The sequence below is a fragment of the Falco rusticolus genome, chromosome 3 (genome assembly GCF_015220075.1).
Source record: "Falco rusticolus isolate bFalRus1 chromosome 3, bFalRus1.pri, whole genome shotgun sequence".
Lineage (NCBI taxonomy): Eukaryota > Metazoa > Chordata > Aves > Falconiformes > Falconidae > Falco > Falco rusticolus.
The window spans coordinates 56,390,656-56,679,013 of record NC_051189.1 but is presented as its reverse complement, the minus strand read 5'-3'; the positions used below and the strand labels follow the sequence as shown (position 1 = coordinate 56,679,013).

General features: G+C 40.6%; 4 protein-coding genes and 2 long non-coding RNA genes across 13 annotated transcripts; 4 read left to right on the top strand and 2 right to left on the bottom strand.

Moving 5' to 3' along the window:
- Nucleotides 1-22,203: 22,203 nt before the first annotated feature.
- Nucleotides 22,204-124,235, top strand: COLEC12 (collectin subfamily member 12). Its single transcript, XM_037380557.1, has 10 exons — nt 22,204-22,413; nt 34,348-34,398; nt 103,226-103,348; nt 110,182-110,280; nt 113,070-114,116; nt 115,684-116,172; nt 116,607-116,743; nt 117,504-117,613; nt 119,327-119,472; nt 120,649-124,235. The coding sequence occupies exons 1-10, from the start codon at nt 22,407-22,409 to the stop codon at nt 120,666-120,668; spliced, it is 2,229 nt and encodes a 742-aa protein (XP_037236454.1). The 5' UTR covers nt 22,204-22,406; the 3' UTR covers nt 120,669-124,235.
- LOC119144783 lies at nt 22,822-27,829 on the top strand. Its single transcript, XR_005103211.1, has 2 exons — nt 22,822-23,337; nt 24,368-27,829. It is a non-coding gene; the product is annotated as an uncharacterized LOC119144783 (long non-coding RNA).
- Nucleotides 124,236-143,810: 19,575 nt separating the features above from the next.
- THOC1 (THO complex 1) lies at nt 143,811-165,979 on the top strand. 4 transcript variants are annotated; one of them, XM_037381970.1, is made up of 22 exons: nt 143,812-143,963; nt 144,889-144,962; nt 145,067-145,127; nt 146,566-146,632; nt 147,703-147,821; nt 149,136-149,184; nt 149,692-149,787; nt 150,075-150,157; nt 150,695-150,768; nt 151,348-151,456; nt 152,589-152,720; nt 154,713-154,813; nt 154,983-155,049; nt 155,207-155,257; nt 155,880-155,950; nt 156,808-156,831; nt 157,263-157,358; nt 158,271-158,336; nt 161,576-161,659; nt 161,887-162,034; nt 163,520-163,598; nt 165,503-165,979. In XM_037381970.1, exons 1-22 carry the CDS (start codon nt 143,871-143,873, stop codon nt 165,796-165,798), a joined length of 2,040 nt encoding a protein of 679 aa, XP_037237867.1. In that variant the 5' UTR covers nt 143,812-143,870; the 3' UTR covers nt 165,799-165,979. The 4 variants fall into 4 exon arrangements, with proteins under 4 accessions (XP_037237869.1, XP_037237867.1, XP_037237868.1 ...); XM_037381972.1 differs by lacking the exon at nt 165,503-165,979 and having other exon boundaries at nt 143,811-143,963; nt 162,920-163,598; XM_037381971.1 differs by lacking the exon at nt 156,808-156,831.
- Nucleotides 165,980-168,506: 2,527 nt separating this feature from the next.
- USP14 (ubiquitin specific peptidase 14) lies at nt 168,507-188,946 on the bottom strand. Of its 2 annotated transcripts, XM_037381974.1 has the most exons (16): nt 188,712-188,945; nt 186,095-186,240; nt 185,423-185,455; nt 183,415-183,519; nt 181,655-181,758; nt 179,494-179,552; nt 177,503-177,633; nt 177,125-177,205; nt 176,309-176,388; nt 174,676-174,790; nt 173,285-173,350; nt 172,875-172,967; nt 171,791-171,919; nt 170,683-170,743; nt 169,446-169,553; nt 168,507-169,318 (listed from the first exon to the last, which is right to left on the bottom strand). In XM_037381974.1, exons 1-16 carry the CDS (start codon nt 188,725-188,727, stop codon nt 169,167-169,169), a joined length of 1,479 nt encoding a protein of 492 aa, XP_037237871.1. In that variant the 5' UTR covers nt 188,728-188,945; the 3' UTR covers nt 168,507-169,166. The 2 variants fall into 2 exon arrangements, 1 of the variants encoding a protein (XP_037237871.1); XR_005103419.1 differs by lacking the exon at nt 170,683-170,743 and having other exon boundaries at nt 169,201-169,318; nt 188,712-188,946.
- Nucleotides 188,947-189,000: 54 nt separating this feature from the next.
- LOC119143966 lies at nt 189,001-197,667 on the top strand. 4 transcript variants are annotated; one of them, XR_005102904.1, is made up of 5 exons: nt 189,001-190,583; nt 191,324-191,359; nt 191,616-191,953; nt 193,419-193,598; nt 196,822-197,667. It is a non-coding gene; the product is annotated as an uncharacterized LOC119143966 (long non-coding RNA). The 4 variants fall into 4 exon arrangements; XR_005102906.1 differs by lacking the exon at nt 191,324-191,359 and having other exon boundaries at nt 189,002-190,583; XR_005102905.1 differs by lacking the exon at nt 193,419-193,598 and having other exon boundaries at nt 189,002-190,583.
- ROCK1 (Rho associated coiled-coil containing protein kinase 1) lies at nt 194,422-286,301 on the bottom strand. Its single transcript, XM_037378639.1, has 33 exons — nt 286,209-286,301; nt 254,954-255,035; nt 251,125-251,225; nt 250,175-250,312; nt 248,795-248,970; nt 245,953-246,037; nt 243,943-244,087; nt 243,523-243,661; nt 242,163-242,254; nt 241,820-241,979; nt 239,086-239,152; nt 235,444-235,532; nt 233,818-233,866; nt 233,108-233,243; nt 232,641-232,732; nt 232,267-232,513; nt 229,721-229,827; nt 228,437-228,587; nt 227,371-227,531; nt 226,319-226,503; nt 225,564-225,633; nt 224,060-224,154; nt 222,022-222,187; nt 220,305-220,398; nt 217,412-217,500; nt 216,901-217,089; nt 216,226-216,391; nt 209,266-209,336; nt 204,559-204,647; nt 203,085-203,163; nt 202,703-202,964; nt 201,686-201,893; nt 194,422-195,957 (listed from the first exon to the last, which is right to left on the bottom strand). The coding sequence occupies exons 1-33, from the start codon at nt 286,299-286,301 to the stop codon at nt 195,954-195,956; spliced, it is 4,077 nt and encodes a 1,358-aa protein (XP_037234536.1). The 3' UTR covers nt 194,422-195,953.
- Between the last annotated feature and the right edge of the window lie 2,057 nt (nt 286,302-288,358).

The window sequence follows — 288,358 nt, the reverse complement described above, 5'->3', positions numbered from 1 at the left end:
GCAATAAGGTTAAAAATCGAACAGCCTGGTGGAGAATGACATCAGGGAAGCTGGATTTGGCTTCCTGATTCTGAGACACAGCCTGTGCATTGCCATAAATAATGTTGCTGACAGGCAGTTTTAAATTGCACAACAAATGGACCAGGGCAGGGCTACTCGATGGAGCAGAGCAAAACACATCCCCTGTTCTTCCCTGCTTTCCTGCTCCTCGCTGCCAGATAGTGCCTCCTTCCCCTTCCCTTACACAACCAAGTGCAAAGAAGAGTATCTGCACTAGCAGGCTTCTACTGTCCTGAAGGGAAAATAACTCTTGATGGTTATTTTGCCCCCAGGTCTCCTCATGCAAAATATAGCTGAAAATATAGTACGAGGATATCTCAGGCAAGTTCCAGCTCATCCCCCCCTCACCTACAGCCAGCTCTGGTGCTGGTCTGGGTCTGGTTCTTGCGGGTGGTTCGGTTCTGCTGCACCTAAAACTTCATGTGAAGGAGGGAGCATGGTTGTGAAGCAAGGTTCATAGTGTATGAGCTTTTTGCAACAAGTTTAGCAGAAAGTACCAGAAATTTTCTGAGGTATTTGTTGTATTTCATCTTGCTGGCATCTCCTGCATGATGTGAAGTGGAGCTGTTTTGGCACTGAAATTTTGTCACTCTTCAGATATTCTAATTATCTGTCCTAACAGGAGCCTGGTTTCCTAGTTCACTGTTTCTTTTTCCTCCCTCGAGACTATTTCTGGCATCTGTTTCCACATCATTATGTGAACACTTGAGTGCAAAAATGTCTTTAATGTTTTAGCAGGACTCTACCTAGCTTATCAAGTAAATACAAATCTGTAAATCAGTAAGAAAATCTAGTGTCCTTTTTAGTGACCCTTTTTCCTGTTAGGATGAACTTGAAAAACACCTTCTAACATGTATGAAAACTTCTGATTTCCTTTCCTTTTTTTACCTCCTTAACTGACACACCTAATGTGAAGCATTGCTGGCTGATACTTCATTTATCTGCTGTCATCCATTTGGAGCCCAGCCCTTGCTGATGGTGATGGGTGTAGGAAGGGAGGGAATGTGACACCTCACAGAACTAATCTCTAAGAGGTAAACCAGAAACACTGAGGAGATCTGAAAGTTAGATTTTAAGTCTCAGACAAATTTTGAAAAGACCAGGTTAAACTTAATGGGATATTGTAAACAGTCTTAAGGGATTTCAAGGACTATTTTTAATTACGCTGAAAAATGGAACCATAGAATCATTTAGGTTGGAAAAAACTTTATGATCAAGTCCACCTGTTAACCCAACACCACCAAGTCCCCCACTAAACCATGTCCCTAAGTGCCACATCTACATATCTTCTCAATACCTCCAGGGATGGTGACTCAACCACTTCCCTGGGCAGCCTGTTCCAATGTTTGACCACCCTTTTGGTGAAGACTCCCAGAATATTGATTATATTTGGAGCCTCTCATACAATGGATACAGACTCCTTATTCTGCAGAGAAAGTTAAAGAATGGGTAGATACACAGCATACTAGTTAAGTCATTTAAAACATTTTCTTTGATGACCTTTCCCTTCAAGCTTTGCATCCCTGTAAGATTACATACATCCCACAAAGACCCGTGGAGCCCCACCTTGCTCATACAGACATTTCTTACCCACACGTTTAGCTGTTTCATGCAAATATACCATGCCAAGCAGAGGCACAAAGGGCTTTGCAAGGCTGCCACAAAAAAAGAGGCCAGTCTGCTGCCTTGGAGGCTGTACCAGAAGCAGCAGTGAGTCTGTTCGTCCTGAGCTGTGGCCCAGGTGAGGGAGGCACCCAGGTCACTGCCATTTTGCCATGCAGATGCTCTGCCCCAGCAGCTGTTCACTTCGCTGCCTGCTGCATTCCGTGGCACAGGCAAAGAGCTGTTCCGTGTCTCTGCACTTGGTCTGTCAGGTTGCACTAAACCAAAAGCCAGCCCCTGAATGTGTGCATAAAAGATGTCCTAACACCCATTTTTGAACTCCCAAGTGGGGTTTGTAGCTTCTCTGCTGTCCCTGCCCTGCTTTAAAAGTATGTGCTGAACTACACTGTGTCCACAAAGAGAAACATGCCAATTTAGTAAAGAAGTTAATTAAGATTTTATTGAAAACATATACCAGGAAGAATGTCTACTTAAAAACTGCCTCCCCGCATGTTGTACAGGCTCTACCTTTTGCTTTCAGCTCAGGAACAAGCGAACCATGCAGCAAGGATTTACAAGGAATGCTTATTACAGCAGTTTCAAAGAAGAGTCCGAACTGCAGCATGCAGAAATACTAATGGTGTCATGAAGCAGATTCGAGCTGCAAACAGACAACTGCTTTTTTGTGTTTGGAAATTTCACTCCTGGCAGATGCTACATTCTGCCCTGCCCAAGAGGTGTGTTTGTGTATATGTACACATATGTCAAAGGGAAAAAAAAGAATGGAGAATATTTTGTTCTTAATGGGAAAGTGTCTACCTCACAAGGTTTAAAACAGAGACATCACTACTTGCTTTTTCCTCACAAAACAGAAACTCTCTAAAATGTAGGTACATGTAACACAGGCCCCCCAGAATACTTTACAGAACAAATTAGCTGGTTCTGTGGCATCTCACCAGGCTGCGGAATTTATGAAAACTACATTCCTTGGATTCTAAAACACTGGCCATCCCGCTGCTCTTTCAAATAATGTTGATTTTGCTGACTAGTCTCTCTGAGAGCCAGCACAGTTGTCTAATTGTAAGTAAATAATCTCGGAACAAATCCATGTTTGACATACTGTCATACTAACATTTACTGTTTTGCAAAAGGGATTTACTTCAAGGATATTGAAAAATTCCATTGGTGTTTAAGAGGAGTAGCAACTGTGACCCTCTATAAATTAAAATGCTTGACCCTGCTATATGATATTGATGATCTGAAGTACTTCACATGTTCAGATCAGTAAAGGCAGAAAAGAAACCCTCCTTATGAAGGTGCAGTATTATGTTCACACAAACATCCTCAAGGGATATGGAGGTTTACAAGGGTTAGCTATTTAAAGCTGAGACTCTTCAGCTTGCGTGTAGCCCCAATAGCTTCTTTAGGAATGTCTAAGATTGATTATAAAGGTCTACCCTTGCAGATCATATTGCTAGAAAAGGACATGTGGGCCACATTCAGAGCTGCTATTGTGGCGCTTAAGAAGGACACCGGTGCCACGGTGATGTCAAAGTTCAAGAGCTTCATGAGCCCTTTGGACCACCTACAACCTGAGGCTGCTGAATCCTAGCATCCTGTATATTCGAGGGAAGAAGGAGCCAAAGCTAAAAGCCTGGGGTGGACAGTCTGAACGTGGCCCACCACGGCTCTTCTGAGACCCTTGCAGGGCAGACTGGGATCACACAGGGACTCAAGGCCCACTGCTCTTGAATGTAAAGCCATAGTAGTGTAGCATCTAAGACGAGTGCCTGTAGCAAAGGGTTTGCTTGGCTGAGATGTCCCAGCTCTCACTCTGTCAATATAAAACAGGACCCAGCAATGTGGCATACCAGCAAGCTCTGAAGAGCTTGCTGTGCTCTGGAATGAGGATACCATGGTAGCGACACAGGCACAGCCATATGCGTGGCCCATGTTGCCTGGGAGCCCTAACCTTGCAAACCTCTGAGCCTTGCAGAGGACCTACTAACATCCAGGGCAAGGCAGATGATGTGGTATAACTGAAGTGCAGGCTTCCGTCCAGGAATTACAAATCCATACACATCTATTGAATACCATGGCCAGTAACAGGAAGGGTGCTGGACTGGGGAATAGTGTACCTGAATTCCAACCTTTCTTTGAATGAATGGAAGAAGCTACTTTGGGTTTTGGTGGGGGTTTTTTCCACTGTTTTTTTCCATCACCGGCATGAAGATACAGATCAATAATTCCCTTTGTGAAACTCTTTTAAGAGCTGACATTTATGATGTCATCATCATAGCTGCTGTTTTAATTTACATTTTAATTTTAATTGCCATTAGCATCTCTTACCGTAGCTCTTGTTTAACATAGCCATGGAAAGAATACATCCAGCACAGCCACTATAACATCACAGTCACTGTACAACCTGCTTGAAAAGGCGTGCAGAGCTCATACAAGTTCCAGTGATGCAAAATGCAAACCTGTGAGCAGATCTGCCCCAGCAAGATGCGCCATTAAACCAGGTCACCTTATTCAAGCAGAGACCCAATTCTGAGTGTGATGCAGAATTCCCAAAGTTGTGTGCTTTGGCAGGTTAGATGTAGGTTAATGTTTGGGGTTTTATAAGAAGAAAGCTTGTCGGGTTCTCTCAGGCTTAGCCGCAGTGCTGAGTCCAATGTGCTTCGTACCATTAAGTGTAAGAAGGCAAAAAGGTGACAGAAATTCGCTACTGACTTCAGACCAAGAATGGTTTAGGATATAAGTTTTCATATCATATTTTTATGTGGCTGAATACTTTTTTTCTTTTTACTGTGTGTTTATTGTATGCAGAGAGGAGAGTTTCTGCCTGTGACATATTTTAGTTCTAACCCCTTTAATACTCCTATTATAAAGAAGTGGCAAAAATGTCTTATTGTGAACAAATTTAATAGAAATGTTCATAAAAAACAACAAAAATGTTCTGTGACTAATGAAAGCATTTAAATTAGCTATCCAGATGTCTAATACGTTCTGCTAATAACAAGTTTGCATTTGTCTGAAAACTCAAACGATTGAAGTACAGTCAGTGTGATGCAGGTGTACGAAGTTTTGGTTAAATTCTTGGCTCCTACAGGAAAAAACTGTCTCTTTGGATTTGCGTACATCTGTTTCTATCTGAAACTAAAATCCAAAGAAACAGGAGCTGGAACGGTTTTTGGTATGGGTTCAAGTGGTGCATGAAAAATCAGGTCAGTTCTCACTGGATCAGCACCAACTTCACTATTTCCAGTCAAAAACGTTATGATGCTTATTATTAAAATGTTCTTGAATGGAACTGTGTAAAAACCTCCAGTGTGTCAAGCCAGTTCTTTTGGACTTGTGTGCTACCCATGGAGAGATCACTCATAAATGCTGCTAACAAATTTGGCCTTTGCGACCTCATGCTGTGAAGTTACCACAATAATTAAAAGAGTTCCTATATCAAATAACAAAGCCCTTTTTTGACAGTGGAATATGTAATGTTTGTAGATTTTCCTCTCCAGTAAGCTGTCAACATTTTCAAAGGAAAACAGGAAGACACCTAGTGAGGAGATCACAAGGTAGGGAGTCAGGAGGTGTAGGTTATTCCTGGCCCTGTCACTGTCACACTCAGCGATGCACGGCCATCCTCTGCTTCATTTTCATTGTCTGTCACCCAAAGTGCCGCTCCTTACAGACTTTGTCTGGGCTGTGCTCTGGGTGCTGTGGGCCATTGGGAAAGTGCCAGCAGCAGAAGATATCTGCAGTCATCCAGAGCTCCTGGGCACCTCCAGCAGTGTGAATTTTCAGAAAACATTGACGGCCTCTGAAAAAAACTATACCGCTTTTTGCCTTTCTGAAAAGTTCAGCTGCTTTGCAGGGGATATTAACCACTTTCCCATGAATGCATGTACTGGCCACGAAGGTGCCATTATAATAGCTGTCATTTAATCCAATGTTTGTCTTAAGCAATAAATTTTCAGCAACAATCCAATAATATTTCCATGGTATCCCAAATGGCTTCTTTTCCTTTTTTTTTCTTTTCTTTTTTGAGGCTGAATTAACAGTTACGTAATATAAGGAGACTTTTTTATTTTGCTTCATAAATGATTTTTTGTTAGGCACAGTGGAAAAAGAACACCATATAACAATTCAAAATGAAGCCATCTGGCTTTGTGTCCATCTAACAACGTTAGCAAATATCCCACATCTAAAAGAAATACAAAGCACTGTTTCTGTGGTGTGTTCATTTACTTTACTTTGAAGGAGCATAGCACATACATACATATTTTAAATGAAGCGCATATTTCTTTGTTTTATTCCATGGCATTTCATTGCTTCTTCGCCTGTGTTTCAGTGAACTTGCCCTCCACTGCAGTGAGCCTCAAAAAATCAGAAACAAACGCTCACATCCATGACCTTCCTGTGCAGTACCTCTGTGTGGGCTCCTACCTTGCAGCCAGCAGAAGGCAGGTTACCCAGTTGTGACTGCAGGTAAGCTACTTCATGTGAAGGAAAATGGAAGGGAACTGCAGCTATCACCAGGATGCAGCTATGCTGTAATTTCATGCCCTTAATTTACTTCAAAGCAACTTGTTGGCATGTCCAGTACCCTGACGGGTTTATGTTTCCAGCATGTGAGCACATTGGGTGATGCAAGATAAATATGCTCCCGTATGCAAGATGTGTCTCTGTCTGTTGGCATTTTGATATTGCTTGTGGGAAGAAAAAGAAAAAAGCAGAAGGGAATTCAAGCTTAAATTCATGGTACTAGGAAAGTCTTACAATTAGTCTACACCCAGTGTTCCTTAATGTGTGGTCTCCAAGACATCAGAAGGGAGACTCTGAAACAATTGCAAAAAAATTTTACAAACACATGCACGCACACATATTTCCACAGATGCAAACAAGCAAGCAGGCAAAAGGGGAGAAAATAAAACTGATCAATGTGTTTTTGAAGCCTAACCTTAGTATTTGGTTGTAGTGAAAACTATCTTAGCAACATTGTGCAAGGTGATCCTTGGACTTCTTTTTTTCTCCCCTAACCCTTTAGGTGGTACTTCAGTAAGGAGGACTGATAAACACTGGCAAACACTTTTACTGAAGACACAACTCTCACCAATAAATGGAGTTTTGTGGTCACACAGTAAAAGGACTTCACAAAACAACATTGCAAATACACATGGATTTTGTGGTGATAAATCCGTCAGTTCGGAAGTGCTTATTTTTATGCTCCTTTCTGAGAACACATGGGCCAACAGAACTTCACAGAATGACTCTGGCCTTCCACCAGGAGAAGGTAGACCACCTTTGGCTAGGAAGTGAAGATGGGCATCTCTGTAGCTGCAACTGTATTTTGGTTTAGGGGGGAAAATTACATCATTCTTGGATTCTTTTCCAGGAGTTAGTACCTGCCTGGTATATTATGCAGTGAAATGCCCCTTGTGTGAGCACAGAAGAGATGGGCAATGTCCAAGGACTCGTGCTGCTGTAGCTCCCTCCATCCTTCTCCCACCTCTGAAAGAAACTGCATGTGCTGGATAGCAGGAAATTCAAAAGAGCTTCTGCAGAGCAGCTGTCTCGCTTTCAGCACCTCTTCAGGCCCAGGACAGACACAGCTGAGCAAGCAGAAGTCTATAGGACAGCCAAGCTTTAAGGCAAAGAAATAAATTAATTAATGAAATGTTTATATATCCAACTTCTAATTTATACATAGCACCCACTTACAGCAACACTTTTGAAAATTATCATTTGAGCTACTTAAGGATGAGAACGGTTTGGCATATACATTAGCAATCGCAATTAGTTGTCCCTGTTCATAAAAAAAGAAGAAAGAGTCCAAGGAGCCTCTTGCCTTCAAAGGTGGGGCCCAGGAGCAGCCACCAGTAGCGGTGTGACTCCAGCAGATGTCAACGGGCTCTGTACTAGGCTACAGGCTCTGGATCTGGGGATCCTGATGTGTACATGCACACGCACACGTGCTTAGCTGATGCAACTCTGCTGTTACTATCCACAGCTTTGCTTCTTCTTTTTCATGACCATCTGCAATTTTGACTCATTTATTCCAGAACTTCACAGCTAACACTGCCCAGCTATCTAAAATTAAAGATCTTAGCTGATCTTAGCTGGCTTTTCCTTTTTTTTTTTTTTCTTTTTTTTTTTTTTCTCCTTACTGTGGTTTTATTAAATTCTGTCCTCCTTTCTGCCCTTGCGACTGAAAGGAGCTCATAGAGTGTCCTAAGACAGGCAAGAAGAGCCCAGAAACCCTGCATGGTGTCATCTCCATGTAGGCTAACATGGTTGACAGAGCATTGAAATCTTCTGTGTCTCTGCCTGAGACTTTCTTTTTTCCTCGACTGTGGTGACACGAGTGTTTTCTTTGCCATTATCTCACCATGTGGGAATCAGTGGCTTAACATGCATAACAGTGCAGCAAAAGTTTAAAGTATGCCACAAAGCTTAATGACAAAAATATGTGTAGAATCAAATAAATCAAAATCTTACTTTTGGACTGTTTTTTTGTGGGTGAAAGGTTGTTGTTGCATTTCATCTTAAAGCCTTCATTCATTCCTGCAATAGAAAGCTATCTGTTTTGTTTCTAATTTGGTCAGCTTCACACAGTTCTTCACATGCAACAGTCTATAAAAGGCAAAAACTACATTAACCATTAGACAACAGATTTAAGGTACATCTTTACTATCTTGTTCCTTTATCTGAGATCTTTTTCAAACGTATGTGATGTTTATGGTTTAAAAGAAAGTAATGTCTTTTACTTATCTTAGACGGCTTAGCACAAGGGGGCCCCATCAAATGGGCGTCTTTTAATTACAGTCGGGCAGTTAAACTGAAAAAGTTGATTCTTTTTAACATAACCTCACAAAAATATGTCTTGTTGAGGTCTCCCAATATGACGTAATACAAAAAATATATATAAACATAGGAATTATTCAGTGAAGTTTTGCAGTCTTCACAAACTATCCATTATAAGCTGGATCTTTTTCCTGAGTGGGAAAATTAATCTTAGGATCAGAACAGAGTCACTTTCGAAGTAAAATAAGTGAAAAGGGGGCTGTATTTTTTCACAAGTAGCTCAGCTTTGCATAGACCCTGAAAAAGTTGCAAACAAAGAAAGTCTGTTGAGTTTTGCATCGACATGTACAGAACTGCAGTAGGAATATTAGGACTGGTACGAATGGAGCAGGGGTGGGAAGGTTGGGGTGGGCAACCAGGTGAAGAAGCAACAGTGGAAGGTTTATGAGGACAACAGCTGCTGACAGCACCTGGATTAGCAGCCCATGAAGACCCCAACTGATCTGTGTGTGGCTTCCCAGGACACCCGGACTGGGAGACACAGAGGTGGGCCAGGCTGGAGTAACTAATGACTCTCAACTTCTAGATGGTACAAAAGAGGCACATACAAAACCAGGTCATTGTCACCAACCTAAGAAGAAACCAGGAGCTGTGAGGAGGACTTCATAGGTGGCACCCCTTGTCCTGCCTACCAAGGGTTCCCAACCAGACCACTGGATACTCCCATCTGGATGCCCAAATGCAGTGATTTGGGTATATACCCCTCCTGGCACCTGTCAGCATCGGTGTATGGGCACGAGAGCGTAAGTATTGAGTGAAATTTGTTCCATTTTCCAAATAAAACCACCTTCTTCTCTATATAGCTTTGCCTCGGTCTTTGCTAGATCTTTGCTAGTGTTGCGACATTATTTCCTACCGATAGATATATGGGAAATTCTGGCTTTCAAACAATTTATGTGTTATGAATCAGTGATAACTGCCACCTGCTTGCAATGAGCATGGGCAAGTTCCAGCGCAATTTGCCTTTAATATGCATACAAAGAGGAGTTACACATCCAAACATATCATATATTTGTTTAACTGTATTGGATTTGCACTGCTTTCCTTTCTGCCAATAAAATACAAAAAAAAGGTAATCCTCTCAATATGCAATGAAATCCCGGCTCCACTGAAACCAGTGGCAGATATTCCATTGACTTCAGAAGGGCCAAGATTTCAGTGACAGCTTCTGGTCTTGCAAGCTGTTGAATATGAAAGTTTAAAGCAAAGGATTTCTGTAAAGATGCTGCCTTACCAGGCTCTCTACAGCTAGCACCGTCAGAAAGAGCAAATGTAGTAAAACTGCTCTAAAAAGAGCATCTTCAAAGAGCAGATGAAGTTTAAGCAGATATTTAATAGCTTTTAAAGAACTAAACAATACCCACCCCTACAAGAGATGAAAAGTAAATAGGATCTTTTCCATTGACTAATGGCAACTCATTCAGCCTCTCAGGAAACAAGCAGCAGTATCTACATCCACGTCTGGGTATTTTCTTGGAATGTGTTCATTTCCTTCATACACAGGTTTTAGTAAACTGCCATCCTGGTACCTAAAATACTGGATGACTTTTCCATCAAAATATTTTCCAACGCAATAGTGCTCTTTTCATCAAAATCGAAACATTTTAGAATATGTTGATACAAGTGAACTCCACCCCCAAAGGCTTTCAGCACAAACTTCAACTGTTGAAAATAAAATTCGTCATACATTATGTAAATTTATTTTGGCATTTTGAAATTATTTTCCTATTTTCTTGTATTCATTTTAAAATAATTTCTATAACTTATGGCAAGTTATACACTACTGCAGTTGGCATATGACAACATAGCATAATGTAATACAAACTAACATCGTAGCTGAAATATTTTATTCATTTACTGGTTGGTACTATCTTTTGAAATCATTACTGTGTGCTGGTTTCTATCACTGAATGAAACCTCTTTCCTTGATCCCAGTGTCTCCTGGTTTTTGCAAAGAACTGGTATGTCACTCCTGTCCAAGTATTTCCTGTTTGTATTGGAACTGAACAGCCTGATAAATTGTTTCAGCCCAACAGAAACAGGGGACAGTTACATAGAGAAGATAAAATGCTTTAATGAGTAGTAAACAGAAGCCAAACTTAACATTTTTTTAAAATAATAGAATAAAATATAGCCCCACTGACATCATAAACTGATTTCAAAAAATTAAAGTCTGCATAAAGTAATATCAATTTAAACATGTAAAAACATAAACTAAGAAATATGGCAAACGTTTAAAAATTGTAAACCAAAATTTCAAACTCCAAACCAAAATTTACAGTTTTCTAAATAGTCTTTTTGAATTTCTGTACCGTGGGCTGTAGGGGAAATAGGTTCAAATGTCATTTCTCTTTTGATTGAGAAGAAAATCAAATTTTCAATGGCAAAATTTTCTTAACACATAAATTCCGTGTTTTGATCAGGACTGGTATTTACACAGATAAGTTAGAAGAAAATCCCTCTTTCCAAAGAGCGCCACATGGCTATAAAACAGCATGAGTCTTAGCAAGCATTTAATCAAAACTGTTTAAATTCAGAATGGTATTAATAAACCATGAAGGAATTCAGTCATTGTTCCAATATCAATTCATATATCATCACCATGTACAGTGTAAGATTATATATAGATTTCTTAAGAGTCAAAAATGCTGTCCATCAGCATAATCGGGAAGCACAAGTCAAAGTAAAGCCGTGTAATTATATACAAACCATTTCAGTTCACTCTTGCCAAGAAAAACATGAACGAAAGTATTGGCTGCATGACCAATTAATTCCTGCAGAAAGCTCAGCACATCAGACCATGAATGAGGCTCCTCACCTGCAATCCCCGAACTCCCCAGCTCTGCACTGGCTGCACGTCTGTCCGGGCTCGGGCGTAAATGAGATCAGACACCAGTTGCTGACAGTTTATAGGACATTTAAAGATGTTCAGTTACTAGAAAACCCACGATCACAGACCATCAGCAACAGCAGGAGGAGAGAGTAGCTCTGAAGTCATTCAGCTGATTCGGTAACACCAGGTTATACAACCAAGTGAATACACCTGAATATATCAGTCGTAAAGGTGTCTTGCATGACCAACATAAAGTTGCCATAAAACTAGCAAGAACAGAGGAGTTTAATGTACAATTTAAAATGTCAAAAAAAAAAAATCCATTCAATAGGGTTCACCTGGACACATATAGGTCATGGACTTTCAGCTTTCACATTCTTTCTTTGCAGTTACTAGCTGCAGTCTTGTTGTCAGAAGACCCTTCAGATTCAGAGTCACCTTTTGGTAAGATCAACCCATTACAAGAACTACCACCCCTGAAAAAAGCTTCCAGTGGTATAAAATGCTGGAGCCTACTTGGTTAGCAGAGAAGATCGTATCCCAATGCTGCATTCTTCATATTTCAACCCCACCATATAAGAAATCCGCTTCAAGATTTCTTGTCTGGTGATCAGATGCCCACATAGCTATAGCAGTGGATGAATTCACCTCCTGCACTATCATGTCCTACAGCAGTTGTGTTTCTGGGGCAACTACCAAAGTCAGCAAAGCAGCTCCAACACTCAGAAAATGGAGGGCTCACAGGAGCAGTCTGCTTCTAGCTGGATGAAGGAAGTTTGATAGTGGCCATGCCACCTAACAGAGGACTATGTATTTACCTGTGTATCAGTGCAGAAAGGATTTTCATATTTCATGGATTTAAAGTTGCATCGGGACTGGAATCCATTCTGAGAGACATAAACAGGGTTACAGACTCCATATTTTTCCAAATAACGTGTGAAAGCTCATGTTTGTGATTTAGTTTAGCTCCGATGGTGCCTCACAGGCACCTGGTATGCATAGCAAGTGCGTTGCAATCAGTGGAAACTGGGCTGTTGCTGACTTCAGTAGGACCAAGATTATATTATTGCTCTGCCATGTTTCTCAATGCATAACTCTCCTCACCCAAATTAATACCTCAAACACTATATCAAGATAATTTATTTTGAATAAACAGAAAAATGGGGCTTTATGGTAATTATTTCCTTTTTTTTTAGATGTTAAGGAAGCGGGTACATGGGCAAACCCAGATGAGCACCCATGATGAGCAGGTAAAAAGACTGGCATTAGGGTCCCACTGTTACTTGGGACATTTATCAAGACAGGTAAGTACTGCTCTCCAAATGCATGTACATGTTTAGAGCTTGGCCACCCATCAATTCATCACAGTTGTCACTTCTTCTGGGAGACATCGAACACTTTTTCCGAAATTGGAGGTTGCGTTTCCATGTCCCTTTCCTTCACTCCAAGGCTGTGAAAAGGTTCAAGGCATCACAAAGAGTTACCAGAAAACATCGTTAGTCAGAAGGAGCTCAGTGCCTGCATGAGGGGGAAATGAGGGGTGGCTGCAGCTACGGCCAAGGCTCTGCTAGCTGACTCTGCTGGCAGCAGCTCCGTTCCTCTCAGGCAAGGTAATGTTTGTTCCTGTAGCCAGCAAATGCAGCCAGTTCTCACCCTCATCCCAGGAGGCACTGAGCTGCTGCTGAATCAGGGTTACACAAAGAAGAATGAGCCCAACGGGAAGGGGCAGGGAAACGGAGACAGCTCACACTCATAAAATGAGAAACGCAGAGTTAGAAGAATTACAGAAACGATAAAATCCATCTGCACTTTGGAAGGTCCTTCTATCAGCAGGGCCTGGGAAGTCCTTTCCCCCCAGTAATTCCTCTTCTATATCATCCAAACCTCAAATTCTCTGGAATCGAATGTGGATGGGGCTATATTTCCCTGTGGTTATTGCTAAATGACTCAAAACTTTTCCCTCCCTTTTCCTGTGAGACCAAGGGGCTACATCAACCTCCAGCAAAATTTTGCATTTGTGTTTCAGTTCTGTGGAAGAAGTAGCATCTGGGCCAACAGGACATGAAAATGGCTCACAGGTTTCACCTTTCTGTAACTGCAAACGCAAATTCCGCCAATATGTAAAAATAAAATACAATGACATAAAGTTAAGCTCTTTGGCTGGGTTGAGGGATGTTTGCAGGGGTAAACAGAAAGTGTACAGCTCCTTACCAGATTTACTCACACGTCCTGCCTTTACTACAACATATATTATTGCTTCTATGAGCTGGGCCAAGACAAACTGCCTCAAAGCATCCGTGATGTATTGCCACAAACATCTAACACCTAATGCACACTAACCTGGGCATATCTCCAGCAGGTTCTCCTTAGGACTTGTCTGGTAAGGTCAAGGGAGACAAAACCAGTCAGGAGCACCTCGTAATCTCCAAGCTGGACCCACTGCTGAATGTAGCTAATGACTCTACAAATTTCACTATCCAAGTGATTTTTGCTCTCTGAGACTTCTGCATGCATTTGGATACCTGTTTCTTAGCAAGTACTTTGACAACGTCCATGTAATAAATAGAAAAGTGGATCTTTATTACACAGTCAAGTATCTGAAGGGGGAAAAAAGAACATTACAAGCAGACCAGCTGCCTGTTACCAATTTTAAAGTATACTTTCTAAAGTCTAATGCAATGCAAAACTAGTAACACTCCTAAACTCAGAAAATTAAATGGCAACAGAAGAAACAAACCTTTCCATACTTAAATCTATAAGCAGCCCCCAGAAACAGTAGTCAGGTGGTGCCTCTGGTGCCTTGTCTTATTTTCCTTCCCCTGGGGAATGGTTCTTGCTTGCGTTGCATATAGCACATGGGCTGAACCTGGTGTCTGCTGCTGCTCTGTGCTTCACACTCCACCCTACTCTTGCAGTTCTCCATTGCCCAAGAAACCCCAGAGATCTCCAGATCATAAGGGAAAAGTTTGAATGAACAGGTGTTCATATACTTGTTCTGCTAATTTTGACAGGTTTTGACCAAAAAATTGTTCTGTCAACAAGCATACCTGGTGTCTTTCTATGAAGAAAACAATATTATAAATGACAGCATGAAAACTCTGCACTTCAAAGTGTTGTTTTATACCTGTGTAGCTGAATTCTTCCCTCTCCATCCCAATTGTCCCTGCAGTAACAACAGAGCCAGTGAGTAATGCAGCACTTTGCTCTTGGTCTCTGCTTTTGCCTCTCTGGGAGGCACAGAGCTGGCGGCCTCTCTGGGCTCTGTTAGCAGCAGCAGATGTGTTGTTGCCAGAGCATGAGGGATTTTTTTTTAAATCCAAACAGTCCACTGTAGCACCTGCATTGAAATGGGCTAGGAACAGTGCTTGTTTGCTGAACTTTATACTGAAATGCCTGGAATACTCCTTACACAAGACTCTGCAAGCCAGCTGCATGCTGAGCAGTCATTTTCCAAGCAGAGGAAAGGGTGGTCTATATTCTGCCTGGGGAGGTCTGAATGGCTGGAGCCACCAGCTGAAGGCTGTAACTCATTGCTCAGGTAGGCTTGTAAGTAATTTTACATGAACCTCAGGAAGATGCAGGTGCACGTATCTCATTTGTCATAAATTTCTCAAATAGAGAAAACTGACTTTCCTACTCATGGAGAAAGCTTTGTAGGGATCTTAGAAGACCTGACATCCTGGAGTAACAAAAGAAAGGTCAAAATCAACTTGTTCCCTTGTGTCCTCTCCATAGATATCTCTAGACACATTTTGGGTTGTATCTTCTCTTTACAGGGTTGCATGATAGATGGAAGATTAAAATCACTGGTCACCATGGTCATTCTTTCTTCATTCCTCAACTGGTTTTGGCCTTTTGCTAAAGTTACCCAATATTTTCCATTATAAGGACCTTTTAGCTTTGCCAAAGTTCAGTCATCCTAGCTGTAATTTCTTCTGCTGGCTGAATGCCTCTGGCTGATTTTGTTTGGACTTCTTTTGATAATTTTTTTGGAAATTTTTCCAAGAAAGAACCTAGGGGAAAATGTATATATTGTTGTCTATGTCAAAAACTTGCAGGCTTTTCCTTTTAAAATCTCTCATTTCCCAGGCTTTGGAGCACAGTCCTGAAATGTGATGGGTAGATTTGCACCTGGAATGGCCTTTTCCCTTTCCCAGTGGAAATCTGCAGAGCGCAGAAGCAAGATGTCAACCACAGATTTGTATAGTGAAGAAAACCTTAAGTCTTTTAAGAGTTCTGCCTCGCTTGTCATAAAGGTCAGAGAAGAGGCAGGGGAGAAAAAGAAATTCTTGTTTTCAAAGCTGGCGGTTTCAGTGCTAGAGAAGGCTCTGACTCTGCCAGGCAGTGCCTATGCAATGTGAGCGACCGCACTGGCTCTGGCCGGGGTGGAGATCATCTGCTTCACAGCTGCCTATGCAAGGCTGTAGTTTAGATTTGTGACCAAAACAGTGTTGGTAACACATCAACATTTTTGCTGTTGCTGAGCAGAGCTTGCACATCATCAAGGCATTCTCTGTTTCTAACTCTGGTGCCCCAGTGAGTAGGCTGGGAATGGGCAAGAGACTGAGAGGGGGCAGCTGACCCAAACTGACCAGAGATATTCTACACCATATACATCATGCTCAGCAAAAACAGGAACGTGTTTTTTTTTTCCAAAGTAGCTGCTGCTCAGAGACTGGCTGGGCATCAGTCTGCTGGTGGGAGGTGATGAATGATCGCCTTTGCATCACTTGGGTTTTTATTTTTCTTCCACACCCCCCGCCCCCCATTCGCTTATTAAACTGCCTTCATCTGGAGCCATGAGTTTTTCTCACTTTTGCCCTCCCAGTTCTCTCCCCCATCCATCTAGGGGAAAGTCAGTGAGCAAGCGGGTGGGGGCTGAGCTGCCACTGGCTAACTTAACCCACCCCAAAACTCGCCAACATCCAGCTCATCCTAGCTTATCTCTACCCATGTTTTTCTCAACAGTCCTGACAGGAACCCTACAGTATCATTTGCAAAAGGGCTGAGTACTCACCCCTGCCATGGAAGTCAATGGGATCTAGACTTCAAAGCCTTCAAGTGTTTAAAATACTGTGCATCATTGTAGCTGTATTGCTGGGTTTATGCTATCAGCAGCACACCTGATGTCCTGCTATCTCAATCATCCACATGCGGGATTTGGCTCAGAGTATGCCAGCATTGCTCCTTGCAGGCTTCATACGCATGGAAAGCAGGGAGAGGAAGGGCAGAGGCAGCATCGTGTGTAGCCGAGTCTTGTGTGGCTGTGACTAGGACTTTTAGCCAGGCTTGCAAAGTGGGAAGTGGAAGGTGTCGTTGGGTGTACAGTGTAAACATTGACTGCAATGCTGGGTACCCTCAGAAATCATAGCACTTCAAGTGATCCGCTTCTCATGAGAGGATAACTTTTAATTACTGTGGCTCCAGCCTATAAAATGGAGGTAATAATACTCCTTATTGCTTGCAAAGGTTAATTAACATTTGTGAAATATATAAATGTTACCCTGACAACAGACATAGAAGAAATCAATAATTTTATCTTCAGAGCAGAGCATGCATGTTGCAGTGAATGGGACCTAGAGGAACAAAGAAGAGAAGATAAAATATTGAATGGGTGCTCACTAAATGAGTTCAGTCCCTTCTCTGTACCGAATACTGGAGAAAAATTGATACACTGCTATAAACTAACATCCATATCAATACTTTTTATCAGTAGGAATGAATATGTCTTGTCAGTAATTCCAAACATGCTCAGGTCAGTTAAGGACCCATGGGAAATCGTTCTCCTGGCATTTCCTAGCTTGTGAGCGCTTGATTTCACAACCTCAGTAATGTTCTTTGACAACAATTATTTGTATGTGGTATTTATGAAGTCTGACAAAATGAAAAAGACGTGGGATCTCTCCAAAGCTTTCATTAATATTTTCAGTGAATATCTGATGCCCTGTAATCCACCTGAAAGAAGACAGAAATACTGCATCAAAACCAACTGTTGACAATGTGATCTCACAAGCAGTATAGAAGGGACTATTTATCACTACCTATTTTTTGGTTCATTTGTTCCTTTTGAGGTCCATTTACTCTAAAAAGCAAGACCAATATAAACCTGGTACATACAACTCAAAATATTTATTAGAGTGACTATCTTTTATTGCCATTGTGCCCAAACAAGCAAAACTTCAAATGTTCAACTTTCTCCATAAACAGTAATTTACATAAATTACAGATTTGTTATATATAGTGAGCAAAATACTTTACAATTGCAATCATGATGTTCCCTCATTTACAAAGGTTTTTTTCTGTACTTTTTGAGCCAAATACAGAGTTGAAGAGTTGTAATTTAATATTCCCCCAGACCTACTTACACCCACTTGTTGAAGCATCAGGGAGTCCTGGTGGGTGTAACTCACAAGCTGAAGAGCCAAAATATATTGCAATAATGTTAACTTAATGTAGGGAGAAATCACCGTCTTTTTTATTTGCTTTTCTTGCTGTGCTCCTCTCCTGTGGCCAAGCACTATACAAGCCATATTCACTTCTCCTCTGTTTGACTCTGAGGTGTGCACTGCAAGGCAAGAGGTCAGGAAGACCAAATATGATGCATTTGGACTTGCCGTGTGGACCTATATTGACACAAATGGCAAATGTGGGGAGGGGATGCAGCTGAACCAAGCTGTGTCGGTGCCTGTAAGTATATTACACCAGCTTCCACTCCCTCTAGTGCCAGATGGCCTTAGAGAGATACCTTTCTGCATCTCCTTACCTCTGTGAGAAGTTACACAGCTGAAGAGCAGCAGAACACATCCAGCCATCCCTGAACCCCAGCTGAAAAGTGTGACATGCAACAACAGCAGAAGGCTGCTCCTCCGGGCTGAAAGAGCCCAATTCTGGGTTCGTGCCTGTTGGCTCCCACTGAAGATAACTCAAAGCTGCATGTCATTGGCATTTGGACAGTCTCAAAACATGGCAAGATCTTTACCTCCTTCCACCAACATAAACCAAACCCTGTGGCCACTATTGTTTTGACATACTCCAGCCGAAGACCTGGTCTGGTTAGACCTCAGGCAATAAGAAACTACTTCTGAGGAAATCAGAATTATTTCACTCTGTGTGTTGAAAGAAACACACTATGAACAAACAAAATGTTATTACTAATGTATAATAATCTACTTCTGCAAACATCCTAATAAAATCTGGCACTAATTATTTGGTCTTGGTTTTGCTGTCTTCAACATTTAAGCACTCTAACAGTGACGGAATTACTTTGCATTATGTGAAATTTTGGAGCACAAAAGTAAAATATTTAATCAATTTACATACTCAGTTGACACAACAGCTACAATTGTTTTAGGCAATTTTGACAAAATACTGTGCAATGAAATTGGTCTATAAATAAAATTTCTCAAACTTTCTGAACCAGAAATAATCTTAATTCAAATTATGAATAAAACCCATAATGATGTGTTTCATCAAATATAAAAAACATGAAACAGTGGTCCCTAAATATAATCTGTAGATAATCATAATAGCTGTACTTTTAACTGCATTTCACCATTTTGCTTCTCTTTAAGTTTAGGACAATGTGACTGTCCAGCCTATTCTAGAGTCATCTTGTGTCTTCCTTCCAAGAAATGAAGTTTCTAAAAGAAAAGGTCACAGCAATTGAAAGACAAGAGAGCTTGTGCATGGGCCTTTGCATGATCAACACTCAAAACATACTTAGAACAAGCCTGTATCTCTGAGTAATTCTGGCATACTGAAAAGATAGCCAGGTGTTTTGCTGCTTTCAGAATCTCTTCAGTTTCCCAGTTAATCAAAAAATAGGAAAGAAAAAAAATCACCCAACCTCACTTGTCAGAGAGAAGTCTAGATAACTAAATACTTTCAAATTACGATGCTAGTTACCCAGCTTAAGAAAAGGCTCATCTGCAGATTTAACAAAATTATTAGTAAATAACTTCACCATTTGTTCAGGATCATTTACAAACTCATTACCCAGATCCAAGGATAATGTCTTCACTCTGGGCACAGGTCCAAAATGGTCATTAACAATAGTATGAAACTGTTGTGGAGAAAAAGATTTATCATTAAAATATGTTATAATACTCAGCTCTTACTTTTCAAATGCACATTTTGTATTGAACCCAAATGGTACTTACTTCAGACAAATGATCTTCCACATATGGTTCCCGAGTCACATGCAGTTTTCCTCAATGATGCATGCAATTATTTTTCAGATATTTTATTTAATTATTTCCCTTTGTATTGCATGTGGGCTTGGACAATGAGAAGGCTTCCAATCAAAAAAGAATGCCATACGCACCTCCACGTGTATGGACCAAGGCTTCCAGCATCTCCAAGACTTGCCAAACAGGCAGTTTGTGGTTGGAGAAGAGAGGAGCAATGCTGAAAAAAATTTGTAGGTCAGGCTGTGGGAAAGAGCCAGGGGTGTGTAACAGTCTGTTGTGAAGTTGAATCAAAGTGAACAGGAACTGAGCACATTACCTCTGGTTTTAGATCACTTCAGCAACACAGCTCGCAGCGTGAAAGTGAGTGTGAATGGTTATAAATGAGCTTCCTTGATACACAAGTGAAGACTGAAGCAAGGAAAAAACGAACAATACACACATGGTTAGGAAGTGCTTAAAGTCACACTGTGCCACAGCAACTGCAAAGCACTCACTTGGGTACCTTATTTCAGCATTTGATGAAATAATTGTAATAGTTCTATATAAACAAGCCGTATTAAGCCTATACGTAAACACTTCTAAACAAGGATGATTTGTTTACATCCCCTAGCCCTTCTCCGAGTTTGGATCTGGCTGCAACGTGGGATCTCTGTGACAGGCAGTCCATTGTGGTAGTAAACTGTTGTTATGTTATTGTTATTATTGGAAGAAAAAACAGGCCTCGTAAATTACGTGCTGAACTAGAGTAACCAAAAAGTCCCTAAAATGAAGTATTTTTGTGAAATTGGATTTCCCTAGAACACAGTCTAAAGTTTCCTGAAAATAAAAGAATATGAAAATATGCTTGAAACTTTTTTCTGAAATCAGTGGTTTTAACCAGAGAGACGGTGTAATTATGTTTGGCAAATTTCACTGTAGCTTTAAAAGAAACTTGAAAAGTATTAAACGGTGTATAAAAAGTTCAGGCTTGTGAAGGCTCAGGACTGGGCAATGCTAGTTACATACTGTACCCTGTACTGTGTACTGTGTTGCACTCCAAGCATGTACCTATTCAGTGGTTTATCTAGCTAGGAGGACTAAGATTAGGATTAAGATTTCTTCTTAGAAACATGCTCATGGGCTTTGGATCAGTCTAGATAGTTTTTAGTTTGATTCTTCAAAACAAAAATTGTAAGTTAATTTAGGATCCAAAATCAATCACACAACTGAGCAAGCATTAATCGGTGATACAAACACCGCAAGAACTGTTGTCCTAATCCAACACAACGCTAAGGACATCCATAATTTTCTGATGACTGTATTCAGATTTAAATGTTTTACTCGCCACTTGTACCAAAAATAGATATTCCAGACAACTACCAGAGCACAAACTAAAAGCTGAGTCAAGTCTCTTTGATATCTGAGCCCTGCTTTAAAGCAGCAAATGGCTACTGCAGCTGGTATTCAAGTACCTTCGACAACCCCAAGCTGAAGGTACTGCCTCCAAGTCAGCAAAACACGCTCAAGTAAGTGTCAACTCAAGTCATCAGACCCACTGAAGGAATTCAGATTTCTAAATCTGTTATTTAATTTTTGCTCTACAATGGTTACTTTTCGTGGACTTAATCCTCCATTCCCTGCTCGGGCAAGATCGTACCTGAGGTTTCCAGTGCTTTTTGACCTGGTGTTAAACTAATGCTGCTGTGATACTGTGCCGTGACCTTTCCGGTATGCTCCAGTCCTTCTTGGAGCCATAGGCCTCCTGAAAAGACCATGTAGTATAATCACTTCTTGGGGCGTCCCCACACTCAACACACCACGATACCCCTAAATGCCAAGGCAAAAACCGTGTGCATCCCCCCTCTGCAATGGGCAAGGCTCGCTGGTGCCTCTGTTACTTTGTTCCGCCCCAGACGAAGCGGCGTACATCGCACTGGCTCTGCTGCCTCAGCACCAGTGGTCACAGCCGAAGCTGGATCATAAATGCTCGTCACCGTCTTCCCGTTGCTAAAAACGGGCAGGTCTGCAGAAAATCAAACGGTGCCGCTCATGAAAACGGGAGCCTGGAGACGATCCATTATTCCTGGCAACATCCAGAACTAGAGAAGTAGAAGAGGCCTGGCCTGTATATCCCCAAACCCACAAATATTTACACGCATTCTTCAGCGCGTGCACCGCGCGCGACCCCAGGGCGCCCACCCGTCCCGCTGGCGGCGCCTCGCCCAGCGCCAGGGCCAACCCCGCGGGTCCCGCAGCCGCTCCCCGCCGGGGACACGCACCCGCCGCGCCGGGAGCCCTCGGGGGGCGCGGTGGGGGGCACACCGGCCTGCCACCCGCCTGGGGAGGGCAGGGACCGGCCGTTCTCCCGCCTGGCAACGCCGCATCCCACGCAAGCCCCCCGGTCACCGGTGGGTGCCCTGCGGGTCCTGTCCCCGGGCCGCTCCCCACGGGCAGACCCCGCTGCCTGCGGCCCCGCACCCCGGGAGCCCCGCGGGACGCGGCGGGGCGGGGTGCGACGCCCCCGGGCCCAGCCGCCGGCGGGGCCCGGAGCCCGCCCCCGCCGCCCGGCCCCGGCCGCGGCCCCTTCCCCGGGGCGGAGGGAGGGAGGCGGGGCCGGGCCGCGGCTCCGCGGGGCCGGGCCGCGCCGCGCGGGGCTGGCGGCGAGAGCGCGGTGCCGCCGGCGGCCGAGGAGCGACGGCGAGCGGCGGCAGCGGCAGCGGCAGGGGCTGCGCACCAGGGCCCGCGGCGGGGGCGCGCCCGGCCCCCGGCATGGCCCGGTAGTAGGCAGGGAGCGCCGCCCGCCCGCCCGCCCGCCGCGCCCGGCGGCAGCCCCCGCCGCGCCCCGTCCGTCCTATGTGACCCGCCCAGGCGCCAAGATGAAAGGTAGGGACGGGAGCGGGGCGCCCGCTCAGCCGCCCGCACACGTGCACCGCGCACCGGGCACCGCGCACCGCGCACCGGGCACCGCGCAGCGGCAGGGCAGGGTGCTGGCGGGGCGTGAGCGGGCAGGTTGCGGGAGGAGCGTGCAGGCAGGGAGCAGACGGCGGGCAGGGTGCAGGCAGGAGCTGTAGGATGCGGGCAGGGCAGGGTGCGGGCAGGATGCAGGCAGGGCACCCTGTGGCCGGGCTGCGGCAAGGGCAGCGCTCGGGCAGGGCGCAGGCAGGGCGGTATGCGGGCAGGGCCGGCGGGGCAGGACGCGGGTCGCGGTGCGGGCAGGGCCGGCGGGTGCGGGCAGGGCCGGCGGGTGCGGGCAGGGCCGGCGGGGCAGGGCGCGGGTCTCGGCGCGGCCGCGGTGCGGGCGGGGGCAGCCCCGGCCCCGCGCGGGGCGCTGGGCTCGCGGCTGGCGCTGGTCAGCCCCGGCCCGGGAGCGGGCGGCCGTGGGTCCCCCCGGCGTGTGCGCTCTCGTCGCAGCGTCTTGTCCCGGCACCCAACTTTTAATCTTTTATCTCCCCCTTCCCCGGCGGCCCGAGGAGAAGACTTTTAGGTCTCCCTAATTTCTGTGTTTATTTTTTGCCAGCGTTTTGCGATGTTCTTGGTGTTGGATCTAAACATCTGGCAGTGATTAGGTGCCAGTAGAGGCTTAACCGGCTTGTGAAATGTATTTGGCATATTTCTCTTCAACATCCACCGACTGGAAAATATTTGGTCTTTGCTTTGCATCTGTTAAAACTGAAACTTTGTTTCTTTTCCTTTTTCTCTCCACCCCCCGCACCCCCCCCTACCCCCCACCTTTTTTTTTTTTTTTTAAATGGGTGAAACATGCCACTTCTGCCGGTGGATTCCGTCCTACGAAGTTGTGACTGAGAGGTATTAAATAATACACTTTTAAAATCAAGTACAGAAGCAGATTGCCAAAGTGCTACACTCTAACCTAGTAAAGATGTATTGGGGGTGTGTGCAAGAAAGCCTTCTGTTTATGAAAATTGATAGCCTTACAGAAAAAGGCAGAGACTTTACACACTGGGGAATACTTACAATGAAAACATCAAAGGACGTTATGGAAAGTTTAGGAAGTAGTTGAAAGCTTGTGAGAGCTGAATCTAGTTTTTCTTCAGAGGCGAAAATAAACTTGAAGTGTGGAAGGAAAAAACCGTACGGATAAGAAAATTGCTTTTGGGCACCAGTGTTGTGCCTGTGCATGGATTGCAGAGTTTGATTCCAGATGCCAGGAGGCCAGTAAACATCATGATAGTTACACTTAGTTTCCAGAGTCTGGGACACCAAATGATGTGATTATTTATTCACTTGCCAGGGTAGCTGCCTGAAGGGAGGAGAAGCATTTTGGGGGGGGTTATTTTTGCAAGCCCACACACGCTATGTTAAGTTACTTCTGGCACTGTGACATGGTGTTTCTACAGGTCCATGCAACGTATTAAAAATAATCTATTTACAATGTTCTTTATTTATAGGGTACTTGTGCCAAAAGTTTTGTCATCAGCTTGTCATTATCAGCATAGAAGTAATGGCAGGAGCAAACCGAAACAACGGGGATCCAATAATATAAAGCCATGTCTGTTATCACTGAAAGCCTTATGCTCTTTTTTGTTGGGGTTGAGGCTGCCTCAGTTTGGGGGGTGGGGGGGGAAGACTGGATGCAGAGGACTGAGGACAGCAATACTGTATACTGTGACTTGCATCTCCTTCTTCTATTCTGCTTCCGTCACTCTTCTTTGCAAAGCGCAGAAGTGGCATTTGGAGGGAAGATGTTACTCCTGCTGGGAGCACATGTTGGTGCCCCACACTCCAGCGAGAGGGAGATGCTTTACCCTGGCTGCTAGTCCTTACCATTCAGTTTCCTTAAGAGTGATCACAGCAATCTTATTTCTTTCCCCCACAGAGTTACAGAAATCAGTAATAAAGCATGCGAAGAAGAACACTTAAATGACTGTACTGGTGGAAAGAGAAAAGAGAAACTTCAAACAAATCATCACATCACGTGCCATTGCCAGTGTTATGGAAGTCAGAGAGCCAAACCAAATTTTGACTCTGTGATTTCCTTTTCTGGATACAGACATGGTTTTTCATATTTTCTCTTTAAACTTGATGGTAATGATAATTATAGGACTGTAGAACTTGGTGTAGTTACACATTTTTCTCAATAACAACAAAATGATCTGTTGATTGCAGCTGTCTCTATATCTACCCTCTCTGGAGAACGGAGGAATATCTAAATAATTACATCACTAAATATCTGTAAGGAACAAATTATATTTTCCATTGCTGGTATTCATAGTGTGTTATGTTTTAAATCAGTAAAACAAATTGAAGTTTATGTTTAATATGCTGGCAGTTTTATTTCCAGCAAACTACACTGAGCTCACAAACTTTGTGATCCGTTTTAGTAATAATTCATGTGATTTATAAGGGGACTTGACTGCTTTAGGGTCAGATGTATCTTCATCAAATGATACTTCTAAGTTGTAGTTAGTTATTGGGATACGAAGGAGTACTTGTTGCCTGGGAAACAAATGGAAACAGCTTCCTCATAGTCAAACACCACATGTTCAAAAGCCTTGGCCCTAATTTAAGACAGGGACAAGAGCTGTTAAAACTGAGAACTTCTTCCTATATATCTGTGATATATTTTGTAATTATTACTTTAAAGTGTATCTGTAACCACTGCTATTATCATGGCAGTGTTGATGATAAGTATTTGTGTGTGAAATGTGGGTCTTGTTTGGATAACAACTTGATAATGCTAATACTCAAAATTGGGCAATGAAAATGCCAAGGTGGTCATTTTGGAACTGTTGCTCCAGGATGACAGAGAAGATCTTAATTGCGATACCCACGGTAGCTCAGCTGCTTCTTTCCCCTCCTCTTCCTTTCTGCCGTCACAGGCACCTTGCTATGTACTGCTTGTGTAGCGATTGTGCTGGAGGACGAAACATCTGGTGTCTTCTTGTGCTTGAGGACTGGAATGTGACTGAATACCCCTGTGCAGTTCCTCTCATGTAATAGAAAAGATGCACAGAGTGAAACGGTGGGACAGGTTGTGCTGTGTTCCACCGAAACCAGTGAAGCCAGCGCTGCCTCAGGAATGCTCTGGTCAAACACCCAGCTTTCTTAGCATCAATCAGTTTGCCTCAAAGAAAGCTCTATGTGCTTTGTGCAGTTTTCAGTATGTACAGTACGTGGAGTTTTTATGGGATATACCAGTTTAGTTTGCCTTACACAGTGCACACTTAAACAGATCTTTAATGACGTGTCAGCCAGTGTTGCTAAAATCATCCCTTCTGGGTTTGAACTTGGAGCCTTTGATGTAATCTGCAGGTAAAGCCTCCATTTGCAAAAGCTGAGTGTGCATGCAAATTCAGTTGTTCCTGCTTGGCTTCTTTGAAAGGTCTTAAAATAAATAATCTATTTAGATGATATTTACCTTCTTGACAGGTTTTGTCTTTCCCTCTAACTGTTTTGATGCCACTACTATCTTTAAAGAATAAAGGAATAAATGTGCCAATTTTCTAATACTGAAGAAAAGTGTATATCTCTCTCTCTAATCTTTGTGTGCACAAAATCAAATGGACACTCATCTGTAAATAGGTCTTTTCTGGACAGAAGCTTCAAACTGCAGATTTCAAAAAAATCCAGTCCAGAGCACTTTGCAGAGGCCAGAAAGCATCTGAAAACTGAGGATTAGAAGTGGAGTGGTCCAGTAACCTTTACTTAGTCCAGTTATGACAGAGCTTATATGAATATAGTGACATAAACATGAAACATATGCAGGAGCTCTGAGTGGTGTGTGTTGGACATGTCACAGGACCCTACCGCAGAAGTTCAAAGGCATGAGCAGTTATAATAAATTCGTGATACAACGCAGAACAAATCCTGAGCGTGCTACTATACAGTCAGTACGTATCCTGAATTGTTTGGTAGCACAGAGGATTTTAAACATATGGATGAGAAAGATGATCATGCGAGCGTGTGTCAAAGGATATTCTTACTAACAGTATAGAGGAAAGCAGAGTGTTAGAAGCTGTGAAAATACAAGAGAAATCAGTTATTGCACAGGTGGAAATATTACTGTACAACTGCAGTGGATATTGAGCAGAATTAGCATATAAGCTATTTAAGCCAGAGGTATTTTTAGTAACAAGTTGTAATTGTTCATCTTCGCTTTCAATATTCTACTTTTCTCAGCCACGCTGGACTAAGAATAGCACCAGAGAACCTGTCCCTGTGAAGAATGCAGTTGTTTAAAATCTCCTGTAGCTCTTTCTCCTGCTACTTTGGATTACATGAATTTATTCTAGACTGATTTCGTGACAGCTGAGAGCAGAACAGAGCTCTTTTTTGTCACAACTGCTGAACGGTTTGCTTAGATCTGCACTCAAAGACCATTGTGCCCAGAGGTTCAAACACCTTTGCCCGCTAGCATAAGGAGGGAGGGCTAATCTTACAGAGAGAGCGAGCCGATCAGGCCTTGCAGAGGAAAACCAGAGTAAAATAAAGAAAGAGAGCTGGAAGAAATGTCAAGAATGAAAGCAGTTCAGTGCTGCGAAGGATGCGTGCCCAGTTATCTTCAGCTTCACAAAACATTCCTTATTCTGAGGTTCTGTGTGTCAGAACAGTGATTCTCTCCTTCCAGCCCTCCCTCTGGGAAAGCAAAATAAAGACACTTTTTACCAAGCACTGAAAGTGAACCTGATCCTCCTCATAATGTGAGTGTGGTCTGTATGACTGGGGGAGCAACCCAAGATGAATTGGCTTCAGAGTTTGACTGCTTCCACCTAAAACCACAGTCCCTTTCGGTGCATAAATTTGAGGTGAAGACTGGGACGTCGCTGGGGAACAAAGTGAATGAGTTATGGGATGTAATAAGAGACGTGTATTGTTAGGAATGTGTATGCCATTTTAATGCTGCTGTTAATTGCCTCCTCTGACATACAGACAGGGAGGCACAATTTTTCAGTGCACTAATGAGAACAGATCTGTTTGCTCTTAAATCATTACAACTGAAATATGTTTGCTCTTAAATCATTACAACTGAAATACGATATGATTTAAACTTTTAACTTCTGAGGTCAACCCTCTGCACCATGCAGCTGATCCTGACCCTAGTACCGTAGCAATGCTCTGTGGCACTTACTGGCTAACAAGTTTTGTTCAGGAAACACCTCTATTTGCTGTCTTCATTTCGTGCCTAAAAAGCAAAGCTAGATCATTGCTCTTACGCTGCTGGATTTCTTTATCTTCTTTCTGTTTTTCACATTCTTAATGTGAGCTCTCACATTTTTCGGGCATAGCAGTGGGGGAGTAGATTGAGACCAGAATATTAAAATGCACCCATTTGTCATGATTCTTGGTTTTGTTTGTCTTATGCATGTGTTAGGTGATGAGAGTCTTCAGTTATGTGTCAAGAGAGAATCTCTGGTCTGGAACCTTGCCTCTTGCTTTCTTGAGATACTGAAAGCAGATAAATTCCCAGACCAGCAGCCTGAAGGACAGAGGTGGGGAAAAGCTTCAGTCTCATTGCCATAATCCAGGCTCAAACGACATCCCAAAGGATGCTTTGGGATGTGGGCAGGTGGGCTGTCTTCTAGGACTGCCTCAGCTGAACCTCTGCCATGGCTCCCCTAAAGACCAGGTACTCTACAAATGCAGAATTCGTGTAACCCCTGTCCGAAGGAGATTACTTCATGACAAGTCAGACAAAGGACCGGGTGGAAAACATGGGCACAACACACACAGCCAGCAACAGTGACATTGTGAGTGTGACATGTCAGCTTGGGACCTCCTCAAAAGAGAAGAGTTTTATATGAGGGAGGCCTTATCAAAACAGAAGCAGAGAGAAAGACTTGAATATGAAAAGGGGCTATAAGGAAAAAGTAGTGGAGAAAGGCAGAAGAGGAAGATGGGTGAAATGAGGTATTTTTGACGAGAGAGGGGAAGGAGAGCCCATTAGCACAAGCAGGAGACTCTCCAGAATAAAAGCTGTGGAAACCAATTAGAATGATGAAGTCATCAACATCTGATGTCCGCAGCTGCTTGCTGTGCTTCTGCTGGCTCGGTTTCACCTCTAGGTCAGCAATTTGAATGTAGACCATTAACAGTGACCAGAAATGCATGTAAATCTGGTGGCTGCTCAAAAAGCTTTTGAAATGTGATATGAGAAAGATACTGGTGTTCACTGTTCTCATCTGTCTGAACAGTCGTTAATATTACAGAAACCTCACAAGTGGACAAGTTTTGCCTTTCTCTGAGAGGGCTGAGGGAGAGAGTGGGCAGAAGTAGCTTTTTGATGCTGCAAGCAGTCCCTCATGAAGGAGGTGTGCCTGCTACATGGTTCTGAGTGGAGTTCTGCATCCATGCAGGTTATGGGTTAAAGAGAGGAATATCATAATTTTTCAACTAATGGCCACAGCTTTTATCCAAATGGTACAAGTAAAAATTTGTCCTTGATAATATTAAAATGAATTTTACAGAGTTGCACTGGGATATAAATATGTAGTTCCCATTCAGTCAGTGGGAAAGGCAGGGCCCTAACTGTTAATGCTTTTTGAGAGAGTGATTTGTTTTAAAGGAAACTCTTACACTGTATGTCATTGTTACTACAAATTAATCTTAACAGTTCTGAGTTCCCAGTGTGGTACTTAGGGGTAAGTTCTAATGTACTGTAAATTGAGTTTTCAGGAGGATTATAGAGGAACTTCTAAAATCTGAGCTGAAACTCAGCATGACAATTTTCAGCCCGGATGCCTCATTCTCTCCTGAAATAGATTTCCCCAGATTTTGAAATGCAGTGTAGAATATTGGTGTCTTTTCTTAATTCGAGACTTCAAACAAAGTCTTTAAACAAGGACTTTAAACCCATGTTTACTGCACACAAAAGTTCTAGAAATGATTGGATACCACGTGCTTGCAGCCACCGTATGACCCGGCATCTCTAATGATGCTGAGTTCTAGTTTGCTTCATTAGTTAATTATGTTTGAACGGCTGAGCGGGGTGTACTGTTAAAAGGTGACAGCTGGACATGTACATTAGGAGCTTTCTGTAACACCTTCCGTATGCCAACAATGACACCCACAAAAGGAAGGGGATAAAATGGAAACAATTTCCCTAAAATCACCAGGCACTGAAGGCTCCTCAAAGCTGGTGCTGTTCCAGAGAAGGTACCGAGTGGTGCAGTGGTTGTAGGCCCTGTGTAGCCCTGGGGCAGATTTGGCATCTCTTTTGGCTCCAGGCCAGCTCTTTCTTGCTTGACCTCAGAGTGACTCATAAGTGGTCCATGATTAATTTATTTAAGATTTAAGAACAAGAACTAGAAATTACACAGTTCTACTCCACAGATTTTTGCTTTGCCTCTAGCAAATTAATCAAATGAGAGTCTAATTTGTTTTAGATTAAATGAATTCCCTCTGTTCACTGTGTTAATACCCAGCTGAACTGCCTTTTTATAATTTCCAATCCCTTGAAGCATTGTACTGTAACTTATTTAACTCTACAACTGTATTTATTAGAGGTGTTGCAGTAATAATTTATAACTGGAGGGCAGGCAGAATTTGGCATTGCTTCTTGGTGAGGTGTGGATATTGCCAAAATATCTCAAAGCTTTGTTTTTGGACTAGAGCTCTGCTTTGTACTGACTCCCTAAAATATTTGATGTATTGCTGCTTTGCTACAGCGAGCCACTAATTTTTAGCGTTTTGCTGCAAGCTCCACGTGACAATCTGCTGTAGCCTCCAAGGAGACTCTTGTAAACCTGATGAAACAGTTGATCTCTGGTGGTCCTTCCCCTGCACGGTTAAATACAATTTGTTGCTCACATGTGTTTCTGTTCTGCCCAAAGTTCACCTTTTTTATGGTCCTGCCTTCTGCCAGAGCTCAATAGAAGTCAGTGGAATAAGAAATCACATTTTAACCAGCTCTTCGTGTTTCTTCATCTTTCTTATTCTGGATTCCTTATCTTTTGGCTCACAGCTGAGAGCTCGGTAGAACAGTTTGCAAACAGATTATGGCTGGGTTTTCCAGCGCTAAAGAGTTAATTCATCCGTCTGGCACATAACAACAGATTCTGCTTTATTGTCTGCTTCAAGGAGTCTGCCCCTTGTAATTTTTGCCCAGGAAAGTAAGCCTTGCCTATATAATCATGTATGTATGTAACGGAAATATTGCATTCATTCCAGTCCTCTTTGTAAGTGAGGAAGCCTGGATTTAAACTAAATAAAAATATTTCCAACGTATGGCTTTCACAATGTCAACAAAACCTTCTTACACCAGTTGCAGCCCCATTCAAGTGTATGGTCACTGCTGACGTAAAAATGAAAAATTTCCTTTTGTAATATCAGCCACCAGTGCTCAAAACTCATTAATGTCTTCCACTCTGATTTCTGGTAGATACTGCCTGTAAAAGCATAAGGCATAAAAACATGCTGGAGATTTTCTTACTATTTGCTTTCCTACTTGGTGTGTATTTTCTTAACCTCTGTAATTCATCACAAATCACAATTTAATAGTTTTCTCTAGAAAAGCTGTTCCCTTTTCAATGAAAAATCGCATTCTCTTGTATTTTCCTGATTCAAAGATACCATGAAGCTTTGAGATTTTTGTAAAACTTGTGACAAAATGTCAATATTTTCAGCACTGGAACAAGGAGCTGAGGGCCAAGTTTCTGCCACCTTCGGTGAGCGCAATACTGCCTGAAAGAGCAGGCTGGGGCACATCACCTTACCTTGGGACTTAAGTTTATAGGCTTGTTTGTCAACTTCATTTTTAATATTTCAAACACAGATTCCTTTTGCAGTAGGTCTTTCAACCCATCCTAATCTTTTTTTTCCCAAGGACCCAGTGCTATTCACTTCTGAACATTTAGCTTAATCTTGTTTTATTCATTTCTTCCTTCCATATTTATTTTCCTTAAGCATTAAGGATAACTTAATGCTTAAGCATTAAGCATAACTTACATTACAGTTAATATTGTAAAATATTATATTTAGACATGATTTGAGCAAATTTCCTGGTGACAGTTGTAACCAAAAGACTGCTAAGGTTAGTCTGTTAAATAATTTTAATAGACTTCCCCTAAAATATGTTGCTGCTTGTTGCTAGATCAACTCACAGGGATTAAATAAAGTTTTAGCTGATGTTTTAGATTTTAGTGAGCAGGTGAGCCAGGTCACCAGTTGACAAAACTGTCCTTGCCCATCTCCACTTGTTTGTTTCAAACGCCATAAGTATTCTTCAAAATGAGGAGATTAATGAATAATTCTAAAGTATTCAAAGCTTTTTTTTAAAAAAATCATCCCTAGCAAGCACATCGTGCAGTGTTGCAAATATTAAAAGGTATATATATAAAGTATGTAAGTGTGGATATAAATATATATTATGTATAATATATGTATATAAAGCCTATATCTATATATATACACACACTGCAAATATAGAAAAGTCCAAAGAAACAAAAATATGATTATAAATGTGTGGCCAGAGGGCCATGTCATTGGGTTAAGCATGGAAAAACAACCAACTAGGGAAGAGGCCGGCAGCCCAGGAAGAAGATCTTGAAGATGTGGTGCAGGGTGAAGGCACAGGATTTAGACGCGGCCTGGCTGCATATGCCAGATAGGGATTGCCTAAGTCAGGTTACGCTCCTGAGAAACAAAGAGGCAATTGTATTACAGCCCTGATAGCTGCGGAGGGCAGGAAGCTAAGGGCTCTGGAGCTGATACCTTTCTTTTGTGCAGCGTTTTATCTTTTGTGCAAAAGGGGAAGATTTTTCCTGAATAGTTCACTGCTGGGATAAGAAGCTTGGTTGTTGACTGTTCATGGTTTATTAGTATTTATCATGTTTTGTTGGGTGCCCTTGTCTTCAGATAACATTTGGCACAATTGTGAGGGTTTGTTGGGTTTGGGTTTTTTAGAGATTTCTTTCTGCCTTCAAAACAGGGATGTGTTTGTTTTGCCTAAGGAGTGCCTACTGGTTCTTCCATTTCTTAAATGCACATCTGAGTAGGAGATCTAGCTTAAGGTATGGACAGAAGCACCACTGGCAGTGAGCATAATGTGTTACCTGGTGAAGAATAAGAGTTTTGAGCTGTTCTATCAAAAGTGCTGTCAAAGGGTGACGTTCTGCAAAATGATGTGTTTAGTGTATTCCTTTGCTGCTTCAGGCAATGACTCCCTCAGACTTCTGTGCATGGCACATTGTAGGTCAGAAGAGGTGTAGGTCAGATTTCTTGCTGGACATACACTCAAATGATTTAGGCTTTGTTGAGTCTGGATGCAGACTGTATCTTTCTTTCACCTTTGAATTCATTCTCCTAAGGCTCTGTTGTGGCCCAAGTTAGCTGCAGCACCAGTTAGCAGAGCAGCCTGTTCCTGTGCAGTAAGTCTGCGGACAACAAGGGTCTAACCAAGCACAGACCTCTCACTCCATCACATCTTTTTATCTGCTTTGAGCTTGCTTTTCCACCACCGCTCATTAAATGCTCCCTTCTGGTGAATCCCTTGACTGGCCTTTAAACTTCTGTTTCCTTCTCCCCTCCTGTCAGGGAAAGGTCTGGGTGGAGAGGTTGCAAGTGAGTCAGCTTCCTCAGTATCCCGTGCAGGAAGGGTGGCATGAGGTGGCAAGCAGCTGCTGAAGCTCCCTGGGGTGCCAAGCCTGCCGCCCCACCACTGCGATGCAAACCAACGCCCAGGAGTACTTGGGTTCTGGAGAGCAGGGGTTGCCGTCAGTCCTCACAGCGGTTTTCGCAGCGTGGAGCCAGGCTTGCCTGTGCGCCTCTGCTCGGGGGCGCAGCAAAGGCGATGTGGTTCCCCAGCGCAGCGGTGGGCTGCGAACCACTGGTCACCGCTTGGGAAGCTGTGTCCTAGATCCTGCTTAAAGAGAGCCCTGTGGAGGCTTCCCCCAACATGAAGTCGTGCTTGTGGGAGGGGGAATGGTCTGCTTTGCTGCCCTGGGAAATAGGGAAGTGGGAGATGGGCAGCCTGGGCTGTGCTGCCCTCCTGGGCAGTCAGTCGCCTGGTGCAAAGGTGCTTAGGCAAGGCTCTTGCCTTCCTGACTCAGCAGAAAGAAGCTGAACACGCAAACACAAACATATAATTTTTTTTTAAAGAAGCCGTGGGTGTATTTCTTCTGCTGATGCCAGCCTTTTCCTTTGCTGCTGGAAGGAAGTGGACAGAAATTAAGCTTCTGACAAAATAAAATTGTGGTTATTAGCATTTTACTACTTGCTAGCTGGTGAAGATGAGAACAAAAGGCCTTAAATGTTTTTTGTTTTTCTCATCGGTTTATCAGGTCTGTTTCCTATTTTTTATTGGATCGTGCTTCTCCAGGCCAAGCTAGGGCCCATGGGAGGTGCTGGATGGACAGCCAGCTGTCCCCTGTGACCCCTCTCTCATTACTCGGCATAGCTCTGTGTAGCACTTTTGTGCAAGTGGCCCAGCTGGTGCATGTATAACCTGAGCCCGACTGCCTGGATGGCGCCAGCCAGTGGGCTGGAGCGAGTACCGTGAGCTGGGCAAGCCTGCCTCGGTGGCACACCGGTGACAATTGTAGTTGTCATCATGATGAGGGAACATGTCTGCTCTTGTATGTGCTTAGGTGGCCAAGTAGACCTCAGGATAGCTGCCAGGTGATAAAGCACTTCTAGTCTGGATTTCTGCTGGGGATACTGGTTGGAGGAAGGGCTCTGAACTGACATTTCTTCTCAGGGACAGAAGTGGGATATGGAGGGGAAGGTCAGTAACATGCCTTACAAATCGATTAAACATTCAAGTCCATTAATTTATGATCATGCTTCTGTAAAAACTTCTTCCCATCTTTTTCCAGTGGTAGTAGTAATAATCTGTTGCTGTGTCTTTCTTTCTTTCTCCAGACGATTTTGCAGAGGAGGAAGAGGTGCAGTCCTTTGGCTACAAGAGGTTTGGTAAGTGGTAGCAGGTCTTTTAGCTCACTCTTGCATAGTACGTAGGGTAAGTCAAATACTTGCCATGAAAACCTTGCTTGCGAACAGCATCAAACATCCAGGTACAGTCCTGTTATCCACTTCAGTGGATATCTGCCCAGAGGAAGGTGTGATTTTTAGACTTGGTTGATTTTCTTGGCAAACATAATGCTTCAGAAATAGCCCTGATGAGAAGCAACAGGTGGTTGGTTTCATTATTTGATCATTAGCATTACGAAAACAAAGCCCACACCTGAACAGAAATGCATGTGCTGGCTGTAAAAAAGGTCCGTGCCTCTTACGTGTCCTCTGCCCAGTTGGGCTTTCCTTCAGCCCACAGACTGATGTGCAGCAGGGTTTGTAGGTGTTCTCAAGAGTGGTGGTATGGGTCCTCCTGCAGGCTTGCAGAAGTTGTACTGCCAGCTGAGCCAGGACATATGCTGTGCTGCTCATGAAAAAAAAGAAGTAAAAGTATACAGTATGAATTCATTCTGATGTCCAAAATTATTAAAATGAGGGCAGTTGCTTTCTTTTCTTTTTCCACTTTCTTTCCTTTTATTTTGATGTTTGTTCACTGCTAATGGCCTTGTGGGAATAAGGCAGTACCATGCATCTCTGCACAGGGGTCGGCAGCCTTCGAGGCTCCTCTTTTCAAGGCTCTTGTGCTCTCTTTCCCTGAGGGAGATGTTTCAGTCTCTGCAGCCGACAGCTTTGCTTAGGCCAGGCTGACTCCTGTCCCTGCAGCCACAGGGAGGTGATGCAGTGGCCTCTGAGCTCCCACAGCACCAACTCTGTCTTGGAGCAGCCGAAGTGGCTCATCATCCAAGCTGCTAGCTGCCTTTTCAACTGTAAGCCATCAGGATGAAAGTTCACCTTATTTTTTCTCTCCTGGGAAAGTGGCTGCAACAGGAGTGACTTTCAACAATCCCACTTGGCAAGTGGATAGGAAAGACAGGCTGAAAATTAAAAATAAAAAATAAGTCAACAATTCCATCCGTCCCAAAAGGAGCAGGGGGAGGCAGCATAAGGAGAAACAGCGTTCGGGAGGTGGGGATCACATTCGCATGACCTCTGCTACCCCCTGAACTACTCCACCGCTCCCTGCTGTTGAGTTTTATTTTGGATAGGTCAGCCAACCACAGAGGCAGCATCTGTGGCTTGGAAAGTCCTGCCATAAGGCTGCACGCAGGGTTTTTTCCGACCTTTTTTTTCTTTGTTCTGGATTACACCCTGGAATAGCAAAAAAGGAAAAAAATCTAGAGAAATGGGAATAAATGTTAACTGTTCATTTCTGTCAACTCCAGCTGAGTAAAAAGTATTGCGATTCATTAACACATATAAAAATAACGTCCCTCTGTGTTGCCTATTACCTAGCTGTCCCTAGTCAGCATGCTCTTGCAGTGAACTGCAAAAGGTTTTAGCGAGCAGCAGGCACCCCACTATCCTTATTATCCCAATAGTAAGTGCATTGTTGTGACATAATGGGAATTTTGCGTCTTAACTTGCTTTCATTTCTTTCTTTCTCCTGAGTAATCTGGTGCTGCCAATGTGAGTTATTTCTCCCCTTAGAAATGCAAGGTTTATCTGAGCATTTCCAGAAATGCTTGTGCTGTTGCACTTGATGGGGCAGCAGAGAGGGAGGGAGAGAGGGTCAGCGGTCTGCCAGTGGCAGGAGGAGAAGGTTTCGCCACAAAAGGAGGAGACAGGGCAGTTCCACCCTTGGGAAACAACCATAAGTCCCTTCTCTTTCATGAAAACAACATTGCTGTGGTCAGGGAGGTGTCCCAGATGTCTGCATTTCAGAAGAAGAGCTGAACTAAAGGGGGAATGGGATCGTGAAGCCATAGTATTGGCACTGGTGAGAGCTGTATAATTCAGTAGTGTCCTGATCCAAGAAGACTTCTTTGTCCATACTATTTTTAAGCCCAAACTTCCTCCCATACCCTCTTCCTCATCTTTCCCAGCAACTAGGCTGACCTGGTTTCCATACGTCCCTGCATCAGCATGCACACTCTTTGCCTGCAAGTGCTCATGCTTTTGTGGCCCCTAAAAGGGGTTATTTCCCCTTTGTCAGAAAACCTGACTTGGTGCCTTCCCATTTCTAGTCCCTGCTGCATTTCCAGGCAGCCTCTGAGCAACCTCTGGAGGGAGCGGGAAGGTGGCATGCACATCTTTTAAAACTCCAAATTCACTGGCCACTGTGTCAGCATTTTCAGTGAAGTGCCAGAGGTTGCTCTTGAGGCTGAAACGCAGCTGAGTAGCTCAAGCTCCTGCCTGACCAGTAGGAAATGTTATGCCTGCTCTCCCAGCTGGTGTTCCCTCTTGACCCTGCATCCTCTTTTGTAGCAGCAGGCGCTATGGGGGAAGCCCAAGGCAAGAATCAAGTTTTGTATCCAAACCCTTGGTAACAGGTCATTTTGAAAGGAGTCCTGTCCTGTCAGCTGGCTGGCGCTGTAGAAATCCCAGCACTGTTTGTGTACAGCCTGCAGGAATGGGCAGCGACAAAAGCAGCAGTGGGGTTTTTGTTTCAGGAGCCATGGTGTAAGAGCAGTTGTGTTAATATATTGTGTCTGGAGTAGTCCCTGTATGCCCCATGGGCATGAGACATAGTAAGGGGACTATTCCTCAACTGCCTTTGACTCCATCGTTTTGAAGTGTGAGGACTTGTTTGGAGCAAAACGTGCTCTGTGGCAGTGATGGCTAAAGCACGACTGGTTTGTAAAAAACATGGCTTGTGGTGAGTCAGTGCTGGCAGCTGGGAACATGTGTTGGTCAGCACTTGGCACGCAAAGCCTTGACCAAACTGCTTTCCTAGAGTTCAGCTGAAGAGTTTATTATTAGCTTCCTTGTTGCTGGAGCCTGTAGTTCGGTTCAAGGAAGGAAGAGATCTTCGGAGGGAGGGAGAGAGGCATTCTCCAACAATTCTCGTTTTGGGGAAGAAGCTTTTGAAAAGAGGACTGAATACGTGCTGTCCTGCACTGCTTCCCCTTTTTCTGAATCCTTCTGTCCCTCCTCCTCAGATAAGCTAATTTCAGAGAATTTATCATGCTACTTTATTTTTTAGCCAGGAGAACAGTAACTGCTCATATTAAGTATAACACACTAACATATTAAATAATAATAGATACAGTTGCAGACAACTCCAAAATACTAGGAAAATACATACTGGCATTTTTTCTCTTTTGAGCTTGGGACAAATTTGCTGCAGGGGGTCAGGGAGGTTGAGGGAAGTGCTTTTTCCAGCTGAATGATGCTGTTTACTTCTTCTCAATGGATGCTACAGATGTGCAGCGTTGCTGCTAGAAGTGTGATGCTCAGCTGCAACGCCTCCAGATCGCTTCAGTGAAAAGGCAATGTGAGGAAGCATGTTTCTTATTACTGTTACTTCATCATCGGTCACTGCTCAGTCTGCTTTGAAGTTATCTGCTCCAGATAACAAGCTATGCCTCTCCACTGGGTTTCCTCTACCAGATTGCCGCTGATGTTAACTCTTTCGTCAGCCATTGTCATTGGTTTGCAGCACCACACACAAACACCACTTTGGGAAAGAATGAATGAGGAAAGGCAAAACTTGCTTTTCAATGTTGCACACTTTTGGGATGCTCAATCTCAGGCTTGAGAGCTCAGACTCGTTTCTAAGTGGTTGATAGCAGGATGAGATCTCTTTGTGGCAGGGTTTTGACTCTTTTCTCTGAGATTCCAGCTCCAGGCATAGCAACAGGCAAGGGAATTGAAGGGAACTAATGGACTCTGAGGTGGCAGATCTGATCTTCCTAACTTGTGGCATTCCCAAGTATTAGATACAGAGATCATTGTGAATTCCTGTCTTTATGTTAACATTCTAGAACTTAAAACCTGCACTTTACTGAATACAGTATTTAATGTAGAAATTTCAATGTGAAATTATCCATTGCACAGTTTGAAGTTACAGTACAATATGGAACAGCTGAAAGCAAAGGAGATGGTCTTTGAAATGTTGTGAAGCACATTTGTAATTTTTTGAAAACAGGCTTTGAAGAAATGAGCTGAAAGCCCTGCTGATGAAGATAAGCCTCCCAAGGAATGAAAAGATAGGGCCAGTACACTATAGATAAGTAGAAGACTAAACAGCTTGTGTAAGATAATCAAGTACCCTTTGCCCTTGGCAAACACAGCCAGAATTGGAGGCTGTAAGCCTGTCCTCCACAGTAGGACCCATCTTGGTCACCCCCATGCTCTAGGTTGTGAGTCAGGATCCTCCTCACCTTCACCTTCCCTTTTCCCTGCCATGGGGCTGCGCTATCGGTAGGGGACAGTCCCTCATGTCCCTGTGTATCTTCAGTGTGCACGGAGGCACTGGTCCTCTGATTTTCCCCACTCCCTGTAGGTCAACAGCTGACAGCAAAGGAGGGATAAAAAGTACTTAGGGGCCTGCTCAAGTAAGATAGGTACTTTTTGAGGTATCTTCCATAGGGTACGCAAGTGATGACTGGGTCAGGATGTCCCTTCTATGTGGTTATGACAATCTAGCTCCTGAGCATCATTCCAGGTGTAAGAATTAAATCGAGGAATTTCTGGACCACAAATGGATGCATCGTCCTGCCACGCAGTAGTGAAATCTACTATACTAAAAAGAGGTGAGAGGAAAAAAAGCCCTGGTTTAAAAACATTTGAAAAATATGATATTTTTTTCACCCTGATGAGTGGCTTGGGAGCAGCTGAACTAGATCTATTTAATAGCTGTTTTCTCACTATATATTTTTGTTTGTTTCTCACTATATATTTTGTTTGTAGTATTTTATACAGTGAGAATCTATATATTATTTTTCCACCATTGATAGGATACAACCGGGCAGTTTTAGGAGTGTAACAATTGATAAAAATCTTATGGATGGTTTACAGTGAAAAATGAAAACTTTGAGATAGAAAACTTTTTCAGAAAAGGATTTAAATTTTTTTTTTTTTCTGTCTATAAAAAACAGTTCAAACATGATCATGGTAAGCATAACTTATGGCTTGGAATTTTGTGATAGTTCAGTAACAGCATTTGTTCATTAACGCTGCACAGACAGAATAATTTTAGTCCTTATCTCAGGATAAATCCAGGCCATTGTTCATATCTATAATAACATGCGCACAAAAAATGTCTGGCATCAGTCTGATGGTGTGCTATACCCACACAAACCTTAAGCCTCTAACAAAAAACAAAAAAATTCTAAGCTTTAGGAATTTGTCAGCTTTTCTTTATGGTTTGTAAATGACCAGTGAGGGAATTCAGGTGCCACAAGCCACATCCCTCCCTGGGCATTATATCACATGTATGCCTGCAGCGTGTAATCATATGGCTTAATAAAAAGTCATGGGGTCGCCGGTACTCACAAAGCCAGAGGAAAGTCAGGCGCATTGCTTCCAGTTCACTGATCTGGCCATATTTATCTGCTGAGGATTTTGCCTGCGTGCGTCCTGGGGTAATTAAATCCCCACTGAATGATGATGCCTGTACAGCTGTTCATTTTAGGCTGGGAAATTTCATTTAGAGTGATCCTTTTAATTGCCATGGCCAGTAAGGTGGGAGGAGGCCGAGCTTGCCCTCTCCTGGGGTGATCCCTGAGCAGCAGAGAGCCCAGTGCCCCCTGGGGGGGCTGAGTTTGTGTTGGGACTTCAGTCTGGTGCCTCAGGGACTGCGTGCAGGGGACGATGACGACCACCTGTGTAAGGGTTTCTTTGTCTTTCTTTTCTTTTCTTTTCCAGTATGTACGCAGAGTACTGGGGCATTGGTAGGGAATTGAAGTCTCAATAAATAAATAAAGGCTGATGTGTGTGCAGTATTGCCATTGTAGAGGAATGTCAAGGTGTTCGTGAACTGTTAAGGTGGCTGCGTGCCACCAGCATGTCCCTCCTCAGCCAGCAGTTTCTGTTTCTTGCAACGTAAAAGGCATGGGGGATTAATGGATTATTGCTGATATATCCAAACCACAAATTGAAAACAACCAGTCTTCCTAAAGATGGATAATAGTTGGTGCATTCTGATAAATCCATCGGTGTCAGGCAGTAATAGTGAGATCCAAAAAGTTACCAAATCTGCATGTCCTGTGCTAACATATACAGGAGCTGTAAGAGCCATTCAGGTCTACAGGTTTGGAGCTGCCCCTCTCCAACTCATCCTGCTGTGCTTGGTTAAAGGCGCTTCTCCTTCTAATCCAGACCCATAAAGAGGCCTCTTAGCAGTGACATGGGGGCAAAGTAATTCCTGTGTGCTCTTAAGTAGGCAATCTATTTTCTCTTAGTTACGGGTTTCTTCTATCTAGTACAATTAAAATTCTTGACATGCTTCTTCATGTATTGCATTTGCATGCTTGGAGCAATACCTGTTTGATCAATCTGTCTTTTACAGAGGTGCATTGAAAGGCAGCATGGTTACCATTATGTGTGGATTTTGCTCTCTATTTTTCATTAGAACTATAAAGTAGATGTGTGGCCTGAAGAGCAGGTTGTATTTATGAATGGAATGAAAAACATTGGCTACACTGTAAGCAACACCTGGGGATTTTGTATTTATTTCCCTGTAAACTAGCTGGACAAGTAATGATGTTTGGCAACATCAGCTTGCTGCCAAAACACCTAGGCTCATTATGGGCTGTTCAACTTCATAACAAAATTACCTGTGAAATTAGTGTTTTGGAAAGAAACTAAGCGTTATATTTTCAGTTCTTGGTACCGTTATGTTTCCATGCAACAGAGTAACACAGGAAAACTGTGAGAGAAATGAAAATTTCAGATAAGAAGCCAGCACAAGAAGGAATTAAAAATAGTTGGAAATAGCTGTTAGTGGACTCTCCCAGTGTTGCTGTGGGATTGTAGCACACACCAGCATTACTCCTGAGCTCCTCTTAAGTTTTTTTCAAAATACAAGTTTGCACATGTAGCCAGCTGCTACTATACTCTGTTCTTTACTGAGTGCCATTAACTATAAGGTTGCTAGTGCTCAGGTGTGTTTAATTCATCTGTGGCTTTTCCATATCTACTTCAGAGTCATTCCCCATCAGAAAGCTGCTGTGCTTACTGCCAGCGACACAGACACACTGGTGTCTCGTGAGAAAAGCTGTCATCCCTGGAGGATGTGTTGTTAGATATTGCTTACACACACAAATAAAACACATACCTATTGGTTGCTGCTTACATCAGTATCCTAGATTCCTTTTATTCCTTGGAAGCTTCTTCAAAATGTCATGGAGCTCTTAACACCCATGTTAAGTGACATGGCAGAGTTGACATACCTGCACCTGATTCTGCAGGGCACTGAGCCCTTTGCAAAGACTTCTCAGCATCCCATTGAGTCAGGCCTGGGGACGTGCAGTCTGCATGAAGCAGTGCTGCTGCCATTACTTTGCCAGCACTTTATGAACAAGTATGCTAACAGTGAAGAGCTGTGTGTTTTAATTAGCGGCTACCAGCAAAAATAGTTGGTACAAGTTATCTTGACAGACTGTTGATAGGCACATGCACTACCTCATACATACAATAACTCCTTAGCTGTCAGACCAGGAAGCCTCTCATGCCTTTGGCTGCCTTGCTGAAAAGCTCTTGTAGTCATTCCTGCTTGCTGTATTTAAAGGAGCAGTTGTGTCTCCTGCTGTCCACTTCATCAGCATCCCACGGAAGGGGAAAGATCAAGTTAAATTCTTAGTATAGCATTTTGTCTCCTGAACTCTCAGAACCATCAGTTCAAAAGTGCCGTCATGTTTTGACATAAGATGTCATTTAATATTACATCAAGCTTCCCTGCCTCTGCGTGGCTGGTGCCTGGTTTCCCATGCTCCCAGGGGAGCTGCTGCAAGGAAGGTGTGAAACCTCACCAGCTTGGCCCAGACATGAACCCAGACCTGGACCTAGACATGGACCCAGACCCAGTGGTCTCTGCTGTCCCCCACCATCACACTCAGCAGCCCAGAGCCGGGCCAGTGTCCTGGGACAGGTGACACCACGAATGCAGTACATCATGTTGTTGTACTTGGCAAATTTATGCATGATTTTCAGGGAGAAAATGTTACATCTGAAGATTCACTTCCATGTGAAATCTGAATACAGGGCTTAGCATGGGAGTCATTTCACCTATTTTTAGTGACCCTAGACATCTACCTCTTTAAAGACACCCATCCTTAAAATGGCAGTAGCCAGGAGAGGCTAATGCTGTTTGAAGGGACTTCCATACTGAGAAAGAGCGTTACGCTTCTGGTCATTTTGAGTTACTACATAGAGATCTTCAACTCCAGATCTCTTTATTACGTCCTATATAAATGCTGAGGAAAGCATATAAATGCCTAAAGAAGCCTGTGAGAGAGAACACTGACAGGGACAGTGCAGATAAAGAATCTGTAAGTATTTTAGGCTGGTTTTGCCTGTTGCAGACTCTTAACAAGGAACACTAAGTTGCTTTGCTAAATCACAACCAATTCAAACTGCACTGTGTGGTAGTACAACAGAACAGCCAAAGGAAAGCAGGAATAAAATATTATCCAGTCTCTATTAACCTTCTGCAGATGGGTAAATCTAAGTGAAGCAGCCAAGAGCCAAGACATTTCCATTTGTCCTGATTCAGCCTGGGTTAAGTGAGTGGGCTGAGATTCTGGAAGGCGAAGAGGGGTTGGGAGGGATATGTGAGCGGGAAGGAGTCTTGCTCTGTGCCCAGAGCCGGCACGGACAAGTGTTGCGCAATGGGTGCATGAAGAGGTTTGTTTGCAGCTACTCTTCTGCTCAGTCAGGAATGCATCTGGAAAATCCGCCCAGCCAGAGAGAGAGATACTGATGCCTTAAATAAATAAAACATGAATATGTATTTTTGTGGTTCAGCTTGTGACTCTTGATGGAGGTGTCTGAAAGTTTTGTAGGAGTTGGAGTGCAAGACACAGGGATCCATTTCTCTTGAGCCCAGGTAAGGCTCGTAAGGAAATTAAGTGTTAAAAGTATTGTGCAGACATTTAGGTCTACCATAGCATGACTTCATAGCATCTTTTCCGACAGACATTTTGTAATGCTACAGAAGATGCAGGGCAGATCTGTTTTCTTTTAAGGATATCTGGGCACTAGGGTCTGCTTAACAGGGTTTTGCTGCATATCTTTCAAAACCTTAAATTTAAATAAAAAGTTTGGGAAATGCTTATTGATTTGCTGTATGTTACATGTATCTGTGTGCTTGTTACCGAGGTCTTGGCCAGGAACATGGAAAATTCTACCAAGTTTTCTATTTTTAATTAGCCCAGGAATGGGCACGGATGCTTATACCTGCCAGGCTTGTGGAGGTCAATATACCCTACATTCGGTAGTGCTCAATGGCAGCAAAAATGCTTGCCTTTTATCTTTTGCTAATAGGTTAAGGTATGATTTCAGACCATCTGTGTGTGTAGTGACAACTGGTAACTGAAAGATTCCTTACATACATTTCTGCTTTACCATATAATGGAGGACAATCTGGTTACAAAAAATAATAATACATAGAGCCAAGGGATATTTTAGTTCCTTCCTCCCTTCTCCCTTGAAGTTAATTGCTTCAGGTGGAAATACAACATACAATGGCCCATGTAACTGGTGATTTCACTTTAAATCTGACCTGTAAGACTTGAGTTTGGAGTGGGAGAGCTATTGTCCTTAATTAACATTTGGAACAGTCTGGAGCCAGAATAATCCGAACACCCGCTGTCAAGTTTCAACATAGCATCTGTGCACAGCTAAAATCACTTGTCCCCAGAAGTTATTGCATGTCACTGCTTGTGTGTGCAGATGTTTATATTTAAACCTATGTGCTCCATTTCATATGGATACATCCAAGCTGGATTTAGGTCAGTGTGCTGGACTACCTAACAGCACGACTTCAAGTGTACAAAAACCAGACCCATAGACTATATTGCATGTAGGTTCCATCTGGAAATTTGCGCTCCAAATGCATTCCTGGGCGTATTGTTCCCAGGTCTGGAAAGCCAAAAATCTGAGAGGTGGTTCTTGTCCTCACTCTGTTCCAAGTCCCCAGTCACAAGTCCTCTTGCTACCTCAAACATGCCAGCTGATCATTACTCCATAACTTACTTGACTCCTTAGGAAAACAGGTTTCTGCTTGATCAATGATACTACATGTTTAACCTCTTTTACAAATTTATTAAAGTAACCACATGCATATTTCAGCATCATGTAAAATTTCTTTAAGTGCCTTGCAGAAAGCAGCAGATATGAGGACTGGAGAATGTGCCTCATGGCTCAGTTTTAAGGGGAAGCAAACAAACCAGCATCTGGTTCTTCTGCTCATTGCAGAGGAGCTGGAAAAGCTTTCCAAAATGTTGAAAACTTTAAAACTGGTGCTTTTTAAAATAGTTTGTCAAGGTTAACTAAAATTAGGAGAAAAATTTGGGGTGTCGAAGTAATGAGTTTGGTGTGTGTGAGAGTCTGGATCAGCTGAAATACTACAGGAGGAAGAGGAGGAGTAGATATGTCTTCATTGCCTCTCTCTTGGGTCATCAAATAGAACGAAAGTAAAGATCATTTTTCAGAGAGCTGTAATTCAACCTTTTTTTGCTTCATCCCTGCTGGTCCTGGATGGATCAAGACACAACCTTTCTGCAAGGTCCAAAACAGCACATGAAGCCAGATCTGTGGAATAACCCTCTGCTTTGTGTGGTACTCATAGTTCATGTTTTAGTTCACAGAGGTGCAGAAAACAGCATGCTTCGTGGAGATGCTGGTCTGAGGTACTCTAAGGGAACCCCATGTTCTGCTTTTTCTTTTCAAGAGGTAATGGAAGCAAAGCAAAGGTGGCTCCTATCCTTTTGCTGTTTTGCTGGCAGTCTGTCCCTTATTCCCCCATTCCCTCTGCCCATATGGGTTAGGTCTGGATTAGTCCAGTACAAGGTGAAAAGCACGTCTCAGCCTCAGCCTCAGTACTGAGCCCACCAAGAGGACGTGGCAGGGAAATTTAGTAGCTGCAGGAAATGCTTGCCATTGTCAGAGGGCAGTCTGCACCCTGTAAACCTCATAAACTTCATAGCTCACCTCCTGCTTCAGCAAACCTTGACTCTGGGCCAGGAACACATGAAGAGACAGCATGAGTTTTAACCCCTTTGCCCAGCGTGTTACCACCATACTTGCTGACGCGCGGGATGGGAGGGTGTTAGCTGGGGGCCACCTTTGCAGGAATAGCCACATCTGCTCCTCTGCTGCAGCTTTGCATCCCAGCTCCTGAGAAACTCATATTCTTGGCAAGCTACTTTCTGAAATACAGCGTGGCGGGGCTGTTTTTATTCTCAGTCATCTATGCAAAAGGTTACTGTGAGTAGTTCTGTGCTTTAATAAAAAGAAATGGAGCTGTGTTCTCCACAACAAGCCCTTTTCATTACACTTGGTTTGAATAGCAATTGGTCTCTAACTGTGCCTCCAATGGAGAGAAGAGCCCTTGTGAAACCCTTTCATTTACTGCAGAGAATGAATTTTCACAGGCATGAAACCAGAATACCAAAACCAGTCTGCAAAATAACTGAAAGAGCTACCGAGAATATGTATATGTCCAGTGGGTGTTCAAGGTGGCCTAGAAAAGATTTCAGTGGAAGTGTCTTTGTAAAAGGAAGCAGAAGAGCTGACTGTGAAATTAAAAAGCGTCTTACGTCAAAGGAATATTTACATCACTGTAGTCCTCTTCATTTTGAGCTTGCTGATTGTGCTGATGTGGCACTATAATAATTTTATTTTACTTTTCTCCCTTCTGGGAGGTTTCTAAAACAGTATTTTAGAAAGAAAAATAAATAATGTCTACTGTCTTTTCAGTTGTTCTGGGAAGACTTGTGGTAAGTTAGAAGAAAATACTCAGTGAAGCTGTGAATGGTAGACATTTCCAGGGTGGATGTGTTTTGAGGTTTTTGGGGTTTTTTATGATACTCTACTCCTATGTATTTTCTTTCTTTTTTTTTTTTTAATAGTTTTCATGTGCTTTTAATACAGTGGAAACTGAATTAAGAAATTCTTCCTTACTCCACCAGTTACAGGAGCTTTGCAGGGTGATGTGTTACAGGACTATCACCACCTTTGCAGATGTGCCTTTCGGACAGCTCTGCTGGAAGAAAGCTGTGATCCCGCTCTAGTGCTGCAGCCTGCACTCAGGCAGATTCCCAGCAAGCATTTTTTGGCAGACTCTTGTTTCTCCTTTTGCTGTCGGATTTGTATATGAAATGGATTTGTAACCTCTAAGTGACTGTGTTTCACCTTTTGAGATTGTTTTTTCCAGAACATCAGAGTTCCCAGCAGGGACCAAGGATAGTGCTGTGCTCATTACAGTCTCATGAGGAATGTCCTCTTTTCCCCAGACACCTTCAGTTTGGAGGTCATGTAGTTGTCTCCCCTTCTCCCCCACGCTGAGCAACACTTCACGTCACAGGTAGGACTTGTTACTAAAGCATTCTGGCACTAAGTGAGAAATGTTGAAGCAAAAGAAAAAAAAAAAGTGCTTGGGGGAACTGGCGATGTGTTCACACAACTTCCTTTGAGCTATTTTAAACAAAATACAGTCCTGCAGAGCTGATGTGTTTTATGAAAGATGTTCCCTCTCCAATGGATACATTGCATTAACTCAGCCACCAAATCTAAGCAGTCGAGGGCATGGCTGGTTTTTTTGGCACTGGAGTTAATAAAGCTGCATGAAGTCAGCCAGGGTTTTCCTCCTGCCCCGTGCTGGAAGTACAGTGCTAAGAGCAGCAAAAAATGGAGAGCCAGGCTGCAGGGTGATGGAGATACTCTGCAGCTGCAGGGAGGCTCAGGCCCTGCTGAAGCATGGCAAAACCAGGGAGAGGTCTGTCCCAAAGCTCAGCCGAGGGACTGTTGTGACAGTTTGGTTACTGTTACTTGGACACTGTTCAGCAGGATTCGTATTTCTGAGCCCATTCATAGGAAGCGATGTAAAACCCTTCGGACTGCTCCAACTGGCACCTGTTGGGGCTATTCCTGCACTGCCTTGACCTGCTTTTATTTTATAGAATCATAGAATCATTTGGGTTGGAAAAGACCTTTAAGACAAGTCCAACCGTTAACCCAGGACTGCCAAGTTCACCACTAAACCATGTCCCTAAGCACCGCATCTACGTATCCTCCAGGGATGGTGATTCCACCACCTCCCTGGGCAGCCTGTTCCAATGCTTGGCCATCCTTTCAGTGAGGAATTTTTTCCTTATATCCAGCCTAAACCTGCCCTGGCACAGCTTGAGGCTTTTTCCTCTTGTTCTGTCGCTTGCTGCCTGGGGGAAGAGACTGACCCGCACCTGCCCACAGCCTCCTGTCAGGGAGTTGTAGAGAGCGGTAAGGTCCCCCCTGAGGGGGCTCCGCTTCTGCAGAGCAGAGCATGTCACACGGGCCTGTTTCAGGACAGGGTTAAAACCATCAGCAGTGTGGAAATTGGCAGGGTCCCCAGGGAGGGTGTTAAACCCAGGCAGTGCTGACCTGTTTCCTGCCTTTGTTATGATTTCTGCCCTGCAACCCCATCTTGCCCGAGAACCAGCCCGCGCCCGGCCCAGCTGTGTCAGCAGGGCATGGCCGCCGCCGCACGCCTCGCCAAGGTGGGGGGCTCATGGGCGCCGGGCCTGCCCAGGAATCAGCGGGATCCTGCTGCCTTCACCACCTGCCCAGGGGAGCAGGGTGGGGAGGAGGAGAGTGGGTGGTGAAGGGGGCGCAGTTGTGTGCCTCTCCAGAAGGGATATACAGGGCTACAAACTTAACTCATCGCTTTTTATATGGGTCCCAACACGGCCCTTTAGGAAAATCCCAAAGAAAATGAGTGTGGGATGTAAGACTCTGGGTGGGGACTCTTCTTCTGTGTTGATCTCCAAAGTGTTTAAAAAGGCCTCATGTTCTTAAAAAAGAGCATTCCCCTCACGCTTTTGCACTTTTTTAGCACAGCAAATGCCAATCAGTGAGATGGCCGGTGCTGCAGGGAGGCAGAGCCGTGCCATGGCTGGCCACGGCTCGCAGTGGTCACGGACCCACGGTGTCTCACCAGCCATCCTTGGAGACAGCTGAGCCCCACGTGTGCTTCGGTCACCCGCCTGTGGGAAGGGCTGCTGGCACCCTGAACCCTATTGCTGTTCGACAGTCAAAGCAGCGCCCAGGCTTGTTTCCCCTCCGCAGGAGTGGCAGCCCAGTGAGGAGGAGCACTGGGGGGAAAAGCCTGGCTGCTGCCAGAATAGACACTGGTGCATTGTTGTGGGGAGAGGGACGGGGCAGCGGTGGTCGGCAAGGTCGCCCTCGCTGTGCGGGTCTGGGCCCCGTGGCAGAGATGCTGCGTGGTGCTGCCCGGGAGCCCTCACATGCAAGTGGTTAGTGTGGGGTGCTGCACAGGCAAGAAAAACTCATATTCTTATTTTGTTCATTTTCTCCTCTTTCTTGTGAGACTGGTGGGAGCTGGCCCTGCTGTCTGGTCCGCTTTTGATCTTTTTCTATCATGGCCTGTGTGTTTTTTAAAGCATTTTGCTGCCAGAGCTGACCACTACTAAGAGAGAGAAAAAGCACTCAGCAAACTTCCCCATTTAAAAATGCGCTAGTTTAAAGCTTTGCAGCTTACACTGCTTGTTTTTCAACCAACACATAAGGATGTTGCCAGCAGATTTCCAGTAAACTAGACATTTAAGTCAAAAAGTGGCTTTTTTTGAAATATTTGAGCAGTGTGGGGAAAGTTTTGGTGAATAACAGAGGTGGGAGGAGGACAATCTGTAATTTATCTGCAGCTTTGCCTGGTGTGGATGAGATACCCACAGCTGACCATCGTGCTCTTCAGTTATGAGGATTTGGCATTTTCCATGCTGATTTCCCAGACCTTAAAATACTGATTACTCATTTCAGCTGTAGTACAGTAAGAAAAAAAAAGTTTTTTTTCTGGGATTTCTTGCCTCATGCTCTCTTTGAAATTCATGTGAGCTGTCTGTAAAATAATTTCCTCATAATAATATTAAATGGCTTTTAGAAAGCTAAGGAGAGGTGAGTTTTCTCTCTCTAATGAATTACATTCTTAGATCACTGACAATTCTGTTGTAAATAGGTACAGTTCCACTGATTAAAGCAGCACTGTCCCTGTCCATGTTGAAGTGTGAAATTATTTGGCTAGATTTGTGTCATCCCACTAATGGAAGGCAGGGAGTTAAACAATACTTGTGCAGCCAGCTGAAAGGCCTAAATAAGTGCATTGCTTTAAATCACAGCAAGACCCATCATTTATTTTCATTTAGTGAATTAGAGCCAGGCTCTCAGTGAGCAGGACTAGTTTCCTCTGTAATTGCACACACTGTGCAGTCTGTTAACACCTGACAGAGGAGCTTGGGGTGCGTCCTGCAGAAACTGAGGCATCGAAGTATGTTTTAAGAACCTAAGTACCTTTGTGTACCTGGGCATTTTAATTTTGCACCCTTATGTTTTGTTCTACATATTGTAAAAATGAGGATAGTTTACATTATTATGATATTTTATCTAGTGTATCTAGCTCCTCTCTCACCCCTCCCTAGTTCAGGAACATATTACAAATACATAAGCCAGATTTTGCTAAGACCTGCGTAGCATCAAAATATTATTGCAACTCACTGTGAATGCTTTGCAATGGTAAAGTTAATCCTGTCATGTAGTTTTGCATCAGGTCAGTATAGGATTTATAAAAATAAATAATGTTTTGTTCAGTACTGGATCTTCTCAGTGATCAATAGTATTGAGAAGAGTCAGTTTCCTTTTACTTACCTAGTAAGTTGGCTTTTAATGCAAGCTGATTTGAGATTGACATTCCTGGATTCTCATTGTTGTATTATTAATTTTTAATGAATAAGAGATGTTGAATGCGGTCCTAGATGACTAGATGATAAAAGGGCTAACAGCTAAACTTGGTTTTATGATATTTTTTGTTTCAAAGCAATATCCATCTGCATGTATATTTGATAATATATATTATCCTACTCTGTGTATTTCTGATATTTTCTTAGCTTTTATTGGGGAAAAGTTTGTAAGAAACCAGATGGATAACTCAGAGTTTGCCACCTTGAAACTCTGTTCTCCCAACTATCTTGCAGCATTTATTTCTTGCTGTATGTCGAGGAACCATGTTAGTGACTTCTTGTTTACCCTCAACTGACTTGTGAATATATACCAAAGGAGAAATAGCAAGGACCAGCCTTATCTTACTTCCTCTGTTTTGCAAAAATGCATCAATATTCACTCAGCTCCCTTGAGGCAGTCCTTTGTCTTCATCTTGATTTAAAAAAATGGTTGTTGCTGCTTTTATGTAACCTGTCTGCCAGGCTATGTGCACATCCCTGCTCAGTAGATGAGCTGCTGCAGCCATGTTCGTGCTCCCGTCTGAGCGGTAGTGCCCCTCTCTACTCTGCAAGGGTGGGTTGCGAGCAATGCATGGCAGAGGTGGGGTTTTTTGTTTCTAAGCTTACTTGGAGCGCAGACCAAAATACATATGCGAAAGAATGGATAGTTGAGCAAAACAGGAAGGCCAGGCCTTGCTTTTAACATGAAATGTGGTCATGAGTATCACCAGCCTCTGTGAATCATGAGCTTATACCCATTCCCTCAATGACATTTCCATTGCAAGCAGAGGGAGTGCACCGTGAAGAGACAGAGCACCTGCTTTGTCCCCTGTACTGCTTGTTGCGGGATCACCGTGCTCTAGGCTAATCAGAACTGACAGCAATTAAGAGTAATTGAGGTGGTCTTTCTAGCTCAGTGATTCCCCTGTAGCTTTTAATAGGGAGAAACCAGAAGGAAAACCAAATGCTGTTGTTCACTAAGCTCTCGCGAGCTGTTTCTGATTGTCTTGAGATTCAACAACTCATTAGATGAAGAATTGGCAGTGCTGGGTTTGAGTAACACCAGTTTTCTGCATGTTTGTGTGATGACATTTTTGTTTACATTCTTTAAACATGTGGAATGTTAATTTTTCAGTATTTTTTTGGTCTTGGTATGGGGTTCTTGGATTATTTTGAGCCTGAGCTTGTTTTTCTCTATTATGTAAGAAGTCAAGATAATAGGAAGTGTGATGTACTTTCCTCTCATGATACAGCAATTAAAGGAACTGTGGAGGCACGACTGGCCAAACAGGATCCTTGTCACAGACTTCTGGCCACAATAAATCACTGGCTTTGGAAAACATATTAATAATATGATTTTGTTAATATTGTCTGTGTCTAGCATGATGAGGACAAATAAGTACCAAAGAGATTGCAAAGGTGAAATATGTTTGTGGTGGTGGTGACAGCCCTGGCTGAGCAGCTGCCTCACCTGCAGCCTGTGCGCTGGGAGGTCTCCGAAGGGACCATGTCTGACATACCAAACCTATGAGCAGTGTCTGGTGGCTGCCAATGAAAAGAAAAAATATCTAAAGATATTTTTCACTCTTATCCCCCTTTTCCGAAATGTGGACATATTTTTTTCTCCCCATTTGTTTTGGCCTAAAGTCAGGACCGCAGAGCAAGAATTGCAAATCGTTGGTGAGAGAAGACAAAGAAGAATCCATGCCAGCTGCTCCTCCTGCTGCCTATATAGCAGAAGGCTCCTCATGCCCCCTTGCCACACCATACCTGTGGGGAGATCTTCATGCATATTGGGGTCCACAGTAGCCTCTATTCATAAAGCACAACTAAAATGCTGAATCCTCTACTGAGTTCTCCTCTTAAACACCAAACATTTTTTACAGTCAAGCCATTCGAGCATAACTTCGGGTCAGTGATGAACTGTGGTAGGGGGTACTGTAACAAAGGGGAAAATTGTTGGGAAAATTGTACTAGTAAATGCTTAAGCTTTTCAGGCACAAGAAGGAGGCACCTGCTGATAAATTCTTCTAGTTTAGCACAGTTTCTCCTAGAAGATTGGCATTTTTCACTTCCTGGACATCAGAGCTTGACAAATAAAGGCTTATAGGCTGGTGTCTTCATCAGATACCAATCAGGCATCTCAGGTATTGTTCTGGTGGGTCCATATACTCTTGGTCTGTCTATAAACAGAATACATATGTATATATCACATTTCCTAGAGAAAGCAGATAGAATCAAAGATCTTCACCTCTGATTAGCTACTACTTTGAAAATACTTTCTCAAAATGCAGTTTTCACGTTTAAATAATAAACTGTCATGTTTTTCCTTCTTATGCACCACCTGCCTCACCCAGATGTTGATGTGCGTTATTCCTGTCACCTGCACAGTAATGCATATCTTTGTGTACACATTCATTACATGCTCTGAGTTTGATTTTCCAAAGCCTGATTGAACCAGCCCTGTGGCTCCCTGTAAAACTGGAAAAATCAGTGATTCTCCTTGGTTGACATATCCAATACATGAGGAAGGCTTTAACTGGACAGTAATTGATGGTTTAAAGCAAGTCTGTGCCCAAAAACTAAACCTGTAGCTGTGATGGCACAGAACATCCAAGTAGTGGGAATCCCATGGGATCCCTACTCTCTGAGTGCTTGGGTACCTTTCTGGGTATCTAGAGTCGTAGAAACACAGAATCACAGAATGGCTTCGTTTGGAAGGGACCTATAAAGGTCTCCTAGCCCAACACCTCTGCCACAGGTAGGGACATCTTTCACTAGATCAGGTTGCTCAAAGCCCCATCCAACCTGACTTCAAACACTTATAATGAGAAATCCACAACTTCTTTGGGCAACCTGTCCCAGTGCCTCACCACACTCATCATAAAAAATGGCTTCCTTATGTCCCATCTAAATCTACCCTCTTTCAGTTTAAAACCATTGCCCCTTGTCCTGTCACTACAGGCCCTGGTAAAAAGTCTGTCCTTATCTTTCTTATTAGCCCGCTTCAAGTGTTGAAAGGCCACAATAAGATCTTCCCAGAGCCTTCTCTTCTCCAGGCTGAACAACCCCAATTCTCTCAGTCTTTCTTCATAGGAGAGGTGTTCCAGCCCTCTGACCGTTTTTGTGGCCCTCCTCTGGACCTGCTCCAACAGGTCCATATCTTTTTTGTACTGCGGACACTGGATGAACATCCAGAACTGGAGGAGATGGGGTTTCACAAGAGCACAGTACGCGGGGAGAATCACCTCCCTTGACCTGCTGGCCGTGCTTCTTTTGATGCAGCCCAGGATACGGTTGTCTTTCTGGGCTGCAAGCGTACATTGCCAACTCATGTCCAGTTTTACATCTGCCGGTATCCCCAGGTCCTTATCTGCAGGGCTACTCTCAATGCCTTCATCCCCCAGCCTGTATTGGTACTGGGGATTGCCACAACCCAGGTACAGGACCTTGCACTTGGCCTTGCTGAACTTTGTGATGTTCACCTGGGCCCACTCCTTAAGCCTGTCGAGGTCCCTCTGGATGGCATCCCTTCCCTTAAGCATATCAACTGCACCACTCAGCTTGGTGTCCTCAATCCCACTGTGTCATTGATGAAGATATTAAATAGTATTGGTCCCAGTACAGACCCCTGAGGGACACCACTCGTTGTTGGTTTCCATTTGAACACTGAGCAGCTGACTGTAATTCTTTGAACATGACTTTTCAATTCCTTATCTGTCTAACAGTTCATCCGTGAAACCTGTATCTCTCCAATTTAGCGGCAAGAATGTTGAGGGGGACTGTATCAAAGGCCTCACAGAAGTCCAGGTAGATGACATCTTTAGCTCTTCCCTTGTCCACTGTTGCAGTGACTCCATTGTAGAAGGCCACTAGATTAGTCAGGCATGACCTGCCCTTGGTGAAGACATGTTGGCTGTCTCTATTCACCTCCCTGTCTTCCATATGTTTCAACTTAACTTCCGGGATGGTCTGTTCCATGGTCTTCCCAGGCATGGAGGTGAGGCTGACTGGTCAGTAGTTCCCAGGGTCTTCCTTTCCACCCTTTTTAAAAAGGTGTGCAATATTCCCTTTTTCCACTCACTGAGGACTTTTGAATATGATGGAGAATGGCTTAGCGACTAAATCAGACAATTCCCTCAGGACCCTGGGATGCATCTCACCAGTCCCATGGACTTATATACGTTCAGGTCCTCAGGTGGTCTCAAACCTGATCTTGTTTTATGATGGGACAGGCTTCATTCCCCCAGTCCCTGTCTTGAGGTTCGGGGACTTGAGAGATGTGGGAAGAGTAGTTACCATTGAAAACTGAGGCAACGTAATTGTTGAGTACCTTATCCTTCTCCATGTCTGTTGTCACTAGTTCTCCTGTTTTATTTACCTGGGCTGGATACATTTTCTTGTACAGTTCTTCCATGTCAACACACAAAGTGCTGACGTGGGCTTCACTCTTGTGTGTGCCGCTGCCCTTGTTCAGCACAGTGCAAGCGTTACTGGAGCAGACCAAAGCCTCTCCATCTAGGGCAGCATCCTTTCGCTGAGTGTTGCTGTCACCAAGTGACCAAATGTGATAAAGTATAAGATACTTTGCATCAGTGAAACATGAAATAACTTGCCCCTTCTTAGCACTGCTGTGACGTAGCTATTGGCCTCGATGCAAAAGGATGAAGATCCGCAGTTTCACACGGGTTGGTACAAGTAGGTGCTTCACCTGTAGACTTTTTTTTTTGAGTACGTTATTACTTTTAGCAATGAATTCAGGAACTTAGTGAAAGACTGGGTGGAAAAGGTATTTTTTCAGTCTGTTTTCACCGTGATTGATGGCCCATGTATTTGTGGTATGGAAGTTCCCAAGCACCAGATACTTCTATCATTTAGATATCAGTTGGAGGATTACATACTGCAAATATGACTGCATTGCACAGGGCTGAATTTCATCTTAAATTCCAAGTATAATCGTTTGCTTTTATATGGAAATACCTCTGTTGAAATAGAATGCAATGCTAATGTATCGCTCTAATTTTAGAGCTTGTCAAAAACTTCTGACTGTTTTGTCCCAGAGAAAACTCTGGTATTTTAACCTTTTGTTTTGTTGCTCTGAATAAGGGCAACATATGATTTCCCCCTTGTTTCCCTCACTAGCAAGGGGCAGTTGTAGAAAGATCATCCTGGAAAAGCCTAGGCTGCTTTATTTTGAGGTCTTCAGTTGAAATGCAGTTTCAGAATTCCTGAATGACTTGAGTATTCCACTTTATTGTGGTTTGATTTTAAAATTTTGTTTCTTTGCTTCATGGTAAAAACAGATTAGATAAATTATGTCTAAGTTTTCACCAGGAGCCTGGGCTCCCTAGCCAGAGATGCATTGGGTATCAGAGTGATTTATTTAGAAATACTGCCCAGTTGTTTCCTCTTTTTGTTACCTCAAAATAAACACGTCAATGAGTAATGCAATTTTTCGGTTTTACAGAATGTTTTGATGCTTGTTCATTACAATTTGTCCAGAATCTAAACATTATCCACAGCTTATTTTAACTTTCCTTAAAGAAGAATCTGAAAATGTTTGTAAAATTAACTAATGCAAAAGGAACTGCCTTATTCCGTAGACACAGTACTCTGGTGAAAACTTCCACTGGGTTTAATTTCCAAAAAAAGTGTCACATTCTTTACTATAGTTTAATCAGCTGCACCCTGTGCTAAAAAATATTACAGACTGCCCCTCCATTGATAGAAACTATGTGTTTCATATGTGCAGGAAATCTGAGAATTGGTGAAAATGTTTCACGGTTGCAGTGAAGAACTGTTCCCTTTCCAGTGCCTAAATGATGGGCTGTTGCCATTACTCATGGTACTTATTTGAGTAGCATCTGCTGCTAACCAGAATTCACGCTAAGAACTGTACAGGTTCCAGGGAGCTTGTGGTCTCAGCAGTTGAGATAAGCAAAGAGTGGGTAATAACCTGCAGCTAAGGGAAGGATGTGACAGCAGTAATTAGCATGTCTGCTCTGTTGGCTTCTAGGCTTGATATCTAAACAGAATAGAAATAAAAGACAGTAGAGTTCAGTGAAAGTTGCGGTAGCATTTTAGGAGCATCTGTGTTTCCAGGAGAGCCTCCCCACTGAATGACTGAGTCCTCAAGTCTTTATGAGCTATAAATCAGTTAGTTCTTCTGTTGGCTGTCATACAAAAACTTATTTTCATCTATATTGCTTTCCACAAAAATTATTGTGAACAGGCAATTGCTTCTAGGCCTGTTTGTAAACAGCTAGTTAAACAGGAGGTTGAAGTATTATCCAAGGAAATTCATAAACATCTTTTTTACTTGAAATGTTTCATCTAACACATCTGTGTTGGTACAGGCCAAGGAGGGTCTTTATGTGTTGATCATCTTAATCTCATATAAACCTCATAATCTGGAACCAACACAGGGACATTTTACGGGGAGGTTTCCAGTTAGTTGTTTGGGGTGGGGTTTTTTTCAGTTTGAATATCAGAATACAATGTGAGTTCATCATGTGTAGTCAAAAAAGAGAATGTGTACTGGAGCTCAAAGTATGGTTTCTAGGTGCATCCAGAATGCGCCTTGGAGAATAAAAACCTCTCTAAATCTTGAAGTACAGTGATGGGGAGGGATGTAGCATTGCTATTTCTTCTGATCAGTTCACCAAAGGTTTAGCACCAAGTTATGTGTTTGTGGCTGCAAAACTGTTCAGCTTCCCACACAGATTAGGGCTGTATTTTCCCGGCACGTTGTATGCTGCAAAGGAACTTGTTGACAGACCCCTTGCTTCAGCAGCATGACGGAAGGTATTACAGCTAATTCAGCATGTCTCTGGCAGGGGTTAGGCAAGTTTGAGGCTTCTGTGGTATCACTGTGCTTCCACATCAGTGTTTGTGAGAGCTAACTCGGCTCTTTATAAGCAAATATAAACAAACCAGGTTATACAAATTCCAGGGGTGGAACCAGCGCTCACAGCTGTGGCAGAGCAGGGGTGGGACCTGTCCAGAACAGAGGGATAGTGTTTTTCCTGCAAGGCTCTAAAGGCAGAGAAGATGGAACCTGCTGAAACCACATTTTTGCTCTGATGTAAAAACAACTGTGAAGTTACCATGTTTTCTGATATTTAACTTAATCTGTTCATCATCTGAAATGATGGCATGGGCCACTTTCTATTAGTGTAGTATGTCTTTACATCAAAGAACCAAGTTTCATGTGGTTAGAGTGTTTTCAGCAGAAATAAACAAACATAAATTTATTACGAATGAAGAGAGCAGCAAGTGAGATCTGACCCTCCTGCCATTCTTCCTGACAGAAATCCATGATATTCAATTATATCTTTGTTCTGTGACTGCGGAGCTAGGCAAGGTGCCCACTGAACTTGATGAAAGTCTTCCCTTGGAATATTCAGGTAGCTGAGTCCATCAGCTCTGCCTGTTTTTTTTGTCTGAATTAGGTCGAATGTGACATAGCCAGGTGTGCTAGCTGGACAGATCATGCATCTGCATGATGCATAATTTATTATAGCAACATTCAGCAGTATTTTGGAGACTTGCAGCCCATCCTGCTGGGTGTTTGTAGGTGGATGCTGACTGCATTTGCTTTGTCAGAGAGGCTGCTGTGGGAGCTTCAGCTCCACGGTGGGATATCAGCATTGAGGGCTCACGTGGCACATTACAGACCGGTCCAGGAATCATCTGCAAATCATTGGTGAGCTGCAGTGTTACAGCTGAGGTGTTGTGTGCTCAAGCTCCCAAAATATGTAGTGTGGACAGCGTAAGTGTTTTGCTTTTTCTGGTGAAGTCTGGCTGACCTGTAGTGATCCTCTCATAAAGCTTTTGGATAACTTAAAGGAGCTAGGGAATTGCCAGGGGGGTCAGGGATTAAACTGTGAGGAAGGTTTTGAGAGTCAGTTTAGGGTGTCCTCACTGCTGAGGGCTAATGAAGTGTAGCTGTTCTTGGCTATGCATGTGGTAACGAAGGAGGTGGTTCACCCTGAGATAACTTGAGGGGATGGAGCTCTTCGGGGAAGAGCTACCTTGGGGTGACAGTGCTGCTCAAGCCTTTATGCCCTGGTTTCTGCCAGCAAATGTGCTGTGGGCTTGTGAGTAAGCGATCTCCCTACCCAGTGTGAGCGCTCGCAGCTTGCTCTGCACTCCAGGCTTGTTCCTCTCATTCTCTTCCGTCTCCTCCCCAAGCCACAACAGGCTTTTTCATGGAAACTCAGTTTCTGGCTCTTGTGGCTGGCAGAGTGCCCCTCAGGCGACCCTGTGCCTGTGATGGCTCCCTCTTTTGTTGGAGGGGTGATACCAAATTATTTAGCCCGTGGGCCAATTCTATGTAAATTAAACTCTTGCCTCCCCATGGGATCAGTGTGTGTGTTGGCATCCACCATTTCCTTTTCTATTCAGAGTGCTTTTGGGGTGGTCAGGGCACTTCTGACACTTGCACAGTGTATACCCCAGGCAGCGTTCAATGTGTGGGCCTCTCCTTAGGTCCCCTGTCTCCAGCTCCAGACAACATGCTGGCAGAGTGGGTGGCAGATCGACTGCCTCCAGCTCAACCCCACACCTGCAGTCGGTGGCAGGGGTCTTGGAGTCATGCTTCTGGATCTGCTCCCACATTTGACCCCTAACCCTGTCAGACTGGGGAATTTTCATTTGATCCATCTGACCAATCTAACTTCTCCAGCATCAGGCTCTTATGCCTATTGATGACTTTTGTCACAGCTAACTGGACTAAGGAGGTATTAATGAGGGACAATTTTGTGTCCTGGGTCCTCCATTGACTATTAAGTAATAAGGCTCACTGTGAGCTGCAGACTTTTTTCCGCTTTTCCCTAGTTTTCACAAGATGAGATTAAATAACCTTCCTTGGGATACAGGAAATGGAGCGAAGGAGACAGTAATTTGGAAGAAGGATAAAGCAGCCTGGAAAGATAAGTTAACTTGGGCACTGGAAGAAACTCTGGATTCTTGAAAATATTTCACAGGGGCTATCCCAAAGCCCATGTAGCTTCAGTAATCCATGACCTCTTTCAGCTGTTAGCATGAGCGCCATGTCATAATAATCACCTGTGTGCATTACTCATTCTCCATTTTATGGAATCTCTCTCTACGCATTAGATCATTGACAAAGGGAACAAGCCATTCGTTGAAGGAGACCTGAATGTAGTTATGCATAGTTCAACTGGATCCTCTTAGTGTTAAACAACAAAAGATGTTAAACGTAATCCAAGTTAGTAAGATACGTAGAGGAGTACAGCAGAGTCGGGAAGACAAAGACTGATGCTCAGCAGAGACTACTGCGTGCAGAGATGCAGTCCTGATGGCATATTAGCCATGATGCATGTTAACCATGGGTCATGAATTTTGGGTGAATGTTCTGAGTATGAGAGAGAAACACTGAGATTACACAGGAGCCAACTAGAGATGAATAAAAGTTGGCCTGGCACAGGAGGATAGAAGATTATTGTAGTCTATAGTGACCACATGCCCAAAATAAGAGAAGTCAGAAAATATTTCAGGTTGTTGCCTCTGCTTTGTCACAGGAATGGGTGTGAAGGTCCTGGGTAATCCTCTGGCCCTACGTAATAAAACAGTAGGAGTCAGCCAGACCACTATCAGCAGATCCCGACAGGAACTCCTCATCATGCACTCACAAGTCTGCTTGTGAAACTGTCCTGCAATGCAGGGATGTACAAACACGTGTTGATTAGTATCAACAGCATCCAAGGTAGTGCTGTTCAGTTTCTGGAGTAGTGTCTGAGGCAGGCTGGTTAATCCCCAACCCTATCAAGCACCAAGCTCATTTTCTGACTGACTTGCATCCTTTGCACCCAGGCTCAGATTGCTACTAAATTCAGTCCGCTGAGGTGCTTTTATAAGGGATCAGTTTTAGGCTCTGGCTAGATGCAAGTCTTGCCAGTGTAGCTGTGCTCAGGTACTTAATTTTGCACTGATTTCCTCTTAGCGCTTGGAGAACTATAAATACACAAATTGAAAAGAAATGGGAGAAAATCCCTCAAAAGTGAAGCACTTGATTTGCCACTTAATGTTCTCGCTATCAGTGAAATACCATGAGCCACCCGTAGTAGTTTTATTCCACTGTAAAAATGATAAAAAGAATACAATTTTCAGTCAACAGTGCAAGCTTTCCTTGTTGATATGGCTGTTAAAAGAAGCTTCCTGATCTTTTAATGAGCAAGAAACAAAACACCTGTGGAGTTTAGTTTATACCTGACATGTTCCAACATAGTGAAATAATGTAGGAGTTAAGGCAAACAGGCACAAGTATTGAATGCAATGATGATGAAAACAATACTAGTAGAATTAGGGAAATATTCTGATTATTATTATTTTTGTTATTATTGTTTCATCAGAGGCCATTATGCTACAATTTTTCTTTTAGAACCAGATTTCAAAATTGATTAAGGGATTTTCTTTACCCAGCCATATTTCAGAAAATAGCATTCTCACAGCATATGCTTCCAGAGGAAGATGCTCAGTTACATCTTGCACATCCATTCAACTTACTAAAGACATCTGAAGCCAAAGAAAAATTTTGCCAGCCAGTGTTTTATTAGAAAAAGAGAAATCACTCTGTCTTCAGCATAAATCTTTAGGTTTCTCACATCATGTCATTGATAAATTGCATATGCATCAACACGGTAAGGCGAGATTGAGTTTTTATGAAAATATTTTCCTCAACAACAGCAGGAATTCAGTGGTTGTCTCACAGTGATCATTGATCTTTTCAACATCCTTTTGGTACAGGAGAGGAGACTGAAACTGAGGCAAGGAATTTGCTTGTAGTCATGGTAGGTCAGTGTTCCTGAGGAACCTGTGAAGCAATTACCAGTTAATCTGAGCTCTGATACAGGGTGTGAGGGGAGTCAGGACATCCTGATGGTCTTCTAGCTCTAGTGGGAATGCCTGTGTTGTGTTGGGAAATTCACTTACTCTCCATCTGAACAGGTAAGAAGGAGAAAATACTTTACAACATTTATGTGGTTCTTCACCTCTGAGAACAGCATACCACAGAGCTCAGGAGAAAGTGAGGGAGCTGGAGACATAGCAAAACTGGTGGAGAGCATTTAATTAACTTTACCCAAATGTATCTCGGCTCCATGATCCCAGCATGGTAATACAACATAAAACACATTGAACAAGTAATTTGTAACCCAAGAGATAAGTGCCAAAAGTTTTGGGACACTTACTGAAAGTTTAGGGATGATGTGAGAGGTTCTTAAATTGCAGCAATGGTGGGGAATGGCACTGTTAGAGCAATGTATAGATATTTCTAAAGCTTGTAAAATCCTTGGATGAAAAGTATTATAGCAGTGCAAATTATCTTTCATGTACATTATCTTTCAAAATATAGTTACAAGAAGTAAGAAAAGTAATTTTGCGGCCAGCTTGTGCTGTGGCTAAGAAAGTTTACAGGACTAAGCATATCATACAGGTCCTCCCAGCGTATGATCCTTAGTAAGACTGCCCAAAGGGTCCTAGGCTCCAGAGCAGAGTTTCTTAGTTGTACTTTATACTGCAGAACAATGTAATTAAATATATAACAGCTTATTTGGAATACATCCTTTAGGAATTCTTCCCTCTTCACCATGTTGTATTTAATCCCTAAATCCAGTCCCAGTGTGTTTCAGGAAGTAAAGATCAGAGCTCAATTTTAGATCAAATTTGACTGTGATCTTTGTTCTCAAGTGGTTTCATATCTGGTAGAAATCTATAGTTTGCAAAATGCTAAAACCTTTAAAATTATAATTGTTCTAGAGGGGTTTCTGCCATTCAAAATAAGTGATAATATTTTGTTGCATCCAAGTAAAAGCCTAGTTATTTGTCAATGTACTGACTTCTCCCATCACCTGTGGTAGCTGTGTCTATCTGAAGTGAAGGGAGTTTTCGACTGCAGGAAGTAAATGTAGCCCAGGTATTTTGTTTTTGTTTGTGTTTTTTTTAAATGAAACTGCAGAAAAACTACACACTCTGTACCAACTAAAACAGTCTGTCAAGAAATCACATGAGAGGGGGTTGCTGTTATTTTCAGAAAATCCGTAATGCTCTTTTCAGATAAGCAGGTGGATTGTATGGAATAAACATAAACCTCCCAAGCCTTGTTTGAAAGATACCGTACAGATTGTAGGCCAGTCTGTTAGAAGACAATTTGGTCTGCCATGTAGACCCCAGACTTCGTGGTGTACCTGTGAGTTATTTCACATGTGGGTTGAGATAACTGGTGGTTCACAAACGGCTCCTGTTTTGTTTCCAAGCCACACTGTAGCAGGCCTGTAAGTGTTTGTGCAGACTGAGTTAGGAGCAGCTTTCAGCTGGTATTAGTACTGCTGGCAGGCAAAAAATTACATTTCCAAATGTTTTATCAGCATTATTTTACACAGAACTTTCTGTAATGATAACAGTATTGCATCTTCTTGTTTACTGCAGTACTGAGTTTTTGATACATCACTCTCTCTCCTAACCATCACATGATGCAGGAATTTGGAAAGGCTGATGAGTTCACCTGGGTCAGGAAGGCTGTTTTGAACCGTACGCTTACTGTAGCTATTGGTGAGGCAGAAATAATGTCTGGTAACCCACCTCCCGTATTGCTAGTTTGGGCTGTTCCTGAGACCCTTCCTGGGATCGCTGGAGCTGCCTTATCCACAAGATGGGAGTAGTCTAATGCATGGTCCTCAGATCAGTGGGAAACCTCCCTGACCAGGTATATACAAGACCTAGGACAGAAAAGCCATTGCCTGAAGCAGCAAGGAAAGTGCAACTCTTCTGCCGCTGGTTGCTGAGAGAATAAAGAGTAAAATCTGTCTTTAGACTGGCAAGGATGAGATCCAAGCTCTTTGGCTCCTCTTTGACAAGGGTAGTCCCCCTGTTTGTTAGTGTTCACAGCTCTCCTTAACTTTGGAGGGGTGAAGACGACTTTAGAGGAGTGTTTCAGCTGATGAAATGCTTGCTGAGCTGGCTGACCAATATTTCTTGCTTGTTGAACTCAAGATGTATCTTAGCACTTCATGAACTGTTGAAAAAAATCCCTTACTGACACTCAGCCAAGGTGGCCATAGAAAAGCAGCATGGCTTGAAGGGCTGTTGTAATTCCTAAAATCATTTTAAACACCCTGTGCTACTGTGGGAGAAGTAAGTCTTGAAACAGTATGGGTCCTTCATGGTCGTGTAACCTGGGGAGTCTGTGCTGCAAGATGCTTTGAGGGTGGCACTTCAGCTGGAGAGGGCCCTACGGTCTGCCAAGGCTTGGCAAGGCCATTAGCTAAACAGGGCTGTCACTGCCTGTGATGCCAACAAGGAGCCAAAGGGCTCTGTTTTCCTCTTTGAACTGAGGACCCCAGAACAGAGTTTCTTGGTTACACAATAAAATAATAAAAATGCTAGTTTAAATTTTTAATTAGTAAAGGACTATTTTTGGCTTTCTCAGAGACAGCATCTGTAAATAATCAGGCAGAAGCTTTTCCATAAAACAACACAGAAAAACCTCAAAGAGCATTTAGATTCTGCAACATTTAAACAAGATTTTTAACTCATGGGGAAGCCAACATCAACACAATGCTTCCTGCACATAAAAGCATGGAATTTCTTAGCAGTGTGGGGGCAATAAATGACTATCACATTTCCCTTCTTTCTAAAAACTAAATATTTTTCAATGGAAATAGTAATATTGATGGAAAAAGAAAAGAGGACCATGAGTTATGTAAGAATTGATTTAAGCTCTGAACCCCCATACACTGCAGACTGGAGACTAATTAAAGAAAAACTTAAGCTGTTCAGTTTTGCTCTAATTGTCCTCCAAGCTCAAGAGATCAAATATGCTAGCTGAGATCCTTCTTGTAATCATCCACATTCATGACCCAGGTTTAGAGTTCATTCCTGCTGCTCTCAGCCAGGTCCATCAGTAATGCAAACAAAAGAGGTGAATGATATACTCTTAATTATGTCCTCTACAAAGATAGAAGAACATGATGACTAACAGCTATACACATATATGCTATTAGCAACCTCTGACCACAGTGTTTGCCCACAGTGTGTGTGAAATCAGAAATTCATCCATAACCAAGTACATATGGATGGTTAGTCACTAAGGAAAAATGTGAACATTGTCCAGTGTAAAAAAATTACTTTTTTCAAGATGGTCTTACGTTGGTTTCTTGGTTGGTGCAGGAGGAGTGCTGTTGCCTTAAGGAGCTGCCAAATCAGGCTTTTGTGCATTTGGGTGGAAAATTGTTTATGAACAACTGACTACATTTCTGGTCATTAGGTTGACCTGACTGAAACCTATAGACCTCCAAGCTGTGGATGAATGAATCAGTAAATACCAGATCTGAGAGGGGATGATCAGTGCAAACAGAACTGAGAAATGTTATGATTTAGTATGGCTCCATGAGCAAGCTGTGTGGTTTCATGAACCACCCCTGGTTTGTGAACTGCTGCTAGAGAAGGGCTGAATTAAGCGTTTGTGTCATCTGTGTGAAACTCTGGGTAAAGAAGCAAGAATCACAGTCTTGCAATTCCTGTTTACCAGTCTGGTTAGTTTTTAGCTGTAGTTCATAAGTGGTTATTTAGAGTGACTAATTATCTAGCTTCCCACAAACAACGGATTTGTGTCATTTCTCAGATAAGGCACAGTTATGAAAAGTTATATAGTAAAGGAGTCAAGATAATGGCATGCCAAATTGTGCCTAAATCTGTTTTTATCTGCTAAATGATTTACTCATTTTGATGTTCTGAGAAATGCCAAAGCAATTTTCCGAAAGCCTGGTGTTTGCTTCATCAGCAGCTTTCAGAGAAAACAAAATGCCACTGTTCAGACATAGGAAAAGATTGTCACAGAGATACTGGGCTTACCGAAGTGCATCCATTGTAATGAATTCCTAGAACCCTCAGTAATGGGCTAGTCAGTGTTGGTGGGATCTGGGAGCCTGGCACAGCTGTAGGTTTTGCCTGAACCGTGTTTCCTGGACACCTCCTGCTTTCTGGCTGCCCCAGGCAGGTAGTGCTGGTGTGCAGGCGCATAGAGCTCTGCCCCTTCCCAGACCGTGCATGGTCTCTCTGGAGCTCAGCATTGACATTTCCAAAGGACAAAGGACATCTAAGCTGGTTTGCACCTTTGAAACTCCTGGTTGGGTCTATCATGACACAAAAAGGCTCTGATGAAAGTAAAACATGAATGAAGAGAAACTCTGTCTACTGGGGCTGGAAAGGTTTTATTCTGTCCCACAGTAAGAATTTCTGGTCTTTTTTTAACTCCGTCAACTCTGTCAGGCTTGGGAGCACCACAGGTTGGCACACTTTTATCATGGCACCATGTGGAAACCAAAAGTTTATGCTGTAATTACGTTCTCAGCATATTTTGCTTTTCAAATCAATCTAAGCTGCCATCAGAAGAACAAAAAGCAAGCGTGGAGTTTGTTATCACGAGACTGACAGACCTGCAGTGATGAAAATGTGCGTCATCCCCTATGTGTTGTCCACACATCAGTTTATTTGTTGCTGTGACTTATAGCTTTTAACATTTTTTTTAATGATTTTAAAAAGATATACCGGGAAATTTTCTTAAGAAAGATACCCTTAAGAAAGATTGCCCTGTAAGCAGGAGTGATGCTGAGCAGAGGAACTCACACAGGAGAAAACTGTCAAAGTAAGGTAATACTGCAACTCTTCAGAGTAGAGTAAGAAGGTGTCACTTAGCTGCAATGCGATTGACAGGTTTATTAATTTGGTTAGCGCATGTATCTTCAATATACAAATTCTCAGGTAGTGTAAGCCGGTGACAATACATATTTAGTACTTACATTGAAAATGTAAAGACCAGGCATATTTCCTCTAGTTGCTTGACTGTATGTGTCTTACGCTGCTGCACTTTCATACAGATACTCGAACTTTCACATTGAACACAGTGCCCATGCAAGGCACAACTTCTTACGGTCCTTCTCCTGAGTACAGAAAGGCAAGGTAGGAACAGGTTTGATGTAGTCTCGTAGATTAAAAAAAAAAATAATAAAAAAATTAACAAGATCGTGCTGTTCAAGTATTACAAAACGTTTTCCATCATCTTATTTCAATAGGTAATGAGTGCAGCATGATCAACACAGAAGTAATAGTATACAATATGGTTTTGCATTTTTTGTTCATATCTTACCCATTCACTCTCTTCATACCATGTGGGTAGCAAACAGATGTATTGCATTATACTACATTAAATCCTGTGGAGGCAATAGTCTTAAGTGCTGCATCAAATATTTATAATGTGGAATTATTTTAGGACAGGAGCCAAGTGCAATATGGCATCCTTCATAATGTCTCTCTTGTTTTTGTAAGAAGCGGAAGCTCAGCTACTGCCTTACAATTATGCTTCTTCTCTAACCTTCAACATCCCTTTTCATTTGTCACCATCTGAATATGTTTTAATTATTATAATTTATTAAAGACTCTGTTGCTTTCTTTATTAACTTTCTTATTTAAACTGAGAAGGACCAAGTTTTCAAGAGCCCCTTTCTAGCCCTACCGCTCCTCTAGGTGGGCAAGACCCCATTTTCTGGTGCCTGTGAGGCGCAGCATGTGTGCAGGGAGCATACGCACAACCCTGTGCCCTCCAGCATGCCCACGGCTATGAACCAGGAGCTGGTAGTGTTCAGCCTGTAAATCATCAGTGCAGGCTGGGTGCAACATGATGCTATAGTTCTGGCCATGATGGGGATCCCAGGACTCGGCTTAATGCTGCTTCTGGCCCATGGGTGAGGGTGTGGGGTGGGGAGTCCAGGGGAGACAGGTCAGGGCAAATAAGCCTGGAACATCCTGCCAGCTGTTTTACACTTTGTGCATTGCAGGGAGGTTATGCTTTTCGAGACTGTATTCTCTGTGGTGCACAAGACATAATTTCAGTAGCAAGAACTTCCACTTTTAATTCTGCTTTATCTGCATAATGTTGTGTTTCTAGACAATGTCTTGCTTTTCTTTTACTTTTCAAAAATAAAGACCCTAACCATAGCAGGCTGTTCTGAAAACATCCAAGGTATCTGCAGCTATTTTCAGAAAATCACCACGTTAAAGGAATTTGTTGTTCATCTATGGCCACGTGTCTTCTATTTATGAGTCTGTTTAAATACCAAACTTCTGCATGCTTCTTTTGCTTCCTTTGACTTCCAAGCTTATCCAAGTCACTAAGTGACTTTTTTTTAATGGAATTAATTTACAGGTCAAGTTAGTAATTAAAAATCCTTCACTCAGAAATATTGGCAATATTTTTACTCTTAATTCACAAATATTTAACTCTGAACGCGTTCATTACTCAACCAGCTGTATGACTAAATTCATAATTGTTCAGTTCATTTTAATAATTTACCCACACAGGCAGAGTCCCAACTTCACCATTCAGTGTTCAACAGTAGAACACCCTTTTGCTTGTAGACGATTTTCTGAAGATTTAGACTATCATCTTTTTCATGTAGATGAAAGTTTTGGAGCATCATCTTTGCCTACAGTAATTCATAGGGTTTGAGTTTGATTGAGGCCAGAGTCCATTGCAGCATCTCAGTTTGTGGAGCCAACTAGATGCTGACTAACACACTTTTCACGTAGAGCCTACAAGCAACCCACAGACTGCCCATGTGGGCGCAAGTTCAGCCTGCCTTATTCTCACCCATTTTTCTTTGCTGTAAAGATGCAGCCTTGAATAACCTAGGTGTGGTTTGTCTTCCTCTTACCTCCCTATTGTAGTTTGTGGTTTGTCTTCCTCTTACCTCCCTATTGTAGTTATGCATTTCAATATTTAACATGTTGGCAGATGCGTGGAAGCTCGTGGGTCCCAGCTTCCAGAGTGAGACCACCATTGTTCATAGCGTGCTGCCCTGAGCCTGATGGAGAGATTGATCCTTCCCAGTGTGCATGGCTAATGTAGCATGGAGGATGCCCAGACATTTCCCCAGGGTTGTAGTGAACCACCTCAGTCTCAGGTGGGGACGCATAAACGGGATGGTTGGCTATCACTGTTGCTTGAAGTAAAACTTTACACTGATAAGCATTGGTATGGCTGTAGCTGAAATAGAAGGGAAGATGAGATGAGATGAGATGAGATGAGATGAGATGAGATTGAGATGAGATGGAGAGAGTGCAGAGCTGGGTGATGAGATATGGCTTTATTTTGTACAACAAATGTGTGACCTCTGCCAGCCGTTTTCTGAGTGATGCCAGTCCTTACTGGCAGAGGGCAGGCATTCATTGCAGTGCTGTCACTTCATTAGAAATTTATCTCCACATTTAGGAATTTGGATAATATATTAAACTACATCTTGGTATTTTATGGATATTTGCTTGGCTCAGAGCTGATTTCCAAATGAAAATCAACAGCTTATTGAAGTATGAAGGGAGGCAATTTTGAGCAGTGTGTAGCAGGGAAAATGAGGACAGGTCTCCAAGTTTCTTTGTAAGGGCGCTCTTTCAATACTTCCAATACTGAATCCTAATGTGAAAGTACCATAATTCCTCTCATTCCAAATGAGGACAGCCTCCAAGTTTCTCTGTAAAGGTACTCTTTCAATACTTCCAGTCCAAATCCTAGTGTGAAAGTACCATAATTCCTATCATAGTAGCTTGACAACCTTAATTCTCCCTGCAGGCACAGGCTGTAACTCACTCTTCAGACCCTTTCTCCTGTTTGAAAATGGCTTCAAGGAAAATGGAAACTACTATCTGCTGTTACTTTAAAAAGGCAATTGAAACATAAATATCTTGGCACAGAAGCCCAAGTCAATCTATTTTTTATTTTCTCAAATTCAGTGCAGCGTTTTCTCATTCTGTAGCAAAGGAACACTGTCTGTGGTTTCCAGCTTCTCTGGGTGGGCTCATGAGGCAGTGGAATGGAGGGGTAGTTTCTACCAAACTTGGCTTGGGTCTTGTGTAGCAGCTCATAAAAGCTGTGATTTGCATAACCTCTTCAGCATCTGAGGGAAGGAGACTGTCAGTCAACACTTCTGACATGTCAGGGTTGTTCATAACGCATTCAATCTAAAAGGGCACCACTAGGGTGAACTTAGTCTCCTTCCACTGGTATGACCCACATACCATCCAAGAAAAGGAATGATGTTTTCGGTCAAGGCAAAATGAAGATGACTACAAGTTGAGACCATTCAGTCTCTGAGAGTTTTATCAGTCTAACTTCATATGTGATATTCTTGAAACTACCTAAATTTGCAGGTCTCATTGAGACATAAAATACCCTGACTGTCAGTCTGGTTTTCATTTTCACTCATTCTAGCTCTGCTGTAATTGAGAGCAGGCCTCATACAGTCTATCTATAGCTTCCATACACCCCTTTTAGGCCTGTGTGCTTCTTGGTTTCACACAGGGTACATTAGAACAGCAATGAGAAACAACTCCAGGGAAAAAATAGAAACTCTGCAGAAAATATATTGCTTTGACAGACTGTTTGACTAGATGATCCTGAAGAAATTTTGCATTTTTAATTCATGCTTGCTGTCAATGTCGCCAGGTGATGTTTTTTGCTTGTCTTTTGATGCTTCTTTGATTTCTGCAGCATTTAGTCATTAAGGCACTTTTTAAAGTCACAGAAGGTTTGCATCTGCATCTTTAGATGATATAGTACTTCTAAGAGGCTTTATAACTTGCTCTGAGCCCCAGTAGAAGCCGATGGAAGGACATTGTCCATTGTAAGCCAACATCCTGGCTCTTTGTAGCAAGGAAAGTGTGTAAGGTACAAGAGAGTAATGGGGAAATTTAAATTAAACTATTAAAAAAACCTTAATGAGGCAAATAACTTTGTGAAAATTGTCACATCTGGGTCTGAATCCTTCCTTAAGCCACCTGGCATTTCTTAGGGCAATTGAGAGTCATTGCAGTCCCTAACTAACTGGAAGTCCTGCTTTCGTGCTGAGCATGTTGTTAAGTGCTATCCTTCTCCTCCTCACAGCAGGCTTAAAGAAGGGAATTCTTACAGTAAGGCCTTCTGAGCATTTATTCACTGCCCTATTCAATGCCTGTTATGGCAAACAAATCAGCTTCATTCTTTAAATATTTCCTCACTGTTTGCCTGTCATTGTCCATTAGAGTGTTTTTCTAGTTCGCTCTAGACATAACGAGTTGTTGGATGCTCTGATGCAACTTGGTATATGTTATCCCTGAGGTCCATTTAATGCCTAGTATTTTTCCAAACTGTTTATTTTCAAAAGCATTCAGACTCTTGCCAATGTTTTTGATAGATTTCCATTGTTCACATCCACATATGATGACAAAAGTAATAACTGAGTTGGAGATTTGTACTTCAGTCTTTTAGCAATAGATGTTTGCTGACCCTATATTATTCAAGGTGGTAAATGCAGCTGTTGTCCTGCAAATATGTGGCCTCATGTCCTTTTCTCCATCTCCAGGGGGACAATATGTTGTTTCCAAGGTATGGAAATTATTCAGTTTCTGGTATTCATTCATATTTCCAAGTAATGTTTGTACTAAGACATCACCAAGGTTCTTATTAGTTTTTTTTATAACAAACTATTAACTCTTTGTTTTTGTGATGCTGAATGCTACTTAGATATTTGTGTGTTGGCGGGGATGTCACTTAGAAGAGCAGGACTATCAGCAAAACCAAGCTTACTGTTGATGAACATTGTGATAACTGCATTATATGGCAATAACTGCATATGTAATGACCACACTTCTATTTTTCCACAAGTGAAATGCAAGCAAAATAATGGAGTTGGATATGGGGGTATTGCTGGGGAAAGGCCCACAGTGGTGGGCATGGGAAGGCTGGGGAGGGTGTGGACCTTCAGGGGAGTGCCCCATGCTCCTGCACAAGTTTGTATTGGCTTTACTGGGGAAACAGTGTTACCCCAAAACATTTAGTATGATTAATAACAAACGTAGTATCGGATGCAAGGAGAAGAATGTGCTTGTAAAATGAAAGCCAGATCCAACTTTGGTTGGATATGGTCTATGATAATGCCTGCCTTTTGCAGACCTGATTGTATTAATCAATTTAAAAGAGACCGAAAAGCCATGATGATGAATATCATTTGAAGAGAAACAGTTAAAGGAGAAGGGAGTTCAAATGCACAACCTTCCTATTCGTCGTTTTAAAGAACTTATTTTGAATAAGGTCCAAATTACAAAATCAGATTAATTTTCTCGTGCTTTTTGTCAATTGATTTTACCTCTTTTTGACAGCTGCATCCCTGTGCAAACGTAAAATCTGAGCTCCCCACTGAGCCCTGAATTTGGAATAATTCAAACCTCATCTGAAACTCTTTTTCCAAGCTTCAGTACTGCCATTCTTTGTATATATATGTATGAAGTGCAAGCCTTTTTGTTACATGAAAATGATTGAAAGAAAATTTTTCTTAACTAAGACTGGTTGAGTAGTGTTTAATGTATTTAATTCCAAACAATCAGTTCCATGTGTGATTATAAAATGCTTTGCTTTGCAAAAAAGTTGGTATCTCTTTATTACAATTTTATAATGCAAATACACCTTTCTCTCTCCTAAGTCTTGAAGACTATACGCAGTTAGTAAGAGTACTAAAAAAGGTCCATTTATACATGTGTGTGTGCGTGTTTTTTGTATACATACACATAAAAAATAAATGAGTGTTACATATATCTATGTGAAGTAGTATCCTGTAGAGTTCTAGGTACGTTTGCCACAATTACATTGTTCAAGATGATGGTTCGTTTCCAATCATATTCTTCATATGTCACACTGAGAAACGATGAGAGCTTTCCAAAATACTTTAGATTCTGTATAATTATTTTAGCAGCTGTGGTTTCAGTTACCTTTAATTAGCTCCCCCTGCATCTCCACATAAAGAGAGGCTTCTGTTAAATGCAGTTATTTTCTTCTGCAGATGGTGTGGTAAAGTGCAGCTTCTCATAAAGGGAGGCTACTGCATGGCAAACTTGGGGCTCTAAAGAAATGTGATTATTAATTAAGGACAGTTTCTCCATGGATTGTTCATGATTTCCAGCCATGATGGGTTTATATCAGAATAGTCAGCCCTAAATTTTTTGCCAGCTGACATTGCTAAAGCATTTGGCTGATGTGCTTGAGAGCTGGTAAGATAACCCTCCACCATGAAAGCAAATGGTGTTTTGACGTCGCCCTATATTGTCCCTAAATCATTTACTTGGTTCAGTGACCCCAGCACTCCTAGTGTGGCTCGATGTCTATGAACACGTGTCAAGCAGACGAAAAAGTCTTCTAAAGAGTATTTCTTTCTCTTATATGTAGGTCAATTTCTCAGATGCCATTAGGGCAAATACAGTTTTAAAACATTTCAGATGGAAACTGTGGGACCCTGTTCTGTTTCCATGGGATTCAGTGGTATGTGCCTACTGCCATCCATAGGAGCAAACATAGGCATTACTTCATTCCAATAGAGATTTCATGTCATCATTTCTTCCAGAATCCTTCAGATATTTCAAGTCTATCAACTTTGTGACTTTTCAGTCATATAAACAAAAGCCATGTATGTGAAGCTAAGGGTTCACAACAAAACAACTTGAGTTTTAAGGATTAATTTTTTAAACTTATTTTTAAAGGTAAAAATAAATACACATAAATAAATATGTCTGACTTGCATTGCTACTGACTGACAAGGAGGGATGATGGTATCCGAGTCATGACTTTACCCACTGAGAGTGAGCTTCCACCTGGAAGGTGCTGTAAGATGCAGCATAGCAGGTCTCAGCAGAAGAGCTCTTCTGGCTTCATTCTGCAACTTCTGGATCATTTAATTAATTAAAGAATTGTTTCTGTTGCAACCACAAATGTGCCAATCTGCAGTTACCCAAGGTCAGAGCTTGCCTGACCTCCCTGGCAGAGGACGAGTAAGGAAATTGGAGGAAAAAAAAAAAAAAAAAAAAAGAGTAAGCAAATCACTTCAAGGAAGCCTTGTTTCCTTTACCCCCAAACCCAGCAGAGCAAAAAGGCTGAATTGAAAGGGAAAAGGGCTAAGACTGAGATTGATTAAGAGAGGTCTGGCCTGAAGAACAGGCAAAGAATGAAACAAGTAAGACAGAGAAAAATAAACTACATTAAGAGTGAGCTTGGATGAGAGAGTCGGCTGCTGGCCAGGAAGGAGCAGCTGCGGCAGGAAGGCCCGGATCCCACTGAAACAGAAAAGGGGCCATCTCTCTGCTGGAATGAAAGGGAAACAAAAAAATAATTCACCTTTAAAGGCACAGAAGTGGGATTCGAGGCTAGGGGAAAGGCAGAGAGGAATAAGAATTTGTGAATGAGAAGAGTTATTTTTCTCTGAGAGCAAGGCAATGGCTGTTGATACCCTCCCAGAGAGCTGTGTGATAAATTAGGCTGGCCAGAGTGGGTAAGCTGTTCTGAGCAGCTTCGTGTTCCATTAGGACTTGAATGAATGCTGAGCATCGAGCAAATTTCCTCATTTTTACCAGGGGAGATGAGGCAGATGTCATACCATGCTGATGACATCATGCCTTGCTCCAGATGTGAAGAAAGAGGAAGGAAAGTGTAAGATGGATGTTTCACCATGAGCCAGAATAATCCTGAATACTGAGGGGGAACATGAGGTTGCAAATCTCAACACACTGAGGTTCAACAAAATAAAGGACAAAAGGAAGCAAAGCGAAACCCTGGCCAATTCTGAGCAAAATTTTCAGTTTCAGGCAACAGAGAATGGACATCTTAATTAAATACTCATGCCTTCTAGAAAATTCACCATGCACAGTACGTGAACATCATCAGGTGTCACAACAAAAAGTTGTACCGCACTGTGTAAATCTGGTAATTTAAGCATAGGCTGGAGGAGAAGCAAAGGGTATGGAGAGAGCGTTTCACCTGAAGCTGTCCACAAGGAGGTTGGTTAGGAAGCTCCTGTGGGTTTGGATACATAAAAGCACTTAACTGCTGTTAAAAGAAAGAAGGCTCTTGATGTCTCACTTTAAGAAGTTTGAGTCTCATGGTACCAGAACTACAGGTTTTAGGGCGCTGCATGGGAAGGCAAGGAAAATTTTCAAATTACGTATCTAATGAATGTAGTAGAAGCAAAATATCCTCTTTAAAAGTCTGCTGGACTGCAGCTCCTAACTATCATAGAGCTCTTCAAACTTCCCTGAACTGTCCCATTGACTCTTGCTGAATAAGATGCCAGACCTTTGCTTCTTCAGGTGAACTCCAACCAGACTCTGGGAAGATTAAGACTCTAGCTTTATCAGTAGAGATCGACAAATCCTGGGAAAAGGGACGATTTTGGAATATATATACTAAAGTTTGGGAAATTCAGCATACAAAGTCAGCTCAGGACATCTTCAGAAAGCCCTTTTGAGTCTGGGGGAAAAAAGAAAATTAAGTTATTCTGCTGTAAATCCTTCAGTGATGCAAATACTATATGGGAATGTAACAGGAGGGTGGAGCCACCTTTCTTTTTCTCGATCTCAGAACTTCTTACACATTTTTTTCATGATGGTAGAAGTTAATAACAAACTTGTTTGAATCTCTTGGTAGTGTTTCCATCATCTTTGGATAGGTGATCTATCTTGTGTGCATGATACTCCAAGAGCTTACAACTGTACCAGAAATAGCCGTTTCTCAGCACTGCATAAATTGTCCCCAGTTTTATACTGATTAGCTATGCAAAGACGTCCTGGAGTTTTGCAATATTGTAATATATGTTAAAGCCCTCCTATAAACTATAAACATTAGGTTAAAGAGTGACCGCTATTTTTGCTATTTGAATCTTTTGCAACATTTTCCCAGACTCCCGAGTACTGTTGTAAACAAACAAACAAAGCCACAGGAATGACTACAATTAGGCAGTATAAACAGGCTGCCTACAGATCAAAACAAGGGCTAGCTAAATTCAAACAGTTATGTTTGCAAAACCATATCTTATGCAAAAGAGGTTGATTTGTAGTCTCAAAGATCCTATCCCTGCTTAGTTATGCCAGGTTTTCCATTATGGTGTTTACCGTCAGGAGCTGCAGTTAGGTGGAGGTTAGAGTACAGCCCTGGGAAGCTGTGCCTCAGCTTTGGCTGTCCAGGGTCCAGCACATCTCCCAGATAAGCACCACCTCGTACAGACCTCCCACCTTTTAAGGTGGTAATAATGCAATCACACCTGCATCCCTGCTCAGCCTGATACCTGCTCTGAGTCGTATCATGATTTCCCAAAGTGAGCAACATACAGACATCCTGCATTGCAGATCACCAGCTCCTGCTCAGTCCAACGAGACCCAACACGGAGCAGAGTGCAGCACAGGGGCGTTAGCTTGCATTTCATCCTCATGTAGCAGGGGCCCAGCAGGGAGAGACAGCAGGAAGGCAGGGGCACACCGGAGGAGCCTGCCAATGAGGTCCGTGCAGAAGGCGGCACCAGGTTGATCCTGGAGTAGAGAAGCAGCAAAGGAGAGAGCAGAAGCAGGGAGGTCCAGCTCTAAAAGCTTGGGAATACACTGTACCCAAAAGTGAGATGCTGCCTGAGCTTTGTGTGGCTGAAGCCCTTGGTTTTCTAACCTCAGCAAGTGAGCACGAAGGTGCCGGCATCCCTGCCTCTTGGCTAGTCTAGATGAATGCAACTTGAAGCATGAGAGATGCAAATCTGTACAGTGTGTTGAAAGAGTTGTTGTGACATGTCGCCTGTGGTGAGCAATTCCTCGCAAGTGGGAAGCCACAGTGTGTGGCAGCTGTTGCCTCAGAGTGATCTTCATGGGTAGCTCCAAGCTTGAGTGCATTGCAGTAATTATATTTTGAAGGAAAATTAAACAGGAGTGGACAGCTTTTGTGAACTATGGCAGGACCTGGGCCTGACGAAAAGGTTGTAAAGCCTTCAGTGAAGCAAATATTATGTGAGGACCTAACCAGGAGGCTGGTGTCACTTCAAAATCATGAGCTCTTCGTGTGAGAGGAGAATGACAGTCTCCAACAGCAGCAGAAACAAGCCCTTCCAGTGCATCACTGTCTTTCCCTCCTGTATGCCAGTGATGTACACCTCTGGAGTTTCATCCCAGGTCAAGCCAAGCTTCCGCAAAAAGAATCAGTCCAGTCCAAGTCCCTGTGTGAGCCAAAACTGGAGAAGAAAACTGTACTGCACTGCTTTAAGGAAGGCAGACTTGAAAGATGTTTCACCTCTGAGTAATGTAGCAGCTCCCTAGCGCTCACTGAACTGCGCCAGTGACACTAGGATGTGCAAAATAAATTGCATACACATTTTTCATTTCTAATCTGATTTCTTCAAAATCTATTCTGTCAAACCACTGCGGAATGTTAACTAAACTTCTAATATCTATTTACTTGGCAGAACAGATAGACTTTTTTTCCAGCGTTACACTGCAATGCAGTTGAAGCATTCTTTTAATCCAACCCCAAGCTTCCATGGTTTTCTCAAGATAAAACCAGAAATGTTAACTGTAGTCAAATTTTCTACTGGCTTAGTAATAGGAACATGAGAATTGAGGCATAGTTTAGTTACTTAGCTTTGGTTTTGACCTGTCTGTACCCAAGTGCTTTCACTTTAAGCTTTTCCAGTTCTCTGTATTATGTTATTAAAGAACGTAATGCGTGTGAATGGATATATAAACATCCCCCCCCCCCCGCAGTGTGAAACAAGGAAGCATGCAGAACGTGTGGTTGAAGTTGTCAGCTACAGAGACTTCTCCACATAAAGAAATTGAAAACCAAATGACATTCAGCTGTTTTCAGTCTGCTGAAGTATTTTGGTTTGGGTTTTGTTTTTTTTTAATTCTTTTTGGTCTTTAATTAAGAAGATGACAGACACCTTATAACTTCTCTATAGAATATAGAATTTATAGTAGATGGCTGTGTCTGTAATTGGTACATCACACAGCTTCAAATGAATTGCCACATGCGTACTATAAGACTTGGAGTCTGGCATTGTGGGTCCCTTGTCTATATGTCCCCTCACAGAGACATTCTCTGAAGGCAGTGAAAACTGCAACACCCCTGTCTGATGCTGTTACCTTTTCAAAATATTCTTTAGCAAAATGAGATGATGAGGCAGTCTTGGAATTCTCACTGTTTCTTGAAGTCTCACTAAGACTTTAGAAAAACTCTCACTTGTTGAAACATTTCCAGGTTAAAAAAAAACAAACAAAACAAACTAGAGATGGGTCATTGCTGCAACTATTCATTGGAAAGAAAAAAACAAAGGGCTCTGTTTTGACTCAAAATCATGAAAAATTAAATATGAGTCTAACCCTGCAGTGATTTTCAAGAGGGTTAAGAAGAATAATATGAAGACATTCCCACTCTTGTGCAAGGAGAAACCAATATCCTTAGCCTTTTGCTCCAGAATGGCAAAAGTCTGGATTTGATACTGGGAATTTTGTCTATGGTATAGTCAGGAGCAGTTGCAAGCTGGATACTGGCTGTAAAATCAGACCTTTAAATGGTTTTCACAAATACTGAAAACACTGAGCAAAGCTGCTGACTCTGTACAGTCAGTGGAAGCGTAGTCGTGCATCAAACTTCATGTCCCACAAAAAGCAGGCTTATTTTGAGCATCTTGTAGTGATGCAGTTGTTTATCCTTGTGCTAAGAGGAATATAAGACTTTTCTGGCCATCTAGGCTTGGAGGAGTTTGTGTGCACAGTGTTTTGTGAGGAGCAGACTTTGGTCTCAGAAGGACTTATCATCCTTCCACATTAGTAACCAATCAGTATTTTGCATTTTTGGATGTGAATGCATTTGCCCAAGACCATTGGCATCTCTTTCTGGCCCCTCATTGCTTTTCAGTACACATTACAATCGTAAAATGGTGCAGCTTTAAAGTTGTCTACACAGGAAAGTGAAAGCCTTTTTATTCTCCTGAATAAGAGTAACCACATGAGGACTTAACTTGCTTTAAGTCACATGCAACGTGCTTCATATGTCTAATTGATTTATCTTAGCTTTCCCACATGTCCTCACACAGGCATGCCTCAATGCAGCTTGAAAGGAGGGAGTGCAGCCGTATGGCTGAGAAGCTGATGGTAAGTAATTAAACCTAGCAGCAGTAAGAACCCCTGAGACAAAATCTTTGGCAGTTTTCTACACCGTGTAGTGAGCTTGGGTCACCAAGGGCCTGTAAATAGCATCATAATGACTGGATCCTCAGCAGGGATAAACATGTGCTTTGAGTTTTCTAAATGATTCAGAGGCATGCTGTGAGATAACTACTGATAACAAGCAGATGTGAAGTTTGCTTTTCAAGACAGGGAGGCTGAGGGGGAAAGTCAAGTAGATTTTGGCTTATGGTCCTCTCAGAAAGGCTGATACTTGAAGATCATTAAAGCTTTTTAATTATTTTTTTTTGCAGGGGAGGAACTCAGTTGTATCTGATGAAGGTAATGCTGTTTTAAACCAGTTCTTGTGAGGGCTAGTGAGATACTGTAGATGAAGTTTTCTGTGAGTTTGAACCTGAAGACAAAAACAGGACTTTGCAAGATTAGGAATGTTGTATGATTTCAAGATCCATTTTACATTATGCTAGTGTCTTTCCAAAAGCTTTCTTAAAACTTGCATATGTGTAAGTCCTTTTGTTATTTAAATGGTGCCTAAGTGTTGAAGGATGTTTGATCATACCAGGCAGCAGGACACAAACCAAAGGTGCTGAGCTAATGTGCCCATACTGTTGCAGCAGTGCTGCTCAGCGGTATAGGAGCAGTAGTGCTGTGGTGCTCCTGAGTCCAGGGACACGGCCAGCATTAACTTGGGGCTCTCAGCACTGTGTTTTGCATTAGCAGGATAGATATGCAAGCAGTCTTGTAGGGTGGTGTGTCTGTGAGGTCTCAAAGAAAATCTGTTAGTCTCCCAAGTCAAAGGCTCCTACCAAGAGGTCACTTGTTCTTCATCAGGGAGGTTTGGAGTTTTGCTATACTGCACAAGTGAAGTAAAATAAAGAAATGTCATCTTTTGGTATTATTTAAAAACCCAAAGAGCATGTCAATATTTTTCTCAATTACAAGAGTTCTCAGCAAACTGAAAGGTGAGGTGAAAGCTGTTTTGATGTTCAAGGAGAAAGTGAACTATTTTATTAAGAGAAGTGACTGCAGACATCACTTATCCCCAGTGACTGGCCGAAAGACTCTGGAATAGTTGTGGGGATGGATTTTTTTATTTTAAGCAATTTTTCTGTATGTTTTTTAGGAGTTCCCTTTTAAATGGCTTACCCTGATGCCTCACAATATTTTAAAAGATCTTTTTCCTAAAACAGCAGAGGAAAAGTTTCTCCCTGCCCTTTTTTGAGGGGCTGGAGGGGAAGAGAAGTGAAAAGACATCACCAAACCATACTGGGGCTCATCAGTTGCCATATGTGTCTGGTGCCTTTTCAGTTTCTGCCTTTTCCTACATTTCCCAACAAAAAAGCACTGACTTCTGAGCAATGCCTGCCAGTCTGTACTGTGACATTAGCTCTGTATTTGAAGGCTGAAACCCACCACGACAGCACCATGGTGATATACACCTGCCTGCATGGGAGCTCACCCCTGGTTTGAGGGTGGAAGGAGCCAGCTAGGTCTTCAGGCTGGGAGACTCCAGCACAATGGGGCTCTGGCAACTCTTGAGTCCTGTGTGCCCAGCCAATCTGAATGTGACCAGCCTGACCCACCTGGCTTTGCAAACACAACTCAAGCATGGCTATTAGATGCAAGAGGTAGCCAGGGTGACTACTGGTGCAACAGGAAAGCTGACTTCAGGTAAAAATCTCTTCAAATGCAAAGGGAACAAGCACGGTATATTATTAATGTTTTCCTTTCTGATCTTCTACCCAAAGAAGAGCCCAGCATAGCTCAGGCAGCCTCTGTGTCCTCAGGGAGTCTTTTGCACAGACATCCACGTGGTATCTCTGTGTTCACTTTTTGCAGTTTGAGTCCGTTCCTATAAGCATAGCAGCTGGTTACAAGCTGTTGTGAGATACCCTCTTCAGCCTGTCTATCTAGGCAGTGACTCATTTTTATAATCATATATTTTGGTGCAATTAACTGTTTTCAAGAGCTTAGAATGCTTTACAAATGCAAGGCTCATAACTTTAAGATGAGAGGGGACCATTATGATCGTGCAATCTGACCTTTTGCATAATACAAGACAGAGTAAATGCTGAATGATGCCCATAAATTCTTTTCTGGAGCTAAGTAATATCTTTTAAAAAGACATCCAGTCTTAATTTTAAAAATTCATGTGACAGAAAATCCATTAAATGTCTTTTCCACTGTTTCTTGTTGTTAACCACCTTCTCTGATAAAAATCATCAGCTTGTGTCTACTCGGAGTATGTTTAACTTCACTATCCGCTACATCGGCTCTTATCATGACTTTGTTTACTAGAAAGCCCTGTATTATCAGAAAGGGTTTCATATACGAACAAAACATGAGTAAGTCAGCTTAACCTCATCTTCGATAAACTCAGTAAAATGATAGCCCCTCATTTTAAGGCAGATTTTTATCATCTTTTCATCTGCACTGTCCGAACCATTGCTGAATTTCAGTTTTTCAATGAGTAAATTGAAAAATGGCATACACCATTCCAGTAGCTTCCCCAGACAAGTTATACCACATCTCTAATCTTGCTCATACACCCAGCCATTGCATTTACTCTCTCTTCAGTTACAGGGTTTCCTACTTGTCAGACTGGTGGTTACCCACACTACCTTCACCGATTCATCAAACACAGTCACCTATCCCTTGTATGTGACTGGGGTCTTGCATTTTATATTTACTTGGCAATATTTAAAAAACAAGACAATATTGGCTGAGTGAAGTCAAGTGTCTCACAATTAAGCTGCTTTGTAGACCTGACTCATCTGTATTTTCCAAAGTTTGTGTCCTCTGGTGGGATTTTCAACCATGACCCACAGACTGTGGTGAACCCTGCTACGTACCCACCACAGCTGCCAGATAGTTTATGCTGTACAGACATATTCTCCATATCCTCATGCATCTTGCTGGAGATTATATTGCCGTTTGAAAGGATGTGGTTCTGAAAACAGGTTTCACATCAGGCTGTTTCTGGCTTGGCAGCTCTTTGATATGTCTTCTTTCAACAGCCAGGTGGGCTTGAGGTCTGTACAAAAGCCCTTCTGACAACTGCAGCCTTCAGATAACAAGTTTATCAGCACAGTGGTAACTGTCTTTTGATATACAGTCAACATCTGTTTCTGTCGCGGCCTCCTTACATGGCATGCTGTGATTTGGGGAAAGCAGATATTCCTCTGAGCCTTTGTTGAAGTGGTATTGCCATGGAAACAGGTGGAATACTGTGTCTCCTGCTCTTTCAGGGACTGGGAGGGATGTTAGAGAGGCTTTTCTTAACAGATTTTGTTCTGTACTGTTTCAAAAGCCCCCACTGTCAGACTCCAGGTGGAGCAGCTATAATACTATATTCCCTAAGAACAGGGACATACGTGACATGAGCAAACCCAGAAGGTGACCAGGTGGCAGATGCATGTGCAATGCAGACTCTGAATCTTGAGGGCACCAGGGATTTCTGCAGAAGAGTAGGAGGGAGGAGAATAATGTGGTAGAGCAGGACTGGAGCTCTGTGCACAAGGGCTGGGTGCTGCTCAGCCCATAGGAGATGGAGAGCAGACCCAACTTCCCTTGTGTGTCAGAAGTTATACGAGTGGAAGGAGAGGGGGAAAGTACGGGGTGTGAGAAGAGAGACACTAGGAGTGTGAGGATGGCTCCAAAAGACCTCTGGAGTGACCAGCAGTCCCCTGTGTGTGTTGCAGGGGTGGGGAAGGGGGATGTAGCGGAGAGATGCACGAAATACAATGGAGTTGAATTGGAGGAAGGGAGGTAGCAGCTGCCTTGGAGCTCTCCTGGAGGAGGTAAGGAATCTAGTGGCATTGAGTCGAGGGGTGGCCAACCTAGGGTCCAAAATTTTAGCAGAAAAAACTCTGAGAAAGCTTGCTGTAGAAACTTTCACAGAAAGAACCTGTGTGACTTAATGACAGCTTCAGCCTCAGTTAAAAAACCTGAGGTTTATTCATAAAATAGCAAGGAATGAACTGTTGATATGCAGCCCTTTGAAACAACATGGAAAATTAACACATTGTTGTAAATACCTATAGGGAGGCTTTCTGGCAGTTTTAATCCCACGTTGCACAAGGCTTTAGCTATCACTGGGAGAGCTGGAATTGCTTAGCAGGTGAGAAACATCCTGCACAGGCAGGCCAGATACCAACAGAAGTGGTGTGCAATATCTAGCTGTATTTATGTTCATACAAGTGAGGTTAGCTGTGCGATAGGACTGCTCTGATACAAGTGAGGTTAGCTGTGTGATAGGACGTGCAGATACCTCTGCAGAAAAGGGTCAGAGACCTGCAAAGCTCTCAGGGTGCTTATGAGGGGGGAGATAGGGACATGTGAAGAAGACTGATACTAATTGAATAGCGAGTTATTGCACCACATGTGAGTCACTCAATTTTTACTTCATCTAGCTAAAATTCAAAGTGTGGTTTCAGAGAGCTAATTTATCCCAGACTGGTTCCTATGTCTCTGGTATCTACCAAACTGACTAGCTAAATTGGAAGAGAGGCTTGGGACTGGAGTAGCAGGGAAGCCAGGTCAGGATGGAAGCATGTGAACCGGGATCACATTATTCTTCAGCTTCACACTTTGATAACTACTCACTTGGCTAAATGGTGGGGTGTTAATTACAAGGCAGATCACTTGCTAAAACTGTTAAGTGAGCCTTTAGATTTTTCTCATGTTCCGTCGAATAAAGGAGGAGAATAATTTAGGTACATGAGACATTACAATCATCCATAGTGATCTTGCAGAGAGACTCTACTTTGCATTAATTTCTCCTAATGATATTATTCCCTACATCCCAGACTTCATATTGCATGTTTTCAGAGTCTCTGAGGGTGTTCCTGGAAGTACTGCTTTGACAGGGAACAAGGAAGGGCTACAGAAAGATTAGGTTCTGGGAAGATGTAAGCTGATTTTGAACATAGTTTTCCTTCTGAATTGATGACCCCTCTTTTGAAGTCCTTTTGGATATCCCACAAAATATCTTAAAAAAAACCAACACCAAAGCCAGAGCTTTTAGACATGCCTTCTACAGTTTATTACAAGTTTTATTTTAAATGCTTCAGGTGCTGTTCTGTTTTCAGTTGTACCAATTTAGATCTAGAGTTTTACTACATTGGATTTGCATTGATATAAGAGTTGAGGATTTGGTTCAGAACAAAAAATTTGCTCAAGAAGGCAGCAAATTCCATGGAAAACCTGCAATTATGACTTTGCTCAGTATATCTCAGCAGTAGAGGGACCAGATATTTCAAACTACTACCTGCTAGGAGTCAAATTTTGTTCCTGTGCTATTTAAGGTGGACAGCATGACTGGCAGTCTGTATTTAAAGGACAAAGGTGTAAACAGAGAAAAGCATAGTCAAAATTTCTCCAGCAAACCTAACAGAATACTGTAGAACTAGTGAATATGGCATATTTTAGGGTTGAAAATTGGGTTACACTAAAAATCTACATTTGAGACAAAATTTTTATGAATAAAGAATTTTCTGTTGGAAGAATGTCAAAAGTATTGAAAAAATAGTTTCTTCTGTTTTCTCTTCTGTGGTTGCTGAATCATAGATTTTTATCACAATAATTCCGTGTTTGTCCCAAACATGTAGGTTTCTTTTTCTAGAGCTTTTCTTTCACTCTGTCTGCTCAGCCAAAATCAGGAACTCTGGTCATTTTTTGATTGACAAAAATAAGTAAGGAAGTGGGATTAGTCCAGAGTCTTCAAAACAGGGACCTTGGCTATGGAAACACTTGCTAAATAGTAATAATAGACCAAATTTCAAAAGAGCTGAACCACGAGCAACTTCAGTTAACCTCCTACTCATGTATTTAATGTTAAACTATTTCTTTGATGAATGGTCCCAATTTCAATAGGAGTTGCCAGGTAATTTTGAAATGTAGGCTGTTTATTTAGTAACTACCCCGAACCTGGAAGTGCTTTACATTCTTGTGGCATGAAAGCATCTCTTTTTCATATCCCGCATAGAGCTGAATGGCGTATCAATACTGAAGGAATGCTTGCTCTGCTGACCAGCATGTCAGAGGCAGAGGAAGATAGATTTGAAAAACTGGAGTGAGGGCAGAACTAGAAAAAACCACTAATTTCCACTTTCTCTTCATTTTTACCAGCAGTGTTCTGTGCTAGATATCCTGAAACTCTGTATTATAAAGCATCTTCATATGATCCATTCACTTGAAAGTCATAATACATTAAGTATGTCATCAAACAATTACAGACATTGTCATCAAACAATTACAGACATAGGGACAAATTCTGCTGGTTTCTGAGTACCTACAGCTGCCAGTGACTTGCACATCTGCACAGCCATATGAATACCAGATTTGATTTATTAGGTGAATTTACACTACAGAAAATTATCTTAATTCATTTAGAGCTGAGTTTCAGTCTGTAATAGCTGCTAAGCAAATTCAGCCTGTGTAAATAAAAGTACATTCACCAGAGAGTCTTGATCATGTAAAGTAAAAATAGAAGTTTTAGAAGTGGTGCCTTGGGTAGACAACTGAAGTATAATGTGTCTTCTTTTTGAAAAATAGAAGCTGAAAAGCAAGGAATGGGCAGCATTCAGCACACAAAATTATGGTATGAGTTTTATCTGTGTGATGACATTAATTCTGTGAGGCTCCACTGGAGCAGGTACAAAGATAATTTGGCCTCTCTACTGTAAGAAAGTAAATCTGCAACTTATCTTGAAGACAGAGCGAGCCAATGGGAACTGGCACTGAATCCAAACACTGAGCCTTAATGAAAATTCAAGGCAATGTTTTTCACTTCGTAAGATTGCCCAGTACTATTCAGATGAGTTGGGGAGACACAGGCCTTCGGTCTTTCTTTTTGCAACACATTAAACATCTTTGTTGAAACGCAACACTGTTAATTTAAGAAGCACCCTCAGTACTACAGTGGCATTTTATCTGTTAAGAGGTGTCAGACTGGATAATACAGTATGTCTGGGCGCTCAGCCTTCCACATTTTTTGCTGCTTACTAGATGCAAAATGTGAAAAAACAGTAATAGACCTACAGGTTGCACAAAACCTCAGCATGAATGTGAACATCCTTCAGGCGTGTCACCCTGAAGTGGAGGTGGCCACACGCTCTCTGCAGTGAGTGTCCCCCATGGATAATGGAGTCATTGATTCTGCAGATTCCCAAAAGTGCCCTTACCCTTTCTCCTGGTGTCATGGCTGGAAGCAAAGCACAGCCACCCCCAGCTGTGACAAACATGGTGAATGATTCAGGTTACAGCTCACAGGGAGGCAGGTTTCTTGGCTGTAAAAGACTGATGCGTTAATTACCCATTATGCCATGAAAAACTGACAAAACCCATTTCTGTCTCTGTTGTCTTGCAAGTTGCGGGAACCTTCCCAACAGATGCGGATAAAGGAGAGTTTGCAAGAAAACAGGTTTTAATGCTTAAGCCTTCATGCATCATTGTCCAGTACTTCTAGCAATCTTCCAGTATTTGATTTATTATATCATCCGTTATACTTTCTTGGTCGTAACCAAATTGTCCTGAAATGCAGCATTTAATTTTATTGCCGTAAGTAAGGGGTGCAAATACAACAGAAAGTATGCTCTGAAAAGTGACTGCAGGGACTAGTTGGATCTCAGAAGTTTTCTGTGAATGTCAAGTAAGCACCATCTTAAATCGTACTTAAGTAAACAGCTTCTACAAGCCTGTCAAAGTTATCCCTTTACAGTTTTCTAGAGGATGATCCTGTTTCACATCCTGGTCCTAAATCCTTACTTTCCATACTGTGCCTTTTAGTAGTCACCAGCATTATCAGCAAATTTTTATTAATTTGTGTAGTCATGATAGATGTGGTTTAGTGCTATTACCGTTTTCAAATCTGAAACGTTGTTCTTTCCTCATAATTTTACATACGCTTTGCGTACTCTTCAAGGAAAAAGTTGCTCTTTGGCAAAAAGAGTTCCCCTCCAGAATTTGGTGGGCAGCTCTGAAGAAGGTCCTGCAGGCTGGAAGAGCTGGCTTTAGGACTTTGATTCAGTATGTTCGTTTAAAGAAAAAAAAAGGACCAAAATGAGAAACGTGCCCTTTCACCCCTAGGTAAACGGCATGTATTTGCCTTGGTTCTTGTCTTTCTAGGTGGATACTCAAACACTAGAGATGGTACCCACTCTCAGGGAAAGCAACAGAGTGATTTCTCAGCCATCACATTTAGCAAACAGGACCAAAGATAACTGATCAAAGCTGTTTGCATTTTCTGGCAGTATTACAGGGCCATGATTCAACATAATGGACTGTCTCTGAGCAGTTTCTCCCTTTATATTAATAGAAATAGGCTTTTAATTAGCCTCCGTCCTTTATTCCTTTAATTCACTCTGTTTTGTTTCTTGAACAAACATGCTTTACAAGAAAAAAACCCACCCTCTTGTGTTCCAGCATCCAGAGCTACACTGACCCTTATCATCTGCTGTCTCCATCCAGTGCCATAAAACATCTGGGAGGGTTATCTGCTCACTCCCTCTTTTAATTCTGAGCTCAGCTGGATCCAAAAGGCACGCCCCCCTCGGGGCAGTGAGACACCTTGTCATCACTGTTAATTTCCCCTAAAGACATATATTTTCTGTGCAACAGGCCAGAGCAGAGACACACGTATTTCCATTTGTAGGGATTAGAGCCAAAGTGCTTAACTACTCTGACCTCTTGTGTATGATAGGCCATACAATTACATCCAGTTACTTCTGTACAAAGTCCAATGACTTTGTTTTTGGCTAAAGCATATCTTTTAAATGAGGAGTCAGGCTTGATCTAAAGACTTTAAAATACAGGGAATCCCCTGTGATGGTAATTTGTTCCAGTTGTAATCGCTTGTACTGCTTGAATTTTTGCTTCTTTTCCAAGAGGCATCTTTCTACCTCCAACTCGCAGCCAGGGGTGTATGCTACTCCTTTTGCCTCTTGATAAAAGTGCCCTTTAGTGCCAGTGCTCCATTAAAGCACCCAGGGTCTGCAGCCAAGTCTTTTGTTTTGTTGTTGTTTTGGGTGTTTTTTTAATGTTTTCTTTCAAGCAAGAAAAGCATTTAGTTCAATTGAAGCCTCCCACTGTAAACCCCAGTCCCCTGGTAAGACTCGTAGCCGGGGAAATGCCTGGTAAGACTTGCAGTCTTCCCACTATGGACATGAGGATCATTAGCTCATAGCAGCTCCCTTCTGTATGTGCTACCTCAGAGTCAGTGGCCCTCAAGGCTCCTGACCCCACCAGGAGCTGCCCTTGGTCACCAGCCCCAGGAGACCTTTTCTCTTGGTCTTTGCATGACTGGCCTGGCCCTGAGCTGCTGAGCTTGTCCAAGGTTATCCAGGCTCCAGGTACTGTCTCCAGCATGAGAAGGCTAGAGAGCCACAGCAGTGGGTTGGGCTTTTGGGGTCCCTGTGTTGTGCCAAGTGCTCTCAATGCCTCAGTGCCCAGCACCTGTCCAACTGCCAGCTCTTTGCAGCAAGCCAAGAAGCTGGATCTGCCCTTTTGGCCCTAACGTCATGGTGGGAACTCTTTGGTAGCCTTAGTCATCTCAACCCTGTTATCCATTTTGGAGCCACCGGTCTCCAAGCACAGCACACAGGGTTTGTGCTTCTTGTTCCCACCGTACTCTTAGCTACACTTACGTTCATTTTCTATACATGGTCCCAGCTTACCCTGTGATTCAGCTTACTTGAATGGCTGCCCTGTACTTATGATTAGTTATGCGTTAAGTTTTGTGTTCCTTTGGAAACCTTATAAGGTTTGTGGCCATGGCTGAGAGAAGCCAAAGAAGGATCTCCCACAAAGCTGGATGCCATTTTCAGACAATCCAAAATATTATGAAGCAGCTAAGCAGTTTAGTAACTAATGAAATAATGATTAAACATGAAGTGCTCTTCTGTTCTCTGGCTTCTTTCCATGTACAGCAAAATTTTGTCCTGAGTTTGCTCATGCACCTTGGCAGAACACTTAGAGGAAATTTCTGTAAGTGCCTTTAACTTTTCTTTAACAAAGCTCTTGGCAAAACAAGGAGTGGAAGAGAGAAGAACCTGCACAGCGAATTATACTACTCTTACAATTTCTACAGGAGTGTTGGATTTCTACATTTTGCTGGGCATATCCTCTCTCGTCTTTTGACGCAAGAGCTACCAGGACATTTATCAAGCAATTTAATCTATTTTAGGCTCATGTGTACAACAGCGCAACACGGTTCATCTTCTAAAATTGTACAGACATTGGTCTCACCACTAAAAAGTTGTATTTGTATGAGAACAGTAGGAAGAGCTCTGCTGAAGGAGCTGAATCCATTAATTCACCTTAAAAATACTTCTGCAAGTTTTTGCTTTCGCAGTATTAAAGTATGTCTTATCTAAGCTGTATTTAAATAGAGTAGTGCATTGTCCAGATGAGCAAACAGGACACCATCTTTTCTTGTAGATCAGGCAAGAACTGCAGAATAGGAGGAGCATGGAAAGTAGTGAAAACCATTAGTCTTTTATGTGAAAACGCTACAATTTACATGTCCAAACATTTCTTCCTTGTGGAGGCTTGAGTGAGATTCAGTCAGAGTACAAGGAGGTGATGTATGAAGTATGCTTAACAAACAAAATACATCTTTCATTAAAAAAGATGATTCTGCTCACGCTGAAAGCTCTGCTTTTCATGGTCTTGTTTCTGATGTGTACCTTTAGCTGTAGTTTATGGTTTTCAACATTTGTAGCTCTGCTTTTCAGGATTATATAGTTCAGCCATGGAAAAATTCATACTGGGCTGAAATTTGGCCTACAAGGAACCAGCCAAGAAATAAATGCTCTAAGTCAAATAAAACTGCTGAGAAAAAGACATTTTTAGAAAATATTTTTACTCTTAATACATGAAAATTATTTTTCAGCCTATTATTTATAAATCTTAGAGCAGTACAGGGACTCAGTGCCTGTGGAGTCTGAAGACACAAATCATTATTATTTTGAAGTTCACTGGATTTTCCTTAAACAGGTTATAGTGTTATGTGTTAATTTTTTTAGTCCAAAGTTTCCACTGAGCTGCCAGTTTGGCTTCTTCACCTGCTCTTCTATGCTTGTAGCTTGACATGGAATAAAAGACATTTTCCAGCTCCCTGGATGAGTGATACACCTGCACTGATATAAATTGCATGTAACTCTGTGGAAGCCAGAGAGGTTACACTTGTGTAACTGAAATTGTGATAAGGAACAACAGTGTTTAGTGCACTATAGTGCTAAAAACATTTGACACTCGCATTGAGCAAATAAATTATGTCTCCACATTTAGATTGAAAGACTGTGGGTCAAGGGTGTGATATATTTCTCTGCTGGAGTTCAAAAGAGCAGCTGCAGATTATGGCATAAATAACAGCAGATATTGACTTCATTGGGAGTGAAAACACAAGATGTATTGACCCTGAAGTTAAATATTGACCCCAGATTTGTTTCAATCATTTTTATTTTTTTTTGCTTCAAGGACCAATAAATCTTGGTATTTGACAAAAAATAAGAGTTGAAAAGCAAATTCAGGCTAGGCACAAATATGTGCAATTCTGTTAACTTTCTAAGTGCTTGCCACCTTTTGCAATAAGTACAGAAAGGGACCATTTTCCTTGTATTTTCAGTGGTATATCATACCAAAATAGGTAAACCCAATTATTACAGCCATTAATTGAGGACTTCAGCATTCTTCAAAAAGTTAAAGTTATGATAAATTTCCAAGTCTGGAAGGACATTGGAAACCAATGAAAAAGTTGTAAGGTAGATACTTAGGTTTGTAGTCCGAAAGTCTTTGGCATTACCTTCAGGAAGAATAATTTTTCCAAATAAAAAAATGTACACCTCTTGATTCACTGTGTTCACTCAACTCCCTTCTTTCTTTCCTGAACTGTTGCCCTCCAATTAAGTAAACATTATTTTCAGTTACCTTGGGATTGCTTTCACTGAAACACAAGCTAAGATTTTGAGGGGTTTTTATTACATAAGATTGTACCTTTCTCAAGAAATTTTAGTAATATATTTATGTATCGACTAGAGAAGAAGCCCACGGGTCTCCCTTACAAATTCTTGTCTAAATTGAAATGTGAAAATTCCCACTTGTAGCTACAGATTTATATTATGCCTTCTGCCTCTTAATTAATATGTTCTTTAGTACCTGGGATTTTATTTCCATTAAAGCACATAAATTTTATACTGACGATTTCTAATTTTTTGTTATTTAGTCTTCTGGATAAGAAAATCATTTGGTTCAATTTAAGCCTCTCACTGTCAAACTCAATCCCCTAATAAGACTTGTAGCAATGAGCCTGAAACACCTGGCAAGACTTGAGTCCTCTGCAGATGTAGAATCACAGGAGCCCCGTACCCATGACAGCTCCCTCCCCTTTGTGCTGCTTTGGAGCCGGACACCCCAGAACTCCCTGGCTCCATTAAAAAAATATTTTGCAAGTATTTGGTTTGCCATCAGTTTGTAAGCTATCAAGAAAAAGCTTATAGCAAGGAGTATATGTTTCAGGAAGATTATTACTGTTGCAGGTATTTTTACTATTATTACCATAACTGTAGCAACATGTTTAGTACTTTGTTAGGGGGTGGTCTCATAAATTTCTCAAGATATAAAAAGATGTCAGGTTGTTACAAGGCATACGCACCCCCTAAGATTTAGTAAATTAATGCTTTTAATGGATTTATCGACTCCTGTATTTCCATGATTGCATTAGAGTTTTCACCTGCTTGACATGGTGATTGTGTTGACATGAGGAAGGCAGTGGGTAGGTGCTATGCAGGTAGGTAGTATGTTTGTTGTACTGCCAGCTAGTGGCTTATCTTGTCTGTGACTGCAGTGCTCTGGATGCCCCTTGCATAGCTTTTCCTCACTTGTAACAAGTAGATTTTATTAATCACTTTCTAGTGTTTGTCAAGAGAGTGTAATTTTGCTTATTGCTTTATTAGGAGGGAAAACGTGAATTGCTTTCATCAACCACACTTCCACCTCTGTACAGGAAACTTCTTGTAGTCATTTATGGAATTAAAATTTCCTCTTTAGGCACAGGTGATATTAAGCAGGAAAAACTTACAGAAATTGTGATGGTATTAGGTGGAAAAAGTCCATTTATCAGGGCTGCTTGCTTCTTCCATTGTTACAGCCATTGCACATTGGCTTAGCTGTGTGAAAAATGTTCTGATTGCCTAAGGAATTAATTCTGTTTTTTATCCAGGAAATTGGGTGCTAGTGAGGTATGGGGAGAGCTCAGGAGTCAGAGATACTGCAGGACACAGAGAAGACAGGAGAGAGGGAGAAAAAGAGAACAGAACGAGCAAACTGAAAGGTGGTAGCCGTGTTGGGTCACAGTCTTTTCACTTAGCCTGGAGATCCAGCTTCACAGAGGAGGACATCCATTTTGAAAAGACAAGATTCAGGAAAAGGAGGCAGAGGCTGAGGTGGGTTGGGGGGGGCTGGTTAGGGTGAAGGATGGAAACAGGATTTATTGTCTCTGCCATCAAGCCTGCAATATTTCTGAGGAAAAAGCCCTACCTTTAGAAAATGGTTTTAGAAGGATAGCGAGGTGAAAAATAAATCCTAGCCCTGCCAGCCCCTCTCCTTTGGAGGTGATTTAATGCTGTGTCTCAGGTTGGCCAAGGGGAGTAGTAAGGCAGCACACTTCCAGAGGAGCAGTGTTTATGCCCTGACGTAATTTCTCTCCTGCAGTTGAACATGTAGCCTCAGGAGATTAGGAATGCATTTACAACTGGTGGATTTGTGGCCATGAGCTACATTCGATGCAGTGCCTGTGGGCATCCTTTCTTCTCTGTTCAGTGTTGGTATCTCAGCCAGGCAGTATTGATATCATCTTGGAACAGGCTAGTCACAAGTGTCAGCTTGCACCAGCAGCCATAATTAAATGAGTAGAGCAGATTTTCGTATACGTACTGTGTTTTCTGCACTCACTCCTGTGAGGTCCTACTGCGTTCTTCCTCATGGCCCTCTCCGGTTTTTGGGTCACATTCCAAGTAAGGAGCCTACGTAACTTCTAAGTATCCAGCACAAATAGAAACACCTTCACCTCTAATTATACATGTGCATAAGTCTTTTAAAGACCAAATAATGACCTCAGATAGACTTTTCAGTTGGAAAAGAGGCAATTTTTGTATTAGAATGCTTCTTAGTAAAGGCAACAAAAGCTTTGCCATAAATCCAGTGAAGTGTGGATAAAGGTCTTTATATTCATTTGAGTCATCACATGCTGGTTAACTTTTTTCAGTTCTGTTAATACCAGCATTTCATTGCAACATTCCATCTGGAACATGTGACAAAACTTGTAGATACAGATATATCTGCATTTTAATGCTAACAAATCACAGCCTTTATAACTTTCTCAAAGTTTTTCTTTTCCGCATGAAGTTGGGCATACTTGTTCATAGCCTGCAGGCAATCATTTTTGCCTGCTGAAAGCTTCATCAAAAGTAGCTCTGTATTTTTTCCTAATGCAAAAAGGCAAATATGATTGAAACTTTATTTTGTTTCACTCCACTAGGTGGTGAAGGAGAGAAAAAACCCTGATTAATGAGAAGGTCATGCAGCATGCTTCAGACTACCTAGTGAAAATTATTTTATATTCGTATGAGTTACAAGAGTTTAAAAGCACACTTTGAAGAGACACATGGGGTTTTGTAATGCGCTTAAACGAATGACCTGCCTTGACCATGTTAGGGGTACATCTGTGCACGTATGTACCCCCACAGAAACTTATATGAAACAGATGGTTGCCGAGCATTCCCATTTAACTTGTGCAGGCACATTAAAAAAAAATATCTGTAGATAGCTAGAATAGCATTTGTGGTAGCATCAGTGGATACAGAAACGTTGCCTTGTTGTGCGTGGCTAGAGTCTTCATAGAGCAAAGATGAACTTTTCTTGTTCTGTAAAACAGTGATCCAATGTTTTTAGCACTGTCCTTAATATAATGTTAAAAGTTGCAGAAGAAGTTAGTAAAACAAAGGGTGAAAGCATCCTGCAAAGAGAATGGGTTTTCCACCTGTGTTCCAGATGACTTCACCGTATCCCGGTCAGTTGCTCGCAAGCAGTTTCGGCACCTACCACAGTCACAGTCCCAGAAAAGATCATGCTCCTCTGTTAAAGAAATGTATCTCAAAAGCTACAAAGCACAGAATTGCTATGTTTTCTACCTACCAGTTAACGTAACACCCTTAGTAGGGCCACTAATATCTAAATACTGTGTTACAAAAATAGAGAATGTTAGGGGAAATACACACTTTGAATGTGTTACCTTTTTTCCTCCTTTCAGTCAAATGTAGCTTGAATTAAGGCCAAAAAGTATGTACATTATTAATGAAATTATACCATCTTAATTAGGAGCTATGTTTCATTAGGAAGCTTGTTTATTTCAGAATGGAGGGCCTGGACAGAAATGGCATTACTTTGCCATGTGGCATAACTCTGAAGGACACATCCCTTCTGTGACTTTGCTAATGCTTTGTTCTCTCTAGTTTTAATTAACTCATTGGATGGAATATCCTCAGGTTGTCATAGGAGGCAGTTGCACAAACCAAAGATCTGGCTTTGATCTCCCTATAGATCTGTCTATGTATCATCTTGTGAGTCAGTCTAGATTCTTCTCTATTGGGATACAGTTTGAGAGAGGATCTTTGCTATGATGTATTGTGGCTATCTTGCCTGTCATTGAACAGGTCTTTAATTCATACATAGTTTTTATCTTCCTTGAACTGTTCTAGTTTTTCTCTTATGTTCTGAACAGCCTGATTAGATTTTTGCATTTAGTTCCAGAGATGTGCACTGAGTGATCCTGTGCTTGATTTTCAGTAACTGAGGACAGGCACATCTCACTTGTCCCAGGCAGTTATTTAAAAGCACCAACACTACTGGTTTATGTTCTGGTTTGAGTTAAGCTCTAGACACGTCTTTAATATTCTATGGGATGTCGGACCCTCTGGTGGGTGTGATATTCTTACCACATTGCTATGGCTGGACATAAAAGTGTTGGACATCCATGATTTTTCTTAAGATTTATTGCACTGGTCTTCAGTTCTGTTCATATTTGCCTAACATACAGTTCAGATACTCAGCAGTCTTTGCTTAGCCTATGTTGTGGTTGGGCTTTTTGTATCCTTTCAATTAAGGTATTTAGTGTTTAATCACAGTAGGACATTGTTTGGTAATACTATGTAATTAAATGGTCATGGTTATTGAAGTATATAATTAGGATTTCTGACAATTCATTGTGAATCTCAGGTCTACTGTGAAGAAGAACAAAACCAGAGAGAAAATGCTGTCTGGGTTATATAAATAAGTGAGAGATGATGGTCAGGATGAAAATGAGGGTTCTCCTCTCCTTTAATGAAAGGGTTTGTGTACATTACATAGAATAAAGTATTTCTTAGACTGAAAGCTTTCCAGAGATAATAGTGCTGGCCCTCTGAGGCTCTTTATTATGTCAGATGTGGGGTTTGGATTTACGGGAAGCAGCCACTGCCTCCAACAGACTCAGTCTTGTGGAGGAGAATTTGCCTGGCCTCCCCTGCATGGAGTTTCAAGCTGCAACCTGCACATCATCAAGGGTGGGGTTTTTCCAAGGTGCCCCAGGGAAGGAAACCCTCCATTTCCACTGAAATAGCCTGGATTCTTGGCACGAAGTGCCCCCCTCCAGCTTCAGGGGATGAGGGACATGGTGACTCCTGCCCTGCCAGCCCAAGCCCCAGCTTTGCCCCCTCAGTGGTGAGAGTGGCTCTGTAGGCGCAGGATTATGAAAAATACTGTGAGTGGTGGATTATGCTATTGTCTTAAGCCTTTAGGAACAGCTCCTCCCCACTTTTCTTTTTTTAACAGTCTGGGAATATGCTGTTTGCCTAAAATGCAAGCTGAAAGTCCCATGTAATTATAGAGCTGCAAGAATCATAGAATCAGAGCAGTTCGGTTGGAGGGCATCTTCAAAGATCATCTAGTCCAACCCCCCTGCAATGAGCAGGGACATCTTCAACTCCATCAGGTTGCTCAGAGCCCCGTCCAGCCTGACCCTGAATGCTTCCAGGGATGGGGCACCACCCTCTGGGAAACCTCTTCCAGTGTTCCACCACCAGCATTTTAAAAAATTCTTACTTTTATTGTCTGAATCTACCCTGTTTTAGTTTAAAACCATAATCCCTTGTGCTAGCGCAACAGGCCCTACTGAAGAGCCTGTCCCCATCTCCCTTACAAGCCCCCTTTAGGCACTGGAAGGCCACAATAAGGTCTCCCCGGAGCCTTCCCTTCTCCAGGCTGAGCAGCCTCAGCTGTCCCAGCTTTCCCTCACAGGAGAGGTGTTCCAGCCCTCTGACCATGTTTGTGTCCCTCCTCCGGACCTGCCCCAGCAGGTCCCTGTCCCTTCCAGTGCCGAGGCCCCAGAGCTGGAACAGCGCTGCGGTGGGGTCTCACCAGAGCGGGGCAGAGGGGCCGAACCGCCTCCCTCGACCCGCTGGCCACGCTTCTTCTGGTGCAGCCCAGGGTACGTTTGGCTGTCTGGGCTGCCAGCGCACGCCGCCGGCTCATGTCCAGCCTTTCATCCACCAGTGCTCCCATGTCCATCTCCACAGGGCTGCCCTCAATCCCTTCATCCCCCAGCCTGTGTTGATACTGGGGGTTGCCCCAAGCCATGTACAGGATCTTGCACTTGGAAAGAAAGGGGCACCAGCTTGAAAATCCCACAGTGTAAAGGTCAGGATAAAATCACAGGAGCTGGCACCACTGGCACCTGCAGGAGTTGCGCAGCTCTTTTAAGACACAAATTCTCAGAACGGGCTTTTGAGGTGTGTCTTTTCCTCTCCAGAGGGTATTTGTGCAGGCCACCAGCTATGTAACAGGACAGTCAGGTTATGGAGGACACTGTAGAAACCTGTGGTGTTGGAGTGGTTTGGAGTCGGTCCATTTATTTATTAATTTATGAATAAAGAAGCTCTGTGTCTTGCCGTATTTACTTGAAATATCGCGTGGCTGTTTTGGCATCTGTCTTGATGCCATGTTTCATGATTTTCCACCTGGCATAGGAAACCTGGCACAAGTTAGGTGAGTACATATCCACCACTTAGATTCCAAGTTTCACTGCTTTAATTGCTTCCTAGTAAATAACCAGAAACCTTTTCAAAACAAGCATAGCTTGCATTTGTTTCTATTTGATTAGAAAACCAGAAGCAAAACTAGCAAATCCTGGAACAAATGACAGCGTTTTGTGCTAAATAATTTTTTCCAGTGGCATTGTAAAAATCTGACAATGAAGTTAGGCAGGCTGTTGCAGTCTGCCTACCTACAAGCCAGCACTGCACCACTGGGGCAAGCAGGATCGTGGCCGTTGTGGAGACAGGGCTTGCGGAGGGAGACACTGCATGTGGGAGGAAGGCTGGCACTCACACTCCCCCTAGACCCAAGTGGAAATGAACTTGTGGCAAGAGACTAAGCAAGAAGGTAGAGGGGCGGGCAGCAGACACAATTTGACGGTATCACCCCTGTTTTACAATATATAGTAAATGTCCTTGGTTTGCCTCGTCAAGAGCTCTTCCCCACAAAGCCTTGGGGGTGGATACGCACACATGAGGGAGCTGTGGCATGAGGAACAGCTCAGTTTGAATGAAGGCAGCAGCATGGCTCTCCCAAACCAGGCACTTCCCAACTGCAACCTAAGGGTTTGGTGCTCCCCTGCAGACCAGTCATGCAATAACCATGAAGTTTGCTCTTTTAGCCACACTTACCCCCCAGAGGTATTTAGGTCACATTTAGGTCCAGCAGCATTTAGGTCACAGAGCCAGAGAGGGGCTGGGGCACCATGCAGTGGCTGAAGCGGCATCTGCTCAGAGAAGCCTCAGCAACCTCACACTAACACCATCCAATAACTTGAGGATGGGCTTGCACCTTTACACGTTAGCTAGGAAAAATGTAGGGCATCTATTTACACTTAGCTCAAGTTATAGCCTTTATAGTGTAAGAATATACTCTAAACTGAGGAAAGATTTGTCTCAAAATAATAATTACAAAAAGCATGAACCAGTCTCAGTTTATACCATTTATAACCATTATAAAGAATGACTACTTTTTGAGGTAGGTTAGTCATGTGGAGCCATTGAAGCATCACTTTTGCTGACTGCAATGAAACCATTCATGGAAGGTCACCGGAATTGTTTTCTTGAAGGGTAGGTTAATAACCGGTAACACCACCCAGAAGAGAAGACAAAAATCTCGCTGTGAATTTTGTGACTGGCTGGATCCAATAATCTCAATGCTATACAAAATTTAATGTTGGCAAAGATGCGACTGCTTTTTAATTGAGTGTGCTAATGTAATATGCTGGGTTTGTGTTAGTGCAAAAGCATATATTTTTCTGCATATTTGAACATAAGTATGTGTTGTGTGCATATGCATGTATATATATGTACCAGCTTATATGCCTGAATTTTAAAATCCTCCCTGTCCTAAGAGATAGGCTTACTTTCCTAATGGCTATCATGCATATTAGTGAAAACCTACCATTTTACGCTTGGGTGCCTGAATTTAAGCACTTACAGCCAGGTTTTTCAAGGCATTTAGTTACTTAAACCTAGAGATGGATTTCTTATGGGATCATCTACTTTCGCTAGTGAGATAGGCACCCGCTGGGAGCTTGTTGCAACTCTGCATGGCTAAGTACCTCTCAGTATTTGATTCCTATCTACACGCTGAATCATAGAATCATAGAATAGTTTGGGTTGGAAGGGATCTTAAAGTTCATCTAGTTCCAACCCCCCTGCCATGGGCAGGGAACTAGATGTATGTAGTTTTCTCAGTCCTCTTTAAATGTAGCTATTAGAATCATAGAATCATTTATATTGGAAAAGACCTTTTAAGGTCATTGAGTCCAGCCATTAATCTAGTGCCGCCAAGTCTGCCGCTAAACCATGTTCATAAGTGCCACATCTACATGTCTTTTAAATACCTCCAGGGGTGGTGACTCAGCCACTTCCCTGAGCAGCCTGTTCCAATGCTTAACAACACTTTTGGTGAAGAAATTTTTCCTAAAACCCAATGTAAACCTCCGGTGGTGCAACTTGAGGCCATTTCCTCTTGTCCTGTCACTTGTTACTTAGGAAAAGAGACCCAACACTCACCTCACTACAACCTCCTTCCAGGTGGTTGTAGAGAGCAGTAAGGTCTCTCCTGGGAGGCCCTTTCTCCAGGCTACAGTTCCCTCAGCCACTCCTCAGTTTTGAAAACAATAGCTCTGAGAAATTTATCATTTGAAGGCTGCAAACTAGGCTTGCAGTCTTCCTTCCAAAATTCAAGGGATGTTACCCCTTTTCAGTTAATCACAGTGGGGAAACCCCCTCCTAACATATGTATTCTCATTTCCTTAGTTACATTTCTTCAGTCATCAGTACATATTTTTTTTGTCAGGGTTAAAAAGGGAACTTTGAATCTTTGTCAAAACTGATCTGCTAACAGAAATACTGCAGCTACCTATGATCCTCCAGCAAAAGCCAAGAAGAGAACACAGAGGCAAATGCTTCTAAAAGTGTTACTCAGCAAAAAAATGCATGTGCATATCCTATTTGAATGTTCAGAGATCTGGTGAAGACTAATATAGTTGAGGAGTCAGGCATTTTGTAAGGTGGTTACTCTGTGTCAAAAAGCAAAGGTATTTAGTCTCCCATTAAAAAACACAGAATAGCAACAACAAAAAAAAAAAAAAAACCCAAACCAAAAACCAAAAAACCCAGCTCCTCCTCCAGCAAAACCTCTGCTTATCTGGAGCCCAAAAGGAATCTGCAGATGTATACCCCCTGCGTGAGAACAAAGTCTTCAGTCACTGGAATGCAATGCTATAAAAACAAATACTACAAAGCCTAGTAACAGGGGGATGTCTCACTTGCATATTTTTTTGTGACCGTCTTGGTTTGCAGAGAAGGGGGTCCCCAAAGCATGTGAGCCAGCAGGATCTCTTTGTACTAGGTCGCTCTCTGTTTGGCCAGATGTCTTCCCAACAGTGAGACAGAAAAACCAGAGCTCTTATTAAAATAAGGCAGGCAAAGGAATGGGAAAAAGCATGTGTCCAGCAAAATGAGGCACATTGTGTCCCATCTGATATTTATTAGATGTTGATCAAATCAGCAGTGAGAAATTCGCATCGTGTGGAAGTGACCCTGGGTCCCTGGGCTTGGAAGTTAGTGACAAATGTCTGGGAGCAGACCAACATTGAAAACATGTGTACAGGACACAGAGAGGAGTGTGCTGCCCTGGGAGCAACAATAACAAATGCAGAAGAGTTGACTTCAGCTGAGAACCCCTTTTTGCAGGTTTTACATATGTTCTATCAATGGAATGAGCATGTAGGGTCTTCCCCTGTACATTTACCCTACAGCTTTCTAAATGAGTGGTTACACATCTCCTGGAAGAGCATGGCATTTTATGTAAACCATGAAAGCAAGTAGTCGAGTGGATAAAACTGGGAAAGTTTTGTCAAGTCAAATCCCAAGCATGTGCTCCTTCAAGCCTTGACTCTCAGCTCTTGCGACAAACCTGTATGATTTTATGCCAGCCTGCTGGGTTTTGTGTGATCATAATGAGCATTTGAAACCATCTCCCATCTGTTGTTGTGTAATGTTTTGAGTATCACATCTTTTCAGAGCAATCCTTCAATAAAAATAAAGGCCCTCACCCTGCAGACAAAATGTGTCTCCTGTATCAGAACAATCTTGTTTGGCCTTGGTCCTTGAACAGGGTAGTGAGGGAAGGGCAATTTGAAGCTGTGCTGCATGCTTGGGGAGGTCCTGAAGCCCTGATTACACTGTAATTCATCCCCGTACAGAGAGGATTGAATTCCTGGCTTTTACCTTTGCTCGTAGCCTGGTTTATTTAACTGCACAGAAAGACATCAGAATGAGCCTTCCAAATCTTTTCTTCAAGAAACCTTTATCTTTAGTAATTTCTATATGTTTTGTAAACTAAAAGGTCAGCTGTTACTAGCAGCAGAGTTAAGAACTATGTATTTGCAGTAAAGAGTAAATTTAGTAGCTCTGAAAGACTTTACTGTGTCTGTCTCTGTTAGAGCTCCCTGGCTTTTTACTCCATCCCTGGACCCGGGACATGTTATATGAGGGTAGCAGGGGTTCGGTGGCAGCCAGGTGCAATTTTAAGCTGACAGACAGAAAGCACCAGCAGGCAATGCAATACACAGTTCCAGCCTAGCTTAGTTAATGGAGTCACTCTAGCCTGTATGGTCTCTTTAGTACACTGTGTTTATGTTATTGATACCAATAGTGGTGGGCTGTTAAAGGATGGAAAGGTCTGGCTTTTGTTGGGGTGCTATTCTGATGTCAGTTTGAAAAGTAAAAGTTCCAAAAAGCCAAAGCGCTGTTTTATTGAACCAGCGATAGCAAGGACTGAGAGAAGTGAAACAAGATCCTTACGAAGCACTGGAACATAGGTGTTGCTAGATGCCAGACTGCAATATATCCAGTGACATCAGCACAGTTTCAGCTCATTACGCTACACAGGAAGCTGGAGTACAGTGATGGAAAGCAGATCATGTAATAAAATAAGTAATCTTAATATGAGACTGTAATCAAATGAAACTTTTCTCTGTGCAGTTGCTGTCAAAGGTTTTGGTTTTATTTCTGCCTTTCTCTGTGCTTTGTACCTCTGCAGTCTATCAGTCTTCCCAGTTACGGATCTGGTCCTGCTTCCATTAACATCAATATAGGGAGGATCAAGCTTTCTGTTAACTGTGTATTTAGAAGGTGAATGTGATGTGCTTTTTGCCCCAAGCGTCTCATGCTTTTTGATATGTGGGATGTTCAGAGACTTACAGGATTGGAATCTGAATTTAAAATCCTTCAGAGGAGGAACCTTGCATTCAGCGCACAGGGGCTCAATGTACCCATTAGTATACCAGCTAAGAGCAGCAAAATGGTGCTCCAGATACCATGAGTTCCCGCTGTGAAATAATTTCAGTGTCTGAATACCTACTGCAAACCTTTAGAAAACTGCACTCTCCCTTTCTGGCTTGCTCAGCAAACAGAGCTTCCCCACTAGCGAACTCCTTGAGACTGTCAACCAAACAAAGAAAAACAGCCCACACATCAGGACCCATAAGCAAACTTGGCTATGGAATTCTGGACACTTGCATCTTTTCTTTAGTGGTGCAGGAGTTTTCAGCCTTCCAAATCCAGGCCATCAGTAAGTGGGCTATGCAACTGCCTGTCTGTGCCAGCTCCCTTCCTTCCCACCTACTCAGGCAGGAGAGAAGCCTTTCCCCTTTGGAGTTTCTGTTCCTGGGTTTATGCTTACAAGTCTTTGTCTCATTTTCCCCTAATGTTCCTGAAAAAATAACCATATGTTCCCAACTAATCTTATGCTTAAATGCCAAAGAACCCAAATCTATGACATCTCTTTCACCACATGACAACAGAAGGTGATGTCATAGCTGAAAAGTTTAGAAAAAACATGTAAGACGTAAGGTGGAAAGTGGGCTGACCTGTGAGAGATGCGTTTCTGCCTTAGCCACAGCTACTATATGTGCAGAGGGAATTGAGGAAAATGCCTTGTCAAATAAACTTTGTATAAATCCTCTTCCTGAGTTGTTCCAATATGGTAATCCCTGCTTCAAGTACCATGAGCTTAGGGAAGTCACTGGAAAATACTGTTATTTGTGAGAGAAGTACAGTCGACTTAACTTGGTATGTCCATCATCCATCCTCTGTGAACCCAGGACAAGTGGCCCGTGTTTTTCTCTGAAAAAATGGAAAATAAAAAACTACTCTGAAGAAGGTCGTGAGTTGGGAAAAGTAAAATCAGCTGTGGGTTAGGCCTCAGGGGAAATACAAGCTACTCGTAAAAAGCTACGGAACAAGTTTTGATTAGTTAAGTAATCTGGTACCTAGAATTTATTAGAGCTTAAAGGTTTCCTGTGGGACTCCCCTAATAGTATACAAATAGTGTAAATTATCAAAGAAATGTGTTTTCTGACATACACAGAAAGCTACATTAATCCTGGCCTGCTTAACGTATATCAGAAGGAGGGATAAATCCCTCCCATTCATCCCAGTGCGGTGGTCCAGTTTTCATTTTTTTACACGCTTCTGTTTCTGATTAATTTCTTGGTAATTTAATCAATGCTTCCAACACTTTCAAGCTGTTCCTGAGGAGCACGTAGGGAGAAGAGGAATATTGGCTTCCCCAATAGACTCAAAGATACCAAACCATTCTGCAGAAAGCTCAAATATAAAATAGTAAAGGCCTGTTTTCTCTCATCAACTTGCGGACCTTTCTTCTTAAACTTGTTCACAAGGGAAAATTCACCAGCATTTTTCTGTTGGTATAGATGTACCGCTAGCTTTACCAGTATAGCACCCCTTCTTTTCTGTGGAAATAGTATTCTCCAACCCCTCCCCGACTCAAATAAGAAAAAAGGTCTCTCTCATTATGGAAAGCAAGTGTTCACATGGTAATCATTTGTGGTAATGGTTACAAAGCAGGACCAGTACTCCTACCAGGTTTTCACAATGCTATTTTATTTCTGTAATTTCCTCCTGCCAGAGCATTTGCTGTCTTCTGTTGCCCCTATAGGGAGACTGGCTGCTAAGAAGGAGCTGCTGCGGTGTGATGCCTGACAGAGGAGGTGCTAATAAACATTTGACTTCCGAAGCTCACCATAGTCTTGTTAGCATAATCAGAAAATAGTCCTGTCTCTCAGGAAAGCCGCAGGTTTTCCAGTGAAGCAGAACCTGCTTCTCTTCCACACACTAAAATCCCAAAGTGATTGTATCACTAAGCTGATGCTTTAACGGCTGTGGAGGCTCTCCTGGTAGAATTGGCAGATAGGCACCCATATATCATCTGCTTACATAAATAATTTGTTCTTTAGAAAATGGAGGAGAGGAAATGGGGAGATAAAATCAGCAATGTGTTCTTTGCCATTGTTTTAAAAATCTGTAAATCTTCTTTTGCAGGTATTCAGGAGGGGACTCAATGTACCAAATGTAAAAATAACTGGGCACTGAAGTTTTCCATCATCTTATTATATATTTTATGTGCCCTGTTAACAATCACAGTAGCCATTCTGGGATACAAAGGTATGTATGTGTCAAGCCCAACATTTCACTTTCAGCCAGGCATCCAAGCGCATTTCCTCATACTAGATAGATAGGCAATTTATCACATTTCACTTTCAATATCAATACCTTGGCAATGCTGGCTTTTTGTACGCACATAACAACAAACTGCAACCATTGGTTTTCACTTTCTAACAATTAAGTTTTGAAACTAGATTAGACATTTGAAAGAAAAGAAAGAAGTTAGAACAAACTGATCATTCTTCTACCATGAAGGAGTACTAACTGGAAGACTCAAAGCTCTGTAACATGTGCTATACCTTGCACACCTTTCCAGAATGTCCTTCTTAATGGGAGAGCCAGGAAGCCAGCAATAGTCTTACTAATATAATACTTATCGCAGGAACAAAGTGCAGGATCAATATTACTTTGGACTACCTGGAAAAAAGATTGAACCAGGGGGTGCCAACGTATTATCTAGAATTATTTTGATGAACAAAGTTGCTTAGACACTTTTGACAGTAATTTCAAAGATTCTGGTAGTTGGGCAACCCAGTAATGGAGAAAATTTCTTTTGTGCAAGTCATGGGCACATTGGAAAGCACAGCCTAAAATCCCCATACATCCTCAGCACCAATTAACTGTGGTCACTTAGGCATTCTTATGAATGTTTTAAGGTAAATGCCTGCTTGTTGTGCAGTCACAGCTATAGTAAGTTAAATAAGATGTGAGTTTCTGGTAAGAAAAAGAAAGTGAATAACATCATTGTGAATATTATAACAGGACATCGCAGCATGTTGTGGAGAAAACCAAGCTAGCTTTAAACTAGCTGCTCAAGTATGGCTTTGAGAGTAGCATCAAAACCTCTCCAAGAAGCTGGGTAAATACTCATGTGATTAGCATGCAGTGCATCCTGTGGCGCCAACAGCTGCACTCGTAGCAGAGCTGACATCACCTCTGGTCCTTTGCCAGCGAAAGAAAAGGAAATTGTAGAAATAGAAAGGGATAAATACTTATTTAAGATGTTTTCTTACAGTTTTGAGTGGGAAGAAAATTAAAACTGCTTGGTTTACATGGAAGATTTAGCCAGGGAATTGAAAGAATATGAAGGACAGATAGAGACATATAGGTATTCCTTTTCCATGATAAAGCAGGTGGAATGTGGCAAATTAAAATCAAATGTAAAGAAATGCAATACATATGTAATTGGTCGGACATTCTCCTGAAGGATGTGTAACTGGTCTTTGCAAGGCAGATTTTGGTGAAAAAAACACTTTCCAGGATTCAAAAACTTTTTGTTGATCTATAAAGATAAGATCGTTTGGTTATGTGGACTAGGGGAGGACAAACTTAGGCCCTTTGCAGATACAAATCTGCAGAGATCTGCTTACAGCAGATGAAGATGGGATCCTTCCAGGCTGTAACCTGGCCACTAAATGCCTGGGATTTAGCGGAATTTTCCTCAAGAGAGTTTTATACAAGGCTGTCACTTCTGGGGCTCACCAGAAGACTCAGACCCCACTTGGCATCAGAAACAGTGTATCAGGTTGGGGGGACCATTGTTTTATGTCTTGCTTTGGCAAGTATTTGTTTATGTGTGTGTAGGAAACAATAGTAATAAGGAAACTGTCCAAGAGATCTCTTTGGGAGAGAGGGTTTCTCTTCCTCATTTCAATCCACAGTTTGCAAGCTTCTTTCTCCATGGGAGCCTCTAGCACCGTCTTTTCCCCAAGCTTTGCTCTTGAGGCCCCGTTTTTGCTACACTCATTTCTAAATCTCCTTCTTGTACTGAGTAGTCTTCAGTGCCTGACCAGGATCTAGTCTTTCTGTCATAGCAATATGAAGCCACATCTATCCAGGGCAAGGACAAAAGAATTTCCTCCCCCACAAAAAAAATGGGAAGAAGATTATGGGAAGGTAGATAATGCACATCTTGCTGACAGACCTTAAGACATCTTGGTGACCACGGCTCCACCACCCACTGACTTGGTGACTGCTCCACTTGAATGCCAAGGGGAAGAGGCATACACTAGAGTAAAGTTCTGTATAGTCCAGGGTATCCGTTTTGTAACACCAAGCAGCAAATAGTCGTATGTCAGGTATTAGTTTTGCTCTTTGTACCTGCAGCTTAAAAGCTTTGTCTCCACGGTGCCTAAGCTCTAATTTGTAAGGAAAACATGAGTAAGACAAAACCCCAGCTGACGGTCCATATTCAAAGGAATTATTGCAGTATTTTTTATCATTGGGAAGGAGCTGGACCTTAAAGGAGGAACAAAACTCAACATTTTATAGACCCCTTGAACTCTTCTCTCTACATCAGAGTTTGGCTTGTATTTTTGATTGCAACATGACACTAAAAGAAGGCATTCTGCTGGCATTGGGGATTCTTTCAGTCTCTTAGCTAAGTTTCCATTAGATTTGCCTCCCACACTTAGGTTTATAAAGCCCAAAACTACTTTTAAAACTTTCATTTCTTACATGGTATTTTGATATCCTTTGTGATTTAAAATATTAAAACTACTAATCAGTGGATTAAATATGGCAGGCAAAAAAATAACTCAATGGGAGGCAAAGTCAACATAGAACAAACCTCCAAACTGGTGGTAAAAATTGCATAGTATGTTGAAGAAACCTGAAACCAAAACATGAATTAAACATCAAGGTCACGAAGGAATAGCAAGCCAGGTTTACTATTAGTTTGCTTTGAGAAAACATGAAATTATTGTTAAAGACATTTATAAAGCAATCTGTAATTTTTTACACATACTTTCTTAAACTAAATGCAGTATGCAAAGCTGTAGTTTTTCTGATACCAAGCAGTGTTGAATTATCCTATTGAAGGTGAATGCTTTTCCTGTGACTCACTCCAGTGAGGGAAGCATGTTCTCAGCTTGAATTTCTGGTAGTTCTTATTATCTGGTCAGTCCTTGTTTATAAGTTTCTTCACTAATGCCCACCATGACATTCATCTACTTCTTTTATCTGTCTCCCAGACAGAGTTTGCCTGCCATTGCCTAGGGCCAGCATCTCCTGATGAGATGGCACATTTTGTCCCTGCTTCTGAAATAGTGGCTGAGACGCAGACAGTCCTCACTGTTCCAGTCAGCAACTGCTTGAAAATTTGACCTCTTTTGGACTGTCATTACCACATTTTCCACAGTGACCTTGTCAGAAAGTGAGATGACAATATAGAGAGATCTGACCAAGCTGAGAATTAAGGTGAAGCTATCCCAGAAGCAAGCTTAAGGCAAAGACAGACTTTGCATTTTTGAGAGCAGCAGAGTGGCCTTCATAAGGGATATTACAGCTAATCTGCCTGTTTTGCCTTTGCCTTTTACTGGAGAAGATTGGAAGCGGCTGTTCAAGCCTGAGACACTCCCCAGAGGTTGGCTGCTGAGAGTGCTCCACATGCTCACCTACCGCTGAAGGCTCCATCTAGAGATGGTGGTGGGAGCTACTGCCAGGGAAGGAAAGGCGTTCACAGTAACAGGACATCCATCTATATAACCCATTTTGACCTCAAGAGCAGCAAAAACTACTTTGGCCACAGCTCTCTACTTACTCTTCCTAGAGTTCATCCTTTCCACTTGCGGGGCAGTAGCAAGAAAGTAAATAAGCTACAGATAGCTTGTGGAAGGAGTTTGGGCAGGACATCAAGTCCCCCAGGCCCACAGTTTGTTTGACTGTGGAGGCTGAGATCCTGCCCTTGTATAAAGCAAATGTATGTGTTGATTTGTCTATGAGATGACAAAGTTCAATTTAACCTGCATCGCTGGGAATCCTTAAGCTAACCCTGTATTCACGTTTGCAAAGACCTTTACTGTTTCTGCTGCTGGATCTGGGTGGTTTGAACTTGACTCTGGTTCTCTCTCCTCTACACTTCACACACAACAGGACTGACTTGCCCTCTGAGGGGAAACAGAATTAAAATAAAGGAAATAGCTTGCCTGATATAGCTAATTCTGCACTTCACATCAGTTAATCTGGGTAAGTCGTTGCCAGTTTAGTGTCAAATAGCCAAAAGTATATACCTTCTATATTTGAAAGCAGACTTCTCTTTCCAGCTTCTCTAAAACAGCATCTTCCAGCTAAGTGTTTGGCTTCCAGTTACGCACTGAAATGAAAAACTGTTACTCTCTGTAGGAGACAAGCTGCTGGGGACTGAAAGACCTTTTAACAGTGCTCATTAGTGATCTTTCAGACACAGTCCAGGCACAGTCTTCCCCACATATCATGGCCAATTGTCAATAATACCATTAAGGCTTCTGATTAAAGTCCTGCTTCAATAAGTTTTTGGGGTGTTCCACATAAAGAATGTCCATAGCTACTGTCCAGCTTTGGTCTTTTTATTGTGGGGTGGTGGTTTTTTTTTTTTTTACTTTTGGCAATGAAAATATCATACACTGTGTATCTTTAATTCCACCCAATCTCATCTAACTGCCAGTACAGGCTACTACGTATTGATAGGTTTTCTACTGTTTTCATTTGCTTTGGACTTTTCAGGGGAATATTTTAGCCCAAGTTTCCAGTGTTAGATTTCATTCAACCATGAAAATACTCTTGTTGTTATAGGACAGTATAAAATCTCAGTTTTACAAAATTCAGATCTGAAGTACAAACTGGCATTCATTTGAGCAGCAAAAGGAAGAAACTACATTTTCCTTTCATTATTGATAATATATATTCATTTGCCAACTCCAAGTGTATTTGTATGACTGGAGAAAACAGGTGAATATTACACTAAATCTGAATTAACAAGACCCATAGGTGATGTGACATTGCCAGTCAAGGCAAATGTCCAGCACTAACACTTGAAGTGGGCCTGCTTTTTAAATCCAGATGCTTTCACAAGGTCCTCTCTAAGTGCCCAGAGTGAGCCAAGTCCTTCACAGTGACCATCCAGAAACAAATCAGACCACAGACTGAACAAGGAGCTACCTAGAGCTAGCCAGAAGGAAAAGCCAGGTATGGCCCCCACACTCACTGCATGTGATGTGTAGGTGTATACATTCATCAGTGGAGTGTCAAAAGTAACTTTTGTTACTTTTGTAACTTTTGTTACTTGCAGTAACAGACTGCAAATGTTACAAAAAAAGGACCTTTGCTGGTCTGGGCTCCAGCCTGGAAGACAGTTGGGCAGGACAAACAGAGTCAACTCTGGATTCATTTAGGAAAAATGGCATACAGCATTCTGACAAGTAATGTTAATGAGCAGAAGAACCAGTGAAAAATTAGTACTATACTGGGGGGAGAAATGCTTTCTAAAGCAGAAGGTATTGGGCAATGGTTACCCTGAAAAAGCAAAGCTATTATTGTAGCCTGGATCTGCTGTTGAGCAAGCAGTTTGCCATCATCTGAAATACAGAAAGCCATACTCTGACTCCATCTGTGCACACACAGTAAAGTCCCTGTTTTGCTGGCTTGTTAGCAGTATAGAAAGGAGCAGACAGGTAATTCACCAAAGGGTGTCTGATCTCTCTGAAAACCTTGAGACTTTTTCCATGTTGTAGCTCCATTCACCTCAGTGCAGCTGCACCAGAGATAATCTTGGTCTGCTTTTTCTCCTGTTGGTTTTTAGGAAGCAATAGAGGCCTGCTGTGCAGCTGTGGCACCCAGAGTCAGAAAAACAAGGGCAAAAGTTAATAAAAAAGGAGCACTTGGTGGACTACACTTCAAAGGTCTGGGATTCCTGTAGTTGCTCATGAGCAGCAAAAGATCCCCTGAATTTCCGCTTCTAGTAAAAACCCAAATCTTTACATAGCAACAACTTCTATGAGGCTATTTCCTAGCTGCAGATTATCTCACAGACAGAAAGAGTAGCAGTCTCAAGACAGGGGAAGCACCTTGTTTCTTCTGTTTGAAAGCAGAATCTGGCACAATAAGTTGTGTAGCCTCTCTTACAGTTTGTTCAGATCCATTCTGTTCCCAGTGTAGCAAAAGGGCTAAACAATCTCGTGATGAAAAGAACTTTCTGCCCCTGGCTGTGGCTTGAATGCAAAAGCCTATTAGACAAGGTTTGGTATGGAACTTGGAGGCTGCCTCTAACTTTGCAAACATTTCATTTTTTGACACTGGAAACCACCTCAGGTACTTTATTTATTGCTCTGCTTTTTCTGTCTCCGTATTGCATCAAACAATCAGATCGTCTCAGTGACAAGAAAACTACCCAGACATCACAACATACAGACCACATCAGCCATAAATCTGACCTTGCTAAATGACCATTCTTTCAATGTTAATGAGGCAGAATGGTTTCAGGACTGTTTTGAGTGATCTGAACCATTATCAAGATGTTTAAAAGTCGATCCTCAAAACATCTAGTAATTATATCTTCAAACTGCTATCTCAGCCCAAAGTTTGCTGTCCAGGTGGCAATTGCTAATGATCAAAAGGCACATGAAAAAGAAGTGTTCTTTTTAAGGATAAGTGACTCATAGCAAAATAAGGGGAAGTCTTCTCTCATGCCTCTGAGCATTTAGCAATCAGTCTGCCTTTGCCACACAGCACTGTGCTTGGAGCATGGAAATACTGTTAAAAGGACTTGGTTCATGAGGAAAACCCACAGAGAGGGGTTTCCTTATTCAGGTGAGAGATTCCTCATGAGCAAAGAAATGTTTGTCGACTGTTGGCAGACTGAAGAACCGGAAGAATGCTGGGTCCCACCAGCAGATAAGAGCTCATCCTTCCAACATTCCACAGAGCAACAGCAGAGTGCAGTGGCAAATGAAGCAATTTTAAGGTGGTTTCTTTTTTTGATGGCAATGGTGCTGGTTTTGTTTGCTTTCTTGTTTACTAGACTTTTTTCATAATTTCACTTTTCTTCTTACCATAACATACTGTTCTCTTTCCCCTAGTTGTAGAAAAAATGGACAACGTGACAGGTGGTCTGGAAACATCCCACAGAAGATATACAGAAAAGCTTACAGAGGTGGAGAGTGATCTGAAGAAACTAGGTAATCTACACACAAGCAAAGCCCCTTTGTATTATGGCTTTGGAGTGTTCTACTGGCAGATAGTAGCAGGAAATTTGTCTGAAAAATCTGTGGCTGTGACAAGGTACAGCATTTCTATTCCAGTTTTTCAAGTACTTGGGAAAGCTCTTAAAAATAGTTAAGATCATCTCTACTCAGGTCAGCATTTTAAGCATACTTCAATATTTACGGTTCCCACTGAAGTCACTCTGAAATCATTTATACTAAAACAGACACTTAAAGGTTGTCTTCACAAATAGTCTTCTCTGAGGTAGAGATGTAAAACATAGCAGAAGCTGTTGCACAGCACAAGAGGTTCTACATAAAATGGTATCTTGTCACCCAGTCATCTTGATGCTGTTTTAGCAATTAAGATTCAAAACTGAAGGCCATCTGAAGGGGCTCACAAACAATCAGATGTTCAAAACTCATGTCTGAGGCAAGTTGATTCCTTCCATAAAATGTTTCCTAATCATCTGAGGGAATACAGGACACAAGGTTGTTACGAGTTCGGGTCTCCCAAGTGCTATCACAGGTTTCAATTTGCAGGAAGATGGACAAAAATCATAGATAAGGATTCTACTCACTATGTGTACATTTTTACCTTTCTTCCTTGTCTGCAAAGGAAACAGCCTTTATTTCCAATTTATGTATGCATAGACATATTTTATAGAATTTGTATTTTTATATATATTAATATACACATACATGCATGTGCTTCTTGAAATAAGTGGTTTGGCTTCATAAAACATATATTGAGATGTGTAATTCTAGGAAAAATTGCTTGCAGCTTGATCATAATTTTTTACAACTTTTTCCCCTCAAAAATAGCTGGATTCTGAAGTAATTGCGCACTGCATTTAGTTCAAAGACAGGGTAATTCAGTAGCATGTACTTTTACTGGTACATGTACAGAAGTAAATGTTACACCTTAAAGTGCATGCAACCTTTTGGGTTGTATTTGGGTTATTATATTATGCTGATTAAATTTTCACAAATTGGAGCGCCTTTGATTCATTCACACCCACACATTTTTACATGCTGCTGGACGGATGGCCAGTGAGATGCTCAGGACCATCAGTTCCCATTTAAGTGGACTTGCCATGGAGGAGGTTAAGAAAGTTATGAGGCAATGTGTGGGAAGCGTAAAGGTAAGAGAACTGCTGTAGGACCAGAAGGAAAACAATCTGTGAGGAATGAAAGACAGGCTTTCAGAGATTAGCTGTATGTGGACTGGCAGTTGTCAGAGCTGGGTAAGAACACAATAGAGTTTGAGCTATAACCAAGAGGTAAACATACGAGTCAGAACTGAGAAGATACTGGAGTGAGGTAAGTGGCGGTGAGAGGAACTGTGCTTGGGAAGATGTCCATCCCTGAAAGAGTCCATAAACACTTTCAGACTGAAGTCTCACAAGCCACCATTTGATGTTCGCCATCATGACTCATTCAGACACACCAGAAGAAACCTCCATACATAGCTGTATTCACTGTAGTTTATGAAAAGCATCCTGCTCTCTCTTGGAGTCATCGGAAATGATGGACTTCAGACTGCATAATTCATAAATTTAGCTACACTTAGATGAGGACAAAAATATATGGGCTATGTGTAGGAGAGGGAAGTGACTGAGATCAAGAAGGGGAATCTTCCCTGAAAGCGAGTGTTGACTGCTTATTTCCTTGGTTTCTATGTCCTGGCTGATGACTGTGCAGCCTCAAAAGCTTAATCATACACAGACAAGCTTCCAGAAGTATTCTGTGGGGCAGTATATGCAAGAGCAGAGATGCTCATTGTTAGAAGAATGAAGGCAGTGGGTTGATTGGCACTTGATGGTATGCAGCTGTGGCCTTGCCTCAGCGGCAGTGGGTTGATTGACATGGATGATGTGCAGCTGTAGCTCGTTCTGCTAAGTGGTTAAATAGCCTTGAGGAGCGTGGGAGGGGGGTTGGATGGAGGAGGAGTGGTGTGGTCTGGCTGCTGGAGGAAGGAGGTGCAGCACAGACAGTAGAATCTGAAGATGGTAAAAGCCTTGTTGCAGCCTACTAGTTTGTGCTGCAACAGCTCCTCAAAGATTAAAGGTTTTGCCTTTCTCAAACTCAGAACATGAGGAAACAATAACAGCAAAATAAATGTAATTAAAAGCAATTGTAATATAGCGGAGAGAAAACCAGAAATATATCATATCCTGTCATATCTGGAGTAGCCTGCTGGCAAAGCTTATGTCTCTAACCCAGATTGATTGAAAATAGGTATTAGAACTTTTTCAAAACTAAACTTTAAAAAACTGGAACTATATGTACTAAATCATAATGAAGATATCCCACCTATGAGGAAAGCAGCAAGAAAGTATGAACAGCTAAAATTTACTTCTGAGCTTTCAGCAAAATCCAGTTGTAACTTCAAAACTTAAATTTACTGATACCTCTTTAATATTTTGGATTCTGTTTACCATCCAGTTTTTATTCAGAATATAGCACTACTTGACTGTGTATATTCATCCATTTCTAATGATAGTTTTTTCTGTATATGACAACAGAATCACCATTTTGTTGTTCTCAGCAGGACACAAGGTTATAATTGATTTCTCTTTGATTTTTTTTCTCAGTCTAGTAGCAGAATTTGCTTAGTAGTTTCTTTTTTCTGGAACAGATAGTATAGAAGTATATTGATAAAACATTTTGACAGTCTGACTGTACTTAAAATACACTGTGCTTTTTTATACTGTGTTTTAAAAAACTTATCCTAAATACTTTAATTTTTTTCTGTACAACAGATGACCAAGCTGGACAAAAAGCCATGAATACTAACACTGAACTCTCCAGCTTCAGATCTGACATTCTAGCTCTTCGTCAGCAGCTTCATGACATTGCAGAGAAAACTACCAGAAACAAAGATACACTGGAGAAGCTGCAAGAGTCTGAAAATGTATTAGATGATAGACAGAGCCAAATGAGAAGTGCCTTAGATAGTAACTCTTTCATGATCATCAGTGTCAATAAGACTCTTCAAGCATATACTGGCTATATCAACAATCTTCAACAAGACACAACTAATATCCAAACAAACTTGCAAAACCAAGTGCATTCTCATAATGTGGTCATCATGAACCTGAACAACTTAAACCTGACACAAATACAGCAAAGAAATCTTATCAGTGTCCTGCAGAAGTCAATGGAAGATACAAGCTTGGCTATTCTAAGAATCAAGAATGACTTTCAAAATCTGCAGCAGGTTGTCCTTCAAGCCCGGAAGGACACTGACTGGCTTAAGGAGAAAGTACAAAATTTACAGACTTTGGCTGCCAACAATTCAGCATTGGCAAAAGCTAACAATGATACACTTGAAGACATGAACAATCAGCTCAGCTCCTTCAGTGGACAAGTGGAAAACATCACCACAATTGCCCAAGCCAACGAACAAAATCTGAAGGATCTCCAGGAACAGCATAAAGAATATGAAAACAGAACTTCTGCCAAATTCAACCAGCTAGAAGAGAGGTTCCAGGTCTTCGAAACTGATATAGTCAATATCATTAGCAACATCAGCTACACTGCTCATCATCTACGGACACTGACTAGCAATCTCAATGAGGTCAGGACAACTTGTACAGACACCTTAAGTAAACATTCGGATGAGCTTATTTTTATGAACAGCACACTAGCCAATGTTCGCTTAGACTCTGCATCTCTCAAGATGCAACAGGATTTGATGAGGTCAAGGTTAGACGTTGAAGTTGCTAATTTGTCGGTAATCATGGAAGAAATGAAGCTGGTAGATTCCAAACATGGCCAGCTCATCAAGAACTTCACTATCCTACAAGGTATGCAGCTTCCATAATGATGCCTATAATAGTCTATTTTTAAAAATATATACATATATATATATAATATGATATAATATAATATGATTAATATATAATATAATATGATATCATAGAATAGAATTAATGTAATATATTTAATTAATATATGTAATTTAATACATATATTAAATGCCAAATTCCTGCTTGCGTTACTTCTTTAGTTCTATGGAGGTTAGTGCATGCTGGTACAGAGTCCTGGGGTTTCCCGCTATCTAATCCTAAACTTTGGAAATGTAAACGTAGCTGGAATTTTCCTTACTAATTATCCTACGCCTTCTTTACATAGCTAGAATTGGGATATTATGAAGGAAGGTTCTGACTTAGCAAAATTTTATTCTGACTGACTGACTAGATCTGCTTTTGATTTAGTTTCTAAAATAAGCTGGTGAAGGTGTGGAACCTCAAGAAACCAATCCCTGCTAAAGAGGAAATGGCTAAAAAATATACGTTGGACTATTCCCAGAAAGGTCCACCCTTACTGAAAAACAAGTTGCTATTTCACTTTAAGCCAGTTGTTAGTCTGCCAGAAAACATCCCACTTTGCTTAATTTTTAATCCTGGGATACTATATTTTCTCCAGAAACAAATAGCATCAAGTTTAGGAAGTTTGTCCCAGCCAAGTATTATCCCAAATGAGAACACTCATATTTCCAACCTGATGTGAACCAGTTAGGTCTAAAACTCTAATCACAAATATAAATCCATTGCTCCAAATAAACTAAGGCTGAATTAGAGGCAAGATTACATGTCAGTTACATTGACCTTTCTCATTTCAACCAGGCCTAAATGACACCAGTTTAGGTATTTATCTCTGGAGGAGTTTAAATGATGTAGATTGGTAGAAGGGGTGGGGGTGCGTGGTATTGGCAAAGCATTTGCTCATCTGTGATCAAAAACCAGAATTATTTTGTTGTTTATTGCTGTCAAAATACTGCCATTTCCTATCATGGGTATTGTTCTCTTTCTTGTTATGGCCAGCCAGTTAGCAACTAGTACTTCTGTTCTTTTTCACAGTCAGCCTATTGCTCGCTAGCCATCATTTTGTCTCTTTTTTGACAATCCATTATTGACAGAGCAGCAAACAGGGTCATTGCAGGAGAGAGTCCAGTAGTCTAAGAGCAGAGGGATGTGGCTAGAAGGAAAAGGGAGCATAGCAGCGTAAGGGAATGGGAGCATCAACATGCAGGATCGGTGCATCAACAGTATGGAGTGTGTCTTGCAGGGACTGGCGCCTTGGCTTGTCACCTGGGACACGGTATCACTGTCCAGTTCACAGGACAAGGTGCACTGGATTATTTTCTTCTGTATCCTGTATTTCATGAAGACTGAGGAAAGAGCAATGGTGTATAACACCTGAGAGGAAAACGTACTTTTACACACACTGCTCAAAGTAGCTGTTAGCCCGGTTTTCACAGTGCTGAATATCCAGTGTTGCTGGTCTGAGATATATTAAACAGGACCCCACGTGGGCATTTTGTTTTGTGTTCTGTCCGTATTCCCACTTTGCATGCTTGCCTTGTTTCAGGCCCTCCTGGTCCAAGGGGACCTAAAGGTGACAGAGGCCCTCAAGGCCCTCTTGGCCCTGCTGGCCTAAAAGGACAAAAAGGAGAGAAAGGGGAGCCCGGACCACCAGGACCTGCAGGTGAGAAGGGCCCACCTGGGCCAGCTGGGCCACCAGGAGAAAAAGGAGGGAAAGGTTCAAGAGGATCGCCTGGCTCCAAAGGTCAGAGAGGTTCTCCTGGCAAGACGGGTCTGCCTGGACCAAGTGGAGACCCAGGGCCACCAGGTCCACAAGGCAAAGATGGTCCACCTGGGCTACAAGGCCCACCAGGATTTCAAGGCCTGCAAGGAACTGTGGGAGAGCCAGGGGTACCAGGACCTCGAGGACTACCTGGGCTACCCGGAGTCCCTGGGCTGCCTGGCCCAAAGGGCCCACCTGGCCCACCAGGGCCTCCAGGGCCGGGGATGCCGATGGCACTACAAAGTGAACCTACGTCGGTGCCGGAGGCTAATGGTAAGCTATCAACACACCGCATGCATCATTTACCGAGATACAAATGTATGTAGTGGAGGGTGCTCACCACTTAGTTACTGGTTCAGATAAACCTCTGCTACCTTAGACTAAATCTCTGTGATTTATCACAAAGAGCCCTGTTAAGTGAAGCCATACCTGTTGGTCTTCCTCCTGATGCCTGAAGCTGATTTAAGTTAATGTTTACAGCTAAAGAAAAGGCACCATTAGTATAATAAGTAATCCCCTTGACTACCCAGTTTAGCCTTGATATCACAGAGTCAGGATCCTAATAAGTAAATTCCTGAACTGTATGTAAATACTTTAGGTGGAAGCATGTATGGGATCATCCGCTTATTATTGGCCCTACGCAGAAAGGTATCACTGGCCTGTTGAGTTATCAGTAACTGGCTTAACACAAAAAATTCACATCACAGGTTGTTCTCCTCATTGGAAGAACTATACAGAAAAGTGCTACTACTTTTCAATTGAAAGAGAAATTTTTGAAGAGGCAAAGTTATTCTGTGAAGAGAAGGCATCACGCTTGGTCATCATAAACAACAAAGAGGAGCAGGTAATTACCTTGTCTTTCTGTTTTTCAAGGAGAGTGTTTAAAGTTATGTGACATGTAGAAGCCACAAAGCAAGTGGGAAGCTGAGAGCATCATGGTTTTGTCTAGTGAAGTAGACATAGTGTTTGATTCCAGTTAGCATGTTGTCACCCTCTGCCTGCACAGCAACTTCTCCATGTGCAGAAGGGCAGTGTGAGCAGAGCTGGTGCTGTCCCTGGAGGTGGTGGGCACAGAGCAGCCAGAAAGGCTGGTGAGAATTACAAGAGTTTAAAACCTTTAAAGAGTCCATTATGCCTTGAATACTGTCTAAAATGTGTTTTTTGCAGTGGTGAATTTAATTTAATTTTAATTTGTCCGATTTCATACATGCAGCCTAAGACTACTGCGACCAAAAAATATTTTTAATCTATACTTTTACTACTGCTCAATGCAATTATTCGGTGGCTACAGTAGCAGTGGGGATGTCAAGATACAGCTGCTTACTCTGGGGTCTTTTCAGTTTGTATCTATAAGACATTGGTTGTGACTTTATGTCACCCTAATTTTCATGCCTAGCTCGCTCTACCTACCTCACATGCAAACACTGTGATGGATTCTAGTGTGGATGAAAGGTCACAAGGCCAACTCCTGAAACATGTTGTCAGCTTAGAAAAATTTCTCTGGCCCTTCCTATTCTGATAACAAAGATGCTCATGAAACCAGAGTAGCTTATTGGCTCCAAAGATGGTTGTGTTTGTTATGGACTAAGATCTTTCCTCCACAGCAATGGATAAAAAGACAGATTTTGGGGAAAGGCAGCTTCTGGATTGGACTAACGGATTCAGAGAAGGAAAATGAATGGAGATGGCTGGATGGATCCTTACCAGTTTACACGTACGTAAATAAAAAACAATTATGTTTATTTTCTGCAGATGCTGACACTCTTGCTGACACTTCTAAAAGCAGCACCTAGAAATTATCCAATGGATCCAGGAGGTTGTAGGTGCCAATGAAATCATTTGTTACTGAGGGTGCTGTTGAACTGGTTTTTTCTCTTCTCCTTCTCTATGCACAAGGCTTTCTTTCCTTGCCAGGAAGAAAACTGAATGCTGAATGAAAGAATCGCATAACTGCACAGCACAGTGTTTCTTGCCAAAACATTTGCTCCTGACTTTTATTACAAAGTTGAGATGGAAAGCACAGACAGTTTTGCTGTCTTGGTTTGAACTTTCCTTATTTGCATTACAACTGGCTATAAATAGAGTGCTCGTTCTGATAAAAAATGACCAGCCATTAGATAAAGCCCAAATCTGAGTGGAAAACATTAAACATAAGGAAAATGCATGAAATGAGGGTGTCTACACTTTGGCCAGTTGAGAACTGAATTGGCAGCTTTCCAGGAATCCTGGGGCTACACCTAATTTGTCCTAAATGGAACAGATTGCAACCACCCAATTTTTTAATACTGAGGAGTGGACTAAAGAGTTTATAGAGCTGAGCATGCTGTACTCCAGAAAAACAGGCATCAGTCAGTCAGATGTTACGAAATGGTTATCTATGATCTCATTGGCGTTCATTTTGATGAGAAACATGGAAAAAGTCCATGGCATTTCAAATGAGCTGTAATATTTTTCCTGTTTTGTCCCTCCCTATTTTCATCTTTCTTTCTCTTTACGGCAGCACTGTGACTGATTCTCACTTCAGTCACTGCTTTCAATAGGTTTCCACTACACTGGTTTTAGGTGCCCTGTTGTAACCTCAGAGCTGTCAGTTACTGGTTTTCTAAGTATTTCATTACTTCTGGAAAGCTGTGTGTCCTCCAGGTGCCTTGTCAGATGTTCTCTGTCAGGCAGGCGAGTTTTTTAGCTGAGCATAGACTGTATCAGCCAGCAATCACAAGCTCCCTTCAATAACCTGTGTCTTCAGCAAAATGGAGCTTTGAAATCCTGAGGTTGGAAGCATTTCTTACTTGTTAAACAAAAACAGGATGAGGAAGCACTTGCTGCAAGCTTTTTACATGCTGTGTTAAGTTTCACCATCAAAGCTAACGATCTCAAAAGATCGTTTTATATATATATACTCTTCATACTTTCCTTCTAAGTCCAAAAATTCACTTCCCATCCAAGCATGGGTCCATAAATCACACAAATCTTTGCAGTTCCTCCCAAGAGGCCTGCCTCAGTGCAGTCGGAGGGCTGAGCACCTTTGCGGTGGGCAGCGGCAGGGTGCTGCTACCTTGGCAGCACTTGTGAGCCTGTGGGCTCTTCTCAGTCCCATCTGCCGGCAGGAATGCAGTGTACAGGCTTTGCAGGTTTCGGGCAACGCACGTGGAGCATGGAGCACTCCCACTGTATGCGCATGTACATTCAGAAACTAAAAGTTCATTGGTCTAATTTTAGGTCTCTGAGTTTTGGCAGCCCAAGGCCGAATAGATTCCCTTCTCTGTAATACATCTGTTTTCCATTTTCAGCAAGTCATGTATTGTTTGTTTCAATGTGTATTTCCCGTTCAGAACAGATCTCATGATGTTTTTGTTAATTTCTTGTGGTGAAAAGCTGTCACGTGTGCTGTGTTGTGCAATCATATCTCTTGCTTTTTGGTTGAAAGAAACTGGAAAACCGGGCAACCTGATAACTGGAGTCATGGGCATGGGCCAGGGGAAGATTGCGCTGGGCTGATCTATGCTGGGCTCTGGAATGACTTCTACTGTGAAGATGTTAACAATTTCATTTGTGAAAAAGACATGGACAAAGGTAAGCAATGTGTTTGGTTTGATTATTTCACCCTACCCATAATAAATATTCCACAGCTAGAGGGGAGGACATCCAGGCTAGATGATATGGCAGTGCCTTTTTGAGGAAGAGGGGGAATCATGCAGAGCCCTTCTACCCAGACCCAGCCCAATATGCGCTTTTCTAATACTCTGCACGATACAGATGGAGGTTTACTGCACTCAGAAAGAGCAGCCTCTTAGCTGGCTGTAGTCGTGGCATGCTCTGCATCTTGACCACCTCCTGTAGACTTTAAACATGCCTAAAATTTCAGGCATGATTTGGTATGTGCTCCATGCCCTGGCCACACTAGAAGCTATTTTTATAGACTCAGTGGCCACACAAGGGGAAAAAGCTGGCCTCGGGATGGCTCAGGGACCAGCCTTCAAAAACCAAGACAACTCTCTTTTGAGAGTTTGTGCAACAGGAGGAACTTGGTGACTGCTAAGGAGGTCTTAAAATTCCCACTGCTGCCAGATGTCCCATAGGGCTGAGAGGCCAGGTTCACAGGCCGTAAGCAACTCATCTGTTGCAGTTGGAGTGAAGGACTCATAAACTGCCAATGTGGCCCAGCAGTCACCCAGATGATTGCCTTGGGACATATCTTTCTGGTTATACAGGAATTTCTGCAATGGCAGAGGGCAGGTGGTTCACAAAGCTGCTTAGAGCCCAGGCCCACCATCACAGAGCTAGGTGGTTGTGTTCATGGTGGGGTTCTGCCTAAAACATTACCTCCTCCATACAACCTGTTTAAACGTTGCTTTGCCAAGAGTGCCTGGCTGCTCCAGTGGCAAACCTGTAAGCTGAATTTCAGTGAAGGCAGATGAAAATATCAGCTAGAGCAAAAGTAAATCCCATCCACAGAAATGCCCCCTAAACCAAAACAAAACAAAGTGCTGAACAAGCTTTCTGTGTGTAGAACTCTGTCTGGATGTCCAGAGTAAAGGACCGTGTGTAAGTAACAAAGTAATTTGCCCTTGTTTTCCTGCATACATTTTTTATTTTAGGAAAACTGCATGGTTTACAAATATTTATCCTCCAGGATCAGAATATGAGTCCACTTAATTTTTTTCCATACCTTGATCTCTGTATGTTTTCTTTTTGGAAATGCATTTAATCTTCACAGGCTCTTTGTTTTTCTTTTCTTTTATACTGTAGGGCAAATATTTGGAGTGTAATAGGCTGTGACTTTACAGATACCTACATATTATGGAAATTTACTTAAAGAAGAAGAAAATCCTGGGAGAGAGCAACATTGCCTACCAAAATTGAAAAAAACAAACAAACAACAACAACAACAAAAAAACAACCAACAGAAGCAAGCGCTGAAAACTGGTTTAAATGCATAAAGTAATTCAGCAGCAACTCCTCTCCAGCATCATGCAATTATTCAAGGCCTTTCAACTCACAGCATAGGAAATACCGTTGGACTAAATCTGTTACAAAATTTTCTTTCCAACCGTAACCACATACATAAGCAACTTGTGTCTTCTGAGAAAAGACCTTCTGTCAATCTGAGTAAGACTGTTGGTCACCCATATAGAAAAACATATAAAGTAACTGTGTAAACAGTATGTTTCATCTGTTAAAATCCCAAATGTAGGAAAATTATACAGATACACGAATATATAGATTTATATAAATATATATATATAGTCCAACTCTTATCAATAATATGGAATATACTTTTAAGAGCTTTTAAAACTTTGTATTTTTGTACAAAATATTTGCTTTTTACAATTGTTCTCTTTTTTACTGACTTTTTTTACAAATATAGTGCACAGGGGCCAAAGAAAACAATAAAGGTACTAATAATTCATTAAGGTTTGCTGTCAGGCCTAGCTCAGCTATAGAGAAATATTTTCCCAGTTAGAAATGTTTGTACTTTCCCAGATGGTTTTTCTGGTAAGTAACTTTTTAAGCAGATTTTAGATAGTGTTTGCCTTATTATATGCAGTCTGGTCTGCATGTATAACAATTGACTAAGGACTAGATACTCAGAGCTCTGATCACAGCCAGTGTTCCATCAGGGTACTATGCAAAGACCATGTTAATAAAAACTTTCCCTTCCTTCCTTCCTTCCTTCCTTCCTTCCTTCCTTCCTTCCTTCCTTCCTTCCTTCTTTGCTGCCTGCCTGCTTTTTCCACCTGCCTGCCTTCTTTCCTGTCTGCCTGCCATCCTGCCTGCCTTCGTGCCTGCCTTCTGCTCATGAGAAAACGCCACAGAAGTAAATCACCAGCTTTTAAGAATGACTTTGAAATGTTTCCATTCTTCCTTCTCACAGGGAATTCTACCCCAGTAGGTGCTAGCCATATTGCAAGTCAAGCCCAGATGAAATATTTTATGAAAACTGAAACAAAGGAGCTGCACACACTAAAATGTTTCTTTTTAAGACATTTCAAAATTTGGTGAGAAAAAATAGGCCATACTTGGAAATGTCTAATCAATTTGCATTCTCCAAAGTGCTTTGTAAATTGGCATCTCTGTTTTCTTGGACCAGTACTTCTCTCCCAAACATACTAGAAAATAAAATGTGCTGCAAAACAGAAGGCAGTGTGGCTAATGAGATGATATCATCATCCAGCCAGTTTCCTCCATGGTCCCATGAGCCGTTGTCTAGGCAGCAGTGCTGCTTATCAGGAATTTAAAAAATTAGCAACCAGTTAAAGTTCATTAGCAGAAACCCTTGTTTCAGTTCCCAGGTTTTGTGCTCTGCATGGCCACATGCTATACCACAAAGGAAGTTGTTTTGCCTTCTTGGGAAGGAGAGTTGTTTTTCCATTGCTTTCTGACCTGCCGTTTACCTTGGCCGATGCAGATAAGTTTGCTGAAATACTCCAGCTCTGTTGGAAAGAGACAAGATTTTGTACTTCAGATGTTCAAGTATTGCTTCTAATACCAACTAATAAAAGACTGCTGCTTTCCTATATCCTACATTCCCTCCAGTGTTCATTCAGGGGGGGATGGCTTTTTGATTTAAACTAATTTTCTTACTGAAAATGTGCAAAATGATGCATTTGGGAATCTTTCCTGTGGAGCATATTAGATATGAGACAGGAAAAACATGAAAATTGCATGTTTGATTAAAATTGAAAGGTTTGTGTATTGCAGCTGCAGAAACTACATGTTGAAGGCAGGGCTTTTCTTCAGTCTGGATTTCCTGACACTTTTGGCTTTTTCATCAGGTTTTGAATACAATATGATTCTGCCATACACGCTGTCATGCTGTACCTAGAAGTTGTGTGTAGATACATGCTGTAGTGTTTACATATATATTTGCACAGTGCCCGTGGAGATAATGTTAAACTGCTATTTCTGGATAACGGGGTGCAAAACTGTTACTTTGTACACCCAGAGACCCTCACAAATCCTGGTGAGTGGAGCTTCACAGAGCCACACTGAATTAGAAACACTGTTTTGAATGTTTGCTTATTTAGGTGAAATAAGCCCATTCTGAGCATCTGCCACGTTAAATGATGTTCTTCCTGCTTTTTACTGATGTGATAGACTTCTGTTGACAAAAGAAGTTAATGAGAAACCTCTGTGTAAGCCCTTAGCTGTACTGCTTCCTTACCCCAATTTCATCCTCCTCTTACTTCAGCAGTAGCAGTGGTGGTACGTATCAAGATGAGATGATCCAAAGTCATCTAGTGTCCTCCAGTCGCTCTAAAGAGATTTTCTGCACAGTGGTGATCAAGAGCTATAGCTGTGCTTACACCTGCACAAGGTTACAGAAATGGCTGTTTAGCAGGGGTAGCTGCTTAGTTCGTTGAAAACTAGCACAGCAGCTATGCTAAACTACAAGCAGTCGGATGGCCTTAGCATGGAAATAACTACTGAACTAGCACAGTTTACGGACGCACCATGTTTATGGATTAAATACTCATTTCAAAGAGAATTTCTGTACTAGATTGTAATTATCTATAATAATACTCTAATTGTCCACCTTTAACAGAGAAACAAAATGTGCCTGGGCTCAAACTCTGTTCACATTTGAAGCAAAGCATGTCGCATTAGGCAAAGCTAGCTGGAGAAGGATGCTGCAGTTGTGTTCCTGGCGTGTCCAGTCATCCTTAAAATCTGGCCTGGCTGGGCTGAGATAGACCTTCCTTGTGACCCAGTATTCCCGCAGGAGGGAAACGGAGGTGTCAAATGGCAACAAAGACAGACATCGCTGGAAGGACCAGAGGAGTGTTACAGAGCTCAGGAGCATGTCACAGAAAGGAGAGATTGGCAGGGGTGCAAGCAGGACACCAGGAAGGGCCAAGAAACTGTCATGAAAGTCAGAGTTGCCACACAGGGTCTGGAAAACATCCCCTTTAAATCTGCTTTCTGTATAGTTTGAGCGATAATGCAGGTTGTATGGAAAGCTTTAAGCGATAGGAAATTATTTTGTCCCAGCTCGAGTTTTGGCTTTCCTTCTTATGCACAAATACTGTAACTTGGCATACTGCGTGCACATTTCCATTGTCCTTTTTCTTGCTTCCCATCAAACTAAATGCAAGTTCTTATACCCTGGCAAGCACTGGGACTGTGGCAAGAAGGGGAGGGGAAGGCAGAGAGGGTGCAAAGGCATTGTGATTTACATCCAGTGCTGGATTTCTTAATGGCATTTCTGACTTGTTTCATTTATTTATTTGGAAACACCTTCAGCTGATTAGAGCTTATAAATCTCAAACTCTCATCCCTTTTGATGTCTATAAATAATACCTGCAAATGTTCCAATAAAGGAAGCACTAAGTGGAGACATGGAAGTGAATGTTGTTTACTTTGTGCATGTTAGTGTAACCAAGAGAGATGTGGAGCCAGAAGCACTTGTAGGTATTAAAAATCAAACCGTTGAAAATTATTTTCATTAAAGCCTTCCTTCTCACTTACATCATCCTAGTTCTAAGCGTGACTGTAACCATTTTATCCCTTAATTGCAGTTTTAGTGCATTGTTCTTGCAACACCTAGGTGCTAGAAACTTGGTTTTAAAGGTGTGAGCTGAACAAGACCTTTAAGGTCTTAAGAAGCAAGGACTCCCTCTTGCAATTCACTGTCCTAGCACGCAAAGCACCTCAGATGGGCCCCCAAGTGAAGGATGCTTTGAGCAGAGCAGGATCAGTCCCTAGATTAGCCATTATTGTATCTAGCTTAAATCGGCTGTTTATATGGCTAATCTGATCTTGCTGATTCTCTCATATGGCTGACCTCCTCTTTTAATTTTCTGTTCCTGGCAATAGCTCCTGTTTTTACCAAGTAGCAGGAACTAGAACTCTGATCACTGGCTGTCAGAGGAAACCACTCAGCGATGCGATGCGTAGGGGAAAGGCAGCCAAGTCGATTCACGTGTGAGAAAACAAAACCACTTTTCCCCAGTGTAGCTTCCTTGGTTAAAAGCACAGAGGTTCACACAGATGTAGCATCCAAAGGGAACAAAATGTCTCCAGCCCCAGCGTCCAGACTTGCTTTGATTTTTCCCTCACACTTCTGCGGATGTCTCTGTGTGCCCTGGAGGTGTTTGCTCCTCTGTGAACACCCTGCCCCTGGAGCAGGCTCTGCGCTGCTGCATGCGGGCGTCAGAGCTCACAGGGGTGCAGGAAGGCAGTGGGACAGCCGCCTATGCCTGGCACTCCCCAACACTGGGACACCCTGCTTTTCCCAGGGCCTGGGCAGGAGTGGGAGAAGGAGGCTCCCGGTGCTTACCCACACTCACTTAGAGGTAGTTTGTGTATCTATAGGTAGGAAAGCACACTGCCTTATGGACAAAACCCTTGTTCCCCAGAAACCGGGCCTTCCTAAAACCAAAATCAATTTGTTCATTCACTGTTTCCACATCATTTTTTCCATGCTGTTTAGTGAAAAGGAAAAAAAATCAAAACACTTGGCTAAAACATTTTTGAAAGTTCTCATGTGTTTTCTTTCTTACGATGGAATACGTTTGTTTTTTCTTTCCATCTGGCTCAGAGATGAAAAAAACATTCTTTGATTTCTTTTTCAAAATAAACTCAGTGTAATGCTCCAAAATTTGCGTAATTTTTTTTTTTATCATACCAGTACAATAAAAGCAAATCACTATGTAAATAATGCTCTTTTTAGAGAAGACCATGCGTGCTGTGAGGATTTTCTTACCCAAAGGGCTTCCCAGAGGCATGTCAGTATTGTAAGCCCCATCTTGTGACTGGAGAAAAAAGGAAATTTTCAAGAATATAATTAATTTTGATGTCTCAGTTTGGCAGATTTTGGTTTTATATGTTAGGAAGGAAATTTTTAGAGGTCATTTTTTTGAATGAAACCAACGTCGACATAAAGCAAATTAGTTTTCGTAAACCTCAGCGAAGGGAGCAGACTTCTCAATGCCGAATTAAACACAATGGTGTCTCCCCCACATCACCATGCGTATGGGAGGCGGCCCCTTCTGCTGCTGTTTTGAAGAGCAGAGCTCAGTGTGATCACAGCAGAGCAACATCAGCCTGGTAGAGAGCAATGTCTTCTGTGGGTAAGAGTTAACAAATGACACTAAATTACCAAGAGGCTCCTTGATCTGAGGGAAGAAGGGTAAAGGACTAAGACCATTGACTCCTCTGCAGCCCAACTTCAATAGGTCTTCCAAAAAAGTACCAAGTTCTACTTTAAAAATAATTAGGGGGTTCTTTGCCCCTTTATTAATTTTGGCTGCTCTTCAAAAACTTTATTAAGAATCATCTTTTAATAACCAGCGTGAATGCAATTATGTCCAGTTTAGACACATTTGTTCTCATTCCAGTGCTGCCCTTTAATTTAAATAGCATCTCTCCTGGGACTGTCAAGCAATTGTAGTGGTCAGTGTGGAGCCATTCATCTGGAGATGCAGTAAGGGATGGTTGGGAACAAACAACGGGAAGCCCTTACAACAGCGCCTGGCTTTGGTCCCATCGTCCAGCCCCACAAGGGATTATCTGAGGACATGCTGGGCTTCTTGCTGAGTGGTGGAAGTTTCTGTACTCTTGTTAGTACTGCTAGAGGATAGGGAGCAAAAAAATGGGTATAGAGGATGGTTTCCTGCTGAATTAAGAGTAGGTTACAAGTGCTTAGCTTTTTATAAGGTAGTGCCATTTTTTTTAAGGCATTTCAGAAATCAGTCTGTAGGTCTGAGTTTAAGCACACTTATTCTGGCTTTACACCAGAGCAGAATCTAACTGCAGGTCAGACCTAGGCCCTTTATCTTCACGAGATTAAAATCTCCCATTCAGAGATTAGCATGTGACTTCTTTTTCTGATCTATCTGTCCTGCCAAGACACAATTCCACAGCTCAGGCATTGGTGTGGTTCCAGGCTCTGAAAATTGCTTCCAAACTCCCCGCATTTGCAGTTGTACTCCTGCCAGCTTTGCCAGAGGTCCTGCTGGTGGAAGCTGCAAGTCTGAAATGTGACTTTGGAAGAAGTTTGTTCGGGAATCCCTCTCATTCAGAAGTCTGGGCATATTGCAAAGATGACATTTTCTTAATTCCAGCTCTATTACCCGCACTCATATAAAACAGATGATGAATTATTTTTCTGAATGGCAACAGTGTATTTTTGTCCACCTTTTTTTAATGTCAAAATAAAAGTCTAGAAGTGGAAATCAGACAAAACATCCCTTGGCATTGCAGTATCCCACTGCAGCAGGCAAATAATATTCCTGGATTAATGCCTGTGAGAACGGCATGAACTGATATTTGAACAGCAGACAGCTTGTCATCTGCTTGTGGAAGCAAACAACTGCAGGTACAGCCTTCTTGCTGATCCTTCTTCTGATGGGCAGGTGGAACCCTGCAGTGTTTCAAAGAAACTGGGAGACAAAGAGAGAGGAAAGGTAAAGAGAGAAGAGTTGAGGACAGAAAGGGAGCAGAGAGAAAGGGAAAGGGATAGGGAAGAGAAAAGAAATAGATGGAGAATGACTGAGGAGGAAAATCAACACTGATGTTCTCATCATGGTTTCTAGTAAGATCAACCACAAAGGAGCTCTCTTCTCAGAAACAATATAACAGGGCACTGTCGTGGTTCTCATAATTCCCATTCTTGGTTGTGAAAAGACTACCTCCTTGCCTTGTGAGAAAAGCATGCCGTTCAGTCGGTGCCTGAAGTCATGTACTACTTTCCCAGCACAAACAAAAATTCCTGGTGGCTCCAAGTCTCCAGGGAGCTGGGTTGGGGCTTTTGTTTTGGTGGTTAGTTGGTTTTCGCTACGTGTCCTTTTCCTCCTACACAAGTTTTGAAACACGGAATGTTTTCTACTTTTATTAGAAGTACAGAGCTGTATCAGAAGTACAGAGCTCAACTCTGGAAGAAAGATTAAAGCAAGAACATACAGCAGATCTCCAAGCAATGAAACAATGTCTGCAGTGGGAAATAGGTCCACACCAGTATTTGGACTCGTAACTCCTATTTCCGTACTAAACTGTCATTGGTATCTGCATTGAACAGGTGCACTTTATGAACAGTCAAACATGCATCTTTAATAATTGTAATAAACAGCAGAAATGTACAGATGTTGAAAAAGAGGAATTATTAAAACAAAAAGGAGGTAGTTCAGTTTTTAAAAAAGACATAGAATTTGAAAAAAGATTGTTGAATTTGAACACCAGAGACTGTTCAATGTCAAATACCCAAGTGCTTGAATTGGTTTTAAAGGTGGCATTTTTGAATGAGCGCTCACTGGCTTTCCCCAGTTTTTAACTTTAAGGGGCAAAACTTGGAGCCTCCAGTGGACTCTCAACAGTCACCACTTGGTGATTTCAAGGAAAAAAAAATAATTTCAAAGGTAGATCAGATCTCTGTACCTGTTTTATCCAGATTAGCCATGTTAGGAGTAGGAAACTGATCCAAAGTCCGGGTCAGGGCTCTTTACTAGCTGAAAACAACTCTCTCCTCCTGTGTTTTGCAACGTTAGATAAGGAAGAACACTTCTAAACATAGTTTCACTGAAGTATTACTGACAGCACTTTATTTCTTTAGCAGACATCACCACGAGGTCTCCCAGTCTGCGTCTATCTCCTGGCATTTTACATATGAGAAAAGTCTAAAAATTAAATAAAAGAAGAAAAAACACAGGCAGAACAGCTGATGTTCTACCCAGACAAAGCTTTGAATGAAAGCCATTATGATGGGGCAGACTGCAATTGAAAATCCATTTACATTTTCAAGTCTGATTCCAACTGTAAATCTCAGGTTATATACATGACAGATTAAAAGACTCTGGCCCCACTACACTTCTCCCTGGCAAGAGAAAAACCATCTGCACAGCATCACTCATGGTTGCTTCAACCCTGTAGGTACACATTTTTAAAGGACAGAGTGGAATGTTTTTTCATTTCCTTTCCCTTCATTTTCACATGCAGCAAAATCACACGCATGGCATTTTCCCCAACTCTATGGTAGTTGGCACACTGGCTAAGGAGATCAGTGTGTGTTTTGATTTGCTATTTTCCCTCGATTTGAGGAGCTACTGCACTATTTCCTTTGTAATCACACTAGCCAGGGTAAAAAACCTGTACGAATATATGGCTGTGAAACCAGGCAATAAAGCCAGGAACACTGCTCTTTTTCCAAGCACAGAAAGAGTCAAAAAGAGCTTACACCATGTAACAGGCTGCACAAACTCATCTGCAGCTGTCTCCCCCAGCACTCTGGGCCCCGTGCTCCTCACACCATGGGTAAGAGATGAGGGGTGACAGTCCTTCCATGTGGAGAGCCAAGAACAAGCTTCCTGGAGTCCCAGCAAGCCTTGTTTTGACAGTTTAACCTCCGGCTGAGAAGTACATGGCTCTTGCACCACAGCTATTGAAGAGGAGCTCCCCCACCATGGCTGGTGCTGCAGCCACAGGTATTTCCATACCCAGAGACCCCAGAGAGCACTGGGCCAGCTATTACCCAGTTTGCACGGTTCAGCCCTAATTTTTTAAGATATTAAGAGGAAGATGGAGAAACCAGGTAAAGGATCTGAAGTTCTGCTGCAAAAAAAACCCCAACAAGACCTAGAACAGGTTAATTCTTAGATCATCAGGTAAAATATGTGACAAGTAGAACTTAAGGAAAATATATTATTTGCTGTTATTTATTATTGGTGTGATCAGGACTGTACAGGCACTAGAAAGGAGCACACACCATGCACTTCTCCGCCATGTGAGACGACATATTTGAGGGGTCACAAAGTGCAGTACCCATGGGAAGGCAGAATCAGACCAATTGCTTTTGTTCAAAAGAGATCACTGCCTAAGAAAACAAACGCAGAGAGTAAGGGATTTATTTAGGGACTTACTCATAGGTGCTTTGTGCTCAGGGCCATCTTCTTCCACTGCCAAGGGTATGGTCTCAGGCTGTGTCATGTATGCCACCCTTGTGTGAACATGTCAGCTACCCCACAGCATGCAGTACCTGTGGTTAGGTGACATCAGAGAGTGCTTGGCAAACATACCACTAATGCCACACAGCACCACAGAGAACCTTGGCCTGATTTAGTTTGGTTCATATGATAATAAGAGTATAATGGCATAAACAGATTAAATTCTAGAGCATGAAGAGAGTGTACTTGAAAAGTATTAATTGAAACATCAGCTGAAGGACTTTCAAGTTGGCTTCTAACTCTGCAATTTATATAGCAGGCCAAATTATGTCATTTACATACCAACCAGAGAAGGAAGAAAAAAAAACTTATTTAAGTTTCCTATTTAGGAAAGAGCACTGTGATGAGTGTAACACTTCAGCTCTTGAGTTTAATGGAGAAGCAGTTGGTTTTAGTCGTGCTTATACTGTGGTTGTGAGTGACTGTGAGTGTCACCATGCAGCAGTACCAGAAAAATGACTGGTAAAAAGTGCTCCAGAGTCTTAAAAAGTGCTATGGGGTGAGCAGGGAAAGCTTCTTTCTTCTTATGGGGAAGAAGAAAAAAGAGAGGATTTAGAATTATATTAATTTCACTAGCAAATTGAAAGACCACATTACTGTTGTAACTAGAGGGATGTACATGGAAGGAAAAGCAACCAGACTTACACTCAACAGACCCACTCCTAGGCCATCCTTTCTTGACGAACCAACTTAACAGGGAGGACAGGGCGTCCTGAACAGGCAAGAGTCACATTCAAAAAATTAAAGGCACTTGTGGTATTTAAGGGTATTACTAAGGCCAATTCAGACTGAGCTCGCTGAAGGCAGTATGGCCACTCTGAAGCCTACATTGCACTTTGTAGGTCAAACAGCCATGGCTGCCATGGGAAACAAAATTTGCCAAGAATATTGGCTTCTTTTGTCTTGTTTAGTGACCTTTTACTTTCTTCCAAACTAGTGTAGAATAAACTTGCACTAAACCATATGCTTTAATAAAACAAAGTATTGATTTTAAAATAGACTGTACCATGCCTAACCAGGAATTACTGAATGCCGTTGCAGTTTAAGCAGCAGAAGCTAGAGATATGTTTTTCACCTTTCAGGAAATCAGGTGGAATTTGTGTGTTTTAAAAACTCTGTAGCCTGACAACAGAAGATTTACCCAGAAGATGTCCATCCCTCTACTGCACAGATTCTCTGCAAACATAGTCTCTAGGGTCCTTTCTCTAGGGGAATCAACCAGATTGAGTCCCATCTTGTACTGCTGTCATGCAAGATTTCCATGTGCTGCAGTCTATCACAAAAACAGTTCATTTTTCTTCCCAGCTTATCAGATATTTTATATTTTTTTTACTAAATTAAACAGCAGTTTGCTGTCATAATTAAAGCCTAAGCCTGTCAGAGCTGTAGGAGACACAGTACTACTATCAATTTTCTGGATGACATTTGGCAAAGATTTGAAGGCCCAGTGTGGTAAATCACTTAAATTTGTGCTTGGCTTTAAACAGATCACTGGTGTCATTGTTCAGTGTCTAAATGACTCTTCACCCCTGCTTCTCTCACTATTCATCACAGATGCTGATGAAATTTGTCAGCCAAAGAAAGGTTTTGTGAGTATTCTCACACCTGCAAAATACTTTGAGAAGTTGGCAGTAAGATGGACTAGAAATATAAACACCCAGAAAATTCCACTAGTTCACCAGATATTTGTAATCAACTAACTCAAACTACCCTTTGCCTCATTTACCAAACAAACAACAGCTGACCAAACCAACTACAGCTTCGCCTTAAATAAGCTAATGAATAAAAAGCCTACCCTGAGTAGGCAGACAGAAGTTACAGGGCTGGGTTGAGGAGATGGACCTGTGAAAATGGGGGCACAGGAGCAGTGAGGCATGGCAATGTTGACTAGCTGCAAACAGTATCACTGCTACTACAGGAAGGATGATCTCCTCACCAGCATCTCTTGAGTTTCCCTGGGCCAAGTGCTCCCTGCTCAAAAAGCTGGGGTAAGATTTGTGTGTACTGTTTGCTCTGCTTCAGATGGCCTTTCTTGCCATGTGCTTCTCCTTGATTTACACTTTTCTCATGTGAAGGAGACAGAGGTTTTAAAAAAAATCTTTAGATCCAGACCTGAGGCAAGAATGTGGCCCTTGTGGCTGCTGCTTACTAATCCTGCTTTAAAGAAATTAGTGAGAAAGATATTTTTCACTTTTTTCAGTGGGCTGACTTTGTGTGTTTGGCAGCTCTTTGCATGTATTTCTCTATGTAATGAGCTCCCCATTTTCTTTCCATCCCTGGAAGTGTTCAAGGCCAGGTTGGATAGGGCTTTGAGCAACCTAGTCTAGTGGAAGGTGTCCCTGCCCATGGCAGGGGGGTTGGAATTAGATGGTCCAAAAAAACCTTAAGGTCCCTTCCAACCCAAACCATTCTATGCTTTTCCTACCTACTCTAATGTGAGAGAAAACCAGCTTGAATACAAGGAGACAGTGTGCCGCAGTGATTTACATTGGCAGTTAGAGTCAAAGGCAAGTAAGAAAGTAAAATTACTTCCAGTCCCCCCCAAACTTGTTCTTCCCCCCCAGGAGCACTCCTGTGTGTAGTGATGACTGTTCTCCTTCAGCTACTTAACCAGTTCCCAGGTCCAGCAAAGCACAGGAACTTGTCTAGGCATTTTTCTTTGGAGCAACCTGCATGTTTCAGATGGCACTTGAATGTTTGCTGGTTTGCTTCAGACTTCTCGTTGCAGACTTTAACTTTTCAGCTTCCTCAACCTATTTCTGAGCAAAGCAAAAACTTCAGACTCTATTATTTAGTGGCCTGGTGAAACCTTGTTCCTGAATTGCTTTTACAAATTTGTTGCTACCACAGCCCTGAGCACAAGCTCGGACAACTGGTTTAAAATCTGAAACTATAGCTCAGTGTCAGAGATACTGCATACAAACACTCTCATTTTAATTACACAATCATGAAATTCCTCAACAATAAAAAATCTAGTGTCTAGTAACTATGCCAAAACATTAGAGTAGTTAATTTAAGTCTCATTATGAAGTAAGACCCCAGTACCAAATGTTGTGAGGAAACTGAAATTGTGAATAATATGATTGTGAACACACAAAGAATCCAGACTTGTGAGAGTCTGGGGAACCACCCAACCAAAGGGAGGAATTATGGTGACGCTCCAGGTACTACAGTGCTAGCTGTATCTCCTGATGCATGCAGTTTGCCCTCGGTTTATAGGAGAAATTCTCTGTCTCGAGACCATGGCCATGTCCCAGAAAAAGTGAGTAGGCTGATCAGATTTTTCTTTAGTCTTGTAAGAAGCATCTAAAGCGAGCAGGCATCTGGAAGAGCGGCAGATCTGAGATTATCTTGAGCAGGTCAGTTCAGCCATTATTCCTGGGGTGCGGCCTGAAGGAAGGGTGAGTGTGTGCAATGAATGAAAACAGCACCCTGCCAGTACACTGGCCTGCTCTTGGGAACATGGCACGTGAGAAATAGGGGAGATCATTAAGTTATAGCTGTCATTCACATCCATTCCACTTAAATTATGGGACTTAACTGAGTGCCTAAGAGAGAAGTCTACTTGCCTTAAGCTCTCTACAAGGACAACACAGCACTGCAGCATCACTCATCCTACCTAAAACCTGAATCGCCCTTGGTTTTATCAGAAGAGCTGCTCAGGAAGGCTGGGCTCCTCACCTAGGCTTCACAGACAGCCAGGATCTGGGCTTGCTGAAGGAACAGAGCTTACTATGAGATATGTAAGTGAATACAAATTAGTAGGTCCTTACCCCTCACCTTCTTTCTTCTCAGTGTGTCTGAGCCTGCCATTCCCACATCTTTTGTAGGAGTGGTGCTCAAGTGCTTCAAGGCTTTTCTTCTAGGAGGGACCCCAGAAGAAAACAGCCTGTTGGCCACGGCCCCCAGTGATGATTAGGGAGATCTTTCAAGCAGTCTTGCAGACAGAGGGAGCTCTGCTATCAACCAATGCCATTTGTGCTATCAACCACAATTTTGCCATTGTAGGTATTAGTGCTCTCTTTGGTCATTTATTGTCACGTAGCCTGATTCACCTGCTGGGAGACTGGGGAAGACTTGCCATAAGAGTCCCGGGAACCTGCTCACCACATGTCGTGGTCGTATGGAGTATGAGGAGCTGGGTTCCATCATCATAGTGAGTTACACCATGGTGATAACACTTGTCGTTCTGGGCCTGTACTGTCATCTTACAGCTAGAGAAACAGCTCACTTTGGTGAAGCTCAGGAAATAATACGTGAGTGCATGTGAGAGTAAACAGCTTTGTTTGCTACTAATGCAGTGTTAAAGACAGCAGGTCTCTTCATGAGCTTTTTCCAGTACTGTATGACATGTGAGGCTGCCTGGAAAAAGACTGCTCCTGCTAGCAACAAGCATTTGGAGATAACTGACAAAAATGTAAACACTGTGCTGATTCCAAGTCTGTTCAGATGTTTTGATTGAACAATACTTCCAGATGCTTTTCCATACTTCAGTAGGTGAACTGTGCTTTAGTAGTTAGACAGTTGCATTAAGACAACGTTCAAAACCAGAAATCCTCTGGGGCATTTATTTCATGGGGAGGCATATTGATGTTGCAGGGATTTTAAAGTGATTGAATTCTCTAAAGCAATAAGAGTGACTAATTTCCCTTTCAATGAATCCACATATGCTCAGCTTTCACATTTTGAAATGCAGCCAAAGTGACATTCTTTCAGATTTTAAGTTGATATAAATAAAGTATAACAGAGCACCCCAATAGCAAAGTTTATCAATGACACATGCCTTAGTTAGAATTTACACATGGATACAGCTGGATTTTCCACTTTGTCTTCAGCTGGCTCTTAAAGAATGTCATCAGTTGTTGTAAGCTGGCAGTTTCCAGCCACAATCCATCTGAGAGGGTGACACAAGACCCCCATGCACAAATGATCTAGAATGACGTTTAGAGAGCAGCAGACTGAGGTGAAACACAGGTCCACAAAGTGCAAGGTACTTTACAAACCTCCATTTGGGCATGGAGAACTTACGCTTTTTTACAATATCAAAAAAACCCAGATAAAGTAGAAAGGGATATACTAGTGAAGTGAGCCAGGAGATGTGACAGTTTGCTAATTCCCCTTCTGGCCCTCCCTGTGGGATTTTTTTTTTTTGTATCTTAATAAAATTTTAACCTGTAGACCTTGTAAGCTATTTTAACATATTTAACTGAATTCCACTACAGTTTTTAAAATCATGTTTTTCCATTCCTCCTTTTCTTCATTCTTTGTTGAGGAAAATCAACACATGAGAGCAGCACATAGTGATGATGCAGCACCTAAACTACAAGATCCTAGACTGTGTCTTGTGCTGCAGCACAGGAGAGGTCAGCAGCTGACAGAGCAACAACTTCTGATCTAAAGAATTTGCCCAGATAGTTTTCCTTGGTTTTGGGAGATTTTTGGATTAATTCCTGCTATACAGCCTCAGCAGGGCTTTTCCAGATTGTATTTCTGTAGCTTGAACTACAGGAGTTGATTCCTTCTTTTCCTCTTGCCTATGCATGTAGCAGTGAGAGGTTATTTGGACTGGACTAAACACCAGTTAGGGATCGTTTCCTGATTAACCAAGCCTACCCCCACCCCTCCCCAAGCTATTTGACAGCCAAAGGATAAAAGTTTCCAGCATGGTGGATTTCTTCCATTTCAGGGCAAAGCAGGCTGAATGTCTGAGCTAAGATGGGCTCTCCCTGCCTTGAGCTTCTCTTTTATTCCTCCAAGGGCTCCTTCTCTCCCTCTCCACTGAGGCCAGGCTCACCCTCCAGGTCTTCATGGCTCTGACTCCTTCTTGCATCTTACTACTCCCACTCCCTTTGCCAATATCTTTAAGGGTTTCTCACTTTCCTGTCGTCTTCCATCCCACCCCAAGCCTGGAGTTCTGAGCAGCTGTGTTCTCTCACTTCGAATTCATCCTCAAAGAAAAGCTAATTTGCAAAAGCTTATGATCGGCATTAGTTGCCTACCTCTGCCATCTGGTTTTGTATTTTTTTATGTGTATGTTTGAACTAGACTTCAAGTTGTTTGGGGCAGAGCTATATTTTACTTGAATATTGACAAGGAAGGTCAAAAAAAGGATGACAAGGAGGAAGGAATGAGCTTTGGTAGTGCAATCTACAGGAACTGAATCTGCAAAAATTGTATCATTTTTCAGCAGCATAATCACAAAACGACAGCATACTTCAGAATTCATACCAATGGCAGATGTCCCAGGCACTTGGGGGATAGAAACATAGGTACATGGTACAGAAAATGCCTTCCTGCATTCTTTAATAACTAAGCCTGACATTATAAAGCACTCATGAATAAATTAAAGAGGTTCCATATCAGAGTATGCTCAAAATGAGAGGTATGTTGCAAGGAAATTCTAGATTAAAAAATGTCATAGAATCATAGAATGGTTTGGGTTGGAAGGGACCTTAAAGATCATCTAGTTCCACCTCCCTGCCATGGGCGGGGACACCTTCCACTAGACCAGGTTGCTCAAAGCCTCATCCAGCCTTGGCCTTGAACACTTCCAGGGATGGGGCATCCACAGCTTCTTTGGGCAACCTGTCCCAGGGTCTCACCACACTCACAGTAAAGAATTTCTTTCTAATATCTAATCTAAACCTACCATCTTTCAGTTTAAAGCCGTTTCCTCCTGTCCTATCACTACATGCCCAGGATACAGGTGGCTTTCTGGGCTGCAAACACATTGCCAGCTCATGTTGAGCTTCTCGTCAACTAATCCAAGCTTTCTGCTGAACTCACAGTTCCAAGAAATCCAAGAAATATTACTGACTGAGGGAAGGAGCTGCTGATAGCATGATTATTGTGAATAGCAGACAAATGTGTGACACCCTGCTTTTGAAAAAAAGCCAGATTCCTCTAGTATTAATGGCACATTGATAGGAATTTTAGTAAATTCTTTTGGCAACAAAAATGGCACATGTTCTTTGCACTGGGATAAAACAATATATGGTAACTGATTTCACAAACTGATACTAATGACACCCAGATCTTGATGATAAATACAAAAGAGTAATTTGAAGGTAGCTAATAATACTATTTGAAAACACTTAATGGACTTTTATTTCTGTGGAATATTAATATTTATGTACAAAAATTGTGTATGTTGATAACTATGATGACAATAAACCATATAGAAATAGTACAAAATTTTAGACACAGGCCAAAAAAATAGTCCTTTTTCCTAGCTTGCCATGTAGAATTAATGATGAAAAAGGGAGTAATTCAGCTCCTGGGTTTTGGGCCGTTGCAGGTATCTAGCCACAGTGTGTTGTCTGATAATCTCTTGTTAGAATAGTACAGTTTGTTTGGCTCAATGTAGATGACGACAATGGATTCTAGTCTGGGCAGAATCAGCCCATGAGTGCCTTTAGCATGCTGCAAAAGCATACTCCATGCTCTCAGCTTCCACTGACTCACATTTTTATTCTACTCTGTCAAAACCCTGGTCTTGATCATCAAAGCCATTAGTGGGTGATGCTGATTGCCATTTGTGACCATATATCCATCTATATGTAGTGTGGCAGAATTCTAGGACAACTGTGATAATAAGTCCCATGTCCTAGATGAAAGATGAGAAGTAGAAAACCCAATTATTCTCACATTCACTTGTGGAGCGGTCTTCCATGTGAATCCAGGGGAATGAACCCTTTCTAGGTACCCTTACCAAGTTATTTGAAAAATGCCACCAAAATATATTGGTGAAATATTTCTGCTGTAACTGGCATGACAGAATGGGATCATATAATATAATTCCCCAGCCATTTTTTCAGGAAATTGAGAAGAAACCCAGAGAGCATTACATGTAGCAGAACATCATCATGAGAGTTAACAAGTATAAAAGTTATAGGTATGTTCTGGTGAAAAGTGTAACAAATGGTAAAAAGTGTAAAAAGTGTAATAAAAGGTAGAGAGATTCTCTGTTACACTCTTTTGAAAAATGTAATTTAATTTTTTCTGAGGGGCTACCTTTTGTGTTAATCTAGTTTCTTCTTCATCAGTCCACACATTATTAATTGTATCTCACAGTCAGTAACAAACTAAAGTGGCTGGCAGGATGCCACCTAAAAATTAGGTGTCAAAGGTAGTACAGCTTGTATTCCTAATTGTTAAAAGATGAAAGTGTTTTTTTGTGCAACTTCCCACATCTGGTTTGGAAATAACAGGTAAGCTACTTAAAATAGGCTAACAGGGCAATTTATCTACCTTTCATGCCAGTCCTTCTACACAGAATTTGTCGACATCCCAACAGGAGTAGTAACAACTCAGTGTTGATCTCCTCTCTGCATGACATCTATAAGAAAGATCCTTCCTCTGCATGAGATCCTCCCCACCACACCTCCCTGCCACATGACATCGATGAGAAAGTAACAAACACTGTTCTAAACAGAGGAAAAATTCAGGATCAAGCAAGAGGTGGCTATAAATCGCAGTGGTAACTTTGTTCTTCCTCTTCATCTGTTCCTTCCCCAAGAAAAAGAAAGTCCTCATTTATGCTGCACTCGCTCACAAATGCCTTGTACAGCCTTTCAGCATGCCAGCAGTCCTCCTCTCTGCTCATGTTCAGCACCAGTCTTGGCTTAAGGAATATCTGTATTCTAAAAAAGACTCCATTTACTTTGGCAGTACCTCCTTAGGACACTTGTAATTGACTTTCTACTGTTCTTGCAGAAGTTTAAAACTTTTTTTTAACCTATTCAGAGAGCTCTTCTCTGTTTCTTTCTCAGACAGCAAGAGGTGGGGGCTAGAGTAATCTCAAATGATTTATTTAGAATGGCCTGTTATTCAGTTCATAATTTGGTTTAATGCTTCAAAATAAGAGACATGAAATAGTGGAAAAGCCTTGTAAAAAACAGGTAAACTTTTTTCCAAGCCTGAATAAGTAATATTCAGCATGTCTCACAGTACATGCAGGTGACTCATTCAAAATGATAGAGCTCCCCGTGGAGCCTATTCTGAATGTTCTGAAGCCCCTTTCCCCGTGATTCGAAATGAATTGGCACGGCTCTGACATATCGCGCCTTTTTAGGCAGTGTCAAACAGTAGCTCCAGTTACAGCTGAAGTGACACGCTCGGGGCTGGTGGCGACCCTCCCGCTCCCCTTCGCCGCCCAGCGCCGGCGCCAGCCGCCCGGGCTGCCCCTCACGCCGCGCCTGCGTCTTCTGGGCAAACACTTCCCTCTGCCGGTACCAAAACTCGCTACAGCCACACCACCTAGGAAAAACATCTATCCTTTCAGGCGTTATTTCAACTATTAAAAAATAATAATTTTAATTTTAGTATTATTTGCCTCTTCCGGTACGGACGGGATATTGGATGTTTGAGCTTTCTCCCACCTATGAACAAGTCTGGCAGCGCTCGAGCTCTTTGGCCGGACGCCAAACAGCATGCTTAGAAGACCTGGGAAACCACATCAGGGCTTGGCTTTCTCTCAGTTGTCTGAATTATAACACAGGCTGAAGCGATGGCAGTCCTTTAGCCTGCACAAACAAACAAAAAAAAAAAACCCAAAACCCGAAAACTTAGCAATGATGGACATTTTCTAATGATCCTAATAATCCTGTTTACACCCTCCCCTTGCAAGCAACTTTGCTGATTCAAAGGTTTTCTGCTGCCTCCTACATCTATCCCCCAAAACGCACATTTAACCCCACACTGCCTTGTCCCAGATGGCTTTGCTGCTGGAAAGGTTCCTAGAAGCAATGCAGACATAAACAGCTGAGTTTGCACAGACCGTGGGCAGGCGTGGATGAGCTAACCCTCTGACCCAGCCAGCTCAATGCAAAGCATATGTGTGATCCTCTCTGCCAGCAAGGCAGTAAGGGCTCGTCGAAGCTTGCTGGTGCACAGTGGGGAAACGCTGGAGCCTCCAGCCTGCAAAGCTGGATGCAGGAAAGGATTTCTGCTCTTAGCCGGTTAATAGAAATCAAAGCATATACTGGAGCACTGCATGCAGTAACCAGGGGACACCCCAGCTAAGCGTGTTGCCTTCAGGGATTCAGAGATAACAGCAGAAGAGAACTGCTGAAATGCTCATGTGAAGAGCCAGAGCTGGGCAGGAGGGCTGCCTGCACTTGTCATGCTTCAGACAGCATAAACGGCCGAAAGCCTGAGGTTAAAGTACTGGAAAAGTGCAAGATCCACAATATGGAGGGCTTCAGTGCTAAGCAGAACACCTTGCACTCTCCTCGAGATTTGAAAGATAAATGACTACTAAAAAAGGAGAGTTAAGAAGAGAAAAAAAATTGGCTGGTTAGGCATCTGCCATGCTGACCAATTCAGCAACCTAAAAGAGTACAAAAATTGCCAGTATTTCTCTTTCCTGAGACAAAATATGGCTACTTGTAACTCAACTGAAAGCAATGTTCTTTCTCAAAAAACAGCCACTTGTAGCTTACCTGAAAACAATGTTTCTGTACAAAAAGTGGCCGTTTGCAATTCAGAAATTCCAAGCAATGTTCCTGCTCCTTTCAGAGTTTCCTTGGTATTTGTTAGGCTAACACATTGCACGTTGTTACTGGTTTCAATGTGGTACCATACCTGGGTGGGGAAATACATTGGTGTCTGCAACTTATCCATGCACTGGTGAGGATGGCGAGGTCAGGGCAAATAAGAAACCTCTCCACCAGCCTTTCCATGAGACCATCATAGCTGTGTGTAAAAGGCAGATGACCACTGTGTTTACCATGAGATTTAGCTAAGAAAAAGTTACGGGATGAGCTCATGTGTGTTTGAATCAGGGCAGACTTGGCTTCTTCTGACAGCAAAAGTAGGAAGGGACACAGGAAAATGAAACTGTCTTCCATGCCATTCAGCAGAACAGGATTCTGTGCATATTTCATACATATTTTGCATAGTGTCAACCCTGTGCTGTCTTTATATGCTGGTATCATCTAAAAAAGAGAAAACACATCACCTAGGGTAAGACTCATCTCACCTAACCTTAGCTGGATAAATCAGATCATTGTGGTGAATGCGGAGAAATAGGCATTGGCAGGGTCATATCCCTCCTCTGCCTTAACCCAGATGCTTTACGCTGAGAAAACTCATGCCTGAGAGATGCATCTAAGCCTCCCTCGCCCCATTCGGTACAAAGGACATCTCAGCACAGACATCTACGGGGCGGAGAGGTGAATCCCACTGTTACTTTCTATGGATGCAATTCATGTCGCTAGTGCTGTTTTAGATGTGGAAGGGCACTGCCTGCCCTTCAGCTGCTGCTTCAGAAGGATGCAGGTTTCATGGCTCCCACTTTAATGTTAGTTATGTATAGATATCCCAATACCCTGAGATGTTCAAGATGGCACGGGGCACATTTCTTGTGAATTGCTCCCTGTATTTCTAACAATGAAGTATAACAGGCTGGGGTTTAAAAAGCTATTTTCATTATGAAAATTGGATAACTTGTGACAAACTTTTGCTCTTTTATATCCTGGGGGGGGGGGGGGAGGGAGGGAAGAGGAGATTCCAAATAAATTTAAAATAAATGAGACAATGTTTTGTTATTTAAAACTGGGGGGGGGGGGGGGGGGGGGGAGACGAAGGCAAATTAATGGCAAGGAGGAGGACAGAGGTTTTAAAAAATGAACTGTTAATCAAATAATACCAGAATATTTCAGATTTAAATCTATCATATAATTGCGCTTGATTTTCTCAATTTACATGGGGGAAAAAAAAGGAATACAGAAATATTTCCAGCAAAATTACACTTTTCATGATCATATAATCGTAGAACGGTTTGGGTTGGAAGGTGCCTTCAAAGATTGTCTAGTCCAACCCCCCTGCAATGAGCAGGGACATCTTCAACTCCATCAGGTTGCTCAGAGGCCCGTCCAGCCTGACCTGAATGCTTCCAGGGATGGGGCACCACCCCTCTGGGAAACCTCTTCCAGTGTTCCACCACCAGCATTTTAAAAAATTCTTACTTTTATTGTCTGAATCTACCCTGTTTTAGTTTAAAACCATAATCCCTTGTGCTAGCGCAACAGGCCCTACTGAAGGGCCTGTCCCCATCTCCCTTACAAGCCCCCTTTAGGCACTGGAAGGCCACAATAAGGTCTCCCCGGAGCCTTCCCTTCTCCAGGCTGAGCAGCCTCAGCTGTCCCAGCTTTCCCTCACAGGAGAGGTGTTCCAGCCCTCTGACCATGTGTGTGTTCCTCCTCCGGACCCGCCCCAGCAGGTCCCTGTCCCTTCCAGTGCCGAGGCCCCAGAGCTGGAACAGCGCTGCGGTGGGGTCTCACCAGAGCGGGGCAGAGGGGCCGAACCGCCTCCCTCGACCCGCTGGCCACGCTTCTTCTGGTGCAGCCCAGGGTACGTTTGGCTGCCCGGGCTGCCAGCGCACGCCGCCGGCTCATGTCCAGCCTTTCATCCACCAGTGCTCCCATGTCCATCTCCACAGGGCTGCCCTCAATCCCTTCATCCCCCAGCCTGTATCAATACTGGGTATGATGGTCCATATTTCCTTACAGCAATTATATATTTTTCACTGGAACTACAGTAACCTCCTCAGATAGAATATGGGACCTCAGTAGGACCTCAAAATAATTTCGCTAAGCTCAAAGTCTGTGTCCATAGGAGTCATCTCCCATGAAACGGGACCTAAGTGCACTTCTCCCTTTGGTGGTAAGAAACCAGTGGTTCAGCTGCTTGGGGAATCACAACCCAAAGCAACTAGAAATGGACAATCAAAGGCTACTGAGAAAGAACACTGCTTGTGTTGAGAAATCTTCCCTTGCAGAGCCCCTAGGGTTTCTGGCAGACCAGTGCTCCCCGCCCAGTGATTTGGGACCGGCAGTACAAATGGAAGAAGCCTACCTTCATCAAAGAGCATAGCTTTGTCTTTTTGGGGGTCAAGTAAATTCATGTAATGTTGCAAACACAGATTCGCTGTGTTGAGGAATTTAAGGGCAGCCACACACCCAGGAACATGGTGAAAGATGTAGACCGGTTTGTTTAGTGCTAGTCACACATCTTGAGGGCCATTTATCACCAGGATCGGCTGGCGGGCTTAGCCAAGTATCAGGGGTTTTAATAACAGTTGTTGCTTAAGGAATTTCAGCACTGGTAAGAGAAAAAATGGGGTGGGGTGGGCTTTTTTGTTTGGTTTTGGATGTTGTTTTTTTCCAGAAGGAAAGGCAAGTCAAATGTTTCTGCTTGACAGCAAGAAAGAAAGTATGATCAAGAAGCGGTGTGAGAAAACAGCATCTCCAGTCAGTTTTGAGGTGCTCTTGAGAGCCCTAGAAGGCTGATGAGGAATGCATTTGGGAGGGTTGGACACGACAAGGCAAGGGTTCCCAGCTCGTAGCTGCAAGCTTGGACATGGGAATGAAGATGAGGCATCCCAAGCCTGGAAATAAGACCATAAACAGCCATGTCTGAGAGCCATCATTTAGGCTAGCTAGAAAATCTGGTCTTTAAAGGAGCTGAGCCACACAAGAAGAAATTTCACAATAAACGTTTGTTCATTTTTGCAGGGCTATTGCAGACATTTACCAGTGAAGCAATGATTAACCTCCCATTGACTCAGACGGAGGTATCCATTGGATGTTGTTCAACCTGTGAATTGTTAGCACTGGGGTGATTTTACCGGTGATATACAAATTCCTATTTATTCTTCCTTCAGTGATACTTTGAAGGTGGTGGATGACTGTGGCTCTGAGGCGGCTGTCACAAGAAGCAACAAGCACATCTATCGCTCCCCGACACGTCAAACTCTTAAAGGCATTTTCACTTCGACAACATCCTACTGACAAACCCCGCCGGCTGCCGGCTCCTTCCCGCCTCCCTCTCACCGCAACGCGACGCCCCCGCCCCCGCCCCCGCCCCCGCCCCCCTAGTCGCCTCCCGCGCATGCGCTCAGCCAGCCCCGGGCGGGAGGCGAGAGCGAGGCGCCGGCCCCGCCCAGGAGCAGGCGCGCCCCGCCCCGCCCCGCTCGCGCCGCTGCCGGAGGCGGGACGTCTCCAGGACGTACGCGGCGCCGCGCGGGGGAATATGGCGTCATCGGCACGCGCCGCGGAGCGCCGTTCGGTTGGAGCGATGTCGTCGCCGCTCTTCAGCCTGCCCGAGGCGCGGCTTCGCTTCACGGTGAGCCCGGCCGGCCCGGAGGCTCGGCTCGCCTCCCTCGCCGCCGCTCGGAGGGGGACGGGGCGCCGCGTCTGCGCGCCGGTGCGGGGCTGTGCCTCAGCGGCCGCCCGCCTCCCTCCCCTTCCGCCAGGCCTCGGGCCGGACCGGGGCCCGCGGGCCCGGGCGCGGCTCCCGCTGCGGAGGGGCCCGGGCCCCCTGTAACGAGCGCTTAAGGCCGTATAAGTTTGGGGACGGGGCTTCATACCGGCTCAACCCAGCCTGCCCACGGGAGGAGCTGCCGTTTAGTTTACTAAAATTAATGTAAAATAAAATGAAATTTAGAATATGGCGGGAATCCCGCAGCAAAACGACCGGTAGCGCGTTGAACTTCGCTCTTTTGCGCCTCTGCTGAGTTACGCTTTTCTGTTGCCAGAGCAGGCGGGGCTGGCTTACCCAGGCCTCTGGATCCTGCCATTTACAGCCCAGTCTGTTGGACGAGGGGATGGGGTTTACACAAAAGTGGTGGCGGCAAAGACACTTGCTCTGTTAGCTTGATTTCATTACAGGATATAGTAATTTTTAGACCGCCTTGTTAGCAGGAATCATGTCCCAGAACACTATAACCTGCCTGTGAGGCTGTGTCTGTGGGACTTGAGCCTGTTGCAGGTGCCGCACTGGTCGCAACGGTGTATTCCGTTGTGTTTCATTTAGCAATATTATTTTCACTGCACCGTTAGCCCAGGTTTGAGATGTGATGCTCTGCTAACTCACATATCTGATTTGCTAGACATTTGTTATTTGCCCTACTTGTTACAAAGGTCTCTAAACTGACATACCATGTGTGGCAAATAGATTCCTTAGTATTTTGTCAGCTGTTAGATACAGGAAGAAGATCCTTTTGGTTTTGTACTGGTTTTGTAACTTTTCTTTCTTTACTTTTTGGTAGACATCCACCAGAGATGCTCTGAATAACAAAAGTATCAAACCATTATTGAACGCATTTAACCAGATTCCTGGGAGGTAAGTAAATACTGCTTGATCTTAGAGGGTGCCTTCCAGATAACTTTTAGTAATCTTGTCTGTAATAGTTGGTATTAACAGATGTGGAATATTTGCATTTGCAGTGAAAATGAAAAGAAGTGTACCTTGGATCAAGCTTTTAGAGTTATTGTAGAAGAAGAAATAGTAAGTACTTTAAACTACTACAGCTTATTTCTTGATAAAGCTCAAATTTCTATTTGCAAGCTAATGTATTAATTTAACAGAAACTTACTTTAGTATGAGGAAACGCTGTTTATTAAAACCATGAATTATGTAAAAGTTCTCTAAATAAGACTGAATATAGATGATCAGAGGAGATTGGTAGATATAACAGAATGGCAGTATTTTACAGATACCACACTGTGGTGAGAGCTGTTGACTAACCCTTTTCCAGCAGTTTTGTGTAATGCTTATGGAAGTCTATGTCTTAAAATTCTAGTTCATAAATATGCATTATTCTACAACTATACGAGTGGGGTGGAGTGGGTTGTCACTAGCATGTAACAAAGGTGCCTGTCAGCTTAAAAGAATGATGAAAGGAATCAAGTAATTTTTTTGTTGGTATTGCTTGAATGAATGAGCACGAATACAAGCTGGGCAGAGAATGGATTGAGAGCAGCCCTGAGGAAAAAGACTTGGGGGTGTTGGTTGACAAGAACCTCAGCATGACCTGGCAATGTGCACTTGCAAAAGCCAACCATATCCTGGGCTGCACAGAAAGAAGCATAGCCAGCAAGTTGAGGGAGGTGATTCTGCCTCTCCACGCTGCTCTTGTGAGATCTTAGTTGGAGTGCTGCATCCAGATCTGGGGCTTCTAACATAAGACATGGACCTCTTGGATTGAGTTGAGAGGAGGGCCACAAAAGTGATCAGAGGGTTAGAGCACCTCTCCTATGAAGACAGTCTGAGAGAGTTGGGGTTGTTCAGCCTGGAGAAGAGAAGGCTCCAGGGAGACCTTATTGTGCTCTTCCAGTACCTAAAGGTTGCCTGCAAGAAAGCTGGAGAGGGACTTTTTACAAGGCCATGTAGTGATAGGACCGGAGGAAATGGCTTTAAACTGAAAAAGTGTAGATTTAGGTAAGATATTAGGAAGAAATTCTTTACTGTGAGGGTGGTGAGACACTGGGCCAGGTTGCCCAGAGAAGCTGTGGATGCCCCATCCCTGGAAGTGTTCAAGGCCAGGCTGGATGGGGCTTTGAGCAACCTGGTCTAGTGGAAGGTGTCCCTGCCCATGGCAGGGGGGTTGGAACTAGATGATCTTTAAAGTCTCTTCCAACTCAAACCATCCTGTGATTCCATGAAGGCTGACTGTGTGGGATATTAATTGTCAGAGGTAGGTGACTCTCACTATACAGTAGGTATTGTAGGTCTTTAATAGCCAGAAGCAGTCAAGAAATGTTGCTTGCTCAATAAAAACTTTATATAGTTAACTGATAAGTCTGATTTAATAGATTAATTGATGTTTTGGGGAGTTGAATGTCAATATTTGTTTTAAATATGCCTGCTTGGAAACAAGAGGTTTTGTTTTGTTTGATATATTTAGGTCAGAATACAGGAGTTTAATACTGTTTTGTTTGTTTAGATAAACAAAGCTCCATGTGAAAATCTCCTGGCAATTATTTCTCTTGCTATAGGTGGAGTCACAGAAGGTGAGCACCTTTCTCTCAAATCTGTTTGTAGTTTTGGGGACCATTTAGGGAAATTTTAAAATCTTGATTTTTGTAAGTCATCTACAGCAGTTAGTTTTTATAATATGTGGCCCTCAGACTAGTGGTTATTAAGCCTGTTTCTCAAGAGTAATGAAGTATAATATAATTACATTCAGTTATATATGTAAAATTTGCGTTGGAATCTTATTTGGTTTGCTTTCTTTTTTTTTAATAAAGGAAGTTGCATGGTGTTGGTTGCAACATAATTAGCATTTTCTGTCTTTGTCCATTACTGTAAAATGTTTAGAAGCTGCCCATCATAATTTCAGAGATGAGATCACTGAGGTGGATAGGTTAAATGACTTGTAGGTTTCTCTGTCAGTTGCTGGCAAGGCCAGAAATAATTTCCGGATATCTGCGATGGTCTCATAGTACTGACCTGTCAATACACAGCTGTTTTTTATGTACTTGAATCTGTTTCTGTAACTGGCTTTTGAGTCAGTAATCAGTGCGCTAATCTTTTCTGAAGAGGCTTTCATGCTCTTCTCTGTGTTTATTTGTTCACATGACACATTAAATACTTGCTTGTTCTAGTAAGTATAGCTCAACTACATACGTGTTTTTTGAACTGTAGAATAACAAGACCTGTGATACTGAGGCAGCTACCAGGCTGCAGACCGTGGCAGACAGACTTGGAGCACTGCTTTAGCTGTGCTTTACTTGAGGAAAAGACTTCATGTGTGTGTTTAGTGTAACTAGATTTAGAAGTTGACTTGCAGTCTGCGAAGAGATGCAATGTTGTTTCAGACTTTGAGGTTCTCAGAACAGTGATTCTTTATTTTTTGTTTTACCTTAGTGCAAAGCTCTTGTAAAGCTCATCTCCGTACGTGTACATACAGAAATAGCTTTAATGGGAGTCCACACTTCAGCCCAAGCTTTTTGTTAAGATTTGTAGCAACCCAGGAGAACTTTTTTTCTTTGTTTTTTAACATAATGTCCCTCAACTGCCATGCATCTTAAATACATTTCAGTTCAAATTTGCTGAATAAAATATTACATGTTCCTCACAGGTATCTGCACTGCATCAACCCCTTTTGTGCTTCTGGGGGATGTTCTGGATTGCCTGCCTTTGGACCAGTGTGACAAAATTTTCACTTTTGTGGAGAAAAATGTTGCTACATGGAAATCGGTAGGTGTTTCTCTAGAATGTGTTATAATTGTGCCAAAGCTTCTGTCGATCTGAACCATTTTTACACAGATTTTAACTGTTTTTGCATCTCTTTGTGTTAGAATAGTAACGTTGAGCACGTTTTGTTCTGAGGCTTGAAAATGTCTGGGCAGCAGAGGTCAGAAAGTGAATAATAAAAGAAATCATAATTTTGATTGATCTTTTCTTTCTAACTCCTTTCTCCACAGTATACAGTGGTTGTCATATTTAGAAACTGTAAATTTAACTTCCCATGCACAATTCATATGAGTATACGAATCATATATGTAGATATGTATCTCTTGACATATTATTCAGCTTCTTCCTCAGAGTTGCAGGAGATTCCTGCGTCTTCAATTTCCAGGGAAAGAAGACTCCTTGGTCACTTCCTTAATGAGCTTTCCATTACAGGACTGTAGCAACAGTGAATATATTGCCCTAAAATATTTCTGCTCTTGAGTAACATTTGGTGTTTTGAGGCCTGTATGAGGGTTCTGTGCTCTTGCTGTGCCATGGTGCTGTAACAGGAGAAGAGCTGCTGTGACAGGCTGCTGAGCTTCTTGTGCTGCAGGCGCTATTAATTACAGGGAATTCAGAGTCTCAGGCAGAAGTCCTAACCTGCCAGCATTTTAGTCCAAGATCATAAGAAGTCTTCAATCTTAGTGTCCTTGGCTTGCTCTTTGGCAGTACTGCCAGGAGCACAAGTGTCTGCAACTCTATAGGTAACACCTGAAAAGCATTCCGGTCTCTCTGTGTGTTCCTAACTTGAATTTCCTAACCACAGCTACCTCCCATAGGCCTTCATTCATGCTGTTCTGTTTCAGATAACATTGTGTCCCCCAGTATATTCACAAACTGTCCTTTGTCATTAATTCAAGTCTCTATCAATTTCTTTCTCCTGCTGCCAAATTACTACTACTGTGAATGCTCTGAATCTTTTGTTTATTGCTCTTTGCTTACATCTATAAAAAAATGCATGGAATAATAAAGGTAATGAGTGTAAATAATTGTATGTTACAGGGGAAAAAATTGGACTTTGCTCATACAGTTCACTGTCACGTGTTTTTCTGTATGGAGACTGGATTGCAATGTTGTGGTTTATGCCTTCTTGGAATTTGTGGGACTGTTTGTTTTATATTGCCTTTTTGTGAAACCTGCCTCATATAGGGGGAGATACAGATTTGGAGTTAACAGTTGGAATGACTCATACTTGCTTATGGCTTGTGATTGGATTAAAATCTGCTCAAGAAGGTTTTGTGATCTCTTAATGATCTAAATACCTTTACTGCATTTCAGAATACATTTTACTCTGCAGGGAAAAATTACTTGCTACGAATGTGCAATGGTAAGTTGTAGTTTTTCGGGCGGGTGGTAGGGAATTAAAGAACTCCCTATCTCAGCAAATGAAAGTGAATTTAATAATCTGATTTACATTCAGATGTGTCCAATATGTAATAAAGGTAAAAGGCAGATCACTCAGCAGATATTCATGAGTCTTGCTTATTAAAGTAGAAGTCATTCTGACCTTAGGGAAATCTCTTCATCAGTGGAGGTCGTTATAGAAGAACATCTAAAAATTTTATGGGCTTTGTTATTGCTGAGGAATATTAGAGGCTGTATTTGAGTAGGATTCATTTGAACTTATTTTTTATTGCTATTGAAAGTGTTAGGAGAATTGGTAGAATGCATTGATCTGAGGAAGTTACTAGCATTTAAATTTACAAACTTAGCTTTTACAAAGCTACCTTTCATTAGCTATGTAGGTCAGGTAACTAGCAAGTCTTGATTTCTAGTGCGTGAGAAATTGAAAGAGGGATAAATGTTAATATTCTTTACTCTTTACAATATTTAGACCTTCTAAGAAGATTATCTAAGTCACAAAACACAGTCTTCTGTGGAAGAATTCAGCTGTTCTTGGCTAGGTTATTTCCACTTTCAGAAAAGTCAGGTGAGATTTTTTGCATTTCATCACACTTAACATCTAACAAAGACTAAATGTGCTGAATCTTTTTAAGTTTATGATGGTTGCAGACCAAATTCAGTTGGAGAAAATTACGTTGCACTTTTACCGTAGTTCTTGTCTCTACCATTGATATTCTGAGTGACTCATTTGTTGTGATTTCAGACACAAGTTTTGAATGCTATTTCTGAGAATTTAGTATCAGCATCTCATAAACTAACTGAACAGACTTATGAAGGTCACAGCTTCTAAGACTGACCCTTTGTTTTTCACAGGACTTAACTTGCAGAGTCAGTTTAACCTGGAAAATGTCACTGTTTTCAATACCAATGAACATGAGAGCACTCTAGGACAGAAGGTGAAAATTCCTTTGTAATTTTTCACTCATTCTGCAGTAAATGTCTAAGATTCTTTGCACAAAAATGGGCTACTATGCTTAATATGTTATTAATATATTAATAATCTATTAATAATATGAACTGTATGTTCATAATTTGGTTGTCCCTCTTCAAGACCAAGCTGCTGATTCTGGCAATAGGCATGTTACCTGGTGTATTAAACTGTGCAGACTTGGAGGGGAAAAAAGTCCATTTGATTGTGAGGGATAAACACTGTGACGTAATTACTAAGTTTCCCCCGCAGTATACAGAGGATAGACCTGCCCCTTCAGCTTTTTTCAAGAGAAGTCAGGTTATCGTTGCAAAGTGTAGTAAGGTGTTAAGACAGGAATTTGGTGCACGTTTTACTGGAATAATACTTTAGAGATTTTCTGAATTACCAGCGTAATCTTTCTGATCTAAAGCGTAATAGCATGTTTAAAATAAAGGACATGGTGACAACTGTATGCAAATTATAGTGGCACTTGTATAAGTTTTAAATTATTTTTTCCTGTTAGCACACTGAGGAGAGAGAAGAAGGAATGGACGTAGAAGAAGGTGAAATGGGAGATGATGAAGCACCAACCAGTTGGTGAGCTTACAGCAAGTTTAAAAGCTGAAACAACTTTATGAAGTGAAAGTAAAAAATTGTTTGGGAAATACCCTTAAATGCTGTATTTGGAATTTTACTTATCTCCTGCCCTCTCAAGATTAAATACAGCCTAGTAGAGAGAAATCTACAGAGTTATTTGAAGAAGTTGTGTACTCTATCTGAGAACTGCTGTTCTCTCTTTTTGACAATTTTCTGAATTACTTAGCAGAACAAATTTTGTCAAGATGTATTCAGGGATTCTGGCTATGTGCTGTACATGCTTTTAGGAGAAAAAGCTGTGCTCCTCTTCATTCCCCAGATAGTGAAAAACTTCTAAGATCCCTTTTTCTTACTATTTTTACTTTTGTGGTGAGAAGGTTACAACAGACTGGATGGAAAATTCTTTTAAAGAGACAAATTCTGGAGTATAGATTTCTCTGTAAGGGCTCACTACTGACTTATTATTTCACTTACAAAATGAGTAATATTTTCTGAAATTGCACATTCCTGGGCGGACTCAAATTGAATATATCTCTTTCAATATTGTTTGTTGGTTTGTGTTGTTTTTTTTCCCCCCAGTTCCATTCCAATAGATTATAACCTTTATAGAAAATTCTGGTCACTTCAAGATTATTTTAGAAATCCTGTGCAGTGCTATGAGAAGGTATCATGGAAAACTTTTCTTAAGGTAATCTTGAGTTCATGTTTTCAACCATTCAGCCCAAGTGAAAATCACCATTTACATGAGTAGGAGAGTGACTGTGTAAGCATGGAACAGTTCAAGTCCTCGTGCCATTGAATAATAGTGCACAAAGAAATGCATTTTGCTGTTTTCCAAAGTGAATCTTTGATGGTAAACAGCATATTAAGATGTGCAGTAAATCCCCTAATAAAACTTGTGTTAGTCAATAACAGAAAGACATCGTATGTTACAACAATGTCAGACAAAAAGCAGAACTTGTGGGTTTGGGGTTTTTTTCCCCCGCAGAAGATAATACCTAGACCTAGATCATAGAGTTGAATAGTCATACTGATCCCAGTGGGATCCTAAAGATGATAGGTTTCTAATGAAGCAAATCTCTTTATAGAAGCAATGACTCTAATGTCCCTTTCAGCCAGCTGTTTCAGTTTTGCTTAATACGACTGTTGAGGATAATTTATTGCTAAGCTACTGTGTCTTCACAATTTGTCACTGTTTAATAGCAAGAAGCCTTGTTTTTAAAATTGTCATTCTCTGTGTTCTGGTATTAAGATGTAACATCTGCTCAGACATTCTAATACAAATCTAGTCAATGAGGTCTACATTCCCGAAACCTCGTGTGTGGTTCAGAGAAACTGGACACAAGGTCAGGCTTAAATCTTTCAGATGAAATTTTTGAGATTTTCTTCATTGCAGCTTTAAGACTGAATTGATTTTAAGGGCAGTAGTGCAAATTTAACTCTCACTTATGTGCCTTTTTGTATGTATTCTGAACAACTTAAATTGGGTTTGAATATAGCACTGTTATCATGTGGACCTTTTTTCTTCATAACATCTAAACAACAAAGCAGTTGCACACTGTTCACAACCCATAACATTGTTTTTCTTAGTGTATTTTAAATACTCCAAATGATAAGATATTCTGAAATGATAAATAACACTTTCACTGTCATTTGTGGTGTTCAGAGAAACCCTACGTACTGGTGGCAAATGGGTTGTTTCAGCTGGCTGATAGCAGGTTTACAATTGATTTTACTTGCTTGGCACTAAGTCTAGTGTAAGTTCTCTTTAACTACAAAGTTTTTGTATTATTTTGATGTGTTAAATAACTGTTTTATAGTACTCAGAAGAAGTTTTGGCTGTTTTCAAAAGTTACAAATTGGACGACACTCAGGCTTCCCGAAAAAAGTTGGAAGAACTAAAAACAGGAGGAGAACATGTATACTTTGCAAAGTTCCTAACTAGTGAAAAGGTACGTGATTTCTTTTTTCAGAGTCGCAGACTAGTTGAGACTGGAGGGAACTTGTGTCTAGTTCAGTCTCCCTGCTCAAAGCTCTCAGCTAGAGCATGTTGATCAGTGTGATGTCCAGTTGGCTTTTGAATGTTTCCACAAGTAGAGACTCCAGAGTTTCTCTGGATATCCTGTTACATTGTTTGATCACTTTATTTAGATAGATTTGTTCTCTTCTTTTTTATTTTATTCTTTCGTTGTGGATGGATTGCCTCTGTTAATTGGTGATTCAGGGACTTTATTTTGGGAATAAAAGTCTGCAGTAAAGCTGGCATACATTATTGTGTTTGATTTGTAATGTTACATTTAGAAAGGGAAGTTAAAATAGAGTAAGTATTTGAAGATCTGTTGCTTTTTTTATTGCCTGTAGAATTACATTTTCAGAACTTGGCTGATGATGTGCTAACTATATTTTTTGCCTCATAATGGTCTTGTTTAAAATTGCTTTGAAAAAGATCTTGAGAATTTTTAATTCTGTTCATATTAACGGAATTAATTAACAGAAACCTGCCCCTTAATAGCTAAACAGCAATAACAGCTATAAATTCAAACTAGTGCATTCCAATCAAATCTGTTATCTTGAACCCTTCGGGCCCCACGCTGGGTGCCAAAAAGGACTGTTGTGGTTTAACCCCGGCTGGCAACCCAGCACCACGTAGCCGCTTGCTCACTCCCCTCACCCAGAGGGATGGGAAGGAGGATCAGAAAGCAATGTAAAACTCAGGGGTTGAGATAAGAACAGTTTATTAGGTAAAGCACAAGCCGCGCACGCAAGCAAAGCAAAGAATTCATTCACCACTTCCCATGGGCTGGCAGGTGTTCAGCCATCCCCAGGAAAGCCGGGCTCCATCACGCGTAACGGTTACTCGGGAGGACAAATGCCATAATGCCAGATGTCCACCCCTTCTTCTTCCCCCAGCTTATATACTCAGCATGACGTCATATGGTATGGAATACCTCTTTGGCTAGCTTGGGTCACCTGTCCTGGCTGTGTCCCCTCCCAGTTTCCCGTGGCAGGGCCCAAGGAACTGAAGAGTCCTTGATTCAGTATGAACATCACCCAGCAACAACTAAAAACATCAGTGTGCTATCAACATTAACATTGTTCTCACATCAGAGCCAAAACACAGCACTGTACTAACTACTAAGAAGAAAATTAACTCTATCCCAGCGAAACCAAGACAGTCACAAATACAATGCTTTATTGAGTTTAATTCTCAAGTCGTCTTAGTTTTGGAATAATATGTACCTTTAACTTCTAAATGTATGCATTAGTAGATGAGAGAAAGCAAGTTTCAGTGCAGCATAAGCCTTTGACCTGCGAATAGAGAATTTTAAAATAATATAGTATAGAAGGTGTAGAACTGGTTGCTTAATTGACACCCAAGAGTCAAAGGCCTTTTTCATTAAAGGATCTGCAAATGTTCCCTTTGTGTGATCTATCATAGTGCAGCGTATAGGGTAGCAACTGAGCAGTGTATCACTGCGCAAGTGTTGATGAGAGTGTATGCTGCTGCGGTAGCTGAACCCTTACGTTGGAGCCAGCAGTTCATAGGGAAGGGGAGCAGGCTTTCCTTCAGTTACTGAAATACTTGAATATTTGTTTTTCCAAATTCTTGTTTGCTTCAAAGTGATGTTCTTAAATCTAGCAGTATAAAACTAGTTAAACAAAAAGCTAGGGATACAAGGTGGTTCCTTGTGCTTTTAAGAAATTGATTTCATTAGAAATTTTGATACTTCTTCCTAAATTGTGCTAGATGACAGTTTACCCATCTTAGTACCTTATGAAATGCTGTCCAGAAAGTATAGTTGATACTAATAGAGCTTCTCTAATGACTTACCGTAATCTTGTAAAAATAGTCTCCATTGGGTTTATCTGAAAACATCTGCTGAATTTTTTTCACTTACACATGTTTAATCTCCTTAATGTGTAATTTTTTTGTTGTTGTTTAGCTGATGGATTTACAGCTGAGTGACAGTAACTTTCGCCGACACATCTTGTTGCAGTATCTAATATTATTTCAGTATCTAAAGGGACAGGTCAAATTCAAAAGGTAATATGGAACTTTTTTATTTTGGGGATGGAGAGCTAAGAACTTGGAGATAAACCAAAATACTTTGAAAGAGTTTGTCTCCTTGTTCTCGGGTTCTTGTGAAACTTGCAGAGCCTTGGATTGGTAAACATCCTGTGTTTTTTGTTGTGTTTCTGTTTTTCAATTCCAGTTCAAACTATGTTCTAACAGATGAACAGTCTCTTTGGATTGAAGATACTACAAAAGCAGTGTACCAGGTTAGTACAGTAGATACTTTACAAAAATTACATGGAAGAATATTTACCATGTAATATTATATCAGCCACCTTTGAAGCAGTAACCACCATGTTCTTGGAGGTTTTTTTTCTACATACTCTATTATTTTCTAAATTTTTTTCTCCCTCCCAATCATAGCTTCTTTCAGAAAATCCTCCGGATGGTGAAAGATTCTCAAAAATGGTAGAGGTAAGTACTTTGGTGCCTGTCTGAACAAAGTATATAGCATGTAAAAAGGCAGTGTCAGTTTAAACTAGCTTTTGGAACATAGATGTTGTATCTGAGAGAACTTTTATCTCATCTCTGTAAAAAGATCTCATAACAGCTTTTTGTTTTGTAGTCATGGTTTTCCCATGTTTTCATTATTGTGCTTTTCCATTTCTACCCAGGAGAAGGAAAAAATGTGCACGTGTAAATACAGGAGACATTGGTTATTGGGAAAAAAAAATATTTAAAAAGTCTTTGCAGAAAGGAGTGCTGTGCCCAAAGACATGGGAAAAAGATGCAAGTGAAATTAACAAAAGTTGTTTTCTTGCTTTCCTCTTTTCCTTTACTTTGGCTCCCTCTATTTTCTTGTTTAGAGAAGGAGAAATAAAGCCTTTCCCACATTTACTGAAGAGAGGAGATACACTAGGTTTGAATAAACTAAACCAGTTGTCTAAGATAACACTGATGACCTTCAAAATAGTGGCTGAAATACACACACTAGAACAAAGTTTTCCCCTTAGTTTTAATAGCTCAGTTAAAAATTTTGAGGTCAACTTCAAAGATTATTATGACCCTAATAATGTGCAGTATTATGTTTCTCCAGCATATATTAAATACTGAAGAAAACTGGAATTCATGGAAAAATGAGGGCTGCCCAAGCTTTGTGAAAGAAAGGTAATTCTATTATGAAGTAGAAGCTTGCTGCTGCTTGTTTGAAATGCTGGTGCAGCTTTGGAATATGTACCCGTGGTGTATGAACGTTAATGTTCTTTGCATAATGTTCATGCAGCTTTGAGATTTGTATAGTTGGATGTCCCTTCTGTGTGCAGAAGGCTCTTTGATTTCTGCCAAAAGTCTTAAGGCTTCATTACATCAGTGAAGAGGTGGTTATGAATGTGCAGGGTCTCAGGAGAGCATTCCTCACTGTCTCATACCAAGAATCCAGTGACTGAGGAGACTGGAGCAAGTTATCTCCCATTCTGCCTTCAGCAGACGCTAGGTTGAAGAAGTTAGTGCCTGAGTTTCCCATATACTGCTTTGCATTGCCTCTACTGAAGCTTTTGGCGTTACGGCTTTGGGTGGGGCGTTTTTGTGTAACGATTCTCCTCTTATGCACTTTACTAGGTTTGCCACTTTGTGGTGATTGCTTACCTGAAAGGAAATTATGATTAGGTGGCTTTTGCCATTGAAAGGTTTCCTGTGTAATTAGTTACTAACTAGTGGCAAAACTTGAACTTTGACTCCATGTGTCTACTTAACTATCTTGAGGTTGGTGACCAAACATTCCTCTTCCATCCTTCTTCATTCTGCACACAGACTGTAGCCCCTTTGTGGTAAGGAGCATCTGTGTCGTTATGCCTTTGCAGATTTCCTTTTATGAAGTGATCAGGTGGAGCCACCTCTTCATGACTTCAGCTGTTTGTGAAAAAGGGGGAGGGGGACTGTGAGAAGAGAGAAATTACTATAGTGGGCAGGTGGGGGGCAAGTAAAATAATGAAATTTGACTTTTACGAATGTTCTGTCTCCTTTAGATCTCAGCCAGAGTTTCAGCTTGGGTAGGTCTTACCATAATCTCAGTGGTCTGGGATCACCGTGATCTCTGGGGTCTCTGATCCCATGAAATCAGGTGCACCTGGGGAAAGAGAACTTGCAATCATAGAGCAGATGATCCCAGCAGCAGGGTAGAGCATACTTATGTGCTGCTGGCATAAATGTGATTTGCTTCTTTTTCTATATTGGGACTTTTATGATCGACACTTAAATTTGTGACTGAACTAATTTTAATGTCTGGCAAATCCCCTTCCTTATCCTTACTTTACATTCTCTCTCTCCTCTTCCCTTTGCCTCCTTCCACTCCTAGAATCCCAGTTCTTCTGAATACTTCCATTACAATTTAACCATCTGAAGTGAAATGGCTTGATTTTGTTCTCTACGCATTTCTCTACATATTACTGGTTTGATACTAAAGGGCACTTTTTTTCTTTAGACCTCCTGATTCTAAGCCAATGAGGCCTGTGAGAAAGAGGCCAGCTCCAGAGGACTTCTTAGGAAAAGGACCAAACAAAAAAATCCTTATGGGGAAGTATGTTGGAATTTTTTTTCCTTTACAGGGTTTCTGGGGTTTGGTTGGTTAGTTGGTCTGGGGGGCTTTGTGGTGGTTTTTTTTGCCACTGACTGTTTTTTGTAGTCAGCATTTTTAAAACTTCCTTGCTTTAGAACTGCTGGGAAAGAACAGCCAAGGGATATGTCATTCTTTTAAAACCTGCAGTAGGCTTCCTTTCCTTACAGTCATCTCTTTAGATCCCTTTTAAATGGTCTGTAAGTTACAGGCTGAAAATCAGTGGTTTGTACTTGTCGGATCAGTTTTTACGCTGTTGTCCTCCTCCTGTTTTTGCTTAAAATGTATGTGTGCCGTGGGTTTTAAAATAACATCTACTAGTATTTTAGCCCTGGGGCAAAAAATTCTTGATACGTTCCCTCCAGTAAAAGTGCCGTATTTTGCATGATACTGAGTGCTGCGTTTTTCCACTTCCTTCTTTAGAAGAAATGAGTCTTTTCATTGTAATGGTTTACCCAACCTAGATGTAGAAATTTTAACCTTGTCTTGAGCTTCAAGACCTCGTACTGAGTGTTTTGTAAAATGTCCCTTCTGAAAGAGCAATAAATTACTTCATTTATCAAAACAAAATGGCCTGACCCTAGCTAATTTGGAAGGAGAGAGTTTTTTACTGTTTCTTACCGCAGATCAGCAAGAGATTGTAATAGAAATTTAATACATAATTTTCCTGATTTGCAACATCGGATGCGATTTCTGTCTCTTCTAGTAATCCCTAAGATGTATGTATTACAAAGTTTGTGTGGTGTGCTTTATTATAAAGGCTCTGGGGTTAGAATTTCTGTAGTGTTGTTTCACATGTCTCTCTTTGAACGATGAACATGGAGTGATACCAATGATGAATGTGGAGTTTGATAAGTGTTTTGCCTCTCTTTTCAGTGAGGAACTGACCCGCCTTTGGAATTTATGTCCTGATAACATGGAAGCTTGTAAATCTGAGAGTAGGTAGGTACGCCATTGTCTAAAGCTAACTTTAAGCACTCTTAATTACACACAAGATTACAATTATAAAAAAATTGGCATAAGGAAAGTATATAAGATGGTGTTACATGGTATGCCATTTTGCTGTGTGTTTTGAGAGAATTTGGTTGTATGAATCTTTGTCTTGAAATCTCCTTACAGTTTTCTTCACTAGTGTTTATGCTTTGAGGAATATTCATTGCTTGGTAAAGTAAAATCTAATCTAAAAACCAGATGGAAACTTCCATTTGGTAGAGCGTGATTATGCAATTAATTACTTTATATAATAAAGGAAGGTTGCCAAGTGTGGCTCCAATGAGGTTAGCATGCCATTTGGCTGTGATGTTCAAGCAGGCATGTGTGTTGAGCAATACTAGATAAGAGGTAATTGGTTAACAGGCATTGTTTCAGTGCATACCGGATCTGCTAGTGGTGTAGACGTAGAAAAATACAATTATTGATTAACCCTTCTGCTTGCACAGTTGTAGAAAATACTGAAAATGTACTTTCTATGTAACTGTCTGTCCGTTAAAGATAGCGTGTTCCCTTTTTGTGCAGACATGGTACCTAGTTTGAAAATCTGGAAATGGAATGAGACAGTTCCTGAAGAGAGCTTTGCTAGTAGTGGCTGTAAAGGCTGGGTGCCTGGGGGGAGGTGCTAGCTGTGCAGATGTCCTAAGTAGAGGAAATGCTTTTCCAATTGCAAGTTTCATATTTTTCTTCCAGCTCCTATTCCAATTGCTTTTAGAGACCAAAACTAAACAAATGGAGATAAACCAAGAAAATGCATGCCATGGTAAACGGGAAAGAGAAGATCCAGGGGGATCTGGATTCAGTACCAAGTTTTATTGTAGGTTTTGTGACTGAATGTGGTCAAGTGACTGTAACTTTTTGCTTTGGTCCCTCGTGTCTTCATTCAAATGGGGTAATACTTCCTTACCTGTCGTCTTTGTAGATAGCTGTTCTTGGGTTAATATAGCAGGTTTCAAATCAGATGTGGTTTTAAGATGCTGGCTTTGGTTCCAGTAGTCAGTGATACTACACTTAAACATGCATGGGGCACTGCTTTCATGGCCCAAACATGTTTTTCAAAACAAAATTAAAGTGAATTTATAGACCAGTGTGCTTCCCCCCTTCCCCCAACTGATCGCTAGTTCTCTTGTAGAAACAGATGTGTCTCTGTCAAACGTTAGGTAGGAGAAATACATGCCATTATGAGCCTGCTTTGCACCACTGATAATCTTGGCTCACAGTAACCTACAGCTCTTAAGTAATCTGTATTGCTTACTTGTAGTCTTCAAAGCAGCAAACTGTCCTGATCATTGTGAATATTATTTTTGTTATATTTTTAGGTCGTTTCCTTATATACTGGTTTGAATACCTTTCAGAAGCAACCGCTACCTGTTCTAAGAGCAGAAACATCAGTCACCTTCTTAGTATGTCCCGTATGAACCATCAATACTGTCTTTTAAATCACAGAACAACTGAGGTGGGAAGGGACCTCTAGAAATCCTTGCTCAAAGCAGGCTCAGCTACAGCAAGTGGCCTAGAACCTTCCCCAGTCAGGTTCTGAAGGTTTCTCCAAGAGTGGAAGTTCTGCAGCCTTCCTGGGCAATCTGTTCCAGTGTTTGGTCACCCTCACAGAAAAGTTGGGGGACATTTTTCTGGTGCCTAAGTGGAATTGCCTGTATTTCAGTTTGTGCCAGCTGCTGCTTGTGTTTTCACTGAGTAGCACTGAGTCTGACTCTTCCTTACTGCCCCCATCAGGTATTTACTGCCCCTGAGCCCTCTCTTCTCCAGGGTAAACAGTCCTAGCTCCCTCAGACTCTCCTTGGGTGTCAGATGTTCCGATCTGTGCACAGCCTTTTGCATGGCCCCGTGTCTGTTCTGGGGAGTCCAGAACTGGACCCAGCACTCCACATGTATCTTGCCAGTGCTGAGTAGAAGGAAAGGATCGTCTCCCTTGACCTGTTGGTAACCCTCTTAATGAGGCCCAGGGTGTCACTGGCCATCTTTGACAGAAGGACGCATTGCTGGCTCGTGTCTGCGGTGATGTCGTCCACCAAGACCTTTTCTGCAAAGGTGCTCTCCAGCCAGTCAATCCTCAGCCTGTGCTCGTGCCTGGAATTGTTCCTCCCAGGCAGGACTTGGCATTTTCCTTTCCTGAACTTCATGACATTCCTGTCAGCCAATTCCTCTGGTCTGTTGAGGTCCCTCTGGCTGGCAGCACAACCCTCTGGTCTGTCATCCACCCTTCCCAGTTTCACAGCTGAGGGTGCACTCTGTCCCATGGTCAGTAATGAAGGTGCTAGCTAGTACTGGCTCTGGTATTGAGCCCTGGCACACGCTAGTGACAGGCCTCCAGCTGGACTTCATGCTACTGATAACATCTCTTTGAGCCCAGGAGTTCAGATGCTTTTCAGTCCACTTCAAATAAATAAATTTCTCCTGATGCCTGTAGACTTTGGATCTGTATTGAATGTACTTTAACTGAAGTACCTTCAGCAGAAGGTACAAGGATCACCATGGGGGATGAAATGGACACGTTTTGAGCAAGTTGGGGAGCCACTAAGATGGGATCATTAATTACAACATTAAGCTGCCTAATACTTCCCCCCCTCTAAAATTAGTGATCATAAATAATTGAAATTGTGGAGTAATAGTAGTGTTGCTTTCTCTGGTAGCAGATGAAGCTGAAATGGCGGGGTGGGGCGGTAAAGAGGTCGTGTTTTACTTGTCTTGTCCTGTCCTGTCAGATTGCACAGAACTAACAACCGTTGTAGGCTTCTGAGCTCTTGTGAGCTGTGCAAGTGGCAGCATGTTTCTAATGCAGCCAGTCAGTTGTTACAGGTATTTTTATGAAAGTCTCATTTCCTTATTACCAGAATTCTTGTCTTGCATCCCATACTCTTTTCTTCGCCAAATGCTATTGACAGATGCTTGTGTCACCTTCTGGTATGGCAGAAGGTTTAAATGCATATAATAGGCAGTGCTAGCGACTACTGGTATGCTTCAGTGGTTATACAGTATATAATTTTATAGCAACATGTATCAAACAGATTCTTTGCTTATTTGCAGTCATTAAATTTGAGTAGGTTGGGTTTTGGTGTGCTTTTTTTTTTTTTTCTTCAGTGAATAAGCTTGAGATGTGTATGAAGGTGTTGAAAACCAGCTATTTTACAGTAGATTGTGAGGACTGTTAAGCTCCTTAATTTATTTTTTAGGGAATATATGCCAACGTTGGAGGAATTTTTTGAAGAAGCTATTGAACAAGCAGACCCTGAAAACATGGTTGAAAATAAGTATAAGTATGTCAGTCTTTCTTGTGTTTCACTTTATTTTGATCTCTTTTTATGTTTGGATTGTTAAAGAAAACAGACTGTTCTCTGCATTACTAATATCTGTGCAGGACTCCAGTAATGTGCCACAGATTTATAAGTTTGGACAGTGATATTAATTAGTAAACGCCTCGCATCTTTTTCTGTGCTTTTATAGATGTCAGATGGTTACCGACCAAACTTGTATTTTATTACAGGGCTGTGAACAATTCTAACTATGGCTGGAGAGCATTGAGACTTCTAGCACGCAGAAGTCCCCACTTCTTCCAGCCAACAAACCAACAGTTCAAGAGTTTACCTGAATACCTAGAAAACATGGTAATCAAATTAGCCAAGGAGCTGCCTGTAAGTAATATTATCCTATAATAATAAATGTGGAATTCATTTAACTTCCTGCTTGTCTCTCTGCAGTCCATTTGGTACGTGGGGAGGGAAGGGGCAAAAACACATGGGAGAAAAAAAAACCTTGTACACTAAAGTAAAAATTACAAATAAAATTGGTCTAATTATGAAGATCCCAGTAACACCAACCTGAATAATAACATTGACTAACCAAGTAAGTGCGGAGCTCTGCCTTGTGTTCTGTGAAAAAGCAGCTGTGGCAATCCCATTGGTAAGCCGGAATATATTTGTACCCAGCTACTTGGGTTCCAGGCTGCAGTGCAGACTACTTTTATTTAAGGTGCACGGTGGTGTTATGGCTCACGAATATCAGTTGCTGTGGCTACTGGTTTGGCAGTAAAAGGGGCAGGGTGTGCAGCCAGAGGTACTGTGCTAAGTGTTACCAGAGCTTTGCAGCAAGATTTACCAAAGCTTTCCTATCAGCTCCACTACTTTTAAAATATGTAAAGAAAAGTAGATTTTGTAGAGCAGTAAATTTAAGGCATTAACCCTCTGCACGTTCAATGGTACAAATTCGGGGTCAGGGACGGGTCTCTTCTCATTGCGTATAAAGTGATCTCAGAGAAACTAACAACTGGGGAAAGGAGCATTTTCTAAACCTCTGAGTTAGCACACAGCCTAGCAATTACTTGCGGATGTGAACCCATGCTTCTGTGTTTGAGACCTTCCTTATCTGTAATGTGAAACTACTGAGATGTAAAGGTTGGACTGTAATATATAGCTTTTTTGTTTGTTCAGCCATCAGAGTTGACTAGATGCTAATAGCATTTTTAGAAGAAATACTGGGAGGGGAAAGCTGTTAATGTATTAAGGTATTACTTTATGCAGTATTCCTGGTGGTACCGCTGTCACGTGCCAAACATTACGGCAAGAAGCAAATACATAGGTAAGGCCTGTGATTGAAACATCAGAAAAGAGGAAGCCTTTTGTTCATCTTGGCTCATCAATAGCTAATTCAGAGAACAAAAAGTTTGTTGTTTGCATATTTGTTTGCCACCTTTAAGAAGCTGGAAAGTACAGAAAACTTGAGTGAGGAATAAAATTAGTGAAGAATAAATAAATAAATAAAAATAAATAAAAAAACCTTCCATCAGCAGTGGTATTATAGAAAGTTTGTTATTTTTTAAAGTAAGTAATAAAGCTAGGGATGTACTGCTTAGTTGTAGTTACTATGAAAAGGAGAAAATCCTGTGAAGTCAGTGAATACTTTCATTAGATTTCTATTTATTTTTTTTTAGTTAGTACTGTTTTATTAGAACACTTGTTACTGGTGGTTTGGAAACAGGAGGCTATAGGGGTTTTCTGGTTCTCGTATGGGATCATGTCAGGTTTTCCATTCTAACATACATTCCAGGGACAATCACAGAGCTGCAAAATTTCTCTTTAAACACAAAATTCATCCAGTGATGTTTAGTTCTGTCATTGTAGCCTCCTTCTGAAGAAATAAAAACAGGCGAAGATGAAGATGAGGAAGATAATGATGCTTTATTAAAGGAAAACAATGAAAGTAAGGTTTGCATGTTCTCAGTCTTTTCAGTTTCTCTCTTGATGTGTATTGTAAAAGTTGTGTTTTCACATCGTTTCTACTGAGGGTCACCAGTCCTGGCTACCCCAGCACTTCTGTCTTGAACCAGCATTCGTACCAAGAAGTGCAGCCTTTTCAGGACACAGGGCACAACAGCAGCTCTCGGTCTTGTGGCCTGCAGTGCTGAAAGCATCCACTTTCATTAGGAGCTTCTTCCAACCTTTTTCCTGCTACGTGATGTATGTTTACAGTGTTAGTAGGTGTTTATAGCTAAAATGTCAGCATTGCTGTGTAAAAAAAAAAAAAAAACAAAAAACCCCAACAAAAAACCAACCAACCTACCCAAGTGTTCTTTCTGCCCTTTAATTGCCACGGGTAAGTGCATCCCTCTAGCCCCTGCTGGAGTGGGTAGTTATGGGACTTTCAGAAATGGATATATTCCAACTCTAAGAACTTTACGTCCTCTTCATTTAAAACATCTTAAAGGCAAAAGCTTCTCTGTGAGAAAAGCAGCCTTCCTGACAAACATCATCTCTTATTAATTCCTCTTCAAGAACCAGTCATTTCATTTTTGTACCTTGCCTGTGACCCTGATATGTCATGCTCCTACGTGTCCTTCCCTGTGTCCTGTGTCTGTGAATCTGCTGCCTTCCATCCTCATCCATGCCTTCATCTCCTGCGTGTTGTATCTCTCTGTGTTAGCCCTTGGATCCAGCATGGGCAAATGGGATATGCAGGGGTGTGGAAGCCACACACTGGGTGCTGCTGGCAATTTTGTTGAAAGCTGCTTCTGTTAGTGGAAGGCCTTCTGTGGGCCTCTGTGCATCTCTTCTGTTGCCCTTTTCCACCCAGCACCTGACCTTTCCTGCAGTCTCCTTGCCAGTAGTTAAGTTCTCTCCTCAGCTTAGCACTGCCTGACACAGCTTTCTTTAAATCTTGTCTTAAAGCAAAGATGGCAGAGCTGCAGTCCGCTATACACTGTTGTGCTTAGAAATAAGGAAAGTGGTCTGAATGCTTTTGTTGTGGTGGTGGTTGTGATCTTCCCTTCTTTCCCCTCAAAGCAGTGAGTTTAGCTCAGATAAATGAGTGTGTAAGTACTGGAGAGAAACTTCCACTTCATGCCATCTGGCTCTTCAGGTGGCGTGAGGGTGAGTTATTTATTAAAAATTAAGAATATTATCCATTTCTATGCATAAGCAACTTGGTCTTTCAGGGCTTTTCTTTAAAAGTATGAAAGAAACAGGTAGTAAGCCATAGATTGTAGACCATGATAAGCGAGAAATGTGCAAACCCACCTGTGTAATCACTGTAGCACTTGGCTTCTCAGCAGAGCAGAGTATTCAGTGGCTCTTATGTTGGTGCCAGAATGACAGAAAAATCCTTGAAGTACTGACTACACGTTAAATTACTGTCCTATTCACAGTCCTGCTGCTGATAGGAACAGGAGGCTTTAGTAACTCAGTGAAAGGGAAGCACATTATTTTTTACCTGGGTTAATTCCAAGTGATGTGACTAAAATACAAGTCTGACAGACACATTAAAGATCACTGTGTAATTTAATATTATAGTAGACTCATGCATTGAAAGTTGCAGGCTGCCTGTCAAAATCCTTGTTTTCATTTGGAGCAGGCAGTTCAAATGTACCTGAGGCTTTAGCAGTTCTCTCTCAACTTAAAAACCAAGATTTTCTTTATCTTGGGCAAGAAGGGAGTCTCTTGAGACTCAGGCAATACATCGGTTCTCGGAGCTCGAGTAGGCTTTAACAACTGAAGGAAAGGTGTGAGTCAGTCTGTTAGTAAATAAATAGCAAGCTTAAAATGGGGCCGATCAGGGAAAGTATGGGGACTTTCCCTGTGTCTCACCGATTCTTTCTCTTTTTATTCCAGGTCCAGAGGTACAACGGGACAAAGCCATGACGGGTGAACAAATAGAGTCATTTGCCAGCAGGCTTGGGGAGCAGTGGAAGACCTTGGCCCCCTACTTGGAAATGAAAGATTCTGATATCCGGCAGATTGAGCTGGACAGTGAGGACATGAAGATGAGAGCTAAGCAGCTGCTGGTTGCCTGGCAGGATCAGGAGGGCGTACATGCAACCCCTGAGAATCTGATTACTGCTCTGACCAAAGCCGGGTTAAGTGACCTCGCAGAAAGCCTAACCAATGACACTGAAACCAGCAGCTAACTCGCTTCAGATGCTAACTCGTCATTTGGTTTTGGTGGTGGTGGTTGGTTTCAGTTGTGACTGTTATGGTTGTTGTCGCTAATTGTGAGCGTTTTGTTTATTGCTGTTACTATTGATGCTAGGTAGCATTTTTGATAGGTATTTTATGTTCAATAAACAATAAAACTTTTTCGTAATGCTGTTCAGTTATCCAGATTTTCTGAGAAAAGGATTACGTCATCCTGATTCGGAAAGAGGAAGCTTCATCTTGGATGGTGGAAAGGTGAAAGAGAGGATGGAGTCAAGGCAGCTTTAGGAGGATTTGGCATCAGCAGCGCTTGGGTCACTCCTGTTGGACGGAGCCAGCTGACAGTGTAATGGCCTGCTGTCTCTGTGTGGTTTTCAGAGCGGGGGTAGGTGCGAAGGGCTTCCGAGTCATTGTTTGGGGTGGCAGGGAGCTGTAGACCATCAGAATGTACCTGTTTGTTTGCGTGTCAACTTTTGACAAAAAAGGGTTGTGGTGGAGATCCAAGTCATAGCATTCCCTGTCAGTAAAGAACTGGTGTCCTCAGGGGTGCTGCAGTGTCTGCTGGTGTGATGAAGAACTGGTTTCTCTCTGGAACTTGACAGTCAATAATTAGGGGGGATCCCATGCCTGGCTTTTATTAGTCATAACTTTAGTCTCCGCATGTGTTTGGCTACGTAGGAACTCCCCCGAGTCACGCATGGTAAGCAAGGTAATTTTTTTGTTCCAGTTCGCTGTGAAATGACAACTGGTTTCATGTTAAGGATATGGCTATCTGTTGACGGGTACAAGCTGTTGCATGTAGCTCAACGTTTTCCCTCAAAAAGTGGAAGATTTTTGTGGCGTTAAGTGGTAGCTGGCTACAACTTGTTCTGTGGCTATTTCCTGCATCATGCCGAGCATTTGGAAAACTGTGGATCGGAGAACTTCCTCTCCGCAGAGTACTGCTTCAGTTGGTCATTAAATCGTACCTGTGAATTTCCAGGGTGTTTAGCTACCAGCTCGGAGAGGAGTTCCTGCCTGCAGAGCTGCTGCTGAGAGCTCTGTGCCTGGTACGCCACTTGGATTGAACGGTATTAAGAATTCGATGATGTGGCACTTCAGTGAAAGCTGGTATGGGACACGTGTTGGAAATACAGTACAGCCTGCCTCTTACCTCCGGCTGCAGGTACGATGGGTAGAAGGTATGAAATGTTAACGATTTCAGATGATGAAGGGACTGGAGCGTATTGTGATCTGAGATGTGTGGGGATGACTAACAGCTGAATGCGGCCTGCCTGCCGCCTTGATGCTGGGAGAGCTGGGGATGACAGCCACATGGAAGGTGACTGAAGGAAGCTACGTCCAGTGAGTTGTAGTCGTGATAGTTCAGTCATGAACCAGAATCTCCGGACTCATGGTCAAGGCAATAGACTTGGGCATGAGCTGTCCCCCTGATTTACCTTTGATCCAGCAGCAGCGCAGTCCTGTGTCGTTTTGTGCATGGAGGAACGCAGATTTTTTTTCTGCATCATTGACAAGTATGACCTCGTCAAAACGTGACAGCACGGCTCTGGCCTCAGACAGGCTTGAAAGTAGACCCACCTGGGGCAAGACCCTGACTGTGAGGATCCCGACCACTGATTCAAGCCCCCAGCCCTAAGATGCAACTAAAGGGTTTGACAGACCTAGAAAGAAAAGGAGATGGTGTTTTCAGTGTCCCAGCTATTAGTAATTAAGTGTATCTTGTCCCAGTGAGATGACTTGTACGGTTGTCACACGTAAGTGTACATGTCTCAAAATTAGGAAAATGCAAGAGCAGCAGAAAAATGGGACAGTACACTGTTTGGGAAGGAAAAAGTTAACCTTTTCTTGTAACTATGGGGCTGTAACCAGTAATAGAAGATCAGTTTTTTCATAGGTGTAGGGTCACGCAATTGTTCAGAGCAAGCAGCTCTTTTCAGCTGCTGCCAGGCGCTTTAAGAGAGGAAGCACTGATCGTAGGACCACAGCTGGGAGGAGGCAGTTCCACAGAACAGCCAGCCGGCACAGGCACCATCTCTCCTTCCTCCTTAACAGGGGACAGAGCAAGCTTTTAAAAACAGAGGAGCCTGTACTATTTCTGTGGGGTACAGAGGAAGAGAGCTGGTACTGCACTGGGGCTTCCTTCAGGGGTGGAGCCTGCCTTTAAGCATCATGCAACGTTTTAAAAATACATCCTTAGGCCTTTGCCGTGCTCCCAGGGGAAGCTGTGCAGAAAGGCAGCAGCGCCGTACCTGCCAACACAAGCTGTAAGGCAGAAAAAACTAGCCGGTAGGGTCACAGCTGAAGCCAGTGTCCCCAGCGGAGGGCAAAAGAGGAGTCCCTTCTCAGCAAGTGAGGCACAGTCAAACTCACCGTGTGGTCCCTGTTAATGGAGACACGACTGAAGGCATTTCACATGAATATGGACTAGCTCTCCCAGAAGGGACTGGGCCACACTAAAAATCAGATCCCCCACACAGAAGGTTGAGTCCTGTTGATGGCTTAGTGCTTTTCTGGCTGTAACCAACACTGAAATACTTTTTTACTGCAGCCTCCCACTAGCATACAGCTGCTGTATTCCTGTGGGGAAGGAACAGAAGTTACTGTAAGTAAGCAATACCCAGTTTTGCAGCCACCGTACTAGTCTTGTCTACTGAGTAAAGAGTAACAGGACAGGAGATAAGTCCCTACAGCTTAAAAAAAAAAAAAAAGGCTTTATTACATGACTGCTTCAAGACATTCATCAGTGGTGGCCCGAGAAGTGAAAACAAACACATACTAGCTACACTACCAAGACATGAACTTTTTTTAATGGAGACACATTGTTGATCACAATTTACTCTGAAGTCATGAGATGCCAGCAACAGAACAGACTGAATCAGCAGGTCAGGCTGGACAAATATTTGATCGTAGCCACAGCTGTTGGCTATGGGCAGCAGCACTGAGTTACACAACAAGGCAACAGTTTCTCTTCTACCTTCCTAACAAAACTGCCAGGTAAGGCAAAGGATGGACAGCTACTGAACTGTGGTATAAACCATGCAAGAGTAACAAATGTGAGAGTAGGTGTGTAATAAATACTTGATGACATTCAAGAGGAAGGGGGGGCAGGGGAGGAAAAGGCTCATTTAAAAAAATTATCTTCTGCAAGACATTAAAGCTATTTTAAGTGTCACCACGGCAGTGGGCAGTTCACTCCAGTAGTGACCAATTGGTATGTGGATCATTTTGAAACAGTATCCCTCTTCACATGAAAAGGTTTGAACAAATTATTTACCCATTTGCTAAAGCTCTGGGGTTAAAGAAGTGATCAGTAATCAACATTTATTTCACACCTAAGCAGAATGACTAAAACTGAAGACTACTGTTCAGCTTCGTCTTCAATTACTTCAATTCTGCGAGGCCCGTAGAGTAGAACATAAGCTATATGCCAGTCTCCACCCCCAGATAATCTCAAAATATCTTCAGGTGTAACAATGCTGACTTTGTCATCATCAAATTTAATCCATTCATCTGCAAGAAAAACAAGAGGATTATCTGTAATTTAGGTACATAAAATCTAAGCACTCTTAACAGCCCCTTTAAAATGGAAGAAGCTGTGAAGGGTGGTTAACAGTGCTATCGTTTTGGGGTTTTTTACCTTGTTTCCTTTTAACCCAAGACACATAATGCCCAGAGGAACTTGATCTGCCTTGATGTGTTAGCACTGCCTGCAGGTCGTAATAGCCGCAATTATTAGAACCAATATCTGAAGGAAGAGGGGGAAAAAGAAGTTACATGAGTACTACATGAACAGTTTTAGTGTTTTTAACAGCACACAGACAAGGACACATTAGCTATTCTGCAGCAGCGTATACACAACTGTAGTTGTGTAAAACCCCATTTACAGCACAGCTGTAAATCACTGTAAACTAAAAGCAGCACCTGTCAGCCAGGACAGCCTCTCAGGAAACTGGGAATGCTGTGCATTCTCATGGCATTAATCTGTATCCTGATGTAACGCAAATACAGTGAGCTTAAAGTATTAAAATCATGATGTATGATCAAGTAAACCTTCTGGGCAGGTTTGGCCAATTACTTCCTTCAAACGCCAGCTGCTGTCTGCACTCAGGGCGAGCCATGAAACTGCAAGAACTGATGTGCTGAGCACAGGCTGCACAGCGACACTGCTGAGAATACGCAAGTACAGCAGATTGACTACTCCACAGTTAGTTCAATTACACCATTCACTTTTTCAATGGAAAAAACAGGCCAATTCCAAACGTACCAAGTAGGGCACTACAGCCCCCAACATGCCTTAACTGCATTTCTCAGCACTCCAGAATATTCAGTTTACACTGTGCTCCTGAGCTAGGCAACACTGCCTCGCGCAGCGCATCGCACACGAGCCTCTGGAAGCACCGCGCAGTAACAGTTTGGGCAAACGCGATCTCCAAAGTAATTTCTGCACAGTGCGCTCAACACAAGGGTGAATGCCTAGGGCGTTCGAGCTCCAGGCCCCCTAGATTCAGGCAACATCAGCACCAGCACAGCAGTTTCAAAAGTCCAGTTCAAGTTTTTGTTTCAATTTCAGCTTTCTACCATCCACTGACAAAGCAGCATACAAAATAACTGCGCATTACATGCATGTATCTTTTGATAAGCATGTTTTTTATGATTCATCAACTTGTCAGGTGGGTGACGATTATGTCTCTGAGCATATCAACAGCATTTTGGTTTGCCTGATCTTTCCATTCTTTAAATTTGTCAGTTTCTGAAGGTTATTTTCAAAGGCATTAAAAATAACCAGGGTTCTCAAAATATTACTACCATCAGGTCCACTTAAACATAAGTAAATGGAAAGTTACTTTAAAATAGATTTACTTCCCTGTACTCACCATCGGGAAAAGAAAATGGTTCGTATTTAACTTCTTTCTGTGCGCCATCACTTTTACTAGACTAAAGAACAGAATATGCTGAATTAATGTGGAATGGTTTTGAAAAAAAGCTTTAGCACAATCATATCAAATCCCAACATTCCATTCACTTAAACTTGTTTTTAAGCCTAAACATTTTTTGTTCAACTTGAAACGTGTTCATTACCGTATTTCTAGGTGGACATCTGAAAGCCTAATCTAAAATAAGACCACATTTTAAGGCAAACATATAACCATTTTGACACTTACTGCCTAGACTGTTTAGCCACCAGATTTACAGGTTTGTTTACAAAAAACGATTCTGAAAATTGAAGACTTTATTCCCTGTTAGGGACTTGCTAGCAGCAAAAGTGGCAACAAGAAAATACTAGAGTCAGACTCCAAGGGCTAATACATTCCGTTTTAAAATAGCACTCTTTCCTTGCTCCACGCTGTTGCAAGCCTTATTCAAACATTTAAATAAAACTGCCAGCAGTTAAGCCATGAAAAGACTAGCAAACTTTAAAAAACAACATGGCTAAAATGCTAGTGTTATAGCTTGTTTACTTTTTGACTTCATTAAAGAAAGGGAAGTCAGTTTTAGAATATGTAGACCAACTTCCTAGAGTACAGACTTTTAGCTCACTAGTACATATATTCTGAATTTTATCAGTCAGACACATAGTAGTCCCTTGTACAACCCTTTTCAGTTGGTTAGCAGGAAACAGCTACCTAGACCCCACACTGCCAGCAAGCGGCAACGTTTGAAGAGAGTAATTTTGTGTAATTCACAGAAAACCTTTAGGCATACCACTGGCAAGCAGAAGCATTACATTTTAATATATTTTGAAATCAAAATGTAAGCAACATGTTTGTCTACAGCATTTAACATTTCTCATCAAGCAGTCATATTAAAGAAAATTATTGTATTTTCATGAAAATACACACAAAGATCTAAAGCTCAATATCAAGGAGTCTGAATGCTAAATAAGAAAAAAAAATATTTAAAGATGTCAAGTTTTATCTAGTTGTTATTATTAGTACCCCAATTTCAGATGTATGACTTCTTTAATCAAAATGTCACACTTACATTCTTTGGCTGTTGATTTACTTTTTTGTCTTCTATGTCTTTGAATTTTGACCGGTAAGAAACCATTTTTTCCTGAAGGTCTGGTGTACACAGCTCATACACATCCAACATAAGAGGGAATTTAACATCCTAGGAAGTAAAAAGTATAAAGAGTATTAGCATAATTTGGTACTCCACATTAAAGCATTCTCCCATGGGAAGACAACACTTAAGTCCAATTAAATGCAACTCTTCTCACATTTATGACAACCTGATCTACTGAAATGTTGCCAACAGTACTTACCTAATGGGCTACAATACTTTCACAGAAGAAAATCTGATTCAGTATAAACAAACCATCATAAATTACTATGTTCAATGTAAATATTTAGATTCTTTGTTAATAGCTGTCATACTTTTATACTACAGAAATACCTCTGCAGGCCTATGAAAAAAAAAATGCATGTAGAACGACTGTACACTTGCAAAAATGTCAATTTTGTTATCCAAACAATCTTTTAAAATTGTTTACATGCACCTTCAATTTTTATTCCCTTGCTTCTCTTGTAAGGAACAGGTACCATCTATCCAGATGCTCCTTGGGCAGCCTGCGAGGTCTATCAGCCAAGGCCAACAGAAAGCAAAACTGGAACACGTGGCTGTTCACAACTGGCTCTTGCCATTTGTTAATCAGGAAGCCAGACAATTAAAGTAACTAATACAGTTATACAGAAGGTCTGTTAGCATAAACATTTCTCATCAACTTTGTAACGCTGTCCAGTGACTAAAAGCATAGTCCTCTCCTTAAACATTCTCCTCTGAACCACTGGTAAAGAGACAAAAAACCATCCTAACACTATGGGAGCAAACTCACTTCTGTCCCTTATCTTCTCCCCCAGGCTATTTTCATAATATAGTTTGCCACACATAGGGAACAAAGCTACATTGTACTTAAGCAAAGAAACTGCCCTGTTAATATTTGTAAATGCAATGTTAAGGCAATTTAGTAAATAACCCTCAAGTATTAGTGTCTACCTATTAAAAAAAAAAAAAAATCATTGAAAAGCATAAAGAGGAATTTAACCTCAATATGCAGAAAACTTACCTTAAGAACTTTGGCATTCACAGATTCTTTCTCTTTATAAAAAAATCTAACCATTTGAATAGTCAGGTATGCTGGCAGGCGACTAATTTTAGACTACAAGAAAAATTAGAAAAAACTATTACTTTAGATATTCACAGATCTTTTACACTTTAAACACTGCTCATCCTAAACTACAAGCTATTCTGGGAACATATTTGTACACAAACACATAGGAATATAACAAGACCTCCTATTCTGAAGCTCTCTATAGTAGTATAGTCAAAGTAGTAATTTTCAACTGGTCTTAAATTTCTTGTAGCAGATATTCAGATGCTTTAGAAACATAAATCACATGCTGTACAGCAATAAGTTTGTGTTTTGGGACAGAAAATTAGAAGAATCATAAAAAGAGCCACAAAAGTACCACTCACAGATTTGATATAGAGTGCATTTCTCTGCAGTGTTGGAGACTGTTTGGTGATTTCCTCTTGAAGACGCTGTTAAAAAAACATTAAAGGTAATATCACATACATTCACGATAAAACACAACTTAAAAAAAAGCACCGCACAAATAAACAAACCGTAAACTAAATCGCATTCTGGCAATCTCTTCTGTTGCTATCAGTCATTACAACACACAATTTTGAAATTCCTTGGCAGAAAGACCATGCCCATTCATTTGTTCAGCTCTAGGCTCATTCCTGAGCCCTGACAACACTTAAAAGTTTCACTCTGCAGAAAATTTTATTCTACAGGAGTAGAATCTGCAACTGGATGGGTTATGAATCGTATCTGAAATTGATTACAAATGTGTCATGTCATGCTTAGAACATAACTAATGAAAAAGTCAAGTTCCTTGTGACAAAAATATTTGCATGTTTCTCAACTCTGTCTAAAGCAGACAGAGCTGCATGTAAGGAGACAGGTGAAGATACTCCCAGGGACCCTTCCAAATTCAGGGAAAGACTGGCCTGGTTGTTACTGTTGTGACCGTCTTGCTACAGGCAACCCAGCGTAAGAACTCTAGACCTTTTCTGGCCTGAAAGTGAGGGGTTTTTTTTTCATAATCTGTTTTATTTGTGAGCATAACTATTTTATCTTACTTTTCAGTCTAAATTCTGTCAAAAAGAAAAAGCAGATAACAAAGATTATCTGAGAACCATGCAACTTGGTCCAGTCCTGTACAAACCAGATCACTTCTTCCATCCCTGCTCTTGTGCAAATACTGTGCAAAAGCAGTTACTACAAAGGTTGTGTAGTAGCTCCTCTCCTTGCTCCTTCAGATTCTCAAAAAAATCCCTGAAAACTTAGAAACATATACATAAAAAGCACAGACTATTTTAAGAATTTCTACTTAAATGAACAGTTTAAAGATGATGTTGTGTCATGGAAAACATAATCCCCTCCAAAATCTGCGAAATTAAGTTTAATTGTTCCATCATCTGATTTTTTTTTCTTAGCAACCAAAACGCCACCCTATTTTAAAATTGACTTTTGGACTTTTTGGAAACTATTTACAGCATGCTTGAATTGTGATACTGTTCAGTCTGAAGTGAAAGCCAGCTGAACAAACAAGTAGCAAGTTGGCTTGCAGTTGCTTACCTGCATGGGGAAGACCATGTCAAGGGTCAAGAAAGTGCCCTGTTGAAGTCTGCTTTACATTAACAGGCAATTAATTTCCCCTGCTACCTCCCCATTCAACATCAAAACCAAAACATCTTGCAACTTTGTAAAGCTGGGCCAGCAGATGTCAATTCCAAGTCATAGATTAAAAACACAGGTCATGCAGAATTTCAATTAAATAAAAGTTATAATGGCTTACCAATTTCAGTCCTGTAAACAGGTATTTCACTTCTTGATTGATAAAGCAGCTAAGCTGAAGCAGATTCTCCTTTCCTTTAGTTACTTCCTCTTCTTCAGCTTCTGTACATTTCATGCTTCACAAAATTAAGGAAAACTATCACGCACCAAGAGCTGAACTACAGCTCTAGTGAAAACAACATGCTGAACAGCACTGTACTTCAAGATACTCTTGTGCTTGTACATCAATAATACTTTTACTCCTTGTAGTATAAAAACCAGAAGACTTGAAAAAGTCCTTCCTTCTAATCAATCTGTTCCTTTGTGTCTAATGACAAGTAGCAGCAGAGGCAGACAGCATACCAAAAAAGGTAAAGTTTTTAATCACCATTTCAGCTTGCGAGGCCTGCTTTATTCTTCCTTCTCCCCATTAACCACCCAGCCCCCAGGCCACAGATCATACCGTCTGCCAATAGCAAGTTATTAAGCCCTCCTGCAACATTATGCTCCATTGCTGTTTACAATAAAGTTTTTCTATTCCTGCTGCTGGCCAGATTTCCCATTTCTTTCAACATGCACAGCCTCCTTTCCAAGCCTTGTATGTCCTCTCCACTGAAAAGAAGTCCATTTATTCATTATTTTCTACACATTCTTCTAATCATTCTGTCCAACCTCTTCTTTTTCATACTTCTTCCCCAATCCTTTTCTCTCACCCACTTCCTTCTAGATATTTTTCCGTGCTCTGAATGCATTTATTCTACAAAAGCTGCCATAATGCATTTGAAGCCTCTGAAGGCTTGCAACACAACTGTTCTACCAAGTCTCCTCCTCCTGCCATTGGCCTATGCATCATTCCTCTTAGCTATGCATTCTGCTCCTCCCAACTATTTCAGGGACAACAAACACCATACTACGAGGAGAGAGATGCACGATTCTTACCTTAAAAAAAGCCTTTATGCTTTATTACTACCAAGCTATGAGATAAAGTACCTTATCTAAGGGAATGTTTCCTTGTTTATGACAAGCAAAACACACAGTATAATTCTTTCTGAAAGTGGTGGTTAGTTACACGATGGCCAGGATTTTGTAGTGGGGAAGTGGGAAAAGAGTAATACTTGGCATGTGTGCCCCATGTGGTCATAGGCTTTTTGTTCTTGCTATATAAAAAGCTACTAGAAAGTTGTCAGCTGCATTAGTATCTTACTCATCTAACAGCATGCATCTATTTTATTTCCTAAGAAATCAATCAAGCCATCTTTTGTGCATGTTTAGTATGCCAAGTGTATCAGCAACATTCTCTTACAAGCCAAACAAAGGCTATTTAGGACAATAATTACTTTTATTTGAATAAACCATGTCACCACCCTTGAAGTGGACAACTGGTAATCTCTGGGGAGAAAATCTGGTATTTAAATTCAGTGGGGTTTTTCTGTAAATTTCCACTACCAATTCTTCCTCCGCACATCATCCTCTCTCTCAAAGTATATCCAATCCTAACTTTGTGTGTACTCCTGCAACACTTCATTCCCTCTCCTCCCCACCACACCTTTATTTTGCATACTGTTCTCAACAATGCTTTTCACCCTCCCTGCACTCAACTGCTGAAGTGTGAAATTATCATCATTCTTTATGTCTTGCCTTAGTCTTTAGGATACGCTGTTTCAAATTCAATGCTGAAGAATTGGTCAATTAAACTCTTCTTTTTAGAAGATGCTGCTGTAGCTCCAGAGTCTGTCTGTAAAACAAATTATCTTACGATGTAACTTTAAATAGCATGTACAGAGAGTCTTCTTTACAGACAAAATAACCCCATTTATTTAAATTCTTTAAAGCCTATTCCTTCACCCTTCTATAGGTGCATCTTCTCCTACTTAGTCAACTGACGTAGCATAAAAATTTCAAAACAAATGCATTTATAGTACTGTTAAAGACACTTCTATATTAACAAGCAAGATTTCAATCAAAGTCACACCTGCCTGCCCCTCAACTTAAATCTGTCTGGAGTAGTCTTATCAGATTTTTGCCACTGTCAAGACTCTCCAAAAAAACAGTTTTCAAAGAAGAAAGTTGAACTAACTTCAGTTTCTTACCAGGTTGACTAGGCTAGCTGTCTGTTTGAAATAGCATTTGTGTAAGTCAAGAATGCTGTAGCACACTTTTTTCAGAAAAGAAGTTCTTATGTGCTAAATTCACCGGTTATTAGGGCCAGCTACAGCATACTCACAATCACCACCACCCTGGTCCAATACATACCTTACAAAGCGCAAAGGGGAAGTATTCCTATAGTACACCCCATAGCATAGCTGACATGATATAGGTAGCATTATGCTGATCAGGCACATCAGAAAACAATTTCATTTACTGGACTATAGATACATGTCAAAACTCAGAAAGCAGATAATCCTTAGCAAAAAATAGTGAATCACAAGTACAATATTGTAAGTCCAACTCTGGTTGAAGACTACAATTACCTCCATCACTGTATCACTTTCTATGCCTTCCAGCTTCTGCTGCAGGACCCTCATCATCTGCACCCAGCACTCATTGGCATCCTAGGAAGGGAACAGAACATGAAATCTAACTGGTAGTGTTATGACTTTGTAATATAAACCCCACCCATCTTTACACTACAAAACCAAATGTAAGGATTCCTTCACTAAGAAATTCTCCTATTCCGCCATACATTTTCAGAGCTGGTATTACATTCAACTTTTCTACACGACACAAAAACAAACACTTTACTGGGATAAATTATTTTCACAGGAGAAGGAAAGTCTTAAAATATTCTTGTTCTCAATTTCCAACACACTACAGAATTTTCAAACAGTAAGCTAATAATCGGTCTTTACCTGTTGAAGATACTGGCCTTGGTCACCCTTCTCTGCAAACTGTGGGAAGGCCATATGTAAAAACTGCAGGAGAATGATAGGTGGGATACTGGAGGAAGTTTTATCCATGGAATCAAACAAGTCTCTAAGAGCTTGAAGAAAAAGTGAATGCTTTCAGAAGTGAAAAAACAATTCAAACCTGGTAGGAAGTTTAAAAAGAATACTAAAACAGCAGCAACATTTAAAGACTGATCATTTAACAGCGTCCAATTTAATCTTTCTGATTTTCCAGGTGGCATAACAGGTGCACCTAAGATCTCATTTGTGAGCATGACTTTACATGTGTGAAGATGACAGTCCTGAGAGTTTGGTACAGTGCCTTGTCTTTCCTGGCTGCTAACCAAAAAAACACAACATTTTTGAGCAGTTTAGCAACAGTGTTTTCACAGAGGACTACACCTAGCAAAACCACAATGTATTCACTATCTATTCTCTATAGCAGCTTAAGTTTCACCAAATACAGGCAAAAACACTTTCATTTTTCCCCAACTAAGATATCTAGAAAATACTCTTGCTTAATTTCAAACCCAAGAAAACAAGTATGTGTATGCATATGTGTAGACAGTTCATAACTACGTGAAATTCAAGGAATGCTACTGATTGCATGACAATACACATGGCTTTCTTTTTTGCTCCAGACACACTACTATGTATGTCTTATCTACCCAGGCTACAGCATTTTAAATCCACAAATCACTTCAGACACCTGTTAATCCTCACGACAACCCTGTGAGGTAGGCAAGAGTCTGCATGGCCACTAATTTACAAGCAGAGAGACTACTGAATGATACTCTTGAGTAAGTGAATATAGGCAAGATTACAAGGAACCACGGTCAATTGCTTCCTCTCTTAAAGAAATATCTTCACTGACTTTGGTAAGAGGGACAACTGATATGACACAGCAATTTAAAAAAAAAAATGCCGTAAGTGTCATGCAGGAGTTCTTGACCGGCTCAGCACCAAAGAATTAACCATGAATTACTCAAACTACTAAGATTCCTAAAAAGCGGAGCTGTCACCTTACAAAGAAAATAAGGGTCACAAAGTAAGGGCAGTGGAAAGGGGAGGGGCAGGCATGGTTGTATAGAGTAACCACAGAACTTACCACCCCAAAACTCGATCAGCAGGCATACCCACAAACTGGACCTTTCCTTCCTTATATTGTTTTGTTTTTCCTTAAATGGACTGGTAGAAATCCCAGTGTCCTGGCCCAGCATCTTAGTGGGGCAATGAAATAGAGTAAAAAAAGAAAAAGTGGACAAGTAGTACCCTTGTTCAAGTGTAAGGGGTCTAACTAGAATTCTAGTTAGAACTTGGGAGATACAGGGCCATCGTGAGCTCCCACATTGTGAGCACCCAGATCACCACAACAAAGAGTAACTTTCCTTTTGAAGATACTACTTTCTATTTCAGTTATGAAATCTGGATCTTTAGGGTAAAGGCTAAGACCACTGATAAAGCATCAGCTACCACCTTAACAATAATGCTCAGCCAATAAATCATATTAAAAAATAGCAACGAAATACATATTCTAGGAGCATGGCATTAGCCTACCATTAAGTGAAACAGAACTGTACACTAAAATATTTCTATACAAACTGATCAAATCATCAGATGGATGGAGTCTGCTTTAGGAAGTTCCAATTATTTTATGCCTACCTGTTAAAACAGTTAAGAGATATGAATGATTTCTATCTAAGCCTCAGTCGCACTTGCATATATTCTTTCCTAGCCTGCAGCTACGTAGTATGTAGAGATGTATGCTTTGCAGCCACAGTCAGAATAACCTTTAGAGATATTAACGACAGAGCAAATGAATCCTCCAGTGCTAGCAGATCTGAAATTCCTAAGGCATGCACGCTAAAGAAAAACACGCAGAGCTCTAACCGCAATTTTCATCTGCAGTTAGCAGGAAATCACACACTAGCCTGTGCTCTACTCTAAGCACCAACCTGCAGTAATGTATTGAGCAGAGGCCATTTCTCCTGAAGCTCTTAAGGCACCACCATACCTAAAAGAAAAATAAATTGTATGCAATTAAACACAATCAAGAAGAGCAGTCAGGCTTTTAAATCATAAAGCAGGCAGCAGCTAGATGTATTTCAATGTATCAGAAGAAATCAAATCACCAGAACAGAAGTAACTGAAGATAAGATTTACTCACTCACCTGAAAGTCTCAGCTATTTCGTAAGCACTGCATGGAAGCAAAGGAAAACTGGCATCCTTGAGACAGTAAATAAAGGAAGACTGAGAATTTTGGATACATCACTGCTGCTTCCCTAATCCATTTGCCTCAAAGACTCAACGTATTTTGAGAGAAACCGAGAAAAAGTCTGAATAGAAGCTACCCCATTTCCGAAACGTTTGCCACAACTTCTTCAGATAAGTGGAATAAAACACTTTCAGGGATAGACGGCAGACAAAATGCACAGAGATGGGGGGCAGGCTCGCTTCCTCCCTTCACAGCACAAGCGGAACAGTAAGAGGTGAGACATTTTTCCTGGGGAGGTATTTCCTACACTAAAAAAAGTATGGGAGTCCACCCATACTACTAAAACTTACCACTCTTCTTTGAGTGATTTCTTAATTTACCAGCTGCATGAGGAACAGATGGCCTCCTGAAAGCAAAGAAGCCTTCAAGCAAAAGAAGGGTCTCATGCATTCTTTAATCTCAGACTGAATTTTAAAAATTCTGTCCATTGCTAGATGATGAGCAGGAAACTTTCCCCCCTGGCATCCTACAAAACATGGAGTACCCTTGCAGAGATCAATGAAGCAGCTGGTGAGAAATTAAGCTCTAATAGTAAGCTTTCCCATGTGAGTCCTTTCAGCTCTCTCCCACTGCCATATACCCTTCAATGCTGTCGTCAAGCAGGGAAGACCAAATTAAGTCTCCAGGGGAAAACAGAGTAGCTGCCTGTGAATCTGACTTCCCGCAGAGAGCAAGGCCACATCTTGTAATGCAGTCCGCCGGTTTTATGGGGTACGTTTTGACATTTGCTATATTACATTTGTCAATTACTCTGATTCAGTGCAGTAACTCAAGAGTCCTTTACATGGAAATAAACAGACTCTTCCAAAATGACAACACTGAAAAACAAGAAAAAGCTTTAGAACAGAGTTTCTGTACTTTAAATAGTTCTCAGTGCTAATAATTAAGGTTCACCTACTAACAGAATGAAGAAAAATTTGTAAGTACTTAAATAACCAGCATTTACAGTAATCCAGTTGGGTACCAAGGTATCAAGAAAGCAGTATATTTTAAAGGAATTAAGGTAATCCAAAAATGGCAATGCTCTACCTAATCCTGGTTTTCTCATTCTAATTCATATGCAGGACACACTGCCATGTATTCTTTTTTCCTCCGACCTTCATAATTTTTAAGTTTCTTGTAGATTCCTCACCAAAAAAATAGGCCATTTACACATTTCCGTCCAGAACAACAAACAAAACAAACAAAAACCCCAGAAGTTATTCTACAATCAGAATGAATGAAACAAATTACATAAGGGCATGTCTTCTGTTCCCTACACACCCACATGACAGTAACGCCAGCTTACTCCAGTTTGCCGACACAGTAACACCCATGGTCCTGTCTCAGAGCTTCCTGCTGTACCTCCAAGTACCAAATGTCAGTAATGTCTAAATTTCATAGCTGAAAACACACTGTGCAATAAAGCCATTGAAAAAATATTCCTCCAAGGAACAGGACTCCCATATGATTCTTTAATACAGAACAAGACCATACAAACTAACACCAGAAAATAGGGTTGGGAGTTCAGTAGCTTGTTCAAGCGTTTTAAAGAAATCTTGAGAGGAGCTATTTTTTTAGCTGGCAAAACACATTCTCTCCACCAAAAGCCAGTTCCAACATACATAGCTGTCTACATAGTAGATTCCAAAATACATAGTCTGAAGTTCTTTTAAAAGTACAGACTAACACAGCCACTGGATAAGCTTTAATCAATCATTATATTAACCTTGAATAGATTCAAATAATAACAAATTGTTACGATCATCCATAACAGTATTAAGATGACCACTGCACAAAACATCTACTTCATAAGCTAAAGAAAACATTTCAGTCGTGGTATTTTTATACTGAATCCTACCTTTTAAGGGCCTCTTTCACTTCTGGCACTGAGCGGATACACTGAACCGTAGCATTCATGTAGCAAGTGTTGCCAAGGTTTGTCAATCCACATGGTAACTCCATCTACCAAAAAATTTACAAGGGTGCTTGAAGGTCTGAGAGAGATGTGCAACCATTTTTGTATAAATGCTGTAATTTGACATCAACTTCTAAAAAAAGGCATGATCAGAGATGTGTATAAACTGGAATATTCCATCAAACTTTACAAAGTTTTCCAGATCCATTTTCTGATTATATTAATCATTTCACCATTCGGTGCTATTAGAGGACATTCAGGAATGCTTGTTTACTTTAATGAAAATATTCAAGCAGGCAGTCATTCAGAAAACTCAATTATAATCTCATTCAAGTTTTGACCTTAAAATTCTATTTCCATGAAATTTCCACATGAATACATTTGTACAAAACACTGATGTTTTAATTAAAATCAGTTTTTAGTAAAACCCGGAATGTTATGAAGCTCATAGTTAGAAACAAAAGCATTATTAAACTCCTTTCCAGAAGCCTGCAACAGATCATTAAGTTGATCCTTCTGGACAACTTGTGAATTTCTAAAATTTTGACAAATGCGAAGGCCAGCTAATAATTAAACTAATCAGTTTCACAAACAACTATAAATCACAATAGAATAGCGCGCTTTTTTTCCCCCCAATCCTGCATATTTAAGTAGTTGTCCAGGAAAAGCACATCGTTTAATGAAACTGAAGTAGTACTGCATACCAATACTACTTGATTATTTTAGAAAGAGATAATTAATTTATCTGTGTATTCCATTTTTAATGAATGCATGCAGTAAGGACAACTGAATTTTGATCTATAATAAAATCAGAGAAATGCAATGTGACCAACTTTTTCAAAATGTTATCTGACACCAAATCATCTCCTTGTTTGCCTCTCAGTTATCTCCAAGTCTGTGTATAGGGTTAGCCTCAAAAATACGTAAATATCCCTCACCTGCTGATGCTGTGGAAAGCATTAAATACTCAAGCACAAAACCAGTCCTAAACTACAGATCTGTTTTCACACAGACATGGATAAAACTATTCTCATTCTGCTTGTGCAGCTGACAACAGTCATGCAACTGTTTTAAGTATGACGAAGAGCTCCTAGCTCAAATGACTGATGAGAAAATTAAGTCTTTCAAATAGTAAAAAAGGAAACAAACAGAAAGTTAATGAAAGAAATAAGACTAATTATTCTCTTCCAGACTTTACTCATATAAAGGAAAACATATAATCTATTCCACTAATGTCAAACTTATTTCCATTTTTCAGAAAGTTTACCTAATACTACCAACAAGGACAATCAAAACCCCAAATACACCCCACCCCAAACAAACCCTAGTTTCCCTTCATAGATATGAAGGAGGCAGGAAACAATTTTGCATATCTAAAATGCCCTTATTCAGGCAAAGTTCAGGACACTAATACAGCAAAGGTAATACAACTTTGTCTTTAAAAACATCAGCAATGTTATTTTTAGAAAATTTGCTAAGCTGCCTGCTCGAAGAGAAAACAGCACTAGTTACACGGCATTGAAATTGAATTCCAAACTACTCATCACTGCTACCAGTTGGATCATCAACGTAAATTTGCGTTTCTTTGAGAAGCTATAAATGCTAAACAGACGTTAGAGTTTCAAAATGCACTTTTAAGCAACTCTAAATATTTAAAAACTTGCCATTATTTTACAAGAAACCAAAGTTAGAAATATGCTTACAGCTGAAGCCAACTGCTCCTCTGTCATGTCTTCTACAAAGACGGGCCGAGCAATTGGCTCTTCCGGAAGTGCATCTGCAGAACCCATCATTAACAAGGTCATCCCCTTGAAACACAGTGAAAATAGCAATAAATATTTAAGGGCAGTTATTTCCACTTAAAAAAAGAAAATCATAAAGCTCTTGACATATTTCAGCTATTTCCCCCAAAATAAACACAAGCTTTATCATAGTTTACAGAACTGACACTGCACTGTTGTTTCTTAAGGGTATACTTTAACTTTCTCATTATCTAGAAAGTATTTATTGAGACCAATTCCACTTTAACTTTCTCATTATCTAGAAAGTATTTATTGAGACCAACTATCCATGCTAGATGTTTCCACTGAGCCTGGTGAGCTTGCCAGCAGCTGAGAACACAAGACTCCAATCGGGACTAAATTTAACATTCATGGAATACCCCAAAGTGAAGTGTTCAGAAAAGCTCCCTTCCTGATGGATCACCAGGGATCAAACATCTTCAACATTTCAGTGCAAATATTCCTCTTTCCCTTAAGTCTTAGAAAATACCTTGGAATCAAAGATAACCAAACAGCTATATTCAAATTTGGAAAAAGCTGCAGTGTTTGAGCTTCTCAGTCAACAGAATCTCAAGTTCTCAAATTCAGAATTCTCTGAACAACAAAAACATCCCTCATCTTTAGCCTAGAATCTGGGGAAACACTTCAGACAGCTGTGGATAATGATAAGGACCACAGCTCCGAGTTCGGAATTGCTTTTTTCACTTGAAAAACAAGCAGGAAAGGCAAGTGCCATCCTTTGGTCTGGCAAGTTCTGAGGACATTAAACTAACTGAAAAGGGAGTAATAACCATAATGACCCTGTCAGTTTAGCATGAAGACTAACATTCAAGGGGAGAAAAAAAGCCATCAAGTTACCCTGCTTGCTGTACTAGCATAAGGAAAAGGAGGTTTTGAGCGCATCTACACAATAAGGTCTGTCAAAGGGGAGAAAACGGCTATCTGGGGCCTTGAAAAATACAGTGCTAAGGAAAAGGATGGACAACAGAATGGAAAGAAACTGTTTTGACACTGTAAATAAATCCCTAGAACTAGTACATAACACCATTAAAATCAATAGAGGCAGTTATTAGCATAACAGTATGCAAAAAAAGACAAGAGTATTATGCACCAGGGGTTTTGCTGAATGACTCTGCAACAATAGCTGCAGCTAGACTGCTAATAGATGCTTGCAAACTAATTACAAGGGTAAGAGTAATGCTACCTAATTCAATGTGCTCAGTGAAGAACTGGAGTAAAACCCGTACGAAACAGATATTATGAGAAACCTACAAAAACGTGAATGTCCAAAAAACCCTGAAAATTTCTGTGATTCCCTGTTACAATATTATATAGCTAAGAAACACAAGTACATTCCCTTTTTGTTTTCTTCCTGAACTAGTCAAAGGTATGAACCACCATTACTAATGGCTTTGTTTTTAAACAGCAGCTGTTTAGTACAGGAGAAAAAATTTCAGCAGGTTGATAAAAAAGGAAATAGGGAGAGCTGTAACCTCAGCATGTGAAATGCAACGATTTTCTGTGCTGGGGATGGACAAGCACACTGGACCACTGACAGTGCCCACTTGCAAGCTCTCTCTAAATAACATCGCTTATTCTCATGGTCACAGACAAAATAGGAGGACTCCTGGTATGACCCAGAACTTACTTTCTTGTAAGAAAGAAAAAAAAAAAAAACCATGCTCCCAAGTACCTCAGGAAGATGGTGTGATTTCCCTCCTGATACCAAAAAAAAGGTTTTTTACAAATCAATAGTGATAACTTTATAAAAATGCTTAGGTATCACAACTGTAAAATTATTTTTCTTCAAGCTCTGATTTTCAAGAAAAAGCTACCCATTCAAACAGGAACAGCAAGAACTTTAAATCTTTCTTGAAACGCCAAAATAAAAATCAAACTAGTTAAAATTTGGTTATTCCTCAGAACTTACGTTCTTTATTTTTAGGTTCCCCCAGTCATCATCCTGTATTTGAAATTAAATAAAAGACAAGTTAATTATCCTGCAGCAAAAGACAAGCAAGTATTCTCATTAATATTAATCACATATTTCTAAATATACCATTGTGTTTCATGCAAGATTCCACAATATTAACTACTGCCACATCAAATCTCATCTGATTAAAATAAAAAGCAGCCAAGCTGTTTTTTTTCAGTAAAGTTCTTCAGCTGTTGTTCAACACTTCTTAGACGTAAACAGCTTTTTGCAGAAAAGTTGCCTGTATCACATTAACCTAATAATGGCAAAGAAGTGTCAGAGAAACTTTTCTTAAACAAGCTAAAAAGCAAGAAGTTGCATTCAGACTCTGAACATTAAACGAAAAAAACCACCAAGCAGAGCAGCATTTGGTGTAAGCAGTATTTTAGAAGTATGAAGAAGAATTTTAAAACAGCAGTGTACCCCCCAACCATTTAGCAACAAACTTTTGCTGGTATTTTCTAGTAGTTGGCAATGAATCGTACAGAATCATTTCTGAAAAGAGTAGTCAGTTTAATACATACAGTGAAAGATCTTCTGGAGAAACACTTCTAAATATGGTCATTGCTCATTACATTATAATGTAATAAGGTTAGAAATAATATAAAAAACCCCACAGATTTCTACCTTCAGAGTTCCTCCTTTAACCATAACCTTCTGTCTAGCTGGCTGAACTCCAGTCAGTGCGAACAACTGGGCTTTGAAGACCATTGGAGGTTCATCAGTATTAAGCTCCACACCATCAAATTTCTCTTTTCCCCATTTCACATTAACTGCAAACAAAATGTTTTGAAACTAGATTATTTCCTAATACACAAGAATGTAATTACCAAGTTTAACCCAGTATTTTGAATTCCAGAATTTATATGTTGTTTTCAACTCTGAAACTTGCCAATCATCAATCTAAGGAGCACCTTTACTATATCAGAACATATCACTTCCAAAAAGTCTAAAAATGTCCTACAAAACCATTGTAAACAACGTGTATACTGAGAAACTTTGCAAGCAACAGATGTACGTAACAGCATCAGAAATCCTTTAGGCGAGTCTTCACAAAAGCAGTAAGAAAGAAACTCTCACAATCTCTTGGCACTGCTCATTGTAAACAAAACTTTCTGAAGGAAGTTCTGATAGGCAATTCCAGTTCAGTTTTCCATAGCATTTCCGTTCTCCTTCAATGGAAAACAATACCACGTCCTTCAAAAGCAAAGCTACTGTCTGACAGCCATAGATCTGGCTACCAGTGTCGTTCACGCAGAGCTCCATGAGGAGGTAAGCATGCATCAAGACACATCCCATAAAATAGCACACCTCCTGCTTCCTTTCAGTGGAAGGTTTACCTCACAGTGCCATTTGCAATGCCACCACCGCTACCCTCCTCAGTTTTGACAGTGTTCACACACACAACGTACCTGCGTGCAAATACAGACAGCAGCCTAGCACAGGTTGCAGCTCCAGAAGCCCTGACCCCAGTAAAGGTGCAGGACTGGAAATAGAAGCGAAGAGAACACTTGGTTCACGGAAAGTGTTAACTCTTGACACTGGAAACGGGATCTTCAGCAGAAACAGTAACCAGAATGACACAAAGGGACATTAACCTCACTGTGGTAAAGCCAGTACTAACCAAGAGCAGATAAAAATGCCTGGAATAAACCAACGTTGTATTTCTAAAGAATGGCTACACGTCTTCAGTCACTTCCAATCACTATCATAGGTACTCAAGGCTACTTTAGCAAGCTGCAGTTTTGCTGAAAATCTGCAAAACAGAGCACGTGACAACATCCCCTGTGCACAGTAAGTGGCTGAAACACTATACTTTAAGAAAGCCATATCCTTCCTTCTGCCTGTGCTTTGGTTTTACATAAATATATTATGGGAACTCCAGGGTTTTTTTCAAAATAAAACTCTTCGAGGTCATGATTTAAAAAAAATGTCCAAGAAGGTTCAGATCTCAGATGTATGCAGTGCTTGTGATGGGTAATAAGGAAGAACAACCAAAACTTAGTTTACATCAACATGCAAAGGGACTCAAATGACTGGCTTTTCAGTATTTCTAGCAGAAATTACCTTCTGATTTGCCCAACCTTCTGATTTTTTTAAAAAAATACATTTATTATTTTGACCTACCAAGCACAGATCTTTTCCTACTTTCTGGGAAGACAACCCACTCAGTCACTGAGCAAGTCAGCCGCAGTCTTTTAAGCTTTGCATTTTTGAACCATCATGCATGCACCACTAAATATCTCAAAGAGTTAGCAATTATTAATCTGTAGCGTCACTGCTTTTGACAACTCAGCACTCAAGAGGAAAGTGAAAGCATGAGTGTTTCAGAGACTGCAACCAGATTTTCACCAGAAGTTTCCAAAATAGAGGAGAAAACTGTTAATTTGAAAACAATGGAAACCAAGAAAAATGAAGGACGTTTACCCCACTGAACAGAAAACACAGCTTATGAACACTGCCACCAGGATCCCAGCTTGCCAACCACGATCAAAACAGCAGAGGAACAGGGACACAACCGTGTACCGGGGCTTTCTACAATCTGTTCCTCACATCCTAAAAAGCCGCAAGAGGCCAGACCTGTGAATCGTAAACAAGCTCTAAATGGTCTAGAAGTGTCACGGGAGGCTTTGCTCTTTAGCAGCCATCGCTAAAAACTTTCCTCCCCAGCACAGAGAGCGAGTGGGATGTGATGCAATTTATGAAAATTTTCATATCGCTGGTTTTAGCTGGGAAAAAACGGACTGGGAAGAGGGGAGGCAGATGGCCCTAAACAAATTCGGAGGCAGGGACGCAGAATTGCCGCGCACTTGGCGCGCGCTCCCGGTACAAATCCCAAAATAAAGCGGGACGGGCGACACCGCGGCAGGCCCGCGCGCGACCCGCCGCGCCCCCCGCCGCAGGGCCCCGCCGGAAGGGCCCCCGCCCGCCAGCAGGGCTCGCCCCCCGCCCCCGCCGCGCCCCGCGGCAGGCCGGGCCCGGCCCCCTGCCCCAGCGGCCCCCGCCGCCGTCCGCGGCCGGGCGGGCCAGGCGCGTGCCGTGCGGATCGGCGGGGCCGCCGGAGGAGCCTTCCGCCCGCCCCGCGGGAGGCACCGCCCGCCCGCCGCCGCCAGTGGCGGGAAGGGCCCGGCGGGGGGCGGCGGGGCCGCTGGGAGGGCCCGTCGCTGAGGCGACGGCAGCCGCCGCCGCGGGCGCTGGCCCCCCGCCGCGGGCCAGGCCGGCGCGGGCGCCAGGGCCGGCTCACCTGAGAAGAGCGGCATGGCGGAAGGGACGGGCGGCGCGCCGTGTCCCGGGCGGGCGCGGTGGCGGCGGGGAAGCGTATGGGCGGCGGGGAGCGGCGCTGGCGGGGAGGGAGCGGGCGGGCGATGGCGGCGGTTCCGGCGCGTCCCTCCCTCCCTCGGGGTCTCATTCAAACCGGCCCCTCAGGATGACGCTGCAAGCGGGCCCCGCTCTCCGGAAGCGGGGCGGCCTGCGCGCGCAGCGCCGGAAGGGCGGGGCGGGGTGGGGCGGCCGCGAGGAGGGGCGCGCGCGCGCCGTGGGCGGTAACGGCTGCTCGGCGGAGCGGGGCCCGTGGCGGGGGGCGGGCCGGTAGGCGCTGCCCCGCGGCGGGGAGGTGGGGCGCGGCCCCAGCTGCGGGCTGCCCGGGGGAGCGGCCGGTGAGGAGCGTGACGGGACAGCGGGCTGCGGTGCCCGGGGGCGCGTCGCCGGCCGGGGCGCGCGGCTGGGGCGGCGCCTGGTGAGCCCGCTGCCCTGCGCCTGCCGCCCGCGGGGGCCCGGGGCGGGGAGCGGGGGGCGCCACCGCGGAGGGCGAGGTGTCGCCGCGGGGTCGGGGCCGTTACAGCCCATCCGCCGGTTGGCCCGAACGCGGCGACTGCGCGGGGGCGGCGGGGAGTTAAAAGGGAAGGCTGCTGCGGATGAACTGCTTCTGGGCCGTAAGAAAACGGAGAGATCAAACTGTCAACGGAAGAACTTTTCGGGCGAGCAGGGGATGACTGACTCGCCAGCAGGTACTCTAATGCTGGGTGATAGATGACGGACAAGGAGCGCTGAAGGGTGAGTGCGGTGGCAATGGCCAGGAGCCTTCAGGACAATAAAACGTAGTTCTAGAGATACTAAAAACGGTAAACATGGAGGTACGAGTCTCACCTGCTACAAAAGCAGTTTAGGTATGAGGCTGTTAAAGAAGCTCAAACAGTGGTTAAGCATAAAAAGGAAGAGAATGCCAGAAAGAAACATCCCTTCCTCAGACCCCTTTCCTGGCTGCCACCTCTAAAGATGTGACATCGCTGCCGTCCCCAGCTCCTCTGGCAGCTGCAGCTGGAAGAGTTTCTGCTGGACCTGCTTCTGCTGTAGAAGAGATACCCAGAACAAGAAGGATCTTTCCTCTATAAAAGCGCTGCTCACCAAATATTATTTTTAATTCCAAACAGTTGAAGAAGGATATACACAATGGCTATAAAAATAACGAGGGCTTGAAAGTAAGCCTTAAAATGGAAGGCTTAGAAAATCTAGTGTTTTCGGTTTGTCAAGGAGAAGAAGAATCAATTGATTTTATTGTCCGGTGTGGGCTCCTAGATGCAAAAAGGAAGTTTTGGGAAACAAGGATTACATTTCAGAGCAGCTCCAGTGGGTGGTATGCTGAAAATAAGGTGGATCTTGAGTTAAGATGGAGTTTCCAATTACCGAGACTATTTAAATGTTAAAGTTTAGCAGCAAGGGTGACAAATTTACTGTTACTTTGATTTGCTTGAAGTAGCTTTCTAGAAAAGCTTTAATTCAGTTCTAGGGTGAGATCCCGCAGACCATCTATTCAAGTGAGAGGAAATCCCAGCTGTCTGCCCACGAGCCCAAGCGCAGGACATCTCCAGCCTAGCCATTTCTTCTTACTACCAACAGTGACTGTTACGGAGGCCATTTATTCGCGACTCCTGAATGGAAGTTCAGTGCTGTACAGTCTGAAGCTGCACTGAGTACATTCTCCCCTTTAGAATAAGGAGGGCCGGGGCTTGGGCAATCACAGCCCATGCGTTTTCAGGATTTTGGAAAGGCACTGGAGGGTGCTGTGCTGAAAGAGAAGAAATTTGCAGCTGCAGGACAACTTCCCAACCTCCATAAGGTGAGGAACCGCTACCTCCCTTTTCTTTCCCCCAAGATCGTGTAGGCCTTTTCCTGCCATTAACAGCTTTGTGCCATTTTCCTGAAGGAGGGGTTCAATAGGTGCTGGTTTCCTTGAATCCGACACAAACTGACATAAGGAGTGTAGAGACAGTGCAACCTGATGTAGGAATGCGAAGTAGAGATTACCCTGACAATATTAAAATTTTAAAGGATTGGTTGAACATTACTAAATGCGTATTTTTGCTTTGTGAAGACAAGCCCTGAGCGAACCCCAGGCTGGCTCGCGAGGGCACGGGGACAGTGGAACTGCCTGCCCCAAGCTGTGTCTCTGTGGCCTTTCGCAGGGCCACCTGAGCATGGCTGCTTCCCATCCTGAGCTGGCCAGATGGAAGCCAGCTTGCATCCAAAAGCTGGGGGGGTGTCGTCAGCACAATGCTGTGTGCAGGCCAGCAGGCCTGGCAGGATTTATTAACGCTGGAAGACGGGTGAGAGCAAGTCCCGATCTATGAAATCTCCTGTGGCTCAGTTCTGAGGAGCACAAGTAGCCGGTGTACCCTCATGGTACAGGCAGGTGCTGCAGAACCGCAAGAGGCACCGGGAAGCGAGGCAAGCCCCTTTGCAAAGCATGCTTCAGGCACCTCTGGGATACCTTCCATAGAACAAAGGAGGTGGTCTTCGTTTTAAACAATCAGTCTCAGGAATTAAAATATTGCATTTACATTTCTTGTTTCTTGAAAGGGGAAGATGTGTTATCCTCATTCAAGATATTGACAGGTACATTTTATTTTCTGTGGGAAACAATGTTCGTGGGAACCTGTCTGTCTGTCTTAAAGCTTTAAACATTTTAACGTGTGTATTCACAGCACAAGTAGGATCAAATTACATTATTAACACCTGTCTTGCAGATAATTGCCATGTATATTAAACTCAAAATAATCCTAGTTTTAAGTGGTTTAGATGAAATTTTCCACTGTCCTGATACGTTACAGTACTTTACGTATTTAAAGAAAAGTTCTTTTTTGTGATAAAGGTAAGCATTCCACTTCCCTGCACTGCAAACCTTGACAGTCTCCAAAGGAGCACCCAGAAAACGAACAGAAACAAGATACAAGAACAAAACGCTGTTGTGCACAACCTTCCCAGCACCGCGCAGGGCTGAGTGAGGCCCACATGGAAGTCGCTGTGACTGCCCTGTGCAGCAGTGGCTCCTCGAGCCGACTTGGGGGCCCAGGCTATGGCACCGTCCCGGCACTCCCAACCTGAAAGCCACTGCTACGTTTGATCCCTATGTCACAGTACCTACAGACTGAAGCATGCTGTGTCAATAAGGCGTGACTTCTACATAGAGATGATACAGCAAATTGCGAGGTAAGGAAAAATGTAGCAATCCAGAAGATACTTAAGGTGACACACAATATCCCCCATTTCAGTGTTACCCATGCCACAGCAGCTTTCACACTTTCTCCATTCTGCATCACCACAAACATACATCTGGAGGAAGGAAGAACAACAAAACTCTTATCTGCGTTTTTTATGTTTGTAACTAGTACATAAAAAATTCTCGGTAGAGTTCACCAGCTCAGAGAGAAGCTCAGCTCCTGCTGCTTCCCTCGCTGCATGACTCCTGACTTGCTGCTGGCTACAGCCTTGGTGGTTGCTGCTAAATCCTGCTTGTGGGAGAGACTGTTTCTTATTACCCAGGCTGTTTTGCTGCAGTTACCTACTCTTATCATTGTCTTTTCCTGTTCCCTTCAGCAGGAATAGGGAGGCTTGAAGAGGGAATGAGAAAGCTGATTTTGACATTCTACCAATGTTAACGAACTTATAACTTAATATAGTAATAGAAAATGGAAAAAAGGCGGAGGCAAATCAAAAACCGATCATGTAAGAATCTAGGCTTCTTGATTTCTCAAAGTGTGTAACACCACAGCTTTACCAATATGAATGAAGCCAGTTGATTTATTCTAGGCCTTCATAGCTTATACATTCATATCCCTTGATGACTTTCTAGACTGTAACAGATGACTAAGCAAAATGTTCTTGTAAGAGAAATCATTAGCGACAAGGGTAGAAGTCAAGCAAAACAAGGCAGCAAGGGCCAGAAAAAATGGAGCTGTAGCAAATATAGCAGCACACTGATTTTTTTTTTCTGGATGGTAAAGCTGATATGCTTGCTAAAAGTTTAATAATAAACTATTTTTTCCCCCTGAAATACCTGCTTGCACAGCTGAAATCATACTTTTCCTAACAGTAGAAACCTTTGGCTGAATTTGTTATTCAAAGTATGTATTCCTGTAGATTGGCACCTTGCTTACAGTAAACAAGCGGCAACATCAGTATACGAGAACACACAAACTGTAATTTGCATGTCTAGACTTCATTATTACAGCATTTTAGTGCAACTTATCCCAGACATACAAGTCAATGTAATTTAACACTTCATTATGTCTGCTGCTGCTTTCCCAAGCAAAATCAGCATTTAAAAATAATTGCAGAATTTCAGCATTGCTAAAAAGCTATGGAAACTATAGTATGTACCAAGCTCTAGAACAGGGGTCCTCACACTTTTTAACCAGGGGGCCGGCACGCGGATGCAGTGGCAGGCAGTCATCTGCGGCTGCTTGGTTTCCCCCCCAACCCCCGGCGGGGGGTGGGGTGGGTGGGGGGAGTCTCTAAATACCGGGGGCCGGATTGAGGACCCTGGGGGGCCGTATCTGGCCCGCGGGCTGTAGTTTGAGGACCCCTGCTGTAGAGCAAACCCATTTCTTCCTCAGTCTTTCCCTCTTCCCGCTAGTTGTTATCTATTTATAACGGGTTTTATGCTATTTTTCAGATTCATAAAATACGGCATTACAAGACGCTACTTTTTTTTGATTAAGAAATTATTCAAGCAAGAGTTTGTGAGCCTATAGAGGTAGCCAGTCACACATAAAGGAAAGCAGAAAAGCAATCAAAAACCTAATCTGCATCTGGAGAATGGCCTTTTCTATTGCTCCAAATTTTCTATAATAATGTATGTATTTAAGTAATATAAGTTTAATCATTTTACTGTATTATTTCCCCTTTGGATGTGTGATAGGAAATTAAAGCAGGTCATAATTATCCCTTGTATTGCTTGGCAAGCTAACACTCAATGTGACTGGCAATCCAGCAGGTAGTCTTCAGTGCTCCAGCCACAGCTTTGGAATTGCTGACATTTCTGATACAGCAAGCTCAACAGAGAGGAACTTTCTGAAATTACCACATCACATGCTTCAATTTATCTATACTTCCCAGCTCTGTGACCTTCAAAGGACATAAAATCATTCACATGTAATTTGTCCTTACTACTCCATTGTTCTACAAGCCTTGGTAGATTACCCAGGGAGATTTATGGACAGCTGGCTTCATGGGTTGCATAGGCTGTTCCAGAAAAAAACCCAAACAAAACCCAACTAAAACCAACTCCAGAAACACCAACAAACCCCCCCCCCCAAAACTCCCACCAACAAAAATACCCCACAGTTTTTCTTCTGAACAGGATCCCCGCCCCCAAATAAGCAGGATTTCTGAAGCTCCAAATCTCCTGCATCATGAAGGATGAAGCCATCACAAGGCAAGCTCAGGGTGGAGGTTGAACAATAAATACAAATTAGGCTCCTACAGTAGGCCACGAGAATAAGGGAATAAAAAAAATATTTAATATGGTATTTACTTATTTGTGTAGAATAGAAAAAATATATTTCAGTCCCTAGGTGTTATGTTGCAAATGCATCTTGTACTAGGAAGCTGTTGCAATGTCTAGATGCTTAGAAAGATGTAGAAGCTGCAGTCAGGAGAAAACACCATGCCAGTCATTTTCAAAAGGGTCTTTCCATAAATTACTTTATTTCTCATTAAATGAGCACAGAGTCATTACCATATTAATAACAGATATGTTTATTATTACATATCCATCAGTGCGGCTTTCAATACCACTTGAAACATGCAAATCGTCCTATGGACGAATCAGTTTTCCAGTGCTTCTTATTTAATACACAACTGCAAAGCCATTATAAATTACTGAGGAGGTATTTGGTTAAGAAATAAAATAAAATAAAACCATACTGCCCATACTATGAATGTATTCCTGCTACAAAGCAAGAGTCTGACAGCATTTACTGAAATTCCTGAATTACCCAGAGCTTTTGCGTTATATGCTTGCTTTTTTTTCTCTTTTTTTGCATTGCCTACACATCTCTTGGCTTATGAACTAGAATCAGTCTTTCTTTGTAAGAGGAATTCTCATTCAAAGATTGTACTTAATTTAGAAAATGCATCTAGCATCTATAATACTTAAACCAATTAAAATACAGTGAAAACCACTGGTATGCAATAGTTTTAGAGTTTTCCTTTGTTTAGTTTTAGATTTCTACATTTATCGACATGGCAATAATACAATTTCTCAAATTAAGGCACTAAAAGGACAACGTAAAACCCAGTAAAAGTGTTCTAAGAATAATTTACAGTTCAAACAGTGCATATATTTCTTAAATGTTTGTTAACTTAATGTACGGTATCGCTTAAAATTGTAAGGCAATACATTATACAGTTATAGAAATGATGTACCCCAAAATATGCTTCCAAACTCGGTGGTTCTCTTTACTGTTAGTTTCTAATGCCTCTAATAGTAAATTAATTCAGTATGGCTTGGCAAAAATGCATAGATTAAAGGCAATTAACTTGTTTTCCCCCCTTTACAAACCTGCTGAATCAGTATTTTGTAAAGCATAATGCAAAATATTTAACACTTTGATCCATTCCATAGTGGGTGGTTAGCATAAAGGCTGTTAAGAACTCTGCAGTGAAGGCACTGAAGTTCAAGTGATAAGGCTTCATTTTTAAGCTAGTTCTGCAGTCTTCAAGAGCACAACTTGGAGTTTTGAAAGCAATTACAGTCCTTCTCGCTGAGAAACCTTCCTCCTCTACTCCATTTCATATGCTCATCTTGACATAAATATCCCCTTCACAGGGTCAACAGTCCTTTTCTTTCACCGATATGAAGAAAGTTGGCTGCATTTCATTGTGATTGACAGGCTTTTTTTAAAAAAAATCCAAAAAGGCAGCACCTTTTTTTTTTTTATACACCTAGCTAAGCTTTATTTGCTTTAACTTGCATTACATAGTAATAATTAATCTAATCTACCTTTAGGCAAACCCGCAATTAAACACCCTCAGCGTGCTTTTGTGCCAAAGCAAGGAGGAGACAGTAATAGCAATTTTAACCCTGAAGCCTGTGATAGTTATGTTGAAAGGAACAACAGCCCGTCTGCACTGCTCTGTGTGGTTAAAAAAAGCCCTGTTTCTCAGACTGCATCCCATGAGATTCCATTAAGCACTGTACATGTGGTTAGCTGGAACAAAGAAGAAAACAAACAATTAATAACAAATATAAAAATTAGCTTCATAACACTAGTGAAGATATTTTTTTCAATTGACATGGTACAATACTAAGATCATACCTACCCAATCTTCCACAAACTGTTCTTAATTTCAAACATTCAATGAACATAGAGATTGGGCAGATGATAATACTACTGCAGCTTTACAAGTAAATGATTAAGACTAAACAACCATGGGTGTACTCACGGCAAATACAAGGTGACACTCTCACTTGCAGCACAAGAAAAGGCTCTCTATAGGGCTAAGAGCACACACATGCAGTTGCCAGAGCTCATCTGATGCACAGCAGTTAATGCACATGCATTAACTTGATCAGGTGCCCAAGTCCAAATATATTAGAACACCTCAACTGTGCTGACCGAACGTGTATAAATTAGCATACTATAAACTATGAAGTGTAGTTTCGGATCTAGAAGCAGTACTGCAAATGCTAGCACGTTCATCATGAAGTTCTGATTCAGATTTACTATGGTAAGTTACTGAAACGAGGAATAGAACTCCAGATGAACTTATACGCGAAGCTCCTTTTAATGGGTCTGATACACCTCCACATGAAGTCAATAGTGCTGCCTATCAACTTCAAAGAAAGGTAGATCAGATGCTAAATGAATGTACTAAAATGTCTTAAAGCATGTGTTAAAAGTCTGTATCCATTCGACAAAATAGTTAATGCCTGCTTACATGGTAGGACTCCACCACTGAGATCAAGTGCTGCTATACTTGTCTGACAAGAGAACAATGTTCAGATACTTAGTAAAAGCTAAACACGTATACCCAGTAAAAATCATCACTGTTTCTCTTACTCCCACGTCTAGATAAAAAGGTCAGGATGAGAACTGCAGGGCGCAGTGTCTTGAGTTCAGAGAAGCTGATGTAACAACTCGCTGCCTCCTGAAAGGAAAAGGGTCTGCTGTTCCTCCACTTTATCTTCCTGACGCCAAGGGAGCCCCCTCCTGCTTACCTGCCCTCAGCTTTGGCCATCACTGTACTTCTTAGCAGGCTGATCCACTCGCTAGCTCAGCAAAGCAGTTCTACATTTTTTTTGACAGTCAGGAAACTGAACTGTGGACCTTCATGGGAGGGTCCAAAATGGATCACTTCAAGCACTTACCCAGGATCTAATGACAGAAGCACATAGAAGGAAGACAGAGGGAAAATGCTCCTCCTTATGTAGCAACAGGCTGTCAGATTAGCTCAGCTACTGTGCAATTGCCAGTTAAGTGTTGAATATGTAAGTTCCATTGTAAATTTGTTTCATACTCTTAAATTTAAGCACCTGGTACGTCAGAAGTGAATTTTCCTGAAACAAATCCGATGCCTCTTCTTTCTAAACATACAGCATGGAATATATAGTGGTACTGGGACACAGGCTGACTACTACATTGCAGCAGTAATTGTCTAGCTTGTGGACACTACTAACATAGAAATTTGTTCAAGAAAATCAGAAAAATATCCGCAGTAGAATAGCCTGAAAGACAAGTTCCTATCTGACCTTTTTCTAATGCTTATTTGCTGAGCGTAACTCTTGATTCTCTTCATTATTCACTTGCATTGCTGTGCAGGTGCCACGCAAGCCCCACTACATTCCAGTCAAGCCAGTGGCAGCTGTCTGATGGGGACGGAGCATGCCACAAAGCCACCCAAGCAGCTCCTCAAGCATCAGTGAGGTGTGGGGGCTCCCCACCTGCTTCCTGCACACGTCTCCATGCAGCATGACAGGCCGGCAGCACACACATACCTAGCACTCTTGCTGGTCAAGTACTGTGCCTCTCTAAATGGCTTATGCTTAATATGCTTCTTCCTCCACACTCAGTGCCTACAATATACAGCATTAAAACAGAATTTGCTGTAAATTAATTATATGTTCTAAGAAGCTATGTCAGTATTAAATGTCATTAAGAAGCAAGAATTCTAAGGTCAAATATCAATTATGTCAAACTCACTGATGGATTTGGGCTTAAGTCTTGAAGAACACTATTAATATTAACGATTTACATCACAGTCTGTTAGAAAAATTCAAGAAGCTAAAGAGATAAGATACCACGCAGGTATTAAGTTCTGAATTGCCAGAAAACTTAAAAGAGCTTTATACCTTCCCAAGAACTTGGAAGATCCCAGTGGGTGATGGAGAAAGGTGTGAACAGAGGCTGTACACTAGGACAGATGGAGAAAATGCAAAGCTGCAGTATTCTGAACAGCTGATCCAACCTGATACTTCACTATGCAAGATGACCACCTTCACCTTTCCTCCTTCCATTCCTGAGAGAGATCTGGTGCTTCCTGGACTCTTCCATGAACCATTGCAACTTCCCAACCCAACAGGAAACCATATGCTTTTATTCTGGGGGGTTAGGGTTGGGGTCTTTTTGTTGCTATGCTTTGGGTTTTTTGGCTTTTATTTAGTGAAAACATTCCTGGATTAATTCTCTGCTAGAAAATAGCTTCGTTTACTGTGGTAATCTGTGAAGCATGAGCTGACACAAGGTAAAGCACAGGAATGTGCAGCTCTTCTCCTGGTGCTGGTGAGCTGTTAGGCTCATTGGTTCTCATTAGGATCTCCAGAATCCTAAAAGAGCTTTAAAAGATGGTGTTTCTCATTTTTTAAAAAAGTTCCCATTCACAACTTGCATAATTCTATGATTCTCTTAACACTCTCACACTACAAATGCCAATAGGATAAACAGCAGAAATTGTCTGAGTAACCAGTCTCCCCAAACAGACCCATTCCTTTAAGAGCTACTGTAAATTTTCAAATGTGTAAATCTCTTCACGCTAAAAGAGACTAGCTGCAAACTTGTTCTTGCTAAAGGCAACCCCAAACCAGCACTCCTATTAAGACAGAGTGAAAAAAACCGAATTTATTTAAGAAAATGGATTTGCTCCCATAAAAGACTATGGATGAAAACTCCTGCACTTTTTCAATTAGCTCTAAAATGCCTGGAAAAAAAATAAGATCCTGACATGAAAAACCTGAGAAATTACACAGTTATGCTGAAGAAAAAAATCTGTTGAAAAGCTAACAGCTATAAGACGTCTGAATACCAGCGCTGTTTTGCCTATAGTAGGTTTTTAACCTCAACCTCCGCTTCTTTTTTCTTTGTGTGCACACACGCAAATTCCCTCTTCACACCCTACATGAGGTATATTACAGCAAATGAAGTATAGCTCATCTGAAGACTCTCCAAAAATTGGAAACAAACATTGCAAGAGAACTTAAAAAAAATCTGGTTGTTACAGCTACCTGAGGACCTTGCAAGGACAAATGGAAAGGAAAGCATAGTCCAAATACAATTTGAACAGTCTTTTGGAAAATAAAGTCTACAACTCTAAATATCTAAATGTGAAACAAGGAAGTATGCACTACCTTTACAAGGTGAACTCTACATAGGTAACGTTTGGCAAGGGGGAGGGGAAGAACCTCTATACTTGATAACAGAGGATGATTTCTAAAATGTACAATCAGGAATATGCTCTTCCAAGCATTGTTTTAGATTATTTCAATTAATACAGCTCAAAGACACATGTAAATGGTGTATTAAAATAGTTCTTTCCTACCCTGTTGGCTGCTTGGTTGGTTTTACTTTTTTTTTTTTTTTTTTTTTTTTTAAACTGTCCAAGAATGCTATCTCATCAAAAGATTCTCATTTTTTTTGGAAATCTTTTCTTGTTATGTGGAAAGGAACAATTTTTTTTTGTCATCTTTTTTTGGAAAGCAATGTTGACTAGCATTATTTGTGTCACATTTTTAAAACTCTTTTAAAACTGTATTAATGAATTTTACATTATCAGTTGTTTATTTGTTGGGATTTTTCTTCCAGAATTTATGGTGGGATGACCATTCAGTATCAAAATCATTCCACCTAATCCTTTTAAGTATCAACATGATCTGCTTTTTCTTTCAGTCTTAGGTGGTCCAAGACTGACAGAAAAAAATTACCAATCAGTAACAGAGCTCTAACCAGTTCAAAGTACTTCTATTATCTTTATCTGCCTGTTTAAAAAGACTGCCTTTAATAACTAGTTTCTAGAATCCAGGTTATTGTTCAAGTAAATGTATCACATAATACATAGGAGCACTTCATATTTTTATCAACAGAAGTACTTCTTCAACAGCCCTATGATAAATAAAGATGATGTTAAACAACAGCTATTAATGATGCCTATTTTAAAATTAGCAGGTGTAATTTATATCCAGAAGTCTTAAAAGATCTAGCTAAAGCCTATGGAGGCGTCTAACAATTTTCAGTCAATCTTGGAAAATTGAGGACTGAAGGAAAAATAGGTTTGGAAACACTACAAAGCTTTATAAAAGCTTTTGGAAGTTGGGAGAAATTGACATTTTGTAGACAAGACAAACAGCTCCCTTGTATAAGTACACACCACCCAAGTACATAACAAACATGACTGAACCCCCCTGAAATTAGCAATTACTGATTTGTCTTTATCTGGTACAACACTGAAGATGCTACCATTTAGTAAGCAAACTCTGGTTTTACAGTCAGTCTTCATAACTCAGGTTTATCACTGTCCTTTTACACCGTACTCACCCTTGTTTTCAATAGGTTTTTACAGTGAAGTCTGTAAGCAAAAATTGCCCACTTCCCAGGAAATCTCCCCACAAATCAGAAGTGTTCCTGTGTTTCACTACTTTGGCTTGCTTAAACAGCAGTGTTGAAAAATGTAAAAAAGCTTCATGATTCAGTTATGTCCAGCCATTTGAACTGTAACTGGCAAACTGAGACTTTGTTCAGTGTTTGTGGATATGGCTTCTCCCCCAGGTAGCCTAGCACAGCTATGTGTTTTTAACTGCTTGTCACAGATGCTTTCTATGCCCTTCTCCTCATGCTGTTGCATTGATTATTATCTCTATCACAATACTGCCCACAACATCACTGTTTCTTATATTGACAGCTAAGTATTTGAGGCCTAAAGTTATCTTCCTGGATGAGATTATCTTGAAGGCCTTCACTGAAAATATCTTGAATCTATTAATTATAGTTACTTATGGGGACAAGAAAATCGGGCACCAAAGATTTGTCCCCTGCTTACCTCTGCAGGAGGATGTTTCATGATATACCCAGTGTCTCTTTACACGCAGAAGTTTGCTTTTATTGCGCTTCATGCAAGTAAGTTTTGCAGGATATTTTTTTTGGCAGCCCGCCCAACCTAGGAAGACTCTCCCTACTGAGACACTGAATGGAGTTACTACTTAAGGTGCCTCACATCAAAAGAAAAGGCCTAAAAACAGACCGAGATCCTGTAAGTTTCTCATTTCAATCCCATTTGCAGAAGACTTCTAGCTTACACAATCTCTATGAGGCAATCCATGAATGATTGTGTGGATCATCTTTACAGTTAAATGCCACTGCTAATCTATCTACTGATGCCTGTCTTTAAACAGGCAAAAATGCAACCAGCTCCCTCACATGCATTGGGAGGCCAGGCACTGCCATCTCTATGGTACCTTTCCAAACCCAAGGAACAGAGAAATTTACCACAATAGCAGGACAATTCTGTCTGTTCCCTCCTTCAGAATTTGAGCAGAGATTTAGATCAGCAGTTCAACAGTCATAACTATGGAATCATTTCACAATTTCGTATTAAATAGGATCTATAAACATATATATATTTTTTTTTTTTAGCTTAGAATATCTGTAGCTTTGATATTTTATTTCTCACCTAGTTTTTCCAGAAGTATTTTTAACAACTTTTCGGAATGACTGATTTGCTGAGGATCTTGTAGACATAGTTCTAGGAGAAGCACGAACAAAAGTAGATGGTGGTGTCTTCGGGATCTTCTTTACTAAATGAGTTACCCACTTCTTCTGTTCATCTTGACAAGATGCCAGTAACAGCATATCTCTTGCTGAAGTTACATCATAACTCACTAGAAGTAAAAGAAGGGAGATGATTCTGTGAAAACTAGGACTCGTTATCACAATATAGAATTATGACATACCAGGTGTGCCACTGGAAAAAACAATGGCATGTATACATATAGTTGTATTGCATTTGTTTATATATTTCTGGAAGACAACAAACAGCAGGGAAAATTATGAATACAGTTTCTTTTAGTATTGGTCACTCTGCATTCAGATTCATGAGTCTAACATTAATAATTAATATTTATTAACTAACATTAATATTCAAGTAATAAGAAAACTTATACTAATTGCAGTGTTAATAAGCTGGAAAGTTGTCTGGGTGCCTTATGGCTGAGTTCCAGAGTACATACTCCAAATGCTCCACTTCACAGGCGCACAGAGAGGAAATCTTTACTCCAGTCTGTGAAGCAGCTGAAGAACCACTCTTCAAGGTCTCGGCACAGCTTGGTCATGAGGCCTCTGCATTGTCCCTGATGTGGGCCATGATTAAGTACACAGAGAATGGTCTGGGAACCAAGGAGCTGCTCAGTACATGGGCACAAACCTCTAGGGACCCTTGAGCTTTCGGGGTCCGCAGCAGTGCCATATCAGTTACACCACCAACGGCCTCCCTGCAGAGGCTTGCCACAGTTGCCTGTTCCTACGTGGTGTTAGCACTCTATTATTTTAATAGCATCTTTCACATCTAAAATCATAAAACTGAAGAGTTTAGAAAACTTTTAAAATGAAGTGCTTTTGTTTGCCTCCAGTAGTTCAGCAGGTCTGGCTAAACCATGCAAAGAATACAGAATGCAAAAAACCATGAGTATACCTTTGCATGGTGCAATTAATTCCTCCTTTTTATCCAAGTGGTCTCTATGGCACTTAACATGGCATCTTCGACATTCCAAGGCAGCAGGGGGTTTAAAGACATGCCAAAGAGGTTTGGCACAGGCCTCACAGTTGGCTGGGAAGTGGTATAACGTTGGAATAAATTCATGGCCTTTGTGATTTAGAAAATTTGTCTTCTCTGTCGGCTGTACTGGTTCTACCTCCAAATCCTTCCTGCATTCCCCCTCATTAGCATAGAGAATCTGAAAAAGAATTACTGCTGTGTTATTGTTGAAGTACTACATATTTTTACACAATTTTCAAAGAAGCCACCAAACTTTTTCAAGAGAGTTAAATAGAAATGAGAATACACTTCTTACTACCTGGAATATTTTAGGAATTTCTTCTGTTTCAGCTCTATATACATCTCCTTGCGTTACAGGCCGGACATGGAACAGTTTACTAGATTAGAAGAAACATGAATCAGAAAATGCTAAAAGGCTATGTATGTTTTTAAAACAGTTATCAAAGTGCTTCGAAAGTCTTATAATGTTTATGCAAGCAATACAATATACTTCAAGGCTGCAATATGATTCTAGGAATTAATTCATAAACTACAAAGATCTTGTCTACCCAAGGAAGACCAAATCATTTCATAGCACGGCAAGAGGGTTATCTTACAATGGGTTCAAGATCCATCATGGCCAATTTGCCTGTGAAAAAGGCTTTCAAATTCTTCCTCAGAAGACTGGGAAGTCTAACTGATTATTGCTAGAAAAGCTTACTGATAACCTTGGATGGAAATAACCATATGAAGTATAGTACTACTCACTGATTCTCTTACTAAATCGTATTATCAGTTGGTAAATAATCAATGCCAGAACATCACAAAAGGCAATCTGGGGCACCAACTTTTGAAAATGCTTTTAAAATTGGAACAAACATCATCTTACACTGGGTCAAGACTGTAAGTCCATCTATCTCAACATACTGTTTTCAACAGTTGCCGTAACAGATGTTTATGTAAAGAGAGTAAGAAACAGCTTGAAGAGAAAATAACTCTTTTCCTGGCTACGAGCAATTGGCAGCTTAAGCACTTCCTGAGTTTGAGATTCCTTCCAGACCACTATTTGTTAGTCACTGATAGACCTATTCATGAATTTTGAAACCTTTTCTCAATTACTACTCTATAAGGTCCCATAATATCAATCAGCTGTTCAAACATCACATTCAAGTCACATATCAGTGATGGGCTTCAGTGATACTTGACACAATTTTCCTCATGTATAACCAGTGTAAAGGGATGACCATTTACTTTGTCACTCTAAACAGAAACCATCTGGAGAAGTTAGAAATGCTTTGGGCTTTATCAACACTGACCCTTCCTCGGACAGCGAGAAAAAGGTATGAAGCAAGGGGATGAGACCTAAAATCAGACAGCCAGTTCCCTAACTATCATGCCCTTCTTTAGAAAGCAGCTGTTGAAGCAACTGGAAAAAAACCAGTCATTACACTGAATCATGAAAAGAGATAGGTAGGTTCCACTATCTCTGACCCCTGTCTGTCATAACAAGATGAAGCTCTTCATTTCTGTAAATTCAGACCACTGACTACAGACAGTGGCACTTTATTGTGTATTTAACTTTTTCTGTAACATTTAGCAACAGTAGGACAAAGAAAAAGTAGTATCTTATCAGCACCCTGAAATACAGATAAACAGGCATTTTCCCACTAGTATGGGAAATTAAAATTTTTTTATGGAATGTTGATTCCAAGCTTCTAGATATGTTATCAGTTTTCTCACACAAAATACTCCTTTGCCAATTTGTATCCAAAACTACCAGTAACTTTACTTACTCTATATCTAGTACCATGGATGGATTAGACTGGTCCTTGTCCTTTTCATCATTGTAGAACAGTATCTTTTTACTGCTCACCACCACATACTGGGGAAAGAAAGGGTAAAACCAAGTTAAGATACCATTTACAAAAGCAACATTTATCCTACTGTACTGCCATATGCACATAAAAAACCTGAGTAAATTAAGGCTTTTAAACTAGTATCAGAAGATACTGAAATGATCACACAGACAGCTATACTACTGACAGCTGTGCAATGCTACAGCTGCAGTGACTGTTCATTGTCACTGTACCCCCAAAATGCTTATGATGACTCTGGAAATCTATCTGTACAGAAACTTATGCAAGTAGCAACTGAAATTTATGTTACTCCAAAAATTACTGTATCACTGAGAACTTCTGGAGCGCAGAATCTAGCACTTATTGTTGAAGTTGTAAACAACAACTCTAGTTATAAAGACCTGCAGGACTCAGTAGTACTTTGCACCAAACTACTGGTAGGCTAAAGAGATTCTCACAGCTCCAGCTATTTCCTACACTTCTAATTTAATGGACTGGTAAAATAAACAGCCAAAATGATCAGCAGAAACAGAGGTCTGGTATACATTCCAAATCTAGGAATACACCGAGACAGTAAGGGAAAGGTTTGCAGAGGAGGATAAAAGAAATGGACATTCTTTTGCTACATGTCACTTTAAAGGTCAAACCACACAGTTTCATCCAGAGTGGTAAAGATGTTAAAGAACAGAAACATTTAGTAATATGTTGATTATTTTTTTCTGAGTGTTCTCAAAGTTCTTGCTCCAAATCTGCATATTAATATATTACACCTATCCTGTACCACTGAAAAAGTTGAGTACTTCAGAATGCACGGAGTTCTGGGGAATAAGCAAGAGCTACCAGGAAGGCAGTGAGTTTTCAAGCAGGAGTGGACTGCAGGACCAGTTTCAAGAGAACTCCCAAATGCTGAGTATGCCTGCAGTGTCTGCGCCCCCACCCTGAGAAGCCCAAGGATGCTGTGCTCAACCTAAAGAACTGACACCCTTTCAGTGCTGCTCACAATCACATAGAATTATAAACATTTCTTCATGACAGGAAAAACAAAGCAAATTGCTCACAAAAAAGTTTTGTAACCCAAAGGCCAGTTAAGATGAAACACCTCTAACATAAGTGCTTCCTGGTGAGTTCAAGCCTGTAGAATTTGCTGCCTGTTGCTCTTCACTGGGAGCTGCCAGTTCGCTGTCTTTGCTGAAACTGTCCATAGGCATAAACTCAATGACAGCTGTGGCAGTTCCCTCCCCTGCAGTTTCAAATGTTTTAGCAACAATGTATTAAAAGGTATGAGGTACTCAAGAGGATTAAAAAGAGGCAGACTGGCTGCTCTGTCTATAGTGAGCTCCAGATTCAGGTATAATATGACCCTGAAGCAGGTGAAACGACAGAAAAGCAAGAGTGACTACACAAACAGTTCATCTTGAATTACTGGTAGGTAATTGAATGGGTTTCTGCATGATGCAGATACTGACAATTTAAGTAAATGGTGTCTACTCCTCCTGCCAGAGGAGGCTGAACCTCCTCATTACACTGGACTAAGTCAGAACCTGAATATGAAAGTTACCTTAACAAGTTTACAGAACAGTCTTTTAAAAATGCATTCTGCAAGTTGCATCTCAATTACTGAAACTAGTCTAAAAAAGCCACAAGGGATGTCGTGTCCCCCCCCCCCCCCGGACTAAAAGGGGCTTTCAGCTCCTCAGTCAGGACTCTTAAATAGAAAGCCTGACCAACTTGAAGTACCAGGTACTAAGCTATAATAGTGCGAGCCTCTTGCTACTTTCCCCACTGAAGAAAGAGTCTGTGCTTGAATTCCTTTGATCTAACTCAACAGAAAGCTAATGCTGCCTTTGTCTTTGAAGCCTGCACTTCTGCCCTTCACAGGCAAGAGCTGGGCCTTAATATGACTACTGTAACAAATGCAAATTCTAACTGCAATGGAATTCAGTTATCACACTGTATACAAGTCTTGGTGAAAGAACAATTTAACCTCACCAAAAAAAAGTTATGTACAAAAGCCTCAAAATCCTGTCATGCACATCCAAAGATCTTCTGACAGTTCTGTTCTATAGTGCTTTTTGAAGGGTATTTGATCAGCTCCCCTTGGGATGAAATGAAGTTCCAGATAAAAATACAGCTAACCCACGTTAGTGTTAACTTGAGGTATAACTCAAGTGTTTATTCTCAAATGATTTTCCACACTCACCCCTTTCTAACTTAAGCTAAATGACTTGGAGGGCATGGGGTAAAACCATCAGTGCTACTGACATCTGAGTGAGAAACGCAGCAGCTCAAGTTATAACAACTCCGGCATCAATCCAATGGCACTGCTAACGCAATTTTGCCTTGCCTTTAAGTTAATCCGGGCATGCCTGTATTTGAGGTTGCATATCTCCCACAAACACCAAACTGAAAGCGCACGAGAATCTGAACAGAAGCACCTGAGGAGGCTGACTACAAGCCAGCTTGTTTCAGATACGGTACAGTTCAGCCAACAGAATACATGTAAGTCAACATGGCCCCTCACTACTGTGCCTCACTGGTTTCAACGACAGCTAGGTTAAGGAATCTTACCAGCATGAGTCATTTTATGACAGAGGCATCCATCTATACTTCGAATTCCTTCAAAGTGCAAAAACTATTATTCAAACTAGGAAAGTATGAATGGAGTAACTGCCTAAAATACCTTGAGGGAACTAAACTAAGTATGCCTATACTGGGCATGCCTAAAGAAGCCCAAATACAGTCTTTCACTGGAGAAGCTACGTTTATCAGAAGTTTAAAATTTTAATCATCAGAGGATGCAAGAATCATCTCCATTTCTAGAAGACAAGTAGAAAAGGTTGCTGGAGATATTCTGACAGGAAAATGATGCAGTATTTTAGATAATCCAGAGCAGAATAAAGCTACATGACTTGTGCCTAGGCACAGTCACTTCTGTTCATGGACACTGCCAGAAGTCTGACAGCAACCTGGAGAATCACCTCCAGAACAAGAGGAATCAAGCAGCCTTAGCTGTCAAACAGAACAAGTTGTAGAATAGATTTACAGATAGGTGTGTTTCATGAACACCCAAACACTACTGGCATTTGACTCAAATACGGCATGAAGAATGTCCTTAACCCTGTCCTGTAGATTTCATAGAAACATAGAATCACAGGATCATTTAGGTTGGAAATAACCTTTAAGATCGTCAAGTCAAACTGTTAACACAGGACTGCCAAGTCCACCACTAAACCATGCCTCTAAGCACCATATCTACATGTCTTTTGACATTCCAGGGTTGGTAATTCCACCACACCCCTGGGCAGCCTGTTCCAATGCTTCATTTCCTGCAGTTCTGCTAACAGGGAGACAAAGTGAAATGCAAAGAGACAAGAAACCAACTGAAAAGCATTTGAGGTATCTATAGCAAACCTGAGGTTCCAAATTGTGGGAAGCAAACATATGCAATGCAAACAAGTGCCGCATTGAAACTCATGTGAGAGTCTGGGAGAATACTCTAAGCAGCCATCAGCTGAAATACGACAGAGCTTAACACTCAATCTCTGCAAGCTAGAATAGGTGGCTGTGTTAACTTACAGCCACATCACCAAGAAGGTCTGGTACTGATGTAAAAATAGGCAGGTCTGGAACTCAAAACACTCCCAACTATATGAAGTAGGTCATGTTAGCCAACTGGAATCAAAGGACTTCAGCAGCTAACAGCTCAAAACAAACACTTCCGTGCTTCTTTGAGAGGAACTAAATCCTCCTTTAAATTTTGTAGGAACCACTTCTAACACTTGTAGAATGTGAACATGAACAACAGCCTCTGAGAAGGACTTTTCAGCAGAAATCAGACAGTTAACTTGAAAGTGTCATGAACAAACTGAATAATTTCCAATACTGGTCTTTGAATGTAAGGAAGGAAGATGCAGGGAAATAAACTATTTCATATGAATTGCTTGCAAAATTTAAAAAATTCTAGTGACCATGTTCACTTTTCCAACTTGTTATATTAAAAGATGTTCAAAGAGAGAAACTGGAAAGCTAGAAAACAATCAGAAACTGGTTCTAAGCTTACAGGCACCCCACTTTGAACATCTGAAGCTTCAAAGAACTAGATCATAACCTCTGCAGAGGCAAAACAATACTGCTTTGTTTAGGAGTGGGTGTTTCTGTTTCTGTTCTGTTTCTTTTCAAGAGAGACTGACCATTTTAAAAGTAAGGGACATGGCAGTGTCCTTGAAAACCATGTGTGGCAAGTTGGTATGATACACTCTTCCACGGCCTTCAGAACATTTAGGTGTGGTATTCCCTACTCTCTGCTGTCAAGTTGCACAAAGAGCTTATTTTTCACCAGCAGGATTATAAAGAAGCTTACTCAAAGGAGAAACAAAATTTTGAATAGTTCCACGATGCCCATTGTAAAGCATTTCCTCACCGGCCTGTCATGAATTTGCACAATGTTATTACTACAGATTGCATGCTGAACTTGAATTTTCTTGTTGGGATTTTTTTTTTCTTCATTAAAATAACGTATACACACTAAATTGTTTTAATTGTTTTGTTTGCTCCTTAAATGTGAGCTGTAAAACCAATCCACCATACACCTAAAAAACTTTTCAAGGGAGTTGAAGAAGAAAAAAAAACCCCATCCATTTGTACCTGTTTCTTCCAGCCATGCCGCTTTATATTTCCTTTGTTTGGTATTGAAAGCCAACCTTCAAGTCTTGATTCTGGTTTAAAAAAAATGCATATTAAATAATTTCATGTATTTATAATAATTTAAGCAGAATAGCACAAAAGCAAACTATTACTAGAAAGGAAAATATACTACATGCAGTAATAGGCCATTACCTGTTCAGCAAAGCAAAATAAAAAGCACAGCTAAGTAAAAAGTAGATATAAGTATTTACTTCATGCTTCATCACAAGCTAACATTTGATAATACAGTTACCACAAAATACAGTGAAACTGCTTTCCTTGATGCCAACATCTAACACTGTATGTAAATAGTTTGCAAAGAGCCAGGCAGGAAAGACTTTGCTTTGAAAATGTGTTACAGCTTAAACGGAAGATGATTAAGAGATTCTCCATATAAACATAATTTAATATTCAGCGGGGCTAAACAAAAATACTCGGCAGAAAGATGCAGCAAGTAAAACAAACCAGATCCACATTTTCCAAGGGGAACAAAAAAAGGAGAGCGCACAAGAGCAAGCAAAGCTATACAGATGTCCCATTACTCACAGAAGATAAGCATAGGAGTTAAATAAATAAGGAATGCAGGAAGAATCAACTAGATATAAAGAATAAGAGACAAGCATTTTATTTAAATTTTCAGTGGACAGTTTTTGAAAGAGTAATGTAATAAAGTATTTTCCTAATATGAAACTACAGAAATAATTTAACAATGATACAAAGAAGCGTCACAACAAAGACAGCATTCTGCCTAACGTGGATTATAGATTTTAAAACCCCCTCCAGATAACTGATACTTGGGTTTGATAGGCATTTTTTAAATTAAGAAGTGAGGTAAAAGCAGCGAGAAGCTATTGTGATTCCGTTAATTTGACACAGTACAAAGTCTCACAATTTTGTAAATGTGAGAATGAAGTAATCAAAATTTCATTCCATCATTAGAAATTTATTTCACAATTGAGAAAAATCTGAGGTTTTTTTAAAACGATCATAAAAATGTGTTTATAGAAAAAAGGTCAGAGTACAGAAATATAGCCGATAGCTAACGTATGCATTCTTTACAATAAATTTAACTGGCAGCACTGAAAATTTCAAAAACATTAAGTTAAAATTTGTTGAAACATTCTCCACAAATGTATTTGTAAGAAGGAGCTACTGGTCCCTGTTATCCTTCAGGGATAGTTCTGTGTGAGGTGTACCTCAGCAAACTCTGAAAATACATTCAAATATGTAAAAGATACTGTCCATATATTTGTTCCATGAAATTGCAACGAGACTGACAGCCTAGCCTTGCAGCAGGCATTGAAATCAGGCGTAAAACCCCCTCCCTTCCCACGTTAGCCTTACAACACACCATACTTAGAAGTGGACTACACTTAAAAATATAGAATCGTTTCCTAACATTTCTCCAAACAGAATTCAAAATATTGGTGGACCAGTGAACTACTCAAATTCTAATTGGAAGAAAGGCATGTTAGCAGAACTCATTCCAGTAAGAAAATTTCCTGGAAAAAATTAAGGAAATGTGTATTTCCCTGCCTGTCGTATCTGTACAAGAAATCAGTGGGGTGTGGGTTCTCCCCCCAGACCCCTCCTCAATTTTTGATATTCAGTAGCTTTGGAAAAAGAAGCCTACTTCCTTCATGTCTGCAGGCATCACAGATAATGCTTATCTTGTTTTGAATACTTCCATTAGTTTTTACATCATGAAAAGATTCTTCCATTTTTAGAAATTTTAGAAAAAACCTAAATCTCAAGTCCTCCATTGCAAAATAAAGTGATTAATTGATAATGAAGAACATGGTATGGACAACTGGAATTCAAAAGCAATACTGTATGGACAAATTGTGATTTGAAAGGAGTAAGTAGGCATCTATGGAAATCGTGACATATGAAAATCTGGAAAGATTTATTAATGATAAATTTTAAAAGATGCATCAGGGACAGTGTAGGTAGGTGTTTTTCTAAACTCGTTTCTATTTCAGCACATTCTGAAAAAAACTTTAAAGTAGAAACTGGATAAGCTGTTACAAACGAATCAGATGACATTCTCTTCTGTCTACTATAAATCTATTTTAGTGACCAAATTCTATTTGCATGAGAGATGATTTCTGAGCTGTGAATAACATCACGCAGTTGAAAATAACACTTTCTGAATGCACTCCTTTCAACAAAGCTAACATTTGTCTGGAACCAAATGTACTCTTGAAAGGGTAGATGAGCCCTTTCATTCTAACCTTGCCACAAAGGTTTGTGTCAAGTAATATTTATAGTGTATTTTAATTTCCCTTGACAGAGTTAGCTAGTACAACTGCAAATGCTTGTCTGGCCATTTCACAAATATTTGATAGAGAATAATAATATTTATGAGTGTTCTGATTAAGTAATTAAGAAAATATGGGCTATCTAGAGTATGAAAAAGAATCTTCCATTCCTGTCTTTAAAAATAGGCTCAAAACTATTGCCTGACAACTTCCTTTATTTTGGAAAAAATCCTAGAATTGATACTTCATATTTCCAATGCAGAAAATCCAAGACAGGCCTCAAAAATATCTGATGGCTAGTTGGACCCGAGTAGAATATGACAAAAGAATTCCATAAATGCTACAGAACTTATAATTATCTCTGAATATATATTAAAATGTGGATTTGCATTCTAAACATCTTCATGGTTATTATTCATATTGCCAGAATTCATTGTGATTCAGTGTGATAAATGTTGAGTTCTAAGAGTAAGTCTTCAACAAAATCACACTAGACAACCATGACTGTACTGACTGTAAGACTTTTTGCTGTTTAGGAGCGAAGTAATACAGGCACCTTCATGAGCAGCAGAGCACCTCTTTCTAACGTTCAAGAATGCCTCCTACTCCTCAGACTCTTCCACAGTAACAAAAACCCTTGAGATACTATCTTGCTAATTCTTTCCAGTCCACCCCTTCCCCTTTGAATCTTTCCTTTCTCAGATTGTCTTACTATAATTCATGTGGCTCTCACCAAAGATTGCTGGCTGGATCTATGCTTGGAGGTATATTCAGGTGATGGCTACTTGCAGGTATTTCTGAAAGTCCCATATTAAAAAAACCAACTGTTGGCTTAAATGGTCCATGTTTTATTATTCCACCTTATCTTTGTGTAAAGATAATATATAACATATGGTGTAAAATATTATGTGCTGCATTTAAACCTTTAGGACAGCTCAATTGCTTTATTTATCTTGCCAATCAGATGAAAAGATATAGCACTTAGGAAAAAAAAATCTTAAGTTCCTAAATGCATTTTGTCTTGACAAAAAGAAACCTGTTTATAATCATGTAAGTATTAAGACTTCCTAAGTCCAGCCAGGAGGAAGAGGCATTCCAAAAGCATCATTAAAAAGCAAATACTTCAGCTGTTTCAGCAAGGACTCTATTTAAACATTGGAGACATGAACTGAGACATAGCTGCTATCTGAACCAATAATCAGCAGTAAGAGTTACAAAAATCGGCTAAAACTAAATACAAGGAAAACCTTCCTCTACATTATGCTCTTTCCCATCTGGTGAAGCAAAAGCCCGAGATTAGCCTGGATTGTCTAAATGAGCCAATCCCTACCTTCGGAGAATGAAAGTTGCCCTGGGAGCTGCCAGAACTTGAGGGGGGTGTTTAGTTCAACAAGAGACAGAAACCACCTCCAGCTGAGATGCAGCTGTAAGGTGTTACCACGCGATTTCTCTGGATCTACCTCCAAATACAGAAAATTTTACCTTAAAATTTTCTGAGTATTAGGAATTCATTTCAGTATTACCTTGAGTTTATTCAAAGAGTGCAAAGCCTTCTGAATCAAAAATTTTGCAACATGCTCTTCCCATAAATAATGAATTCTACTCTTGTAGCCTCTCTGGTCACTGGTAAACTAAGCTCCTTGATTATACAAGATACCACCCCATAGCCTGAACCTCTCTGCCATGCAGGATGACAGTGGACAATGCCTGAGAGCCAGGGTCTCTCTGGAATTCCACGAACATTACTATCACACTGTTTCATACCAAGGTGTTTTTTCAATTAAACCAGAGACTGCCCGGGACCAGAACTGAGACTGTGGAATCATTCCTTTAGATATGTTTACATTATTTTGTGTTTAAGTTTTCCCTGGTGATGTTTTTACTGTGACAGGAAACTGAATAAATCATACTATAATTACTGATTTACTAATTTTACCATATATATGTCTTAAATATTTTTAAGGAATGCCTTTGCCTTAAGAACAAATGTATCACCTAGAGAATCCTACTGACTACTCATCAGGTCCATCTCATTAACAAAACGCTATTCAGGGTGCTCTGAAGGAATGTCTATGCTTGGGCTACAGAAATGATGAGAACTTGGCACGCATTTGAAGACAAACAACTTCATATAACTAAATTGTAGCAAATTAACTGCTGTGGTATGCCACCTTGTTTTGAAGACTAATTACTTGGTTCACAGAAAAATACCTACACGCTGCATAATTTCCTCTTTCTGGGGCATAGGGTATTTCTACTTTGAAGATTGGCTTTTTTTTTTTCCTCCTTATAATGCTAGTGCACTCCTTTGCCCTCTACTTGGCTCTTTGACAAATGTGTGAAATCTGACTATACTAATGTCACTTAATCTCTTTTAATTACCTAAATTGCTTCTTATTCAGATCCTGATCAACACAGAGCATCACTCAAAAAAAAAAAAAAACCCAACACAAAAAGCAGCATGTAGGGACATGATCTAAATCTAGATAAGTCCTAATAATATGTATTAGGAGTCCTACCTGTATGACAGCAACACCAGCAGCACAACTGCAGTAAAAATCAGAGGCATGTATAGCGATAAGGGCAAAAAAAAAAAGAGAAGAGAAATGAAAGGCTAGTAAAAAAGAAACAGAGGGGTCATGAGTATGGAAGAGTTACAGCTGACTTGAAAAGATCTTGCACATACTGAACTTTCTGCCCCAATATTCAAGTGGCAGGTCATACAGCCAGAAGCCTCCCAACACGTCTCCAGAGGCAAAACTGAAAATAACGTACCTTAATGAGGCAGACAAAAAGTGCTTACTCCTACAGTCTTGCCAAGATCTAAGAGACAACAGGATCATATTGACACACTATCGCAGTTAAGAAGAAAACAGGAAGGTGCCTATGCCCAGATGGAAGCACTGGGTGTTTTCAGTGCAATATGCAACAGTCATTATGCTGAAAATGTCTGAGAAGGAAAGTGAGGAAGCTCAAAACTACCCTTTTATGTAGAATAAATCTGGTCTGTTTTCCTGTAGAAAAGTTTAAACTCTTAATTTACAAGAGTTCGGAAGTTTTCAATAAAATATTATGAACCAGAGCGTTCTTCATTTAGGAGACACTATCAAACATAAGGCTTGATTCCAAATATTAATTTGAGGGGATAAACCCCCCCAACCTTTAGTAAGTAAAACCTCTCTGATTTCTTTTTTACCCCAGTTAAATGGAATACACTGAGAACCAGAATCTAAGAGAAAAATTCCTGAGATCAGAAATATCAGAGGGAGCTCCTAGCAGGTGACAGCTAAGGAAAAAAATGTTCCTTCACCAATCTAATAGGTCTAAGAATTCTCAATACTGAGTTTCGATGGAAGTGTGACCCAGAAGATGTTTTCGAAAGAAGCAGACATTTACTTCACAAGATGGCAATTACCTGAGGGTTTTACCGATCACAGTGCAAAAGGCTTCTTGGACAGAATGGAAGTTGTAAGAATAGACTATCACTATATGAATGAAAATCTATTTTAGAACAGAATTCTTTTAAATATTAACCGAAAATGAAAACCTAAAAATACACTAGAAGAAGACAGGACATAAAAATAGACACCAAAAGGAATAACTACATAAATAGATATACGAAGTCTCATAATCTACCTGAAATTTCAATCACTCTAAGACCCCTGGAAAAACTCTAGGAAGTGCCAATCTGAGCAGCATGAAGTGCATTAACAGGAAAAGAGACACCTAAAAAGATTCTATTTACTTTTATCTGATTACTCATCCACTGAAGTCTTAAAATATCCAAAATAGTATTCTATTTCCATATGTTTGAATATATTTTTCTACAATACAAATGAAACTGTATATGTGTAAGACAAGCATTTACTAAGAATTTCATGATGAACTATAAAAATTGCTTAACTCTACAAAAAAAATAAACCTAGCTCCAACAGAAGGAAATTGTCAAACACAGCTTATTACCACTAATTGCTTTTTGCTGTATCTAAAGATATAGAAATAGATCATGAGAAAGTACTAACTGATTATGCTTTTCAGTCATTGGGGAGGGGAAAAAATCACTAAACAGTGTAACAGTGGGTCTCAAATTATATAGTGCCTGGAACTCACACTACATGGAAATGGCTAACTGCACCATATTAATTATTCTTATTTTGATCTGCTAAATTGGAGTACCACACAAACTATAAATGCATTATGGAAATTCCTACAATTATTTTTCACATTGGCAATTATTGCCACTTGTCATAAAGGTGGCACATGACTGTAGTAACAGACAAGACCAAGGCAATTTTTGCATTCAAGATAAAAAAGACAATCACTATGTTCTGGAAGTGTATTCTGTTCACTGGATACAGCACATAGTATTCATTGTTCAAAGAGCAGCAGCAGATATAAGGGTACTCTCTCAGTGAAAGTGGATAAAAATTATGCTAATGCCAAGCCATACAGTGGGAGAAGTGATGTGAGAAAAAATTAAGACTTATATATAGGCAGCTAAGCTCAGATAAAACCAAACCAAAACAAAGCAAAAAGTGGAAATGTGATATAGACAGAGACAGCCAGAAGATTTCAAAAGGTAGTAACTTGTTTGAAATAATATCTTCCAAAACTATATCTATGCACAAAATCAAGTAGTTCTAATATGCTTTTCTCTTACCTGACAGATTTCCATCCGTTTCATCTGGCTGGAGACTAGCAACGCTGGTAGAATCCATTCCTTGCTGGAGGTCCAAAATTTTCCTTCGTAGTTGTTCTATGTCACTCTCTTTACTATCCAGCTGCATCTGGAGCTCATTCCTGTATGTAGATTCTTCTGCTAGTTGCTGTATTTACATACACATGCACAATTACTGTGATACCAAAAATATGGCAACAAAGTATTCTGAAAACAAAACTCACTATTTTTTTTTTTAATATCGCTAGATACTTTTGATAGCATTAGCAAAAGTGATTACAGTAGAAGTGTTCATCCAGCCTTGGAAACAAAGTTAAATAACAAAGATCCAGGAAGTACAAACCAGTATAATTAATCTACTAAAGTACGATTAGTTTTGCAAAGGAGACCACCTACCAGTGAAACAAACTGCATAAACAGTGTTCAGTTTTTTAGCCTTCATAATATATTGGTGACTTCCACAGTTAAGAATTTAGAAAGGCGAAATGAATGAGAACAAGCAGAGCTGCACACTTGTTGAGTTCTCTACCTCACTAAAATTCTGTAGCCTAGAACATCTGAAACAGAGGTTGTAATTTTTTCAAGTAGATTATGAGCTATACGTTTTTCCTGCAGAGAAAATTCCACAATGTGGCAAAAAATTTAAGATTATTTTACCGCTTGCATTTCGTTGAGCTCCTTTTGGTATTTCACTACCATCTGATTGAATTTCTCTTTTTCTTGATTAAGTTCTAATTGGAGCTTTCGGTTTTCCTTCTCCTTCTTCCTCAAATCTTGCATGTTAGCTTTCTTTCTGTCTATTTTAAAATCTTTCCGATTCATTATCTCAGCCAGTTTGTTGACAGCCTGTTAAAAAAAGGAAAACCAGCAAGAAAAATTATATATGCAAGCATGTTTCACAGAAAACTTCTAAGTTCCTCTAGTTACAGAATTCAATCAAAAAAAATATTCACCAGCATAAATGGCCCTTACTCACAACAGAAGTAATACTGAAAAGTACACAGCATAAAAATTCATTCTGTCAACTGTAAATATCAACAAGGCATATTATACATCATGTTTAATATAAACATAATCTTAAAGGCACTAAGTTAGCCACATAAATAATGAACTGAAAATGTATCTGAAATGCAACGTAATTATTGTTATTAAATTGCATAAGTCATACCTGTGTCTTCAGAGTTCTTTCAGTGTTAATGCTCTTCTCATAATGCATTCTAATATTATTGATTTCCTCCTCTTTTTTAATTTCATATTCTGTTAAAATAATATTCAACTTTGAAGTATTATAGGACAAGGTAACTATTTCTAAGCTTAATCACTTCTACAATTGCATCATTTTTTTCCTCCAGTTTCCTGTTGTGTCACTTAATGCTCAAAACAGTTTGCAATGACAAAGGTTACCAGTTTAACACTACTATAATGATAGAAAATTACCAGGAGGATATATCACAAAGGCACCAAGATGAAATACCAAAGCCAGCATACATATTTTTGTTTTCTGGTGATGACTAAGTTTTTTGCCCCACTTCCTTTTGTGTGTGTGCTACCACAAGTGTTTCTGCACTAAGTCAGTACCCACATAGAATAAGACTGATATGACCAGACACATATTCAGTACAGATTCTCAAATCAGGCATAAACAGAACATGGGGAAAAAGGCTTACAAGGAATGACTCTGTCACACACACACTCACCCCCAGTTACTCAATTCTAGCAATCTTTCTATCACACCTCCAGTCTGCTGGTTCGCTCCCAAAGTCTCTACAAGTATGCATTTCACTGGTAAGGATTTCTCCACCAAAACCGCAAACAGTTATTCAAGTACTTTAAAAGTAACAAACTCCATAAACTACAAAATACTGAAAACTGCTTGCTCACCAATCCCTGCTACTACAGAAATGCAGAACTAAGGGAAAATGTTTTAGTATGCCTTACCGCCTGTGTAGCGTCGGCAACAAAACTGGCAACATAAGTAATAAGGCCTTTACTCTCATAGCCAACAGATATTAAAGCATGTATTCCAATTTTCTAATGCTTCCCAAATGCAAAACCATGGGAGTAAACTGAATAACCGTGACTTCCCATACAGTCAGAATGCATGTAAATAGAACAATCCACTGATAGGCGTATGATCACAACTTAAGATTCTGAGTCTAAGCGAGATCTTGAAGAAATTGAAATAATACTGCTTTACTGTAAATACTGGAGATAGGGAAAAGAAACTTTAATAAATACACTGTGTGCAATATGAAATGAGCAAAATAATTTTTGTTAATAAATTCCATGCACACAAGGGCATAGCTGGCATTCCTGACTACTCCTGCAGGAAGTTAGTGCTAGTTTATTTTAAGAGCTGAGGAAGGAGTGTGAGCAGAAACTCACTTTTTTCCTACCTGCTACGCCTGAGGGTTTTAGTTGTTTTCAGCAATAAAGGCAGTGCATGGAAATGGAAGCAATACAATAGAAAGAATGGCAATTTGGAATTACAGAATAGTTTGGGTTGAAAGGCACCTTTAAAGGTCATCTAGTTCAACCTACCTGCAAAAAGCAGGGACAGCTTCAACTCGATCAGGTTGCTCAGAGCCCCTGACCTTGATATGGGGCATATACCACCACTCTGGGGAACCTGTTCTAGTATTTCACCATCATCACTGTAAAAAAAATTCTTCCCAATACCTAGTCTGACTCTATCCACTTTTAGCTTAAAACCATTACCTCTTGTCCCATCACAACAGACCCTGCAAAAATGTTTGCCCTCATCTTTCTTATAAGTCCCCTTTAAGTAATGAAAGGCTGCAATAAGGTCTCCCTGAAGCCTTCTCTTCTCCAGGCTGAACAACCCCAGCTCTTTCAGACTTTCTTCCTAGGAGGTGTTCCATCTCTCTGATCAACTTCATGCCCCTCCTCTGGACCCATTCCAACAGGTCCATGTTTTTCCTTGAGCTGAGGGTTGTTCCAGAGCTGGACACAGCACTCCAGGTTGGGTCTCACCAGCACAGAGTAGAGGGGGAGAGTCACCTCCCTTGACCTGCTGGCCACGCTTCTGTCAATGCAGCCCAGGATAGGGTTGGCCTTCTGGGCTGTAAGCGCACCTTGCTGCTTCATGTCCAGGTTTTCATCCATCAGTACCCCCAAGTCCTTCTCCACAGGGCTGCTCTCAATCCCTTCATTTCCCAGCCTGTATTAATACCAGAAACTGACCCGAATCATGTGGAGGACCTTGCTCTTGGCCTTCTTGAACCTCACAAGGTTCACATGGACCCACCTCTTAAGCTTGTCCAGGTCTCCCTGGATGGCATCCTGTCCCTCAGGCATGTCAACTGCACCACTCAACTTGGTGTCACCTGTGAACTTGCTGAGGGTGCGCTTGATCCCACCGTCTATGCCATTGATGAAGATATTAAACAGTACTGGTCCCAGTATGGACCTTGGAGGAATACCACTTGTCACAATCTCCATCTGGACATCCAGCTGGAGCCATTGACCACTACCCCTGGATGCAACCATCCAGCTAATTCCTCCTCCACTGAACAGTCCACCCATCAAATTTGTATCTCTCCAATTTAGAGAGAAGGATGTTGCGGGGGACCATGTCAAAGGCCTTACAGAAGTCCAGACAGACGACATCTGTAGCTCTTCCCTTATACACTGAGGTAGTCACTCCATTGCAGAAGGCCACTAGGTTGGTCAGGTGGGACTTGCCCTTGGGGAAGCCACGCTGGCTGTCTCAAATCGCCTCCCTGTCCTCCATGTGCCTTAGCATAGCTTCTAGGAGGATCTGCTCCATGATCTTCCCAGGCACAGAGGTGAGACTGACAGGTCAGTAGTTCCTAGGGACCTCCTTTCTACCCTTTTTAAAAATGGGTGCAATTTACAGCAAAGATGTATTTTCCAGATTAAATGAATGATTTAATTAAACAAAATTATATTCCTTTTCATCAAGCCCAAAATAATAGGGAAGATAAACAGAAAGTCTTTTCCCATTTCCATTCTGCTACGTGTGCTTCAAATTCAATTGTGCTTCCTTAGAAAAGAATCAAAACTCCAAAATGACATACCTTCCTCCTGTTTCTTAATTTTTTCACTGATCTCTGAATTTTCCTTTGTTATTAAATCAACATCTTTGGTTAATGTGTTATTAGTTTCTTCCAGCTAAATGAAAACAAAAACATTTTAGAATAAAGAACTTGCCATAAATTCTAAAAATATTTATAGTACTATTATTTTAAATAACCTTAAAACTGTAATATCCATTTACCTGGAACACATTCCTCAGATTATACACAAAAAAATCTGCTCTACCTTTCAAACCTGACTTTTTTTTTTAAATGGTGCTTTTCTTCTAAGCTGTCTTGATTTACCAAGCTCGAAATACACCTAACCCAGAAAGAATTATATATTTTTTTAAAGAACTTTGCAGGACTGACAACACTGTAGTATATAATTAAAAACTCAAGCAAAATCAGATTGTCAGTTATCAAATGTGGCAATTTTCAATTAATGTGTGGTACTTGGAAAGAAGTAGCGCTCAGAGTCCTGATCCCCTGAATTCAGACAGAAAAGCAACTGATAGACGATACAAATCCAGCATTCAAGGTTAGAGTACACACATGGCATCTGCTGCTGAACTATTGTCATATATGCTGAAGAACAGGTATAAATCAGTATGAATATAAACCAAAATTTGGTCTAAGTCAAAGCATACCTAGGTATATATGTACATAGGTTTGGGGAAAAAAAAAAAAAAAAGTACCACATACAAAGGAAAACCATCACATTTTGAATATGCTAGTTGCCACAGTTAGGATCATTTTGCTAACCTCTTAACACACACATTAAAAACCAGACATAACTGCATTCCTGAAAAAAGCTTTTGCTTGAAGCCTATGGAAATAATTGTGTATTGAGCTGCCTGACAAAATTATGAGAATATGTGAAACCAACAAACTTATTGGCAAGAAAGTATTCCTTCGATGCCATAGGGAGACAGTCTTCTAAATTAAGACATGGTGGTATTCAAGGGATTTCGAGCTTATAATAAACAGGTGTAACAAACTCTACTTCCATTATCTTTACACAGAGAAGTAACATCCACGTTAGCGCTAACAGAAAGCTTTGAGCAACTGATCCAGGTTCAGTTACACCTACAGTATTACTGAAGATTTACACCTCCAGGATTCTTAGGAAAATCTGCATAGCTGATGCTAAATGGGAAAAAAACAACAATGATAAAATAACTACACTATATATGGCTTGCTATTTGAAACTCCTTGGTTAAGGTATTTGTGAACTTGACACCAATACTGAAGGGCTACACTATAAAGTATCTTCAAAAATTCCAGTTTGGGGCTTGTTTTTGGTTTTTTAATAGTTCACCAATGAGAAGAAGCTCAAGACTTTCAAGTGTTTTTTTTTCAAAGGACTAAGTTATTTTGCAATAAGTCTCCAATACACAGCTCCACAAATTTACAAGATTTAAATACATTGGGGAATAACAAGAAGCAGTTACAAAAGGCTTAGTAACTGAATTATAGATATTCACTTGATTTTCATTCTGGCTTTACCTCTGATCCATCACGTCTACATTTCTTTGGGAGTTCACATGATGGGATTTAAATGTTTAAGGTTCCAACTGAGTCCAAAACTTAAGATACTTAAATAGTTATCACTTATGATCACACAACTTAATAAATTAAAGTAAAAACATAAATGTATGTTTCCAGCTGGAAGATAAAAAATATATTTATATGTATTAATTACAGTGGAATAATTTACCCTTCTTATGATGCTGTCTTTATCAGTCATTTCTTGCCTGTGTCTTGATGCTGCTTTTTTGCTTTCCTGACTCAGTTCAAAATACTGTTCTTCAAGGAGTGCTCGTGCCAACCGTTCTGACTCAGCTTTGGTTTCAGCTAAATCCAGCTGGGTAGTGAGTGTTTCTCTGTAAAAAGGACATTAAAATTTTGTTCCCTATGCAAAACATTCCAAATTTTCAGGAAGACTAAAAAACCCAAATTACACCACTCAGATAACTGTCATCTTAGTTTCTTAAGAAAAACATGATTTACTAAACCACATTCCATACACTTGTATCTTTTGATGATTCACACAAGCTACAGCAGCAAGCTTACTGTAATTCAATTAAAATTTCAATCATCCATGAAACATCAACCCTTAGGAAACCAGGTGTCAAATTCTTCTGCTTTTGAAGAATAAAAAATAAAATTAAATTGCATGTACAGTGTGGTCCATCAACAGATACTTAGCCCCATCAGTATTACCAACCTCTTCACACAAGATTACTGCTCATGAAAACGTGTACTCCAGTCTGTCTGAACAGTAAGAAAAATTGCATAAAGCTTCTGAAAACATACAGCGGTTCTATGTCTATGCAACCTTTTGCAGAAAGACTTGCATATTCTGTGTACAGCTTGAGAGGCAGGGGCATTAATGAGATACTGCACTGAAGTTAATGTATACACACTTCTAATCAACTCAGCATACAAGCCAAACTTCCTTGCTCTTGCTTGGAGTACAGGCAGAGCTCCTATATGTTTGCCTGCAAAGAAACCCACATAAAGCACGGTGGCCAGTCTAGCACCCACCAGATGTACACAGCAACATGTAACACAGGGCACAGCATGCTGAGATAGAAGTGGCAATACATTACTGCAGTATGGGCTCATGACAGATGCCCCTCCTGCACTGCAAAATACAAAGAGATTTATGCAATGAAATAAGTATTGCTATGGAGTCCACTGATTTGATATATCTGTAGTAGATAAGAGTCTCTACTGCAACAAGGTAACGAAGTACACTCAAGAGTTTGTCACAATTCCCATTGTTGTATCCAGATGAAAAACGTTTATGATGAACATAAAATTGTGGAGAACAGTGTGGAAAGAGAATAAAAGGAAACTATAAAATAAGTAAGAAAAGAGGAAAAGAAGAGAAACCACAGCAGGAATAAAGGAAGTCTCTCCCACCTCCCCTAGCCTTTTTTTCTTTTTAAGTTGGATACTACTTCTAACAACTTTGCACAGCCAGGTATTTTCTCCCTGTATCACATTTATTAATACAGTATCTTTTCTTTCTCCCTTTCTTAGCCCACTGAAATGCATCATGAACACTACATAACCTCCTCTGTTTAGACCATTTTGCAATGCTTAAGAATGAGACACCCCGAATTTAGAACAGAGAAACTCTGCTTCATGCATAAGGCTACAGTCTCCTTCAGAATACATATGTATTAAATAAATATATATTATATGAATTACTAAATTGGAAAAACAAGCTTAAAAAAATTCTTTCCTTATTTGCTAACTTAGAAAATAATACATCACAATTAATGGTTGTTGGATTAACTGGTTTGCTGTAATCTGAAGTATACTAAACTTAGAATTCAAATTATTTTCCTTATTTTTTTCCTCCAGTTATTTTATTGGCTATAGAAAGATACCAAGTAATTATCAGGATAACATAAAAAAAATTATTATACAAGCAAGATGATTACAACAAATCTGAATTATTTTTTTAAAATTCTGCATCTTCCTAAATTCTCAGAAGTCATCATTCTTCTTCCAGACATTACAAACAGAGTCCAAAGCAAATATGAACAACCATATTTGGCTTTGTGGGATATCATAGGTAACATCCTCTGTATCTACCATCTTATAAGGCGTTATGGAACACTTTTGAGACCTGTCTTTTTCTGAAGGAATTAAACATTCTAAATCTGATTCAAAATCTTCATGAGTGAGACCATACTACATGGAAAAAGTTAACGTATATTTGAGAAACACAATGGGCATACTTTTCATTTTGCAATTCCTGCATTTTTCTTTGAGTGTCTTTATTCTTTTCATTCATTTCCTCTTTCAGTTCCTTAACCTGAGTTTTGTAAAGTGTCTGTAAAAGAAAGCATAAAAAAAAGAATCATTATTGAAATTCCATAGTGAAATTCTTCATTGGTTTGAAACTGTCAAACCCCAACACATGCCAGTGCTGTCTTCAATGGAATTTTCCCCCTCCTGCCTGCCTGCGATGCTCCTTTCCAGTTTCCCTTGTGTAGGGAACTCATGTGACCAGGTTAGTTTTCAATCTTCTAGTCTGGTTTCCTACATAGTTGTACAAACATACCTGCTGACAAAAGGGAAGGCAGGCACTAGGACAGAGCTGAGCAGGTCTCTTGGAGACAACAGGACAAAACTGCATCCTCCTGTAGCATCACTGTCTCAAAATGTCAGTCAAACAAGCCTAACAGTGTCCTATGTTTCCACCTGTTGTATTTTTTTTGTATCCATGTATCTTTTCTCTTAGACTGTTTTTTTGTGCAAAGACTGACTTTGTCTTAATAACTGATGCAACAGAGGTCTGATTTACATGAATGACTTCTGTTCTAAATTACTGTATTGTTATTAACACCACCAGTAATTCTGAAAGTTCAAATCTGATCTCCTACAGTAAAATACTTTTGATAAATATTCACACTGAATTAAAAATGTCTCTTTTAAACTACATGCTAGTGAAAAAAGGGAAAACTGAGAATGAAACACAATACTCTGGATCTTCTTATTAGCAACATGTCATGGAGAAATGCACAAAAATCTGTAACACATAATGAAATTACAATCATATGCAGTTCAGTAAAACAAAATTTTTTATTGCCTCTCCAAGGAAGAACCAAATTTAACAAGTACTTCCCAAAGTGAAATGAGGCTGTTCTTATTCACAAATGTTATTTGAAGTTCAGGCATTATAGAGCATCTTACGCTACTGTTTGCTTTCACAGAAATAAAACAGACCAAACTAAATCTATGAAATAAACATTTTGACTACCTGGAGTACCAAATAAGGCTCTTCAGGGACTCAGGTGCAGAGAAGGTGTATTTTTATAAGGATGAGGAATATGTACAGAATGCTATGGATCTTAAATATACTTATGGTAGATCAATAGCATGGAATACATTCCAGTAAGTATGGAGATTCTGAACTCTCTATAAAGTTTGCCATTGTGTCAGAAAAATAGCTGTTTTCCAATCTCAAGACAGGAACTACTCTGATGAATAATTCAGGTAAAAGCTACTCAATGAAACATGTAAGATTGGAAAAAAAAGACAAAGCAACTTAGCAGATAGACTATCTAATGTTCTCTAATTTTTTGTTCATTGTATTTCCAGCAGCATTTTGTGAATTGCTGATTTATGCCAGGTTATTTATATTTAGAAAACTTTAATATGTCAAACTATTCACTGTTCAATGATTCCATTGAAACAATTTGTCAAAATGTAGTACTCTCAATTCTTTGCAAGTCTTACCGAAAAATACTGCTCAGCTTCAAGTTGATCCTGAAGCTCACGCATTTGACCTTCATTTCCTCTGTACTGTCTTTGAAGAAATAAAAAAGGAAAGCATATAAAAGTCAGCTACTAACAAATGACAGGCAGACTACTTCTAAGCAGAAAAGTACCCTATGAAGATCTTACATTTGCACACATATTATTTCACAATGACCAACAGTTTGTTGTATCCTAAACTTCCGATTTAAGTACATTCCTTATTCTACCCCAATGACCATTTCAGTACATAACTTAGAAGACAAAGAGTACTTTAAATGGAAAAATGTTAAGTCAGCTGAAAGAAGATATGATATAAGCCTAATTATTGAAAAATGTCTTCAATCAGCTTAAGAAATGTTAAGAAAAAGGATCAGGTAGTTAAAGGGGAAAAAAAAGCTACTGACTCCTATACAGTAAAACTAAAAGACCCATATGATTTAATAAGTAGTATCACAGTCAATCCATAAAGAAGTCACCCAAATATAAGTGGCATATATATATATGTCTTGACATAGAATGATGAGCTAAGAATTGTTCTGCATCATAGCTCATAACAAAAATATTCCAACACTGAAGGCTACATACAGAAATCATAACATGCAGCTAAAAATACTCTTTTGGTTTAGCAAAAAAATGCCTATGTTCCAGAGAACTTTTTTTAGTAACAGGAACAGGCAAAACAGTACATGTATAATAAAGCAACTTTTTCCATTTTACTTCAGATTTTTACTTACTTAGCAAGTTGAGCCAACTCAAATTCCAGTAACCTCTTTGCTTCCAACAACGTATTGATTTCCTGTTTCAGCTGCTTCTCAGAACCCTTCAAGTTATCTGCTTCAAAAGCTTGTGCCTTTAATTCATTCTGTGCCATTATTCGCTTATTCGTCTCTTGTTCTAGCTGAAGCGTTAGATTCCTTACCTAAATGAGAAATATTTCAATTTAGGAGCATTTCTGAATAACCAATTGCACATGGTTGAAAGTGTTTCATATATGGTACATTTTACGTGAAACACCATTGCATAGATGCTACACATTGTACAATACATACAAATATTCCTGAACCTCCAAACACTTCAGTGCAATAGAAAGCTGCTGCCCTTACAGAACGTACTGACATGACACTGCATGATGATAAAGCTTCCCCATACTTAGCTTATTTCAAAGTCCCAAATGTGTTTTATCTTATCTTAAAGGCAACAATGGAAGAAACCCAAATTGTCTGCTGAAAGGTCCTGCAAACCTCTCTGCATTTCAGATGTTAAAAACTTGTCACCCTAGAAAAAAATGCAGTCTACCAGATAAATAAAACCTAATTTACTGAAGTCGTGACCCCTAAGAAAGGTGTTATAACCTTCATTCATAACCCAGTGTCCTGTGAAGAAAAAGTAAGCAAGACACTGTAATTTGTAGTTTTCACATTCAATATTCTAATTGCATATTTCCTTGGACAAATGCTTCTCCGGAGAATGCAAACTCAGAACTGCAAACCATCCAAACCAATCTGACTACACAGTCAAATTCACAAGCAAGTTTTTCCTTTAAAAAAAGAAAAGGAAACATGAAAAAATTGATTACATTACATTGAGGGCTCAAATATCTAAGGCATCCAAGAGCTGAGAAACAAATGAAAAATATCTAAAACTATTTAGGCCAACTATCTTCAGTTCTACTGAGAGGGGTATTATACAATGACATCAGTATAAGTTAATTTAATTTTCTATTTCTTGGTGCACATATTATTTCTTATTTATATAGAAAATTGTTAGTGATGAACATTTTACTTACTTCATCTTCCAGTCTCTCCTTTTGCTCAAGAAGGTGTTCCAGTTTCTGCTGAGATTGCTTCAGGTCAAAGTCCAGCATGGAACACTGTTTTTCAGCTTGAACTATCCGATTTTCTGCCCTTTCTCTTGCTGCCCTTTCTTCCCTTATTTTTTTTTCCATCTCTAATATAAGATTAAGGAAAGTAAAACAACAAAAATGAGTATGTAGTATCTACAAGAATGCTTTTTGTAAACACAGTCCTAAACATCCCAGTATTCTTCAGACCCTTTGGTTCAGCTATTTAAGCTCTTTTTCTGTTAGATGGACTGACTACTACCTATAAACTTCCTGGCATTATTACTAAAAACACTAAAAAAGAAATGTAATTCGAATTTGCATTCAAAACACTGGAATATTATTATGACTACTGAAAGACTAATAGTGAAAGAATTAAAAAATGCAGATTCTTGAATTAATCAATAAAGGCAAAGTTTCATTTGCATGAATGGATCGTAAAGTGAAAGAAAAGCGCTATCATTTGTATCAGCTTTCTGAAAAGTTACAAACTACACATTCAGGTACCAATGACCCTCAGAAAGAAAATCTTATATATTTAATTAAGATACCAAGACACAGCTTTGATTCATGGATATGTATCTATAAAAGAAACTTCATCACATTACCACTGTGCCTAATAAAACACCAATATTTTTAACACAGTTACATAGGAATGAATGCTCCAAGACATCTGTCTTAATAATGCACTCTTTCAATTTCATTCAGCATTAACCAGAATTTCAAGATTCAATAGCATTTTAGAAGCCAAGGAATGCTTTAAATTGCAAATGCAGTAAAATGTTCAAAACATATAAGAAACAATGCAATTTTTATGGTAGAAGTACCACGCTAGAGAAAAGAATTGAAAATGTGTAGTTTTCACGTTTTGAGATTTTGATATGCATTTTCTTTATAGAAGGCATTAAACACTTCTATAAGAGTACCACATTATAAGATAATGTGTTTTAAGATAATATAATCAAAACATCTTTTATTATATATTCACCTGAAACTTGCAAGAAACACTTACCACACATTGCAACTGATCTTGCCTCCTCTATTGACTGATGTTTGTCAGTTAATCGAGCTTTAGTCACTTTGTGTTCATTTAGTTCCTGTTCTAACCGGTCTTGTAATGACTTGAGTTTGTAGTTCAAATCTATCTCTAAATTATTCTTTTCCTAAAGATAAGAAAAAAAGTTACCGATTTCTATAATATCAGAGGGAAACATTTCCCTTCTTCTCTTTCTTAAGCATTAACCTTTTGTTATGAAGAAATTATCAATGTTATTTTTCATGTTTAATAAAGAATGGTAACAGATAAAAACTGTACTCAGTGCTCTGGAGAAAACTTCATTAAATTTTTCAGTAGTCTATAAATCTGTAAGGTAATGGAAACTTCTCAGTTTGAATTATCAGTAGTCATGTAAATTGGAAACATACAACTAATCTACCAATAACACTAGCACACAGAGGAATTAGAATTCTGGGATGCATTCTGTTATTTCACTGTTGAGATTGCCAGCCATTAACAGTAACACATGAAACAAGCAATACAGAGAAACTTCCAGAGACAAGGACTTGCCTTTGCATCACTGCTTCACGTAACACCAAATGACAACAGTAACTCCTTGCACTTTCCCTCATAAGTAGTCATGTATCTCTGTTTTATTTGGATAGACCACACAGCACAGAAAGTCTTTAGCTGACCTCAAAACACAGGCTACAAAGTTAGCTCTATCTGGAAAAAGGGTGCAGGATTTCCTTTTACTCTTCTTGTTTCTCCATCTTGGGGTGGGAATCAGAGATGCTGGGGAACATGCTGCTACCATTCTTTAAGAAGGAAGGAAGGAAGGAAGGAAGGAAGGAAGGAAGGAAGGAAGGGGGAAAGGAAACTGAAACAGTTCAGCGCCAAAGTTGATTAGAAGGTCTAGCACTGATCCGGTCAAAATCCAGTAAAAGCAGAAAATTAAATTTCAAGTTTTTAAAATATTCAATTCATAGATTTTCAGGAGGCAAGTCTCTGCAGTGATAGCTAGACAGCCAGAGAAAAATTACTTGCTATTGGCAGAAGTGTTGAATCAGTGATAGTGAATGACAAACACAATTTTTACGCCCAAAGCTACAAGTAAGAACTACCTGAGGACCTGCGAGACTTACCATCCTGATGAGATTGTAAATTAGCATTATTCAATCATTTCAACACAAGATTGATTCACAGCAAGAACACAGGACTTAGCAACATCAATAAATACTACTTGAAAATAGTCAAAAGCTGACAAAGACCTTTAGCCTCAACATCATTTTACTGTACCTTTTCTGAACGATTAAGCATATCCTGTGCTTGTTTCCTTTCTGCTTCCACTCTTTCAAGATTGTTTTTAATGTTTTTTACTTCTTCTTGTAAAGTTGTAATCCGAACTGCCATAAGAAATTAAACATCATTCAGTATTAGTTACTTGACTTAGATCAATATGCTTTTCCACCTTTATTGACTTCTGGGCCCCTAAAATATTTTTACCTTCAAATTGTCCAGACATGCAAAGGCTGTATATCAAAAAGGAAACCAATCTTTTTAGCCACGCTTTATGCATGCCATTAGTAACAATTGACCAAAAAAACAATCACATGCAAAACTTGGTACCTGCCTTCCATCACTTCCAATATCTAATATGCGAAATTTATTCCATTAATTCAAGTTCTGCTGTGTTATGCAACAAGCACCTTTTCTGATGTTAACTCCACTAATATGTAGGTTAAGGCACATTACACAGGAAGTTAGGCTCAAATGGATCTACAGGTACTAATACAATATATATTCACCTAACTGACTCAAGTTCTCTGTGTTGGATAGAGGAACTATTCCCCATCCCCCACAGCATCTACCACAAGATGCAGTGTGGCATCAGAAGTTTATACTAAATACTGAGCAGAATCACAGAATATTTTGGTTTGGAAGGGACCTTTAAAGACCATCTAGTTCAATCCCCCCTGCCATGGGCAGGGACATCTTTCGCTAAACCAGGTTGCTCAAAGCCCCATCCAACCTGACTTCGAACACTACCAGGGATGGGGCAATCACAGCTTCTCTGGGCAACCTGTCCCAGGGTCTCATCACCCTCATTGTTTAAAATTTCTTCTGTTTATCTAACATAAATTACACTCTTTTCAGTTTAAAACCATTGCCCCCTGTCCTGTCACAACAGGCCCTGGTAAAAAGTCTCTGTCTTTCTCATAAGCCTTCTTTTGGTATTGAAAGGCCATAACACACAAAGCCTTAGTAGTAGTAGTAATATGTTGTGTGTCTATGTATCTGCATGCCGAAGTAGTAGTATAAATATATAAGCCAAAGCAGTAGCACATATTTCTAGACTGAAGAATTTGCATTACCTCCTTTAAAATAAATACACAAAAATATATTTTTGATTACTCTGTATTACAAGTAATACCTTAAATAGAGTATACAAAAATAGACCTATCGATTCAAATACATCTGTCTACAGTACAGTCTGCTTCACTTAATTCTGAAATACAAAGAGACATCCTGGCAATATATAAGAAATTATGAGATGGAAGAAGATAAAGTCTTCCTAAATCTTATTCTTTCCTCATTCATTTTAAATGTGCTTTTAGAAACTGCTGTATGAGTATTTGAATCACATAAAGCTATTTGGGTATATACCAGCAAAGCACCTTAACCCTACACCCTTCAGAAAAAGATCATTCTGCAGTCTGCTGACTTGGATGTGGCCAAAAGCACATTTTGAAGTGCACAGAATAGTCTTCTATAACCATTTTTATCTCCTGCTTGCAATTAACAACAGACTGGATCAAACTACATTCAGTCATTTCAGAGGAACTTTACAATCATTGAACTGAAACCAGTTTACTGTATTTGAAGCACTGTAAACAGTCAACTTGATTCTGGATAGTTCATTCTTTGCACTAGCAATGTTTACCTTAAACAAACCAACCCAAAACCACCCAACAGTCCTCAACAAAAGATTGTGCCTCATGGAAAGTGATCTTCCATAGTGCAGACAGATGGTTTAAAAAGACAAGTGAAAAGGCAGGATCCATTAGCACAGGCACAGTCATGAACTAATGCAGGCATCCTCAAACTACGGCCCACGGGCTGGATACGGCCCCCCAAGGTCCTCAATCCGGCCGCCGGTATTTACACAACCCCTCGCCGCCGCCCCCCCCCCCCCCCCCCCCCGCCAGGGGTTGGGGGGGGGGAAACCAAGCAGCCGCAGATGACTGCCTGACACTTCATCCGCATGCCGGCCCCTGTTTAAAAAGTTTGAGGAGCCCTGCACTAATGTATCTGAACAGCTTCTAGTACGAAGGATCAGAAGTACAAGTGGTAAAAAGTTTCAGGCATCCTGAAAAAAGGGATTCCACATCTGCATCCTTTACAATGTTCTTCATCTTGCTTATAATGTAGAACCATCAAAAAAGAAAACAAATACAATGTAACAACAAAATAGCATTCTCCACAAATGAAAGAGAAAGTGTAGGGTATGTCAATTTGGCTACTGCACCAAGGCAGTAAGACCCTGTTGTGTCTTCTCTAGCACTGTATCATCTTTTCATGTTTTTGCACCACTGGACTCAGATTTTTAGTCAGGGCAGCCCCAGAGCCTTACAATCAGTATTTCCCACTCATCGATTTTGATACTGTCCCTCCCAAGAGCTGTTCAGACATGATCAGGAAGCAAGATCTAAACATCAGAAATGGTTCTATTAAGTCACACTCAGTTTGCAGGTTGGCTTTCCTCCCTTTGTGTAACTGTACTTTGTTTAACAAAATAGGGTTATCACAACTTTTTTGGTAAAGTATAAATACAGAAGAATTACCCTGTAGTTCTCCAATCATTTCAGATCCATGACTTCTGTCCCTTCGTTCTGATTCCAAAGCTGCTTGCAGTTGGTAATAATCTTTCTCCACCTGCAGTTTTGTGCTTTCTAGAACTCTGCACCTTTCCTGTAGTTCTCTATTCAGTGATTCTACCTGACTTAATGACTTGCTCATTTCTGTGTTACCCTTTCTCAGTCTTGCTGCTGTATCCGATTCTGTCCTCAGCAAATCATTTGCTTCTTCTAGCTGTTAAAAGAAAACAGACAAGATTCTCAAATTTAAAAATTATTAGGGCCAGTTGTACTAAATCTGAATGCTACATACGGCTTCTCAAATCTAAGAAATATGAAAACAATGAACAGAAGCAACATACTTGTTTTTGTAACTGTATTATCTTCTCATTTGTAATTTGTGAATGCTGGCTGATTTTTTTCAAGTCATCCATTTGATCTTTTAGCGTGGACACTGAAGAGAAATGACACCATTAATACAACAGATTAAAAAAAATCCTTAGGTGTTTTTGGGTTTTTGTTGCTTCTTTTTACACAAACACACTGAAATAAATTCTTAGCATATAATAGGTCTTTTGTTGACTTTTTGCTTTTTATACACATTTTTAGGTCACATTCTGTGCTTGCAGAACTAGCATGCACACTGTAGAGACTAGAATTTGAAAATATGACAAAGATACCACGTTCAAATAAACTCAACATTTTTGTCCATTATTTGAAAAGATCCCTTTAAAGTTGCACAGCGCTGTAAGATGCTAAGGTAGTAAATTATTCCCCGAAACTTATCATACACCTCATCAGTGTCAAATGCTTGGACAATATGACATACCTTCATTTTCCATGTTCCGCCTTTTTTCGTTCTCTTGTTCAATTTTTCTTTGGTAGTCATTTATCTTATGTTGCAATACCATCTTTTCCTTCTCAATCTGAGACACTGTTGATTCCAAGTTCTTTCTCTGATTTCCCTAAAATTAAAAGCATTGGTATTTTCTGTTTACATTTTAAGGAATGATCCCTAAACTAGTATCTCTGCAACTAATTAATCAAGGAAACTGATGCATCATTTCCAATGAATGGGTTTCTGGCTTCCTTGAAAAGGTTTTCAAAAAAGATGGCTTTTTTTTTTTAAACTTCTACATGACAAATCTACAAAATCACTAGAAAAGTTATTGTTAACATGATTATATGTAAGCAATTATTAAAATTATTGAGGCAACATAAGAACTCAATAGAAAATGATCTGCATATTAATTTTGAGTAACTGATTCTGATAAACTGCAGAGAAATTGCAGTGAGCAAGACTAAGCAAAACATTTAGCAGAGGAAATAGAATTCAGCGTGACTTGCAGAAAGAAAAGTTTTTGAAAATGTATATGGATAAAAATGTATCTCCCAATGCTATATATTGAAATGTGATGGTTTGGTCTCAAATTTCATCTCAGAAGAATTCTTTTAGTCACAGAAGAAATATCTTACATCATTAAAGTACTATCTACATGCTTTACCCAGCTAAGAAGGCTTCATTGAGGAAAAAATTACCTCTTCATCCAGTTCTTTCATTATTTTGTCTAGCTTTATGTTTGAAGATCTAAAAATAAAACAAAATAATTTAAGCAATATATGTTATATACACTATTTTTCTGGTGATTTGGGACCATTACTGAAGTGAACATTTATATTTTGGCTAACGCTATTTTGTAATAAACATTTGAAATTGAAGAAAACAATCAATCATTAGAAGTAATTTGTAAAATATATTATCAACTTTGCTGCTGGATATATATGCAAGAGTTTAGGTGCCACATTTCATCCCTTAATATGCAAATGTAAAAACAGCTTATGTACAGAACAGGTTATTCTTAAAATTAGAATACCCTGGTGAACTGCTAAAACTTCCTCCAGTTGTGAACCTTCTAAGTATCTAAATTGGTTCATTAATTCAACAGTAGGCAGCTCCCTACTATGGATAAAGATATTTGAATTATTTTGAAGTCTCTGTTGAAACAACATATTAGGCCATAGTACTATACAGAGAGTAAGGTTAGGTGCGTAGTACAGCCTCAGTTAACTGGCAATAACACTGACACATCCACTGCATTTTTGTAGCTAGCTATCCCTCTTCAAAGAGATAACAAAAAAGGACGCAGATAACGTTACTTGGCAGGTACAATAAAGGAGCAGTTACAGCAATATATCTTATCTATTAACTCTGCAGTAAATGGTATGATATAACAGAAAATACACGGTTGTACTCTTGATAGCTTCAGTAGTACTGCAGGAAGACAAGTTACTGAGTATCATTCAAGCAACACACCTCCTGCGAAGCAATCAGAACGAGTGGGCAGTGAAGTTGTGTTTAAGTAAACAACAGTGTGACAGCCTACACTCCCACCAGACCATTTTGGCTACCATTTCCCACGTAAGCAGCTTATACAGCTATACACTACAGTCCTAATTCACAAGCCTGAATTCTTCCTATATCCTACACCTAGTGTTGCCTCTTGGTTTTATTGAGGCCTTGAGGAAAAGACTTCAAAAGGAGCAGCTAACTGAAGGAGAATTTATTTTGCATTAATATGAGTAAAAATTGCTGATTATCAGAAAAGAAGAATCCCAACTGTTTGTTCCTAAGTGTAGCTGCAAGAAATACGCAATTTCTCATGTAATGTAGCTATTTCTTCAGTACGGTAGAATCAAGATTTTAGAAAGCAAATAGTTGTTCTTATCTATCAGTCACCAGAGAAAAAAGGAATGTGTTTTTTCCAACAAGTACCATGTATTTAGAAACCAGACAGTTATTTTTAATAATGCGATATATGCCATATCTACAGTATTTTATGTTTTTTAAAAAATCAGCATGATCATTGTGTACTTCAGTTCAATAAAACATCTGAATTCAGAGATACTGGGTAAAATCAAACATTCATGTATTCAGAAAGACTATGTTTTACATGGGTGCCAATGAAACAAAACATTTTCTTCATACTACATTCAAAAAAAGCATTTAAATATTGTTTTAGAATGACTTAAACCAGTGCCTGGAAATCCCTTGGAGAACTACAGTACCATTCTTAGCGTTATTTTGGTAATCACTAAAAAAGTAATACAAAACTGAAGTGTTAGATGTATTTAAACTATGTAAACAATTAAAGTTCAAAGTCTTACCTGCACTTTTGCTCCATTTCATCTTTCAACTGCATTTCATTATGTAGTTGTTCTTCCAACTCATAGATCATCTTCTGCATATTTTCCAGCTTTAAATATATATTTGTACATGAAAGAACATGCATTGAATTTAAAAACTTTAAAAAAGTAATTCAGAATATTCAGTGCTGCTTACGTTGTATCACAGCTTGCTTACTTGCTTCTATCTAAACGCTAGATCTTTACCTTATTAAAACGTGACACCCCCTAAAAAGATTCTAAAAAAGTTACAAGAAACAACTTTGATATTACACATTTTCATCATCTGCAGAGTAGAAAATTTTAGGTTTATGAATAGTTCTGTCAAAATTCACAGGGTTAAGCTAAGTCAAATCCTCTTTCTTTTAAGTCCCTTCAGAATTGGACTAAAGATAATTACTGCAAAGATGTAAGAAAGCATTTTAATTAGTCTCTTTTTCTAACCTGAACCACCACATGTATTTTGCAACACATCTTCAGGCTCTCAATAAGTTCAGGAAGCAGAACAAGGCTTGTCAGTTATTAGCAATGGGGAGAAAATGCTCTTACTATCTATTTAGCCAGAGATCATTTTTATAGCTAGCACTGTACTGAGGTTTGCAAACAGGAACAAACTTCCAATGTTAATACAGAACATTACTGTATAGCATGTACTGTTTGCCAGCAGGATAAAATCAGAAATAAATTCTTTTCATGTAGTCTCAAAGTATCTACTTTCTACTAGATCTCTCGGCACAATAACCCCACTCCAATATCAGCAAAAACCTCAATTAACAACAAGATAGTGTCAACTTTGAGGAAGTTCATTAAGTCAAGATCATGCTGATTCAGTCTTAAAACTTTTCACTGATCTTGTCAAGATTTCAGCCTTATTTAGCTTTCCCACATTTCCCTCAACACTCTTGAAACTGCATAGAGAAGATCAACAGTCCTAATCTAAGCTCTCTTCAAAGCAACTTATTGAAGTGGTTCTGACCCTTTGTTTTCCTGTTCCTTGTTTTAACTTCAAAAACTCTGACAACTGCCTGACTTGTTCTGCACAATCATCCCAGAAAAACAGCAACAAAACAGTTCCTGCTAAATCTGTCTCTTCCTTTTTTCCTTTTCCAACAAAATATGCTTAGAGAAAGTAGAACTGCACACTAAGATCATGAAAAGGAGACAAATTGTGCTTGTCTCCATTCTTTCTTGATAGCAACAATAAGTGTTCTCAACAAGGACTGTCCACTGTACAGTCATAAACTAAGATTTCAGTTTGGAGACCTATGACAGCATGCTTTATCCATATTAAATTATAAAGTTCTAGGTGAGATAATTTCTGCCTACTTCCAGGCAGGCATTTTTCTTACTTCCTACTTTCAATCTGTTCTCCTTCCCATTGTAGTAGGAAATAAAAGTATGGAGCACTCGGGTGCTCTCAAGAACTGGAATCCTTTCTCATTTCCTCGTTTTTCTTTCTTCCACATCCTTAAGGTGCTCTGAAGTTTTCAGAGAATGAGATACAGTGACCAGAAACCAGAAACTACATATTCTATACATTCGCCATTCTATTCTACATATTTACCACTACCTATCACAAAGCCTTGAGAAAGCAAGGAAATACTGGAAAAAAATAGACTTCTCAGCACTTACAGAACAGCTCTGGAAAATCAATTACATGGATGGGAAAATGGTTGCAATCGAAGACCACAGAGACTGCCTCTAAATCTAAACTTTGAGGAAAAAGGAAGGAGGACCTGCACACAACACATTCATCTCCTTGGGAGGAAGCACTGAGAAAAAAAGCAAGAAGCAAGACTATTTAACGGCTAGCTCTCACTTTAATAAAAAGGGACCATAGCTAATGCACAAAAATAAAAAATAAAGAACTTTCAACATAGTTGCTCCTCCATTTCTTGGTTACTCATTTTATAGCCCTTCCAGACAGGCTGCATAGAGGAACTAAACGGGATGGATGAAGAACAGGTCCAAAAAGACATCTGGCAACTGAGGCATTTCTGTACCGACTCCTGCTAGTTTGGATCTCTGTTGCCACCTTTTGCTTCTTTCTGTCTCTGGATGGTTTTATAGTGCTGTACCCTAAGAACTCTAATTAAGCTAGCTGAGCAGTCTAATTATCTTACTACGAGACAACAGGCTTCCAGAGAAGTTTTGCACAATCTGATGTAAACAGACTAAATAATACCTTAAGAAAATCCTGAGTTACAATTGACTCAATATAAAAGCATTCCTTTATACTTTAGTTCGCTCTCTGTTTTCATTTCCAGTAGGAGGTAGGGGAGGAAAGGACTATGGCAAAGCTTGCCTACAGCAGAGAAGCCAAGAAAAATCCCTCTGGAACTGCCACTGTTTCGTTTTTGTTTTTTTTCAATCACCACAGCATAGTGTGTCTGGTTAGGCACCCTGAACAATGAAGGAAATCAAAGATCCAGTGCAAAAGAATCTGTTAATCTCCTCTTTCTTAATATCTGAACTACTTACAGATGGTTATGGTTGCATGAAACCAGAGTAAATAATCAGATCTTCAAAAAGGTTTTAAATTCAGTTAAAGGACATTGAATTCCATTTCTGTCCAACTTCATGGCCTAATTCTGTGAAGTTTTACACACTTGCAAATCAAAATTAGTTTCTTGGAAATTTCTGGCACTCAGTCCCTCCCTGAAGACACTCAGTAGCATGCCAAAATGCAGAACAGACCAGGTAATGTTGTATTATATGTCCAGAACAAATTAATTTGCTAACTATGTGTCAACTTTACCGTTTTCATTGCAGCATGTAATGAAAAAAAAACAGCTGAGAAAGAACTGTGGGGTAAAAATACCTTGCAGTAAAGTAAATGCAAACCCCCATTTAAACCTCCCTATATCACACTCATATCCTTCCAGAGCTTCACCTCCCAAAACTGTTAAAATCACAAGACATTCATATACACCTGACAATACAGACAGGACTCTTGAGGGTTCTTTAACTACATGCAGGGTGCCTGTATCCCACTAATTATGCCAAGTCCATTCAGTAATTCCCTTCAAAGCAGCTTAGGAAGCAGTAACTGAAAGTATTCCTGAACATTTCTTGCTAGGTGAACTCCTCTATAAATGCAGATCCTCAGTGCCCCAGTTCCCAATAGCTTGTGGGGCACCCTTGGGAAGACACAGAATACCCAGGCTCGGTACATTCCTTGCCACATGCTACTTAGCTCACAGGAAGTCCAGCACCAGGGTAAAACTGGCCGGTTGCTGGAAAGCCCAAGCTTTCCATCACACTCATGTCCAGACTCCATGGTTGCCACAAAGCCAGCGTACACCTGGGATCAATAAGGCACTCTAAAAATACTGCACAAACACTTCGATATTTCTAAAGATAAGAACTGGAAATCCGTTTCCACAAAAAGAGTATGCAGTTTCAGCTGTTTTATCCCAATTCAGGAAAACCAATCTTATACGAAGAACTGGAATTCTGTTTTTCCAGTAACTTTAATAGGCAGGCCATACCAAACAGTTAAAATTTATGCATTAATTTCCCATATTCCAAGCACTAAAATAATTTGAAATATTTAGAACTCAAACAGTTTATTCCCATATATGCAACAGATTTTTTACTAAGATCCAAAAAAGTGAGACATACCACACTTTTGTCCACACTGGAGCTTGTTCTGTTATCATTGGAATTTTCTGCAGAGACAGATAAATACCTGTAACAACATTTTAAAAAGTTTTAGGAGTTGTTTAAAAGCAAGGTTAAAAAAAAAAAAAGAACAAACAACAGAATACAATCACCCTGAAACATAAAATTCAGATTTTTTTCTCCAAAATGCGGATAACCAAAAAGTAACATAATCAGATTGTTTCATTTCTGTATTCATTATACTTTAAAATTTAAGCACATTTAATTGAAAACTTCACATCGTTTATTGTAAAGGGTAAAGTAGAAAGCTGCAGTAGAAGACCTCCAGAAAAAAAGGATTTCTGCCAAATACTAATGCAACCACTTTTTTAATAACCATTAAAAAAATTTTTGCTTTCCACAGTTACAACACTCTCATTGGCTTCCATCCCACAAATATTTACTCAGGCACTTATGCAGCAAGTAGCAGCAATGAAGCGAACTCTGCACAGATTGTGTAACTTCTAACAAAGTTACTAAGAGTTCCACACACAAAAAGTTTTCCCTGAAGCCAGTGTTCTTATTTTATGTAAGTGTTTTCTAAAAATACCACAAATTTCTGTTTGTCATGATTCTGAAAAGTCAGGCAAATAAATACAAATGATTATCTTCAAATTCCTTTGGTATTTGATGTGATATTCTTGGCCCGATTAACTGATCCAGAGAGACATAAAGTGTCTCTAACTGCATCAGACTATGTGAGGAAAAACACTCCAACACATGAACTGAGGAAGATAGACACATCTTTTTTGTTTCACATGCATATTTTCACATATACAAAAACCTCTCCAAAAGATCAAGGAGGGTAAAATCAAAAGACATCTCCAAACCACAGTCAAATTAAACACCAAGACTGCTTTCAGACAATCAAATGATGAAGAGGAAATCGAACAGTTTCCTACAGAAAGGGACTTGCTGTCTTGACTGCAAAAAGCCACCGTACTTTCCACATTAGGGCTGCTGAGCAATGAGAATGTGATACTTAAAACAGGCACAGCACCAGCTCCATCAGAATCCAGAAGAGAACACACAAGCCAGAAAGGGCTACAAAGCGTTCTCAGCTAGTATTCCAAAATCTGTGTTATAGGTGAAGTTCAGTAATAAATAACTGTATTTCCTAGTTTATAATCAATGAGATTACAGCTGTAGAAAGTATTTTATATTAGAAGATAGTACTACTTCCTTTAATGACAGAAGCCACATCATTTTCCTAGATTTCTGTTTCTTTAAACTCTCCAGCATACAGGAATAAGATGAAAATGAGTGAGGGGGGGAAAGATAAATGTGCAACTTTTTTCTAAATATGCAATTTTTTTAAATGTTTGAACTATTTTCAGTACAAAAAGGGAATAAAAATTAGGATTACAAGTTTAGCAAATATGAATGGTCATCTCAGACTTTTCAAGACTATCACACCAGTGGAGTATTATGGGACAAAATTAAATTCTAGGACAGCACTTTAGTTCTAGTAAGCCTACAAAATTATGATAGTATTTAGTAGCAGAGTTCTTCAATGACAGCAAAACACAGCCACTTAGGTCTCTGAAGTCCTGATACTGCTCCTCAAAAAGAAAGAGGGGGAGTGAAGAAATTTTGTTATTAACAAGCTTCTGTATGCTACTTCACCTTCTTGATAATATATTCCAAAATCTTCCTTCAAGGCATAAATTAAGACTTTTTAAAATTATAGACTAAAAATCAGAACAGTAGGTGAAATCTCTGAACTGCTGAACTCACACAAACTGTGCAAAGCTTGCAAGTCCTTCTGTGCCTTACTATGTAGAAAGCAACAACAAATCCAACTCTTTGCAGAGATGGAAAGAATTTCACCACAGGCTTGGAAAAGTGGTTCCTCCTCTATGCAAGGACAAAAACCAGATTTATTTCCTTTCAAGCTTTCCTACCCAGAAATGCTATTAAAACTAATAGTCTCTATCCGACATGATCTACTATAAGTTTTAGCCCATTTTAAGCTTGACTGACACCCACCACAATTAAAAGCAGCTTTCAAAGAGAAGTTACTGAGATTTTTTTTTTAATTTAGATATAACTAACCATAGTGTCTACAACAATAATGACTGCTGGAAGTATGAATTAATATAATTTTAACTGATGTAATCTGAAGTCTTCCAAGCAACAGTAAAAAGCATAAGGCATCACAATCTCACGCTGCAGTGGATGAGTGCTTTAGGAGAAAAAAAAAAAGAACTATGACACAGATAACAAGCAAGTAGAAAATAATTTATTTCTAGTAAGCCAAAGTTTGATTTATCACATGCTAAAACACTGATGTAAAGTATGGAATCTTCATATACAGCTCAGGAACAGTAATTTGCGGTGAAACAAAGTGACATTCATATCCCTGATTCATGACTCTACATACATAACTCAGTGGTCTGCAGGCAGCTCTGCCTAGTAGCAGCAACAGTGGATTTTTCTGGCTTAGATTCTGCAGCACCACTGTATAATATTCTTAACACAGAATAAGACATTCACAAAGTCAGTGTGATATTTTAAGACACTGATGACTAGCAGTGCTGGTTATCGATACTGAAGTGTCAAAAGAGTGTAATTTATTAGGAATCTGAATCATTAGTAGGAATCTGAATAGGCTTGTATCTAAATGCTGGTTGGTAAGAGTCAGAAATAACGTTGACAAAAGAACACATCATTAGCTTGCTTTCTGCATACATACCGACGGTTGCTGTAGTATGTAAATCCTACAAAGGGAAGCTGGTTGCCCACAAAAGCTTTTGGTATAGGAAAAGTTTCTTCCTCTCCTTTGTCTTCTTCAAGGTCATCAAAATTACTCGTGTCAATGTCACTACTTAAGTCAGGCACAACTGGTGCTACAGCTAGAAAAAAAGCAGAATAGTATGATAATAATCATTGTATTACTCAAGTGACTAAGAAATGTCTTTCATTGGTACAGGGTAAGTAAAACTTTAAATTCCATTAAAAGAAATATGGCAGTCCTTTTGCTAACGTGATACATAAGTAAGCCAGATCATTGTCTCAGAGAACAGCATTATACTTACTGTCTCTGAGAGTTTCCCAAGCCCACTGATCATTTTTGAAGAAAAGGTGCCGTTTAATTTCTTCTACGCCATTTCTTCCTAGCCTCACTTCCCTGTTAAAGAGTGTTTTGGTTAAACATGGGATATTACATAAACTATTCTGAAGCAAAGACTCAGTTTAAAGCAGAATCTAACAATACAGACAAAAAATTACCTCCAAAACAGTACAGACAAAAAAATTACAAACCAAAGTAAAAAGTACACATATCTCAAAGCTTTCATATGAAGATCTATACAGGAGCACAGCAGCTACATTTCAGAATAGGGTCTGGTTTTAAATCTTGACTATAAAAAGCCCTGCTGCTACTGTTCACACCATCACAGACTGGCTAGGCACCTGCCATGCAGCAGGCAGGTTCCATTTTTTCTAGGAGATCGTGCTGTTGTTTTAATCGCATGCAGCCCAGCAAATGCAACAGCCCTCCTTCACAGCACCAGTTCTCAAGCAAAGGTTACGCTTCTAGAAGTAGCATGGGTACAACAGGAGTGTACTCACAAAGTGAAACAGACCTAACATCCACCCATTTCAGATGGGCTTCCTGTGGGTTAACTCTACCCTGATCTTGAATGCCCACTGAGAGCTAAGAGTACATTAGGGGCACTCCTGCAATGCATCTTTTGCTTCAGCTTCACCAAAACGAATCCATTTTCCATGCTCCTCACCACTGTGCAACACAGATCAATGTAACTGTAGCTGTTACTAAGGAGTAACACTTCACATTCAAACTAAAGTTACAAGGTTGATGTACCCATAGTAGCAGCACTTGCCTTTCCCCACTATACATGCTTACATGCTACTACCACAAAGAGCAGCAGCAATCATCGGTGAACCCTCTCCCAAATACTGGGGCTGGAGAAGATGAAACTGATGCTATTGCCTGTCTACCTCACAGTAACATCAGTTAGTAACTACTGCTTCAGGTTAGACAAAATGCTACTTCAGATTAGACAAAGTAACTTAAAGACTTAGGCTGAAGTTCTACAAAATTCTTGACTGACAAGTTACAACAGCATTTCTGTACTTCAAGCAAGAGACCAACAATTTCTTACATTGCTGTAGTTCAGAGAAGAATAAAGCCCAATTTCTATGAACAAGAACATTCAACTAACAGAAATGCATTCAGAGATCAGAAAAACACCTAACTATAGCAGCATTTAAAGGAAACAGTTACCCTGCATTCCTCCCAGGACAGTAATAGGTTCACTTCTCTTGAGCAGTTTAGAAACCCACAAAAAACAAATATATATATGTTCTTTCAAAATGAGAAGAAATTCTCTTAACAAAGGCCTACATTCATTTTGAGTAAAGTTTAAATCTTACCTATCCGTTAAAAAGGCACAAATAAGATTTTTTGCTTCTTTAGAAATCTCATTGTCATCAGGGAAAGTAAGGGAGTTCTTATGGTTCATAATCTTACTGTATGTTCCAACCAAAGAATCTGCATAAAAAGGTGTATCACCTGAAAAGTAGCAACACAGAAATTAAAAAGCAGATCAAAAGTATTGTAGATTCTATTTGTAACATTTGAATTACATGTGCAATAATCTAAGCAACTAAGTGAACAAACCAACGTTCGAGAACTGTGCCAGAATATTTTTTAAACATATTCTGTAAATACCAGGATCAGTAAACCACTGCTTAGGTCAGAAGAGTAATAACTCAAACAGTTAAAAACAACAGTGATTTTAACATGGAGTCTAGTTAAGTAGTGTAGTCAATTCTGATTATCCTACTACTCACCTACAAGCATCTCATACAAAAAGACTCCAACTGACCACCAGTCACATTCTCGCCCATAGTAACCATCGCCACCCTGGGACTTCAATACTTCAGGAGAGATATAGTCTGGCGTTCCCACAGCTGTATCGCATCGTACCATACCTTCCTACAAAAAGGAGGAAAACAGTCCAAATAAAAGATCCAGGAAGAGTTTACGCATCCTAAGCAACATCACCAGATCAGCGTCAACTTTCCTCAAACATTGTTTTTTGAATGGGTATTTTAACATTTTCAAATTCTAAGCTACTAAAACCAGAACAAAGCACCAGATCTGTCAAACACAGTTAAAGTCACTTCAAAAACCTCAGTTAATAGCACAGAAACAATCAGAATTTTATCTAGGCCCTGTAAACACTGCACAGCCTCTCCTGCTCATGTCAGTATGAATGTGTCATATACTGACAGGATGTACTGTAAAAAGGGAAAGCTCCTGTTAGAATCATGGGATATCATCAGGGATTTTGCTGACAGAATCAGCTAAAGTGCAAGTTTTTCACCTCCAACCCAATACACTTAAGGCTGGGAAGACTAAATGTAGACAAGACCTTAAAACTCTAAGCAGACAGAATTCAAAACAGGTAACAACTGAGAAGAACACTTGACTGTTCTTCCCACTCCTGAGAAGGGCTGGTAGAACAGAGATCAATTGCACTGGAGCTGGCATCCAGAATGCTGAAGCTGCAACCACGCACTCCTTTTCCAGTGCCATTCAAGCACTTCTGAAATAATCCTATACCATTCCCAGAAATGGATCTTTTTATGCAATCCATTTATAAAAATGGATTTTGTTATGCAAGGAAAACTTGCATGAAAATATACAACTAAGTAAATATAACAAATATAAACCCAGTGTTGCATATGCAGCAAACCCAGAATGCACCTAAATTAAGTTCCTATGCTGAGCAGTTTCTCTCCCACAGAGTAACTTTTCTCTTTGAAAAAAACAGAGGAACTCAAGACTGGGATCATGACTACTCAGCTTTGTTCACAACAGCACAAAATGTAAGGTGTTGTTGACAGAAGTTTCCTTCGGTAATGCTAATATACAGCAGAGTTTTGTAATATTTTTTTTCTTTTTCGACACTTACAGCTTAAACCCTAGGATAATGTTTTTCTGTACTTCAAAATTACTCATTGTTACGAACACAATCACAGATAAATCTGCATTAAGTTAAAATAAATCCAAATTTTGTATCAGTTATTCCACTGAACTGTTTGTGACTTGAGGAAATTCTTGAATTTGTACACATAACCTACCCTTGGTTTTCATTAGCTGCTTTGCCATGAATAAAAGGCACCAAACACAGTGATGTACTCAAAAGCTCCTGGAACGTGTTGAGAACATAATATACATAGTACAGAGATTCTGTTAAATACCACAAATTTCAGACTGTTTTCCTCATATATATGCGCAGGCTGGCACAAACCAATCTGAGTTTTGTGTAGGGAACAACAGTGCTTCACAATACATGAAGAAATTGTTGCAAAGTAAATTTTTAGTGACCTCAGGACATAGTTTTTAAAAATACGATGTTCTTTAACCTGTTTCCTTCAGATTTACCATTTTCCTACCTCATCACATGGCTAATAAGTACAACCGGAATTCAGCAACCCATACGTTAATTTTGATTCTTTCATTACTCACTACCTAAAAATAATCTCACTTATTTGCATTAACTTCTGATAACCAAAGACTCCAAGAAATAATCCAGAGAATCTAGAGACAATCAAAGGCTTGACTTCAGAAAGTTTCTCTAGGAAACTGTATAGAAATGGATACAGTCCATAATTCAATAACCATTTCTGCATTCTACATTGTCATTGAATAGGTTGCATAAAGAACAGTAATGGGAACAGAGTGGAACCTGACTCTCCTCATCTAGCTAAAAAGTTTTCAGTATATTTCCTTTTCACTTTTAAATATGTTTTTCTTTCACAAACAGATAAGCAAAATAAAAAACATATGCTTACCTTGTTCATCTTCATACAAGTACCAAAATCTGCTAGTTTTAAATGACCAGCTTTATCTAGCAGCATATTATCAGGCTTCACATCTCTGAAAGAAGAAAACCATAATCTTTTAAAAGGAAATAAAAACAATTTAACTTATGAAAGCAATAAAAGTATTTTTTCAGATTCAATGTTACAAGGAAAAACACTAACATGAAAGCACCACTATTTGGTCCTTTCTACTGACTACTGAACTACAACATTTTAAAATATTGTAATGGATGCAAGAATACAGCTTTAAGTTACCAAATATAACAAATCTGGACATTATCAAGTTCCTGAAAAACACTCACTGGTTTAAGTACCTCTCTGCTAGGATCCACCTACAGAAAAAAAACCAACCATTCTTCTTCCGAGTTAGCTACCGTAAACAAACCTTGAAAACACAGCTTCTTCTCAGAAGCTATGAATTTTCAGAATTATATTAACGTGAACAAGTATTTTTGTGTGCCTCAAAAGGAGTATTGCCTTAACCCATTTTCCACAAAGTACTTCCATTACAGAAAAAAAGTTTTCATAAAGTAACTGGTAAAGTTCAGCACATTTGATGTTATTAAATATACTTACTGAAGCAGAATAATAGTAGGAAACTATTATCAAGAAAGCATAACGTGAATTTCACAAGAAAGTATATTTCAGGACCTCAAAGGAGACCTCTGACCATAACTGTCAAATGAAGTGCAGTGGAAATGTATCATTATACTCACAGAATAATTTTGGTTGGGAGGAATTTTTGTAAGATCTCTCATTAAATGCCTTATCAAAGTACAGCTAACAAAGTTTGAGTCAACTTCAAAGTTATAATAGGTTCCTCAGGGTCAAATCCAGTCAAGTTTTGAATTTCTTTCAAGGATGGAGACTCCACAACCTCTCTAGAACTCTCCTCCACTGTCTGATTGCCCTCAATAGTGAAAAAATATTTCCTAATTAATAGCTAGACATTCCTTTGCTGCAACTAGTGTCATCCATTGACCTTCATCTTTTCGGTGTGCACCTTCAAGTCTGGCTCTTCTATAAAGTCCTGCTGGGCAGCTGACGACTGATGCTGTCTCGCCTGAACACTGTTCATGTCGTGAATGAAAACATAGTGCTGACATGGGTATCAGCCCTCTGAGGAACTGCTGGTAGCTGACAGTTGGCTGGACATTGTTCTACCTATTCAAACTGTATCTTTCCAATTTGGAAGGTCAAAAACCTTGCTAAAGTCAAGACAAACAACAGACATTGCTCTCACCTCATCAGTGGAGCCCATCATATCATCACAGAAGGCAACAGGGCTGGCAAGGCACACTTCACCCTTTGTAAATCCATGCAGGCTGTTCCCAATCACCTTCCCATTCACATGCTTGGAAAAGGTTTCCTGAGAATTTACTCAGTAAGATTCCCAAAGACTGCCCTTAGGCTAGTCAGCCTGCACTTCCCCTGATCCTCCCCACCTTGCCCTTCCTGGGGCAAGATGGGTGTGACATTTGCTTCTTTCCAGCCACCAGGAATCTCCCAATTGCTGCAACCATTCAAAGGTGACAAGAGAGCGATATCATAAGGGTACTGGCTAGTTCCCTCATGACGCTCGGTATATCCCACCTGGTGCCTTGGACATGTGTATGTCCAGTTTGCATGACTGGAACTCACCTTGATCTTCCTCTGCCACGGTAATACTTCACTCTCCCAAGCTCTGCCACTAGGCACAGGAACCCAAGAGGCCTGAAAGCAGACCTTATCAACAACGATGGCAGCCTCTGCTGTTTCCATGTCCTTTGTCAATAGGTCCCTGATGCATTAAGCAGTGGGCCCACATTTTCACCAATCTCCTTTGATTCCTCAGATATTAACAGACTAACTCCAGTGGAAAACAAATTCCAAAAAATCTGCTGGTGTCAAAATAATCTAAATATTCAGGAAAAAAAATCACTGTGCTGCTGGCAATTTCGAATGCCTGCTTCCTAAAGCTTGCAAAATACATGTACAAATGGTTCATTCAGCCAGATAATTTATCCATTACATGTAGCGTAGCTACATAATTAATGATGCTCTATATTCTACTCGAGCAATAGATTAGTAGTTTCGCAAAAGCTTATGTGTTAACATGGATCTTCTGGCTGAGTTACAAATTGAGGATTTATATATTATGTCTTACTAACTTTTCCTGCATTTTCTGTTGAAAAAATTATTCTTTTGTTCCTAGGTAATGCAATTAATAACTAACAACAGATGAAAGTTCAAATATCAAAAAGAAAACTTCTCAACCTATCCAAGTGACTACATTTCAGTTTAGGGCAAGCACATAATATGAAACTAAGCCAAATCCCTTTGCTCTACACCCCAATTTTCCATCTTGCCCCTCACAAGAAAACATATGGCTGGGAGATTTTCCTCATATCGTTCACAAATTCTTGCTTAATGGGTTACTGAGACTTCAAACGCAGAACAAAGAATTAGCAATTCCTAACAGTGGATACTACCGCGATCAAATTCCTAAATCATGTTTTTCTGTTCAGAAGAACCATTTTGGGGTGAATACGTTGATACCACTTCAGCTCAAGAGAGCTTGGTAAAGTGGGACAATTTTATTATTCCCCAAACAGAAGAACATCAGCCTGCTGAAAACCTTTACTTTGACTGTATCACCTCAGACTTGTAGTTTCTGATGGCAAGAACCTTTGAAGTTGTCAGATGGAATAATTATGACATAATAATGAAGCAGTAACATCATAAATTTTAGAACTGCCTAAACAATTAACTGAAGTCATCCTAGCAGCACCAGGAATAAAACACTATGTAACAACACTTTTTTCTTTTTTACCTGTGTATAAAACCCATTGAGTGAATTGCATCTAATGCAAGTACAACTTCAGCAGTATAAAATCTTGCCCATTTCTCTGGAACATCGTAGTTGCTCATTAGATTTACAAGGTCCCCACCAGGCATGTATTCCATCACCATGTAAAGGTAACGGTCATCTTGGAATGCGTAAAATAACTAAAAAAGAAATAAACAAAAGCCAAGTTCCAGTTACCTTTAATCTTTTGCTTGTTGGAAATTAAAGGAATTTCTGAGCAAACTGTTTCACAGAGTAAGAGAATTGCTACAATTACTCCAGCAACTTTGTATCAAACAACAGAACTCCTAAAAAGGAACTAATCTCCAGAGTAAATTTCAGCCACATCTTCAGTCCCTTTATATTACAAGGGAAGTAGAAGAGTCCTGGTTACAGTCAAATTTCAGTGACTTTGGTGCAATAAATTTTGAGATCATTTCAAAGAATGCTCATTGCATGAGAAGACAAAATGCTTCCTTATTCCCTGGGACAATAGTTGGCAAATACATAAACATGAAACTACTGTACTGTGAATATCTTCCCAATTCTATCTGTGTTATTATTAAATATTTATTATTCTGTATTTATTGTATAGAAAGTGAGCTTAAATTTTAATTAAGTAAAAATATTTCCCTTACAGTTGTCAATGCTCTGTTCAACATGGGTAGTACAAGCAGATTTAAGTTTTGTAACTTAAAACATTTTGAAAATCATGAAAGCACTATTCTGGACAATCACTCACAGACAGATTGAAATGTAGTTATCTATTTGACCTAAGTAAATCTTGAATCATTTTTTTAATTCTAATCTAACAAAAGAATTTACATGGTTAAGGGCAAGAACATTTTAAATTAACAAGTTAACATGTGCACACACAATGCATGTTGACTGCTTCAGGCACGCTCTTTTAACTTCAAAGGCAGCAATGCCCCCCAGAAAATTGTCAGTGATAAGACTGAAATAAGGAAAAAAACAACCTGAGCAGGTGTAATTTGCAGCCAAATATACACACAAAAATTAGGACATACAGCAGCTTTGCCTTAAGAATAACTTTCCAGTATGCTGGATACTTCAAAGAATTACTGTAAGGCCAGCTCATCAATATATATCTGGCAAAGAGTTTTAATAATAAACAGAATAGCTTATCTTGGAAATGTTATAAAAATATACAATTTTGAAGTGTGTAATATCTGCTATTTGTTGTGTACAGCATTCTTAATGTTAATAACCTATTTCCCTACCAGACCAATACAAACAAAAAGGGACTTTGAAAAGCTAAAAATGAAAACATGTAATTCCCAGTCGTGCAGTGTTGTAATAAAACTATTCTACAATGACAGTATTTTTAAAAGAGTATCACTATACCTGAACAACCCAGGGACTATTAGCAAAAGCCATAATGTCCCTTTCTTCCCAGAAGAATGCAGAATCTGATCTTTTTATCATCTCAAATTTGCTGAGAAGCTTCATAGCATACACTCTCCTTGAGGATTTATGCCTTACCTATGACGACAAATGTGACACACAGGACAGATTTAGCTTGCTACATTAACATATGAAGAATACCACTGCATATATTACTTTCCCTGCCTCACTGCTTAACAAGTTTTATAAGACTCTTCACATTATTGTAAAAAATTATATACTGTAGGTCTACAGAATAATTACATTCCATTATCTGACAATATATGCATTGCTCTTAAAATACTTGCTAGAACTATTTAACATAAAAGTCCATAGGCATAACAGTCGCTTCGTAATTTGTAGGTATGTGTCTTTAAAAGGACAAATATTGGCACCTGTTAAATACTATAAAGTTAAAACTACAAGCATTTTCCAGAGTTCATTAGCAGACATGTATACTTGCTGCTGTATTTCCAGTTTCTCCCACCAGTTCTCAATTTCATGAAGCATGAACAAGCCTTGTTGCTAATCTATCTCAAACAACATACGACATCTCTCATCTGTGAGAACTATGTCCACAAAAATCTGGTGTAGACCCTGACCTGGCAGAAATTCTTCTAGTCCTGAAGATTTGTTCAATTGTCCATGTATACGGTGGCAAAGGCTAATTTTCTTGATTATTTTAATAGAGAAGCACTACTACAATGCAAAACAACTACTTATGCGCTTTGAGAGTACTGAAATACGACATTCTCAAAACACATTTCCATGAGATAAAAAGAACCAAAATTTCACTGAGCTAAAGGTTTTAATATTACAAGACTGCATCTTCTGAACACTGTATTCAGCAACAGCTGCATGAGCAAATACTACAGAATACATTCAAATGTACAAACAGAAACATAACTTACCAACTGAACCTCCCCAAATGCCCCTCTACCGATCACCTTCACTACTTCATAATCTTCAGCTTTCATACGCAGATCTCTCATTTTATTTACCGTGTCTTTATCTACATAAAACAAAATTCACATTTCATATATAATGAATTTAATTAAAGCCATTCATGTCATTTCAATTTTTCATAATTTTTAGAAGATGTGCTGCTTGAAGAGCAGACTTCCTTTTGAATCTACCTTCCTATTAGAAACCTCTGTGCAGAATGTATGACTTCGTTCTCATTACCATAGTAACCAAAACCTCACATAAACATAATGCAATGACTCTACTGTACAATCAAATTACCAGAGATCTTAATTCGGTAATTTCTTTAAAAATAATTACCTGCAAAAAAATCCTACAGAAATTTCATATCCAGAAAGATCTTGCTTGTAAACTGATTGGTACAAAATTATTATTTCTGGATAAATATCCATCACATCCGAAAAAATATCATAAGTTACACACATAAGACACTTTAAGAAAATATTTTTTTAAAAAAATTCGCTTTCCATTTTCTGTACTTTTATTACTTCTAATACTCAAAAAGTAGATTTTAATTTAAAACATGCAGTGGGAAACGTTGCAATTATTTATATAAACCCGTCACTCTACAAACTACAATAATTTACAGACTCCCAATGGGCAGATATTCTAATTCCAAATTTGGTCAAAGATTAAAACAAGCTATTTTAATCCATGTGGGTCAACATTGGCATGGGATTACATGGAAAAGCTTCATGCTTCAGTATTTCTAAAAGCAAGGAACATCTTCTAAACCAGACATGCTTCTAATAAAATTAATTATGCAACAATATTTTATTTTCATAAATAGTATTCTAGGCCTAAAAGCAAAGTCTAGAAAGAAGTAAGGACAGGGCAAGAGAAAGAAGGAGAAATGTCATTTTTAAAGCTCATATTTTAAAAAAGTGATCAGGCAGATGACAGAAAATAACCATTAGATTTCTACCTACACTGGCTGTTATCTAAAACAAGAGCAGCATATGTACAATTAAAATTGAGTAAGACTATTACCACAACAGGAACAAACATAGCTTTGAATAAATACTCTGTGGCATTACTGTCTAATGTAAAGCCATCCCTTTACAATGCAGCATACCACTAGCTGATTTCAATACGTTATATTAAAATTGTAAATTCTGACAAATTATTTCACACAAGGACCACAATATTCAGGAATTTAAAAAAATAATGCATTGCTTTATTGGCCTGGTAAAAACTGACCTATAGTGGAGGATGAGTTAGGCTGCATGGAACTAAAATGCAGCAATTATCATGACACCAATTTTCTACTTATTGTTAACTTACTGCCTAGTAATCTCACAACAGGAGATCCACCACTTCTGGATGAAAAATTCTCACATTCGTGCAAAAGAAAGCTAGCACAATATGAGCATTTTAAATGGTTTTCAGTCATAAGCCTCACCTATGGCCAAAACAGAATTAAGGAAAAAGCATCTGAAAAGCAATCTAAGCTAAGGATTTTTAAATAGTGTAAACTGGGCTCGTGAGCAGTTGCAAATTGCAATTTACTGCTTGAGACATACAAACTCTCAATTATCTTCAGACGATATGTTACAGTAACAGCAGCATTGGAAATCTTACCTCCATATTCTATGATTTGTTAAACAAGGTTTATTAGGCTGCAATGTATTTAAACAGGCAGCTCCTTATCTCCCACTAACAGTGGGGGGCCCAGCCAGCTTCCACTGTATGAACAGGCAGGGACAGGCAGGGTAGCTCCCGTGGAAAAAGACCGCATTCTGCAGCTTACCCTGGGGCCTGATTGTAAGCTTGGACACTGGCTTGACATAAACAGAGTCCCTGTCGCAAAGTGGGCTCCCAACCAGTGATTTCTTTATTCTTTTAATTCAATACGGTAGAAAATTAATAAGGTTCTACATTTGTGAAAATAACCCTCACAACCTTAGGCAGTAGAAGCAGGTTTTGGAAGCTCCACAAATATACAATGTAAACCACAATAAATAAGAGGGGATGAGTGGCATACAGAACAATCAGTCTATAACATAAAGGAAGGAAACTCCCATTTTATTTGTAATCTGGAAGTTTATTTTAAAGTTCTAGAATAGTGGTGCAAGCTGTCTGGACAGTTAATACTACAAAAAGATATTTTCAACAGTTTTCTATTAGAACTAAAATAAAGATGAAAATGTTCCTATATGTCTTTTTTTTTTTTTTTTTAAATAGAATTCTGAGACAAACTAGACTTCACAGCTCCTTCTAAGGCCACTAGTCACACAACCACAGCTTGCTTTCGTATTTCAGCAAACACAGCAAGATTAGTATTCTAAAGGCAGTTTCAAGTGAAATAATGTGCTGTTTCTTGCCCTTGTATTACTTCATGTCATATCTTACACAGTATGCAATTTATACCTACAAGACATTTTGTTATCAGACTGTAAACTCAAGTTTTCTTTTCCTTTACTCAGTCCCAATGGCAAAAGTGAAGCTCTCTTGAGACTCACTAATGATTTCACTATTCATAAAAGTTACACTAAAATTATCTGTTGCAATGAGTATTTCCTTTGCCTGACACAACTTCTCTTTCCTCCAAGAGTTTCATCACACCACCTCTGTAAATAACAGTATACAAAATGTGCATGTAACACAGTGTACAATATCAAATATCTTTTGAACTGTGAAAAGTTAAACTGAACATTTGAACTCAGGCCTTTCAGCAAATGGCTTACATGCAAGTGAGCCATCAACTAGATTCAGTAGACTTATATATTACCACAAATGGGGAATAATATAAAACAAAACTATCATTGCTTACAGCTGCATAAAGTAAACTATTTGAAAACACCTTAGAAAGAAACAAAACCGTACATTTCAATGAAGCAAAGACAAAAGTTATTTTAGTTAAATTACATTTGCCACAAAAACCATTTATTGCAACATTTAATTGAGATGCTTAAGCCTGTAAAAATCTAGTAACATTAGTTTAATTTCAAGGCTAGCCCATTCAGCCCACAGGTAGAATAAGTAGTCTCAAATCAGCAAATGTCTCTGCCATGATTTCCAGAATTTGTCAGTTTGGCAGTCTTTACAAAAGACTTAACTCTTAAATGTCTTTTTTGGGTTTGGGGTTTTTTGTATTATTATGAATATTATGGAACTATGACTTTAAAAAAAAAATAACAACTTTATTAATTTAAAATGTTATTACAGAGTAAAATGTGCAGGAATCTGGTAGTGGAAAAATATAGAGTAAATACAGAGAATTCTGCAGACACATCAGCTGCATGCACAAGTAAATTAGTATAATGATTTCATGGGATAATGAAAAAAGACCTTTTGTGCTAAACAGTCTACAAAACGCATGCTCCAGTCTGTCAATGAACAAATTTTAAATATGATTTCTTGACACTGTATAAATGTTATGTCATTTTACTGTTAATTGCTTATGATATAATAGTACATGAAATTACAAAGCAAGTTATGAGAATCCAGAGGGTTGCCAAGAACAAAGATAACAAGCCTTTCTCTTAGAAGGCTTTGTGCCACTGAAAACAATGCCATTTACAAGGACAAAAAACTTGGACATTCAATTGTTGGGATCAGATTTGTATAGACAGCTGTCAGTTCTCACTGGGAAATAAATAAATAATCAGGCTCTTAAAGCAACTTGCACCCAAACACGTAATGCATCCCAGAACCCCAGTCACCTTTCAAAAAGCTAGAACCACATTTCTTTTTTTATTTTTCCTGGTATTTATAGTCTTTTGTTACTTAGTAACTGAAACATTAAATACTTACACCTGTTTAAGAAGTTATCAATGTTTTTGTTTTTTCTTAAGGCAGGAAAATCCAAGTCATATACCAAAGCATCTAATCCATCCTGAAAAAAAAAAACAGACAAACCGCCCCAACAAGCAAAATTAGGTGTTTGAAAAATTATTACACATGCTGTTAATTGAAGAGACAAGATAAAAACAGTTGTCCTTATCAATTTTCCACACAAATGTAATCATTCACATTTAATGGTTCAGTTAGCAGTTACACGAAACAGCTGTTACTCCTCCACTTCCACATTTCTGTCCATCCCAAAACAAACATGAATTATTAATTACCTTAATTAGCTCCAAATGCACATAAAAAAAAGGTTTTGCAAATAAGAGCAAATAGCAGTTCTAATAAAATTCAATAATGTTAAAAAGTCACAATGTATCACACAGTAGGGACTTGAACATTAAGTGGCAACTGGCAAATAGCACAATGACGGCAACTTAACCCCCACATTTCATTCACTGAATTCAGGCAGAATTTTCATGAACAAGGTATTGGTCATTCTAGGAATGAACAGCCACAACCCCATCTGGCATTACTACCATGGAAAACATCCCTATGAACAAAACCAAAGCAAAATAAAAGCCACCAAAAAACCAACAGAAAAACACAACCACAACAAAACAAGACCTTAAACCTGTCGTTGTCTAAGTGCCATAGAATTCCTGACTTAAAGTTTAAATCTAAATTTTACAACAGGTATACAGGATTCTTCAGTGGATTCATTCTTCTCAGAGAAAACTATCCCCAAAGTATCCCCAAAGCAGATACTTCAGTTGAAACCCACAGATACGGTATCTAATGAAAAATAATCTAGTATTCTAGGGAATTATATCACAAAGAATCAAATAGCATTAGGGAGCCTCTCCACTAGGTAATATTTAAGTGACAACTGCAAAAATAGAAAGGAAGGTCATAAAATACACATTGATGGATGTCAACAAAGCTTGCAAGGGAAGTAATGCTATTTACTTGTCCATTCCGTACCTGTATGTCTATGGTATCTGTTATTGACCTGTGGAGAGTGAGGTATTAGACCAGACATATCTTTGATCTCATCAGTTCTGATCCGATTAGACAGCATCTGACTGTTTTCAGCTTTTATAAAATTATGTAATACAGGATTGAAAGCTGAACCATCAGTCTTTGAGCATTACATCCATCAAGTAAGTATGCCTGCAGAAAAGCTAGAGTAAAAAAAAAAAAGCTTTTTGAAAGCTTATTTTCCAGGAAAACATATTGGAGAATAAACTTGATCTAGATCAAAAAATTAGTCTTTAATCCCTCAATTTTTAATTCAAACCTATTTTCCCCCCTCAGTCTATAGGGGATTTTAAGATCTAAAAAAATCAAATGCTATCAAAATAAAAATCATTTATAGACTTGCAGTCCTCACTTTTGAAACATCTGAGACAGAAATCATTTACTTCAGATACAACTAGAACAAGCAGTAAAATCATGCTAGAATTGGAAAACGTGTAAGGAGATAAAACTACAGGGATTATCAGAACTACTTTAAAGGGTGGATGTTTTTAAATTTGTTAACTTCATAAAAAAACATTCATGTTTTAAGTTACCTCTCCATACAGTGGCTTAGTTTAAACTAAGAAATGTTACAATGACAATGGTAAGAATAAAGAAAAACAACACTGTATTTTCACAATACTTAAATAAAGTCAGGTTTTCACCTTGAGTGTATTAAAGGATCATCTTTATGGACTCACACTGATGATGAAAAAGAAAAGGAAATGTCAATGAAAAAAACATTTAATGGGTCAGCAATGTAAGTCAGAGAGCAAGAGGCCAACAACAATTAGGACTCAAGACAGATGCAGAAATAAAGCTATGGAGGGTAAGTGCAACTTACTAAAAAGTACCCTGTAACCAACTGAAAGATACCTTTTCCAAAGATACATAGTAAATGTCCAGGAAATCCACTAAAGAATTTTAATTCTTAGGTAAATTCAACAGAGAAACCATTCACCTTAGATGTGAACTCTTTCAAGTAAAACACTTAACAAAAAAAACCCTTTGAAATACAGATTCAAGCTATTGATCTTGCATTCATTTCAAATCCCACTTCAAAATCATGCAAACATATAAGGAAGCCGCCTGGCAAGAGCTGCTTATTTAAAAAGTTCTTTTTTTTGAAAAATAAATTTTTATTGAAAAATAATCAGCTCCCCTTTGCTACAGCATCCAGAGAATAAACTAGCCTCGTTCAAAACTTTTAACTAAAAAAAAAGTAGGGGTGGGGTGGTGTTCCTACAGTAATTAAGAGCCTTGTAAATCCTTAACTCTCCAAATCATAATTTTTTTCAGCTAAGCTTAAGGTAATTTTAGAGAATTGTGAATAAAGTAAGTAAAATATTTGGGATACCTACTGTAGAACACAAAACATGGAATAGCCTTTTTATTTCACTTATATTAGCTAAACCAGAAGAATCTGTGAATGCTACAAGCTCTCCCTGTACAAAGGGAAACACAGAAGCATTGCTATTTATAGTAGTATCGCTGGTGAACAAACGGGGAGGAAAAGCACGCAAGCTCAACAGCAAGAAGGCAATGCCAGTGAAAAAGTTGCAGGTCACAGAGATGGGAATACACGACCAAGTTTTAGCAATAATGGCTAGGAGAAAAAAGGGTAAAAGCCAAATGGAAGGAGACAGATCATTATTGTTGATGGCTGCAAAGGTAACTCATCTCTTAGCTTTCTTGTTTCCACCTTGCTCAATCTTTCAATACGCCATCTGACTTTCTTCCTAATAATGAAAGGAAGCAACATCTTTCCTTCAAGACCTATAGAAGCCACAGCCACCTCCTCTTGAAGGATACTAAGATGTCATTATAATAGGCAACCAACCATACAGCCAATAGTTTAACACACTTTATTAAAATAAGAAAGCATCATTTTTACAATGGATTTTTTCCCCACTTGGATGGGTTCAATATATTTTTAGTATGTATCTTCACTAAATACACCACATCCCATACTTCTTAGAAACATATTGTAGCTTAGAGGTGTTTTCAGCTAATGCTAACTTCTACCTTACTCTGTCATTACAGAGCAATTTTCCTGTTTAGCTTTGAGATCTACACAGACTATTTCCTTTTATGTTAACAGTTAAATTAGACTACTAAAATAAATTGGTTTGTAAAAGCAAATGTACAACTTGCACAGTAACAGTGTTTCAGAGGTGATTAAAAAAGAACAGGGGAAAACACTTCCTTTCTGATGTCCTTCACTCAAACAGTTTCTTGGTCTGGTAAGAGTCTTTTCTGTATCACAGTCATTTAATGAAATCATAAATAGTTTCATAATCTTTAAAAATACCACATTTTAACCTGAAATTAAAAAGAGGCATACTAGGAAGCCATTACAATGTGCAGAGAGTTCTTCCCTATGAAACCAACATTTCCACATATTTGGTTGGTTTCATTGCATTCATTACTACACCACACTTCAAGTTTCAAAAGAACAGATATATGGAGTAAAATCAAAGGTCAGACTGGACACATATACTGCTCTGGAGCTGACAATAAGGGTGTCTAGGAAAAAGCATAGGAACAAGTCCAGCATATGGTAGCACTGCTCTGGTGTATTTGTGAGCCAGCAATGGCACCGTCATAGTTAATAGCTCTAGCCAGAATTTTCATCAGTGATTTTCTCTAAACATTTTCTCTACTTAGCCTCTTGCATTTACAGCATCATTTAGATATGAAATCCACCACCTACAGACTGTGTGAAAACATAATTGATTTTGAGCTTGCCATTCTTCAGTCACAAAAGGAAAAATTATTCTTTACCCACCTGCCACAAGACAGTTTTACACACTTTCATCATTTCTCTCTGGGTCATCTCTCTTCCAATTATCCTTGTATGAAAGCTATTCTATTTCAATTGCTATTCCAATTCCCACCACCACCCTCCAGTGCTTTTTTATTTCTACTATCTACTTTTTCAATCAGGGAGGAAACTGCAAGTAGTATTTAATTTATGAGCACACTCTAAGTATACAATGCAGTACAGTATTTCCTGTTCTGTTCTTAATTAAAGTTTTTAACTGAAATATCTGATTAATTTTTATAGTCACTGTTTACTAAACTGATTATTTCACAAAACCAGGTACTATAAATCAAAGCTAGTTCAACATTCAACAACAAAAGTACATCAAAATGAGAGGTTTTTCTCCTGTGCATGCACTCAACATTCATCAATGCTGAATTTCTCTTGCCACTTTTGATCACCCAGGCACCAACAAATATTAATCTCTTCTGTGATTTGCTATAGCTTGAATTTTTACTACTCCATTAATCACAAAGCACCATTTCAGATCACTTATGATAGCGATATAGCACAGACCTGTTAAACTCCATTACTGATCTGTTTTGAATAAACTGAACACCATCTCCCACTTCATTCATTCACCAGAAAACAAGACTAGCCTAAAGCAGCTTAGTTCTGATAAAAAGCTTAAATGAAGAGCCTCCTCAAAAGCCTTTTGTTATCCTCATACTCAGCAATTACTTCAATGAACTCCACGCAAAGCGTGACTTTCTTCACAATACATGCATTAGCTCTTCCCCATCACAACACCTATGGGCTCACTTGTTCTGCTACTGGTCTGGGGGCTTCTGCATTAATGTGAAGATTTTTTTTTCTTCAATACAAAAAAATAATAAAACCCCTATATATTTACCATCTTTCTTACTACTGTTTTCAAAACAGTTTTAAGCGCTAATGTAAATAAACACTACGGTTATTCATACACTTACATGCCTTAATGAGACACAATCAGGTACAAAAAAGATGGGTAAATATCAAGCAACTTCAGTGTCTCAGCAATCCTACTGTGTTATTTTGTCCAGGAAACTTTTCTAGTACTGGTTTAGTTTGAGAGAGATGCTTCAGCATGAATGCTGTAAAGAAGGATCCCATTATGGAAACTCCCCTAAGCTTTAAGAAGAAACATGCAGAAAGATTTCTGCAACAGCCTTTTCTTTTACTTCCCCTTCATTTTTTCTAAAAATGTAGAATGCAATAACTTAAAAGTTATCATTAATATATATATTAACTACATGATCTATTAACATTGAATTTCTCAGGCTGTTACTAACTACTTTTCCTTAGATTCCTCTGAAATGCACTGCTTTTCTTCAGTCTGACTTAAGCACTCCCATATTAATGGAATTTCCCCCCACATTTTGGTCTATACCTATTTCCAAAGCTTTAATGCATCAAAATGCCAGTCCCACCATAACTATACTGGACTGCCTCACTCTGTAACTACATTTCTTAACCTCAAAAACTCACTACAATTATGTAATTCTGGTTTTACTTAGATGTATGGATTAATATTAATGCAATTTTATAGTGAAATTTACCGTTAGGATATTTCAAAATACACTCCATCAAGCAACTTCAATTCAGCAAAGCATGTTATCTCAGGATTCGTAAGTGAAAACAAGTAAAAAACATAGTATATGATCTACATCATCAGGGTACAGTTATAGCATCTTTAAATTTTGAATTTTTTACTTTGCACACATTTCCAAGCTTAAAGTCTTTGCTACTTTCCCTTTTTTGTAGAGACCAAAGTCTTAAGATCTACAACTCTAACTGTCCGTATTTTAGTTCCTTGTATTGGGGCTATTTTCCTAATTATTTCTATAGTACTAAACCCTCCATACTTTAAATCAACAAACCCACTGATCTTGATTTGCATGTGTTCATCATGATTTGTGATAACACCCTGTCATACATAAGTGATCTCTGTGGTCAACTATCAATACTGAGAGAGCCTATTTAAGTGTTACAAGTGAGAAGCTAGGTTTTATATCCTATTTTCAAATATGCATGAATTTTTTGAATTACCAGATCTTTAAATTGTCAGAGGAACCTGCAGAGGCTGGAGAAACTGGCAGAGCAGAATCTCACGAATTTCCACAAAAAGAAAATGTCAAGTCCTGCACCTGAGGAGCAACAGCCCCAGCAGAGTACATGCTGCAGGAGGGGCAGGGGTGCAGGGCTGACGAGCTGGAAAGCAGCTCTGCCAAGAAGGACCTTGAGTCCTGGTGGACAGCAAAGTTACATGAGCCAGCAAGGTGCTCTCACAGCAAAGGCAGCCAACAGCATCTTCAGCTGTATTAGGCAGAGTATTGCCAGCAGGTCAGGGGAGATGATCCCCTCTACTCAGCACTCGTGAGGCCACACCTGCAGTGCTGTGTCCAGTTCTGGCCTTTCCAGTACAAGAGAGACGTGGGAATACTAGAACAAGTTCAGCAAAGGGCCACAGAGATGATTAAGGCACTGGAGCATCTCTTATACTATGAGGCTGAGGGAGCTGGGACTGTTCTGCCTGTGGAAGAGAAGGCTCAAGGGGGGAATCTTACACATACGTATAAAATGGGAGGGAATTAAGAAGATGGAGCCAGACTCTTATCAATAGTGTCTAGACAAGAGGCAATGGACACAAATCAAAAGTATGAAATTCCATCTGAACACAAGAAAACACTTTTTGTTTACTCTGAAGGTGGTCAAATACAGGTTGCCCAGAGAAGCTGTCTCCATCTGTGAAGATATTCAAAACCTGACTGGACATGGTCCTGAGCAACCTGCTCTAGCTGACCCTGTTTGAGCAGAGGTCCCTTCCAATCTAAACAATCCCATTTCATGTACAACACCAAGCTATGCTTTTGGTTTACGTAAAGGTAGTTCCTGCAGTGAATTATCCTATCAAAAATATCCTTTAAGCCCTTACTAGTGGAGCAAGTGATAATCAAGATGGCCTCGTTACAAGGCTTAGCTTTGCATGATTCATGTTTTTTGCCCTCCAAGTAAGACCACAGCAGCCATTACTCCTTTGTGACAAGGACAGACTTCTGATATTACTGACTGAACCAAGAGAAAATCTTTGACTCCTCCTTTGATACTTAACTGTTTTGGGGAGTACCCTCCTGCTATTTCATTAGCAAGGAAAAACACACACACAGGATTTCCCTCTGGTGCCCAACATTAATACTTCTTTTTTTAAAAAAATGAAATGAGCAAGTTTAAGTTTACCTGAGAAACAAGTTCTAAATAGATCTATACAACTCACTAGGTTCAGGCAAGAACACCGAAAGCCAACTTGCAGGCCAATGACAACAGTGCTACCTACATTTACCTAATCAAGTACACAGAAGATCTCTCTACCTAGTTTTAAGTTAATCATGCTCATTTATTTTGTTGTCCAGAGAACAGAAAACTGCAAGGTAGTAGTTCATCTTCAAAGCAGACAAATCACTGTAGCCAGAGTTATGACACTTCAGAACTTTCATTACATTGTTACACTAGGCAAAGCACACAAAATGACATAAGAGCCTGAGTACAAGGCACTTGATTCCTCATCCATTCTTCTCACCAGCCTGATACAATTCTATAGAACTCATTACTTTTTAATATCTTGCAATACTCATAAAAAGCTTTTGCAAATTTAGTTTAAATACATAGCTTTTAAGAAATACTTTTTTTTTTTTAAAACTCAGTAAAAAGCTAAAAGTTTAACTCAGTAAATATTTAAAATCTCAATAAGGAGATCTTGAAACCTCAAGTCAGGATTATTGAAATCAGTATGGATTATGGCTTTCATTACAGCCTTTTTAAGGAGTTATTCCATGTGTAGCTGCAGACTTCACCCATATCACATTCTGTGTAGTTACATATAGAAGTACGTGTTCTTGCATTCTGTCCAAACACCAACTGTTCAACATTTTTACTGACAAATTCCTAGAGTGTACACCTACTACATGACTCAGTAAATTATGAATTAATACTGACATCTCAATATATATTGATACATACACACATATGTACCAAAATACAACTGTCACTAACACCAGAGACAACAGAACTCTCAATATTGTTAACATCCATATTAGCACTGATGGAAGCCTCAGATGCAAATCTACAGACGGGTATATATAAAAGCAGTAACACTCTGTCACAGCCATTTAGTTTTTCTGGGTGTTACTGTTTTTCCACTGCAGCAATGAATCTTACCACCTGAAACATCTCATAAAATAAAATAAAATAAAATGCAGTGCAAATCTGTGAAATTAGCTCATATACAGGAAGCATGCAAGAGTACTGTCAGTTTCTAGTACACATATAATTCGGAGAACCTACAGCCTCAGGCTTCCAATAAAACTGAGGGCAAATCATAGCTCCTTCACACCAGAGCCCCTCTCTGTCCACTGACTAGATGCAAGAACCTTACATCCATAGATCTGTTCTGAATGACATCTGTTCAAGGCACTATTTTATGCCTAAAATTACAGAAAGTTCACATTGTCTGATGATGCCTTCCAGACAACACATTTCAGCAGGGTTTTTCTTCCCCTCAAAACTCAAATTTCTAACACTATAATACAACACTAATTTCACTACACTAGGGTATTTCACTGTGGTTAATAGTCTTTACATCCAAATTCCAATTTATTACATCAGTGGTTTATAATTTGAATTTAGCACAAGAATTAATTCCATTTAATATTACATCTTTAAGAACAACTATCAGATGAGAGAGCAGTATCTTCAAGGAAGATGAATATGGACCAAAATGTCATCAAAACTATAATTCAGTAAAATTTATTTAGAAACAGGTACAACAGACATTGAAGATAGTTCAGGCAGATGTGTAACAGCAGCAAAAGCTGACGCCTCTTAAGCGAAATTGTATTATTTTATTTCGCAGCAAGTGAGGTCTCTGGATATTTGCACCTTATTTTCCTTAAAAAAGGTTCACTTGTGTGGGTTTATATGCTCTATGGGCAAGTCTTACAAACTACAAAGCTTCTATACCAAATGTGGCACATTTTGCTATCAATAGAATACCTTACATAAAAAGACAAAAACAGTTGTATAACTATCTGGAGGGCTACATAGATTTTTGGTATTTTAACGTGTAGAAAATAAGAAAATAGATGGTGTACTTTAGGTTTAAATGATTTATCAAGTCATATTAGTCTCATGCTAGGATTAAATAAAACGTAAGTCCAGCTTCTTAAAACTGCCCTTTTCAATAAAACTGTTTTAAATGTGCTGAACACAAGCATATTTAAAGCATATATATATTTAAACAGCATTAAAAGAAGAGAGAGTACTGGTGGTTAAAGAACTGACTGATTTTTATCACCATGGAAGCAGCATTCCACAGTGACCAGCACTTGGCATTAGGAAGTGCCTCAAAGGTCTAGCGTTCCCAGCTACTGTAACAACTGCAACCCGAGATGAGCAGCCAACCTGACACACATCAGGGTAACACTATCCGCACAAATACCTCACGGGGGAAAAAAGCGGCCTCACATCCTTCCAAATGCTTAAAGTTATCATATTCACCAAAAACACAAGGCAAGCCCTGTTCCTCCACCCAAAATGTAAAGTAACTACTTAAGTAAATAAATAAAACCATAAAATTTTTAAAAGCCCCATCTCACTTGTAAATTACATCAGCAAAAGTTCCTTTGAGGTCCCCACAGCCTTCTTGGTTATTCCAGGAGGACAGATTCTTCCACAGGCAGCACATACAGATCTACCACTTCTGGTTTAGAAGTTCTAATGCTTCACTTTAAACACACACACTTATAACTACCAATTCAGACCAATGGGAGTCAACATCTAAGTAACACTCACTAGAAAGCAAAAGTAAGATGGATAAAAATTAACACTACAGATCCAAATACTGGTACATAATTTCCCTTCGATGAAATGGTATAGAAGACAGTCAAATCAGAGATATGAAAGAATAAAGAGAAACTGTTCCAGTCCCAGCTCGAAAGTCTTAGGCTTCTCTGGGCAGCAGCCTGCAAGGATTCAGGTAAAGACTTCAATGAAAGGAAAGCAACTGCACAACCCCATTAAGAAATAGCAGTATTTAGCAAAGGAAACAGAACCCCCTCCACATCTGTTGCTTGTGAAATTGCTGTCTGCTGCTCAGATTTTTTCCAGGCAGGTATCCATGAAGCCAGACTTCAGGAAGTAAGCTTCAGTCAGTCGGACAAAATGGGAATCAGCAAGATACCAACACATTCTTAAGAAGAAACATAATATGTTCTTACAAAGAACATAAAAAAAAAGTGCACTAGCCCTTGTAAAAGCTGTTTAATATGCAAAACAACTTTAGATTTCTTAGTTTAACACATTAAGGTAAAAGTAAAGTAAATTCTCCCATCAATAGCTTAAACTGCTGCCTCTAGCTGCCCCACTATACCTTTGTCTGAAAAGTGTTATCTCTGCTATGAAAAGAAAAAAAAAACCAAAAAAAAACCCCCACAAACCAAAACACATTACCAACTAAGCCTGCAATATGGTAAGTTTGTGGAAAGGTAACTAATTCTTCTGTAAAGCAACAATACCTCATCAGCCATATAGTACCTCTTGTCACCTGACCTGGATTAAGTTCGCTGCAAACAAAATTCTGTGTTAACTATAAACAGTAAAGTATAGAACTTGCCTTTTGATTGTTTTATCTTTAGCCTTGACAACTCAGTCTCTTCAGATTATATTAGTTCAATAACTATGCTTTAGAAAAGACTCTCCAAAAAGCTGTATCAAAGGAAAAAAAACCCCTCTACTACTAGTAATACCATCTAGTCCACAAAAAAGAACACAGTGACTGGAGACAGAGGCTAGACAAACTGAAAGGCAAAAAAAGTACTTAATTTTTTAAACAGAGGGCAGACAATTAATTTAATAGCTTTCCAAGAAAGAGTGAGAACATCTTAATTTTTCCAGCAGCCTGGAAACACTGCACAAAATCTCCCCTATCCCCCACCAAAAGGGAAATTCTTCCCTAAAACTCTAGAACAAGTCAAAACACTTTTTCAGTTAGAGATGAATAGCCATGACAGAACTCCAAAAAAGATTATGAAAGAATTATACTAAAAACACTCTATAGAAACTGAAATAGTAATCTGTAAAGCTATATGTCTTTCTTTACTGTCACATGCAACCCACAGCCTGCAGGGAAAAAAAAAGAAAAAAAAAAGAGAAAAAAAAAGGGGGAAGTTGAGCACAACTCAACTCAAGCAGAGTTATCAACTGTGAGAAGCTTCTCCGATTGCGCAATCTCCTGTCAGAGATCTAGGGACATTTCTGTAATAAACATTCCATCACAAGCAATCACATGTCAAACAGAAATTTGAAATATGCAACTAAACAAGAATGGAACACTACTTAAGAATTTGTGCATCATTATGCAGTTTCATAAAGCAAACCCTAGCAAAGCCCATGGACTTCTTTTTCATGTATTGATCAAAAAAACCCCTTCACTTTCAATAAAACAGATGATTTATGTATACATAAAACCAATGCTTTTATGTATTTATTCTTTTTTCCATGATGAATATAGTCACAAGAATGACTTTAAAGTAATGCTTTAAAAAAAAAAAGTAATAAAAATTCCATGAGAATTATCTTAAATATAGACAAGTTACTTCTACCGCCAAGTACTAAGATTCTTCAGGATTGAAAGGATTTTGTTACTAACAGGAACAAAACAGCAAGTTTTTCACATTTTTCAGGGATTTGCACTGCTAATACAGAACAAAGCACTTCTGCTAACAAATTGCTTCCAGATTCCAGAATCCAGTGCATTAAATCTATAAACTGACCTACAACAACATGCTTTTATTCACTACCTTCAAGCAATCAAAATAAAAAACGTGGATAAAAAAACATGCTCTCTTTCAAATCTACCTGAAGAAAAAATGATAACATGTACAAATAATGCCCTCAGTAAAACAATTTTTAATTAATATTGGATGTTTAAGCATATTTTCAAGCCACTAATAGTAACCTTCTGACACCACAGTACAGTCATGACTAAAATCTGAAATGTTTTGGACTGCATGTAAAAAAAGGGAGGTATAACCACAAAATCAAAAACCTACATGAAAACATGGTTCCATGTTCAAGTACTGAAATGACAGAACAGAACCAAAGCTATCCATGGAAATTCAGGGTTGCTTTTTCCAATTGCAAGTTTCCTACATGACAATCAGACAGGATTTTATCAGATGTAACATTGCAACAATACAAGTCAGATTACCTGGGATTTTCAAGTACAGTATTTCAGGACTAGAGGAAGAGAGGAAGTACTATAAATTCATTAGTAGGATCAAACACATTTGATTTTGAAAGGACCCAGATACCATGTGATTTATTAGGTTTGCCAATTTGTTTAGGGACATTCAGTTGAGTTTTCGTATGTTCCTTTCAAGCCTTGAGAATCAAGATTGAGGAAAACTAAAGCCACTGACTTCATATACCAAGAAACAAACTATGCCCCAACCTTTCCAATACAGTTGCTCAAGCATGAGACACCAACAGCAGAACTTTGTAAAACAGTGGTATTCAACGTTTAGAACACTGGGTATTTTCACCAAGTTTATATACTGCTATCACATGAATGAAAAATACTAAAATGCTAAGAAATAGCTGAAAACCAACTTTTCAGCAACTTTTCCAGCTACAATGGTATGGAAGAATACATCAACTCTTCCCTAGTATTATTCTTCTACATAACACTTCAGAACTTGGGAAAAGCAGCCCTCCCCCGAAACAGGATGCAGTAGACTGATGAATGTCCTCCAAAGGCATGATTTTATTTTGGATGTAGAAGAGGGGAGAAAACAAATCTTAGCCCAAGAGGAAAGAGAGCCAGGGCTGTCTGGAACATTGCCACTACCATGGAATCCTGTCAAAACCTCTCCTGCCTGTCCTTACAAGGGAGCAAGGCTGAGCTTGGACCAATTAACTTAATCTCTACAGGAAACAAGGGCAAGCAGTATTTTTGTCACGTCATAAAAACCTGCCACAAAACAAAGCAGAGTATACTAACATTACATTTTCTGTTCCTCCATCCCACAGACTATTGAGTAGCTGTCATTTCTGATGAAAGTAAGTTTTCCAAAAAATTAAACAAAAGCTAATGAAAGGCTATGTTTGACTTTCATCCAACTTCCATACAATTTTTCCCCAGCATTTGTTTTATGAAAACATTTTTCCAGCATTCCATTTAAAAAAAAAAAAAAAAAGCACTACTTTCTTGGAAATCTACATGTACTAAGGGACTAGTGATATCCATGTCCAGTCAGGTCAGGTAGCATCTGCTACTTCCCATTCATATAAACTCTGTTTATAAAACCCCTAGTAAAGCAGGTTCCCCATTTCTAAATACTACAAAATACCAACAAGTGTTATTGCAGAACATAATTAAAGAGCAGTAGTATCACCTCAAGAATTCAGAGTTATATTTTTCTCAGACATGCTGCACATCACTTTCCAGAAGTCCCTGCTGGACCACAGAGCCAATTTTTGAAGAACTACATAAATACATGCATGTAAACAGTCATTTTGGAAACAGATGCCTGTTACCGACCATGGTCATTTTATAACTGAACATACTTACCTAGTCCCAGAGACTTAAGAGGAAATTAAGAAAACAGTTCCATCTTTTGTAGTATTCAAACAAAACACACTGGCATTGAAGTAAATGCTGTTATTAAAGTTAACTAGACTGAATTACAGATAAGCAATTTGATTTAGAAAAGGAAAACAACAACCACGTGGCATTAGGAAAATTCTAACAGCAGGAACTGTGTACGTGTGTATACATTCTGTATAGATACATTTACACATGCCGAACAACCAAACTAAAAATAATCGAAAAAAACCCTGACCTATCACTTTCATTTTGATTGATGTTTTAAAAATTGCTTGTGTGGCAGAAGAAATAAGGAAGACCAAAAACTGCAACACACACACTCTACACTCTCTTGCACTTGAAAAATTACAAGCACCTCACCATGCAAAACCATACGCTTAAGACAGTCTTTACAGAAGACAAGCAACTCAGCATTTCATCTAATATTATCATGTAAAACACACTCAAAAAAACCCTTATTTGCTTCAGTCAAGATACCACATTGTATGAATTGGAGCAAATAAAAAAAGATATTGCTCTAAGGAAATAAGAACACAGCAGAAGATTATTAACATCAAGTCAAACCAAACCCATCTATGAATTGACAAGTTACCCCTTCTGAAAACCAGTACAAAAGTTCATGGCTGTCCAAAAGACCAGAGCAAGAAAATTCAGAAAAAGAACTAAACAGAGTAGTTCTAAATTCTCACATATAGTTTCTACATAGAAGATAAATCTTTAACAACTGAAAATCTTCAGAAGATCCTACAACCTGACTCATGCTCGTTCCAACACTGTTCAATATTGTAAGCATGTCTAAAACATATTTTGATTTTTAATTACCAAAATGCCAAAACCATCAATAAATACACCAGAGCCAGCAGTAAGATCTTGAGAATGGCAAGGCCAATAGTAAGATATTAGTGCTTACATTTCTTATCCCATTCTTGGAATAAATTTGCTGCTTTCTGTAAAAAGAGAAAGGCATACCTCTAAGTGTCTTAAAAGATAAATGTGGCTTACATCTTCAGTTCTGTCAAGAGTCAGCAACCAACACACTATTCTGAAGTAGTTGAAATACAAACAGAAAGCTGACGGTAGAAGGATGACTAAAAGACACCTTGATTTAACCTCTTTTCCTCACCACATAACAGTAACAGTGCTTGAATGTGCCCATTTGGCACAGCAGATGTTGGAGCAGCTACTTTCTTGAAAAGTGAATGGAGGGAGGATGCCAACAGCCTTACATAACTGCAACCAAGAAAAGGCCAAAAGCACTAGCTGGAATTTGCTTTGCTCCTTCCACTGAGTTTTTCTGATGCATTTTTATTTCATCTAATACCCCTCCTGCTATCAATCACAGTAGCTGCCCCTCAGCCCAAAGAACCCAAAACATAAAAGGAAGGTAAATTTCAAAAGGCATATAAGTAATACAGCTATTGCATGTTGAACAAGGGCAGTAGCTGTATTAGAAACTGATTTACAAAACAGAGACAAGATGTTGTTGCAGCAAGACTCTGGGCTCACTCTTGATAGACACTGACCTGGGGATTGTTGTTATAGATCACCCTAACACCTGTCCGATAATAAGTGAAATTCTAAAACAGATCTCTGGTACTTCTGAGTTTTATTACAGAATAATAATCTGTTAAGAAAAAAAATACACTTGAAATTAAAGCATAGTCTAGGCATTTTTTAATTATTTTTTTTATTATTATTATTCTCAGGGCCTCATCTGAAAGACACTAGATTCAACCTACTACTTCAGTTATCTTTTTAAAGCATATTGATATGCATACTTAAAGTAATGATCTTATGCTCAAATAAACTGCATAACTTCATGCAGTAAAACTTAACTGTTCGCAGAATCATGGAATAGTCAGGGTTGGAAGAGATCCCTGGAGATCATCTAGTCCAACCCCCTGCTAAAGTAGGTTCTCCTAGTGCAGGTTACACACAACCATGTTCAGGAGGATTTTTAATATCCCCAGAGAAGACAACTCCACAACCTCTCTGAGTGGCCTGTGCCAGTGCTCTGTCACCTTTCAGGCAAAGAAGTTCTTCTTCATATTCAGATGGAGCTGCCTGTGCTGCAGTTTGTGCCCGTTGCCCCTTGTTCTGTCGCTGGGCACCACTGAAAAGAGCCTGGCCCCGTCCTCTTGACACTCACACATGGGATATTTGTGTGCATTGATAAGATCCCCTCTCGGTCTTCCCTTCTCCATGCTGAACAGGCCCAGCTCTCCCAGCCTTTCCTCACAAGGGAGAAGCTCCAGTCCCCTCATCATCCCCTTGGCAGCCCTCCGCTGGGCGCTCCCCAGCAGTTCCCTGTCTCTCCTGAACTGGGGAGCCCAGCACTGGACACAGCGCTCCAGGTGCGGCCTCAGCAGGGCAGAGCAGAGGGGCAGGATCACCTCCCTCCACCTGCCGGCCACGTTCCTCCCAATGCCCCCCAGGCCCCCATGGCACCCCCTTTGCTGAACTGCATTCGGTCCCCCCCGCCCAGCTCTCCAGCCTGCCCAGGCCTCGCTGAACGGCAGCGCAGCCGCTGGGGTACCAGCCACTCCTGCCAGGGCTGTGTCACTGCCAGCCTTGCTGAGGGCTCTGCCCCTTCACCCAGGTCATTGATAAGTTGAACAAGACTGCTTGGCTAGGGCTGACTGTACATGGTAACAATCTTTCATAATCCCAATTATCTGTTTTACTGCCATACTCATGAAAAAGAACTACATCCCATTTACTGAAAATGTTATTCAACGCTAATTCTTAATATGGAAAGTTATATACTAATTGAGCAACGTCTCACCTGAAGCCATCATGAGACAAAACTTGCTGAGTGTGTAAGAACTCCTACTAGCTCCTAATAATTTTGCAAATTTGACTTAGTTTAGTAGAGAACTTTTCCTAAGTTAAATAGGCAATTTGAATTTGCTGGTTTAATCTTGGGAACTTTTTTTTTCCTCCTCTCAGAGCTCATCTTCACTTGAAACGTATCGAGTATCACAAAGAGAAAAACTTAACTCCATAAGAGCAGCATTTCCTATTTTCTTTTTTAAATCCAGATACAGTTGCAATTAATAGTTGCCATTTAGAATGAAAAACTAATAGCAGTTTATCTTTTTGTCCATTTAGAAACTACATTCATTGTGTATGCATTCTATAGTTGAGTTTCTTCCATTTCTTCACACCACTAGACTTAAAGATTTTTTTTTTCCTCCTTAAATCTGGGGGGGGGGTGGTGGTTCTTATTCTGACCAGATTTGAGGTTACAACACAAAGGACATGAACATTGTGCTGCTCAGCATAGATATCATATCCTGTAGCGTCATCTCATAAAATGGGACCTTGATAGCTATGGCTGAGAAAGCAATTTGTAGGTATAGTATATGTAATTACTAACACTTAACTAGTACTGCTGTAAACCTATTGTTGTACTGATTCAAGAACTTGACTGATGCTTTGAAACCAAAGCTAGAAAAAGTCATAGGGAAAAAATCAACCAGTGAAACGTACAGGTATCTTCTCAAAAACCTTGAGAATTGCAAAACCATAGAACAGCCCAGATTGAAAGGGACATCCAAAGCTTATCTAATCCAACCTTTCATGGGAAAGGGAGCCTAGATGAGATTATCTAGCACCCTGTTAGGTCATATCTTGAAAAACCTCCAATGACATGGAATTTACCACATGCCTGCACAGGTTGTTAAAGCAATTTATTGTTCTCACTGTAAAAAGTTTCTTTCTTACATAGAAAAGAAACCTCTCCCAGTGCAGCTTGTACTCATTGGCCCTTGTCTTCTCCATGTGGGTCCCTGCGAAAATATAACCTCCATCCTTTTTGTAGCTGCCCTTTAAGTACTGGAATACTGATGGGGTCCCTCTGAGCCTTCTCTTCTCCAGGGAGACTCCTTCAGTCTTCCCTTACAAGGCAGATACTGTAGCCCTTTGACCATCTTTGCAACCCTCCTTTAGATACTTTCCAGTCTATCTGAGTCTTGCTTGAATTGTGGGAACCAGAACTGGACACAGCATTCCAGCTGCAGCCTGACCAGCACTGAGCAGAATGATCACATCTCCATCTCTGCTAGTAACACGCCTGCAGATGCAGCCCAGGATCTGATTTGCCCTTGTTGCTGCAGCAGTGCTTTGCTGACTCAACATTCAGCTTGCTGTCCACCAGGACCCCCAGGTCACCAAGGCTGCTGCGCAACCACACAGACCCAAGCCTGTACAGCCTCTTTGGCTATATTGTCCCAAGTGCAAGACTCTGCGCTTGTCTTCGTTAAACTTCATACTATTCTTACTTGCCCACTCTTCCAGCCTGTCCAGGTCTCTCTGTAAGCTGGCTCTCCCTTCTAAAGTGTCCACCTCACCACCCAGTTTAGTGTCGCTGGCAAACTTGGGTGAGGCTGCTTCCAATCCACTCATCCAGATCATTTATGAAGATGTTGAACAGCATGAGGCCCAGTATCCATCGCTGGAAGACCCCACTTGTGACAGGCTGCCAGTAAAAACCATTGACCACCAAGAGAACTTTTGATGTATTTTTTAAACAGTTTATGTGATGTCTCACTGTAATTCAATAACATATTAGCAAACTTTACACAGATAATTCCTACTGCCACTTTGGTGTTACCACACAGGATATAGAAATATTCCCATTGTATCTCTTTCTAATAAAATCCAGAGTAGAAAATGGTAAGTTCACAGTATTGAAAAAAATGCTCATCAGTTTTTCTGAAGCTTAGAGCGCTTCAACTGAATTTGCATGGTTTTTTTTTATTTTAAAGAAAAATGCAGGTCAGGAATTCATATTTTTCATCATATATATGTGTATGTGTTTATATATACATATATACATAAAGTACCATGAATTTACTGAAAAAATCTTTTCTACTTAGCCAACTTATTTAATTATGATCTTAAGTGATTAATGAAGCTTACCACAGAAAGGCTTTCCTGGAAACTTGTGAAGCACACCTTCAGAAGTAAAGTAAAAGGCAAGCAATAGTTGAGAGTGAATTCATTAAGGTAGGAAAACACTACCTACTCAATATGTAAGGCTAACTCTCCTTCCTGTTATTTCAGAGAACTAATTAACTTTATTATAACCCTCAGACTATTAAGGTCAATGGATCATTTTAGTGATCTTTCCTCCAGTGATTAAACTACCAGAAGTTATGACAAACAGAACAGCCTCCTGTAATACTACTGAGCATTATCCACTGTAGCTTCTAAGTTTAACTGCAATTTAAAATGCATAATCTTTTTAACAGCTTCATATACACACACAACTGAGCTCAATCAGGCACCATCAAACTTTCCACAAAAAGCATCAAATTTCAATAAGCTCTTCTTAATTTGCCTCCATTTTCCCCCTATACAGTAAATTCCTACCACACAGTCTATGCAAAGTTAGAGACTGATGAATGTTATGAATAAAATTTCCATGCTACTAAAGAAGTTAAGGCATTATAAAATCTATTTATTATATCAAAGCAAAGTAACTTTTAGGCTCATGTACTAATAAATACTAATACACAGAGAAACTAATTTAAAAACAGTATCTTGCAGTCATAAGTCTATGTTTAGTCAAATTAATTTCCCTTATCTGTGGGAACATCTGCATCTAATGAAAAATCTAACTTAAAATACTTAAGAATCTGAAAGCAATAGCTTACATTAAATTAGCACAGTTTAACATCGCATCTTCATTGATATGTTATAAACACACTCCCACACTCCTTTCAACTTATTTGAAAAACTCTTCTTGTGCAGTTGGGTTTTGGTCATGGATATTTGCCATGTGTGCTTGAAGCCCGATGTCTGTTTCTCAAATACACCATGGTACTACCAGTGAAACTTCCCTACCTCTTTAAAAAAAAAAAAAGGGGGGGGGGTACAAACAGTAGCTTGCCCCCCTACCATCAAGCTCCCAAATCAGGGAGGGGGGAAAAGTATTTATTTTACATGCAGGAACTAGAAATTCAGAACAGCCTCACAAAAAAACTGAAGAAATCAGGAAGCCCTGACTTAAGTCACCATAGGCCAAACCAAAATTTCAACCCTCAAATCATCTTTAATTGTAATTTTCTGCCTATTTTGCAAAATTTGTATTTATATCTTACAGACTGACAGAACTTCCCTCTACACAAAGAGCATTTTTCTTGTATGCTGCCACCATCCTGTAAGCAACATCTGTCATGTTCTGCAGTTAAGAATATTCAGCAGGACAATATCACAGTCTGATACTGCACTGATGCATCTGACTTGTTGATATTTCATTTACTAAGTAGGAGGAGGAAAAGAGAATAATACGGCACACCAACTTTGATTTCTACTTCTCTGCCTTTTCAGGAAAGATTTAATTGGTACTCAAGATTAAGTATTTAAATGGATGATTGACTTTCCACAGTTTCAAAGTCAAATGGACAAACAGTTACTTTTTTGAAACTTAAGAATGATGATACGCAAATATACACTGCACAAGTTTAAAATTAACTTGACAGCATATGAATAAACAGGATAGGCATCACTGACAAAATTGTTTCTTCTGTCATCTGCCCAGTTATTTGCTCTTCCTCTTCCTATCAGAACTTGATTACTTGTTTCACTTCTATTGCAGAAGTGAAACAGAAGTTAACTGATCTGAGCAGTGAACATCATGAGATCTTGATAACTTAATACAGAACGGGAATGTCTGTTAAATGATTATTGTGTTTCACAGAGCTGAGGACACAGGTATCTTGCCCAACTTCAGCATGAGCTCTTCTGGTTAACACCAATTCCACTTTCCTCTAGATGAGGAAACGAGGCTTAACTAATAAACCAGCTCATTTCCATAGCTCTACAATGGATAAGATGCATTTCATTGTATCTGAAAGCTATTTGTTTATCATGATGCAATTCCAAGGCAAGCAAGATCCACAGGAGATTGCCTAATCCTAAGTATGAGCTTTAGCTCAAAAGTACAAGTTACTTTAAAAAAAAAAATTGTGTCTTTTTCCATTGTTATGAAAAAGGTTATGTTGATTCCAAGTTTGCTGGAAAACAAAAAGATGTCCTGCGTTGGTACAGCTAGTCAATCTCTCACCAGACAGTCTGATTTGAAGGAAAATCTTCAGTTGCCTATATTCTGGTTGAATCTTAAGTTGAAAAATAAAGTTTTTACTCCAACATCATCAGAAATTTGGAAAGAAACTTACCAACCTGCAAATACATGATTTTAATCAATCTTTTCATTTTTTCCTGACCATGTCTATGAGATTGCCAAACTGCAATGAAAAGGGTATATTAAAAAAATTCCTTTTTTCTTTCCCCTAGAATTCGTGGTTCTCAGACCCTTTTTCTCCACGAACTTACCAAGAACTAAGATAGAAACAACTCTTTATATGAACAATAGCGCCATCCCAACTCTTCCCTAATGCTAGCCAAAATCAATTGTACAGAAAGCATGACATTAAACAGGAGTCATTTATGGTTGCAGTCACAAACCCAAAGCAGCTCCAGCAGCACCAGCATCGCAACACTCCAGTTTTTCCTCTAAATGGCATCTTTGATTACGTTTCAAGTCCAAACTACTGATGAAAACAGTGTTATGCATACATCGCATTAAGAAGGACAAAAGCTTCGTTATGAAAGCCTGAAGGCATTTTAGGACAGAAAAGGAACAACAGGAGAAAACTTCAAAGACTCCTCTGACCTTACACTCATCAAGAATTAAAAGCAAGAGAGACTTTGGCCCTTTCCTTACTTCAATCTAATCTGCCGAGTGGAATCAATGAACATTGAATCTGAGCGTACAAGTTACTTGATACAAGACCTTATTTGTGTTACAACTATTTTTTAGATTAATAACCCAGAATTCTCCTCAATATGGTCTTCCTAACAAGAGTCTTCTCAGCTTTTTTCAGAACCACAATGTGACTAGTTCTGAAGACTTCTGCAACCATCAGATTTTACAAGGCAAAAGCATCTCCAAACTTTAAGGTCATGCTACGTCCAAAAACCATACACACAAAACAGTTTGTGGAGCATGAGAAAGGCTGAAAATAGCCATAAGCATGTTAGTAAAAGACAGAAAACAAAAGGTCTTCCAGGAAGCATACTAATTATTCTCTACAGAAAGAGCCTAGCTTCTTTAATGGCATCCCCAATTTGAAATTCAGTGTATGGAAAAAACAAAACCAAAACACACTCTACAACCCAAAAAACAACCCAGCAAAACACACAATGACAGAAATAGTTCAGCTTATACTCTGTGGGCCTTAATGGCCATTTTGTTATTTCAATCACCATCTTTGCTCTGCTAGTGTTGGCAACAATAGCCCCTGTTACAAAAGCCACTACGATTGCTGCCAGTACTAGCAGAGCAAAAGCTTCAAGTCCTAATAAGTCTATCATATGGCTAGCACCATTTTTGGCCTTCTATTTCTACAAAAGAGTATATATAGCATGTAATAGCAGGTTTGAGTGGTCCCAAGACCACCACAAACTGTATCATTGGCATGCCGGCAATTGTTTAATTGCCAATGAACTTGGTAGTAACTGGAGTTTGAGGAGAAGGACAGCAGCTCACAGATGATGTATTAGAGCGGGGGTCCTCAAACTACGGCCCGCGGGCCAGATACGGCCCCCCAGGGTCCTCAATCCAGCCCCCGGTATTACAGACCCCCCGTCGGGGGTTGGGGGGGGGAAACCAAGCAGCCGCAGATGACTGCCTGCCACTGCATCCGCGCGCCGGCCCCTGTTTAAAAAGTTTGAGGACCTCTGTATTAGAGCAATAAACAAACTGCTAGGTAGACTGAAGTGGCAGAAGAATCCTTCCTCTTCGCAAGGAGAGAATAAATTCTCTCAGCTTAATACTGACAGGATTCCTTGTGTGTCTACAATCAAAGCTACTTTTTAAGAAGAAATTACTATACTACTACACTGGTATAATAAGATTTTATAACCAAGGGCTTGTGAGGAAATTCTATTGATTTCACCTCTAACACTGACAGCAGTGCATAATATCAAGACAGAGTTGTGAGGCACCAGTATTACCTCTGGTTTCAACTACAGCTTCACCTCCTGTTTGTATTGTTCTACACAACCTACCATCTGTGAAAAGGCATAGGGCAAGTATAACCAGTGCATACTCACTTCAGTCTTGCTCCTCTCTGCAGCATCTTCCCCATCCACTCCTACTCCACCACCTCCTGGCTAGAGAGACTTCCTCCCCGCTTAAGTACCTTAACATAGAGCCACTCCAGACTTGCAGTCAAAGGTGCTCCTAGATCTCAATGGTGAAATCAACATGCTGAGCTGTCACCCATACTCAAGGAAAATGGTGCTTGTTGTGCTGACACCTTGCACTTCAGTTTCCACCACAGTCTCTCCTTCATCTTCACCCATCTCCCAAGGACAGGTTCCTGACCCATCAGTATCAAAAAGTCTTCCACATTCCCATGCCAGTAAGCAAGTCCTACCTAGCCTCCCTCACTGCCTGTGAGGAGAATGATGTACGCACCAAACATAGAAAACAATGCTACCAAGGTTCAGAATCATGAAAAAATGAAGTGACACTCCTAGAGTGTAAATTGGACATCACGGCAAGGCATTAATTCTTTTTTTTCCTCCAGCAGAAAAATTCTACATCTAAATCTATTTCAACTGCAGTCACAAATTAAACTTAATGAGCTTATCAATTCACAGCCACTATGCCCTCAGATACAAACCCTTATGCTTAAAATCTCAAAATCTACAAGTGCCTCAATGTAGAAAGTTCCTCAGGTCTTCTGTGGCAGATGCCTTTCAGAGAATGATTTGGGCTATAAAGAGGTTTACTGACCAATTTAAGAGGCCACAACACTTAAAGGACTGTGCAAATAAATGCAAAATGAGTACTAATGACTTTTCTGTTTAGTTTCAGAGAACTTTATTCTCTGCCAGGAAGCATCTACCAAGTAAACGTACTGCTAAGAAGTGGAAGATTACAGGTTGCCCAGAGAAGTTGTTGAGTTTACCACCTCTGAGATACTCCAAAGCTGGGCAACCTGCTCTAGGTGGCCCTGCAAGAGTGGGGGTGGGGTTAGAGAAGATGACCTCCAGAGGTCCCCTCCAGCCTCAATTATTCTGTGAAACGAAGGTTACTTGTACTCAACAAAACACTGCTTTCACTGTGCACATAGTATTAAAGAGGCAGACTTCCAAATCATCTTCTAGAGTAACTGATTTATAGAAAAGCAGCAAACTTAAGTTTTCTTTAGAAGCTTCTAACCAAAATACAGACATAAAATAAAGGACCTCAAGATCTTCATCTTCTTGGAATAGTAAGCGTAAGTATCATCTATCAGTGACCAGGATGAGATGAATGCCCTGACCATCCTTCCTTCACATTTTCCCATATGAAATAACCATTACTGCTATAAAACAAGTCCTACTAGCCATCTTCCGAAAATTATAACTTCCCCAACCACAAAACAGGGAAAAATTTCCTAGCTGAAAACTTCAGATGCAAGGAGAAGCTTCTGGCCTCTTCTTGTTTGGGAAGTGCATTCCAGATGACATAATTTTGTGTAATCAGAGCTTTTTTTGGCCATTATTTATTTGCTAAAAAAGAAGGCCAGCCTCCATAGAAACAGTATTTACATGGTAGTCAGTAGACTACACTGGAGAACAGCCATCTTGTATTAATGCATTTTATACGCAGATACCTAACACTAATACACTTATACACTAATACACTAATACACAGGATGTATCAGTTTTGCTCTGAATAGATTCATACCTTAGAATTTAACATATCTGAATACTATACAGCTTGTAAGAGAAAAAAAAGATAGACTCACTATTCACATAACTATTAGAATTCAAGTAGTTCTTAGTTATATATATATATTTTTAAGTGAACATTATGGCTCTTGAAGATCTTTAGGAGGAAAAAAAAAAAAAAAAAAGAGAAGGTATTCCATTTTTGTTTCCAGAACAATTATAAGTTATGGAGCCCAGACACCCACAAGCTAGAAACATATTTAGATATTCCAACCTACAATCCAAAATAAAGCCTCAGTTTGTGTAGTTTTCTACAGAGGTTTCCAAGCATCAGGTCTTTGCATCACCTCGGACCATGCAACTGAAAAAAAACCCAAGCAAACCTTCATGTATTTCTCAACTCTATAAAAGAAACAGAAAAATGAACACATACAAGAAAGTGGGGAAGCTGAAATAAAGAAATAAGCAGCTGGATTTAAATTAGGACCTATTAATAAAGGGATATTACGAGCTGTCCTCATGACAGTTTGTATTGTATAAATATTGACAGGGAGTGGCATTCTTCCAGTTAAAGCCAATCCTTTACAAGACTGTAAGCATCAGAACAGACTTTGACCTGTGCTCCAGTCAGAAGCTGGTACCAATCCTGCGCTGGTTCTCCCCTAGCAACATGGGCAGCTAACCCACAACACGCTACACTCTGCTGATGTTGAGTAGGATACAGAGACCTCCATAGTCTGCCGACTAGAGATGACACTACGAGAAATCCAATCACCTCAGCAGATCAAAACACTGGACAAGAACAGCTCCAAAACACTTTTCTCCTTCACAAAGATCGAATTTCAGCTCTCATTCAACCACTGTTAATTCAAGTATTTCAGCAGACTACTGAGAAAGCTAAAAGACTGTGTTACTTGCGTTTGTTTTGTACGAGCTGTAACTGGGTGTTGTCTACATAGTGCTCACAGTTTTAGCAGTATTGTCTCGTCATCCTTTTGGGTTTATAGCTGCTTGAATGACTGGACAAATTATGGCAAAGAAAATAGTTTTTTAACCATTCTCTAATTTTGCTCTCCAAGGAGGAAGTTCAGATTCTCAGTATCTCCATTTGGAACTGCCATTTCTTGACGACAAAGAAGTTTGATAAACAGCATCAAGCAACATCCACAGAAAACTAGAAGTTTTTAATTACATGGTTTGGGAACTCTCAAATTCAAGATAAACATCCTGTATTGAGACAAACATCTCAGTATTCCATGGTAAGAGAGCTGAAAAGCTTTTTATTTCTAGTATGTCCTAGGGATTTCTGCTAACAGCAACTGTGAGACTACCAATATTACCTGCTCACAGTGCTTCTAAGCATTTATTAAGTTCTCAATGAGTGGCTCCTGAAGCTGTCATTGTCCTCAAAGTTATACAGACCAACAGGTTGATTTTCAATTTGTCCAACAAACAAATTCCAGGTGTTTCCCTCTTCCTTCCCATCACCAACAAAAAACTATCACACTCTACAGCTGCCAGGCAAAAGGACATTGTTTACAAGTATTTTTACTTGACATGAGCATTTATAGTCTACTACATGGTTTTAGTTGGGTTTTTTTATTCCTCTTGTTGAAATGGGTCTTAACATTAACCTCCTATCATCATTCTTGATTAAAACCTTTTCTAAGAAAATAAGTAATTACGTTCCTACAGCCTCTATTTTTATGAGCAGAAGAACTGGCTAAATTTACTGTTATTCCTGTATAAAACCTACCCTATACTGTGAATGAAATGCTAACATTTTGACAGTCCCACCTTCTCTACTGTTAACTTTCTAGAGGCTTACATAATACTTAAAAAGATCTTCCAAGAGCTGCAATTTGTAATCAGAATCCACCTAGCTACTGCATTTCCAAAGGCAACTCACAGTTGCGTTTTACCTTTGATTAACATACCAAATTATATATTTTATCATTAATTTCACATCCTGTGTGTTTCATAATCCTTAGCGATGAGATTATAATATTAACTTGCAATTACATTTTTGCATATAAAGCTTGGATATGGTAACTTGAAGACACAGAATTATATTTCCAGGTCAGCCAGAAGTCTTATTTTAGATCTATCTACAAAATCACAGAATCACGTGGGTTGGAATGGACCTTTAAAAGATCATCTAGTTCCAAACCCCATGGCTAAAAACATCTTTCACTAGATCAGGTTGCCAAAAGCCCTGCCCAACCTGACCTTAAACACTACCGGGGATGGGGTATCCACAACCTCCCTGGGCAGCCTCCTCCAGTGCCTCAATACCCTCATAGCAAAAGACTCTCTCCTTATGCCCCATCTAAATCTTTCCCTTTAAATCTCTTTCATTTTAAAACTGTTGCCCCTTGTCCTGTCACTACAGGTACCGGTAAAAACATCTCTATCAAAAGTGAAAGACATTCAGATATTCTCTCCAAGTATCCCCGAGTCCTTCTCCCCAGGGCTGCTCTCAATCCATTCAATGCCCAGTCAGCCTGTACTGATAGTGATGATTGCCCCAATCCAAGTGCAGGCAGGACCTTGTGCTTGGATCTAAAGAATGGTAGAAACATGTCAAAGGAGATTTAGTCAGTCATGATGTTTCCCCTGCTTTGAACTACCTCCACACAACTTAGATCATTCTGAAGCTGACAGTCTGCTAATGTTCAAACTCTGCTTTTTCTATGCGTGAGCTTCATTAACAAGTAAGCTTCTCAGATACCAAGTTTCTCTAGCATGCATCACTCAGATTCTAAAAGCATAGTTACTGTTGTTTCAGCAAAGGTGATTTTTGACAGTTATTTTGATAGATAAAAACTTCTGAAGACACTTTAAGTTACTTTTTTATTATTATTAATTATTTACCAAATCCCTAGCCACAAGGCCTTCCAAAGTGCTTTCTAACAAGTTACACAGAATAGAAAAATAGGTCTAGTGACAACTGAGATTCAGAACCCCAAAGACAATGAGACCAACTCACCTTTTCCTAAGGCAAAACAGATGAACATGAATTCATCTAGCTGAACATGAAATAGACCTACGAAAAACAGATGAATTGCACTCTATACCTGTGTATTTTTTGTGCACCAGAAAATGAAACCTCTTGTGACTAGATAAAACAAGTTTGTCATACGCAGTGTTTACTGTTGTCAATTAATTTGAAGTCCAACTGCTGAACAAGCGAGACATTTGGTGTCTTTGAAGATTAAGACCATCAAAAGTCTGATTTTTTACAAATCAATTAAGTAATTGACTAAGTACTTGAATAACTGAGTTACTCAAGTGTCTTTATAAAGCATGAAAAGACTGAGTTACTATCAGAGCAGAGAGAGCACCAAGAAAACATTTTAATTAAAATTTACTAGTTATTTTTGGATTAAAAGCATAGACAGCCTCAGGTCAAGATGTCCTCCATACCCCTCCCTCCCCACGCTCCAAAAACTGGAAGCCCATAACCCCAAAGGATTTAGTCAGAAACACAGAGGACTAAGAAACCTGGTTTTATTCCGAAATTGTTGTAGAAGTATGCTCGTTCAATACCACTTTCCACTGCTTAGTATCATTAATGAGACACTACGCTCGAGTTAATAGCTAGTTACTTACATTGCCTTTGGCTCCACTTAGCACCCATATGGCACTCGCCAGTATCTGATCATTGCACACCCTAGAGTATGACTACCTATCTAACATAGCCTTCACAGTGTCATTAGACCTTTTTAGGACTATAGGACTCCTAGTACCCGATATTTTGAGAGAAAGCACTGCATTATGCTGCTGTACACTGTTTATACAGAACTTAGGCTTTGACCTCCTCGTGGCTCATCAAAAAAGGCAGCCTATGATTTCCCCATCTAGTACTAAATCAAGTGCATGAAAGCCTCAAAGAAACATGCAAAGTTAGTCAGTTGCAACTTGGTCAGTTTTCTTACTCCGTTTATAATACATAAAACAGGAAAAATAAACACATCTCTCTCCTGCACCTCAGCTTCGTGAATTTCCTTCCTGCAGCATGTAAACTGAAGTTATATAGTCCTCATGTCTTTTCCGCCTGCTCTGCTGTCAACATGTTTCTCCCACACCTTCCTGAAACAGTAACATGCCTTCCTTTCTATCAGCACCTCCCCCATCTTTTCTTAAGTGTTCTCATACTACTTCCCATAGAAATTTAGAATCTTTCTAGCATACAGAATCCAGTTTACGTCATTTATAAAACCCAAAACCCTTACAAGACTGACTTAAGGTTATTCCACACCCGCCTTTTAGTCTACAGGTGCTACAAATTGATGGGGAAGAAAAGTCAGAATAGACAGAAAATAAAGCAAAAGAGGATAAAACCATCCTAAGAAAAACCAAGAGCATTCCCGAAACTCTTCTTCATCTAGCCAAAAAAATGTTTCTTGAATATAAAGGGAAGTTCAACATTTTAAGCCTGTATGTATAGAATATCAGCTGCTGAATTTGAAGTGTCTGTGTATCAGTTATTCATATATTACCACTCTGATACACATCGTTAACTAACACCTATGCTCACGAAAAGTGAAAGCAATTATAAGTAACATCAATTCACAGCTTCAAAGGAAAAAAGGGGTTTAGATTTAAAAGGATACTTTCTTTTTTTATGTAGTCTCATCAGAAAAACATCATATTTTCTTTTTAAGCGTACAAGGCACAGAGACTGACAAGTTTCCCTCTAAGTGGAGGCTGCAGGAGGGGAATGGGATGTCGATCTCAGAATATATTTTAGGTACAGATCACTTACATGTAAACATTTCTTCCTTAAAAGCACGTCCACATAGATTACAATGAATTTGATACATAAATAGTACCTTGAGCCAAGAATTATGTTTGTGGCGTGAATCATCACAGTAAAAACTGGTATGAAATATTTAGACATTTTAGAAAGCATTAGGACCAAAAGAGGCCAAGAACCAACTCAGGTCGAGAGACATGAAACAAAGTAAAAGTCCAGCCAGCAGAGAGATTGATAGTGACCAAACATAAGAAATTAACCTCCCAGCTGATTTTTTCAGAAGCAGCACTTTATTTTTTAATTGGTTCTAGTTTCAAAGAACAGTATCCGTAACTATGGCTAGCTAAAAAAAACCAAAAAAACCAAAACCAACATAGTTCTGATGACTACACCATCAGAAACTGCCTTTAAAAGAATATACAAAGGTCTGCTCAAAAACCTCAGAAGACTTCTAAAAAAATTGTCACTTTAAAGGACATTCTTAAGATCTGAGATGTAAACACAAGTTCTAAAACTTTACACAAGCATGACAGGAAGCATCCCAGCAAGTTCATTCCCAAACTGACTACGGCTTGGCTCCAAATCGCGATTAAGGTAACCGAAAAGTGTCAAATCCTTAAACTGATTGGAAGGTGAAGGAACACAGGTAAAGCTACTATCAACTGCATGTTTCATACCTGCAACCTCCTTATGATCACTGCAGGAAGGTCCTCATAGTATGGCCAGCACTGAAGCACATACTAGCAAACCAAGTCACGGTTAAGGTAAACCTCTGAACTCTCAATTGCATCTATACTCTTGAAATCTATCAGTAGAAGCTGGGTGTAAAAATGTTGCATTTGACAGTAGTCTTGAGTTATCAAAATTGACACAGTATACCCTAAGCACCAGAGCTCTTCTCATTAGCTGTGGTTCTAAGATGACAGATACCTAAACCGGATCAAAAGCAGCAAGTTAATTAGAAGATGCAGTGCTATTTTCCCTCGTGCAGCAACATCCACGAGGCTCTGCTTTTACCCTGGGATATAGGTTTGACCTGCCAACACCTCAGAAGCTTGCAAATCAGTAATAAACTAAAGAAAGTACACATTATTATGAACTTGTTCAGATTTCAATGGATTCTTTTCACCTCTCTGCCTTATGCTTCAGCGAACTTTCCGCTAACAGACATGCAGCAGGAGATGAAAAATTACTATTAAGTTATCTCCACCCCCACACCTCCCTCCCCAAACCCAAATGTCAGAGTTCATACTGGGAACAAATTCAATTTACTTGTTCTCCTCTCTGACAACAGAAAGCCAAAACAAAAAACACACTAAAGAACTTCTCTCACTTGGTACAAAGAAAAGAAATTCTCTACTTCAGCACAAAAGCACAAATAACAATTTGCTACTATTTAAGGGCATCTCTAGGCATATCTAAGTACTCGGCTACATCCCAAACAAATTGGTTGTATTTGGCATACACTTTGTTGAGGTACTTTCTATAATCAGAACTAAAATACCATTCAGTTTTGTCAAGCAACTACCAAATGATGTTGGGGTTATGTCAAGAAGCATTATGGCTTTTTTTCTTATGATGCAATTATAACACTGACAGCACCGGAGAGATCCATTGAACCATGAGATATGATCAAGTAGGAAAACAATAAGCAAGCAGCCCTCTCTCCCAGGCCTAGCACACCAACTAGTTTAAAATGCATTTAAACCCCTGCCATGACTACTTCCCCACCTGTAAGGGCATATTAATCTTAGAGCTGTGTTCTACTCGTCATTAGTTAGCATTTGTAAACGTCTACGCTAAACAGGCTGAAGTCAGTGCTGCAGTGCTTAACCACTGCACAAGAGGACTACACTCAAAAAAAGACAAAAAAAAAAAAAGTTGTCGAAGAGGGAATCGGTGTATCAAAGCCATTTACAGTCTTCTGTTTACCCACAGGGCTGGCACTCACGAATAATGCCTCTGCACAGTGTCCACCGCCCCTTACGACAGTCGGGGAAGAAAAGAAAGGTGCATGAAGCAAGAGACATGACAAGTCCAAGGCAGGACCGGGCGGGCGCCTCCTTGGCATGAAAGCCGCTCTCCCTTGCACGGTTCACGCACCCTCAGCTCAACGCTGAGTAAACAAAACGCTAATGCGGAGTTTAAGCAGAACGGTGACTCAGCCAGGAGTGCGAGATTTGGTCCCACAGGGTAAGAAATTCGGGGAGACGGGACCAGGAGCCCACCGGCGCTACCTACTCACCAGCAAACAGTCCACGTTCACTTCGGATTTGGGGTCCTTTAAAGTCACGTCGATTTTTTCAAACCGGGACTCAAAACTTTCTCCCGTCGACATGTTTCCGGAGATAAAACGTTTCCCTTATTCCAGAGCAAAGTTAAGGTTAAAAACAACCAAAAAGTAAAAAAACAGGAACGAGCGAGCACAAAAGAGAAACCACACTGCCTGTCACAGGCTGAGGAGCGCTGCCCGCAAAATCCCTTCAATCACAGAAGTCTCCGAGGCAAGTCCCCGGGCTGCCCCGCCGAGGGGCGAGCACACCGGAGGAGGGTCCGCGGCAGGGGGGACGGGGCTGCTTCTCCCCCCTCCTCCACGCAGGCACGCACCGTCCGGGGCTGCTCACAGCTCTGCCGCAGCAGGTTTCCTCTCCCTCCCTCCTCTGCTCGGGCCCCAGCGTCTCAGCAACCTCATTCTCCCAGCCGGGGAAGCCGCCCTGGGAGCCAGCGTAGCGGTTCCTCCTCCTCGCCCTGCAGGAGCGGCGGCGGGTCGGTGCCAGGGTCCGCAGCGCAGCTTTATTTCCGGAAAACCGGTAGAAAAAGCAACAACGGGGGAGGGAGAAAAAAAAAAACAACCAACCAAAACCAAAACAAAAGCCTGCAGACACACCACCAAGGCAAAAAAAGGGAGAAAAAAAGTAGAAAAATCCTCTCAGCACCGCGTCTCAGCGCCGCGGGGTCGGTCCTTCGGCGGGCACAGGGCGAGGGAGCCCAGGGCGGGCCGGGGGGAGAGGCTGCCCCTCCGCCGGGCTGCGCCGGCCGGGCGGGCAGCGCTGCGCCGCCAGCTGCACGCAGAGGCCGCCCCGGCCCCCGCTGCGAGTGCCCCCGCGGGCAGGGGACGCGTCACTTCAGCGGCGGAGCGACGGCAACAGCATCTTTCTTCCTCTCCTCTCCTCCTCCTCGCTGCGCGGCCGCCTGCGGCTCCTCGCTGCCTCCCGCCGCTGCCAGCGCCGGCTCCGCTCCCTCCCGCTCCTCCGCCTCGCGTACGGGACGGCAGCCCGGACCACTTCAGGACCGACCCGAGGTTGCAGCGTGAGAGGGAGGAGGGTAGGAGGTGGCTTAAGGGGAGGGGAGAACGTAAGGTCCGGCCGCGGCGGGTGTGAGCAAACCTGCGAGAGGCACCAACATGTCCGCCTTCCTGTTTGAACAGCCGGGGGGGGCGGCCGGGGCGGCGGCGCAGGGCGCATGCGCGGAGGGAACGGCTGCGGGCCGGGCAGGCGGGCTGGGGGGGGAGGCGAGCGGTATGCGCGAGGCGGGGGCGCGCGGCCGCCGCTCCTCTCGCGCCTCCCCGCCCTCCCCGTTCACCCGCCGCCCAACGGTCGGCAGGGGCGCGCGCGCGCCGTGCCCGCGAGACCCGGGAAGGAGAGGGGCGAGCGGGCGGGAGGGGCCGCCGCGGCGGGAGCGAGTGGGCGGCTCGCGCCAAGCGGCGGCGGGCCGCGTTTGACGGCCCGGCGGCAGCGGCGGCAGCGGGGCGGGTCTGACGGCCCCGGTCTGACGGCCCCGGTCTGACGGCCCGGCGGCGGCGCTGGGCCCTGCGGGGGGTGGAACGCGCCCCCCGAACCCGCTGCCTCTGCCGGCCCCCACGGCGGCTCCGGCGGGCGCTGCGCGCAAGCGAGGGTGTGTGCGCAGCCCCGGGCCGGCGTCCCGCCGGGGAAGGCGGCCGTTCCCGTCAGGGCGGCATGCCGGAGGGGCACGCAGCCCGCCACCCGCCTGCCCCGGCTCCCTGGAGGCGCCTCAGAGCTGTCCGCGCCTTCCTCTGCGGGAAGCTGCGCGGATGGGCCCCGCACCGCCGCGGGCCCGGCCCCGCCGCCAGGCGGGCGAGCGTCGCGCAGCGCAGGCCTCGCTGCTGGCGGGGCACAGGTGCCTGCGAGTCACCCAGATCGGGGTGCCCGGGGAGCGTCTGCGGTCGGCAGCCTTGGAGATCCTCCCAAGCCGCCTGGACACGGCCCCGGGCAGCCGGCTGTTGGTGACCCTCCTTGAGCTGGGGCGGCTGGAGAAGGTGCCCTCCAGAGGGCCCTTCCGACTGCAGTCGCTCTGCCATCCCGTGTGCCCGGCGAAGGAGGGGGCACCTTCCCCAAGAGCAGAAGCTCAGGGTGTGCCAGATTTTCTGACAAGAGC

What these genes read in the sequence shown, in the direction of transcription:
- ROCK1 (XM_037378639.1), bottom strand. Translation starts at nt 286,301, where the DNA reads ATGTCGACGGGAGAAAGTTTTGAGTCCCGGTTTGAAAAAATCGACGTG. An exon ending in ACATACTACAGCAACCGTCG is followed by an intron (nt 239,153 to 241,819) that starts GTATGTATGCAG and finishes ATGTTGTTACAG; the next exon opens with GTATTTATCTGTCTCTGCAG. An exon ending in GGCATGGCTGGAAGAAACAG is followed by an intron (nt 204,648 to 209,265) that starts GTACAAATGGAT and finishes TTCTTTCCCCAG; the next exon opens with TATGTGGTGGTGAGCAGTAA.
- USP14 (XM_037381974.1), bottom strand. An exon ending in TGCTCAATACATTACTGCAG is followed by an intron (nt 177,634 to 179,493) that starts GTTGGTGCTTAG and finishes TTTTTCTTCAAG; the next exon opens with CTCTTAGAGACTTGTTTGAT. An exon ending in TGTTTACAGGACTGAAATTG is followed by an intron (nt 173,351 to 174,675) that starts GTAAGCCATTAT and finishes TTTTTTTAACAG; the next exon opens with CGTCTTCAAGAGGAAATCAC.
- THOC1 (XM_037381970.1), top strand. Translation starts at nt 143,871, where the DNA reads ATGGCGTCATCGGCACGCGCCGCGGAGCGCCGTTCGGTTGGAGCGATG. An exon ending in AGGCGCGGCTTCGCTTCACG is followed by an intron (nt 143,964 to 144,888) that starts GTGAGCCCGGCC and finishes ACTTTTTGGTAG; the next exon opens with ACATCCACCAGAGATGCTCT. An exon ending in AAAAAAATCCTTATGGGGAA is followed by an intron (nt 157,359 to 158,270) that starts GTATGTTGGAAT and finishes CTCTCTTTTCAG; the next exon opens with TGAGGAACTGACCCGCCTTT.
- COLEC12 (XM_037380557.1), top strand. An exon ending in GTCGGTGCCGGAGGCTAATG is followed by an intron (nt 116,173 to 116,606) that starts GTAAGCTATCAA and finishes TTCACATCACAG; the next exon opens with GTTGTTCTCCTCATTGGAAG. An exon ending in GGATCCTTACCAGTTTACAC is followed by an intron (nt 117,614 to 119,326) that starts GTACGTAAATAA and finishes TTTGGTTGAAAG; the next exon opens with AAACTGGAAAACCGGGCAAC.